Source organism: Lepidochelys kempii, chromosome 14 (genome assembly GCF_965140285.1).
Source record: "Lepidochelys kempii isolate rLepKem1 chromosome 14, rLepKem1.hap1, whole genome shotgun sequence".
NCBI lineage: Eukaryota > Metazoa > Chordata > Testudines > Cheloniidae > Lepidochelys > Lepidochelys kempii.
In genome coordinates this window covers 34,566,510-34,854,867 of record NC_136393.1, presented here as the reverse complement: position 1 = coordinate 34,854,867, position 288,358 = coordinate 34,566,510, and the positions used below count along the sequence as shown (strand labels likewise).

Below are 288,358 nucleotides of genomic sequence, written 5' to 3'. Positions count from 1 at the left end.
ACAGCCGAGATCCTCCCCGGCTCTGGACCGTGTGTTGGCTGTTCCTGCTCCCACTCCCCAGGCTTGATTTCCTGGCATCTGGACTCAGGGTGACTCATCTGACTTGAGATTCTGAACACAATTTGGTCTTTTGCTTCTGCTGTTCCAGTGTCCTGACCCAGCTGACTCTCGACTCCTGTCTTGTGAGTGTGGACTCTGCCTCTGACCACTAGGTCTGGCTGCCCATGACCCGGCCATGACAATGACTTTTCTACAATTCCTCCAATGCCCTTTTCTGCTCTCCAGCTCTGCTCTCCCAGCAAGACACACCGATGCCTTGGCTCCCAGAGTCCTGCTTACCTGCTAGTCAAGGGCTCAGGGGGAGTGCTTGTCTTGCCCCCTCCCCCACCACAGCTGCTTGTCCTCGGGGACTCTCCCTAGCGCAGAGGAGAATCCGTCCTGGCAGCAATTCAGGAAGTCACAGAGGGATGGTCTGCTCAGCTCCCTCTGCAATGCCACTGCCCGAGAGCATTACGAGTGGGTGCCCAGTGACTGTGCCGGCAGCTCCTTGAGAGACTCCTGGGGGCAGGGTAGTCGTGTTTCACGATGACCGCGGGAAGCCATGCAAAGAGTGCAGCATTGAGAAGACTCTCCTGCTGTCCCAAAGGGTTTCTGTTCTCCTGCACGGTCAGACCATGGGGCCAGGCTGCAGAATGGGGAAGAGCTGTTTGGTGACGAGTCCAAGGATTCACCATACAGGTGGCAGCAGCTGCAGATCCTGAAGTCCCTGTGGTCGGGTTACCATGCGTCCGGAGTTTCCCGGACATGTCCGGCTTTTTGGGTTTTAAATTGCCCTCAGGGAGGAATTGGTAAAACTCTCCAAAGGGCCGGGATTTCCCTCCCAATGCAGCACTCTGGGGGCGGAGGGGGAGCTGCGCACTCTGTGTGGGAGCACGGCACTGTGTCTGGCTCCGCACCCCAGACACACTGCTCTGAGCAGCAGGGTACGGGGGCCGGGGGGGCTGGAGAAGGGGCATGGGGTCCCAAGGGACAGTCAGTGGACAGGGAGCAGGAGGGGTTGGATGGATGAGGGGTTCTGGAGGGAGCCTGTCAGGGGGTGGGCATATGAAGAGGGGTCGGGGGAGTCAAGGGACAGGGAGCAGGGGGATTGGATGGGTTGGGGGTTCTGCGGGGGCAGTCAGGAGACAGGGAGTGGTTGGATGGGTGTGGGAGAGCCAGGGGTCTGTCAGGGGGTGGGAGTGCGGATAGGGGGAAGGGCACTCAGGGGACAGGTAGGGGCTGGAGTTCTAGGGGGGCAGTTAGGGTGGAGGGGTCTAAGGAGGGGGCAGTTGGGAAGGCTTAGATAGAGGGCAGGGTCCTGGGAGGGGGCGATCAGGGGACAAGGAGCAGGGGGGGTTGGATGGGTTGGCGGTTGTGTGGGGGGCAGTCAGGGGGCAGGAAGTGGGAGGGAGTAGATAGGTGGCAGGGCTACCACTCCCCCCCCACCCTCAGAGTGTCCTCTTTTTTGAAAGTTCAAATATGGTAACCCTACCCTATGGGCCCAGCCTCCACTCCTGAGAGTTCAGGCGAACCTCCCCCTGTTCTCAGGGAGTCTTTGGCTTTGGCGGCTGGGCCTGCCTGCCGAGACAGAGGACTCAGTGTTTCCATTAGGCTGCTCAGTTGCCAATGCAGCCACCCAAAGACGTGAAGAATGGAAGCGAAAGAGCAAAGCTGGACCCTCCGCTGATCTCCTGCAATCAAGTGAGCCCAGCCTGGGAGAGATAGAGAAAGCTCCAAGGTGGCTGGTGGCTGCAGGGAGCCAGGGGAGGAGAAATAAATAGTTCATGATGAATCCTACGGGCTTTGTCTTGTGTGGTGAAGGGTTTCAAATGGGTCTAGTTACTATCACATTCAACTTTACAATCACTGTGTCTGATTGAAGGGCAGGTCTAGAAAGGGCAGAGGTCACTCAAGGAGCTTCAAGTCTCAGATTCTGTCCCTACTGCCTGCTTTGACAAGCTGATCTCAACCCAACAGCTCCCTCAGGTGGTCGCAGTGGTGAGCTCTTTCCCTCTTTTTCTGGATTCACTGCCGGCATGGGGACAGGATACATGTGGCCAAGGCAATGGAGAGGCATGGGGGTCACTTGCAGAGGCATGCAGAGAACTTGCAGAGTTGCCTGTTCATGCAGTTCCTATGGGGGAAGCACGGTAGGGTACCGTGCACTCCCGGGTACGATTTCCAATTTTGGTGGTGGCAGGGAGGATAATTTCACCCTGATTCCAGGGGCTACTTAGGCACGTGAAAACTCTACTGTTTTGACAGATAACTTAACAATGAGCTGACAGGAACTCTTGCCAGACTGCTTTCCGGGGAAGACAGCTAAAAGAATGGATCCAGGAAATGGTTCTGTAGCTCTAAACTGTTTGGACACTTTCAGGGAACATTCCCGATGCAAGACTGAGATCCCCAAAGTTATCCTGGGTAACCCTGAGAGACTTATGGAAAACTAGCAGATACCACATCTCTGCTGTCACTTTGCACTGACAAACTCGGACTGTCCGAACCTGTTCATGTATTTTACCTGCTTTAACCTCTCAAGAACTTTCACATATAAACGAAAGAAAATTAAATAAACGACATAGTTACACCGATATAGGGCTGTAGCGTAAACCCCACCTCAGAGTTGTCCCATTGAAATGGAATTATTCACAGCAGTAATTAAAGTTAAACATGAACGTAAGTGTTTCCAGGCCCAAGATTAAGGCCACAGGTTATGAGAGGTGCAGATGCAAGAAGAGAAGAGCTGTGCAAAAACTGAAATGCCACTTGGAACCTGGCCCAAACAATGCATCATGAAAAATAAACTCATCTTGTTATACAGTAACAGAGCTGGTTCAAAAGGGTTTTACACTGACAATGCAACCTTTGAACTAAAAATGCCACTTTGGATTACATTGATCATTTGAAAAAAGTTACCTCTTTAAAAAAAACATTTTGGATTTCTCTGCCCACTTGAGAGAGAATGTGGAGTTTTTCCCACCAAAATGAAACAAAAATTTGATCATTAAAAACATTTCCAAATAAGTTTGAAGAATATGGGGGGGAGAGTGGTTTCTTCTTCAACTTTCATGAACCTCTCCACCCTCGCTATGTCTGTCTGTATGTCCATGAATGATAAATGTCTGTATGTACATGAATGATAAATATGTCCGCTACTGAAACTTTTACAAACAACGGCTCTCATCAGGAGCACTGAGGTCACATTACGCAGAGAAACACCCAGGCCTGCAGGGTTCACATTCTCCAAGACATAAACCGCCCCAGGACGGGAATGTCACACACAACACAGTGTGACTGGCCCGAGTTGGTTAGGTGCATGTTTTGCTGTTGCTGGCAAATTGTGCTGTTTTAAGGTGGGGGGGGAGTTATATTTGAAATGAGTTCTTCATCCTCTCCCACTCTCATCTAGGGGTCCCGGAACAGGGGAGACCAGGGCCCACCACTTTTTACTGGCCATAAGTGTGAGTGACTGGATGATGGGGGAGAGAAGGGAGTGAGCGGGGGCAGTGTTTTGGGGGCAAGGGGCGGCATGAAGTGGGAGCTCAGGGAAAAAGGCGGTGTGAGGGGGGGCCTCAGGGAAAGGAGCGGTTTGAGGGGGCAGGACCTCGAGGAGAAGGGGTGGCACAGGGGCTGGGCCACAGTTTGGGTGCCAGCAGCCCCCCCACACACACTTTGAGGAAGCTTTTGCCCATCCTGCCCTCATCCCAAATTAATTTGTTGCAGTAAGAAAACTTTGAGCAACAAGGAGACTTAGAGACCCACAATATAACTGCCAAAATCCTCACCTGCCCCTCGAGCTGGGCAAACAGAGTGTCTAAACGAAATGCTTCGACTTTTTTAGAACTGTGGGGAGGGTCTGGACGTGAACAATTCAGCAGACCGGATACGAATTCGCAAACAGGTCTCCTTCCCCATTATCCAGGGCTGAGTTTCGATTCCTGTTTCTGGTTCTCTGGGCCTGGTCCCCGTCCCTGTCACACACTGCGGGGAGCTCAGATTCCTGGGAATCCTGCCGACTTCCAGGCTGCGGGGAGGGATGAGTCAGCAGCTTCCTGAAGACGAGTCGCGAGTAGGCAAACACTTTCCCTCTACCTTTCCAAAACCCACATCGGTACAGTAAGACTAGCACCCCCACCGCTGCCACCACTCCACGCACCAGGAGACGATTCCAGGACACTGGCTCTGAAACAAAAGAGAGAGAAAGGCCCCATGACTAAGGGACTTCGTTAAATCATCCCACTGCTGCCATGAGGATCCCAGAAGATGAAGACATTCCTGGGATACAGGAAGAGCTGAGTTGGGTCGTGTGCACATGGGCACCACTCAGAACAGCGGGAATGAGATCTCCAGGCTCATTATCCCCATCGGCCAACCTGACGGAGGGAGAAAGGTGAGCCCGGCAAAGCAGCCCCGTTACAGAGTCTGGGAACCGTGATTTTTAAGATGCTCCAGGATGGGGTCCCTCAGCTCTTAAGGTTAGAGGGAACGGTTAGGATCATCTCCTCCAGCGTCTTCTGAAGCCTGGGGAAAGGCTAGCCGTGGTGGGAAGGGTGGGGTTTGAAGATGTATCCATGAAAATGGGGGGTGGGGTCGCTAGCACATTGCTGACAGGTGAGGGGCACGATTGGTTTCTTTGCCTTGAGGAGGGGTCTCAGCTTTTAAAAGTTTTGGGAAGAATAATTTAGTCTGAGCCCTGGCATAACCCAGGCCAGAGAACGTCGCCTACTGATTCCTGCACCCACTCCAGTGATTTATGACACTGACTTGGCATTGAGAAGGATTTTATCATAGGCTTAAATCCAGTTGCAGAAGGGAAAGGGCATTAGAAGCTGAAAGACCCCAGAAATGGCTCTGGTTTTCTACTCAAAATAACCACCCGGGGCTGATTTTCCCCAGCCCAGCGCCTTGCAGTCATGCACCCACCACCTAGTGAATTTGGTGTGCAGGCAGGCTCCCAAATCCAGACAGTGGCACTTCACATCCACTTTGCCCTGGCATCAGGGACTGCCCTGAGCGCCCATCCTGCAAACACTTACGCACCTGAGCCCTCCCACTGCGATCCAAGGCTACTCCTACGGATGGAGTTAAACACGTGGCTAAAGCATTTGCAGAGGTTCCAGAGAGCTGAGGCTCCATGTAAAAGGAACATTACTTCAGTTATTCCAATCTTGGGTTTATGAGATGCTCCTGCTCGCCCCCTCCCTTCACAGCTGAGTCTCCCACCCAGTGGAATTCTCCAAGGAACTTCCCACTCTGAGACCCTAGACACTGTGTCCAGAGCTAGCTGTCCCTCTGGCCCAATCCCATGCTTCAGGACATAGTCTGAATGCCACGGAGGTCAGTAATGAATTCCCCACCTGCATTTACAGCATGGTAAAACTAGCCATGTATGTTACAGCGGTTCTTGCTTTTCCTGGAAGCATCAGATATTGTCTCCTGGGCTGGACCAGACAGGACAGCAGCCTGAAATGCCCTACGGCATTGGCTTGAACTCAGACTGACCCTGTGGAAAACAGGCTACAGCTCCCTTTAAAAAAAAATAAAAATAAAAAATTAATTCATAAGGAAGACTAGAGGTAAAATTCCCAAGTCCACTTTAGTCACTTTGGTGCTTTTGAAAATTGTGCCCTCTAAACTCAGCCCCGATCCCTGTAGCGGCCACTCCTGTAAGCTGTCAAGTTCTGGGCCATTCCTGTAAGTTTGCGTTTGTGGCGTTTTTAATACAAGCCGCATTACATGCCACAAAGAACCCTGGGTGGTAAATTTTGAAATACAACAAGAACAACAGGAAGAGGAAAAATATGCTCCAGACATGCAAGTTGATCAAGTTCGTGTTGTCATAGGAAACTTAACTTGTGTGTCCGAACCGCACAACATTACTGCTGCACTCATATTGGTTTTGCATCTCATTATTTTTAAATAGCAAAGAGAAAAAAATAATGGGCTTAATAACGGTGCCATCTGGGCTTTGAGTTTTACCAACTCTTCACAGCAGAAGAAAGATTGGCGTTCTCCATTGCCTTATGCCTGGGTCTGAATTCTCAGCAGTGCCAAGTTTTCACTTGGCTCAGCAGAGAGGGATGAGAAAAGGGGGCTTGAAGTCACCCTTTTGTTCCCCCAAGATTTGGCTGGCTGGTGCCTGAAATAGCACCTGACATAAAACGTAGAGCACCGTTGAGGCTGCTCTAAGTTACACTGGCTGTCGTGGCAGCAGTTCTGAGCCAGCATTATGCACCACACTCTCTTTGCTACCACACCAAGTCCCCAGACTAAAGATTGGGAGGAGGCAGGTGACATAGGGAGACACACCAGCTTTGTGCAACCAAAGAATTTCTAAGCTGCCCCTTATGGGCAGTTGGCATGAGGCCCAGGATCAAACTCCTTGTGCCGTGATGGGTGGGTGAGGGAAGAGTTCTGGGCCCCAATCCAGCCATACCCTGATCCTGGTGTGTGTCATTTACACTAGTGTCTGCAGTTCTTTTGGTATTTCATGCTCACTTTGCATCAGTGTAAAGGTGACACAAACAAAGTGCAAGGCAACAGAGAGTCCAGCCCCCGCCCTCCCCCCACACTGATCGCTTTAACTAGAAGTTTCAATTGCAACCAAAATTGTGGAGAGATTTAAAAAAAAAACAACCCAGAATCACAGGAGCTCTGGTAATCAAGTGATCCATCCCCTGTCACCCATTCCCAGCTTCTTGAAAATATAGACTAGGGAAACCATCCCTGCCCATGCTAGCTAATAGCAGTTGAGGGACCTGTCCTCCATGAAATTATCTAGTTCTTTTTTGAACCCTGTTATAGTCTTGGCCTTCACAACATCCTCTGGCAAGGAGTTCCACAGGTTGACTCTCCATTGTGTGTAGAAATACTTCCTTTTGTTTCTTTTAAACCAGCTGCCTATTAATTTCATTGGGTGACCCCTGGTTCTTGTGTTATGAGAAAGAGTAAACAACACTTCCTGATTTACTTTCTCCACATCAGTCATGATTTTTTACACCTCTATCTTATCCCCCATTAGTCATCTCTTTTCCAAGGTGAAAAGTCCCAGTCTTATTAATCTCTCCTCACACAGAAGCTGCTCCACGTCCCTCATCATTTTTCTCACCCTTTTCTGTACTAATGGAGGCAGCGAGGCCTAGAGCGCTGGACTCGGAGTCCCGTTGCTGTGGGAAGTGTCTGTACTAAAGGGCTGCAGCAGCTATCTAGACAAATTGGAGGATTGGGCCAAAAGAAATCTGATGAGGTTCAATAAGGATAAGTGCAGGGTCCTGCACTTAGGACGGAAGAACCCAATGCACAGCTACAGACTAGGGACCGAATGGCTAGGCAGCAGTTCTGCAGAAAAGGACCTAGGGGTGACAGTGGACGAGAAGCTGGATATGAGTCAGCAGTGTGCCCTTGTTGCCAAGAAGGCCAATGGCATTTTGGGATGTATCAGTAGGGGCATAGCCAGCAGATCGAGGGACGTGATCGTTCCCCTCTATTCGACATTGGTGAGGCCTCATCTGGAGTACTGTGTCCAGTTTTGGGCCCCACACTTCAAGAAGGATATGGATAAATTGGAGAGAGTCCAGGGAAGGGCAACAAAAATGATTAGGGGACTGGAACACATGAGTTATGAGGAGAGGCTGAGGGAGCTGGGATTGTTTAGCCTGCAGAAGAGAAGAATGAGGGGGGATTTGATAGCTGCTTTCAACTACCTGAAAGGGGGTTCCAAAGAGGATGGCTCTAGACTGTTCTCAATGGTAGCAGATGACAGAACGAGGAGTAATGGTCTCAAGTTGCAGTGGGGGAGGTTTAGATTGGATATTAGGAAAAACTTTTTCACTAAGAGGGTGGTGAAACACTGGAATGCGTTACCTAGGGAGGTGGTAGAATCTCCTTCCTTAGAGGTTTTTAAGGTCAGGCTTGACAAAGCCCTGGCTGGGATGATTTAACTGGGAATTGGTCCTGCTTTGAGCAGGGGGTTGGACTAGATGACCTTCGGGGTCCCTTCCAACCCTGATATTCTATGATTCTATGATTCTATCGTGTTTTAAGTGCAGACAGAGCCTGAGCCGTAAAGCAGGTTCCTTCCCACCTCCTCCCTTTGCAGAAAACACCCCTCGGCTTCAACATCGACAGAATCCTCATGCAAAGCGATTTCTTCTCCAGGCCGTCTACAAGCCTCTCTCCTTGCAACTTGAAGAAAACTGAATGGTTGACAAACAGGGCCTCAGAGACCTGATCTGCTACATGCCCTGCCTACCCGTGACAGGCACCCATAACTAGCTTTCAAGCTCCTTCCCCTCTCTCCCTGCACGGGCACAGTGTGATCTGCTTGGCGTCTGAGTCTCACACCGGCTGAGCAGCAGGCAAACCTAGAATCAAAGTGGTTCATAACGTGGTCATTTGATCTCCCCCAAAGGGCTGGGGGTCGCCCTGCACTCTGCTGGAGAACTCTCAGCCATCTAAAAAAAGAACAGGAGGACTTGTGGCACCTCAGAGACTAATAAATTTATCTGAGCATAAGCTTTCCTGAGCTACAGCTCACTTCATCGGATGCATTTAAAACCCTGCTGCAGTGATCTGAGCAGCCTTGGCTGTATGGAAAGCAGATCAACTTTAGCTGGTTGGGGGTTTTGTTAGGGGGAGGAGGGGATCTCAGAAATCCCTTGTCCAAATGGCCCTGTGCCCCCCCCCCGAGGCACACAAACTGTCAAGGCTCCAAGTCAGCGGGTGGATTTCAGAGCAGGCAGGAGATCGGTGCTTTAGGCAGAGAGCTGGCGCTTTGCTAGAACAAAATCTCTTCAGCTGCCCTCCAGTAAGATCCCGTCCTTCAGCGCCTCGTCCTCAGTGCTTGCTTGGGACTCCAAGTGAGGGTCAGCCCCAGACTCCCCCCACACGGCGGGCTGAGACACGCGGCGCTGCTGGGACGGCAGTTCAGAGGGGGCGTTAGGACACTTTGGCCCATCAGTTAAAAGACAAAGAAACGAAGTCTGCCCTGGGGACCAACGGAGACGTCTTCTCTCACTGCAGAGAAAAATCACTTCCCCTTCCACCCCAAAACGATCCGCGCTCGTGATTTGCTGCCCAGCAGCAGAGCTCTTGTCTCGGGAGGCAACTTCAGCTCCTGCAGGTTACCCGCCTATTTTGCCCCCCTTAACCCTCCTTCCATCTGGTCCGCGCACAGCCCCCTCCCCAATAGACCCCGCGCGACTCCCTCCCCCATCTGGTCAGCAGACAGCCCCCACCCCAATAGACCCCGCCCCATCCCCTCCCCAATACCCCCACCTGATCAGCGCACAGCGCCCTCCCCAATAGACCCCACCTGCCCCCGCTCCCATCTGGTCAGTGCACAGCCCACTCCCCAATAACCCCACCCGAACCTCCTCCCCCATCTGGTCAGCACACAGCCCCCTCCCCAATAGACCCCGCGTTCCCCAGTGTGATCGATGCACCCACCCAACTCTTCTCCCCCCCCAACCCGGCACCTCCCTGCTCGCCCTCTCCCCGATCCGTGCACAACACCAGCCCCTCCTCACCTGCTGGAGGAGACCCCCAGCCCCCAATCGCTCCGTGGGCAGCCGGCGCCTGGAGCCCGGCTCGCAGCTCGCCCAGGCTCATGTCCCCTGGAGCCAGAGCCCCCCCCCCCCCCCCCGCCCGGGGAGCGGGCTCAGAGTGACCCCGGTGGGCAGGCAGAGGGAGCAGCGAGGGGACGGGCTGCCCCGCTGGGAGCCGCCAGGCTCGGGGAGAGGGTCCCGCGGCTGCAGCCCCGCTCAGCTGGGCAGGTCAGCAACACGGAAGGGAAACGCACCCAGCTGTCTGCCCCCAGGGAGCTTCTTTTCCATGGGTCCAGATGATGAAGATGTCAACAATATAGCGTAAGTAGAGTAGGGGCATTAGGGGACGAGAGCTGAGGAAGCGTTGTTCTAAGTCAGCCATAAAAATGTTGGCATACTGTGGGGCCATGCGGGTACCCATAGCAGTGCTGCTGATTTGAAGGTATACATTGTCCCAAATGTGAAAGAGTTATGGGTGAGGACAAAGTCACAAAGTTCAGCCACCAGGTTTGCCGTGATATTATCGGGGATACTGTTCCTGATGGCTTGTAGTCCATCTTTGTGTGGAATGTTGGTGTTGAGAGCTTCTACATCCATAGTGGCCAGGATGGTGTTTTCAGGAAGATCACCGATGGATTGTAGTTTCCTCAGGAAGTCAGTGGTGTCTGGAAGATAGCTGGGAGTGCTGGTAGCATAGGGCCTGAGGAGGGAGTCTACATAGCCAGACAATCTCGCTGTCAGGGTGCCAATGCTTGAGATGATGGGGCGCCCAGGATTTCCAGGTTTAAGGATCTTGGGTAGCAGATAGAATACCCCAGGTCGGGGTTCCAGGGGTGTGTCTGTGCTGATTTGTTCTTGTGCTTTTTCAGGGAGCTTCTTGAGCAAATGCTGTAGTTTCTTTTGGTAACCCTCAGTGGGATCAGAGGGTAATGGCTTGTAGAAAGTGGTGTTGGAGAGCTGCCAAGCAGCCTCTTGTTCATATTCCGACCTATTCATGATGACAACAGCACCTCCTTTGTCAGCCTTTTTGATTATGATGTCTGAGCTGTTTCTGAGGCTGTGGATGGCATTGTGTTCTGCACGGCTGAGGTTATGGGGCAAGGGATGCTGCTTTTCCACTATTTCAGCCCATGCACGTCTGTAGAAGTCCAGTCTGTTGTTTCAACCTTCAGGAGGAGTTCACCTAGAATCCTTCTTTTTGTAGTGTTGGTAGCAAGGTCTCTGTGGGTTAGTATGTTGTTCAGAGGTGTTTTGGAAATATTCCTTGAGTGGGAGACGTTGAAAATAGGATTCTAGGTCACCACAGAATTGTATCATGTTCGTGGGGGTGGAGGGGCAGAAGGAGAGGCCCCGAGATAGGACAGATTCTTCTGCTGGGCTAAGACTATAGTTGGATAGATTAACAATATTGCTGGGTGGATTAAGGGAACCACTGTTGTGGCCCCTTGTGGCATGTAGTAGTTTAGAGAGTTTAGTGTCCTTTTTCTTTTGTAGAGAAGCAAAGTGTGTGTTGTAAATGGCTTGTCTAGTTTTTGTAAAGTCCAGCCATGAGGAAGTTTGTGTGGAAGGTTGGTTTTTTATGAGAGTATCCAGCTTTGAGAGCTCATTCTTAATCTTTCCCTGTTTGCTGTAGAGGATGTTGATCAGGTGGTTCCGCAGTTTCTTTGAGAGCGTGTGGCACAGGCTGTCAGCATAGTCTGTGTGGTATGTAGATTGTAATGGAGTTTTTACCTTCAGTCCTTTTGGTATGATGTCCATCTGTTTGCATTTGGAAAGGAAGATGATGTCTGTCTGTATCTGTATGAGTTTTTTCATGAAGTTGATAGATTTCCACTCCATACGGCTAAATTCAGTGCCTTGCACCATGACAGGTTTCAGAGTAGCAGCCGTGTTAGTCTGTATTTGCAAAAAGAAAAGGAGTACTTGTGCACCTTGTTTGATGCAATAGAGAAGGGGGAGCCGGGTTAAATGGAGGCGGGGCTGAGGGCAGGGGGCATGTGCATCGGCCGCTGTTGTGAGGAAATCGGGCACTGGCGTTTCAGCTGTGGCTGAGGTCGTGCTGTGGCTGTGAACTCACACGGCGGGATGCGGCTGCAAGTCGGCCTGGCTGGTGCGCGGGACCTCACCTCCTTCCCCACGGCTGCGCCGCTGGGCGCTATTCCTGTGGGTGAGACGCTCCCGGTCCCAGGGGTCCCTGAAAGAGCCACCCAGGGCTTGGGAGGGAGGGTGGGTGCTGCTGGCTGCTCCGCGGTGGCTCGCTCTCTGCGTGGCGGGGTTTGCGGGCTGGTTACAGTCACAGCCGGGCCGGGGCGAGGGGGCACAGTGGGCCCGAATGGGGCGGTGGCCGGGAGGGGAAGGGCTCGGGGCTGGGGACTGAATGGGGGTCGGGGCTCCAAATAGGGAGAGTGGGGCTGGAATGGGGGCGGAGCTCGGGCGGGTGTCTAGGAACCGCATGGGGGTGGGGCTCCAAATGGGGGGCTCGGGCGGTGGCTGGGGACCGCATGGGGAGGGCAGCGCTGTGGCAGGGTCAGTTCTTGGCCGAAGGGAGGTGGATTCTGGGCCAAAAGGGGGCGATTCGGAGGGCGGGCCCCGGGCCGAAGGACGGGGGGGGTTCGAGAGCCCCCCAGGGAAGGGAAAGGAAGGGTCGGGCAGAGGAGTGCAGGACACTGGTTCAAGTCCCGTCCTGCCAGGAGGGGGCTGGGCCAGGGACAGGGCTGTTTCGAGCCCCAGCCCCGTCCCCTTATGATATCCCTACTCACACTTACTTCTAGGAGGATTGTGTGTGTGAGGAGGGTCTTCTCCCCCACCCCCCAGCTGGGTGCCTGTCACTGGTGGGCGGGGCCTGTAGGAGATCAGGTCTCTGCGGCCCTGGGGGCGGAGGGGCCGATAGGAGTTAAGGGGTTTTAATCATCATGGCACCACCTCTGGCATACTGCATACTGGGCAGGCAACGAGAAACCACAAATGGCCTCCCCCACCCCTGACCTGTCCTGCTTAGTCTGTCTCGGGTTCACATCGGCTGGAGAGTCTGGAGCAGGGACGGGGAGCCAGGGCCAGGACCTCTGCCTCGGCTTTGCTGCTGCCAAATCGGACCCACTCAGACCGAGAGGAGCTGACCCCAGCCCAGCACCTGCAGCAGCGTCTGTGGCCTGAGTGTCGCTGAGAGGGACAATGGGGCCAGCAGCTGGGTTGCTGAGAGCGAAGAGCCGCTGTAGGAGTTGTGTGTTAATGGCAATGGACACCTGGAGCCTGGAGGGAACCCAGGTAATGGGGCATCTCTGCCTGGGGGCAGGCTGGAGAAAGACACTGAGACTGCCTGGAGTGCTGGAAGGGGGCGTGGCCCTCCCACTTTTTGTCACTGGCCCCTCCCCCTCCTCTTCCCCCTGAGGTCCCCCCACCCCACCTCTGGCTGGCAGCTGCAGTGCAGACAGTTGCAGGGAGCTGTGGATGACCCTCCACTTGCCTGGGGTGCGGGGCCGAGAGCAGCCCTGGTCCGTATCCCTCCCCTCAGGCTCCCTGCCCAGAGCAGGGGGAGGGTCTGTACTTCCCCACAGCTGCTGCTCTTACCATGGCCCTGCTGCTGCTCTGCGGCCCTGCTACCCAACCAGAGCCGGATCTTGGTAACAGCCCCAGGGTAGCTCTAGGGAGCCATGGACCCTCCATCTCCCCTTGGTGGGGGGGTCTGCCTGACCCTCTGGGCTCCCCTCCCAGAGTGTCTGACGGAAGGAGCAATCAACAGAACGGTGCATGTTCCAGGGCAGCTCCAGCCCCGGTGCTGTCAGTGAGACGTGTCCTCCCAGCCCTGCCTGACGGGTCTGTCTGTTTCAGACCCTCCTTGTAACTGCAAGAAAAGTCCAACCCCTAGAGTTGTGGTTGCACTGACAGTTGTATCGTCTGCTTTGATCGCTGCCATCATTGCTCTGGCAGGTGAGTTCCCAGCTTCCGCCCCGCTCCCTTCCCCTCCATCTACGAACTCTGTGCATCCCATTCCCCCGTGACCTACCACGGTCCCTCTCTCCTCCCGGCCTGTCCGGCTTCTGCCCCTTGGACAGAGGATTCCTGGGGGATGTTCCTCCCCGACCCTCCTCCTGCTCCCTCCCAGACCCCTGCACCTGGGCACTCTCTGTGTCAGGACGATCTGACTGACATTAGCCCCCCCAGCCCATCTCTGAGCACTTTGGACCCAAGTCGCCTTTGCCATGCGCCATGAAACAGTCCCTGACCAGGGTGTCCAATGGGACAGGGTGCAGCACATCCCTGAGCCCTTTGCCTTCCCTGTGTTGCTCTGAGGTTACCAGCTTGGCCTTCCAGAATCTTCAGGTCACGCCTGTGGCCGGGCGGCAGGTGCTGCCGTGTTATTGAAATGAGCTGTAGAATTAAGTCTAGACCCCTCCACCAGCGCAGTGTGGAAACCCCCCAATCGCTGAGCTTGGCCATGAAGGGTCCCTTAGCACCATTCACACCCCCGGGCTGCACAGACAGCGTGTGCTTGTGCAGAGGGCGTCTGTTTGCGGTGAACATGAACCCTGCTGTATCCCCCCGTCGTCTGGCGCAGGGCGTGCTGGAGACTGTCGGGGATGGGATTTCTCTACTGCCCTGGGATCTGATCACTCGGCCCCAGGAGGGTTTAGCAGCTGGCAGAGGGGATTGAATCCAGGTCTGTCTGCATTAGGAATCCTCTGTGCCGATGTCATGACATCCGTGCAGTTGAATTGGTGCAAACCGCTAAAGCAGACGCACTGCACTGGTGCACAAAGGAGCTTGCCTTGGTGCAGTTCGCTGCAGGAAGTTACCAGAGCGAGCCGCACTGCTCCAGCGCATCTCCAGGAGGTGCTTGCCCGGATGTCACTGCAACACTGTGATTATACTGGTGCAGATTGCTCTGATATAGATGGGCCCTGAATCCCAGCTCCCTGCTGTAATGGCAGGCTGTTGAAATGGGCAGCATTGGCTCTCACTGTGTAAGGTGGGAATCTGTGAGCTTAGGGTTGGTTACACACCTGCAGGTGCAGGGAGCTCTGCAGAACATGTGGCATCTGAGCTGGAGATGGATGGTGGAGACAGCCTGTGCCATCAACTGTTAGTCACTGACTTCTCTGCTCAGTTCAGTAGGGCAGGGGTGTGGGCTACCGTGCACTGGACAGTGAAATCTACAGGGTCAGACATGCCTTGTGAGTGAGGTGAACACATGCTCGCTTTCTGATCACCGCTGCCACGTTTCCTAACTCTTCCCGACTTAGAGTGTCTGTTCCTCGCTGAGCGCCAGCCACATGGGAAGGCTTGAAAACCAGCTACCGAGTTACTGTGGTGCAAACAAAAGTGACGTGCTCGAAAACATCTGGAGGGGTTTGAGTCCAACTCCTCTCAACTAGACAGGCCTTTCAAATCCTCTTTGGTGTCACTTATGGGTGACCCCACTGCTGCTCTTTCATGGCTCTGAAAGGGTTACACTGCCATGAGGGCTTCCAGAAAGTGCCTTTCTTGCTGCTGTGTTTGGGGAGAGAAAAGTCTGCAGGTAGGAGGTGAATTAAGTTCCATCATTCCTGGCCCACAGTGCAACAGGTCACTTCCCGTGGCTGTGGTTTCTGGTGCCCCCTTGTGGCTTTCATGTCCCTGAGTGAAAGTTCCCACATTCTTCTCAGTTGTTCACCTGCTGTTTGTTGCTAGGTTGAACGTCCAGCTGTTGATCTTGTGCCTGGGGTGAAATGCTCTGAGCTGTGTCAGTGCCTCGCAGGCTGGGAGTGTCCCTGGAATCCTTCTTGCCAGGCAAATTTACAGTGACAAACGTCTCCGTCCCCCTGCATCTGATTGCAGTGGACCAGCCCCAGCTGGGGGTCCCAATGGGCTTGGCAAGCCGGTCAATTGACTGCCTGTTTGGCCGCAGTCAAATGCTCCAGCGAGAGCCCTGGGGGTAGGAGGCAGCCTGCCTTTCGGATTGCGTCTTGGAGCCTCACTGGTGTTTTCCAGAACTTGGTTTCATTGTTTTGCCTTTTTTTTCTGAGCTAAAATAACTCAGTGAAGTACATTTTTTTAAAAATTAGGTAGATCCATATCTATCGAAAGCTAAACCTACTGGAGACAATGACGTCTTGCTCTTTTTTCTTCCTGGCGGGAGGTAACCAATTCTGATAAATTGGTATTTTAAAATATCTGACCACTCTTTGACAGATTTGACTGGTCAGTTGACCAATTTTTGTTCCAGTCAAATGCCCAATTCTCGTTGCAATTCTTACCCTCCATGTGACTGTCTCATTCTCAGCGCTGACCTCTCAGCTTTCATCAGCTGATCTGTGCCCCCCTGCGAGCCCCTCGTGCCCGGACGGCTGGATGGGATACCGAGGGAAATGCTACTATTTCTCAGAGACGGAAGGGAGCTGGACCGACAGCCGAAGCCGCTGCTCTGCCCCGGGTGCCTCCCTGGCTGGGATCGACAGTGAGCAGGAAACGGTGAGAGACTCTCGAGTTGCCAGACACTAATCTGGGCACAGGGATGGCTGCTGCAGCAGGACCTGGGCTCTGCCCCGTGGGGTGAGGAGCAGCTGTGAGCCCTCCCGTGCTGGGAGGCCGGAGTGAATGAACTTCCAGCTGCTGAACGCCAGCCCTGGCTGGGCCCAGGGCCCTACTGTCTGTGTGTGATCACAGGGATTGCCCATTCTCCGCTGCCCCCCTCCCCAAATAGGGAGACAGCTTCTGTCTAGGGCAGGGCTGGCTCAAGCATCTCCTGGCCTGCTGGCTGCTGGAGTGGGACTGAGAACCCAGTCAGTGCTCCTGTTGTGGGGATGGGAAAGGAGCAGCCAGCTGAGGAGGCGGGGGAGGAGGGGATCCTTTCACATTGACCCCTCCCACTTCAGCTTGCCTCCCTCCCTCCTCCTGCCTTGCTGGGGTGAGCGGTGGCTGCTCTGTGAGAAGAGACGTCTTTGCAGAGAGCTCAGACCCAACAGCTGCCCCCAGCTCAGGGGGACTTGGGGTGTGGGTGACTGGGAGCACTGGGGTGGGGCTGCTGTGTGCGGTGGGAGGGTTAAGACTGCCCGGGGGATCTTGTGCTTTGCAAGAGGGAGGGGAAAATCCCCCCTGAAAATAAACTGAGCACCCTTCAATATGTGACTGGGATTCTCTGCAGCACAGAGCCCTGGAGGGGTGGTGGGGGGGAGCATGGGAGGTGGGGATGATACCTGCTGTCCCTCAGCTTTCTTTAAGGCGTTCCTGCTGCGCCATAAGGGTGTCTATGACCACTGGATCGGCCTCTGGAGGGAGCAGGGTCAGCCCTGGAAATGGGCCAATGGCACCAAATTCAACCACCTGTGAGTCTCTCTCACCCCTCTGGACTAATTCCCTGGGCTTGGGGATTCTGGTGTCTGAGCGGTTTGAGCTCAGGTAGATCCACCATTCAGTGCTTGTGAAACCACCAGACACGACCCTGGTCCGTTCGCGTCCTGCGTGTATCGGAGACCGATGGGAGCCGGCGTGTCCCTGAACTCTCGGCTCCTCCCTGCAGCACGGTGCTGGGCCGGAGACAGAGCCCGCCATAGCCAGAGATGCCCTCGCAGCGCGCTGGGATTTCAGCTGGGACACTCGCTGTTCTCCCCCAGCCCTCTTCAGCAAGGTCCCTGGGGTGTCTGACCCCCCCTGGGGAAAGGAGGCAGCAGGGAGCTCAGGTTAACAGTGGCTGCTAGAGAGGGCAGCATGCCGAGCACTGCATGGCAGGTGCAGGTCCCGCTGGGGATTGCAGCCGGCAGGTTTGAGTGACTTTGCTGGTGAGGCCTCTGAATCCGCAACAAGGCACCGATGTTAAAGGAGCCTGCGGTTCACAGGTGCTGGACGCCTGGGGCTCCCACTGGAACGGGGTACAGTAGTGATGGCTGCCCAACACCCCGCGATGGGTTTCAGTGGGCTCCAAGTGTGATCACAAAACCAGCGCTGCTTGAACCCTGGGACTTCAGCAGTAGAAGCATGAGCCTCTGCCATAGCAGCGAAAGAATCCACTTCTTTAACTGAAACTCCCCCCCGGTTGATAAAGCTCTTTTGCAGGCCATCCATTAGAGGGGGATGGAGACCCCCCCCACTTCTCTGGTCTGGGTTACTTCAGTACTTTGAAAAATCAGGCTCTTTTGGCGCTGGGTCAGGGCTCCCCAATGGACAGTCCCCATTCTGCTGTATTGGACCCAACCTTTGGATCCCACCTGCTTCCAGCCTCACTGGGTCTGAAGAGCTACCAGACACTGTCCTGAGTTCGAGCCTCTGTGGCATTCTCCTGGGGTACAGACTCCCTGTCTGGTATGCTCCTTAGGATGTGGGACCCTGCAGATCAGCTGCTGTAGGATCCAAAACCAGTGCTGAACCCTCCCAAATCTCCCGAGAGGCATGTTGTCCCTAGAGCTCCACCCTCCACACCAGATGAACTCTGGGAGACTTACGTGAGGGTTACAAACAAGGAACACATGCTTTCACAAAGGAACTTCTTCAACACTCTCTTTTTCCCCCATGCCCAATGGAAAGCTCAAGAGTTATAGATCAACGGAGAAGGAAACCCCTGAATGCAATTTCTTCTTTCAGTGTCATCTTGGTTCTGCTCCATGTGTTTCAAGGAGGCGAGATCCTTCCTGTCCCCCGCTTTTCCTGCTCAGTCGTCTGGTTCTGGTGATGGTCTGCCCCTCTTGTTAGAGGGCCAGTCCCTTTTGACAATCAGTCTAACAAATTCTCTCTGTCCTGCTGGGGACTGTCCATTCTTCAGCACCCCTGTGGGCTGCTCAGCATAGAGGGTCAGGAACAGTCAGCGGTTCTGCAAAGCCCCTGCTGTCCTGAGCTCTGCTCCTGAGGGGCTGGGAGAGTAGCTGCTCCGCACTCAGGCCTGCACTGTGGAGAACGGCTCCCCTGGCTGGGACTGGTGTGAAATGCCCAGCCTCTACCTGACTGCAGCTCCCTGGCTTCTATGTGGCAGGTTTCACTTAAGAGGAGGAGGTGACTGCGCGTATCTGAACGACGAGAAAGGGGTCAGCAGCTCACGGTGCTACATGGGAAGACGGTGGATCTGTAGCAAACCTGAGATGTATGTGATGGTGTCATAAATATAAAGGGAAGGGTACACACCTTTAAAATCCCTCCTGGCCAGAGGAAAAATCCTTTCACCTGTAAAGGGTTAAGAAGCTAGGATAACCTCGCTGGCACCTGACCAAAATGACCAATGAGGAGACAAGATACTTTCAAAAGCTGGAAAGAGGGAGAACATCAAAGGGGTCTGTGTCTGTCTGGGTGAGGCTTTTGCTAGGGACAGAACAGGAATGGAGTCTTAGAACTTAGTAAGTAATCTAGCTAGATATGCGTTAGCTTATGATTTCTTTAAATGGCTGATAAAATATGTTGAGCTGAATAGAATGAATATTCCTGTCCGTGTGTCTTTTTGTAACCTAAGGTTTTGCCTAGAGGGATTCTCTATGTTTTGAATCTAATTACCCTGTAAGGTATTTACCGTCCTGATCTTACAGAGGTGATCCTTTTCTTTTTACTGTTTCTTCTATTAAAATGTTTCTTTTCAAGAACTGAATCCTTTTGTCATTGTTCTAAGATCCAAGGGCTTGGGTCTGTGGTCACCTATGCAAATTGGTGAGGATTTTTACCAAACGTTCCCCAGGAAGTGGGGTGCAAGGTTTTGGGGAGGATTTTGGGGGGAAAGACGTTTCCAAACAACACTTTCCCAGAAAGCCGGTTAAACGTTTGGTGGTGGCAGTGGAAGTCCAAGGGTCAAATAGTTTGTACCTTGGGGAAGTTTTAACCTAAGCTGGTAAAGTAAGCTTAGGAGGTTTTCATGCAGGTCCCCACATTTGTACCTTAGAGTTCAAAGTGGGGAAGAAACCTTGACAGATGGGAAAAGAGACCGCACTCGAAAGGGGCTCAAAATGAGACTCCTAGAAGTGACACTTATACAACTCACACCTACTTGAACAAGCCAAGATCTCAAAATCAGGCAGTGGGGCCCTCAAGCAATAAGTGTGTCTCGTTTAAACTCCGTATGTGCCATCTGCTTTTGAACCTTTTAAACTCAGGGTTATGTTGTCAAGCTTTTCTCTGCAGCTGAGAGGGAGTGATCTCATGAGAAGGAGTCTTACCTCATTTCCCCAGCATGTGGCTAAGGGAAGGCCTTGTTCATTTAGACTCCAGAACAGCATTTCTCAAATGCAGCCAGCAGCTGATTGTTTTGCAGCCACAAGAGCCTCCAAAGTGCCCCAACAATCGCTCAGATGTTAAGTATTAAAGGTGTCTTCTAAATGCCATAAATCCTCATGCGTGCTCCCTTTTAAATAGTACCATGCCGGCAGAGCTGAGCTACATAGGTGTGGTTTTCTTTCAAGTCACAAAGTGTATTCTTTGGCTAAGAACATAAGAACGGCCATACTGGGTCAGAGCAAAGGTCCATCCAGCCCAGTATCCTGTCTGCCAACAGCGGCCAACGCCAGGTGCCCCAGAGGGAGTGAACCTAACAGGCAATGATCAAGTGATCTGTCTCCCGCCATCCATCTCCACCCTCTGACAAACAGAGGCTAGGGACACCATTCCTTACCCATCCTAGCTAATAGCCATTCATGGACTTAACTTCCATGAATTTATCCAGTTCTCTTTTAAACCCTGTTATAGTCCTAGCCTTCACAACCTCCTCAGGCAAGGAGTTCCAGAGGTTGACTGTGCGCTGTGTGAAGAAGAACTTCCTTTTATTTGTTTTAAACCTGGTGCCCATTAATTTCATTTGGTGGCCCCTAATTCTTGTGTTATGGGAACAAGTAAATAGCTTTTCCTTAGTCACTTTCTCTGCACTACTCATGATTTTATAGACCTCTAACCACTGTGTTTACATCTCCTGTTATTGTAGCTCTGTAAGTGGCTATGGGCCATCTCACTGCGTGGTGTTTGGGTAGGTTGCGATTGTTCATGGGGCTGGGGGGGGAGAGGTGAAAGAGTTATAAATGTGACTGGGTATCAGAAAGTATTTCAGGTAATCTAGTGCCAGAAAATGACCTTGAATGTGACAGCAGGTGGCTCCTCTGGGACCTTCTGCTAAGAAAAGCAAAACAGAGAAAGAAAAAGAAACACTTCAGCACCAGGGGGAAAGGCAGTTTCCTGTGTTTCCGAAGCCATCTGATTCCATTTCTGAACAAGTTGCAGTGTGAGAGAGAAATTCATCAAATTGAAATGTATGTCGTGCAACGTCCCTTCAGCACTTGTGCAAGGGAAGTTGAACCAAATTACTACGGTGAGCTTCAGAGGCGCAAGCTGTTAAATGATGCAAAAACCAAGCTGAAAAGACAACAGCAACGGCTCAGATTTTGTTGTTACTGTTATCATTATTATTACTGGGCTATGTTGACTATGGTTTTTTTTGTGTGAAAGAAACTTTGGACATATTGGCAGATACATTCTTTCGTTATTAGTCATTATCCTTTCTATTATGTAAAGCATTTTTAAATTTAGTTCAGAATTGTTGTACAGCAGTCCACCTTTGACCAAAAAAGCAAAAGAACAACAAAAAAGACAAGACTGTGCAAAGCACTGGTTTGTTCTGTGTTTAGGTCCAGTAAAGATAAGACACAACTGTACCTTATATTTATTATTGAGTCTGCAAAAAATCCCTACGTAAATATGCACATGTAATTTATTGGTTTGTTTTTCCTACAGTTAGTTAAGTATTGTCAGAGCCGCATGCTGAGGCTGCCAAAAATTTGTGAGAACCCCGGCTCTAGAAAGTGTTAGAAAACAAAATCCTATGTTACCATTACTTTCCAATATTTGCAAAAAGAAAAGGAGGACTTGTGGCACCTTAGAGACTAACCAATTTATTTGAGCATAAGCTTTCGTGAGCTCCAGCTCACTTCATCGGATGCATTCAGTGGAAAATACAATGGGGAGATTTATATACACACAGAACATGAAACAATGGGTGTTACCAGTATTTATTCACCCTCGCTTGCATCTCTGTTCTTTGATAACAAACTCATTCCTGTTTTCTGTATATCTAATTGCTGTGTTCTCAATAGAGTGGTTGGCCTGAATTGAATCTTACAAGCTGCTGTGGACCGCGCCTGTGGGATTAGAGTCACAGTTCTGCATGTGCTCCTTGGAACGGGCTGAGCACTCCCGAGGGACGCTCAGAGGTTTTGGGAGTGTCGATCGCTAACCTGTACACAGAGAGCGAGGCCTGCAGGGGGCTGGAAGGTCAGGCTTGCGCTGCCAGGGGTGGTGGTTTGAGAGAGCTGACCCATGGCAGGCCTGGACAAGGCTCCCCCAAAAGTGCCTCGTATGCCTGCTATGGATCACTCAAACGGGCAGACGTCCCCGGCTCATTCCACCCCTGCACCCCCCAGTTACAACCCACACAAGGCATTCGACCAGGGTGAGGAGAACACCTGCAATGCCCTGTCACCTGACGTGCTGAATTTGCCTCTGAGCCCATTTTCCCTTCCAGCTTGGGACTCCAGAACCCTGCCTTGTTGAGCCAGACATGCTTGCCAGCTGCAAACACAGACCCAGGTCTGGGCCACACCCCCAACGCTGCAGAATTTAACCCAAAACTGCTCAACAAGTCACCTGTCTCCAGCAACTAGCTCCCAATGGGATCCAAACCCCAAATAAATCCGTTTTACTCTGTATAAAGTTTATACAGGGTAAACTCAAATTGTCCACCCTCTATAACACTGATAGGGAGAGATGCCCAGCTGTTTGCTCCCCCAGGTATTAATCACTTACTCTGGGTTAATTAATAAACAAAAGTGATTTCATTAAATATAAAAAGTAGGATTTAAATGGTTTCAAGTAATAACAGACAGAACAAATAAGTTACCAGGAAAAATAAAACAAAACACGTAAGTCGAAGCCTAATACATTAAGAAACGGAATACTGATAAATCTCACCCTGAGAGATGTTCCAATAAGCTTCTTTCCCAGACTGGACTCCCTCCAGTCTGGGCCCAATCCTTTCCCCTGGTACAGCCTTGTTCCAGCTCAGGTGGTAACTCGGGGATTTCTTATGACTGGCAGCCCCCTTTGTTCTGTTCCACTCCCTTTGATATCTTTGGCACAAGGCGGGAATCCTCTCACGGTCTCTCTGGGTTTCCACTCCTCCTTCTAAATGGAAAAGCACCAGGTTAAAGACGGATTCAAGTATCATGTGACATGTTCACATGTCCTGTGAGCCCCCCTCCATTCTTTCAGGACTGGCCCGCACGTATGCGGTGAAGGCTTGCAGGTGAACAGAGCCATCTACAGTCAGTTGTCCTAGCTAATGGGAGCCATCAAGATTCTAAGCCACCATTAATGGCCCACACTTTGCATAACTACAGTAGGACCTCAGAGTGATATCTCATATTCCTAATTTCAGATACAAGAATGACACTTTCATCCAAATAGGATGAACACACTCAGTAGATTTGTAAGGTCTCATTACAAAACTTATAGAGACCTTTTGCATAAAGCATATTCCAGTTACATCATATTCACACTTAAACATTTTTATAAAGCTTATGAAGTGCAATGTCACAGGGTCAATACCCTCAGAGGATACCTGCAGATAGAGGCTTCCCTGGCTGGTGGAAAGGCCTCAACTGCCCTGCTTCCCATGGCCAGAAGGCATTGTAATACAGCTATTCTCAGCTTACCCGGGCCTATGTGGAGCGGAATGTACATTAGAGCAGCCCCAAGGCTGATCTGACTTAGACCTGGTCAGCACAAAGCCTGACGATCATTTGTCTACTCTGCGATCAGCACTGGTTGCCAGTGAGTTGGCCACCCAGGAAGCCTAGCCCTTGGCCCTTCCCCTTGTGCCTGAGGTCCCGCCACTCCCCTTCTGCTCCCCTCCCTCCCCTTCTACCTACCTCTCCCCCGCAGGAGCCCAAAGCACCCTCACCACAGCCCACAGCCCCAGCACTGGATGGCAGAGGTCGGGGGGCGAGACCCCAGCCCCGGGGCACTGCAACCTCAGTGCCCACAGCCCCATGACACCTGCTGCCCATGCTGATCACGCTGTCTGGATTGAAGAGATTTGATGCACGTTACCCTACTGTTCCCGTATCGTGTCCGAATCCCAGAGCTGTTGGCACCACTGGAAACGGAACATTTATTCATTCCTAAATCTGCTCAAAGTGTGTAAGTGCAAAGAAGAAAGGAATAATAAAATATATATAAGAGAACCCCTGAGATGCCTAGCTCTGTAAACAGTGAGAGGTGAGGAAGCCCCTCTCGTGTGGGTGCATCGTATGGTGCCATATGCACACCCAGCACTTCTCAAATCCGAGATGTTCTAATCCACATCCATCTCCTCGCCCTCCCATTCTCCCATCTCCTCCACCTCCATCTCCTCCATGTCGCTGCTGTCAGGGTCGTGTTGGGGCTCCGTCGGAGCCCTGGCTTTTGGGCTATCTGCTGCTCCATAGAAATCCCTGGCAGCATCTCCCATTGGCAGCTGCAATGTGATATTCACAGCAAAGTACGAAGCATGGTTGAAATCTACAAGCACAGAGCCCTGCGGCTGGGTTAGAGGCCAAGTGCACAGAGGTTTGTGCTGCTCATGCAGGTGGAGGGATGAAGGCAAAAACATCAAACTAGGAACCGAATTGGACAACCATTTCACTGTAGACAAAGATCTCATGCCCCTCATCCTGACCAGCAGCTCCCTGCTAGCCCAGTTTTGTCAATATTCCTTTGCCACCCCAGAGCCCCCTGCGGTTCTGGCCTTAGGTCACCCCAGACAGCTCTCTTGATTCTCTTCGCTCCTTCTGTGGCAGATACAGGATACATAGCGGGGCGGTGTGCGGGTTTCCTTGGCACTCACTTCGAGTGAGCTCCATAACTCAAGGCTTCACCGTTCATTAGTAACACGCCAATTGCAACCCCACACCAGCCAAACCCATTCGCAGCTCCAGCAGGGCTTCCTTTCTGTTCCTTACCCACCTTACACACACTCCGCCGAACCCAGAATACACTGGCGAGGAACATCTCTTCCTGACCCCTGCATGTGACCAGCTGAAGCAAGAGACTTGGGACCATAAGACATATACCAGACAAGACCCTCAGGGTTGCCCAGTCCACCCCCATCCCACAAGCAACCCTCTCATACAGTCACACTCAAATGTGTCCAATGCTCTCTTACAACTAATAAAGTTTGCCCCTATTGGGAGGCTGTTCCAGAACCTCCCTCCTCAAATGGTTAGAAACTTTCTAATCTCCCAGCCTGAACTTGTTCTTGGCCAGTTGATTCGCCTTTGTTCTTGGGCCTACATTGTCCTTTAGCTAGAACAGCTCTCCACCCTCCCTGGTGTTTACCCCGATGTATTTATGGAGAGCCATCAGATCCCCTCTCAGCCTTTGTTTTGCTAGACTAAACCAGCCCAGCTCTCCCAGCCTTCTCTCGTGAGACAGGCCCTCCATTCCCTGATCATCCTGAGAACTCTTCTCTGTACCTGTTTCACTCTGAATTCATCTTTCTCGAATGATCAGAATCATACACAGGATTCTAGAGGAGGGCTCTCCAGGGCCATGTACTTTTGTACTTCTCTGTCTCGACTGGAAGTGCCTCAGCTGATGTATCCTAGCATCACATTTGCCTTTTTCATGGCCACATCACATGGGTGGCTCAGTCACCGTATAATCGACCAACACATCAAGGTCTCGCCCCTCCTCTGTCGCCTCCAACTGATGAGCCCCAGCATCAAGAAGAAATTCTTCTTATTAGACCCTAAGTGGAGGATTTTGCACCTGGTACCTTTAAATGTCATCCTTCTTCTGGTACTCCAGTCTTCAAGGTCATCCAGATCTTCCTGTATAATATTCTACCCCCTCTGGACAGACCATGTTTCCCAGCTTTTTAATCATCAGTAAGTTTTGTTATCACTCTCCTACTTTTTGGGTTAACACCATTAATAAAGAGATTAATGAAGATGGATCCCAAAACAGATCCTTGAAGAACTCCATTAGGAACCTCCCTCCGATCCCATAGTTGAGTTTCCAGACTTCTCCCCTTTAATTGGTTCCTTACCCGCCTTACAATTCTTGTACTGATCCCCGTCTTCTCTAATTTAGCTAAGAATTTCCCACGTGATACCGTATCAAATGCTTTACTGAAGTCCAAGTATATTAGATCTGCTGCATTTCCCTTCTCTAAACAACCAGTTCTCAGCTCAAAGAAAGAGCTCAGGTTAGTCTGGCCCCATCTACCTTTGGTTACATCCCCTTTTCCATTTACCTCTGTTGGAGACCCCAGGGCATGGCCACTAGTTAAGTTGAGGAGATGGAAGGCCATAAGGGTCGAAGAGGTCTCCCTGCTAAAGGCCTAAGGGCTTCTTCTCAACCCCCCTGAATAGAATTCAGGCCTGGCTGGTTTGAGTAAGCTCTTTTGCTCTTAAAACAATGTTGCAGATGCAGACAATGCCCCATAGTGTAAGGTTTGCTGACGCCAAGTTAAAGATAATAGGAGAGAGAGCTACAAGGCCAGACAGGATGTGCTGGTTCTTTAAGTTGCTAGGAATGCTTGTTAGAGGTTGCAGGAAATAAACATTGTCCTAACCCATATAAGAAAGGCAGAGTATTTGTGCAAAGTTTTGATTGGCTGATGTGTAGTGCAGTAGCATTGAGGAATATAAATGTGTGTAATGACCTGCTCTGATGTGCAGGATTTGAGATTCTATTCTCCCTGTACCTTGTTTGCAGCTGCAAATAAACTTTTCTGCTTCCCCACCCCATTGTGATTATTGAGTGACGCACACCGGGTAACGAACCCCCCCCCGCTGTTGTTTGCCTCTGGCACTGGGTGCCGGCAACAGCTTTTGGAGTCCCAACATGGGGTGACGAGGATGCAATTTAGCCTTGCCCAGATCCCTTCTGGAAGTCGAGGATTGCAGCGACAACCGACGCCCAGCACACACCGGTGAGTTCATTGCGGGCCTCAGAGGAGAAGGAGTTTGATCAACCCCGGAGGGAACGACGGTGCAAGACACTCACATAGTGGAGAAGCAGCTATGGGAGACGGTGAGGAACCTGTTCCTTGGATATAGGGGAGGAGCAGCTGCGGGCGATGTTGGGGAACCGGTCCCTTGGATAAGGTAGGAACCTTTTGAAATCCGGATTATATGCTCTGTTGGAACCTGGGGACACCCACAGTTACCCTGTAGGTATCGGACAGGAACAGAGCACGGGAGGTACGGTACGATGCACGCCCCTAGAGTGTATTTTAGTAAATTGGAAGATATTTGGATCAGATCCAATGACTAAGGGTAAATTAAAGCGATTTTGTACAGTTGACTGGCCTCAGTACCAATTAGAGGACCAAGAACAGTGGCCTCCCGGAGGATCACTAAATCATAATACAATCCTCCAGTTACTCCTGTTCTGTCAGCGAACGGGGAAGTAGAATAAGCATTCGTATGCTTACTTGTTTATAACCTTATAGTCTCATACTGATATTTTACAATGCTGTAATTTAACCCCGATTGGCCCTGTAGCAATTAATGTCAGTCCCCGGATCCCCACCCCAAATGTAATGGCAGATCCGGTGTCTCCTTCGGCCCCTACACCCACACAGAGCGAGGCTCAAAGTAAGATTCTTAGTGAAGCTCATAGTGGGGTTCAGGCTCCATCTGCTGGATTATACCCGTTACTTACCACGACTAAAATCGCCCCTAATGCAATAGAAAGGACAAGCTCTTACCATGCAGGTCTATACTCATGCATCTTTTAATCCTATGGACCTGGCCGCTTTCAAAGCACAGGCTGGAGAATTTTCTATCAACCCAAGCAAGTTGGTATCGGTCTTTGAGGGATGTCTTAGCAGCTACAAGCCAGGCTGGGATGATTGTAATGTCCTTCAGCAAACATTATTGACTGAGGTTAAACAAGAACAGGTCATAGCTAAAGCAAGGAAAAAAGCGAAAAGGCGATATGACCAAGACCGTAACAATGTCCCGATCCCAGATAATCAAGTTCCTATAAAAAATCCTAGGTGGGACCCAAATGACAATCAGGCTATGACCCACCACACCTTCTATAAGGAGCTGCTACTGTATAGACTCCGTCATGCAGCTGTCAGACAGAATAATTAAACTAAACCATAGAAGGTAGTGCAGGATCCAAAGGAAAGCCCTGGAGCTTTTTTGCAGCACATTCGAAACACGATCCAACAGTATACCAATGCAGATCCTAATAATCCACAAACTGAGGCAATTATTAAAGGAGAATTTACAAGCAGGGCAGCCCCCGACATTAAGAGAAAGCTACAGAAAAAGGAGGATTTGATAAGTATGACCATGGCACAGATTTTAGAAGCAGCAAATCAAGTGCATAGTTTAAAAGAAGAAAAAAAAAAAAGCAAGTAAAATTAATGGTAGCGGCAGTGCAGGCTAGTAAGTAAAAATGCGGGTGGGAAATGAAGAAATAGATTTTTTAGTCTCCTGAATTTTGTGGGACTCCAAGGATATCGGGTAGCACGAAGTAAGGCTCAGATTGCTCTCCCGCAGGTACAGTACCTCGGGTTCTACATACAGCAGGGGGAACGCCAGCTTTCAAATAAAAAAATAAAAGCCATATGCCAAGTTCCTATCCCGAGTAATCGCAAGCGGCTCAGAGCATTTCTGGGGATGGCAGGCTTCTGTAGAATATAAATCCCAGAGTTTGAACTATAGGCTAGACCCCTGTACGACTGTGTAAAAGGAGCAGACCATGACCCCTTTCATTGGACCCCAGAGGCTGACAGGGCATTTAAAATCCTAAAAAACAAGCTAATGGAAGCCCCGGCTCTAGGTCTGCCAGATCTCTCCAAGCCATTTCAGTTGTATGTACATGAACGAAAGGAGGTGGCCCTGGAAGTACTCACACAGCTGCTAGGAGCATGAAAACGTCCGGTGGCATATTTTTCGAAATAACTGGACCAAGTAGCCAAGGGCTGGCCAGCGTGCCTGCGGGCAGTGGCAGCCACCGCCCTGACCCTGGCACAAGCAGAGAAACTGACACTAGGGGGAACAATACAGGTTTTTACACCACACATGGTACGCGCTTTACTGGATGTTAAGGGCGGCCTCTGGCTCACACAAGCGCGTATGGCAAGATACCAAGCAAAGCTCTTAGAGAACCCTGAGGTCACGCTGCAGCCTTGTCCATCCCTTAACCCTGCCACCCTCTTACCAAAAACTGAGAAACAGAAACATGACTGTTTAAAAATCATAGATGCCCAATATTCTAGCCGCCCGGACTTGAAGGATGTGCCCCTCCCAAATGCAGATTATGAGTGGTACACTGATAGTAGCAGCATGGTAATAAATGAGCAAAAAACGGCGGGTTATGCTATTGTAACCCTCAGTGACACCGTGGAAGCTGAAAGTTTGCCCGCTGGGACCTCTGCCCAGTTGGCTGAGCTAGTGGCCCTGACCCGTGCACTCGAACTGTCCAAAAAAAAACAGGTCAATATTTTCACTGATTCCAAATATGCTTTTGGGGTGCTGCATGCTCCTGCTGGCCTGTGGAAGCAGAGGGGAATGCTGACAGCCCAAGGCTCCCCAGTCAAGTACGGGCCCCAAATCCTCCGGCTTCTAGAGGCAGTGCAACTCCCTTTGGAAGTGGCAGTGGGACACTATAAGGCCCATCAGAGGGAGGATGAAGATGTGACCAGGGGTAATGCCAGGGCAGATAAAGAGGCAAAGCATGCTGCCACCCTGCTGTTCCCTCAGACTAAAAACACCTATATGCATGCCCTTATCCCATCAGTGGGGAAGCTCCCGACCCCTCAGTATTCTGGGGAGGAGAAACAGCTAGCTGACAAACTTGGTCTCCAGGAAAAGGAGGGATGGCTTCATTCCCCAGAAGGGAAAGTCCTCTTACCAAAGGGCCTAATTCTGCCAGTATTACAAAAATTACATCAAACCACTCATGCTGGCAGGGAGGCACTTATCCAAGTAATAAAAAAGTACTTCATAACCTCCAGACTCGGAGCCCTAGCTGCCCAAGTACAAACAAAATGCCTAGTCTGTCAAAAGAATAACCCCCAATCAGGACACCCAGTACCACCAGCGGCCCTGGAACCCACTCCAGGCCCCGGACGGGTGTGGCAAATAGACTTTGATAAGTTTCCCCGGACCCAAAAGTTCAAGTATCTCCTTGTCATAGTAAATGGATTCAGCAGATGGTCAGAAACCTTTCCATGTCTCAATTGCACTGCCAGGACAGTGGCTCTCAAGTTTGTTAAAAAGATTATTCCTCCCTTTGGACTTCCCCAGTGAATAAAATCTGACAATAAAACACACTTCACGTCAAAAATCGTCCAAAGCATCTCAGACACCGTACAGATTCCCTGAAAACTCCATACACCCTGGAGACCGCAAGCCAGTGGGGTAGTGAAGTGGATCAATCAGACCCTTAAGCAACATCTCTCGAAAGTATGCCAGGAGGCCTCCCTACTGTGGCCTGATGCCCTGCCCCTAGTTCTGCTCCGCAGCCGTGCTCTCCCAAAGGGTAAATTAAAGCTCAGTCCCTTTAAAATTATGTTTAAAAAAACACGGCCTATAAATAGTACACCGCTTATGTCAAAAAAAAAAGTAAAAATTAAAAAACAAGTTTCTCTCTCAGTATATGTGTTCTCTGTCTGCTGTTCTTTGTCTCTTCACAGGTATGCTAAGGATTCCCAGCCTCTACCCTTGGACTCACCCATCCACTCCCTGCAGCCTGGTGATTCAGTGCTTGTACGTACCTGGAAAGACGAGCCCCTCCAGAAAGTGTGGAAGGGTCCTGTTGGTCTCCCACACGGCAGCAAATGCCGAGGGACACAAGAATTAGATTCATTATACCCAGCTGAAAGACGTGTCAAACCCCCCCCCCCCTCCCGCCCCCCGGCTGAAAGGTAGACCGTGCATTCAGCCCCCTCCAGTGAAGATCTTAGACTAAAATTACTATTTAAACAGCAGCCCACCAAAAAAGCAAAAAAATAAATAAAAAAGTATATTTTATTCCCCCTCTTAGCCATGTGCCTAACCGGTACTGCTGTTTCAAGCATTGTACCCGTAGATACCTGGCTGGCACTGGCCCAGAGTGCAGTGAACGCAACGTCGTTCTCAGAGAACCTTATTCTCAGAGACTAAGGCAGCAGCTCTGGCCTTTTCTTTCGTTAGTATCCCTGGGCTTGTGGTGCATAATTACCACGCAGTAGAGCACCTTGCCTGCACAGTGGCAAAGGCCATTAATTTAACCTCAGCCGTCCTGGCCCAACTCTCACATGAGTTGGGGGAAGTACGTCAGGGCATGCTACAGAACAGGCTGGCTGTAGACTATTTACTTCTACGCCATGGTCACCTATGCCAGGAGTTTGCAAGCATGTGTTGCTTTAATATAACAGATGCAGAGCCGTCCGTAAAAGCTGATTTCCAACGCCTAAAGCAGCTAGCAAAGAGCATTCATCAGCAAACCAGAGAAAATTAGCTAAGCTCTCTATTTTCTAGTTGAAGCCTTTCCCCGTAGCTAAATAAGTTATTTAGCCTATTATTTAAGTTTTTTTTCCTGTATGAATCATGTTATATTTACTATGTTATATATAGTCCTGGTAAAAATGCTTATTTTGCATAGTTTTAAAAATCTTAATTTTATGCATAGCCCGCTAGTAAGTAAATAAAAATAAAAAAACTCAAGCAATAAAAATAAATAGTCTCAAAAAAAAAATGTTAAAAACCCCAGGACATGGCCACTAGTTAAAGTAAAAAAATAAAAGGCCATAAAGGTCAAAAAAGTCTCCCTGCTAAAGCCCTAAGAGCTTCTTCTCAATCCCCCTTAATAAAATTCAGGCCTGGCTGGTTTGAGTAAGCTCTTTTGCTCTTAAAACAATGTAGCAGCCGCATATAATGCTTCATAGTGTAAAGTTTGCTAACGCCAAGTTAAAAATAATAAAAAAAAACAGCTACAAGGCCAAACAAGATGTGCTGGTCGTTTAAGTTGCTAAAAATGCTTGTTAAAAGTTGCAAAAAATAAACATTGTTGTAAACCATATAAAAAAAACAAAATATTTGTGCAAAGTTTTAATTACCTAATGTGTAGTGCAGTCGCATTAAGGAATATAAAAGTGTGTGTAATGACCTGCTCTAATGTGCAAAATTTAAAATTCTATTCCCCCTGTACCTTGTTTGCAGCTGCAAATAAACTTTTCTGCTTCTCCACCCCGTTGTGATTATTAAGTGACGCATACCGGGTAACAAACCCCCCCTGCTGTTGTTCGCCTCTGGCACTGGGTGCCGGCAACACCTCCATGAATGTAATTCTCCTCCCCTCACAGTGTCTTCTACAGCGCCTTGCCTACTGCTGAGCTCACTGACAGAAAAGCAAGAGGGAGCGAAAAGCTGGGATGTGGCCACTAGATGGGGACAAAGAGCTGCATCCGCTGGCCAAGAGCAGCTGGGGGAAGCCTGGGAGCAACAGGTATCAGAATAAGCAGGTCAATCTCAGACCGTGGCCTAGTTTCCAGACATCTCTGGGCCGATTCTTGGAGGACAGAGCTCCTGGCAAAGCCACCCCCCAGAGTCAGGCCCTCAATGGTTCTCCCAGCGCAGTGGGCCGTGGGTGCAGCAATGGTGGAGAGATCGGTGTGAAATAGGAAACCCTGCAAGATGCTGGCTCTCCCTGCGGTCCCTGACCCCTCCAGGGGCTCCAGTGCAGCTCCCCTATACGCAGGCAGAGCTCAGAGCAGAGTCCGCAGCAGCCCCACCCCAGCGAGAGCTCCCAGTGAAGGCAGAGGCCTGGCAGAGAGAGGAGAGGGGCACAGGCAGGTCAGCGGAGAGCTGGAAGGTGGCTTCCACCCCAGGAGGATTAACAGAGAAAGAAGAGCGGAGCTGGGAGAGCACAAAACAGAGACACCCCCCAGCAAATCCCCCCCGCCCTCAGACACTGAGATCCCGGCCTGGGGGAGCCCTAGCAGAGGGGTTCATTCCCCGATACTTACTCATGACAGTTGCAGCAAGGGGTCGTTGTGGGGTGGGAGGAGGTGCCACCCCGCTCTGGCTGGCTGGCTTTGGAGAGATACAAGGGTGAAGAGCGCGGTGAGGAGTTGGTGCCCTGGGAAAGAGGTGGAACAAGAGTAGGGGCTAAGGGCCGAACAGGGGTGGAGCATCTACGGGGAAAAATAAGTCAGTGCCCGTGGAGGGGAAGGCCGGGGGCTCTGTTCCACGAGGGCTGAGCATGTCAGAGCAAAACTCCTGAGCAGCGTCATTGTGGCCTCCCCCTGAGTGTCCCTGATTCCTCAGGGTATACTGCATTTCCCCGGCTCCTTCCCTTGCTAGGTGTAATTTCAGAAAATCACTCTCCTGTCCCTAACTCCCACAGCAGCTGTGTATGAGCCACTGCCAGGCCTCTCTAGATGGGCTAACATCTGGATCCTGCCCAAGCTGGTTCTATCCCACGTGGCCAATTGCAAGTGACCAAAAAAAAAAAAATCAAAAGTCAGAGCCCCCCTGAAAAACGATTGTTTTTAAAGTCTCGTTGGTTTTAAGCCAACAAGTTTGGGTTCTGTTCTCCAGCTCCTGGTGTTGGAGCCTTTTGGCGGGGGGTGTCACCTTTTCAAGCTTTTCTCCCCATCCAGGAGAGCAAGATCATGAAAAACTTCTGCCAAGAATGGCCAACCCCGCCAAAACCTTCTACCAGCACCGGAAAACAGTTAGTCCCAAATTGGGGAAGAAACAAAACAAAAAACCCCACATCATCCAAACCATTTTTGGTTTTTGAATTTTCCAACAAAAAATTGATTTTTTCCTGTTAAAATGACACTTTCCACAAAAAATTGTCTTTAATCGAACACCCAATTTTCCCTAGCACAAAATGTTGATGGAAACATTTCAGTGTATTAGTTAAAGTTGCTGTGAAATCCCCACCTCCCCATACCTCCCTACCAGCACCAGCCCCAGCACCTATGGGGCGTGCAGCTGTGCAGCCTGCCTGGCTGTAGGGCCCCTTCCCTGCCTCCCAAACAGCAGCTGGAGCCAGGGAGCCATCGGGGATCCCCACAGGGACTGGCTGCACTTGCTGCTGCTCAGCTCAGCCCCACAGGGTCAGCATCAGCCTCTCCCCATCCCTTTCCTGGGCAGAGAAGCGGCAGTACCTGGAGCTCCGCTGCCCTGAAGATGCCCCACGGGCTGCGGTGCCTTGGCGCAGGGAGAAGCTGCTGGATGCGGCTGGGCTGGGGGTGAGCGCTGGGCTCGGGAACCTCTGGGACAGCCGGGCGGTCGGTTTGCGGGGCTGGTCCTGCTCCTGAGAACACAGCGCGCTTCTCTCCAAGGGGAGCTTGAACAGGGCCTCCAGCCCCAGCAGGAGGAAGCGTCTGCAACAGCCCCGGGGACCCAGCACAGAGACACCCCCGACCCCAGTGAGCTCCCCTGGGGCAGCAGCAGCCTGGCCTGAGGGGAGAGAGGGAGAGAGACACAGCAGGGGAGAGTAATGGGATAGTTCTGGTTTTGCACCAGGCAGCTAGGGAGAGCTCAGCTGAGCACCCAGGGCAGGCAGGGTGTTAGGGCAAGGGGCTGACAAAGGAGGAACTAGAGAATGCCTGAATCCTGTACAATCCTCTAGTAAAGCTCAAATCTTGACCGCCTCAGGAAGCAAAGCATGGCTCGGAAAACTCTCCTCCCATTGCAAAGCCATTCCGGAGTTGTTAAATGAATCTCTAACCGGCTCTGTTGATCGTCTGGTGGAACTGCCCATGCCCCGTTTACACCACCAGCTTACTGCGCTTTCGTAGAGTCAGGTGACGGGGGGCTGGCCTTAGCTTTTGGTGAAGTTGCCGCCGATCTCGCCCGTTCCTTTTGCGCCTCTGCCATGCCGTGGGTCGGGGTGTTTCTGGGGCTCTTCCTTCCAGCCCGCCCCTCTGGGTTTTTGGATGGCACTTCAGGGAAGAGATTCCATCTCCCGTCTGGCCCGTTCAGTGGGGCTGGAGTCCTAAGCAGAAAAGGGGAGGGGGAGGTGTGTTGTCTGGGGGTTAGAGAAGGTAGAGCTGGGGTGGGGGGGGCATGGCGGGGGGGCAGCTGCAGGGCCCATGTGTTCCCAACACCTCCGCATGCCCCTTTCTTCAGGCCCTGTCCCGCCCAGGGGCGCTGGAACCATTTGTACAGTGAGGGGGCAGAGAGCCACTGAGCCAAACTGTAAACCCTGGATAAGATGGAAACCGCTTCAAGCCGGGGGGGGGGGGGCGGCCCCGCCAGGTCCAGCACTGGTGGTCCTGCCCATGTCGATTTTACAGAAAATATTTGGGGCTTTTTTGTCCAGTTTTTTTATTTTTATTTATTGATTTGCAAATCCCCAGCTGCTGGCTGAGCAGGCGAGACTGAGAGGAGCAGAGAATAGGGACGGAGGGAAGAGCGCGTGGAAAGAACACACAGAGGAGGGGGGAGGGATTATTTTGTAAACTTTCTTTGAATGCAGTTTAGCAGCTGGAGGCAGAGAGGATTGGCCAGCGCCTTGCATCCAGCCAGCCCCACTTGATCACAAGCAGAGAATCCCCTGGCAAGCCCCAGGTTAGGGAACTGGGGCTGCGGGGTGGGGCAGGGTTGAAGCGTGTGTCTTCTCGAGCAGGGGGAGTCGACCTTGGGTTTTAAGGTCTTGGGGCTGGGGGGAGCATGTCCTCACTGCAGAGTTAACTGGAGTTATGGACCCTGGGGGTTATAATCTGCTTGCAGAGATGTGCTGTGTAAATGCATGAGATGAAATCAGATCTGGTGCCGGCGTGAGAGGTGTGCATGGCGTGATGGGGGGTGTGTGTGTGAGTATGAGAAGCAGCCCTTGTTAATTACACGCTGCCCACTCATGGCAGGGAAACCCCCGGCACTCACCTCTAGATCTTTCTGTGATCTACCTACAGGAAGGAGCAGGTGGATGTGACACCCCTTCATTCCCTGTCTCAGGATCTTCCCAGGCCTTCCTCACCTCTGACTCCGCTCTCCCGGTTGATTGTTAGGGCTGAGCTCTGACTCTTTGTCCGGACAAGCCCCAGCAGAAAATGCACAAGCCCCATGCCTGTAGAACGAATTGTAAGAAGCTTGGGGTCACATTCTTTTAGATCAAAACCCCCTTTGTTCTGCCACAGCAAATATCTCAAACTTTTTGGTAGCAAGTTGTTCGTTTAAAATCTTTTTGTTTAAGAAGAGTCCTACCTCTCTTCGAGCCAGCATTGTTGATGTTCCTGGAGATGTTTTGCTCAGTCATGGAATGTCGGGGGTTTAAAAAACGCCATGGTTTGCTACGAAAAAGCTCTAAAAGTCTTGAGCAGGTTTTGCAAAATAATGCCCAGAGTTCGGCTCCTAAATCCAGGTATAAATGGGCAGCGCCCTGCAAATCTGCAGAGATCCGCTTCGTAGCCGTGGATCGTGTGCAGAAACAAATGTTGTACTCACACAGGGCTCTATAAACGTGGCCTGATGCACAAGAGTGTGAGACCCTCTCGCTCTCACTGCAGCTGCTGAAGGCCTGGCACTTCAGTGTCCTTACAGGACCAAGAATGGACGGAAGGACATGAGAATAATTGCATTGCACGCTTCCCGTTGTGCTGCCCTGCAGCAGAATTGCATGAAGTGCAATGGGTGGGGAGTGAAGGGTTGTCAAGGGGAGAGGTACCTTCAGGAACAAGACCACCTGAAGGGGGAACCGGCACCTATAACTGAGCTCCTCCTGGTTAGCAGAGCTCTGTGGTTCGTTTTCCGCTGTAGTGCTAAGATTCTTTCCTAGTGTTACATGGGGAAGATCTCAGCTGAGCATTTCCTGGTTTTCTAACAGCTGAGTTTGGGGCAGTGACACCCCGGAAGGGCCTGGGGAGCAGAACTGCCTGTTGGTCAGCAAAAACAGGGTGGATTTGATTTTAAATCAAATTGATTTAAATCACTAGTCAGGACGACTCGATTTAATCATGGATTTCTACATAAAAGTGTATTCTTGTTGGTTGTTATAACCTTAATACATGTTCTTCACAACTCAGAGATAGATGTAGGTTTCATTTTTAGAAGGTACACACTATACATTTTTAAAGGGTGATTTATTCTGAAAACTTTTCAGATGAGTTTTACAGCTATCTCAGAAAATGAATGATTGTTTGGTTATTTCATTTACCCAAGGTTATTGAAGCAGATAGTTCCCCTCCCAATGACTTCATAAATATCTCCAATTCAACAGGTTAATCGTTAATATTTGGAGGATTTTCTTGCCAGGCTGTATATCACCTCTCCATATTTATTTATTTATTTCTTTGAAAACATTTTTGCTGTTAACAACCATGTTACCTCTGGAGACACAAATCCACAGTTTGAGAACTGCAAAACTAAACATCTCTGATGGTATCTTCTAGACTGAGCACTGAATCCCATTGGGTAGATAGAAAGATTAACCTACACAATCTATACAGAAGCCTGTGGAACCCCATAAGATTGGGTCCTTCATCCATGAAGTATTGGAACTCATTTACAAAACTTTTCTTAAACATTACATGAATATATTGTCTCATACTATAGAATTAGAATTTATCATCCCTATTCCATGATGAGAGATCTTTGAGCTAGAATGTATCTTAATTAAAACTATCTTTAAATAGCTTTTTGAGGGGCAAAAACCATTTTATCAAAAAAATCCAATTTTTTTGATTTTTTTTTAAAATCATTGATTTTTATCCACCCTGTTTGCAAGTGAATAGCAAAGGTGGTCCCAGCAGGGAGCCAGAGCGTCCAAATTCTTGCTAGTGGGAGAGCCTGTCTGTGAGCATCTGTAAAGCATCTCACTTCAACAGTGACTGGTTGAACGATTTATTGTAAGGGACGCCCTTTCTCAGACCCTTTCCCTTTATTGTCTCCCAACCCCTCACGTCAGTCCCTGACCCAGGATTGCCAAGCCAAACTCAAACACAACTTGTTTGAAATCTCACAGCTCGCCAAGATTACCTAATTGTCCAGGTGGCTGAGCCCGTTTTCCACAGGGTCAGTCTGAGTTCAAGTCAATGCCGCAGGGCATTTCAGGCTGCTGTCCTGTCTGGTCCAGCCCAGGGGACAATATCTGATGCTTCAAGGAAAAGCAAGAACCCGCTGTAACATACATGGCTAGTTTTACCATGCTGTAAATGCAGGTGGGGAATTAATTACTGACCTCGGTGGCGTTCAGACTATGTCCTGAAGCATGGGATTGGGAGAGGGACAGCTAGCGCTGGACACAGTGTGTAGGGTCTCGGAGTGGGAAGTTCCTTGGAGAATTCCACTGGGTGGGAGACTCAGCTGTGAAGGGAGGGGGCGGGCAGGAGCATCTCATAAACCCAAGATTGGAATAACTGAAGTATAGTTCCTTTTACATGGAGCCTCAGCTCTCTGGAAACTCTGCAAACACTTTAACCACATGTTCAACTCCATCTGTAGGAGTAGCCTTGGATCGCAGTGGGAGGGCACAGGTGCGTAAGTGTTTGCAGGGTGGGCGCTCAGGGCAGTCCCTGACACCAGGGCAAAGCGGATGTGACGTGCCACTGTCTGGATTTGGGAGCCTGCCTGCACACCAAATTCACTAGGTGGTGGGTGCATGACTGCAAGGTGCTGGGCTGGGGAAAATCAGCCCCGAGTGGTTATTTTGAGTAGAAAACCAGAGCCACTTCTGGGGTCTTTCAGCTTCTAATGCCCTTTCTCTTCTGCAGCTGGATGTAAGCCTATGATAAAATCCTTCTCAATGCCAAGTCAGTGCCATAAATCACTGGACTGGGTGCAGGAATCAGTAGGCGACGTTCTCTGGCCTGGGTTATGCCAGGGCTCAGACTAAATTATTCTTCCCAAAACTTTTAAAAGCTGAGCCCCCTCCTCAAGGCAAAGAAACCAATCGTGCCCCTCACCCATCAGCAATGTGTTAGTGACCCCAGCCCCCATTTTCCTGTATACATCTTCAAACCCCACCCTTCCCACCATGGCTAGCCCTTCCCCATGCTTCAGGAGACGCTGGAGGAGATGATCCTAACCGTCCCCTCTAACCTTAAGAACCTGAGGGACCCCATCTTGGAGCATCTTAAAAATCCCAGTTCCCAGAGTCTGGAACAGGGGCTGCTTTGCCGGGCTCACCTTTCTCCCTCCGTCAGGCTGGCCGATGGGGATAATGAGCCTGGAGATCTCATTCCCGCTGCTCTGAGTGCTGCCCATGTGCACTCGACCCAACTCAGCTCTTACTGTACCCCAGGAACGTCTTCATCTTCTGGGATCCTCATGGCAGCAGTGGGATGATTTAACGGAGTCCCTTAGTCATGGGGCCTTTCTCTCTCTTTTGTTTCAGAGCCAGTGTCCTGGAATCGTCTCATGGTGCGTGGAGTGGTGCGGGTGGTGGGGGTGCTGGTCTCACTATACCTATGTGGGTTTTGGAAAGGTAGAGGGAAAGTGTTTGCCTATTCGCAACTTGTCCTCAGGAAGCTGCTGACTCATCCCTCCCAGTAGCCTGGAAGTCCGCAGGATTCCCAGGAATCTGAGCTCCCCGCAGTGTGTGACAGGGACGGGGACCAGGCCCAGGGAACCAGAAACAGGAATCGAGACCCAGCCCTGGAGAATGGGGAAGGAGACCTGTTTGCGATTTCGTATCCAGTCTGCTGAATTGTTCACGTCCAGACCCTCCCCCTAGTTCTTAAAAAGTCGAAGCATTTCATTTAGACACTTTCCAAACAAACCATTTTGATTTTTCAGTTTGAAACTATTTTTTATTTAAAAATGTCCTTCACTTTTATTTTAAAAATTCAAAAAGTTATAACCCTTGAAATGTTCCTGGGTCTTTTTCTTTTTTTTAAAGCTTTTTGGTTCATCAAAAATTTGGAAAAATGTTAGTTTTGTTCAACCTGAAACCGTTTTTTTTCCATCTCTTTTTTGGAATTGCCAGTGACCAAAAAATTCTGTTGCCCAGCTCGAGGGGCGGGTGAGGATTTTGGCGGTTATATGGTGGGTCTCTAAGTCCCCTTGTTGCTCAAAGTTTTCTTACTGCAACAAATTAATTTGGGATGAGGGCAGGATGGGCAAAAGCTTCCTAAAAGTGGTGGTGGGGGGCTGCTGGCACAAAAACTGTGGCCCACCCCCTGTGCCACCCTTTTTCCTCGAGGTCCTGCCCCCTCAAACTGCCCTTTTCCTTGAGGCCCTCCCTCACACCGCCTTTCTCCCTGAGCTCCCACTTCATGCCGCCCCTTGCCCCCAAAACACTGCCCTCCCCACTCCCTTCTCTCCCCCATCATCCAGTCGCTCACACTTATGGCCAGTAAAAAGTGGTGGGCCCTGGTCTCCCCTGTTCTGGCACCCCTGGATGAGAGTGGGAGAGGATGAAGAACTCCTTTCAAATATAACTCCCCCCCACCCTCAGAAAAGCACAATTTGCCAGCAACAGCAAAACATGCACCTAACCAACACGGGCCAGTCGAGCTGTGTTGTGTGTGACATTCCCGTCTTGGGGCGGTTTATGTCCTGGTGAATGTGAACCCTGCAGGCCTGGGTGTTTCTCTGTGTAATGTGACCTCAGTGCTCCTGATGAGAGCCATTGTTTGTAAATGTTTCAGTAGCAGACATATTTATCATTCATGTACAGACAGACATTTATTCACAATTAGAACTGGTCAAAAATAGGTAGGGTGGAGAGGGTCATGAAAATTGAAGAAGAAACCACTCCCCCGCCATATTCTTCCAAACTTATTTGGAAATGTTTTTAATGATCAACTTTTTGTTTCGTTTTGGTGGGAAAAACTCCATGTTCTCTCTCAAGTGGGCAGAGAAATCCAAAATGTTTTTTTTAAAGAGGTAACTTTTTTCAAATGATCAATGTAATCCAAAGTGGCATTTTTAGTTCAAAGGTTGCATTGTCAGTGTAAAACCCTTTTGAACCAGCTCTGTTACTGTATAACAAGATGAGTTTATTTTTCATGATGCATTGTTTGGGCCAGGTTCCAAGTGGCATTTCAGTTTTTGCATAGCTCTTCTCTTCTTGCATCTGCACCTCTCATAAGCTGTGGCCTTAATCTTGGGCCTGGAAACACTTATGTGCATGTTTAACTTTAATTACTGCTGTGAATAATTCCATTTCAATGGGACAACTCTGAGATCGGCTTTACACTACGGCCCTAGATCGGTGTACCTATGTCATTTATTTAATTTTCTTTCTTTTATATGTGAAAGTTCTTGAGAGGTTAAAGCAGGTAAAATACATGAACAGGTTCGGACAGTCCGAGTTTGTCCGTGCAAAGTGACAGCAGAGATGTGGGATCTGCTAGTTTTCCATAAGTCTCTCAGGGTTACCCAGGATAACTTTGGGGATCTCTGTCTTGCATCGGGAATGTTCCCTGAAAGTGTCCAAACAGCTCAGAGCTACAGAACCATTCCCTGGATCCATTCTTCTGTCTTCCCCAGAAAGCAGTCTGGCAAGTGTTCCTGTCAGCTCATTGCTAAGTTATCTGTCAAAACACTAGAGTTTTCAGGTGCCTAAGTAGCCCCTGGAATCATGGTGAAATTATCCTCCCCGCCACCACCAAAATTGGAAATGGTGCCCCGGAGTGCACGGTACCCTACCGTGCTTCCCCCATAGGAACTGCATGAACAGGCAACTCTGCAAGTTCTCTGCATGCCTCTGAAAGTGACCCCCATGCCTCTCCATTTCCTTGGCCACATGGATCCTGTCCCCATGCCGGGGTGAATCCAGAAAAAGAGGGAAAAGCTCACCACTGCGACCACCTGAGGGCGGTGTTGGGTTGAGATCAGCTGGTCAAAGCAGGCAATAGGGACAGAATCTGAGACTTGAAGCTCCTCGAGCGACCTCTGAACTTTCTAGACCTGCCCTTCAATCAGACACAGCGATTGTAAAGTTGAATGTGATAGTAACTAGACCCATTTTAAACCCTTCACCACACAAGACAAAGCCCGTAGGATTCATCATGAACTATTTATTTCTCCTCCCCTGGCTCCATGCAGCCACCAGCCACCTTGAAGCTTTCTCTCGTCTCTCCCAGGCTGGGCTCACTTGGTTGCAGGAGATCAGCGGAGGGTCCAGCTTTGCTCTTTCGCTTCCATTCTTCACGTCTTTGGGTGGCTGCATTGGCAACTGAGCAGCCTAATGGAAACACTGAGTCCTCTGTCTCGGCAGGCAGGCCCAGCCGCCAAAGCCAAAGCCTCCCTGAGAACAGGGGGAGGTTCGCCTGAACTCTCAGGAGTGGAGGCTGGGCCCATGGGGTAGGGATACCATATTTGAACTTTCAAAAAAGAGGACACTCCGGGGGGTGGGGGGGGAGAATGGTAGCCCTGCCACCTATCTACTCCCTCCCACTTCCTGCCCCCTGACTGCCCCCCACACAACCGCCAACCCATCCAACCCCCCTGCTCCTTGTCCCCTGATCGCCCCCTCCCAGGACCCTGCCCTCTATCTAAGCCTTCCTACTCCCTGTCTCCAACTGCCACCTCCTTAGACCCCTCCACCCTAACTGCCCCCCTAGAACTCCAGCCCCTACCTTTCCACTGTCTGCCCTGCCCCCTATCCGCACCCCCACCCCCTGACAGACCCCCGGCTCTCCCACACCCATCCAACCACTCCCTGTCCCCTGACTGCCCCCGCAGAACCCCCAACCCATCTAATCCCCCCTGCTCCCTGCCCCTGACTCCCCCCCGAACCTCTGCCCCGTCCAACCCCTCCCGCTCCCTGTCCCTTGACTCCCCCGACACCCTTTTCATATGCCCACCCCCTGACAGGCTCCCCCAGAACCCCTCATCCATCCAACCCCTCCTGCTCCCTGTCTCCTGACTGTCCCTTGGGACCCCATGCCCCTTCTCCAGCCCCCCCGGCCCCCGTACCCTGCTGCTCAGAGCAGTGTGTCTGGGGTGCGGAGCCAGACACAGTGCCGTGCTCCCCCACAGAGCGCGCAGCTCCCCCTCCGCCCCCAGAGTGCTGCATTGGGAGGGAAATCCCGGCCCTTTGGAGAGTTTTACCAATTCCTCCCTGAGGGCAATTTAAAACCCAAAAAGCCGGACATGTCTGGGAAACTCCGGACGCATGGTAACCCGACCACAGGGACTTCAGGATCTGCAGCTGCTGCCACCTGTATGGTGAATCCTCGGACTCGTCACCAAACAGCTCTTCCCCATTCTGCAACCTGGCCCCATGGTCTGACCGTGCAGGAGAACAGAAACCCTTTGGGACAGCAGGAGAGTCTCCTCAATGCCGCACTCTTCGCATGGCTTCCCGCGGTGATCGTGAAACACGACTACCCTGCCCCCAGGAGTCTCTCAAGGAGCTGCCGGCACAGTCACTGGGCACCCACTCGTAATGGTCTCGGGCAGTGGCATTGCAGAGAGAGCTGAGCAGACCATCCCTCTGTGACTTCCTGAATTGCTGCCAGGACGGATTCTCCTCTGCGCTAGGGAGAGTCCCCGAGGACAAGCAGCTGTGGTGGGGGAGGGGGCAAGACAAACACTCCCCATGAGCCCTTGACTAGCAGGTAAGCAGGACTCTGGGAGCCAAGGCATCGGTGTGTCTTGCTGGGAGAGCAGAGCTGGAGAGCAGAAAAGGGCATTGGAGGAATTGTAGAAAAGTCATTGTCATGGCCGGGTCATGGGCAGCCAGACCTAGTGGTCAGAGGCAGAGTCCACACTCACAAGACAGGAGTCGAGAGTCAGCTGGGTCAGGACACTGGAAGAGCAGAAGCAAAAGAACAAATTGTGTTCAGAACCTCAAGTCAGATGAGTCACCCCGAGTCAGGATGCCAGGAAATCAAGCCTGGGGAGTGGGAGCAGGAACAGCCAACACACGGTCCAGAGCCGGGGAGGATCTCGGCTGTTCAGACAGCTTCTTGTTCCTGCTGCTGGTTTAAGGAGGTCCCGGGGGCCGATTAGCTGCTCTGGGACTCTGCCAATAGGAGCTTCAAACTGGGTCTGGACTTCGTCAGTCCTAGGTAAGCAGTTTTTCGTAGGCTTCCAGGTGGCGTGCTGGAGGGTGGCTGCTCCCAGGAACCCTGCAGACCCGGGTTAATGACCCATGGGTCAGGACAGTGAGTGATCTCTCCCTGCTCAAACCTCCTGCACGAAACAGTCTCCAGGGTCCCGGGCGCATCCTCTGAGAAGAAAAAAACACAGTCATGAGGACAAATAGGCTATGGAACAGGAGCCCCCTCTTTGTTGCAACAGCCCCAAGTGCCCAGAAGAGTGGACGGTTCTTACCTCCAGGAGATGCCTGGGATCTTCCATCTAAGCCTCAATGGGACCCCTGTTGCTTGGTCTGACAGGAGGAGATCATCTGTCCCCACTGCTCCCTGCGCTGGGCTGGCTGCAGCACACATCTGTGTAAGAGGCTGGGCCAGAGAGATGTTACAATCAGGGTCCAGGCACCCCAGAAGGATAACAGAGGGTCTGAAACCAGAAGACGAAGCAATCAAATCAGCGGATTCGACAGAGAAGTTTTCTACCCTACAGGGACATCAAAGAAGGTCTGTTAGGAAAGCTGATATGTTAGTCTGGAAACTGCTAAGGCAAAGAGTGTGACTTGTTAAGATTCAGTTTTAGTCACTACAAAGTGTGTTGTGTTTTGTTTCTCTCTTTGAAATTTGTCTCTTTCTCTTGCTTAGTATCACTTAAATCTCTTCTTTGTTACTATACTTCCCAAACCACCTCAGTGTTGTGTGTTCGAGTGAAGTGTGATTCTCCAGCCTACCCAACAGGCTGAGCTGTGCCCTGTCTCTCTGAAGGTAGCGAATAATTTCTGAGCGGTGCTGGGCCCAGAGTCCAAGGGCAGTTCACCAGACATCTTGTGGGAAGCACAAAGAAACCAAAGGAGCAGGAGAGATTCCGGCCCCACTGACCCATGGGAAATTCCCACAGAAGAGCCTACCCAGGGCTCTAAACACGGCCACTTTGGGTGTGTACCAGAGTTCACTCACTGCTAGATGCTGGCCAGGCCTTGTGTCATTGCTTTCTCGCTGGGCTAGCAACCGCGCTCATACTCACTCTTGCAGTTTGTTGGCTGGGAACTCAGCCCTCCAACCAGGTGACTGTCCTTTACTCCACTCCTTCCTGGGTCGTGCTCTTTGCAAACAAAGTCCCAAAATGTCTTGAACAGAAACAAGGCCTTCCACCCTCGTGGGGAGTTCTTCCTCAGCCTGATTTCGGTTCGGCCTGCCCTTCTTGGGTTTCTATGGTCTTCTATGTCCCCTTCCTTAGGGACAGTGAGAGAAGCCAGTCCTACCCTGGACTCCAGGGTTTGGCCCAAGGCTATCTCCTGAACAGCTCGCTCTGCTTCTGGACTTTTGCTGCTGTTTTCCCTTGTTTCCTCTCAGGTGGGGCTCACTTGGTCATCAATTTGGCCTAGCCCCAGGCTAGGCAGCCATAGGCCAAGCCACCCTGTTAGATACCCTCCTCCTTCAAATCCGGTCCAGCCCGGCTGACAGGTTTGCTGAGGGGATGGTGAAACCCCATTGCTGATCAGAAGGAGGTCACAGTCTGTTCCCTACGAGCTGAAGGTCCGTTTGTCCTGCTGCGGCAAGTGGAGCTGGAGAGCGGAGATGTTAGGTGAAAGAGACTGCATGATGGAGTTGGAGACTGAGGGACGGGAGCCTCCTCCCAGAAACGCTCCCAGGAGAACAGGTTTGAGGAGGAGTTCTCTGGGGAGCCTCCTGCTTGGAACAAAAAAGGGTGGCACACTGATGAAGATGTCTCTGTCCCAGGGATGGGGGAAGCTCCCAGCCAGGCTATGCAGCAGGGATCCCATTTCTCCCCCAAGAAACCCATTTTGCCCAAAGAAGTCAATGGCTCTTACCTCCAAGAGGGAGTGGGCTCTTCCCTCTAGGCCTCTTTGAGAACTACTACTGCTTGCACCCATCTGGGAGGCTGTCACACACCCCAGGACCTAGAAGACACGGGGGGAGGAGGCTCCTCTTCATGTCAGACTCTGAGAGCCCAGAGAAGGGCCAAAGGAAGAATAAAGGGCAGGAGATGAAGCTAGCCCGGAGCCTCTGTCCCATCCTCACCTCCTCAAAGGTGGAGCTTCCTGAGCTTCAGTTGGGCAGACAGTCTATAGCCCTGACGCAAAGGTCCTTCTGCGCCATATGGGGCAGGAAGATCTCTGCCTGGGAGCATGGGAAATGGGATGGGGGTGAGATCAAGGAAAGAGGGGAGGGATATGGGTGTGAGGGAAAGAGCTCCTGCCCCAGATGAAGGTATCTGGGGGGCCGTGGGAAGGACACAGCTCCACAGAGATGGGAGAGAGTTCCTGTGAGTGCCAGGGGCCACCATTTCTGCTTCCACTAGTCCCCCATTTATAGTGAGACACAGCAGTACCTGCAGCAGGGAGCGGGACTTGCTGAACAGGGAGGGGAACCTTGAAGAGCATCAGATGAGCCACAGCCCCTGCAGCGCCTCGGGCATCTGGTGCAAGTGCCGAATCATGTGAAGCTGGCCCATGACCTTGGCTGTGACATCCTCATGCTGCAGGGGAACGAGAACATGTCAGAGACTGAGACACTCCCCAGGAATCAGGGAGGATTAAGGGCACCTGGAACCAGCACCATCATTTCCACCCAGCAGCTGCTCATGTCTGAGTGGTAGATTCACCCTCCTGACCCCCAGGATGGAGGCTTGCTGTCCTCTCTAGTGACCTTCAGTGCCAACCCCCCTCCTTGTAGGGTGAGCTCCTGCCACTTCCCCATCAGTGCCCGTGACAGCTGTTCCACCTCCAACCCACCTGGGGACACCGCTCAAGTTCGGAGGACCCTCTCTTCCACCCCTACCTCCATCCCCACCCAGGTAGGGCAGGGAGGGGGCTCTAGAAGGGTGGCGGGGGGTGGGAGGGATTCTGGCAGCAGTGAAGTGGAATGGGGAGAGCTTGAGACCTTTCCCCAAGACACCCCAGTGACAAAACCTGAAACCACAGGATGGCAGCCCTGGTGAATGGGGCAGGTCAGCAGCCCCTGACGACTGAATCCTCCCAATCTCTCGAGAGCGGGTCAGGCCCTACCAGCAGCAAGACCAGCTTTCCACACCCATGTGCCTCAGTCAGTCACCATCACCAGTCAGTCCTTGGCCTCCCAGGCTGCCAGGGATGGGAGCAACTCTCGATGGTGGCTGGGGTGACATGGACACTAGGCCATGGGGAAATGGGTGCAGCTCTGTGGGGCAGGAAAGGTTCCCAGAGGGCACTTAGGGGACTCTCCTGTCCTTCCCAGGAGTGATAGCAGAGCACCACATCCTAAGAACAGAAGTCCATGAAGGCCAGAAGTCCCCACTAGGCTCCTTGCTAGCAGGCCAGCAAATGGCGAGAGGATGGGAATGAGGCCCTGGGTCCCACCCCAAGCTTCTGAGTCAATTGCAGCTGCTTACCGTGTCCCCCATCAGTTGCTGGGCTTCCCCCAGGAGGGAGTAGACCAGCACCAGCCCAGCCTGGCTGACACGCAGCAGGGGGTCGTGGATGGCCAGCAATGCTGTCTGTACGAAGGATCTTCTCTGCCCGACGGAGAAGAATTTTTCAAAGACCTAAAACCAAGAGGACATGAGGCTCGAGTAGATTGCCCAGAGCCAGCCTCCAACTCCTGGCGGTCCAATGGCGTCTAGTGCCCCAAAGGGTGGGGAAGAGAGCTGCTGTCGCCAAGGCAGTTCATTCCCCAGGAGGCTTTCAGGGTCCCAGGGCTCATGGAAGCCCCTTTATTAAAAGGTCGCAGATGCTGAGGGACCAAAGCCTCCAGTGGCTCTTTCGGGAAGGCAATTTATGGCAGGGGCCAGGATGGGCTGGAAATGGATCTCTAATGTGTGTGAGCAGGCCCACTCTGCGGTGCAGGGCACAGAGACGACAGGGGACTCTGTCTTGCTTCCAGCAGAGAGATCTCCTGCACCTCAGCGGCTAGAGGAGTGTGCGTGTGTTGTTGAGGGGAGGAGGGGGTTGGAGCTGACAGACCAAAGGTCTCTTCCCCGCAGCTTAGTGATTTCTCTCCTCGCTGGGAATGGCCTCTGCAGCTCCTTGGTTTCTTCAAGGGGAATCCAACCTGCAGCCTGACAAGAACAAGGAGACTCCTGGCCCAGTCCCAGTGTGGGACCTTTGGCACCAGCGTGTCCCACTGGTTGCTGGATGAGGAACTGTGAGCTGGAAATAAGGAGCAGGCTCTTTTCCTGTCTTCAGGAGGCCTCCACTGCAGGGAACCCAGCCAGCTACACTCCCTGAGCTGTGTCATGCCCTGGCACAGTGCCCTTACCTCCCCCACTCTGGCTGTATTCTTGTAGCCTAAGAGCCTTCTGTCCTGGTGCCAGTCATAGCACCAGAGATCCTCCACGTCATGTATGGTCAGACCTGGAAGAGAGAGAGAGAGAGAGAGAGCGACTTTTCTCCTCATTCTGGTTGCAGTTTCTGTGTCCTTCCAATCCCATTGGTGGCTGCACAGTGGAATGGAGAAGAACAGAGGCAGAGAGAGACTTGTCCTCCGGCTGGGGTCAGTCTGAGAGAAATGGTCTAGGGTCCCATTATCAACATATGGTCACTCTCAGTCCCCTATTGGGTTCCGTGTCCCAGCTGGGTTCCTTACCCTTCTGTTGGAGCAGCAGTTGGTAGAGCCGGTAAGTCCCCTCCCTGGCCTGCCGGCTGATGTCCTTGTCTGGATCGCTGACAAATAGAGCCAGCTGGGCCACATGGCGACCCATCTGAGGGAACTCGGCTGAGATCTAATGGAAGGGAGAGCAGAGGGGACTCCATCAGCATTTTCCTCTCAGCTCCCTGTCTGCCCTGGGCCAGAGGGCTCCTTCCCCTTAGCCCCTCTACAGGAGATGCTGGGGGAGAGGAGCTTGAGATCGAACCTTCATTTGCTCTGCTGCCAAGGGAGCCCGGGATGCCAAGCAGGGGCTGGAGCATGGTCCCCTTAAAGGCCCAGGGTCAACACTGAACCAGGACAAGAAGAACTTGACTCAAGCTAGCTCAGTCCTGCTCTGACTCTGCCTCCCCATGAAGAACCCTCCTAAGCCACAGCCCCGGCAGCAGCAGCAGATCCTGCAGCCCGCTGGAGCCAGCCCGCCTCCACCTGGAGCCAGCAAGCTGGGCTCGGAGCTCACTTACGTCAAACTCAGGGAGAGTGACTGTGTATCTCAGCAGGGCTGTGCTGCTCCTGATGGCCCTGGCTCGCTCCTGCGACACCCTGGACACGACCCAGAGGTTGACATGCTGTGGGGAAAGGAGGCAGGTCAGACTCAGTGGCCAGCTGCTCCTGCTTTACAAATGAGCCCCCCACGCCTCCAGCCCCAGGGGCCTGAGACATTCTGCGCAGGGGGAAATAGCTGAGTCCTTGATGGCAGAGCTTTAGAAGGGGATTCTTTCCCCCAGGATGCAGCTTGTACCCTTCAGGTCACAACTTCTCCGCATCTCTCTAGATTGGGACAATCTAGGGGCTGGTCCCATCCTCCCAGAATTCCTGATTCCTGAACAGTTCACCAGAAAGAAGACTGAACCCTCGGCCCTTCCCTGCTATGCAAATCCTTGGGGGGAAGTAGGGAGTGACTGAGAGCACAATCCCCCCAGGAATGTCAGAGCAGATCAGAGGGAAGGGCTGATTCCCTGGGGCCCTCCTGTTTATCTAGGAAGGAGCATGTGCCTCTTCTCTGAGAAGTAGCTCCCTAATCTCATGGGCTCTGTGTGTTGGAGGGGAGAGGGAAGGGTGGATTTTCAGACTCTCTCTCCCCAAGACAGCCAGGAGCCCTGTGCTTAGTGCTCAGCAGAACCAGGCAGAGCTCTGGCTTGGAGTCCCAGCTCCTTCCTCTGTTCCTCAAGAAGGAAGGACCTGACACTACATTGCACTGACCCACCAACCAAGGACGGCCCACTGGGGACCCAGCTAGGAGGACAGAGTAGAAAATGGATCTTCCAGTTTCTCCTTACCAGTCCCCCAAAGAGTTACGGTGAAATGGGGCTCACCTCCAAGATGAAGTGGAGCCTGTCTGTGTCTGGGGACTCTGCCAGCAGGTTCCCCAGCATGGCATCCAGGACCTCTGGGATGACTTTGTGCAGAGTCTGCAAAGCATGGGTCAGAGTTAGTGAACCTGGGCCTACACCTGCCACAGGATGGGAAGAGGGGTCTCTGGGAAGCACTGGGGAGACTCCCAAACACATCTCCTGGCCTCTCTCCTTCACATCCCACTGCAGGCAATTTGCAAGAATTGATGACCCCTGGACCTTTACTCCATGAGCTTAGCAGGTCTCTGCAGAGGGCCTTGTAGGCAGAAGAGTAGGAAACAGCCAAGTTGCTATGGATGGAACCTGGGCTTCTGGGCCAAACACGGCTTAGGAAAGAAAGAAAGAAAGAAAGAAAGAAAGAAAGAAAGAAAGAAAGAAAGAAAGAAAGAAAGAAAGAAAGAAAAATCCCCCAGGGAGGGGTAATCTCTTCCCTGCTGGAGGGAAGGATCCAAGCCTGCAGCTTGTTCCATCTCCACTACCCCACCCCTAAATCTGGAGCTCCAGCTAATCAAGGGAGTAGGGACCAAGGACTACTCTGGAAGAGGAGGAGGATGGAGGAGGAGGTACCTGGATGCCGGTGGTGTCCTTCTCCGTGCCCAGGGTGAAGACGGAGTGAAGGGCAGCTCGCAAGAGGTGGGTCTCTAGGGCTGGCTCCAGGGCAGGTTTCATGGTGCTGGCAAGAGAGAGGAGCTGCTATTAGACTGTGCAGTACTGGGTGGGACTGTCGCCAACACAGACACCAAGCCACAGGGATAGAGGCACAGTCTGGCGAGAATGGAAACTGAGGCACTTCGCTAGGGAATGACAAGGCCAAGGTGTCCCAGACAGACAGTGGCAGGACAGGAATAGCTGCTGTTCCCTGGAGCCTGCTGCCCCTCCTGTATCGGAGCCCGGGAGTGAGCCCCTCCCCAAGGCCCCTGTCATGTTATGGGAGTGAAAAGAAGAGCCCTGCCAGGAGAGAGTGACCCTCCCCACCCCACCATCTCTGCCAGAGGCGCCACTCTTGGGAGGTGACTTGGGAGGGACAGTGATGGTGACTCCCAGCCTTGGGCCTGAGCAGCACTGGGGTGAGGGGAGCCGGCAGGGTTGGGGGGTGGGGCTGTCTCAGTACCAGAGGTAGCCCACTGCAGCCAGGGAGTGGGCGAGGACGGCGCTGGGTGACGAGTCATCGGGAAGCTCCTCGATGAGCTCCTGTGAGACGTGAAAGAGACAAAGGAGCATGTGAGATTCAGGCCCGACTGACGCCTCCCAGTGAGGAGATGACACAGCCAGTGCCCCACATGGCCAGCAGGATCCCCCACCACCTCCCGCTCCTCCAATTCCTTCCTGCCCATCCGACTTGTCCCCCTTCTCGGATTCCTGCCCAGCTCACTCCCAATCCCCTTCTCTCCTCCTCCCTGTCAAAACTGCCCCCATTCAGCCCCATCCCGACGACTGAGCTGGGACCATGAGATTCCTTGTCCCCCACTCTCAGCTGTCCCCCAGCCCCACAATTCTCCCCCTCCCTCCAGCTGCCGTATGGCGTGTCTCACTCACCACGATCCTCTTCACCACAGCCGCCTTGCAGCAGCGCGGCTCCAGCGTGTCCTCCCCTCTCTCCCGTGCAGCCAGACATGCGGGGTAGATGGCCTGAAGGAACAGGAGCTGCTGCCCCTCATCCTGTACCCACCGGGAGTGGGGTATAGCGAGAGACAACCTGTTAATGAGGGACCTTCCTGCCCCACCCACACCAGCTCCAGGGCTCAGGCCTCAATGGGGGATTGTGGGGACCCGCCTATTGTCCAAATCCCCCACCACTCCTACACAAGCAGGATCAGGAACTGGGACAGTGCCTGTGGGGGGAGATGACTTTGGCTGTTGTGGGACACCCCCATCTTGGGGGTCCCACATCATGGATGTAAAAGGGTCCCATTGGGGGTGGTGGATCAGGAGGCACAAGACCCTCGGCAGGGGGTGGGGATCCTGGGAAGGGACAGGACAATCTTGGTTCCAGCCCAGTGGGGAACATTTGTACCTTATCTCTGCACTGGAGCTGCTCTCGGATGACCTTGAGAGCAGCTTCATCTTTGGCCACGTCCACCCCTTCCTCCTGCTCCGAATCCAGGGGGGTCCCTGCACCAGGGAGGGAAGGACAGGGGCGTGGTGGGCAGAGCAGGATTCAAGACCCCCCTTCCCACCTCAGGCACCCAGGGCAGATGGGGCCCCAAACCTCCCTCTCAGGGATGCCTTCAGCCCCCAACAGCTGCAGAAGCCCAGAGAAGAACCCCCCCTCCACTGGCCAGGACTCCAGGGGAGGTGCCGATTCCCCCGGCCCTGGAGCAGCAAGGACCAAAGTGGCAGCAGCTCTTCATGCCCCCACCCCCAGGTCCCCGTGCGGAAGGGGCAGCTGTGTGATGGCTGCTGCTGTCCGTGGGGTTCGCGGGGCTCAGGCCAGACACCTGGGCTGGGACCCCCCCCCGTATCCCTGGGAGAGCATCTGGGCCCAGGGTGTTCACATCCCGTCCTCAGCCCTCCCGGAGCCCAGCCCGGCTCCTCACCTGGAACAAAGCAGTGGCCTCCATCGGCCTGGCTGCTGCCAGATGCCCAGGTGCTGCCGCTGTCCCAGGCTGAGCTGCCGGTGCTGGGACAGGGACCTTCCCCCTCCTGGCCTGCAGGGGCTGGAAGGTCCTCAGAGACCGGGCAGGGCGATGCCTCCTGATGGGAAGGAGGTCTGGGCTCCTGGGGCCGCTGCTGCCCACACAACAAGCCCCAGAGCCACCCTGCCCGGCGCCCCTCCTGGGCTGGGTCCTGTCTGCCAAACCGCAGCCTGGGCCAGCTCCATTGGGGCCTGGTCGGGGCCTCTCCCAGCTCGGCGCCTGCGCCGGGAGCCGGGGTCCTTTTCCAGAAGGCCGGGCACTTCCGCCGTCTGGCCTGGATGGGACCTGCTTCCCCGCCAGCAGGGATGCAGGGGTTGCTCTGCCCCTTGGGAAGACGGCAGCTGCTTCCCTCAGGCTCTGGGGCCACCTGCAGAGCCTTCCTCCGCAACATCCGCAGGAGCCTGGCCATCCTGGAACCGAGCGGGGAGCAGGGGTGAGACTGGGCTCAAGGCAGCCTTTCACTCCTGGGCCTTTTCCGTCCCTCCTCCTCCCTCCTCCAACCACAGCCGCCCCCTCTGCCCGCACAGGAGTGCAGGGAATGCCATCTACACACACGGGCAGGAGTTCATTGCATGATCCGCTCCCAACGTTCCCCCTCATAATCCCTGCTGCTGCAATAGCCAGGAAGTCTCATCCTTTTCCAGCAATGAGGTCAGTCCCAAAGACCATCGGTTACTCTGGAGAAGCAGTCCCCTCCTGTCGTCCCAGGCCACTCTCCCACCCAGGCTAGAGAAGGAACAGAAGCCAGGAGTCCGGACTTCTCCTGGGAAATCATTCCTCACATCAAAGTCACAAAGGCCCTCGGCACAGGAAGCACAGAGCCCTCCTCATTCCCCATTGATTTCCAGGCTCAGCAGCTCACAGGGTCTGGCTCACCTCAGAGACTCTCAGCCTGGGGAAGGGTTGGGAGGGAAGGGCTGGGAGGGGAAGGGCTGGGAAGCCCCATTGCTGGAACCTTTCCAAACACACTGGAGACGGCTCTGGAGAAGCCCCTGCCTGGCCTAAGAGTGAGGGGCTCTTGGGGGCTGTTTGCAAATGAAATCCCCCTTTGGAGATAGTCTCTCCCCCAAACAGAGAGGGGAAGACACCGAGGAACCCGAATGCCACTCACGTGCTCTCAGTGATGGTACAATGGATGGCGGATGTTCAGGATCAGCAGACGTCCCTCACCCTCCTCCTCACTCTCCAAGCCCAAGGCAGGCTGGAGAGGGTGGTGACCTCAGGAGTTACCCTGCCCAGCCAGCAGGCAGGGTGATGACACGAGGGCGATCGACTGGCTGTGAAAACAAGAGTCTGTCTGATTGCCAAGGGACGGAGAAACTCAGCCAGCAGCAGGGGGTGCAGAACACGGCCCTAGGGCGGAGGTGACAGCGCCTCCGGGATCCTGACATCCCAGCACTTTACTCACCTTCCTGGAACCTCCCAAACCCACTGGGCTGTAGCCATGGGACCCCAACCCTACTGACGGCAAACGGGCCTCAGCTGCGACCACAGGGTCACACCAAGTGTCAGAGCCATGGATGGACCCCTTCACTGACCACTGTCGCACACTCCCTCCCACAGCTGGCAATTGCAACCAGGCCCTAATGTCTGGTCCCCCTGCCTTTGAGAGAGAGTGTCACTCCTGCTTCCATTGCTGCCTCTTGATCTGTGGGACTTTGGGCAAGTTGCTCCCCCTCTCTATGGCTCTCTGGGACTCACATTCCTGAATGGGCTTTATAGAAGACAATGGTTAAAGTTTGGCCCCAACTAGTTCTTGTTTCTCGAGACTATCCATTTTAGCAAAGTTTAGAGTTCTTGACATTCAACACCTGGAAACATCCCTTTCTCCTTCGCAGATGGCCTTAACATCCCTTATCTCACCCAGGCTTCCTGCTGCCTGGAGTTAGAGAATTGACCCTGTTCCCATTGGACCTACCCAAGGTGTCACACAGCGAAGCGGTGACGGAGCCAGAAAGAGAAGACAACTGTCCTGATTCCTGTTCTAACTAACAGACAACAACCCCCCAGAGGCAGGGATAAGGCCCAGGAAATAAGGTGTGAACATTTTCATGGAAACCTTTTTCTGTCAGAAAATCCATTCAAACGAAACCACTTTGTTTCTTGAAATCATAACAAGTAGGATGAAAATTCTTTGCAAAAATATCTGTTTGCAAAACAAGAGCATCTCCTGTCCGTCACAGTGCATTCAACTGTCTCGTCATACACAAAGGGGAGACACTATGCTCTAGAAAATTGGATGAGATGCTTCACTCTGAGCTAAGTAGTTACTGCTTTTCACAATTTCAAAACAATAAAATACAAGTCAAATTGAATATTAGGTTATAATCTGATATGGCTCAGTGTGATAGGACACCCCCTAGTCTGCACTGCTCCGAGTGACACTGTTCAGTGGATCCCCAGCATCCACCCATGGTGAGGTAAGTGGGAGAGGATTGTTATTCATTCTTGACAGAAGGAGAAACGAAGGCTGAGAAAGGAGCAGGGACTTGTCTTAGCTGATGCAGCCAGTCAGTAGCAGAATTGCTCTCAAATGAACTACAGACCAACAATTGTTCATAGTAATTATTCAGCAATTATTTCAGAAGAACTGGAATGTTCGAGAGGATCATGAACTGCTCCGAGACAATGAATGGAGAGCAGCATCCACATTGGTCAAACGTATAACTGATTGTGACTTATTTGCTTGGTCATAAAAGAGAACAACAAAGACCAGAGTTTCCTCCCTGTCAATAGCCCCCTCCTCAGCCAATCAAGGTTGAGACTTTGAGGGGTGGGAGGCTAAGGGTTCTCATTAAATAGCCCAAAGAATGGCCCCGGTCACCACCGAGGGGATCACTCTCGGAGCACTAGTCCAGTCTCACCTCTCTGTGAGGGCCTCCCACAACCCCCCCGGACCCCGCTCCACACACAGAGCTCCTGGTGGTGGGAGGAGAACAGAGGAAAAGGACAAAGGAAGCAAGAAGAGAATGGTAGGAGGGACAGAGGAAAAGGGAAAACAAAAAGGAGAAACCCCAATGTCCCCAGTAATTCTAAGGGACAAAATCCTAGGTCGGAAATAAAATACTGCCCCCACAATCTAATGTTTTCCTTTCCTAAAAATCAGCCAGCACCTGATGGATCAGACTGAACAGGTTCCAAACCTCTCCGAGGCTCTTACCTTCTATACAGGGACGTCTGTTTTCGAGCAAATCCACTAAAAGAAAAGGAGAAAACTCCAAAGAGGGTCCTCCTTGCGCTCACGTACGTGCAAGTGAATGCTCTCTCAGTCCTCCAGGAGAGACCTCGAGAAGGAGACGTGCTGAAGCAAAGCCACAGGGATCTCCGAGCTTGCCCCTGTCCTGCACCCCTGTCCTGCCTGGCTGATGTCAAGTTCTCTCTGTGAGGTCATCGCCTCCCCACCACCTTTGTCCAATAGGCTGAGGTCCTGCCAAAGGCTCTTGTGATGTCACTGCCACACCCACCACTCCCCTGCAGTGCTGATGTCCTGCCCCTGTCCAGCTACATTGGATGTTTCAGCCGCTTCCCCTGGATCACCCCACTCAATGTCACTTCCTTGTGGGGTGACACCGACTACATAGTAGAACACAGAAGTTCTTCCCCAGGCCGCAATTAGGTTTTCACAAGTTAGTTGACTTTATGGCCAGAAGGAACCATTCGAGCATTTAATCTGATCCCCTGCGTATCCTAAGGCCTCCTGTATGTCAGAAGAGCTGGGCTTTTCTTTTACTCAAACATTTTCCAGAAAGGCATCTAGTCTTTATTCGAAGAGATCAAGAGATGGAGAAGCCATCATTTCTCTTGGTACTTTGTGCCAATGACAAACCACCTGTTAGGATATAGATATTCAGGCCTGTCTGTAAAGGCCTATACTCTAAGAATTTAGGTGTATTCTTATCACTTGGCTAGTGATAGAGGTATAAAAGAAAGAATCAAAATCACTGTCTGCTGGTGTAAGGGCCTTCTCTTACTGTGACAGTCTGAGGCCCTGTTCTTAGGCTAAGGCCTTTGGCTAAGCAGCAGAGGCAGCCATAAACTGGGAAGCGAACGGTCACATCCTCACATTCCAAACTAGTCACATTGAAATAAGGTGCTATTGGGCTGTTAGGCACTATCAGGACAGGACTGTATTCCTATCACCTCCAGAGAAAGGGAAGTGCCTAGAAAATGTGAAAGGAAACTTAGTTTGATAGCATCCTGTCTGGCAAGAACTCACTTATCAATAGCTGGGATGTGAAATCCTCACTTCTGTATTGTTTTGTCATTATAGTTCCCACTTTGCTGTTGTTTGTCTGTATAATCTCTGTCTGGTTCTGTGATTGTTCCTGTCTGCTGTATAATTAATTTTGCTAGGTGTAAACTAATTGAGGTGGTGGGATATAATTGGTTACATAATCATGTTACACTATGTTAGGATTGGTTAGTTAAATTTCAGGAAAATGATTGGTTAAGGTATAGCTAAGCAGAACTCAAGTTTTACTATATAATCTGTAGTCAATGGGGGGTGGGGGGGTGGGGGGGTGGGCATGTGGGTGTGTGAGATGGGAACAGGGAATGGGGGTAAGAAAATTGGAATCATGTTTTGCTAAAGGGGGAGATGGGAACAGGGAATGGGGGTAAGAAAATTGGAATCATGTTTTGCTAAAGGGGGAAATGGGAACAGGGAATGGGAGTAAGGAAGTTGGAATCATGCTTGGCTAAGGGCAGGAATCGGAACAGGGACATAGGTGTAAGGCTCTGTGGTGTCAGAGCTGGGAAGGAGGATACTAAGGAAGGAAACTGGAATCATGCTTGCTGGAAGTTCACCCCAATAAACATCGAATTGTTTGCACCTTTGGACTTCGGGTATTGTTGCTCTCTGTTCATGTGAGAAGGACCAGGGAAGTAAGTGGGTGAAGGAATAAGCCCCCTAACACCACCCTCTTACAAATCTGGGTCTTATTGTCATTATCCTTTTTCTGATTTCTGCTTCCATAATGGGGTTTTGTCATGCCTTTCTCTGAGACATAAAAGAGCCCTTTTATACTCAACATTTTCTCTCCATGAAGTCAAGCAACTCACTTCTCATTCTTCTCTTGTATATACTAAGCAGATTGAGCTTTTTCAATGTCTCATAATAGGGCATCATCCCCATCACTCAGTTATGAATCTTTTCTGCACCCTCTCCAATTGTTTTAACATAATATTCAAAATGTGGACACAAGAACTGGATTCAACATTCCAACATCAGTCTCACCAATGCTCTTTCACTTCCCTTTCCATCCTCACTACTCTATCCAGCCAAGAATGGCTTTAACCTTTTTTAACACAGTTTCACATTGACAGCTCATGTTGAACAGCTTGTCCACTATGACCCAAAAATCCTTTTCAGGGTCACTGCTTTCCAGCGGATTGTCCCCAATTCTGTAGGGTGCCGCCTGACTCCTTTGTTACTGGAGGTATGGGGTTGCATTTGGCTTTATTAAAACCTAATCCTTTAGAAAGTATTTTAGAAGAACTAGCCCATTAGAGAGAGAATCGTGAATTACTCCAAGACAATGAATGGAGAAAAGCGGCAAGTGCAATCAAATACATGTTTGGTTACGCCCTATTTCCTTGGTCTTAAAAGAGGGTCACAAGGACCTGAGCCTCCTCCCTCACAATAGCCCCAAACTCCCCCAATCAGCATTGAGACTCTGAGAAGCAGAAAGCTGAGAGTTCTCACCAGATGTCCCGGGTCACCACCGGAGGGAGTCACTCTTAGAGCACTATTCCAGCCACATGTCTTTGGGAGGGCCTCCCGCAATGAGAGTTGGAGTGCAACCCCCCCTCCCCCCCTCCGTCCCAACTCCACACGCACAGACAGGTCCTGGTGGTGAAAGGAAAGCAGGGGAAAAGGACAAAGATGCAAGAGAAGACGAGAAAGGAGGGAGAGACAGGAAAAGGGAAAACAAAAAGGAGAAACCCCAATGTCCCCAGTAATTCTAAGGGACAAAGTCTTAGGTCGGAAATAAAATGCTGCCCCCGCAATCTAGTGTTTTCCATTCCTAAAAATCAGCCGACACCTGATGGATCAGACTGAACAGGTTCCAAACCTCTCCGAGGCTCTTACCTTCTATACAGGGACGTCTGTTTTCGAGCAAAACCACTAAAAGAAAAGGAGAAAACTCCGAAGAGGGTCCTCCTTGCGCTCACGAATGTGAAAGTGAATGCTCTCTCAGTCCTCTAGGAGAGACCTCGAGAAGGAGACGTGCTGAAGCAAAGCCACAGGGATCTCCGAGGTGGCCCCTGTCCTGCACCCCTGTCCTGCCTGGCTGATGTCAAGATCTCTCTGTGAGGTCATCGCCTCCCTACCACCTTTGTCCAATAGGCTGAGGTCCTGCCAAAGGCCCTTGTGATGTCACTGCCACACCCACCCCTCCCCTGCAGTGCTGATGTCCTGCCCCTGTCCAGCCACATTGGATGTTTGAGCTGCTTCCCCTGGATCACCCCTCTCAATGAGCGTTCATTGTGGGCTCAAGCCAAACACAGTAAAACATCAGAGGCTTCTCCCCATGCTTGCTCATTTTTCATCAATTAGCAGACTTTATGGACAGAAGAGACCATTAGAGCGTGTCATCTGACCCCCTGCATATCACATGCTTTCTGTAGAGCATAGGAGCTAATTTTTGACTACACACGTTCCAGAAAGGCATCTAGTCTTCATTAGAAGACATCAAGAGGTGGGGAATTCCCACCACTTCCCTTTCTAGTTTCTTCCTTTGGTGATTCGTCCTCACTGTTGAATATGTGTGCCCTCTTTCTACTACGAATTGGTCTCTTTTGAGTTTCCAGCCACTGGGTCTTGTTATGCTTTTCTCTGATAGATTAATGAGCCCTTTAATACCCAATATTTTCTCTCCATGAAGTCACTTCAACACTTCAATGATGTCACCACCCAATCTTTTTTATAATCTAAACAGGCTGAGCTCTTTCAATAGCTCACTAGCATCTGCCAGGAAGGGAGTCCCCACAGAGGGACACCATAATCTCCCAGGGAGGGAAAAGGCTCTCACTGCCATTTCTTAACCTCATGGGGTGTTCTCCTGTTCTGCCAACCCCACCCCTTTTTCAGTATCTCCAGGTGCCTGAGGGAGCAGGAACCAGAGGCCATCCTGCAGCTGGGACAGAGATGGAGGTTGATGACCTACCTGCCCGTAGTGACCATGGTGCAGGACAGCCCTCAGGACATGCGAATGCAGCTCCAGATCTGGGAGCAGCTTCCCTTTGCTGGCACAAGACCTTGCAGGTTGCGGTGGGTGAGACAGGCACTAACTTTTGGAAACCCTCAGTGGGATCAGAGGGTAATGGTTTGTAGAAAGTGGTGTTGGAGAGCTTTACAAAAACTAGACAAGAACGGTGCATGTTGCAGGGCAGCTCCAGCCCCGGTGCTGTCAGTGAGACGTGTCCTCCCAGCCCTGCCTGACGGGTCTTTCTGTTTCAGACCCTCCTTGGAACTGCAAGAAAAGTCCAACCTGTAGAGTTGTGGTTGCAGTGATAGTTGTATGGTCTGCGTTGATTGCTGCCATCATTGCTCTGGCAGGTGAGTTCCCAGCTTCCGCCCCGCTCCCTTCCCCTCCATCTATGATCTCCGCCCATCCCATTCCCCCGTGACCTGCCACACTCACTCTCTCCTCCCGGCCTGTCCGGCTTCTGCCCCTGGGGCAGAGGATTCCTGGGGGATCTTCCTCCCAGACCCCTGCACCTGGGCACTCTCTGTGTCAGGATGATCTGACTGACATTAGCCCCCCCAGCCCATCTCTGAGCACTTTGGACCCAAGTCACCTTTGCCACGCGCCATGAAGCAGTCCCTGACCAGGGTGTCCAGTGGGACAGGATGCAGTGCAACCCTGAGCCCTTTGCCTTCCCTGTGTTACTCTGAGGTTACCAGCTTGGCCTTCCTGGATCTTCAGGTCACGCCTGTGGCCGGGCGGCAGGTGCTGCCGTGTTATTGAAATGAGCCATAGAATTAAGTCAAGACCCCTCCACCAGCGCAGTGTGGAAACCCCCCAATCGCTGAGCTTGGCCATGAAGGGTCCCTTAGCACCATTCACTCCCCCGGGCTGCACAGACAGCGTGTGCTCATGCAGAGGGCGTCTGTTTGCGGTGAACATGAACCCTGTTGTATCCCCCCGTTGTCAGGGGCAGGGCGTGCTGGGGAATGTCGGGGGTGGGATTTCTCTATTGTCCTGGGATCCGATCACTGGGCCCCAGGAGGGTTTAGCAGCTGGCAGAGGGGATTGAATCCAGGTCCGTCTGCATTAGGAATCCTCTGTGCCGATGTCATGACGTCCGTGTAGTTGAATTGGTGCAAACCGCTAAAGCAGACGCACTGCACTGGTGCACAAAGGAGCTTGCCTTGGTGCAGTTTGCTGCAGGAAGTTACCAGAGCGAGCCGCACTGCTCCAGCGCATCTCCAGGAGGTGTTTGCCCTGATGTCACTGCGTCACTGTGATTATACTGGTGCAGATTGCTCGGATACAGATGCGCCCTGAATCCCAGCTTCCTGCTGTAATGGCAGGCTGTTGCAATGGGCAGCATTGGTTCTCGCTGTGTAAGGTGGGAATCTGTGAGCTTAAGGTTGGTTACACACCTGCAGGTGCAGGGAGCTCTGCAGAACATGTGGCATCTGAGCTGGAGATGGATGGTGGAGACAGCCTGTGCCATCAACTGTTCGTCACTGACTTCTCTGCTCAGTTCAGTAGGGCAGGGGTGTGGGCTACCGTGCACTGGACAGTGAAATCTACAGGGTCAGACATGCCTTGTGAGTGAGGTGAACACATGCTCGCTTTCTGATCACCGCTGCCACGTTTCCTAACTCTTCCCAACTTAGAGTGTCTGTTCCTCGCTGAGCGCCAGCCACATGGGAAGGCTTGAAAACCAGCTACCGAGTTACTGTGGTGCAAACAAAAGTGACGTGCTCGAAAACATCTGGAGGGGTTTGAGTCCAACTCCTCTCAACTAGACAGGCCTTTCAAATCCTCTTTGGTGTCACTTATGGGTGACCCCACTGCTGCTCTTTCATGGCTCTGAAAGGGTTACACTGCCGTGAGGGCTTCCAGAAAGTGCCTTTCTTGCTGCTGTGTTTGGGGAGAGAAAAGTCTGCAGGTAGGAGGTGAATTAAGTTCCATCATTCCTGGCCCACAGTGCAACAGGTCACTTCCCATGGCTGTGGTTTCTGGCGCCCCCTTGTGGCTTTCATGTCCCTGAGTGAAAGTTCCCACATTCTTCTCAGTTGTTCACCTGCTGTTTGTTGCTAGGTTGAACGTCCAGCTGTTGATCTTGTGCCTGGGGTGAAATCATAGAATCATAGAATCATAGAATATCAGGGTTGGAAGGGACCCCAGAAGGTCATCTAGTCCAACCCCCTGCTCAAAGCAGGACCAATTCCCAGTTAAATCATCCCAGCCAGGGCTTTGTCAAGCCTGACCTTAAAAACCTCTAAGGAAGGAGATTCTACCACCTCCCTAGGTAACGCATTCCAGTGTTTCACCACCCTCTTAGTGAAAAAGTTTTTCCTAATATCCAATCTAAACCTCCCCCACTGCAACTTGAGACCATTACTCCTCGTTCTGTCATCTGCTACCATTGAGAACAGTCTAGAGCCATCCTCTTTGGAACCCCCTTTCAGGTAGTTGAAAGCAGCTATCAAATCCCCCCTCATTCTTCTCTTCTGCAGGCTAAACAATCCCAGCTCCCTCAGCCTCTCCTCATAACTCATGTGTTCCAGTCCCCTAATCATTTTTGTTGCCCTTCGCTGGACTCTCTCCAATTTATCCACATCCTTCTTGAAGTGTGGGGCCCAAAACTGGACACAGTACTCCAGATGAGGCCTCACCAATGTCGAATAGAGGGGAACGATCACGTCCCTCGATCTGCTCGCTATGCCCCTACTTATACATCCCAAAATGCCATTGGCCTTCTTGGCAACAAGGGCACACTGCTGACTCATATCCAGCTTCTCGTCCACTGTCACCCCTAGGTCCTTTTCTGCAGAACTGCTGCCTAGCCATTCGGTCCCTAGTCTGTAGCTGTGCATTGGGTTCTTCCGTCCTAAGTGCAGGACCCTGCACTTATCCTTATTGAACCTCATCAGATTCCTTTTGGCCCAATCTTCCAATTGGTCTAGGTCCTTCTGTATCCTATCCCTCCCCTCCAGCGTATCTACCACTCCTCCCAGTTTAGTATCATCCGCAAATTTGCTGAGAGTGCAATCCACACCATCTTCCAGATCATTTATGAAGATATTGAATAAAACCGGCCCCAGGACCGACCCTTGGGGCACTCCACTTGATACCGGCTGCCAACTAGACATGGAGCCATTGATCACTACCCGTTGAGCCCGACAATTTAGCCAGCTTTCTACCCACCTTATAGTGCATTCATCCAGCCCATACTTCCTTAACTTGCTGACAAGAATACTATGGGAGACCGTGTCAAAAGCTTTGCTAAAGTCAAGAAACAATACATCCACTGCTTTCCCTTCATCCACAGAACCAGTAATCTCATCATAAAAGGCGATTAGATTAGTCAGGCATGACCTTCCCTTGGTGAATCCATGCTGGCTGTTCCTGATCACTTTCCTCTCATGCAAGTGCTTCAGGATTGATTCTTTGAGGACCTGCTCCATGATTTTTCCAGGGACTGAGGTGAGGCTGACTGGCCTGTAGTTCCCAGGATCTTCCTTCTTCCCTTTTTTAAAGATTGGCACTACATTAGCCTTTTTCCAGTCATCCGGGACTTCCCCGGTTCGCCACGAGTTTTCAAAGATAATGGCCAGTGGCTCTGCAATCACAGCCGCCAATTCCTTCAGCACTCTCGGATACAACTCGTCCGGCCCCAGGGACTTGTGCACGTCCAGCTTTTCTAAATAGTCCCTAACCGCCTCTATCTCCACAGAGGGCTGGCCATCTCTTCCGCATTTTGTGATGCCCAGCGCAGCAGTCTGGGAGCTGACCTTGTTAGTGAAAACAGAGGCAAAAAAAGCATTGAGTACATTAGCTTTTTCCACATCCTCTGTCACTAGGTTGCCTCCCTCATTCAGTAAGGGGCCCACACATTCCTTGGCTTTCTTCTTGTTGCCAACATACCTGAAGAAACCCTTCTTGTTACTCTTGACATCTCTGGCTAGCTGCAGCTCCAGGTGCGATTTGGCCCTCCTGATAACATTCCTACATGCCCGAGCAATATTTTTATACTCTTCCCTGGTCATATGTCCAACCTTCCACTTCTTGTAAGCTTCTTTTTTATGTTTAAGATCCGCTAGGATTTCACCATTAAGCCAAGTTGGTCGCCTGCCATATTTACTATTCTTTCGACTCATCGGGATGGTTTGTCCCTGTAACCTCAACAGGGATTCCTTGAAATACAGCCAGCTCTCCTGGACTCCTTTCCCCTTCAAGTTAGTCCCCCAGGGGATCCTGGCCATCCGTTCCCTGAGGGAGTCGAAGTCTGCTTTCCTGAAGTCCAGGGTCCGTATCCTGCTGCTTACCTTTGTTCCCTGCGTCAGGATCCTGAACTCAACCAACTCATGGTCACTGCCTCCCAGATTCCCATCCACTTTTGCTTCCCCCACTAATTCTACCCGGTTTGTGAGCAGCAGGTCAAGAAAAGCACCCCCCCTAGTTGGCTCCTCTAGCACTTGCGCCAGGAAATTGTCCCCTACGCTTTCCAAAAACTTCCTGGATTGTCTATGCACCGCTGTATTGCTCTCCCAGCAGATATCAGGAAAATTAAAGTCACCCATGAGAATCAGGGCATGCGATCTAGTAGCTTCCGTGAGCTGCCGGAAGAAAGCCTCATCCACCTCATCCCCCTGGTCCGGTGGTCTATAGCAGACTCCCACCACTACATCACTCTTGTTGCACACACTTCTAAACTTAATCCAGAGACACTCAGGTTTTTCTGCAGTTTCGTACCGGAGCTCTGAGCAGTCATACTGCTCCCTTACATACAGTGCTACTCCCCCACCTTTTCTGCCCTGCCTGTCCTTCCTGAACAGTTTATAACCATCCATGACAGTACTCCAGTCATATGAGTTATCCCACCAGAAATGCTCTGAGCTGTGTCAGTCCCTCGCAGGCTGGGAGTGTCCCTGGAATCCTTCTTGCCAGGCAAATTTACAGTGACAAACGTCTCCGTCCCCCTGCATCTGATTGCAGTGGACCAGCCCCAGCTGGGGGTCCCAATGGGCTTGGCAAGCCGGTCAATTGACTGCCTGTTTGGCCGCAGTCAAATGCTCCAGCGAGAGCCCTGGGGGTAGGAGGCAGCCTGCCTTTCGGATTGCGTCTTGGAGCCTCACTGGTGTTTTCCAGAACTTGGTTTCATTGTTTTGCCTTTTTTTTCTGAGCTAAAATAACTCAGTGAAGTACATTTTTTAAAAAATTAGGTAGATCCATATCTATCGAAAGCTAAACCTACTGGAGACAATGACGTCTTGCTCTTTTTCTTCCTGGCGGGAGGTAACCAATTCTGATAAATTGGTATTTTAAAATATCTGACCACTCTTTGACAGATTTGACTGGTCAGTTGACCAATTTTTGTACCAGTCAAATGCCCAATTCTCGTTGCAATTCTTACCCTCCATGTGACTGTTTCATTCTCAGCGCTGACCTCTCAGCTTTCATCAGCTGATCTGTGCCCCCCTGCGAGCCCCTCGTGCCCGGACGGCTGGATGGGATACCGAGGGAAATGCTACTATTTCTCAGAGACGGAAGGGAGCTGGACCGACAGCCGAAGCCGCTGCTCTGCCCCGGGTGCCTCCCTGGCTGGGATCGACAGTGAGCAGGAAACGGTGAGAGACTCTCGAGTTGCCAGACACTAATCTGGGCACAGGGATGGCTGCTGCAGCAGGACCTGGGCTCTGCCCCGTGGGGTGAGGAGCAGCTGTGAGCCCTCCCGTGCTGGGAGGCCGGAGTGAATGAACTTCCAGCCGCTGAACGCCAGCCCTGGCTGGGCCCAGGGCCCTACTGTCTGTGTGTGATCACAGGGATTGCCCATTCTCCGCTGCCCCCCTCCCCAAATAGGGAGACAGCTTCTGTCTAGGGCAGGGCTGGCTCAAGCATCTCCTGGCCTGCTGGCTGCTGGAGTGGGACTGAGAACCCAGCCAGTGCTCCTGTTGTGGGGATGGGAAAGGAGCAGCCAGCTGAGGAGGCGGGGGAGGAGGGGATCCTTTCACATTGACCCCTCCCACTTCAGCTTGCCTCCCTCCCTCCTCCTGCCTTGCTGGGGTGAGCGGTGGCTGCTCTGTGAGAAGAGACATCTCTGCAGAGAGCTCAGACCCAACAGCTGCCCCCAGCTCAGGGGGACTTGGGGTGTGGGTGACTGGGAGCACCGGGGTGGGGCTGCTGTGTGCGGTGGGAGGGTTAAGACTGCCCGGGGGATCTTGTGCTTTGCAAGAGGGAGGGGAAAATCCCCCCTGAAAATAAACTGAGCACCCTTCAATATGTGACTGGGATTCTCTGCAGCACAGAGCCCTGGAGGGGCGGTGGGGGGGAGCATGGGAGGTGGGGCTGATACCTGCTGTCCCTCAGCTTTCTTTAAGGCGTTCCTGCTGCGCCATAAGGGTGTCTATGACCACTGGATCGGCCTCTGGAGGGAGCAGGGTCAGCCCTGGAAATGGGCCAATGGTACCAAATTCAACCACCTGTGAGTCTCTCTCACCCCTCTGGACTAATTCCCTGGGCTTGGGGATTCTGGTGTCTGAGCGGTTTGAGCTCAGGTAGATCCACCATTCAGTGCTAGTGAAACCACCAGACACGACCCTGGTCCGTTCGCGTCCTGCGTGTATCGGAGACCGATGGGAGCCGGCGTGTCCCTGAACTCTCGGCTCCTCCCCGCAGCACGGTGCTGGGCCGGAGACAGAGCCCGCCATAGCCAGAGATGCCCTCGCTGCGCGCTGGGATTTCAGCTGGGACACTCGCTGTTCTCCCCCAGCCCTCTTCAGCAAGGTCCCTGGGGTGTCTGACCCCCCCTGGGGAAAGGAGGCAGCAGGGAGCTCAGGTTAACAGTGGCTGCTAGAGAGGGCAACATGCCGAGCACTGCATGGCAGGTGCAGGTCCCGCTGGGGATTGCAGCCGGCAGGTTTGAGTGACTTGGCTGGTGAGGCCTCTGAATCTGCAACAAGGCACCGATGTTAAAGGAGCCTGCGGTTCACAGGTGCTGGACGCCTGGGGCTCCCACGGGAACAGGGTACAGTAGTGATGGCTGCCCAACACCCCGCGATGGGTTTCAGTGGGCTCCAAGTGTGATCACAAAACCAGCGCTGCTTGAACCCTGGGACTTCAGCAGTAGAAGCATGAGCCTCTGCCATAGGAGCGAAAGAATCCACTTCTTTAACTGAAACTCCCCCCCGGTTGATAAAGCTCTTTTGCAGGCCAGCCATTAGAGGGGGATGGAGACCCCCCCCACTTCTCTGGTCTGGGTTACTTCAGTACTTTGAAAAATCAGGCTCTTTTGGCGCTGGGTCAGGGCTCCCCAATGGACAGTCCCCATTCTGCTGTATTGGACCCAACCTTTGGATCCCACCTGCTTCCAGCCTCACTGGGTCTGAAGAGCTACCAGACACTGTCCTGAGTTCGAGCCTCTGTGGCATTCTCCTGGGGTACAGACTCCCTGTCTGGTATGCTCCTTAGGATGTGGGACCCTGCAAATCAGCTGCTGTAGGATCCAAAACCAGTGCTGAACCCTCCCAAATCTCCCGAGAGGCATGTTGTCCCTAGAGCTCCACCCTCCACACCAGATGAACTCTGGGAGACTTACGTGAGGGTTACAAACAAGGAACACATGCTTTCACAAAGGAACTTCTTCAACACTCTCTTTTTCCCCCATGCCCAATGGAAAGCTCAAGAGTTATAGATCAACGGAGAAGGAAACCCCTGAATGCAATTTCTTCTTTCAGTGTCATCTTGGTTCTGCTCCATGTGTTTCAAGGAGGCGAGATCCTTCCTGTCCCCCGCTTTTCCTGCTCAGTCGTCTGGTTCTGGTGATGGTCTGCCCCTCTTGTTAGAGGGCCGGTCCCTTTTGACAATCAGTCTAACAAATTCTCTCTGTCCTGCTGGGGACTGTCCATTCTTCAGCACCCCTGTGGGCTGCTCAGCATAGAGGGTCAGGAACAGTCAGCGGTTCTGCAAAGCCCCCGCTGTCCTGAGCTCTGCTCCTGAGGGGCTGGGAGAGTAGCTGCTCCGCACTCAGGCCTGCACTGTGGAGAATGGCTCCCCTGGCTGGGACTGGTGTGAAATGCCCGGCCTCTGCCTGACTGCAGCTCCCTGGCTTCTGTGTGGCAGGTTTCACTTAAGAGGAGGAGGTGACTGCGCGTATCTGAACGACGAGAAAGGGGTCAGCAGCTCACGGTGCTACATGGGAAGACGGTGGATCTGTAGCAAACCTGAGATGTATGTGATGGTGTCATAAATATAAAGGGAAGGGTACACACCTTTAAAATCCCTCCTGGCCAGAGGAAAAATCCTTTCACGTGTAAAGGGTTAAGAAGCTAGGATAACCTTGCTGGCACCTGACCAAAATGACCAATGAGGAGACAAGATACTTTCAAAAGCTGGAAAGAGGGAGAACATCAAAGGGGTCTGTGTCTGTCTGGGTGAGGCTTTTGCCAGGGACAGAACAGGAATGGAGTCTTAGAACTTAGTAAGTAATCTAGCTAGATATGCGTTAGCTTATGATTTCTTTAAATGGCTGATAAAATATGTTGAGCTGAATAGAATGAATATTCCTGTCCGTGTGTCTTTTTGTAACCTAAGGTTTTGCCTAGAGGGATTCTCTATGTTTTGAATCTAATTACCCTGTAAGGTATTCACCGCCCTGATCTTACAGAGGTGATCCTTTTCTTTTTACTGTTTCTTCTATTAAAATGTTTCTTTTCAAGAACTGAATCCTTTTGTCATTGTTCTAAGATCCAAGGGCTTGGGTCTGTGGTCACCTATGCAAATTGGTGAGGATTTTTACCAAACGTTCCCCAGGAAGTGGGGTGCAAGGTTTTGGGGAGGATTTTGGGGGGAAAGACGTTTCCAAACAACACTTTCCCAGAAAGCCGGTTAAACGTTTGGTGGTGGCAGTGGAAGTCCAAGGGTCAAATAGTTTGTACCTTGGGGAAGTTTTAACCTAAGCTGGTAAAGTAAGCTTAGGAGGTTTTCATGCAGGTCCCCACATTTGTACCTTAGAGTTCAAAGTGGGGAAGAAACCTTGACAGATGGGAAAAGAGACCGCACTCGAAAGGGGCTCAAAATGAGACTCCTAGAAGTGACACTTATACAACTCACACCTACTTGAACAAGCCAAGATCTCAAAATCAGGCAGTGGGGCCCTCAAGCAATAAGTGTGTCTCGTTTAAACTCCGTATGTGCCATCTGCTTTTGAACCTTTTAAACTCAGGGTTACGTTGTCAAGCTTTTCTCTGCAGCTGAGAGGGAGTGATCTCATGAGAAGGAGTCTTACCTCATTTCCCCAGCATGTGGCTAAGGGAAGGCCTTGTTCATTTAGACTCCAGAACAGCATTTCTCAAATGCAGCCAGCAGCTGATTGTTTTGCAGCCACAAGAGCCTCCAAAGTGCCCCAACAATCGCTCAGATGTTAAGTATTAAAGGTGTCTTCTAAATGCCATAAATCTTCATGCGTGCTCCCTTTTAAATAGTACCATGCCGGCAGAGCTGAGCTACATAGGTGTGGTTTTCTTTCAAGTCACAAAGTGTATTCTTTGGCTAAGAACATAAGAACGGCCATACTGGGTCAGAGCAAAGGTCCATCCAGCCCAGTATCCTGTCTGCCAACAGCGGCCAACGCCAGGTGCCCCAGAGGGAGTGAACCTAACAGGCAATGATCAAGTGATCTGTCTCCCGCCATCCATCTCCACCCTCTGACAAACAGAGGCTAGGGACACCATTCCTTACCCATCCTAGCTAATAGCCATTCATGGACTTAACTTCCATGAATTTATCCAGTTCTCTTTTAAACCCTGTTATAGTCCTAGCCTTCACAACCTCCTCAGGCAAGGAGTTCCACAGGTTGACTGTGCGCTGTGTGAGGAAGAACTTCCTTTTATTTGTTTTAAACCTGGTGCCCATTAATTTCATTTGGTGGCCCCTAATTCTTGTGTTATGGGAACAAGTAAATAGCTTTTCCTTAGTCACTTTCTCTGCACTACTCATGATTTTATAGACCTCTAACCACTGTGTTTACATCTCATGTTATTGTAGCTCTGTAAGTGGCTATGGGCCATCTCACTGCGTGGTGTTTGGGTAGGTTGCGATTGTTCATGGGGGTGGGGAGGGAGGTGAAAAAGTTAATATGTGACTGGGTATCAGAAAGTATTTCAGGTAATCTAGTGCCAGAAAATGACCTTGAATGTGACAGCAGGTGGCTCCTCTGGGACCTTCTGCTAAGAAAAGCAAAACATAGAAAGAAAAAGAAACACTTCAGCACCAGGGGGAAAGGCAGTTTCCTGTGTTTCCGAAGCCATCTGATTCCATTTCTGAACAAGTTGCAGTGTGAGAGAGAAATTCATCAAATTGAAATGTATGTCGTGCAACGTCCCTACAGCACTTGTGCAAGGGAAGTTGAACCAAATTACTACGGTGAGCTTCAGAGGCGCAAGCTGTTAAATGATGCAAAAACCAAGCTGAAAAGACAACAGCAACAGCTCAGATTTTGTTGTTACTGTTATCATTATTATTACTGGGCTATGTTGACTGGGTTTTTTTTTGTGTGAAAGAAACTTTGGACATATTGGCAGATACATTCTTTCGTTATTCGTCATTATCCTTTCTATTATGTAAAGCATTTTTAAATTTAGTTCAGAATTGTTGTACAGCAGTCCACCTTTGACCAAAAAAGCAAAAGAACAACAAAAAAGACAAGACTGTGCAAAGCACTGGTTTGTTCTGTGTTTAGGTCCAGTAAAGATAAGACACAACTGTACCTTATATTTATTATTGAGTATGCAAAAAATCCCTATGTAAATATGCACATGTAATTTATTGGTTTGTTTTTCCTACAGTTAGTTAAGTATTGTCAGAGCCTCATTCTGAGGCTGCCAAAAATTTGTGAGAACCCCGGCTCTAGAAAGTGTTAGAAAACAAAATCCTATGTTACCATTACTTTCCAGTATTTGCAAAAAGAAAAGGAGGACTTGTGGCACCTTAGAGACTAACCAATTTATTTGAGCATAAGCTTTCGTGAGCTCCAGCTCACTTCATCGGATGTATTCAGTGGAAAATACAATGGGGAGATTTATATACACACAGAACATGAAACAATGGGTGTTACCAGTATTTATTCACTCTCGCTTGCATCTCTGTTCTTTGATAATAAACTCATTCCTGTTTTCTGTATATCTAATTGCTGTGTTCTCAATAGAGTGGTTGGCCTGAATTGAATCTTACAAGCTGCTGTGGACCGCGCCTGTGGGATTAGAGTCACAGTTCTGCATGTGCTCCGGGGAACGGGCTGAGAACTCCCGAGGGACGCTCAGAGGTTTTGGGAGTGTCGATCGCTAACCTGTACACAGAGAGCGAGGCCTGCAGGGGGCTGGAAGGTCAGGCTTGTGCTGCCAGGGGTGGTGGTTTGAGAGAGCTGACCCATGGCAGGCCTGGACAAGGCTCCCCCAAAAGTGCCTCGTATGCCTGCTATGGATCACTCAAACGGGCAGACGTCCCCGGCTCATTCCACCCCTGCACCCCCCAGGTACAACCCACACAAGGCATTCGACCAGGGTGAGGAGAACACCTGCAATGCCCTGTCACCTGACGTGCTGAATTTGCCTCTGAGCCCATTTTCCCTTCCAGCTTGGGACTCCAGAACCCTGCCTTGTTGAGCCAGACATGCTTGCCAGCTGCAAACACAGACCCAGGTCTGGGCCACACCCCCAACGCTGCAGACTTTAACCCAAAACTGCTCAACAGGTCACCTGTCTCCAGCAACTAGCTCCCAATGGGATCCAAACCCCAAATAAATCCGTTTTACTCTGTATAAAGTTTATACAGGGTAAACTCAAATTGTCCACCCTCTATAACACTGATAGGGAGAGATGCCCAGCTGTTTGCTCCCCCAGGTATTAATCACTTACTCTGGGTTAATTAATAAACAAAAGTGATTTCATTAAATATAAAAAGTAGGATTTAAATGGTTTCAAGTAATAACAGACAGAACAAATAAGTTACCAGGAAAAATAAAACAAAACACGTAAGTCGAAGCCTAATACATTAAGAAACGGAATACTGATAAATCTCACCCTGAGAGATGTTCCAATAAGCTTCTTTCCCAGACTGGACTCCCTCCAGTCTGGGCCCAATCCTTTCCCCTGGTACAGCCTTGTTCCAGCTCAGGTGGTAACTCGGGGATTTCTTATGACTGGCAGCCCCCTTTGTTCTGTTCCACTCCCTTTGATATCTTTGGCACAAGGCGGGAATCCTCTCACGGTCTCTCTGGGTTTCCACTCCTCCTTCTAAATGGAAAAGCACCAGGTTAAAGACGGATTCAAGTATCATGTGACATGTTCACATGTCCTGTGAGCCCCCCTCCATTCTTTCAGGACTGGCCCGCAGGTATGCAGTGAAGGCTTGCAGGTGAACAGAGCCATCTACAGTCAGTTGTCCTAGCTAATGGGAGCCATCAAGATTCTAAGCCACCATTAATGGCCCACACTTTGCATAACTACAGTAGGACCTCAGAGTGATATCTCATATTCCTAATTTCAGATACAAGAATGACACATTCATCCAAATAGGATGAACACACTCAGTAGATTTGTAAGGTCTCATTACAAAACTTATAGAGACCTTTTGCATAAAGCATATTCCAGTTACATCGTATTCACACTTAAACATTTTTATAAAGCTTATGAAGTGCAATGTCACAGGGTCAATACCCTCAGAGGATACCTGCAGATAGAGGCTTCCCTGGCTGGTGGAAAGGCCTCAACTGCCCTGCTTCCCATGGCCAGAAGGCATTGTAGTACAGCTATTCTCAGCTTACCCGGGCCTATGTGGAGCAGAATGTACATTAGAGCAGCCCCAAGGCTGCTCTGACTTAGACCTGGTCAGCACAAAGCCTGAGGATCATTTGTCTACTCTGCGATCAGCACTGGCTGCCAGTGAGTTGGCCACCCAGGAAGCGTAGCCCTTGGCCCTTCCCCTTGTGCCTGAGGTCCCGCCACTCCCCTTCTGCCCCCCTCCCTCCCCTTCTACCTACCTCTCCCCCGCAGGAGCCCAAAGCACCCTCACCACAGCCCACAGCCCCAGCACTGGATGGCAGAGGTCGGGGGGCGAGACCCCAGCCCCGGGGCACTGCAACCTCCGTGCCCACAGCCCCATGACACCTGCTGCCCATGCTGATCACGCTGTCTGGATTGAAGAGATTTGATGCACGTTACCCTACTGTTCCCGTATCGTGTCCGAATCCCAGAGCTGTTGGCACCACTGGAAACGGAGCATTTATTCATTCCTAAATCTGCTCAAAGTGTGTAAGTGCAAAGAAGAAAGGAATAATAAAATATATATAAGAGAACCCCTGAGATGCCTAGCTCTGTAAACAGTGAGAGGTGAGGAAGCCCCTCTCGTGTGGGTGCATCGTATGGTGCCATATGCACACCCAGCACTTCTCAAATCCGAGATGTTCTAATCCACATCCATCTCCTCGCCCTCCCATTCTCCCATCTCCTCCACCTCCATCTCCTCCATGTCGCTGCTGTCAGGGTCGTGTTGGGGCTCCGTCGGAGCCCTGGCTTTTGGGCTATCTGCTGCTCCATAGAAATCCCTGGCAGCATCTCCCATTGGCAGCTGCAATGTGATATTCACAGCAAAGTACGAAGCATGGTTGAAATCTACAAGCACAGAGCCCTGCGGCTGGGATAGAGGCCAAGTGCACAGAGGTTTGTGCTGCTCATGCAGGTGGAGGGATGAAGGCAAAAACATCAAACTAGGAACCGAATTGGACAACCATTTCACTGTAGACAAAGATCTCATGCCCCTCATCCCGACCAGCAGCTCCCTGCTAGCCCAGTTTTGTCAATATTCCTTTGCCACCCCAGAGCCCCCTGCGGTTCTGGCCTTAGGTCACCCCAGACAGCTCTCTTGATTCTCTTCACTCCTTCTGTGGCAGATACAGGATACACAGCGGGGCGGTGTGCGGGTTTCCTTGGCACTCACTTCGAGTGAGCTCCATAACTCAAGGCTTCACCGTTCATTAGTAACACGCCAATTGCAACCCCACACCAGCCAAACCCATTCGCAGCTCCAGCAGGACATCCTTTCTGTTCCTTACCCACCTTACACACACTCCGCCGAACCCAGAATACACTGGCGAGGAACATCTCTTCCTGACCCCTGCATGTGACCAGCTGAAGCAAGAGACTTGGGACCATAAGACATATACCAGACAAGACCCTCAGGGTTGCCCAGTCCACCCCCCATCCCACAAGCAACCCTCTCATACAGTCACACTCAAATGTGTCCAATGCTCTCTTACAACTAATAAAGTTTGCCCCTATTGGGAGGCTGTTCCAGAACCTCCCTCCTCAAATGGTTAGAAACTTTCTAATCTCCCAGCCTGAACTTGTTCTTGGCCAGTTGATTCGCCTTTGTTCTTGGGCCTACATTGTCCTTTAGCTAGAACAGCTCTCCACCCTCCCTGGTGTTTACCCCGATGTATTTATGGAGAGCCATCAGATCCCCTCTCAGCCTTTGTTTTGCTAGACTAAACCAGCCCAGCTCTCCCAGCCTTCTCTCGTGAGACAGGCCCTCCATTCCCTGATCATCCTGAGAACTCTTCTCTGTACCTGTTTCACTCTGAATTCATCTTTCTCGAATGATCAGAATCATACACAGGATTCTAGAGGAGGGCTCTCCAGGGCCATGTACTTTCGTACTTCTCTGTCTCGACTGGAAGTGCCTCAGCTGATGTATCCTAGCATCACATTTGCCTTTTTCATGGCCACATCACATGGGTGGCTCAGTCACCGTATAATCGACCAACACATCAAGGTCTCGCCCCTCCTCTGTCGCCTCCAACTGATGAGCCCCAGCATCAAGAAGAAATTCTTCTTATTAGACCCTAAGTGGAGGATTTTGCACCTGGTACCTTTAAATGTCATCCTTCTTCTGGTACTCCAGTCTTCAAGGTCATCCAGATCTTCCTGTATAATATTCTACCCCCTCTGGACAGACCATGTTTCCCAGCTTTTTAATCATCAGTAAGTTTTGTTATCACTCTCCTACTTTTTGGGTTAACACCATTAATAAAGAGATTAATGAAGATGGATCCCAAAACAGATCCTTGAAGAACTCCATTAGGAACCTCCCTCCGATCCCATAGTTGAGTTTCCAGACTTCTCCCCTTTAATTGGTTCCTTACCCGCCTTACAATTCTTGTACTGATCCCCGTCTTCTCTAATTTAGCTAAGAATTTCCCACGTGATACCGTATCAAATGCTTTACTGAAGTCCAAGTATATTAGATCTGCTGCATTTCCCTTCTCTAAACAACCAGTTCTCAGCTCAAAGAAAGAGCTCAGGTTAGTCTGGCCCCATCTACCTTTGGTTACATCCCCTTTTCCATTTACCTCTGTTGGAGACCCCAGGGCATGGCCACTAGTTAAGTTGAGGAGATGGAAGGCCATAAGGGTCGAAGAGGTCTCCCTGCTAAAGGCCTAAGGGCTTCTTCTCAACCCCCCTGAATAGAATTCAGGCCTGGCTGGTTTGAGTAAGCTCTTTTGCTCTTAAAACAATGTTGCAGATGCAGACAATGCCCCATAGTGTAAGGTTTGCTGACGCCAAGTTAAAGATAATAGGAGAGAGAGCTACAAGGCCAGACAGGATGTGCTGGTTCTTTAAGTTGCTAGGAATGCTTGTTAGAGGTTGCAGGAAATAAACATTGTCCTAACCCATATAAGAAAGGCAGAGTATTTGTGCAAAGTTTTGATTGGCTGATGTGTAGTGCAGTAGCATTGAGGAATATAAATGTGTGTAATGACCTGCTCTGATGTGCAGGATTTGAGATTCTATTCTCCCTGTACCTTGTTTGCAGCTGCAAATAAACTTTTCTGCTTCCCCACCCCGTTGTGATTATTGAGTGACGCACACCGGGTAACGACCCCCCCCCCCCCCGCTGTTGTTCGCCTCTGGCACTGGGTGCCGGCAACAGCTTTTGGAGTCCCAACGTGGGGTGACGAGGATGCAATTTAGCCTTGCCCAGATCCCTTCTGGAAGTCGAGGATTGCAGCGACAACCGACGCCCAGCACACACCGGTGAGTTCATTGCGGGCCTCAGAGGAGAAGGAGTTTGATCAACCCCGGAGGGAACGACGGTGCAAGACACTCACATAGTGGAGAAGCAGCTGTGGGAGACGGTGAGGAACCTGTTCCTTGGATATAGGGGAGGAGCAGCTGCGGGCGATGTTGGGGAACCGGTCCCTTGGATAAGGTAAGAACCTTTTGAAATCCGGATTATATGCTCTGTTGGAACCTGGGGATGCCCACAGTTACCCTGTAGGTATCGGACAGGAACAGAGCACGGGAGGTACGGTACGATGCACGCCCCTAGAGTGTATTTTAGTAAATTGGAAGATATTTGGATCAGATCCAATGACTACGGGTAAATTAAAGCGATTTTGTACAGTTGACTGTCCTCAGTACCAATTAGAGGACCAAGAACAGTGGCCTCCCAGAGGATCACTAAATCATAATACAATCCTCCAGTTTCTCCTGTTCTGTCAGCGAACGGGGAAGTAGAATAAGCATTCGTATGCTTACTTGTTTATAACCTTATAGTCTCATACTGATATTTTACAATGCTGTAATTTAACCCCGATTGGCCCTGTAGCAATTAATGTCAGTCCCCGGATCCCCACCCCAAATGTAATGGCAGATCCGGTGTCTCCTTCGGCCCCTACACCCACACAGAGCGAGGCTCTAAGTAAGATTCTTAGTGAAGCTCATAGTGGGGTTCAGGCTCCATCTGCTGGATTATACCCGTTACTTACCAAGACTAAAATCGCCCCTAATGCAATAGAAAGGACAAGCTCTTAACATGCAGGTCTATACTCATGCATCTTTTAATCCTATGGACCTGGCCGCTTTCAAAGCACAGGCTGGAGAATTTTCTATCAACCCAAGCAAGTTGGTATCGGTCTTTGAGGGATGTCTTAGCAGCTACAAGCCAGGCTGGGATGATTGTAATGTCCTTCAGCAAACATTATTGACTGAGGTTAAACAAGAACAGGTCATAGCTAAAGCAAGGAAAAAAGCGAAAAGGCGATATGACCAAGACCGTAACAATGTCCCGATCCCAGATAATCAAGTTCCTATAAAAAATCCTAGGTGGGACCCAAATGACAATCAGGCTATGACCCACCACACCTTCTATAAGGAGCTGCTACTGTATAGACTCTGTCATGCAGCTGTCAGACAGAATAATTAAACTAAACCATAGAAGGTAGTGCAGGATCCAAAGGAAAGCCCTGGAGCTTTTTTGCAGCACATTCGAAACACGATCCAACAGTATACCAATGCAGATCCTAATAATCCACAAACTGAGGCAATTATTAAAGGAGAATTTACAAGCAGGGCAGCCCCCGACATTAAGAGAAAGCTACAGAAAAAGGAGGATTTGATAAGTATGACCATGGCACAGATTTTAGAAGCAGCAAATCAAGTGCATAGTTTAAAAGAAGAAAAAAAAAAAAGCAAGTAAAATTAATGGTAGCGGCAGTGCAGGCAGGCACGAAGAAAAGTAAACAAAAAAAAGGGGGCCGTGGCCACGGACGTCCAGGCCCGCGAAAAAGACGACTGGGGCGCAATCAGTGTGCCCTGTGTCGGCAAGAGGGACACTAAAAAAATAATTGCCCAAACAAAAAGAAAAGGGGAAGTACCTCTATGATGGCGATAAAAAAACAAAAATAAGGGTGTCAGGGGAAACAGATCATCCTACCCCCGGAACCCCGAGTAAAAATGCGGGTGGGAAATGAAGAAATAGATTTTTTAGTCTCCTGAATTTTGTGGGACTCCAAGGATATCGGGTAGCACGAAGTAAGGCTCAGATTGCTCTCCTGCAGGTACAGTACCTCGGGTTCTACATACAGCAGGGGGAACGCCAGCTTTCAAATAAAAAAATAAAAGCCATATGCCAAGTTCCTATCCCGAGTAATCGCAAGCGGCTCAGAGCATTTCTGGGGATGGCAGGCTTCTGTAGAATATAAATCCCAGAGTTTGAACTATAGGCTAGACCCCTGTACGACTGTGTAAAAGGAGCAGACCATGACCCCTTTCATTGGACCCCAGAGGCTGACAGGGCATTTAAAATCCTAAAAAACAAGCTAATGGAAGCCCCGGCTCTAGGTCTGCCAGATCTCTCCAAGCCATTTCAGTTGTATGTACATGAACGAAAGGAGGTGGCCCTGGAAGTACTCACACAGCTGCTAGGAGCATGAAAACGTCCGGTGGCATATTTTTCGAAATAACTGGACCAAGTAGCCAAGGGCTGGCCAGCGTGCCTGCGGGCAGTGGCAGCCACCGCCCTGACCCTGGCACAAGCAGAGAAACTGACACTAGGGGGAACAATACAGGTTTTTACACCACACATGGTACGCGCTTTACTGGATGTTAAGGGCGGCCTCTGGCTCACACAAGCGCGTATGGCAAGATACCAAGCAAAGCTCTTAGAGAACCCTGAGGTCACGCTGCAGCCTTGTCCATCCCTTAACCCTGCCAAAAACTCTTGTCCATCCCTTAACCTCTTACCAAAAACTGAGAAACAGAAACATGACTTTAAAAATCATAGATGCCCAATATTCTAGCCGCCCGGACTTGAAGGATGTGCCCCTCCCAAATGCAGATTATGAGTGGTACACTGATAGTAGCAGCATGGTAATAAATGAGCAAAAAACGGCGGGTTATGCTATTGTAACCCTCAGTGACACCGTGGAAGCTGAAAGTTTGCCCGCTGGGACCTCTGCCCAGTTGGCTGAGCTAGTGGCCCTGACCCGTGCACTCGAACTGTCCAAAAAAAACCCAGGTCAATATTTTCACTGATTCCAAATATGCTTTTGGGGTGCTGCATGCTCCTGCTGGCCTGTGGAAGCAGAGGGGAATGCTGACAGCCCAAGGCTCCCCAGTCAAGTACGGGCCCCAAATCCTCCGGCTTCTAGAGGCAGTGCAACTCCCTTTGGAAGTGGCAGTGGGACACTATAAGGCCCATCAGAGGGAGGATCAAGATGTGACCAGGGGTAATGCCAGGGCAGATAAAGAGGCAAAGCATGCTGCCACCCTGCTGTTCCCTCAGACTAAAAACACCTATATGCATGCCCTTATCCCATCAGTGGGGAAGCTCCCAACCCCTCAGTATTCTGGGGAGGAGAAACAGCTAGCTGACAAACTTGGTCTCCAGGAAAAGGAGGGATGGCTTCATTCCCCGGAAGGGAAAGTCCTCTTACCAAAGGGCCTAATTCTGCCAGTATTACAAAAATTACATCAAACCACTCATGCTGGCAGGGAGGCACTTATCCAAGTAATAAAAAAGTACTTCATAACCTTCAGACTCAGAGCCCTAGCTGCCCAAGTACAAACAAAATGCCTAGTCTGTCAAAAGAATAACCCCCAATCAGGACACCCAGTACCACCAGCGGCCCTGGAACCCACTCCAGGCCCCGGACGGGTGTGGCAAATAGACTTTGCTAAGTTTCCCCGGACCCAAAAGTTCAAGTATCTCCTTGTCATAGTAAATGGATTCAGCAGATGGTCAGAAACCTTTCCATGTCTCAATTGCACTGCCAGGACAGTGGCTCTCAAGTTTGTTAAAAAGATTATTCCTCCCTTTGGACTTCCCCAGTGAATAAAATCTGACAATAAAACACACTTCACGTCAAAAATCGTCCAAAGCATCTCAGACACCGTACAGATTCCCTGAAAACTCCATACACCCTGGAGACCTCAAGCCAGTGGGGTAGTGAAGTGGATCAATCAGACCCTTAAGCAACATCTCTCGAAAGTATGCCAGGAGGCCTCCCTACTGTGGCCTGATGCCCTGCCCCTAGTTCTGCTCCGCAGCCGTGCTCTCCCAAAGGGTAAATTAAAGCTCAGTCCCTTTAAAATTATGTTTAAAAAAACACGGCCTATAAATAGTACACCGCTTATGTAAAAAAAAAAAGTAAAAATTAAAAAACAAGTTTCTCTCTCAGTATATGTGTTCCCTGTCTGCTGTTCTTTGTCTCTTCACAGGTATGCTAAGGATTCCCAGCCTCTACCCTTGGACTCACCCATCCACTCCCTGCAGCCTGGTGATTCAGTGCTTGTACGTACCTGGAAAGACGAGCCCCTCCAGAAAAAGTGGAAGGGTCCTGTTGGTCTCCCACACGGCAGCAAATGCCGAGGGACACAAGAATTAGATTCATTATACCCAGCTGAAAGACGTGTCAAACCCCCCCCCCTCCCCTCCCGCCCCCCGGCTAAAAGGCAGACCGTGCATTCAGCCCCCTCCAGTGAAGATCTTAGACTAAAATTACTATTTAAACAGCAGCCCACCAAAAAAGCAAAAAAATAAATAAAAAAGTATATTTTATTCCCCCTCTTAGCCATGTGCCTAACCGGAACTGCTGTTTCAAGCATTGTACCCGTTAATACCTGGCTGGCACTGGCCCAGAGTGCAGTGAACGCAACGTCGTTCTCAGAGAACCTTATTCTCAGAGACTAAGGCAGCAGCTCTGGCCTTTTCTTTCGTTAGTATCCCTGGGCTTGTGGTGCATAATTACCACGCAGTAGAGCACCTTGCCTGCACAGTGGCAAAGGCCATTAATTTAACCTCAGCCGTCCTGGCCCAACTCTCACATGAGTTAGGGGAAGTACGTCAGGGCATGCTACAGAACAGGCTGGCTGTAGACTATTTACTTCTACGCCATGGTCACCTATGCCAGGAGTTTGCAAGCATGTGTTGCTTTAATATAACAGATGCAGAGCCGTCTGTAAAAGCTGATTTCCAACGCCTAAAGCAGCTAGCAAAGAGCATTCATCAGCAAACCAGAGAAAATTAGCTAAGCTCTCTATTTTCTAGTTGAAGCCTTTCCCCGTAGCTAAATAAGTTATTTAGCCTATTATTTAAGGTTTTTTTCCTGTATGAATCATGTTATATTTACTATGTTATATATAGTCCTGGTAAAAATGCTTATTTTGCATAGTTTTAAAAATCTTAATTTTATGCATAGCCCGCTAGTAAGTAAATAAAAATAAAAAAACTCAAGCAATAAAAATAAATAGTCTCAAAAAAAAAAGATCCCGGCCTGGGGGAGCCCTAGCAGAGGGGTTCATTCCCCGATACTTACTCATGACAGTTGCAGCAAGGGGTCGTTGTGGGGTGGGAGGAGGTGCCACCCCGCTCTGGCTGGCTGGCTTTGGAGAGATACAAGGGTGAAGAGCGCGGTGAGGAGTTGGTGCCCTGGGAAAGAGGTGGAACAAGAGTTGGGGCTAAGGGCCGAACAGGGGTGGAGCATCTACGGGGAAAAATAAGTCAGTGCCCGTGGAGGGGAAGGCCGGGGGCTCTGTTCCACGAGGGCTGAGCATGTCAGAGCAAAACTCCTGAGCAGCGTCATTGTGGCCTCCCCCTGAGTGTCCCTGATTCCTCAGGGTATACTGCATTTCCCCGGCTCCTTCCCTTGCTAGGTGTAATTTCAGAAAATCACTCTCCTGTCCCTAACTCCCACAGCCGCTGTGTATGAGCCACTGCCAGGCCTCTCTAGATGGGCTAACATCTGGATCCTGCCCAAGCTGGTTCTATCCCACGTGGCCAATTGCAAGTGACCAAAAAAAAAAAAATCAAAAGTCAGAGCCCCCCTGAAAAACGATTGTTTTTAAAGTCTCGTTGGTTTTAAGCCAACAAGTTTGGGTTCTGTTCTCCAGCTCCTGGTGTTGGAGCCTTTTGGCGGGGGGTGTCACCTTTTCAAGCTTTTCTCCCCATCCAGGAGAGCAAGATCATGAAAAACTTCTGCCAAGAATGGCCAACCCCGCCAAAACCTTCTACCAGCACCGGAAAACAGTTAGTCCCAAATTGGGGAAGAAACAAAACAAAAAACCCCACATCATCCAAACCATTTTTGGTTTTTGAATTTTCCAACAAAAAATTGATTTTTTCCTGTTAAAATGACACTTTCCACAAAAAATTGTCTTTAATCGAACACCCAATTTTCCCTAGCACAAAATGTTGATGGAAACATTTCAGTGTATTAGTTAAAGTTGCTGTGAAATCCCCACCTCCCCATACCTCCCTACCAGCACCAGCCCCAGCACCTATGGGGCGTGCAGCTGTGCAGCCTGCCTGGCTGTAGGGCCCCTTCCCTGCCTCCCAAACAGCAGCTGGAGCCAGGGAGCCATCGGGGATCCCCACAGGGACTGGCTTCACCTGCTGCTGCTCAGCTCAGCCCCACAGGGTCAGCATCAGCCTCTCCCCATCCCTTTCCTGGGCAGAGAAGCGGCAGTACCTGGAGCTCCGCTGCCCTGAAGATGCCCCACGGGCTGCGGTGCCTTGGCGCAGGGAGAAGCTGCTGGATGCGGCTGGGCTGGGGGTGAGCGCTGGGCTCGGGAACCTCTGGGACAGCCGGGCGGTCGGTTTGCGGGGCTGGTCCTGCTCCTGTGAACACAGCGCGCTTCTCTCCAAGGGGAGCTTGAACAGGGCCTCCAGCCCCAGCAGGAGGAAGCGTCTGCAACAGCCCCGGGGACCCAGCACAGAGACACCCCCGACCCCAGTGAGCTCCCCTGGGGCAGCAGCAGCCTGGCCTGAGGGGAGAGAGGGAGAGAGACACAGCAGGGGAGAGTAATGGGATAGTTCTTGTTTTGCACCAGACAGCGATGGAGAGCTCAGCTGAGCACCCAGGGCAGGCAGGGTGTTAGGGCAAGGGGCTGACAAAGGAGGAACTAGAGAGTGCCTGAATCCTGTACAATCCTCTAGTAAAGCTCAAATCTTGACCGCCTCAGGAAGCAAAGCATGGCTCGGAAAACTCTCCTCCCATTGCAAAGCCATTCCGGAGTTGTTAAATGAATCTCTAACCGGCTCTGTTGATCGTCTGGTGGAACTGCCCATGCCCCGTTTACACCACCAGCTTACTGCGCTTTCGTAGAGTCAGGTGACGGGGGGCTGGCCTTAGCTTTTGGTGAAGTTGCCGCCGATCTCGCCCGTTCCTTTTGCGCCTCTGCCATGCCGTGGGTCGGGGTGTTTCTGGGGCTCTTCCTTCCAGCCCGCCCCTCTGGGTTTTTGGATGGCACTTCAGGGAAGAGATTCCATCTCCCGTCTGGACCGTTCAGTGGGGCTGGAGTCCGAAGCAGAAAAGGGGAGGGGGAGGTGTGTTGTCTGGGGGTTAGAGAAGGTAGAGCTGGGGCGGGCGGGGGGGGGGCATGGCGGGGGGGCAGCTGCAGGGCCCATGTGTTCCCAACACCTCCGCATGCCCCTTTCTTCAGGCCCTGTCCCGCCCAGGGGCGCTGGAACCATTTGTACAGTGAGGGGGCAGAGAGCCACTGAGCCAAACTGTAAACCCTGGATAAGATGGAAACCGCTTCAAGCCGGGGCGGGGGGCGGCCCCGCTAGGTCCAGCACTGGTGGTCCTGCCCATGTTGATTTTACAGAAAATATTTGGGGCTTTTTTGTCCAGTTTTTTTATTTTTATTTATTGATTTGCAAATCCCCAGCTGCTGGCTGAGCAGGCGAGACTGAGAGGCGCAGAGAATAGGGACGGAGGGAAGAGCGCGTGGAAAGAACACACAGAGGACGGGGGAGGGATTATTTTGTAAACTTTCTTTGAATGCAGTTTAGCAGCTGGAGGCAGAGAGGATTGGCCAGCGCCTTGCATCCAGCCAGCCCCACTTGATCACAAGCAGAGAATCCCCTGGCAAGCCCCAGGTTAGGGAACTGGGGCTGCGGGGTGGGGCAGGGTTGAAGCGTGTGTCTTCTCGAGCAGGGGGAGTCGACCTTGGGTTTTAAGGTCTTGGGGCTGGGGGGAGCATGTCCTCACTGCAGAGTTAACTGGAGTTATGGACCCTGGGGGTTATAATCTGCTTGCAGAGATGTGCTGTGTAAATGCATGAGATGAAATCAGATCTGGTGCCGGCGTGAGAGGTGTGCATGGCGTGATGGGGGGTGTGTGTGTGAGTATGAGAAGCAGCCCTTGTTAATTGCACGCTGCCCACTCATGGCAGGGAAACCCCCGGCACTCACCTCTAGATCTTTCTGTGATCTACCTACAGGAAGGAGCAGGTGGATGTGACACCCCTTCATTCCCTGTCTCAGGATCTTCCCAGGCCTTCCTCACCTCTGACTCCGCTCTCCCGGTTGATTGTTAGGGCTGAGCTCTGGCTCTTTGTCCGGACAAGCCCCAGCAGAAAATGCACAAGCCCCATGCCTGTAGAACGAATTGTAAGAAGCTTGGGGTCACATTCTTTTAGATCAAAACCCCCTTTGTTCTGCCACAGCAAATATCTCAAACTTTTTGGTAGCAAGTTGTTCGTTTAAAATCTTTTTGTTTAAGAAGAGTCCTACCTCTCTTCGAGCCAGCATTGTTGATGTTCCTGGAGATGTTTTGCTCAGTCATGGAATGTCGGGGGTTTAAAAAACGCCATGGTTTGCTACGAAAAAGCTCTAAAAGTCTTGAGCAGGTTTTGCAAAATAATGCCCAGAGTTCGGCTCCTAAATCCAGGTATAAATGGGCAGCGCCCTGCAAATCTGCAGAGATCCGCTTCGTAGCCGTGGATCGTGTGCAGAAACAAATGTTGTACTCGCACAGGGCTCTATAAACGTGGCCTGATGCACAAGAGTGTGAGACCCTCTCGCTCTCACTGCAGCTGCTGAAGGCCTGGCACTTCAGTGTCCTTACAGGACCAAGAATGGACGGAAGGACATGAGAATAATTGCATTGCACGCTTCCCGTTGTGCTGCCCTGCAGCAGAATTGCATGAAGTGCAATGGGTGGGGAGTGAAGGGTTGTCAAGGGGAGAGGTACCTTCAGGAACAAGACCACCTGAAGGGGGAACCGGCACCTATAACTGAGCTCCTCCTGGTTAGCAGAGCTCTGTGGTTCGTTTTCCGCTGTAGTGCTAAGATTCTTTCCTAGTGTTACATGGGGAAGATCTCAGCTGAGCATTTCCTGGTTTTCTAACAGCTGAGTTTGGGGCAGTGACACCCCGGAAGGGCCTGGGGAGCAGAACTGCCTGTTGGTCAGCAAAAACAGGGTGGATTTGATTTTAAATCAAATTGATTTAAATCACTAGTCAGGACGACTCGATTTAATCATGGATTTCTACATAAAAGTGTATTCTTGTTGGTTGTTATAACCTTAATACATGTTCTTCACAACTCAGAGATAGATGTAGGTTTCATTTTTAGAAGGTACACACTATACATTTTTAAAGGGTGATTTATTCTGAAAACTTTTCAGATGAGTTTTACAGCTATCTCAGAAAATGAATGCTTGTTTGGTTATTTCATTTACCCAAAGTTATTGAAGCAGATAGTTCCCCTCCCAATGACTTCATAAATATCTCCAATTCAACAGGTTAATCGTTAATATTTGGAGGATTTTCTTGCCAGGCTGTATATCACCTCTCCATATTTATTTATTTATTTCTTTGAAAACATTTTTGCTGTAAACAAGCATGTTACCTCTGGAGACACAAATCCACAGTTTGAGAACTGCAAAACTAAGCATCTCTGATGGTATCTTCTAGACTGAGCACTGAATCCCATTGGGTAGATAGAAAGATTAACCTACACAATCTATACAGAAGCCTGTGGAACCCCATAAGATTGGGTCCTTCATCCATGAAGTATTGGAACTCATTTACAAAACTTTTCTTAAACATTACATGAATATATTGTCTCATACTATAGAATTAGAATTTATCATCCCTATTCCATGATGAGAGATCTTTGAGCTAGAATGTATCTTAATTAAAACTATCTTTAGATAGCTTTTTGAGGGGCAAAAACCATTTTATCAAAAAAATCCAATTTTTTTTTATTTTTTTTTAATCTTTGATTTTTATCCACCCTGTTTGCAAGTGAATAGCAAAGCTGGTCCCAGCAGGGAGCCAGAGTGTCCAAATTCTTAGTTGGTGGGAGAGCCTGTCTGTGAGCATCTGTAAAGCATCTCACTTCAACAGTGACTGGTTGAACGATTTATTGTAAGGGACGCCCTTTCTCAGACCCTTTCCCTTTATTGTCTCCCAACCCCTCACGTCAGTCCCTGACCCAGGATTGCCAAGCCAAACTCAAATACAACTTGTTTGAAATCTCACAGCTCGCCAAGATTACCTAATTGTCCAGGTGGCTGAGCCCGTTTTCCACAGGGTCAGTCTGAGTTCAAGTCAATGCCGTAGGGCATTTCAGGCTGCTGTCCTGTCTGGTCCAGCCCAGGGGACAATATCTGATGCTTCAAGGAAAAGCAAGAACCCGCTGTAACATACATGGCTAGTTTTACCATGCTGTAAATGCAGGTGGGGAATTAATTACTGACCTCGGTGGCGTTCAGACTATGTCCTGAAGCATGGGATTGGGCCAGAGGGACAGCTAGCGCTGGACACAGTGTGTAGGGTCTCGGAGTGGGAAGTTCCTTGGAGAATTCCACTGGGTGGGAGACTCAGCTGTGAAGGGAGGGGGCGAGCAGGAGCATCTCATAAACCCAAGATTGGAATAACTGAAGTATAGTTCCTTTTACATGGAGCCTCAGCTCTCTGGAACCTCTGCAAACGCTTTAACCACATGTTTAACTCCATCTGTAGGAGTAGCCTTGGATCGCAGTGGGAGGGCTCAGGTGCATAAGTGTTTGCAGGGTGGGCGCTCAGGGCAGTCCCTGACACCAGGGCAAAGCGGATGTGACGTGCCACTGTCTGGATTTGGGAGCCTGCCTGCACACCAAATTCACTAGGTGGTGGGTGCATGACTGCAAGGTGCTGGGCTGGGGAAAATCAGCCCCGTGTGGTTATTTTGAGTAGAAAACCAGAGCCACTTCTGGGGTCTTTCAGCTTCTAATGCCCTTTCTCTTCTGCAGCTGGATGTAAGCCTATGATAAAATCCTTCTCAATGCCAAGTCAGTGCCATAAATCACTGGACTGGGTGCAGGAATCAGTAGGCGACGTTCTCTGGCCTGGGTTATGCCAGGGCTCAGACTAAATTATTCTTCCCAAAACTTTTAAAAGCTGAGCCCCCTCCTCAAGGCAAAGAAACCAATCGTGCCCCTCACCCATCAGCAATGTGTTAGTGACCCCAGCCCCCATTTTCCTGTATACATCTTCAAACCCCACCCTTCCCACCATGGCTAGCCCTTCCCCATGCTTCAGGAGACGCTGGAGGAGATGATCCTAACCGTCCCCTCTAACCTTAAGAACCTGAGGGACCCCATCTTGGAGCATCTTAAAAATCCCAGTTCCCAGAGTCTGGAACAGGGGCTGCTTTGCCGGGCTCACCTTTCTCCCTCCGTCAGGTTGGCCGATGGGGATAATGAGCCTGGAGATCTCATTCCCGCTGCTCTGAGTGCTGCCCATGTGCACTCGACCCAACTCAGCTCTTACTGTACCCCAGGAACGTCTTCATCTTCTGGGATCCTCATGGCAGCAGTGGGATGATTTAACGGAGTCCCTTAGTCATGGGGCCTTTCTCTCTCTTTTGTTTCAGAGCCAGCGTCCTGGAATCGTCTCATGGTGCGTGGAGTGGTGGGGGTGCTGGTCTCACTATACCTATGTGGGTTTTGGAAAGGTAGAGGGAAAGTGTTTGCCTATTCGCAACTTGTCCTCAGGAAGCTGCTGACTCATCCCTCCCAGTAGCCTGGAAGTCCGCAGGATTCCCAGGAATCTGAGCTCCCCGCAGTGTGTGACAGGGACGGGGACCAGGCCCAGGGAACCAGAAACAGGAATCGAGACCCAGCCCTGGAGAATGGGGAAGGAGACCTGTTTGCGATTTCGTATCCAGTCTGCTGAATTGTTCACGTCCAGACCCTCCCCCTAGTTCTTAAAAAGTCGAAGCATTTCATTTAGACACTTTCCAAACAAACCATTTTGATTTTTCAGTTTGAAACTATTTTTTATTTAAAAATGTCCTTCACTTTTATTTTAAAAATTCAAAAAGTTATAACCCTTGAAATGTTCCTGGGTCTTTTTCTTTTTTTTAAAGCTTTTTGGTTCATCAAAAATTTGGAAAAATGTTAGTTTTGTTCAACCTGAAACCGTTTTTTTCCATCTCTTTTTTGGAATTGCCAGTGACCAAAAAATTCTGTTGCCCAGCTCAAGGGGCGGGTGAGGATTTTGGCGGTTATATGGTGGGTCTCTAAGTCCCCTTGTTGCTCAAAGTTTTCTTACTGCAACAAATTAATTTGGGATGAGGGCAGGATGGGCAAAAGCTTCCTAAAAGTGGGGGGGCTGCTGGCACAAAAACTGTGGCCCACCCCCTGTGCCACCCCTTCTCCTCGAGGTCCTGCCCCCTCAAACTGCCCTTTTCCCTGAGGCCCCCCCCTCCCACCGCCTTTCTCCCTGAGCTCCCACTTCATGCCGCCCCTTGCCCCCAAAACACTGCCCTCACCACTCCCTTCTCTCCCCCATCATCCAGTCACTCACACTTATGGCCAGTAAAAAGTGGTGGGCCCTGGTCTCCCCTGTTCTGGCACCCCTGGATGAGAGTGGGAGAGGATGAAGAACTCCTTTCAAATATAACTCCCCCCCACCCTCAGAAAAGCACAATTTGCCAGCAACAGCAAAACATGCACCTTACCAACACGGGCCAGTCGAGCTGTGTTGTGTGTGACATTCCCGTCTTGGGGCGGTTTATGTCTTGGAGAATGTGAACCCTGCAGGCCTGGGTGTTTCTCTGCCTAAATGTGACCTCAGTGCTCCTGATGAGAGCCATTGTTTGTAAATGTTTCAGTAGCAGACATATTTATCATTCATGTACAGACAGACATTTATTCACAATTAGAACTGGTCAAAAATAGGGTGGGTGGAGAGGGTCATGAAAATTGAAGAAACCACTCCCCCCCCCATATTCTTCCAACTTATTTGGAAATGTTTTTAATGATCAAATTTTTGTTTCGTTTTGGTGGGAAAAACTCCATGTTCTCTCTCAAGTGGGCAGAGAAATCCAAAATGTTTTTTTAAAGAGGTAACTTTTTTCAAATGATCAATGTAATCCAAAGTGGCATTTTTAGTTCAAAGGTTGCATTGTCAGTGTAAAACCCTTTTGAACCAGCTCTGTTACTGTATAACAAGATGAGTTTATTTTTCATGATGCATTGTTTGGGCCAGGTTCCAAGTGGCATTTCAGTTTTTGCACAGCTCTTCTCTTCTTGCATCTGCACCTCTCATAAGCTGTGGCCTTAATCTTGGGCCTGGAAACACTTACGTGCACGTTTAACTTTAATTACTGCTGTGAATAATTCCATTTCAATGGGACAACTCTGAGATCGGCTTTACACTACGGCCCTATATCGGTGTACCTATGTCATTTATTTAATTTTCTTCCTTTTATATGTGAAAGTTCTTGAGAGGTTAAAGCAGGTAAAATACATGAACAGGTTCGGACAGTCCGAGTTTGTCCGTGCAAAGTGACAGCAGAGATGTGGGATCTGCTCGTTGTCTATAAGTCTCTCAGGGTTACCCAGGATAACTTTGGGGATCTCTGTCTTGCATCGGGAATGTTCCCTGAAAGTGTCCAAACAGCTCAGAGCTACAGAACCATTCCCTGGATCCATTCTTCTAGCTGTCTTCCCCAGAAAGCAGTCTGGCAAGTGTTCCTGTCAGCTCATTGCTAAGTTATCTGTCAAAACACTAGAGTTTTCAGGTGCCTAAGTAGCCCCTGGAATCATGGTGAAATTATCCTCCCCGCCACCACCAAAATTGGAAATGGTGCCCCGGAGTGCACGGTACCCTACCGTGCTTCCCCCATAGGAACTGCATGAACAGGCAACTCTGCAAGTTCTCTGCATGCCTCTGCAAGTGACCCCCATGCCTCTCCATTTCCTTGGCCACATGTATCCTGTCCCCATGCCGGCGGTGAATCCAGAAAAAGAGGGAAAAGCTCACCACTGCGACCACCTGAGGGCGGTGTTGGGTTGAGATCGCTGGTCAAAGAAGGCAATAGGGACAGAATCTGAGACTTGAAGCTCCTCGAGCGACCTCTGAACTTTCTAGACCTGCCCTTCAATCAGACACAGTGATTGTAAAGTTGAATGTGATAGTAACTAGACCCATTTTAAACCCTTCACCACACAAGACAAAGCCCGTAGGATTCATCATGAACTATTTATTTCTCCTCCCCTGGCTCCATGCAGCCACCAGCCACCTTGAAGCTTTCTCTCGTCTCTCCCAGGCTGTGCTCACTTGATTGCAGGAGATCAGCGGAGGGTCCAGCTTTGCTCTTTCGCTTCCATTCTTCACGTCTTTGGGTGGCTGCATTGGCAACTGAGCAGCCTAATGGAAACACTGAGTCCTCTGTCTCGGCAGGCAGGCCCAGCCGCCAAAGCCAAAGCCTCCCTGATAACAGGGGGAGGTTCGCCTGAACTCTCAGGAGTGGAGGCTCGGCCCATAGGGTAAGGTTACCATATTTGAACTTTCAAAAAAGAGGACACTCCGAGGGCGGGGGAGGAGTGGTAGCCCTGCCACCTATCTACTCCCTCCCACTTCCTGCCCCCTGACTGCCCCCCACACAACCGCCATCCCATCCAACCCGCCCTGCTTCTTGTCCCCTGATCACCTCCTCCCAGGACCCTGCCCTCTATTTAAGTCTTCCTTCTCCCTGTCTCCAACTGCCCCCTCCTTAGACCCCTCCACCCTAACTGCCCCCCTAGAACTCCAGCCCCTACCTGTCCCCTGACTGCCCTGCCCCCTATCCGCACCCCCACCCCCTGACAGACCCCCGGCTCTCCCACACCCATCCAACCACCTCCCTGTCCCCTGACTGCCCCCGCAGAACCCCCAACCCATCTAATCCCCCCTGCTCCCTGCCCCTGACTCCCCCCCGAACCTCCGCCCCGTCCAACCCCTCCCGCTCCCTATCCCTTGACTCCCCCGACCCCTCTTCATATGCCCACCCCCTGACAGGCTCCCCCCAGAACCCCTCATCCATCCAACCCCTCCTGCTCCCTGTCTCCTGATTGTCCCTTGGGACCCCATGCCCCTTCTCCAGCCCCCCCGGCCCCCGTACCCTGCTGCTCAGAGCAGTGTGTCTGGGGTGCGGAGCCAGAGACAGTGCCGTGCTCCCCCACAGAGCGCGCAGCTCCCCCTCCACCCCCAGAGTGCTGCATTGGGAGGGAAATCCCGGCCCTTTGGAGAGTTTTACCAATTCCTCCCTGAGGGCAATTTAAAACCCAAAAAGCCGTACATGTCCGGGAAACTCCGGACGCATGGTAACCCGACCACAGGGACTTCAGGATCTGCAGCTGCTGCCACCTGTATGGTGAATCCTTGGACTCGTCACCAAACAGCTCTTCCCCATTCTGCAACCTGGCCCCATGGTCTGACCATGCAGGAGAACAGAAACCCTTTAGGACAGCAGGAGAGTCTCCTCAATGCCGCACTCTTCGCATGGCTTCCCGCGGTCATCGTGAAACACGACTACCCTGCCCCCAGGAGTCTCTCAAGGAGCTGCCGGCACAGTCACTGGGCACCCACTCGTAATGGTCTCGGGCAGTGGCATTGCAGAGAGAGCTGAGCAGACCATCCCTCTGTGACTTCCTGAATTGCTGCCAGGACGGATTCTCCTCTGCGCTAGGGAGAGTCCCCGAGGACAAGCAGCTGTGGTGGGGGAGGGGGCAAGACAAACACTCCCCATGAGCCCTTGACTAGCAGGTAAGCAGGACTCTGGGAGCCAAGGCATCGGTGTGTCTTGCTGGGAGAGCAGAGCTGGAGAGCAGAAAAGGGCATTGGAGGAATTGTAGAAAAGTCATTGTCATGGCCGGGTCATGGGCAGCCAGACCTAGTGGTCAGAGGCAGAGTCCACACTCACAAGTAAGGAGTCGAGAGTCAGCTGGGTCAGGACACTGGAAGAGCAGAAGCAAAAGAACAAATTGTGTTCAGAACCTCAAGTCAGGTGAGTCACCCTGAGTCCAGATGCCAGGAAATCAAGCCTGGGGAGTGGGAGCAGGAACAGCCAACACACGGTCCAGAGCCGGGGAGGAGCTCGGCTGTTCAGACAGCTTCTTGTTCCTGCTGCTGGTTTAAGGAGGTCCCGGGGGCCGATTAGCTGCTCTGGGACTCTGCCAATAGGAGCCTCAAACTGGGTCTGGACTTCGTCAGTCCTAGGTAAGCAGTTTTTCGTAGGCTTCCAGGTGGCGTGCTGGAGGGTGGCTGCTCCCAGGAACCCTGCAGACCCGGGTTAATGACCCATGGGTCAGGACAGTGAGTGATCTCTCCCCACTCAAACCTCCTGCACGAAACAGTCTCCAGGGTCCCGGGCGCATCCTCTGAGAAGAAAAAGCACAGTCATGAGGACAAATAGGCTATGGAAGAGGAGCCCCCTCTTTGTTGCAACAGCCCCAAGTGCCCAAAAGAGTGGACGGTTCTTACCTCCAGAAGATGCCTGGGATCTTCCATCTAAGCCTCAATGGGACCCCTGTTGCTTGGTCTGACAGGAGGAGATCATCTGTCCCCACTGCTCCCTGCGCTGGGCTGGCTGCAGCACACATCTGTGTAAGAGGCTGGGCCAGAGAGATGTTACAATCAGGGTCCAGGCACCCCAGAAGGATAACAGAGGGTCTGAAACCAGAAGACGAAGCAATCAAATCAGCGGATTCGACAGAGAAGTTTTCTACCCTACAGGGACATCAAAGAAGGTCTGTTAGGAAAGCTGATATGTTAGTCTGGAAACTGCTAAGGCAAAGATTGTGACTTGTTAAGATTCAGTTTTAGTCACTACAAAGTGTGTTGTGTTTTGTTTCTCTCTTTGAAATTTGTCTCTTTCTCTTGCTTAGTATCACTTAAATCTCTTCTTTGTTACTATACTTCCCAAACCACCTCAGTGTTGTGTGTTCGAGTGAAGTGTGATTCTCCAGCCTACCCAACAGGCTGAGCTGTGCCCTGTCTCTCTGAAGGTAGCGAATAATTTCTGAGCAGTGCTGGGCCCAGAGTCCAAGGGCAGTTCACCAGACATCTTGTGGGAAGCCCAAAGAAACCAAAGGAGCAGGAGAGATTCCGGCCCCACTGACCCATGGGAAATTCCCACAGAAGAGCCTACCCAGGGCTCTAGACACGGCCACTTTGGGTGTGTACCAGAGTTCACTCACTGCTAGATGCTGGCCAGGCCTTGTGTCATTGCTTTCTCGCTGGGCTAGCAACCCCGCTCATACTCACTCTTGCAGTTTGTTGGCTGGGAACTCAGCCCTCCAACCAGGTGACTGTCCTTTACTCCACTCCTTCCTGGGTCGTGCTCTTTGCAAACAAAGTCCCAAAATGTCTTGAACAGAAACATGGCCTTCCACCCTCGTGGGGAGTTCTTCCTCAGCCTGATTTCGGTTCGGCCTGCCCTTCTTGGGTTTCTATGGTCTTCTATGTCCCCTTCCTTAGGGACAGTGAGAGAAGCCAGTCCTACTCTGGACTCCAGGGTTTGGCCCAAGGCCATCTCCTGAACAGCTTGCTCTGCTTCTGGACTTTTGCTGCTGTTTTCCCTTGTTTCCTCTCAGGTGGGGCTCACTTGGTCATCAATTTGGCCTAGCCCCAGGCTAGGCAGCTATAGGCCAAGCCACACTGTTAGATACCCTCCTCCTTCAAATCTGGTCCAGCCCGGATGACAGGTTTGCTGAGGGGATGGGGAAACCCCATTGCTGATCAGAAGGAGGTCAGAGTCTGTTCCTTACGAGCTGAAGGTCCGTTTGTCCTGCTGCGGCAAGTGGAGCTGGAGAGCGGAGATGTTAGGTGAAAGAGACTGCATGATGGAGTTGGAGACTGAGGGACGGGAGCCTCCTCCCAGAAACGCTCCCAGGAGAACAGGTTTGAGGAGGAGTTCTCTGGGGAGCCTCCTGCTTGGAAAAAAACAAGGGTGGCACATTGATGAAGATGTCTCTGTCCCAGGGATGGGGGAAGCTCCCACCCAGGCTATGCAGCAGGGATCCCATTTCTCCCCCAAGAAACCCATTTTGCCCAAAGAAGTCAATGGCTCTTACCTCCAAGAGGGAGTGGGCTCTTCCCTCTAGGCCTCTTTGAGAACTACTACTGCTTGCACCCATCTGGGAGGCTGTCACACACCCCAGGACCTAGAAGACACGGGGGGAGGAGGCTCCTCTTCATGTCAGACTCGGAGAGCCCAGAGAAGGGCCAAAGGAAGAATAAAGGGCAGGAGATGAAGCTAGCCCGGAGCCTCTGTCCCATCCTCACCTCCTCAAAGGTGGAGCTTCCTGAGCTTCAGTTGGGCAGACAGTCTGTAGCCCTGACGCAAAGGTCCTTCTGCGCCATATGGGGCAGGAACATCTCTGCCTGGGAGCACGGGAAATGGGATGGGGGTGAGATCAAGGAAAGAGGGGAGGGATATGGGTGTGAGGGAAAGAGCTCCTGCCCCAGATGAAGGTATCTGGGGGGCCGTGGGAAGGACACAGCTCCACAGAGAGGGGAGAGGGTTCCTGTGAGTGCCAGGGGCCTCCATTTCTGCTTCCACTAGTCCCCCATTTATAGTGAGACACAGCAGTACCTGCAGCAGGGAGCGGGACTTGCTGAACAGGGAGGGGAACCTTGAAGAGCATCAGATGAGCCACAGCCCTTGCAGCGCCTCGGGCATCTGGTGCAAGTGCCGAATCATGTGAAGCTGGCCCATGACCTTGGCTGTGACATCCTCATGCTGCAGGGGAACGAGAATATGTCAGAGACTGAGACACTCCCCAGGAATCAGGGAGGATTAAGGGCACCTGGAACCAGCACCATCATTTCCACCCAGCAGCTGCTCATGTCTGAGTGGTAGATTCACCCTCCTGACCCCCAGGATGGAGGCTTGCTGTCCTCTCTAGTGACCTTCAGTGCCAACCCCCCTCCTTGTAGGGTGAGCTCCTGCCACTTCCCCATCAGTGCCCCTGACAGCTGTTCCACCTCCAACCCACCTGGGGACACCGCTCAAGTTCGGAGAACCCTCTCTTCCACCCCTACCTCCATCCCCACCCAGGTAGGGCAGGGAGGAGGCTCTAGAAGGGTGGCGGGGGGCGGGAAGGATTCTGGCAGCAGTGAAGTGGAATGGAGAGAGCTTGAGACCTTTCCCCAAGACACCCCAGTGACAAAACCTGAAACCACAGGATGGCAGCCCTGGTGAATGGAGCAGGTCAGCAGCCCCTGACTACTGAATCCTCCCAATCTCTCGAGAGCGGGTCCAGCCCTACCAGCAGCAAGACCAGCTTTCCACGCCCATGTGCCTCAGTCAGTCACCATCACCAGTCAGTCCTTGGCCTCCCAGGCTGCCAGGGATGGGAGCAACTCTCGATGGTGGCTGGGGTGACATGGACACTAGGCCATGGGGAAATGGGTGCAGCTCTGTGGGGCAGGAAAGGTTCCCAGAGGGCACTTAGGGGACTCTCCTGTCCTTCCCAGGAGTGATAGCAGAGCACCACATCCTAAGAACAGAAGTTCATGAAGGCCAGAAGTCCCCACTGGGCTCCTTGCTACCAGGCCAGCAAATGGCGAGAGGATGGGAATGAGGCCCTGGGTCCCACCCCAAGCTTCTGAGTCGATTGCAGCTGCTTACCGTGTCCCCCATCAGTTGCTGGGCTTCCCCCAGGAGGGAGTAGACCAGCACCAGCCCAGCCTGGCTGACACGCAGCAGGGGGTCGTGGATGGCCAGCAATGCTGTCTGTACGAAGGATCTTCTCTGCCCGACGGAGAAGAATTTTTCAAAGACCTAAAACCAAGAGGACATGAGGCTTGAGTAGATTGCCCAGAGCCAGCCTCCAAGTCCTGGCGGTACAATGGCGTCTCATGCCCCAAAGGGCGGGGAAGAGAGCTGCTGTGGCCAAGGCAGTTCATTCCCCAGGCTCTCAGGGTCCCAGGGCTCACGGAAGCCCCTTTATTAAGAGGTGGCAGTTGCTGAGGGACCAAAGCCTCCAGTGGCTCTTTCGGGAAGGCAATTTATGGCAGGGGCCAGGATGGGCTGGAAATGGATCTCTAATGTGTGTGAGCAGGCCCACTCTGCTGTGCAGGGCACAGAGACGACAGGGGACTCTGTCTTGCTTCCAGCAGAGAGATCTCCTGCACCTCAGCGGCTAGAGGAGTGTGCGTGTGTTGTTGAGGGGAGGAGGGGGTTGGAGCTGACAGACCAAAGGTCTCTTCCCTGCAGCTTAGTGATTTCTCTCCTCGCTGTGTATGGCCTCTGCAGCTCCTTGGTTTCTTCAAGGGGAATCCAACCTGCAGCCTGACAAGAACAAGGAGACTCCTGGCCCAGTCCCAGTGTGGGACCTTTGGCACCAGCGTGTCCCACTGGTTGCTGGATGAGGAACTCTGAGCTGGAAATAAGGAGCGGGCTCTTTTCCTGTCTTCAGGAGGCCTCCACTGCACTGAACCCAGCCAGCTACACTCCCTGAGCTGTGTCATGCCCTGGCACAGTGCCCTTACCTCCCCCACTCTGGCTGTATTCTTGTAGCCCAACAGCCTGCTGTCCTGGTGCCAGTCGTAGCACCAGAGATCTTCCGCCTCATGTATGGTCAGGCCTGGAAGAGAGAGAGAGAGAGAGAGCGACTTTTCTCCTCATTCTGGTTGCAGTTTCTGTGTCCTTCCAATCCCATTGGTGGCTGCACAGTGGAATGGAGAAGAACAGAGGCAGAGAGAGACTTGTCCTCCGGCTGGGGTCAGTCTGAGAGAAATGGTCTAGGGTCCCATTATCAACATATGGTCACTCTCAGTCCCCTATTTGGTTCCGTGTCCCAGCTGGGTTCCTTACCCCTCTGTTGGAGCAGCAGTTGGTAGAGCCGGTAAGTCCCCTCCCTGGCCTGCCGGCTGATGTCCTTGTCTGGATCGCTGACAAATAGAGCCAGCTGGGCCACATGGTGACCCATCCGAGGGAACTCGGCTGAGATCTAATGGAAGGGAGAGCAGAGGGGACTCCGTCAGCATTTTCCTCTCAGCTCCCTGTCCGCCCTGGGCCAGAGGGCTCCTTCCCCTTAGCCCTTCTGCAGGAGAGGCTGGGGGAGAGGAGCTTGAGATCGACCCTTCATTTGCTCTGCTGCCAAGGGAGCCTGCAGCTGCTTTGGGATGCCAAGCAGGGGCTGGAGCATGGTCCCCTTAAAGGCCCAGGGACAACACTGAACCAGGACAAGAAGAACTTGACTCAAGCCTAGCTCAGTTCTGCTCTGACTCTGCCTCCCCATGAAGAACCCTCCTAAGCCACAGCCCCGGCAGCAGCAGCAGATCCTGCAGCCCGCTGGAGCCAGCCCGCCTCCCCCTGGAGCCAGCAAGCTGGGCTCAGAGCTCACTTACATCAAACTCAGGGAGGGTGACTGTGTATCTCAGCAGGGCTGTGCTGCTCCTGATAGCCTTGGCTCGCTCCTGCGACACCCTGGACACGACCCAGAGGTTGACATGCTGTGGGGAAAGGAGGCAGGTCAGACTCAGTGGCCAGCTGCTCCTGCTTTGCAAATGAGCCCCCCACACACCCAGCCCCAGGGGCCTGAGACATTCTGCGCAGGGAGAAATAGCTGAGTCATTGATGGCAGAGCTTTAGAAGGGGATTCTTTCCCCCAGGACGCAGCTTGTACCCTTCAGGTCACAACTTGTCAGCGTCTCTTTAGATTGGGACAATGTTCGGGGTCGGGGCTGGTCCCATCCTCCCAAAACTCCTGATTCCTGAACAGTTCACCAGAAAGACGACTGAACCCTCAGCCCTTCCCTGCTACGCAACTCCTTGCGGGGATGTAGGGAGTGACTGAGAGCACAATCCCCCCAGGAATTTCAGAGTAGATCAGAGGGAAGGGCTGATTCCCTGGGCTCCTCCTCTTTCTCTAGGAAGGAGCATGTGCCTCTTCTCTGAGAACCATCTCCCTAATCTCATGGGCTCTGTGTGTTGGAGGGGTGCGGGAAGGGTGGATTTTCAGACTCTCACTCCCCAAGACAGCCAGGAGCCCTGTGCTTAGTGCTCAGCAGAACCAGGCAGAGCTCTGGCTTGGAGTCCCAGCTCCTTCCTCTGTCCCTCAAGAAGGAAGTACCTGACATTACATTGCACTGACCTCCCCAACCAAGGACGGCCCACTGGGGACCCAGCTAGGAGGACAGAGTAGAAAATGCATCTTCCAGTCTCTCCTTACCAGTCCCCCAAAGAGTTACGGTCAAATGGGGCTCACCTCCAAGATGAAGTGGAGCCTGTCTGTGTCTGGGGACTCTGCCAGCAGATTCCCAAGCATGGCATCCAGGACCTCTGGGATGACTTTGTGCAGAGTCTGCAAAGCATGGGTCAGAGTTAGGGAACCTGGGCCTACACCTGCCACAGGATGGGAAGAGGGGTCTCTGGGAAGCACTGAGGAGACTCCCAAACACATCTCCTGGCCTCTCTCCTTCACATCCCACTTTGCAGGCAATTTGCAAGAATTGATGACCCCTGGACCTTTAATCCATGAGCTTAGCAGGTCTCTGCAGAGGGCCTTGTAGGCAGAAGAGTAGGAAACAGCCAAGTTGCTATGGATGGAACCTGGGCTTCTGGGCCAAACGCGGCTTAGGAAAGAAAGAAAGAAAGAAAGAAAGAAAGAAAGAAAGAAAGAAAGAAAGAAAGAAAGAAAGAAAGAAAGAAATCCCCCAGGGAGGGGTAATCTCTTCCCTGCTGGAGGGAAGGATCCAACCCTGCAGCTTGTTCCATCTCCGCTACCCCACCCCTAAATCTGGAGCTCCAGCGAATCAAGGGAGTAGGGACCAAGGACTACTCTGGAAGAGGAGGGGGATGGAGGAGGAGGAGGTACCTGGATGCCGGTGGTGTCCTTCTCCGTGCCCAGGGTGAAGACGGAGTGAAGGGCAGCTCGCAAGAGGTGGGTCTCTAGGGCTGGCTCCAGGGCAGGTTTCATGGTGCTGGCAAGAGAGAGGAGCTGCTATTAGACTGTGCAGTACTGGGTGGGACTGTCGCCAACACAGACACCAAGCCACAGGGATAGAGGCACAGGCTGGCGAGAATGGAAACTGAGGCACTTCGCTAGGGAATGACAAGGCCAAGGTGTCCCAGACAGACAGTGGCAGGACAGGAATAGCTGCTGTTCCCTGGAGCCTGCTGCCCCTCCTGTATCGGAGCCTGGGAGTGAGCCCCTCCCCAAGGCCCCTGTCATGTTATGGGAGTGAAAAGAAGAGCCCTGCCAGGAGAGAGTGACCCTCCCCACCCCACCATCTCTGCCAGAGGCGCCACTCTTGGGAGGTGACTTGGGAGGGACAGTGACGGTGACTCCCAGCCTTGGGCCTGAGCAGCACTGGGGTGAGGGGAGCCGGCAGGGTGGGGGGGTGGGGCTGTCTCAGTACCAGAGGTAGCCCACTGCAGCCAGGGAGTGGGCGAGGACGGCGCTGGGTGACGAGTCATCGGGAAGCTCCTCGATGAGCTCCTGTGAGACGTGAAAGAGACAAAGGAGCGTGTGAGATTCACGCCCGACTGACGCCTCCCAGTGAGGAGATGACACAGCCAGTGCCCCACATGGCCAGCAGGATCCCCCACCACCTCCCACTCCCCCGATTCCTTCCTGCCCATCCGACTTGTTCCCCTTCTCAGATTCCTGCCCAGCTCACTCCCAATCCCCTTCTCTCCTCCTCCCTGTCAAAACTGCCCCATTCATCCCGACGACTGAGCTGGGACCATGAGATTCCTTGTCCCCCACTCTCAGCTGCCCCGCAGCCCCACAATTCTCCCCCTCCCTCCAGCTGCCGTATGGCGTGTCTCACTCACCACGATCCTCTTCACCACAGCCGCCTTGCAGCAGCGCGGCTCCAGTGTGTCCTCCCCTCTCTCCCGTGCAGTCAGACATGCGGGGTAGATGGCCTGAAGGAACAGGAGCTGCTGCCCCTCATCCTGTACCCACCGGGAGTGGGGTATAGCGAGAGACAACCTGTTAATGAGGGACCTTCCTGCCCCACCCACACCAGCTCCAGGGCTCAGGCCTCAATGGGGGATTGTGGGGACCCGCCTATTGTCCAAATCCCCCACCACTCCTACACAAGCAGGATCAGGAACTGGGACAGTGCCTGTGGGGGGAGATGACTTTGGCTGTTGTGGGACACCCCCATCTTGGGGGTCCCACATCATGGATGTAAAAGGGTCCCATTGGGGGTGGTGGATCAGGAGGCACAAGATCCTCGGCAGGGGTGGGGATGCTGGGAAGGGACAGGGCAATCTTGGTTCCAGCCCAGGTGGGGAACATTTGTACCTTATCTCTGCACTTGAGCTGCTCTCGGATGACCTTGAGAGCAGCTTCATCTTTGGCCATGTCCACCCCTTCCTCATGCTCTGAATCCCGGGGGGTCCCTGCACCACGGAGGGAAGGAGAGGGGCGTGGTGGGCAGAGCAGGATTCAAGACCCCCCTTCCCACGTCAGGCACCCAGGGCAGATCGGGCCCCAAACCTCCCTCTCAGGGATGCCTTCAGGCCCCAACAGCTTCAGAAGCCCAGAGCAGAGCCCCCCCTCCACTGGCCAGGACTCCAGGGGAGGTGCCGATTCCCCTGGCCCTGAAGCAGCAGCTCTTCACGCCCCCACCCCCAGGTCCCCGTGCGGAAGGGGCAGCTGTGTGACGGCTGCTGCTGTCCGTGGGGTTCGCGGGGCTCAGGCCAGACACCTGGGCTGGGACCCCCCCCCCCCCCGTATCCCTGGGAGAGCATCTGGGCCCAGGGTGTTCACATCCCGTCCTCAGCCCTCCCGGAGCCCAGCCCGGCTCCTCACCTGGAACAAAGCAGTGGCCTCCATCGGCCTGGCTGCTTCCAGAGACCCAGGTGCTGCCGCTGTCCCAGGCTGAGCTGCTGGTGCTGGGACAGGGACCTTCCCCCTCCTGGCCGGCGGGGGCTGGAAGGTCCTCAGAGACCGGGCAGGGCGATGCCTCCTGATGGGAACGAGGTCTGGGCTCCTGGGGCCGCTGCTGCCCACACAACAAGCCCCAGAGCCACCCTGCCCGGCGCCCCTCCTGGGCTGGGTCCTGTCTGCCAAACCGCAGCCTGGGCCAGCTCCATTGGGGCCTGGTCGGGGCCTCTCCCAGCTCGGCGCCTGCGCCGGGAGCCGGGTTCCTTTTCCAGAAGGCCGGGCACTTCCGCCGTCTGGCCTGGACGGGAGCTGCTTCCCCGCCAGCAGGGATGCAGGGGTTGCTCTGCCCCTTGGGAAGACGGCAGCTGCTTCCCTCAGGCTCTGGGGCCACCTGCAGAGCCTTCCTCCGCAACATCCGCAGGAGCCTGGCCATCCTGGAACCGAGCGGGGAGCAGGGGTGAGACTGGGCTCAAGGCAGCCTTTCACTCCTGGGCCTTTTCCGTCCCTCCTCCTCCCTCCTCCAACCACAGCCGCCCCCTCTGCCCGCACAGGAGTGCAGGGAGTGCCATCTACACACACGGGCAGGAGTTCATTGCATGATCCGCTCCCAACGTTCCCCCTCGTAATCCCTGCTGCTGCAATAGCCAGGAAGTCTCATCCTTTTCCAGCAATGAGGTCAGTCCCAAAGACTATCGGTTACTCTGGAGAAGCAGTCCCCTCCTGTCGTCCCAGGCCACTCTCCCGCCCAGGCTAGAGAAGGAACAGAACCCAGGAGTCCGGACTTCTCCTGGGAAATCATTCCTCACATCAAAGTCAGAAAGGCCCTCGGCACAGGATGCACAGAGCCCTCCTCGTTCCCCATTGATTTCCAGGCTCAGCAGCTCACAGGGTCTGGCTCACCTCAGAGACTCTCAGCCTGGGGAAGGGTTGGGAGGGAAGGGCTGGGAGGGGAAGGGCTGGGAAGCCCCATTGCTGGAACCTTTCCAAACACACTGGAGACGGCTCTGGAGAAGCCCCTGCCTGGCCTAAGAGTGAGGGGCTCTTGGGGGCTGTTTGCAAATGAAATCCCCCTTTGGAGATAGTCTCTTCCCCAAACAGAGAGGGGAAGACACCGAGGAACCCGAATGCCACTCACGTGCTCTCAGTGATGGTACAATGGATGGCGGATGTTCAGGATCAGCAGACGTCCCTCACCCTCCTCCTCACTCTCCAAGCCCAAGGCAGGCTGGAGAGGGTGGTGACCTCAGGAGTTACCCTGCCCAGCCAGCAGGCAGGGTGATGACACGAGGGCGATCGACTGGCTGTGCAAACAAGAGTCTGTCTGATTGCCAAGGGACGGAGAAACTCAGCCAGCAGCAGGGGGTGCAGAACACGGCCCTAGGGCGGAGGTGACAGCGCCTCCGGGATCCTGACATCCCAGCACTTTACTCACCTTCCTGGAGCCTCCCAAACCCACTGGGCTGTAGCCATGGGACCCCAACCCTACTGATGGCAAACGGGCCTCAGCTATGACCACAGGGTCACACCGAGTATCAGAGCCATGGATGGACCCCTTCACTGACCACTGCCGCACACTCCCTCCCACAGCTGGCAATTGCAACCAGGCCCTAATGTCTGGTCCCCCTGCCTTTGAGAGAGAGTGTCACTCCTGCTTCCATTGCTGCCTCTTGATCTGTGGGACTTTGGGCAAGTTGCTCCCCCTCTCTATGGCTCTCTGGGACTCACATTCCTGAATGGGCTTTATAAAAGACAATGGTTAAAGTTTGGCCCCAACTAGTTCTTGTTTCTCGAGACTATCCATTTTAGCAAAGTTTAGAGTTCTTGACATTCAACACCTGGAAACATCCCTTTCTCCTTCGCAGATGGCCTTAACATCCCTTATCTCACCCAGGCTTCCTGCTGCCTGGAGTTAGAGAATTGACCCTGTTCCCATTGGACCTACCCAAGGTGTCACACAGCGAAGCGGTGACGGAGACAGAAAGAGAAGACAACTGTCCTGATTCCTGTTCTAACTAACAGACAACAACCCCCCAGAGGCAGGGATAAGGCCCAGGAAATAAGGGGTGAACATTTTCATGGAAACCTTTTTCTGTCAGAAAATCCATTCAAATGAAACCACTTTGTTTCTTGAAATCATAACAAGTAGGATGAAAATTCTTTGCAAAAATATCTGTTTGCAAAACAAGAGCATCTCCTGTCCATCACAGTGCATTCAACTGTCTCATCATACACAAAGGGGAGACACTATGCTCTAGAAAATTGGATGAGATGCTTCAGTCTGAGCTAAGTAGTTGCTGCTTTTCACAATTTCAAAACAATAAAATACAAATCAAATCGAATATTAGGTTATAATCTGATATGGCTCAGTGTGATAGGACACCCCCTAGTCTGCACTGCTCCGAGTGACACTCTTCAGTGGATCCCCAGCATCCACCCATGGCGAGGTAGGTGGGAGAGGATTGTTATTCATTCTTGACAGAAGGAGAAACGAAGGCTGAGAAAGGAGCAGGGACTTGTCTTAGCTGATGCAGCCAGTCAGTAGCAGAATTGCTCTCAAATGAGCTACAGACCAACAATTGTTCATAGTAATTATTCAGCAATTATTTCAGAAGAACTGGAATGTTCGAGAGGATCATGAACTGCTCCGAGACAATGAATGGAGAGCAGCATCCACATTGGTCAAACGTATAACTGATTGTGACTTATTTGCTTGGTCATAAAAGAGAACAACAAAGACCAGAGTTTCCTCCCTGTCAATAGCCCCCTCCTCAGCCAATCAAGGTTGAGACTTTGAGGGGTGGGAGGCTAAGGGATCTCATCAAATAGCCCAAAGAATGGCCCCGGTCACCACCGAGGGGATCACTCTCGGAGCACTAGTCCAGTCTCACCTCTCTGTGAGGGCCTCCCACAACCCCCCCGGACCCCGCTCCACACACAGAGCTCCTGGTGGTGGGAGGAGAACAGAGGAAAAGGACAAAGGAAGCAAGAAGAGAAAGGTAGGAAAGGTAGGAAAAAGAAGAGGAAAACAAAAAGGAGAAACCCCAATGTCCCCAGTAATTCTAAGGGACAAAATCCTAGGTCGGAAATAAAATACTGCCCCCACAATCTAATGTTTTCCTTTCCTAAAAATCAGCCAGCACCTGATGGATCAGACTGAACAGGTTCCAAACCTCTCCGAGGCTCTTACCTTCTATACAGGGACGTCTGTTTTCGAGCAAATCCACTAAAAGAAAAGGAGAAAACTCCAAAGGGGGTCCTCCTTGCGCTCACGTACGTGCAAGTGAATGCTCTCTCAGTCCTCCAGGAGAGACCTCGAGAAGGAGACGTGCTGAAGCAAAGCCACAGGGATCTCCGAGGTTGCCCCTGTCCTGCACCCCTGTCCTGCCTGGCTGATGTCAAGTTCTCTCTGTGAGGTCATCGCCTCCCCACCACCTTTGTCCAATAGGCTGAGGTCCTGCCAAAGGCCCTTGTGATGTCACTGCCACACCCACCACTCCCTTGTAGTGCTGATGTCCTGCCCCTGTCCAGCCACATTGGATGTTTCAGCTGCTTCCCCTGGATCACCCCACTCAATGAGCGTTCATTGTGGGCTCAAGCCGAACACAGTAAAACATCAGAGGCTTCTCCCCATGCTACGCTCATTTTTTCATAAATTAGCAGACTTTATGGACAGAAGAGACAATTAGAGCGTGTCATCTGACCCCCTGCATATCACATGCTTTCTGTAGAGCATAGGAGCTAATTTTTGACTACACACGTTCCAGAAAGGCATCTAGTCTTCATTAGAAACATCAAGAGGTGGGGAATTCCCACCACTTCCCTTTCTAGTTTCTTCCTTTGGTGATTCGTCCTCACTGTTGAATATGTGTGCCCTCTTTCTACTACGAATTGGTCTCTTTTGAGTTTCCAGCCACTGGGTCTTGTTATGCTTTTCTCTGATAGATTAATGAGCCCTTTAATACCCAATATTTTCTCTCCATGAAGTCACTTCAACACTTCTATGATGTCACCACCCAATCTTTTTTATAATCTAAACAGGCTGAGCTCTTTCAATAGCTCACTAGCATCTGCCAGGAAGGGAGTCCCCACAGAGGGACACCATAATCTCCCAGGGAGGGAAAAGGCTCTCACTGCCATTTCTTAACCTCATGGGTTGTTCTCCTGCTCTGCCAATCCCACCCCTTTTTCAGTATCTCCAGGTGCCTGAGGGAGCAGGAACCAGAGGCCATCCTGCAGCTGGGACAGAGATGGAGGTTGATGACCTACCTGCCCGTGGTGACCATGGTGCAGGACAGCCCTCAGGACATGCGAATGCAGCTCCAGATCTGGGAGCAGCTTCCCTTTGCTGGCACGAGACCTTGCAGGTTGCAGTGGGTGAGACAGGCACTAACTTTTGGAAACCCTCAGTGGGATCAGAGGGTAATGGTTTGTAGAAAGTGGTGTTGGAGAGCTTTACAAAAACTAGACAAGAACGGTGCATGTTGCAGGGCAGCTCCAGCCCCGGTGCTGTCAGTGAGACGTGTCCTCCCAGCCCTGCCTGACGGGTCTTTCTGTTTCAGACCCTCCTTGGAACTGCAAGAAAAGTCCAACCTGTAGAGTTGTGGTTGCAGTGATAGTTGTATGGTCTGCGTTGATTGCTGCCATCATTGCTCTGGCAGGTGAGTTCCCAGCTTCCGCCCCGCTCCCTTCCCCTCCATCTATGATCTCCGCGCATCCCATTCCCCCGTGACCTACCACACTCACTCTCTCCTCCCGGCCTGTCCGGCTTCTGCCCCTGGGGCAGAGGATTCCTGGGGGATCTTCCTCCCAGACCCCTGCACCTGGGCACTCTCTGTGTCAGGATGATCTGACTGACATTAGCCCCCCCAGCCCATCTCTGAGCACTTTGGACCCAAGTCACCTTTGCCACGCGCCATGAAGCAGTCCCTGACCAGGGTGTCCAGTGGGACAGGGTGCAGTGCAACCCTGAGCCCTTTGCCTTCCCTGTGTTGCTCTGAGGTTACCAGCTTGGCCTTCCTGGATCTTCAGGTCACGCCTGTGGCCGGGCGGCAGGTGCTGCCGTGTTATTGAAATGAGCCGTAGAAGTCAGTCGAGACCCCTCCACCAGCGCAGTGTGGAAACCCCCCAATCGCTGAGCTTGGCCATGAAGGGTCCCTTAGCACCATTCACTCCCCCAGGCTGCCCAGACAGTGTGTGCTCGTGCAGAGGGCGTCTGTTTGCGGTGAACATGAACCCTGTTGTATCCCCCCGTTGTCTGGGGCAGGGCATGCTGGGGAATGTCGGGGGTGGGATTTCTCTATTGTCCTGGGATCTGATCACTGGGCCCCAGGAGGGTTTAGCAGCTGGCAGAGGGGATTGAATCCAGCTCCGTCTGCATTAGGAATCCTCTGTGCCGATGTCATGACATCCGTGCAGTTGAATTGGGGCAAACCGCTAAAGCAGACGCACTGCACTGGTGCACAAAGGAGCTTGCCTTGGTGCAGTTTGCTGCAGGAAGTTACCAGAGCGAGCCGCACTGCTCCAGCTCATCTCCAGGAGGTGTTTGCCCTGATGTCACTGCGTCACTGTGATTATACTGGTGCAGTTTGCTCGGATACAGATGGGCCCTGAATCCCAGCTCCCTGCTGTAATGGCAGGCTGCTGCAACGGGCAGCATTGGCTCTCACTGTGTAAGGTGGGAATCTGTGAGCTTAGGGTTGGTTACACACCTGCAGGTGCAGGGAGCTCTGCAGAACATGTGGCATCTGAGCTGGAGATGGATGGTGGAGACAGCCTGTGCCATCAACTGTTAGTCACTGACTTCTCTGCTCAGTTCAGTAGGGCAGGGGTGTGGGCTACCGTGCACTGGAGAGTTAAATCTACAGGGTCAGACATGCCTTGTGAGTGAGGTGAACACATGCTTGCTTTCTGATCACCGCTGCCACGTTTCCTAACTCTTCCCAACTTAGAGTGTCTGTTCCTCGCTGAGCGCCAGCCACATGGGAAGGCTTGAAAACCAGCTACCGAGTTACTGTGGTGCAAACAAAAGTGACGTGCTCGAAAACATCTGGAGGGGTTTGAGTCCAACTCCTCTCAACTAGACAGGCCTTTCAAATCCTCTTTGGTGTCACTTATGGGTGACCCCACTGCTGCTCTTTCATGGCTCTGAAAGGGTTACACTGCCATGAGGGCTTCCAGAAAGTGCCTTTCTTGCTGCTGTGTTTGGGGAGAGAAAAGTCTGCAGGTAGGAGGTGAATTAAGTTCCATCATTCCTGGCCCACAGTGCAACAGGTCACTTCCCATGGCTGTGGTTTCTGGCGCCCCCTTGTGGCTTTCATGTCCCTGAGTGAAAGTTCCCACATTCTTCTCAGTAGTTCACCTGCTGTTTGTTGCTAGGTTGAACGTCCAGCTGTTGATCTTGTGCCTGGGGTGAAATGCTCTGAGCTGTGTCAGTCCCTCCCAGGCTGGGAGTGTCCCTGGAATCCTTCTTGCCAGGCAAATTTACTGTGACAAACGTCTCCGTCCCCCTGCATCTGATTGCAGTGGACCAGCCCCAGCTGGGGGTCCCAATGGGCTTGGCAAGCCGGTCAATTGACTGCCTGTTTGGCCGCAGTCAAATGCTCCAGCGAGAGCCCTGGGGGTAGGAGGTAGCCTGCCTTTCGGATTGCGTCTTGGAGCCTCACTGGTGTTTTCAAGAACTTGGTTTCATTGTTTTGCCTTTTTTTTCTGAGCTAAAATAACTCAGTGAAGTACATTTTTTAAAAAATTAGGTAGATCCGTATCTATCGAAAGCTAAACCTACTGGAGACAATGACGTCTTGCTCTTTTTTCTTCCTGGCGGGAGGTAACCAATTCTGATAAATTGGTATTTTAAAATATCTGACCACTCTTTGACAGATTTGACTGGTCAGTTGACCAATTTTTGTACCAGTCAAATGCCCAATTCTCGATGCAACTCTTACCCTCCATGTGACTGTCTCATTCTCAGCGCTGACCTCTCAGCTTTCATCAGCTGATCTGTGCCCCCCTGCTAGCTCCTCGTGCGCAGACGGCTGGATGGGATACCGAGGGAAATGCTACTATTTCTCAGAGAGGGAAGGGAGCTGGACCGAGAGCCGAAGCCGCTGCTCTGCCCCGGGTGCCTCCCTGGCTGGGATTGACAGTGAGCAGGAAACAGTGAGAGACTCTCGAGTTGCCAGACACTAATCTGGGCACAGGGGTGGCTGCTGCAGCAGGACTTGGGCTCTGCCCCGTGGGGTGAGGAGCAGCTGTGAGCCCTCCCGTGCTGGGAGGCCGGAGTGAATGAACTTCCAGCCGCTGAACGCCAGCCCTGGCTGGGCCCAGGGCCCTACTGTCTGTGTGTGATCACAGGGATTGCCCATTCTCCGCTGCCCCCCTCCCCAAATAGGGAGACAGCTTCTGTCTAGGGCAGGGCTGGCTCAAGCATCTCCTGGCCTGCTGGCTGCTGGAGTGGGACTGAGAACCCAGCCAGTGCACCTGTTGTGGGGATGGGAAAGGAGCAGCCAGCTGAGGAGGCGGGGGAGGAGGGGATCCTTTCACATTGACCCCTCCCACTTCAGCTTGCCTCCCTCCCTCCTCCTGCCTTGCTGGGGTGAGCGGTGGCTGCTCTGTGAGAAGAGACGTCTCTGCAGAGAGCTCAGACCCAACAGCTGCCCCCAGCTCAGGGGGACTTGGGGTGTGGGTGACTGGGAGCACTGGGGTGGGGCTGCTGTGTGCGGTGGGAGGGTTAAGACTGCCCGGGGGATCTTGTGCTTTGCAAGAGGGAGGGGAAAATCCCCCCTGAAAATAAACTGAGCACCCTTCAATATGTGACTGGGATTCTCTGCAGCACAGAGCCCTGGAGGGGCGGTGGGGGGAGCACGGGAGCTGGGGCTGATACCTGCTGTCCCTCAGCTTTCTTTAAGGCATTCCTGCTGCGCCATAAGGGTGTCTATGACCATTGGATCGGCCTCTGGAGGGAGCAGGGTCAGCCCTGGAAATGGACCAACAGCACCAAATTCAACCACCTGTGAGTCTCTCTTGCCCCTCTGGACTAATTCCCTGGGCTTGGGGATTCTGGTGTCTGAGTGGTTTGAGCTCAGGTAGATCCACCATTCAGTGCTAGTGAAACCACGAGACATGACCCTGGTCCGTTCGCGTCCTGCGTGTGTCAGAGACCGATGGGAGCCGGCGTGTCCCTGAACTCTCGGCTCCTCCCCGCAGCACGGTGCTGGGCCGGAGACAGAGCCCGCCATAGCCAGAGATGCCCTCGCAGCGCGCTGGGATTTCAGCTGGGACACTCGCTGTTCTCCCCCAGCCCTCTTCAGCAAGGTCCCTGGGGTGTCTGACCCCCCCTGGGGAAAGGAGGCAGCAGGGAGCTCAGGTTAACAGTGGCTGCTAGAGAGGGCAGCATGCCGAGCACTGCATGGCAGGTGCAGGTCCCGCTGGGGATTGCAGCCGGCAGGTTTGAGTGACTTTGCTGGTGAGGCCTCTGAATCCGCAACAAGGCACCGATGTTAAGGGAGCCTGCGGTTCACAGGTGCTGGACGCCTGGGGCTCCCACTGGAACGGGGTACAGTAGTGATGGCTGCCCAGCCACCACCCTGCGATGGGTTTCAGTGGGCTCCAAGTGTGATCACAAAACCAGCGCTGCTTGAGCCCGGAGCAGGGTTTGAACCCCGGAATTCAGCACTAGAAGCATGAGCCTCTGCCATAGGAGCGAAAGAATTCACTTCTTTAACTGAACCCCCCCCCCCTCCGATTGATAAAGCTCTTATGGAGGCCAGCCATTAGAGGCGGATGGAGACCCCCCACTTCCCTGGTCTGGGTTACTTCAGTACTTTGAAAAGTCAGGCTCTTATGGCGCTGGGTCAGGGCTCCCCAATGGACAGTCCCCATTCTGCTGTATTGGACCCAACCTTTGGATCCCACCTGCTTCCAGCCTGACTGGGTCTGAATAGCCACCAGACACTGTCCCGAGTTTGGGCCTCTGTGGCCCTCTCCTGGGGTACAGACTCCGTGTCCTGAGCTCTGCTCCTGAGGGGCTGGGAGAGTAGCTGCTCCGCACTCAGGCCTGCACTGTGGAGAACGGCTCCCCTGGCTGGGACTGATGAGAAATGCCTGGCCTCTGCCTGACTGCAGCTCCCTGGCTTCTGTGTTGCAGGTTTCAGATAAGAGGAGGAGGTGACTGCGCGTATCTGAACGACGAGAAAGGGGTCAGCAGCTCACGGTGCTACATGGGAAGACGGTGGATCTGTAGGAAACTTGAGGTGTATGTGATGGGAAAAGAGACTGCATTGGAAGGGGGCTCGAAATGGGACTCCTAGACGTGACACTGATCCAACTCACACCTACTTGAACGAGCCAAGTCCCCGTTCGTCAGCCTGGCCAGGATCTCAAAATCAGGCAGCGGGGCCCGCAAGCAATAAGTGTGTCTCATTTAAACTGTGGATTCTTCCAATGTGCCTTCTGCTTTTGAACCTTTAAACTCAGGGTCACATTAGGAGCCACAAGGACTCCAAGATCTCTTTCTTGAGTGGTAACAGCTAATTTAGATCCCATTGTTTTGAATATTTTTTGTATTTTTGTATTTTTTCCCCAAAACCACCTCTATTGACCCCTCAGTCTGGGACAGGTCCTCAGATTTGTCACGTAAAAAGAATGGCTGATGTGTGGGAATCTCCCACACCTTTGCAGTGTTGACCTGAATTTTATGGGCTAATGTGTTTACCGCTCAGCACTGATCTGATCAGAAGATAATTTAGGTTCTTGTCCCAGTTCAGGCTATAGGGATAGAGAACACAGAGAGTTCAATATTGTGAGAGGACCCTCCGGGTGTGTGGCAAGGACACTTATACTGAGGACAAAACCAACTTGTTAAGATCTTTATTAAAATAAAAGAAAGAAGCATAAATGCTACAAAACACAGAGTCACAAAGAAGTAATACAATTCTATGACCCCTGGTGGTAACATTTCTATTCTAAAAGACTACTAAAGCTAGCATATTCACACCCATCCCTGAAGACCTGGTAGTAGGAGACAGAGGATCAGTCTTGTCTCTGGCATGTCTGAGGAACTAATGGTCCAGGCTTCCCAAATTGGTAGGGCTTAGGTTCAAGTGTTGAGTGGCTAGGATATATTGTGAAACTGAGGTGATAGCTTGATAGAAGATAGGAAAATGTGACCCCTTTGTATGGTTGTTTGCCATCTTATAGGGTCCCGGTACTGCCCGCTGTCAGAATCTAGGCCCAACCTACCATGCCCAAATCTTATTTCCTCAACCCCATAAATCTGCAGGTACACTTACTCTATAGGTTAACATGTTATGCCATATACTCATACGAATCGATTATCTCATTCCCGAAACCGTTAACCCTGACCTAACTCATGACTTCCATGTTCTGCAGTGTGCCTTGCAGTTACCGGTCTGCTCCAGACTTAAGGTTAGCAGATTCAAGTTTTTTGTTCAGTTCCCCAAAGCTAAGGGGGGCAACTGGTATGCCATTTATCTATGCCAAAGTTTACAAACACTTATACTAACTTACTCTAGCTAATCGTACAGGATACAGGCCTGAAGGTTATTTGCATTACAGCCAACTATTATGAATAACCATGAATAACCCTTATGAATAGCATAAACTGGAATTCCACATAAACAAAACCCCAGAAAATACTATGATTAATTAATAATAGGATATGATAACAAAATAATATGAATCAAACCAAAAGAAAACATATTACACAATATGGCAAGCTAGCAAACTGACCTTATGGGCTACAGCAATGAAAACCCATGCAAAGAATATATTTTGCTTCTCTGCAATGGCCTTGTCTTCTGAAAGTGCTCCTTTGGCACCTCGGTTACCTTGGGGCCTCACTGATTGTTTGGAAGTCTTCCTACTTCTGATGTACTTAAAAAACATTCTGCCAGGGAGGAGTGGGGAGCCCAGTCTCTCAGTCCTTCTCCCCTCCCGCCCCCACCCCACTGCCTCTCTTAAGTTGATGGAAGCACTCCTGGTAAGGATGCGCATGACTGACAGAAGGAGAGTAGTGTGGATGTGAATAGTTTGACTTACGTTTGTAGTGCAGACATGCCCTCAGTCTCTGAGGACCTTGAACTGCTTTCACCAAATGCCCACGCATGCCACCACCCCACAAGACTGGTAATCATAGATGCTGCATTCAGAGCAATAATTTTTACTTCAGCAGGATTTTGTTGTTGTTGTTTGTTAGTTTGTTTGTTTTGCAGGGGGGTGCTTATTGGCCTACATTTAGAGAATTAATGATATGGATGGTGGGATGAATTGCACGCTCATGCAAGTTTGTGGATGACACTAAGATTGGGGGAGAGGTAGATATGCTGGAGAGTAGGGATAAGGTCCAGAATGACCTAGACAAATTGGAGGATTGGGCCAAAAGAAATCCGATGAGGTTCAACATGGACAAGTGCAGAGTCCTGCACTTAGGACAAAGAATCCCATGCACCGCTACAGACTGGGGACCGACTGGCTAAGCGGCAGTTCTGCAGAAAAGGACCTGGGAATTACAGTGAACGAGAAGCTGGATATGAGTCAACAGTGTGCCCTTGATATATAACGGTAGAAGGCTAACGGTATATTGGGCTGCATTCGTAGGAGCATTGCCAGCAGATCAAGGGAAGTGATTACTCCCCTCTATTTGGCATTAGTGAGGCCACTTCTGGAGTATTGCGTCCAGTTTTGGGCCCCCCCACTACAGAAAGGATGCGAAGAAATTGGAAGGCAACAAAAATGATTAGGGGGCTGGGGCCCATGACTTATGAGGAGAGGCTGGGGGACCTGGGGTTATTTAGTCTGCAGAAAAGAAGAGTGAGGAGGAGGATTTGATAGCAGCCTTCAACTACCTGAAGGGGGGTTCCAAAGAGGATGGAGCTAGGCTGTTCTGAGTGGTGGCAGATGACAGAACAAGGAGCAATGTCTCAAGTTGCAGTGGGGGAGGTCTAGGTTGGATATTAGAAAAACTATTCACTAGGAGGGTGGTGAAGCACTGGAATGGGATACCTAGGGATGTGGTGGAATCTCCATCCTTAGAGGTTTTTAAGGCCTGGCTTGACAAAGCCTTGTCTGGGATGATTTAGTTGGGGTTGGTCCTGCTTTAAGCAGGGGATTGGATTAGATGACCTCCTGAGGTCTCTTCCAACCCTAATCTTCTACGATTCTATGAATGTTTGTTAGGTATATCTGGCTCTCGTTTTCCATCTCTAAACTCCCTCACAAAACTCCCTGATTTGCTAGCTCCTCTGGTACTTAGAAGCTGCCTTTTAAAATTTCTGAGTTAGTCCTGCCCCTTCATGAAGGCCTTCAAAAATCACAGCTGGGAAATTAAAGGGAAACAAGCCAACAGAACTTTTTGTAGGCTTCATTTACATTAAGTAAATGTCAGGCTTTAAAGCAGCTGAGAGGATCTTCAGTAACCAGAACATATGGGAAAATGTCCAAAAAAATGAAGCATAGTTCTTTTGAGGAACTAAAATGGCACAAATGTCCATGAATTAATGTATGAAATTAAAGAGTTACAGCTTCACTTTCAGTAACATTTTATAAGTCATCTCTCCCTCTCTCACACTCTCTCTTTCCTTCTCTCTTTCCTTTCATTCTATCCATTTTTGCTCATAATCTTTTTTAGCTTTTGTTACCCACCCTGGTTTATTTCTGACTTCTCCATTCTCCTCTAGTCACTGTTAACTGATTATTTTTCTCTCATAGTCTCCATTCTGTCCCCCAATTTTACCCCTTCCCCATTTGCTCCCCCTGGGTGTTTCCCCTCTCAAGAATGTTTTCCTTTCACTCTATCCATTTCTGTTTTTCACCCTTTTTCTAGGACTCTCCCTTTATTCTTGCTTCCTCTGCTCCCTCTGGTTAAACCCACTCTGTCCCTGCTTCTTCCAGTGTTCATTCCCTCTGAAGCACCTGGCATTGGCCACTGCCGTAAGACAGGATACTGGGCTAGATGGACCTTTGGTCTGACCCAGTCTGGCCGTTCTTATGTTCTTAATTCTTAGAAAATCATGAGATTGACACACCGCTTGCCCCCCCCCCAAAAGAGATTTTTAAAGAAGATTCTATAATGGTTTCTGGTCTGTCTCTTGGTTTTTAATTTTCCCCTTCCTATCCCCTATGTCTGTGTGACAAATAGAGACATCCCATATCTACAGAGGAATGTGACTTTGGCCCCTGTTGCAGGAGCTGTCACTGGGGGGCCCCAATGAGATCTGATTAAAGAGTTTTGTACAAAATGCTCCCTGCTGGTGTAGAGGTTCCAGCTTCTCTCTAAACTCCAAATCCCAATTAATTAATTCTCCATCTCTGCTGCCACCACATCTGCCTGTCCCCCAGCCCAGCAATTACTTCTCCCACCAAAACCCTACATCCCTCCCTGCCCCACAGTGACCCTCTGCTTCTCCTGCAGCTTCAATGGGTCTCCCTTTCTCTCTCGCGCCCCCCCCCCCGCCTCCCAAAATTCCTAGTGCTGCAGAGATGGAGGGGGAGGAGATGGAATAAGGAACCAGAGGGTTGGGTACACGGGAGTCCTCCAGGGTCATAGAGACTAGCATGACTGGGGCTAGGGAAGCCCATTTTTTAATTCCCCCCATGTATTAGTGACACTGTCTGACTGAAGCTCCCCAGAGTCCTCCTGGACCATAGAAGATAGCGACAAACAGTCTAAATAGCTCCCTGGGCAATGAGATTGGCTTCTCCATCTTGATTACTTGCTTCTTTCTGTGGTTTCACAGTCCAGACATGAGACCCCAAGGACCCTCCAGGGTCATAAAGACTGGAGTTTCCAAGGCTAGAGAGGCTGATTTCAGGGTCCTCAGTGCAATATTCCACCCCCTGTGTCTCAGGGACACAGTCTGAGCTCGGATCCTGCCCCCACCCAGAGCCAGGGGTAGATTCTCTCCGCAGGGACAGAGGCTGGTGGGAAAGTGAAGATTGGGGCCTTGTTATCAGCATCGAAAAATGTCACTTGGCCCCATTCACAGTCCAGACAAACCTGGATCCTCCTGGGGACCTGGCTCAGGGGTAGTATGGTTGCAGGGGAGGTGAGAGCCTGGAACAGACCCAACTACTGCACAGCCCAGATCCCCACTTCAGGGTTAAAGCTGACTTCTCCCTTCCTCCTCACAGACTCTTTTGCCACTCCCACAGCCCAGAATCCTCTGTCCCCCACCTCCACATCCCAGCAATATATCCCTGAAGTGAATCCCTCAGAGCCCAGCATACAGGCCCAGGAGTCAAATCTCTCTGGATTGTTTGGCAGATGTTGCCTGGTGTCTCCCCATTTCACACTTTTCTGATCCTCAGACAGGATGAGTCGGGGATGAGCCGTGTCTGGATCCAGAATCACATTCACTACGGGAGAGAGAGAATCAGAGTTCAGCCCTGGGGGAATCTGGGACCATTTCTCACACTCCCTAACATCCCTGCTTGGCAGTTCCTCAACCTGTGTAATGGGATCCACTTCTGTACTTTCTCATTTGAATATAGAGCATGCAGCTCCCTGCTCCCCAGCTAGGGCTGGTTCATTCCCAGCAACAGAGACTTGGCAAGGAAGGTAGCAAAAGCTTGTAATTAGGAGAGTCCTGAGGAGGCAGGTACCAACTTTGAACCCCAGAGGGAGTCTCCTCCCATAAATGCATCCTCCACAGCCAGGCCTGGGAGCAGAGATGAATTCGCAGCACAGGGGAAGAGCCAATAGTTCAAGGCCAGTGAGCAGGAAGCAGGAGGTGGCAATGGGTGGGGCAGCCCCTTCCCAGCCCAGAGAGAAGGGAGGTCTGCAGGTGGCAGCACTAGAGAGACACCATCTCCCCAACCCACAAAGCAGCTGCAATGGCAGAGTCCAGCCCTGCCCAAAGGAGAAGAGCCATGGGGAACAGTCTGTCCCCCAGGTGAAATGGGGAAGGGTGTGGCAACCAGGAGGCTCTCTCTCCTGACCACCTTGAAGGTAATATTGGAAAGGCTTGTCAATGTCAATACAAATTCTCAGATCACAATTAAGGTGGCTTTAGGGCTGGGCAGTGCAAGTGTCTCTGGTTATTGCTGTGTGGGAGAGTTGCTTTCATGGACATTTTCTGTTAATGGAAGGAAAAACTCCCCCAAAGCTCACCCTGGATGTGTGATCCCAGAGATCCTCCCTTCCCTGCTCTAGCTCAGGAGGGAAAGAGTCTGGAGGGGAAAAGGGTCACAGAGATTAGAGCACAGCGTCTCTGATTTACAACACCAGCCTGGGGAGCTGCTTCTCTCTCCTGAATGCCTGAGAATAAGCAGAGATGCCCTGGCAGTTCGTCCCCCTGGCTGCTGAGACTTTCTGTGGTGGCTGCTTTTCCCCTCCTTCCCAGCTGCATCTCCCTACTCTTCCACACCTTAGTGTGCAGGTGGTTGAATCCCCCTTGGTGCATCAGAGGATAGCCCTGGATGGTACAACCAGACTCAGAACTAGAGTGACTGGATGGAGCCCACAGTGCTCAGCCAGTGCACGGGGCTGCCCACCCTACATGTCCCCTCCTTTGTGTTCCAGAAGGTGAGGACAACCTAGCCTCTTGCTTCTCTTGCTTTCCTCAACCAGGTCCTGTGAGAAGGTGTTTCCCACTCATCCCTCACAGCTGGCCCTCTGTAACTCATCATCACCTCTTGCACCACAAGCCTCCCCAGCCACCTTTGACACGCCACCTGTATTGGCTGAAGGACATCCAGCTGGTCCACCTCTGTACCAGTCCCCGAGAACATCTGTACATGCTTGTGCTCCACACCATCCACTTCCTTGCCTTTGTGTTCCATCCTGACTCCAAATGGTGGGACCTACAGGAGAGAAAATGAGGAACTGTGGTGGGCCAGCCTGTACTCCACTTTTGTTCCACAGCCCACTGGGGATATTAGGTGGTGTGTCAGCTTGCAGCCCCTTTTCCAGCTCTTTTTGAACCTCTTACTAAAGTTCTGGCTGCAATATCCCCTGCACCTCCTGATGTATACACACCCCATTTGTGACTTCAGAAAGTGGCAAGACCTCCTTATTAATCTCCTCCTGGTGATGGCCAAGATGGCCACACATCACTGCAGGAGGACAAATCTGGAGGGAGGAAGAAGTGCTCTGAGACTGTGGCATGTATATCCATTCCCTTTTAAAATCATGTCTCCAGGCACAGTTCCCCTGGGCAGTGTTCACTGACTCCTTAGACACCTTTGAGGAGCAACAGATGCTCTCTGGGGTTCTCTGCTTGGTGTCCCCTTCTGGCTCCCTCATTTTTAACTTCTGACCTCTCTCCTTGTCCTGGTTTCTCTTTCATTGTCCCAAATACTCCATTGTTCCCTGGGCTTCATGGTTTCTCCCCCTTAGTTGAGGGGACGGGCCTTTAGCTTTGGGAAGGCGTAGATCCACCATGTCCCAGTACATGCAAATAGCATCTCCCTGCTTTTCCTGCTGGAGCTTCTCCTCTGAGGGTTAGAGAGGAAGGTGAGAACCTGAAGTTGCAGGGAGGGGAGTTAGAGGAGGAAGGTAATAGATATAAACCTGGGGGAAGCTCTATACTGAGCCTGTCCTTCTCTCCCTGGCCTGGGAGAAGAGAAGGGGATGGGTATTGGGGATGATCCACTCAGGCCAGAGAGTGGCCCCTTCTCCAGCCCAGAGAGCAGGGAGGATGTGGCAACATCACAGAGGGACCATATCTCTAACAGAGGAGAAAGAGAGCAACTCAAATGGGAGATCTCAGCCCAGCCCAGCTGAAGAGAAAGATGGGATGCTGGTGAAGAGCAATCGGAGCGAGCCTCTCACATAGGGGAAAAGAAAAAAATGTGGCAACCCTTTGAATTTAATATTTAAAGGGCTTACGGACATGTATGGAAATGCCAGGGTCAGCATTAATGATTGGTGAGGGAGAGTGTATCTACACAGCAGTTTAAGCCAGGGTCTGAGCCTGGGCTCAAGACAAACCCTCATTGCATCCACACTGCAAATATGCTAATCTAGGGCTCTGATCCAGAGTCCCAGGACCCTGCAGGTCTGGAGGGTCAGAGCCCATGTTAAACTGGAACCCAGGGTCCAAGCCCTATTGGTTTCCTATGTGCATGCATCCGTGGCTTGACTTGGGTGTGGAAGTCTTCTGGGTGTATCCTATAGTTCCTGGAGGCAGAGGAGCAGTGCTACAGGCAGTCAGCACAGCATGCCAGACACAGCATTACTACCTGGCCGAGAGGTCCCCCTTCCTGCTCCTCCCACAGTGGTGGTGGAAGTTTCTCCTCCATGGTGGTGCACGGAGCTTGCCTGGAGCAGGGAGCAAAGTTAGGAGGTTGGTCATCCTTCCCTCAGCCATACTGAGCCGAGAGCTCTGCCACTTCTTCTCCCTGCAGGGCAGCTGCTATGGTCCCTGCTCTGCAAAATGATCAAGCAAAAACTTGATCATTGATCATCGTATTTGAAAAATTAAGAATTACAAAGTTTCACTGTAATAGTTTGACACCCTGGAGACTGATGTCCTCATTATCCTTAGGACAGGCACAGGGGCATGTTTTTGCCAATGTGACCGAGCCTAGAGCTGGAGAACCCAGTTATCCGACTAGACAGTAATTCAGTATAATGCCCTCTCAAATGGAGACAGCCACCAAATGAGCTAATTACGCGGCGTATGTACTCACGTGCTCCTTACGGGCACCCGCGTCCCATCAATAGCACCACCACAGTTAGGAAACAGGATTGGCAGTCGCGTTTCCCCCCAGTGCAGAAAATTCTTAACCTAGAGTTAAAATGCAGTGTTGATGCTCAAGCCCAGGATTCCCTGACAAGAGGTCAGCTGACTCATATCCCTTACGCTTACATTGCTATGTAGGCCTAGCCTCAGAGTGTTTGTTGGTCAGGGAGAGTGTTTCTGTTCGTCAGTGGGTGCAGGGACTCAACACTAAAGATGGTATCAGGATTGTTTGTGTGATTTCGGCTTGGGATTTCTTAGTATTTCATGTTTCAGGGTAGCAGCCGTGTTAGTCTGTATTTGCAAAAAGAAAAGGAGGACTTGTGGCACCTTAGAGACTAACCAATTTATTTGAGCATAAGCTTTCGTGAGCCACAGGTGCCACAAGTACTCCTTTTCTTTTAGTATTTCATGTTTTTGTTTCTATTTTTATTTTTAGGGGGGGGTGTCATGGTCAGTGTTGGTTTGGTTTGTACATTTATCTAGAAGTTCATGAAAATGTTTTCATGGGATTTTCCTCTTTATTTAATGATAATCTCCACCTGAAGTCTCACCTGGTCTGTGTGATCCTAAGGATTTCCCTCTTATTGTCTCCAGTTCAGATGACAGAATGTCTGGAGGGGGAAAGGATAAGACAGATGATATTTCATGCTGTCATATTTGTGACATCCTCACATTTAATTGACATAATTGTATTTTAATTATGAGAGAAAAACAGTTGAAGAGAGACAGAGACACACCCAGATTTTTAACAAAGCTAATATGAATCATCCTATTTTCTCTTTCATTCAAGCGTCTCAAATCAACAGAACCAATATCCATGAAGCCTCAGAACCACTCAAAGAGACACTATGTGGAAGATAGATTTTCTGTTCCCTCATCCTCCAAACCCAGCTGATTTCTCATTCTCCTTTTACATTTTGTCATGAGCCAGGCCAGATCCTGCAAAGATTTTAGCATTAATGTAACTTTACAAACATTGGCCTCTTTCACATCAGTGGGATGCTGAGACTTTTCAGGATGAGGAGCTTGAATTGTGAGCTCTTTGGGTCTCAGTATATGTACAGAGCTCAGTATATGTACAGAGCTCAGCACAACGGGGCTTTCATTCTGCATAGACTGAAATACAAATAATCTTAAAATTATTTCATAAATGTGGAAACTGAGTCAGGGAGAGAATTGGCTCAATGGGCCTCATTCACCCCTGCACTGGTGAAAGGATGGGGGAAGCAGTTTGTGGTTCTCCTATTCAGTAGCTGCTGGGGTCAGTGCAGACATTGGCACAGGCTGCGGAAGTCCGGAGGTCCAGCCTGAGTTGCACCTCTGGTCCAGTGGCCCCTAGATGACTTCTCCCGGAGGCAGTGTCAAAGGCACAGCTTTACCCTGGCCACACCCCATTATTCCTGCTCCACCCCTTCCTCCTCTGCCCAGCCCTCAACAACTCCACTCTATTCCCTGCTTTCCCGGGAACACTCCTTGAGCCTGCAGCTGCTGTGGAGGAGCTGGAGGCACAAGAGGCTCCTGTGCTGCGAGGATTCCCCTGGGTTTACACCTTCCCTACAGCCCCTTTGGCCCACACAAGCTGCCACACGGGGCCAGAGCACAATGGTGAGCTGGGTCCACATTTCAAAAGTGGCCTTAAATTGAGGGTTTACGTTTTGGGTGCCGACCTTTAGGCCTTGTCTACACTGTTTTGTCGGCAAAAGGCAGCTTTCATTGACAAAACAGTGGAGGTGTACACACTATAATGCACCTCTTGGTGACAAAACTCTCCTGCTTTACTGACAAAATATAACCACCTCAATGGGAGGCAGAGATTTTTGCAGCAAAGTTAGATCAACAAAGTGTCAGTGTAGACACTGTGTTTGTTACGTTGCTGTAACTGGCCTCCGGAAGGTATCTCACGATGCCCACCGTAACCGCTCTGCTCACTGTTTGGAAATCTGCTGCCATTCATCCAGCTATGTAGACATGTGTCCCTCCCCTTTCAAAGCCCCAGGAAGTCCCCCATACACAATTTGTCTCTCTTTCTCACATACACACTCCCCACACACACAGTCTCTCACACGCTCCGCCAACACATTCTCTCTCTCTCTCATGCACAACCCCCCCACATGCTGTCACACATGCTTCCCCCACACAAACACACACTTCTGTGGGCTTCTTGTATTACTGTTAGGGTTACCATATTTGAATATTCAAAAAAGAGGACACTACATTGGGGGGGGGGCAAGGGGGTATTTGCTTGCCCCACCTGCCCCCGCCCCAACTCCACCTCTTCCCCGCCCCCATTCCAACCCCTTCCCCAAAGTCCCCAACTCTGCCCCCTCTCTGCCCCATTGGACCCCGCCCGCTCCTGGCTCCCTCGCCGCTCGCCTCTTCACTGCCCACCGCTGGCTCGCCGCTCGCCTCTTCACCCTCCCCGCCTGCCACTTGCCTCCTCACCCACCCACCAGCCAGCCACTGGCTCCCTCGCCGCTCGCCTCTTCACCACCATGCCCCACTCGCCTACTCACCCCTCCTGCCGCAGGTCGCTCTGGCTCCTAGGATCAGGGGCAGCCAAGGGGTCTCCACGGGCTGCGCCCGCCACAAGCGTGAGCTCCGTGGCTCCCATTGGCCAGCACCAAAGAAAAGCACCAATGGGAGCTGCCGTAGCCATGGAGTGGGGCTTACAGGTGCCGGCAGCACGCAGAGAGCCCTCCCCCCCCCACCCCTGACTCGACCCGACCCTAAGAGCCAGAGGCACCTTCCGGGGGGCGAGGTGGGGAGTCCCAGCGGTGCTTACCTGGGGCGGCTCCCAGGAAGCATCCGGAAGGTCCCTCTGGCTCCTAGGTTCGGGTCAGGTCGGGTCAGGGCGGGGGCGGAGGGCTCGCTGCCCGCTGCCGGCACCTGCAGGCCCTGCCCCCGCAGCTCTGATTGGGCAGGAGGCAGCACGCGGAGACCACCTCTGCCTCTGTGCCTAGGGGCCGCCCACACTGCAGGCTCCTGCCAGCGGGCAGGTGCCGGGAGCTGCCCCAGGAAGCGCCACCAGCCCCGGGACTTTGGTGTGTGTGGTGAGGTGAGCGGTCCCCAATATCGGGACAAAGGGCGTCCCGACCGATGTGGCAAAATCCCAGACGTTTTTAGATATTTAAAAATTCCTCCCAGATGGTGATTTAAGAACCAAAAAGCTGGACATGTCCGGGAAAATACGGACGTATGGTAACCCTAATTACTGTTCAGCAGTGTCAGTTTGGTCATATTATCAAGCGTTACTCTAAAAAGGGATCTAAGATGTGTAACTTTTCAGGCACACACAGAAATCATTACAAGGTTCATAGCACAGTGCAAAGAAACAATGCCAGGTTCAGCACACTACAGCAACACACGTTACTGTGGCTCAGTGTTAAAATGCTCCTTCAAGGCATCCTCCAGCCAAATAGCCCCCCATTGGGTTCCCCCTATAGCCTTGTGTTCAATACAAGCACAATACACAGCACAGCACAATACTGAACAGCAGCGTAGTATCCATGCTTTCTGACAGTGATGGCTGGGGTGCAGGTTGCCAGGGCAGTTGAAAAATAGCTGGCCATACAGTAGGATGCCCATGGAACAATGAGATTGAGAAACCTTCATCATGTGACTCTCTACCTGCCTGCATGAGGCATTGCAAACCCTTCACAAAGCACCTTCTGACCAGTGGCACAGTGGGATAGCTACCCAGAGCTGTCTGTGTCAACGCAAAGCTACTATTGTGGATGTGCTTTGCCGACACAAGGAGCACAGTGTGGACATGCAACAGTGGTTTAATTATAGTAGTGGCTGTTTGTTGGCGTAACTGGAATCGACAAAACTCTGTAGTGTAGATAGACAAGGCCTTAGGCACCTGGGGCCCGGAGTTCCTTGGTAATGGGCACCTGCAGATCCTACGGACTCCAGCTGCATGTGGGGCTGCTAAAAAGCTCTGGAGCACATGCCCCGTAGTTCTGTAGTTGGAAGAGAGAAACTGAGGTACCCCAAATTTTGTACATTTTTACCTTAATGATTGTACCAAAGTTCACAGAGTGAAACAATGTGAAAGATCCTGGCACCTGGGCCCTTACTTCATCTGCTCAGTTTGTCTGCTTTCTACTTGTTATTAAATAGGTACATAATCTAATTGAACCAGTTGCCCAGAGCCCATCTCCACCCATAGTCCCAGAGACACACCCTGGTTTCCTTTCCTAGATCCCTTCTCAGTACCTTTGAACTTCCACAGAATCTCCATTAGAGCAATATTTCGCTGGGAGAAATCACTGAGTCTCTTTTCCAGCTCAGGAGAAATCTCCACTGGCTGGAGGAACTTCCCCTTCTCGCACCTGGAGAGGAAGAATTTCATGATATTATGTTTCTTTTAGTGACTCATTATAATTCCTTGCTAGTGGAAGTTGCTGCTCTTATGGGCCTGGAGTTAGAATTCCTCCACTTCTCCCAGTCTCAGAGCAGGCACAGCACTGGCCATGGCAGTGCAACCTTTCCCTAAAGGCCCCATTAATATTCTTCATCTCTGGCCTGGACAGAGCAGATCTGTACATCAAAGGGGAATCATGTTTTCATGACCAATTCACTCCTTCGCCTCCATGCACTAATACTAGTATGTTCCCATATTTCATGCGCACAGTGTTATCAGATTGTTCTTTCAGGAACTAGATTGAAACCTCAGGGGCCCCCGCCCCCACCAGTTCCTTCCACACAGGTCTCCAAACAGTCCTGAGGTGGTAAAGACTCTTGATTCCGCTGTCCAGGGCATGATTGTAACCAGTGCCTTGAGCTGAAAGGCCCATATTGATCCTCGGGGTTCTGAGGCAGCCAATTCCCCAGGGATGTAACATCTCTAGGAAATACTGTAGGCCAATCTTTCCCACTGAATAGATAATTCAAGAGTCCTGTGTTAAAGGGTGAGGATTAAATGCATAAATGGGAATTACATTCTGAACGTGACCTTGCCCCATATATTTTGCTGCAGTGCCCTGGGGAACTATAGTAAAGAACAGCATTATCAGATACATAGATGAACATGATTTGTTGGGGAAGAGTCAACATGGTTTTTGTAAAGGGAAATCATGCACCACCAATCTACTAAAATTCTTTGAGGGGGTCAACAAACATGTGGATAAGGGGGATCCAGTGGATATAGTGTACTTAGATTTTCAGAAAGCCTTTGATAAGATCCCTCACCACAGGCTCTTAAGCAAAGTAAGCTGTCATGGGATAAGACGGAAGGTCCTCTCATGGATTAGTAACTGATTAAAAGATAGGAAACAAAGGGTAGGAACAAATTATCAGTTTTTAGAATGGAGAGAGATAAATAGTGGTGTTCCCCAGGGGTCTGTACTGGGATCAGTCCTATTCAACATATACATAAATGATCTGGGGTAAACAGTGAGGTGGCAAAATTTGCAGATAATGCAAAACTACTCAAGATAGTTAAGTACAAAGCAGACTGTGAAGAGTTACAAAGGGATCTCACAAAACTGGGTGACTGGGTAAAAAATTTGGCAGATGAAATTCAATACTGATAAATGCAGAGTAATACATATTGGAAAACATAATCCCATCTATAGTTATAAAATGAGGGGGTCTAAATTAGCTGCTATCACTCAAAAAAGAGATCCTGAAGTCATTGTGGATAGTTCTCTGAAAATATCCCCTCGATGTGCAGTGATAGTCAAAAAAGCTAACTATGTTGGGAATCATTAAGAAAGAGATAGATAATACAACAGAAAATATCACATTGCGTCTATATAAATCCATGCAAAATCTTGAAAATTGCATGCAGACCTGGTCACCCCATCTCAAAAAAGGTTCAGAAAAGCACTACAAAAATGATACTGGTTATGGAACAGCTTCCATATGAGGAGAGATTAATAAGACTGGGACATTTCATCTTAGAAAACAGACGGCTAAGAGGGGGGCTATGATAGAGGTCTTTAAAATCATGACTGGTGTGGAGAGAGTAAATAAGAAAGTGTTATTTACTCCTTCTCATAATGCAAGAACTAGGGGGTCACCAAATGAAATTAATAGACAGCAGTTTTAAAACAAACAAAAGGAAGTATTTCTTCACACAACGCACAGTCAACCTGTGGAACTCTTTGCCAGAGGATGTTGTGAAGGCCAAGACACAAACAGGGTTAAAAAAAGAACTAGATAAGTTCATGGAGCATACGTCCATCAGTGGCTATAAACCAGCTTGGTGTTCCTAGCCTGTGTTTGGCAGATGCTGGGAATGGTGACAGGGGATGGATCACTTGACGATAACCTGTTCTGTTCATTCCCTCTGGGGCACCTGGCATTGGCTGCTGTTGGAAGACAGGATACTGGTCTGACCTAGTATGGCCATTCTTATATTTTTATGAAATGTAGAGTCAATACACTCTCCAAGCCCTTTCACAGCATCGTGAAGAATGAGGGGAAGTGAAATAGAGCCACATACCTGCTCAAGGTGCTTCTGACATCCTAGAGAGGAAAGAGACAGAAAAACAATTTTAGTCCCAAATGCCGCCCACTGGGGATCCCAGAGAAGGGATTTTGCAGATATGGGTAAAAGAGGCCCTGCCTTGGCCCTAGGGCCATGGATTTGCTGAGTTAATGTCATCTCTAATATAAATGAGTCTGTAATTCTTCAAAGAGAAACAATAATTCACATTTCAGGAATGCACACACTGAATTACACTGTGACCTCTGACTGCTGGTCTCCAGTGCCCATGATTCAGGAGCTGTCCTGTCCCTGTGTTTGGATCAGGGATGTTTATAACTCAGTCTCACCCGCAGGAATTCACTTGCTGGCTTCTGACACTTCCCCTCCAGATCACTGATCAAGTTGCTGAGACGGGAAATCTCCTCAGACATTTTAATGACATTGTCATTCTGTATCTTCACAATCGCCTTTTCCAGATTTTCCAGCTGGGCCAGCAGGAGGTGCTCTTCTTTTTCTAGAAACTGCCGCAGTTGCTGAAATTCAGATACAACCTTCTGCCTCTTGTTTTGTGTCTGTATCTATTTTTTTTAAAAGAAAGGAAAGGTAAGGGTTAGAGAGAGAGTCTAGGGTCCGTTCATGGAGTGCTGATTCTGCAGGAGGGAGAATTTCTTTGAAAATTCTGTGATGTCTAACACATGATTATACCCTGTCGTTACTAGGGAGAGGATTTTCTACCACTTTCCCATTTGTCCCTAACATTTTTTCATGGTATGTTTCTATGTCTGACATAGTCAGCACACTGTGTTAAGCCAGACCCAGAGCAGCAGCCAGCAGGACTGAGCACTACATTAACAGAGATGCGAGGGGAGAGAAATAATTAACAATGCAAGAAATGTCTGCAGACTCAGGCAGATAGCACTGCACGAGACATAGTCTGCTCACCTTGGGAGGAGTTTTGTGAAAGACACAAGGGCTAGAAATTAACTCATTAATTGGAATGGAAGCTTAGATTCTACAGAATATGATGTGGTCCTGCTCCTGAGAGAGGATTTCTCAGGGCCGGTGTGTGTATGTGTGCGAAGACATAGGACTCTAACACAGACATCCATGCCCATGAAGAAACACAAAGCCCACATTCCCCAAGTCCATGGAGGAAGCTGCCTACAAACAGATGTCCTACCAGGTGCACCCGCAAAGGGAAGCCAAGGGGCCTGGCCCATCCACTTTTCACCACAGACCCAGCCATCTACCGCTCCTCTTCTCCCCGAGGTCCAGCCTCCCTGCCAGGCTGGAAACTGGAGCCCGGCCAGGGTAAAAGAGGCCCAGGGAGCCCAGGCTGCTGGGAGAAGCCATGGGTGGGGGGTCCCGAGACCAGCTTCCTAACAGATGGCCCACTGCAAGTCCCTGCAAGTTAATAACAATGGGCACCTACCAGATACTCCAGGCTTTAAACCTCTCCAGTCACTTTAAATCTCAGAAGCTTTTCTCTCTCTTCCTTCAGAATCTCCAAATGGGCCTGAATCTTTTCCTGAAGAAACAGAAATGATTTTGGGAGGTTTCATTTTGAGAGTGCTTGGGGTGGGGTGGGGGTTTCCATATCAAACCGAAGGCTCTGTAGGTGACTGTTAACCCTACCAGGTTTATGACATCAGGAACACCAAGGAAATGAAACCTCATTAACAGAGACAGCTTTACATTGCTTTACATTGTGAGTGAGATGAACGCACTCAGTGTCGTGTGTAGAACTCTTCTGTCAAAGGTACTTACCTGGGATGGGGCAGTGTCCTATTGCCAGTGAATGATTTTAGAAGTGTGTAGCCAGGAATGGGGTAGGTATTCTCTTTAAATCTATATTTCCTTCTATGAAGGAGAAGAGAAAGTGCCGACTGTCACAGCAGGGATCAAAGAAAACCTTTGGGTTCAGCTAGCCCTGCCCCGTTATACCTGCAGCCAATGCCAGGCCTGGAGGGAGGAGAAAAGAAGGGAGCCAGCTCAGCCAGGGGATGACTGGTGAGGGGGCAGGAGCTCCCTGTTTGCCTGCCTGAAGGGACGGAGTAGCGACTTGCCAGCCAACGCAGCCACTGGAGGCAAGTAAGCCAAGGGGAGCCTGCAGATAAGCCCCAACTGTGGGGCAACTGGACTAGTGGGGCTGTGCCCCAAACTAAAGAGACTTTAGAAGGAAGCAGCCTGAGGAAACTGGTTTTGAAGGCCCCCCCTGCCCCCCCGACAGGGAGAGAGAGACTCATCTCCCCTGTTTAGGGGTTGAACCACACAGGGCCCTGGGCTGGGACCTGATGGAGGGGGTGTGTGACCCAGATCCCCCTAAATCCCCTTTGAGCAACAAACTAGCCACTAGTTCATCTGGCCATTGAAAGCTCTATCACACCTTGCTTTTAAAGATTGGGGCTGTGGTGGGAAACTGCACATGAGTAACCTTATCTGCCTTTTAGCTAGTATTTGTTTCTTTATATACATTACACATGATTAAAATTTCACTCACTAATTTCACCCAGATGGGAGAGCAGAGTAGGGTTAGTGATTCAAATTTAGGGTCATTGGATCAAGATATTCCTGAGATACAGCTTGTTCCAAAACACAAAACAGAATGACAACAAAATGAAATAAAAACACAGTATTTCATGAAATTCATAGATTCTATCCACCCTGGACACAAATCTCAGACTGAAATGTAAACCTGTGGGTAACATTCACCTCCACCAAAGTTTCTTTATAATTATAATTATTTATTGTTTCGTCTGAAGAAATGTCAGTGGTGATATGGGGGTAAGTGGCAGAGGAAGTTGGGGGGGGCTTGGCACGGGTGGGCTGTCAACCCCAAATTCTCCGTAGGTCTTTCTGTTATTTTCTTGTCACAGTATTGTATCAGCTGTAAAATGTAGATGAGAACTACAAATGTCTAAGTGATCATTAACTCTTACAACAAGTATCTTTCCATTTAAAATACTAGGAAATTAAATAGCAAAACAAACAAACAAGCAAAACCCCCAGGCAAACAAAGAACCCCACAACTTTGTTAAAGGAGAGTTCGGGTTGCTCATTGACATCAAAAGTTCAAGCTCATCAAAACTAAAATTTCTGAAAACCAGGAAATAAAGAGTTAATGTAAATGGCAACACAGCCTCAGCTCTGCCCTCTTTGCAGGATGACCCAGAACCCCCATCCTGCACGCTGGCACTCTGCCTTTGCAGATGGTGCAGAGCACTCAGGGAATAGGGCACATGACAACTGTAACACAGACTCAAACACTTTCTTCTTGCTAAAGTACAACTTGATTTTGGTGAGCTTTACTGGCCAGGAGCTACCTACGTCTGTTCTATGCTCAAACACTGAGTCTGTTCCCATGTGTGTCGAATTTTATAATCCTTCCTGCCCTTTTACAACCCTTTCTCACAAGATTGCATTCAACACTGTACTTTCACTTCTCATTCAACACACAGACAGCTCTCCTCTCCCACCACCCTGCTGACAAGCCCCATGGCAAGAAGATCCCCTGGGTCCTGCTGCTGACTGAACCTCCCTAACTCAGTGCTGGAATGATGCATACTGGATCCCTCAAGGTACATGTGCAGCTCTGTCCTTTGATAACAGACATGGGGGCTTCAAACCCAGATCTCACATCACAGTCACAGCTCTGAGACGCTCCTCAAACTAATCCCCAGCTCTCCGCATATCACAATCACAGCTTGTCATAAATATAAAGGGAAGGGTAACCACCTTCCTGTTTCCAATACTGTAAAATCCCTCCTGGCCAGAGGCAACATCCTGTTACCTGTAAAGGGTTAAGAAGCTCAGCTAACCTGGCTGGCACCTGACCCAAAGGACCAATAAGGGGACAAGATACTTTCAAATCTTGGGGGAAGGCTTTTGTTTGCGCTTTTAGTTTATGTGTTGTTCTCTCTTGGGACTGAGAGAGGCCAGACAGAAATCCATCTTCTCCAACCCATCCTAATCCAAGTCTCCAATATTGCAACCAGTATAGATAAGCCATGCAAGGCGGATTAGTTTATCTTTTGTTTTATGTGAATTTTCCCTGCGTTAAGAGGGAGGTTTATTCCTGTTTTCGGTAACTTTAAGGTTTTGCCCAGAGGGGGATCCTCTGTGTTTTGAATCTGAATACCCTGTAAAGTACTTTCCATCCTGATTTTACAGAGATGATTTTTACCTTTCTTTTTTTTTTTTTTAATAAAATCCTTCTTTTAAGAACCTGACTGATGTTTCCATTGTTCCAAGACCCAGGGGTTTGGGTCTTTGATCATTTTGTAACCAATTGGTTAGGATGTTATTCTCAAGCCTCCCCAGGAAAGGGTGTGTGTAGGGCTTGGGGGGATATTTTGGGGGAAGACGTCTCCAAGTGGTCTCTTCCCTGATTCTTTGTTAAATCGCTGGGAGGTGGCAGCGTACCAGGTTTTAACCTAAGCTGGTAGAAATAAGCTTAGGGGGTCTTTCGTGTGGGTCCCCACATCTGTACCCTAGAGTTCAGAGTGGGGAAGGATCCCTGACACAGCTCACTTAAGTTACTCCAACTGATTTCTTCACCATTCAGTACAGCTACACCTAACACATTGAATGCAGCTGGGGTGCATGCAGATAATTCTCAGTGACTATTCCCAACTCCAGCGGGCAGGGTGAAGGTTGCACTGGCATGGACCTTAACTCTCTATTTCCTGGTTTTCAGTAGAAAGCGTTTTGATGAACTTGAGATTGTGGCAGGGCCTGAGCTGTCACTGGGAAACCTTAACTCTGTTAACAAAGGTTTGTTGGCTGGGTGGTTAGTGTTTTCATCACTCAATTTATTATAGCCCACAAGAAGAGCAGGAAGAAGGGGCACTTCAAAATCTTTGCTGGAGTCAGATAACTTGGGACCCTGAAAGCTGGAGACTGCTGGTACAGACACTTCCAACTCAGTGGGACTGTGGCCGTTTCTTTAAGAGAGGACTCGAATCTCCCCACATGACAGGAGTAGAAATTGCTGCCACTTTCCAGCTTCTATCTACCTCTGCACATGCTGCAAGAGAAGAGTGTGTTTATCAGTTTGGTACAAAAACCGATTTCCTTAAAGAAGCGTAAGGAAAAGCGATGAGAACACGCTGCTGCTATTTTATAGCCAGAATGAATTGATAAACTGAAATAGTGTTTTAAATGGTAACGATCTCAACAAAACCAATGAGGTCAGATCACACCTGTCATAAATATAAAGGCAAGGGTACCCATCCTTCTGTATACAGAACTATAAAATCCCTCCTGGCCAGAGACAAATCCCTTTCACCTGTAAAGGGTTAAGAAGCTAAGATAACCTTGCTAGCACATGACCAATGAGGAGACAAGATACTTTCAAAGCTGGGGGGGGGACAAAGGGTCTGTCTGTCTGTCTGTGTGATGCTTTTGGGGGGAACAGATCAGGAATGCAGCTCAGAACTCCTGTAAAAAGTTAGTAAGTAATCTAGCTAGAAATGGATTAGATTTCCTTTTGTTCAATGGCCGGTAAAATAGGCTGTGCTGAATGGAATGTATATTCCTGTTTTTGTGTCTTTTTGTAACTTAAGGTTTTGCCCAGCGGGATTCTCTATGTTTTGAATCTGATTACCTGTAAGGTATTTACCATTCTGATTTTACAGAGGTGATTCTTTTACCTTTTCTTTAATTAAAAAATTCTTCTTTTAAGAACCCGATTGCTTTTTCATTGTTCTTAAGATCCAAGGGTTTGGGTCTGTGTTCACCTGTACAAATTGGTGAGGACTTTTATCAAGCCTTCCCCAGGAAAGGGGGTCTAGGGCCTGGGAGGATATCTGGGGGGGAAGACATCTGCAAGTGGGCTCTTTCTCTGTTCTTTGTTTAACATGCTTGGTGGTGGCAGCATAGTGTTCAAGGACAAGGCAAAGTTTGTACCTTGGGGAAGTTTTTAACCTAAGCTGGTAAGAATAAGCTTAGGGGGCCTTTCATGCAGGTCCCCACAACTGTACCCTAGAGTTCAGAGTGGGGAAGGAACCTTGACAACACCCGCATGGGTGTTGCATTGCATAGGCTGGGGAAGGCTGTGCCTACCCAAATAGCCTTGTGTGGCCCTGCCCATGCTCCTCCTCAAAGCCCTGCTTGCCCTTCCTTCTTGGCCCCAGCCCAGGCAGGCTACTCCTCTTCAGGGAAGCAGCATGCTGGGGAGGGGGCTAGGGCGGCCAGGACTTGGCGTAGCTGTGGCTGCCCAGTGCTGGGGGGCGTCAGGCACTGAGGCCATGCCGCCTGCTGCTTGGGGGAGGGAGGGGAACGGAGGTGCTGAGGTGGCCTGTCCTGTGTGTGGGGTGGCCGGGGGTGGTGGTGGTGGTGGTTGCATGCCACCCACCCTGTGCTGGGGACCTGGGGGGGCACGCACCACCTGCCCACCCTGTGCTGCGGGGTGGGGGAGCACATGCCGCCTGCCCTCCCTGTGCTCTGGGTTGGGGGGGCTGGCAGACATGGAGAGGGGGGCTTCGGCAGGGGAAGGGGGTGGATCCTAGGGGAAGGGGAGTGGGGCTGGCCGGAAGGGGGGTGAAGAGGGGCAGGGGGCTCTGAGAGCCAGAGGGCACTGAGGGGTTAACAGCGATGTGTGAGGGGGCAGGAGGGTGGTGAACAGGGAAGCACAGGCAGGATGGGGCCATGGAGATGTGGGGCTGCTGAAGAGATGCTGAGGGAATACTCAGAAATCAGGGGGCGGGGGAGAATTCTGGGGCTCAGGGGAACAGAGCTGGAATAGAGGGAAACTCTCAGTGGCGGGATAAAGAGAAGGAAAGGGTGGGATGTGTGGAGAGGGGCTGTGGGGAGGCTCGAGGGAGAATATGAGAGCAAGCTGAGACTGGCTGGAGAAGGCAGAGCCAGAGGGTAGGAGAAGGGAGGGGGATGGTGAGAGATAAAATAGCAGCTCCCCCAGCCCATGGGGTAGGAGAGGGGCAGGGGGGAATCTTTTCCCCTAGAAATGGTCAAACAAGCAGGGGGGAAGTGATAAGTGGCTCATCTGCAAACGAATAAAGAATTAGCCCCAGCCTTTTGGGGCTTTCCTTGGTCCAGATGTTGCTTCCCTTTTGGAGATTTCACAAGCTTCATAAGAAGTTCCAATTCATCTTTCAAATTCAAATATGTCTGACATTGATGCTAAGACATAATTATTTCTGACTTCTGACTCAAGCCTATCTGCACCCACATTTTGGTGAAACGAAATTTTGCCCAACTCCATGCTTGCCACCCCTTCTTGTCTTTCCCCCTGCCCGCCCACAGATCTGTTACTGTTCAGGTTCAGTTTGGATGAGCTATTGCCAGCAGGAGAGTGAGTTTGTGTGTGTGTGTGTGCCCCTGGGGAAAAAAAAATGGGGGGGGGGTGAGACAGCCTGGATTTGTGCTAGACATGGCCCACCTTGATTACTATGCACATTGTACGGAGAGTGGTCACTTTGGATGAGCTATTACCAGCAGGAGAGTGAGTTTGTGTGTGTGGTTTTTGGGAGGGGGGGTGAGGGGGTGAGAGAACCTGGATTTGTGCAGGAAATGGCCCAACTTGATTATCATGCACATTGTGTAGAGAGTTGTCACTTTGGATGGGCTATTACCAGCAGGAGAGTGAATTTGTGTGTGGGGGGTGGAGGGTGAGAAAACCTGGATTTGTGCTGGAAATGGCCCAACTTGATGATCACTTTAGATAAGCTATTACCAGCAGGACAGTGGGGTGGGAGGAGGTATTGTTTCATATTCTCTGTGTGTATATAAAGTCTGCTGCAGTTTCCACGGTATGCATCCGATGAAGTGAGCTGTAGCTCACGAAAGCTCATGCTCAAATAAATTGGTTAGTCTCTAAGGTGCCACAAGTACTCCTTTTCTTTTTGCGAATACAGACTAACACGGCTGTTACTCTGAAACAGTTGATTGCTCCCATTGTGGGAAAATCACCAGCCCATTGTGTATTTTGTTTTCATCTCTCAAAATGAAAATAAGATGACCGTAAGTTTTTTTAAATGATGAGCTTAAAAAATGCGAAATCTTAATTTTAACTGGACACACACACACACTTTTTCTTTCAGTTCAGTGCAGGTTCAATCAGTAAAACAAAATTATGCTTCAGGTTCAGCTCCAGTTCCAGTACGAAATCCCGGTTTGAACTAGTTCTCCGGTTCCAGTGTGAGACCAGATGGGCAAATGAGATCAGCATCGGAGCCAAAGGGAGTTGGCGGCAGCTTCCCTGGGCCCAGGGCAGGGAATCGCAGCCAACTCCGCTGGGAGCAGCCTGGGGCCAAACCCTCCCCCTGCAGCCAGGATGGCACCGGGGGGGCACCTCTCCCTGTGGGGATGGGCAGGTCTCTCTTACCTTCCCTCCAAGCGGTGCCCTCCCCGGGAGCAGGGGCTGGAGCCCGGGATGGGGGGTCCTGGCCAGGCTGGGGTCTCTGCACCGGGAGAGGCTCCTGGGAGCAGCGGGAATCTTACTGCTGGAAATTCCCCTCTCCCGGCTGCAGCCAGGGCCCCGGGGTCCCCAGCAGCAGCCGCCGGGGCTCGGGGATCTTGCAAGGAGCATGGCCCCCCCACAGCGCCCCAGAGTTACTGCAGCGAGAGCGATTCACTTCCTGCTGCTGGACTGGGTGACCCCAGTGATCACTGCAGCCCCCAGGGACAGTCAGGTCGATGCTGATCTCATTTGCTGGGAGCCAAAGGGCTCCCTTTGGCTTCTTTGTTATGTAACTGCTTGTTTGGGGGCTTTGGGTGGGGTGGGGAGGCTTCTATTAGGAAGCCTATAATGGCTTCTTTGTACTTGCCCATTCATTTCTCTCAGTAGCGGGTTGCTTTTCTTTAAGAAGCCTGTTGCTTGTTTTGCCATTGAAGTGTGTGGCTTGTTTGGGGCTTGGTGAGTGGGACTGGGCGGTGCCTCCGAAATGGGATTGGCTTGCTTTGGGCTTGCTGGGAAAGGGCAGTGCAGATTTTTTATCTTGTGAGACTTGGCAGCCTTTTCCAGACTGCGCTGTGGGGACAGCTGGGTCAACGACACCTGGGGAGTGGGAGCCGGAAGGGGGCTGAAAAGGGGCAGGGGGAGTGTGGGCCAGAGGGGATTGAGGCATGAAATGGGATGTGTGAGGGGGCAGGAGGGAGGGAACAGGGATGTGGGGCATGGGTTGGGACTGGGGGGCTGTGGGTGCGCTGGAGGGAGGATGAGGCAATTCCTGGGAATCAAGATGCAGGGAGAGAATCATGGGGTGGGTGGGAACAGGGCTGGGAGAGAAAGAAAATGGGAATGGGGGACAGTGAGAAGGGAAGAGGGGGAGAAAGTGGGGGGTGACACTAGGGGGCTGGAGAGAGAGTGACAGAAGAGACTGGCTGAGGGAGGGGGAGAGAGGCTAGTGATTAAGTAGAGGGATGGTGAGAGACACAATGGCAGCTCTCCCAGTCCATGGTACAGGCCAGGGGCAGTAGGAGGGGGAGGGGTCTTCCCCACCCAGCAGCCACGGGAGATTTTGTTTTTACTGGAAACGGTCAAAGTGTTGGGGGTGAGGGGGCGGCAAAGGACTAACCCCTAAGGGCTCCAAAGCTACAAGGTGAATATCCCCACAGAACTCACCCCCCAACAGACACACTATTGCATTATTTTCTTAGGCCAAAATCATGATTTCTGGGCTCTGGCTTCTGACTGGGACTGTTTGGGGTGACAGGATGGACCAGGGTCCCTCTTGGATTTCTGTGCAGGATTCAGGGCTCAGAGTCACCCCCAGAATAGCAGGGGGTGGGTCCAGATGGGCAAATGGGATCAGTATCTGCCTGGCTGTCCCTGCGGCTGCCCAGGGAGCCCAGTGGGGCACAGTCACTAGCTGCTGCCACCAGCAGGATCTCAGTATTACTTAGGGAGAAGAGGCTGGTGTCTGCCTCTCTCTGGCCTGAAGAAGATCTCTGTGTAGCTCATACACGTATGTCTTTCACCAGCAGAAGTTGGTCCAATAAAAGCTCTTACCTCACCCACCTTGTCTCTCTCTGCTCATGGTATTAGAGTTCTGGAGTTGGTTTCCCTGGGGCAGATGCAGCTCTCTGCACTGTGATCTGGGAACCTGAGCAGCTGCTGCTCCCCCAGTGCGGTCTGTGCTGGGGAAAGACCTTCATTATAGCTTCCTCCGTGCCCAGCCCAGCTGGGGACTTTCTCTGGTGGCTAGAATGAGACCCCTGAGGCAGCCCTGGGCTCTGCTGACTCCAACTCCTGAGCTGAGACTCCAGATGATGGGACAGACCTGGGGGAAAGTGCTGGGGACTAGCAGGAAAGTGACTGCACAAAAGCCCCCTTTAAGGGACCCGCTGGTGAGTTTGTACAAGAGGGGAGAAAGCAGTGCTTAATGTGTGCCAGGGCTTGCCAGAGCTGAGCCCCAGCACCTCTGGGCTTGCCAAGTCAGTTATGAAAGTAAAAAAATTGCTTGAGCCCCAGCACCTCTTTCATTACAGATAAAGCACTGGGAGAAAAGGGAAGGAGACTGAAAGGGGCAGCAGGAACAATAAGTGGAAAAAGAGATTCCCAGGTCCCAACCCTACCTAGATCCATTTGCTGCCCCACCCTGGGAAGATTGACTGTCCTGGGAACAAAGTGAGGACCAGAGAGCAGAAGCCAGTTCCTGTCTCTGCTGAGTCACTGCGGGAGGGATGCGCTGCCCTCGAGGACAGTGTCAGGGGAATTCCCCAAAGTGGCTCTTTTGATCCTACTCTTTTCTAGCATTTGCTTCAGAGACTCTTTTCCTGGGAGGGTTTAAAATTCCCACTTTAGCAGTTCAAGTGCAGAAGGTGGAGGCCGACAAGGATTATAAAAATTAATACTGGCCGCTCCAGGCTTGTATTACGCTCTCAAGTTCACTGCTTTTCTCTGACCTTGGATGGGTCGATGCTGCCACCACCCAAGTGCAAAAAACCCCTTTGAGAACCCAGGAAGGCGCACTTGGGAATTCCTTTCTGTAGGGTACCCTCAACCCCTTTTAGCCCCCACCCCCTGGGGAAGAGCTGAGAAAGAAAACAAAGGAAATTAGCTGTTGCCACCAGCTAATTAAACAACACATGCACAAACCTTTTAGGACACAAAAATCCAATCCTGTTCTTAAAAAAAGGTAAATTTTATTAAAAACAAAAATAAAGAAAGAAAATACATTTGGAACTTAGGCTTTTTGCTAGATTTAAAAAAAAAACCAATCAATTACAAGGATTAAGCACCAAGATAGCTCTCTTGAGGTCCAGCTTAAAGGTTACAAGCAAAACAAAAGCACCTGGGGTTAGCACAGAGGAGTCCACAAGCCATAAAGAAATAAAAGAGAGAAACCTAATTGCATCTTCCTAGACATTTCCTGATCTACTTACATATCTGGGGTTTCAGATGAGTAGTTTCTAGGTATGAGCTGATAATTTTTTCATACCTGGCCCAAAGCTTTTACAGCATAGTTCCAGCCCTGTTTCTGCTTCTCCGGAGAAGAACAACAGACAGACAAAGGGGAAGTTTTTTCCAATTTTAAAAAGTTCTGGCCTTCCCATTGGCTCTTTTGGTCAGGTGCCCACTCCCTTCCTTTTCCCTGTGCAGGGAGACTTTGTTAACCCTTTACAGGAAAAGCAAGTAGAGAACAACTACTAAGAAAAATGTTATCTGGCTGGCTGGGTGTCCATAAAAGGGAGCTTCCCCCCACCCCTTTCATTTATCACCCCCTACCACCACCACCACCAAATCACAGATGGTGCTGGCCAGCCTGGTTTAGGTCGGGTCCACACAGTCTGGGATTTTTTCCTGGAGGTTTAGGAAATAGAATTAATAAGATACATGCACATCTAATTTTACTACTAATCACATAAAGACCTAAACTGTATTTTTCACATTTCAAGGACTACACTGACTTAGAATACAGGGACATTTTTACCTGGCTGATTCTGGGAAACCTTCCCAGGAGAGTGCATCAGCCTCTTTGTTAGAGGTGCCTGAAATGTGTTGTATTTTCAAATCAAAGTCTTGGAGATCTAAACTCCACTGGATAAGTTTTTTGTTCCTCTCTTTGACTGTGTGAAGCCACTTCAGTGCAGCATGGTCAGTCTGCGGGTGGAACCGCCATCCCCAAATGTCTGGGCGTAGCTTCTCCAGAGCGTACCCGATGGCGTAACATTCTTTGTCTGAGGCTGACCAGTGGCTTTCCCGCTCAGAAAGTGTTTTGCTGAAAAACACGACAGGATGGAATTGTTGATCTGGTCCTTCCTGCATTAAAACTGCTCCTACACCACACTTGGACGCATCTGTGGTTATGACGAATGGTTGGTTGAAGTCCGGGGCCCTTAGTACAGGGTCAGACGTAAGGGCCGCCTTAAGCTGGTTAAAGGCTTTCTGACACTTCTCAGTCCACTGAACTGCATTTGGCTGTTTTTTCCTGGTTAGGTATGTCAGTGGGGTGGCAATTTGGCTGTAGTGTGGTACAAATCATCAGTAATATCTGGCCAAGCCCAAGAAGCATTGGACCTGCTTCTTTGACTTAGGGACAGGCGAATTTTGGATAGCATTTACTTTAGCCTGTAGGGGGTTGATAGTTCTTTGACCCACCTGGTGTCCAAGGTACGTTACCCTGTTTAGGCCTATTTGACCTTTTTTGGCCTTAACAGTTAATCCTGCCTCCCTTATGCGCTGGAAGACAGCTTGGAGATGTACCAGGTGTTCTGCCCATGAATCTGAGAATATAGCTACATCATCAAGGCAGGCGACTGCAAATTCCCCAAATCCAGCCAGAAGGTTATCTACCAGTGTCTGGAAGGTGGTAGATGCATTTCGCAGTCCGAAAGGGAGCACATTAAATTCATACAGCCCTATATGTGTGATGAAGACTGACCTTGGCTGGGTGTAATCAGGGAGTGAAATGGACGAAAGCCCCTTCTGAAACATCCCCAATTTCCTTTCTCTCTCTGACAGGCTGAATATTAACAATTGTTTCCCTCCAGATTGTCCAGTCTTCCAGAGGATGGGGCAGGGAAATGGCTGTGGTGGAGCCAGCTCAGGTAGGGGATTTTCAGGAAGCTGCTGGTAGGTTTGTGCTGTGGTCAGGGTGGGGTGAGGGGGAGGAAATACACAGGGTGAGGCAGGGAGAGGACAGGGTGCCAAAAACCCATTGGGACTTGCTCAGGCTAAGGCCTGATTTATGAATAGGCCCATGGGAAGGGTGGGGTGAACATTCCCCCATTTCTGGAACAGGAAACAACCCCCCTGGACAGGGCTGGGAAAAGAGACCAGAGTGCTGGAGCCTGAACCCCCTAGTCAGAGACTGCGGTGAAATAGAAAGGGAAGGTGCTGGGATTTGGGTCTCTGTTCCCTGCTTGGAACTTTGCTTCCCACCTCAGCCTGTGCCTAGTAGGTGTCTGCCTAGTACAGGGGTGGGCAAACTTTTTGGCCTGAGGGCCATATCAGGTTTCGGAAATTGTATGGAGGGCCAATTAGGGGATGCTGTTCCTCACCAAACAGGCAGGCATGGCCCGGCCCCCACCCCCTATCCGCCCCCTCCCTGCTTCTTGCCCCCTGACACCCCCCCGGGACCCCTGCCCCATCCAACCCCCCCTGTTCCCTGACTGCCCCCCTGGAACTCCTGCACCATTCAACCACCCCTTCTCCCTGTCCCCTGACCGCCCCCAGAACCCCTGCCCCTGACTGCCCCCAGCTGCCCCATCCAACCCCCCCCCCCCCTTCCTGACTACCCCAGGACCCCTGCCCCCATTCAACCCTCCTGTTCCCTGCCCTTTGACCGCCCCGACCCCTATCCACACCCCTGCCCCCTGACCACCACCCTGAACTCCCCTGCCCTCTACCCAACCCCCCTGCTCCCTGCCCCCTTACTGCACTGCCTGGAGCACCGGTGCCTGGCAGAGCTACAACTGCGCCTCCCAGCTGGAGCCAGCCACACCACCATGCAGCTCAGAGCACCGGGTCAGGCCGGGCTCTGCAGCAGCCCTGCCGCCCAGAGCATTGCGCTGGCTGCGCAGTGACTGACGCTGTGGGGGAGGGGAACAGCAAGGGAGGGGCCGGAAGCTCAGGGGCCGGGCAGGAGGGTCCCGCAGGCCAGATGTGGCCCGCATGCCGTAGTTTGCCCACCTCTAGCCTAGTAGGTGTGTGGTAAATGAGAAGACCCTGCCCTCCTCTGTTTGCTGGGAGCTCTCGGTCTCTTGCCACTCCCTGAAGCCTCCTGAGCAGGGTGGGGTGAGACTCTGCTACTCTGTGCCCTCCCCCCCAGCTTCTTTCTTTCTTTCTTTCTTTCTTTCTTTCTTTCTTTCTTTCTTTCTTTCTTTCTTTCTTTCTTTCTTTCTTTCTTTCTTTCTTTCTTATGAATAGTGGGATTTTGGCTGGGGCAGCAGGTACTGAGTGGGGAGCACCTGTTGTTTCAGATTCCGGTGACCTTCGAGGAGGTGGCTGTGTACTTCACCGAGGGCAGGGGGCTCTGCTGGACCCCAGACAGAGAGCCCTCTACTGGGACATTATGCAGGAGAATTATGAGACTGTGACCTTGCTGGGTAAGGATTTCCTGTCCCCTCAGCTATTAGAAATCGTGGGTCTGCATTTCCAAATCTGGTCAGGTGCTTCCCTGATGAGCTGGACTGGAGGTGAATGGGTCCTGTATGCCATAGCTGCAGTGTGAGAGAGATTTGCATCTCCAATGGGACAGGGGTGTCAAAAGCTAATGGACATGCTAAATCATCCCCACCCCTCCAGCTTTCAAGGGGGTAGAAGCCATGTATTGTCTTGTCAGTACTGTTTCTCACTTACACACAGAATTCCTGTTCACCTCACCTCTTGGGACTAGCTCCAGCCATGGGAGGGCTCTGGGCTCTCCCGGTTTATAAATAGGGAGGGTTTTAACTCCAGAGCTGTGTGTGTGTCAGCAAGGCCATCAGTGTGCACAGGTCCTGAAAACTCCTAGTGAGGGCATGACAATTCCCCTCACCTCTCCAGACATCTGTCTCTCCCCAGGGGGCTCAGCAACCGTGTTCCCGTCCTCTTGGATTCCATGTTCCCCCAGCACAGTATGGGGATAGGTTCAATTCATGGAATGTCCTTTGTGACAAATACTCTACCAATCCTCCATGCACCCTGATCTTTTCTCATTTCAGTCCCTGAGCAGGATTTCCCATTCCCAAACCTGACCCAATCACCTGGCTGGAATGAGGAGAAGAGCCATGGGTACCTGATCTCCTGGCCTTCCAGGAAAGGGTGATTCTGAGAGGTACCCACATAGGTAAGGAGTCAGTGAAATGGACAGAGAAACCACCTGGCAAATGAGGGAAAATGTTGAGAATCCCAAAAACGTGGTGTGAGCAAATGCCTCAGTCCTGCCTCATCTCACCCAATGCAGGGCTGTAGTCAATATATATCATTCATGGCTTTCCAATCGTCCTGTAAGCTGCAGGAGTTTCCTTCCCTGTGAGTGTTCGGATGGGATGTGGAGGCACAATACAGTTGTTCAGTCTTTGAAACTTTATTGTGTTGGGTTTTCCCTTTGTGCTATTCCTTTTTCTCCCCACCACAGGCATTTACTCCTGCCTGAATTGTCTCTCTGTCTCCCAGCAGGTGATGAGAGAGTGAGTGAGAACGAGGAACAGAATCAACATCAGGAAGTTCCTGGGAAAGTGGAACCACAGGGGACCTTTGTGAGAAGAGCTGAAGGGAATTTCTCACAGTGCTTGGAAGAAGGAAAAACCTGTGGAAATTGGCATGCGTCAGAGAGGCTGCTCGGAAACCACCCCAGGAAGAAGGTGGCTGAAACTCTCAAATATGCGGGAGGATTCAAGGATCCTGAGGAAACCACAGTCCAGCAGACAAATCACAATAAAGAGAAACCCAATCAATGCCTCGAATGGGGGAAACGATTCATTCTGAGATCACACCTTAATACACATCAGACAATCCATAAAGGAGATAAACCCCATAATGCAGGTGTGACACAGCACCCCATATTCATCATAATGATATCATAATGATATGATTATGACATAATTATGATACATCTTGTACAAAGTGTGTCATGTGAGGGATCTATGGAAAAGTTATGATTTGCTGAGTACGATTATTCTATTTGTATGCATGTACCATTTTGTATCTGAAGTTATGAATATTAATTATGTATCTGTATTTCAACTGTGCTTACTCTGGATAACACACACAACTAGCCTCTCAGGTATAACAGTGAAGAAGCTAGAAAGTGCTAATAGCCCATCAGCAAAGACAATGGACCATGGAAAAGGTTTGTCTTCATTGGGGAATGTTTCAGCCAGTCTATGAGTAATGGTTCCTGTGACCCAGCAAGGCATGCAAGGCCATGTGACCAGACCACATGACACTAAATTCCATTTTGGTACCTGTGTTTTTCCGTGAACTGGGCTGGGAACTTAGCTTGAAACAAAAGGTTTCTGCCATATGGAGAGACTATATAAGGTGGGGAGTGACATCATGATTTGTCTTCGCTCCCCCACAATTCAACACCTGAAAGAAGCTCTGGAAGACAAAGGATTGGGAACAGGGGAAGGGCAGCCAAGCTGCAAGGCACATGTTCCTTGTGCCTTAAGAATGTGCAAGCCTGCTTGTATCATCAGACAAGGGGAGATATTGCTAATTCAAATCCTATCTTTCGAGTAATTTAGGCTTAGTTTCCAATTTTGTTTATTTGCTAGGTAATCTGTTTTGATCTGTTTGCTATCACGTATAATCACTTAAAATCTATCTTTCTGTAGTTAATAAACTTGTTTTATAAGAACATAAGAATGGCCATACTAGGTCAGACCAAAGGTCCATCTAGCCAAGTATCCTGTATTCTGACAGTGACCAATGCCAGGTGCCCCAGAGGGAATGAATGGAACAGGTAATCATCAAGCCCTGTCGCCCATTCCCAGCTTCTGGCAAATAGGCTAGGGACACCATCCCTGCCCATGCTGGCTAATAGCCATTGATGGACCTATCCTCCATTAATTTATCTAGTGCTTTTCTGAACCCTGTTATAGTCTTGGCCTTCACAACAGCCTCTGGCAAAGAGTTCCACAGATTGACTGTGTGTTGTATGACGAAATACTTTTTTTTGTTTGTTTTAAACCTGCTGCTTATTAATTTCTTTTGGTGACCCCTAGTTCTTGTGTTATGAGAATAAGTAAACACTTAGAATCATAGAATATCAGGGTTGGAAGGGACCTCAGGAGGTCATCTAGTGTAAATCAATAGAAGATGTTTGGATGTGCCCCTCTCCTATGTCTATAGAGGAGCAGGATCAATGGCCTATGCAAGGGGTGGACAACTGGGTGTACTGTGTATAAGGTGTTTTGCTGGGAATGTACATATTACTGGGGGCACAATTACACCAGCTCATAACCAAACTACACACATCTACATTCTGCTATATGGACTTTGGTGCACAAATGGATCTGTGAATCTTATTGCTGTAAATAAGCCAGTGCCTACTGCCTGATTCCATACCAAGTGGTCAAGCTGGTTTGGACAATATCCCATTTCTCTGTGAACATTCAATGGACTTATGATATGGACAAAAGCAAGCAAAACCTGCAGGGGCAGCTTGTTGCAACTGCCAGCAACTGCACACATAAGATCGTGACCCTGTTGAAGGAGGAGAGGCAGTGTTTTGGGGGTGTCTCGGATGTTGGACCATACTGCAGTGGTCAGGACTCAGTGTTGCTGTGGATTTTGAATTGTTAACTGTACTTGTGTTACGTTGCATAGGGAGATAACGTATAAGTAATGTAATAAGCCCTCCAAACCCTGCAGTGTACTAGACAACCCGGACCCAACCTTCTCAGGCCCACTCTAATGGGAAGTCTGGAACACTAATTGGAATAGGTGTGGTATGCCCGTATGAGAGAAGGTGCAGGGCACTATACTACACAAGGGGCAGTGGGACAAATGGAATATTGACACCTTCCACCTTGATGCCATGCCCTATCAGGAAATGTGTCGCCATATGTCCTATGCTTTTCCAGGGATACCTGGGCAGGAGGATCCCAAAAGAAAAAGAAAAAAAAGGGGTGGAGTGTTAGGATATAGATATTCAGGCCTGTCTGCAAAGGCCTGTACTTTAAGAATTTAGGTGTATTCTTATCGCTTGGCTAGTTCTAGAGGTATAAAAGAAAGAAATCACTGTCTGCCAGTGTAAGGGCCTTCTCTTACTGTGACAGTTTGTGGCCCTGTGCTTAGGCTCAGGCCTTTGGCCAAGCAGCAGAGGCAGCCATAAGCTGGGAAGCGAACGGTCACATCCTCACATTCCAAACTAGTCACATTGAAATAAGGTGCAATTGGGCTGTTAGGCACTATCAGGACAGGATTGTATTCCTATCACCTCCAGAGAAAGGGAAGTGCCTAGAAAATGTAAAAGGAAACTTAGTTTGATAGCATCCTGTCTGGCAAGAACTCACTTATCAATAGCTGGGATGTGAAACCCTCACTTCTGTATTCTCTTGTCATTATAGTTTCAACTTTGCTATTGTTTATCTGTATAATCTCTGTCTGGTTCTGTGATTGTTCCTGTCTTCTGTATAATTAATTTTGCTGGGTGTAAACTAATTAAGGTGGTGGGATATAATTGGTTATATAATCATGTTACAATATGTTAGGATTGGTTAGTTAAATTTCAGGAAAATGATTGGTTAAGGTATAGCTAAGCAGAACTCAAGTTTTACTATATAATCTGTAGTCAATGAGGAAGTGAGTGGGTGGGGGTGGGGGTGGGCGTGGGCATGGGGGTAAGGGGGATGGGAACAGGGAATGGGGGTAAGAAAATTGGAATCATGTTTTGCTAAAGGGGGAAATGGGAACAGGGAATGGGAGTAAGGAAGTTGGAATCATGTTTGGCTAAGGGTAGGAATGGAAACAGGGACACAGGTGTAAGGCTCTGTGGTGTCAGAGCTGGGAAGGAGGATACTAAGGAAGGAAACTGGAATCATGCTTGCTGGAAGTTCACCCCAATAAACATCGAATTGTTTGCACCTTTGGACTTCGGGTATTGTTGCTCTCTGTTCATGCGAGAAGGACCAGGGAAGTAAGTGGGTGAAGGAGTAAGCCCCCTAACACCCCTGCTCAAAAGCAGGACCCATCCCCAATTAAATCATCCCAGCCAGGGCTTTGTCAAGCCTGACCTTAAAAACTTCTAAGGAAGGAGATTCCACCACCTCCCTAGCCAACGCATTCCAGTGTTTCACCACCCTCTTAGTGAAAAAGTTTTTCCTAATATCCAACCTAAACCTCCCCCACTGCAATTTGAGACCATTACTCCTTGTCCTGTCCTCTTCCACCACTAAGAATAGTCTAGAACCATCCTCTCTGGAACCACCTCTCAGGTAGTTGAAAGCAGCTATCAAATCCCCCCTCATTCTTCTCTTCCGCAGACTAAACAATCCCAGTTCCCTCAGCCTCTCCTCATAAGTCATGTGTTCCAGACCCCTAATCATTTTTGTTGCCCTTCGCTGGACTCTTTCCAATTTATCCACATCCTTCTTGTAGTGTGGGGCTCAAAACTGGACACAGTACTCTAGATGAGGCCTCACCAATGTCAAATAGAGGGGGACAATCACGTCCCTCGATCTGCTCGCTATGCCCCTATTTATACATCCCAAAATGCCATTGGCCTTCTTGGCAACAAGGGCACACTGCTGACTCATATCCAGCTTCTCGTCCACTGTCACCCCTAGGTCCTTTTCCGCAGAACTGCTGCCTAGCCATTCGGTCCCTAGTCTGTAGCGGTGCATTGGGTTCTTCCGTCCTAAGTGCAGGACCCTGCACTTATCCTTATTGAACCTCATCAGATTTCTTTTGGCCCAATCCTCCAATTTGTCTAGGTCCCTCTGTATCCTATCCCTGCCCTCCAGCGTATCTACCACTCCTCCCAGTTTAGTATCATCCGCAAATTTGCTGAGAGTGCAATCCACACCATCCTCCAGATCATTTATGAAGATATTGAACAAAACCGGCCCCTGGACCGACCCCTGGGGCACTCCACTTGACATCGGCTGCCAACTAGACATGGAGCCATTGATCACTACCCGTTGAGCCTGACAATCTAGCCAACTTTCTACCCACCTTATAGTGCATTCATCCAGCCCGTACTTCTTTAACTTGCTGTCAAGAATACCGTGGGAGACAGTGTCAAAAGCTTTGCTAAAGTCAAGATACAATACATCCACTGCTTTCCCTTCATCCACAGAACCAGTAATCTCATCATAGAAGGCGATTAGATTAGTCAGGCATGACCTTCCCTTGGTGAATCCATGGAATAAAGTCCTTATTTACTTTCTCCACACCAGTCCTGATTTTATAGACCTCTATCGTATCCCCTCTTAGTTGTCTCTTTCCCAAGCTGAAAAGTCCCAGTCTTAATAATTTCTCCTCATATGGAAGCTGTTCCATACCCCTAGTCATGTTTATTGCCATTTTCTGAAGCTTTTCCAATTCCAATATATCTTTTTTGAGATGGGGCGACCACATCTGTGCACAGTATTCAAGATGTGGGCATACCATGGATTTATATAGAGGCAATATGATATTTTGTGTCTTTTTATCTATCCCTTTCTTAATGATTCCCAACATTCTGTTTGATTTTTTGACTGCCACTGCACATTGAGTGGATGTTTTCAGAGAACTATCCACAATGACTCCAAGAATTCTTTCTTGAGTGGTAACAGCTAATTTAGACCCCTAAAAAGTATGGCTCTGGTTTGGGAATCCCCCTCACATTCTCAGCCATGAAGACTGATGCAAAGAATTCATTTAGTTTCTCCGCAATGGCCTCATCATCCTTGAGTGCTCCTTTAGCATCTTGATTGTCCAATGGCCCCACTGGTTGTTTAGCAGGGTTCCTGCTTCGGATGTCCTTAAAAATTTTTTTGCTCTTAGTTTTTGACTCTTTGGCTGGCTGTTCTTCAAATTCTTTTTTGGCCTTTCTAATTATGTTTTTATGCTTCGTTTGTCAGAGTTTATGCTCTTTTCTATTCTCCTCATTAGGATTTAACTTCCACTTTTTAAAGGATGCCTTTTTGCCTTTCACTGCTTCTTTTACTTTGTTGTTCAGCCACAAGTGACACTTTTCTGGTTCTCTTACTATGTTTTTTAATTTGGGGTATACATTTAAGTTGAGCCTCCATTATGGTGTCTTTAAAATGTTTCCATGCAGGTTGCAGGGGTTTCACTTTTGGCGCTGTACCTTTTAATTTCTGTTTCACTAACCTCCTCATTTTTGTGTCGTTCCCCTTTCTGAAATTAAATGCTATGGTGTTGGGCTGCTGTAGTGTTTTCCCCACCACAGGGATGTTAAACCTTTACTAGTGTGTCTTTAAGTGAGGTGTTTGGGAAAATCTCTGCTTGGTAAACAAAGGCTGTTGCACATCTTCCCCACATCGAGGGGGGAGAAAATTAATTAATGAGCTTGCATTGTACACATCCTGTGCAGTGCAAGATGGTATAATTCTGGGCTCATACTCCAATAGGGGAGCAAGGCTGGGGAGCTGGGAAAATGGAGGTTATCTCCTGTTTGTCCTTGAGTGGCTTAGGTAAAGCACTGAGGTAACTCAGTTAGGTGTGTGGCATCACCTGCTGTCATGTTGGGTGATAACAGGGCCTGGAGCGGCTGGCTGTGTATCACCAGTAGAGCAGTGTGAGAAAGGACAACTCAGCTGAATTGTTAGGAGGCACAGCAGTTCCAACCACTCCCAGACTACACCCTGGGGAGTGACAACCTCTCACAGCGGGCAATGACCCAAACTCAGGCTGAGCAGAGGGAACCTTTCCGCAGTGCCTTCCCCAGCAACCCTCCCACCCTTAGCCCAGTGCTGCCATGCTCTTCCTGCCAAAGTTACTGACTGGGTGTGGGAGACCTTTCCTTCTCCTGCTGCACCTCCCCCTGGCTTTTTTCTGGCTCACTCAGCCTCTCTCCCTGGCAGCCAGGCCCAAATGTGGAGCAGAGGGGGCAGGACAGAGATGCTTCTCACGTTTGAGAGTGGCTACTCTGGTTTGCTGCCTTTGTGTACAGAGCCTGGCTGAGGAAGTGGTGGCTCACCTCCTGTCTCACTGCCTGGACCTGGCTACCAGGAAGAGGGGGCTGGTTGCAGGACCACAGCCTAGCCTAGTGGTATTGTTTTCACAAGAGCCTCCAGGGTTGTAAAGTTACCAGGGGGCTCGTTCCAGCTCAGCAAATAGCAGGAGTCAGTTCCAGGAAGGGAAACACCCAGGTGCTGCTACAGGTGGGGCTTGTTTCTGAGCTCGGGAAAGTGAACCTTACCCTGTTACACTGTCCAGAGGGAGCCATGGCTGCAGGGAGCTTTGTGGAAAGTCTCCAGGATGAAGCTACTTGTCCCATCTGTCTGGAGTATTTCACAGAACCTGTCACTCTGGAGTGTGGGCATAATTTCTGCCGAGCCTGCATCAGCCAGTGCTGGGGAGAATCAGACACAGGCATCACCTGCCCTAAGTGCAGACAAGCTGTGCAACAGAGAAACCTCAGGCCAAACAGGCAGCTGGCGAATGTCCTAGAAATAGCCAAATGGCTGAGTTTCCAGGCAGCGAAGGGATCAGGAGTGTGTGTGGAACGCCAGAAGGCTCTGACACTGTTCTGTGAAGAGGATCATAGAATCATAGAATATCAGGGTTGGAAGGGACCCCAGAAGGTCATCTAGTCCAACCCCCTGCTCGAAGCAGGACCAATTCCCAGTTAAATCATCCCAGCCAGGGCTTTGTCAAGCCTGACCTTAAAAACCTCTAAGGAAGGAGATTCTACCACCTCCCTAGGTAACGCATTCCAGGGTTTCACCACCCTCTTAGTGAAAAAGTTTTTCCTAATATCCAATCTAAACCTCCCCCACTGCAACTTGAGACCATTACTCCTCGTTCTGTCATCTGCTACCATTGAGAACAGTCTAGAGCCATCCTCTTTGGAACCCCCTTTCAGGTAGTTGAAAGCAGCTATCAAATCCCCCCTCATTCTTCTCTTCTGCAGGCTAAACAATCCCAGCTCCCTCAGCCTCTCCTCATAAGTCATGTGTTCTAGACCCCTAATCAAACCCCCATCTGGGTGGTTTGCCATCTGTCCCGGACTCACCGAGCTCACACTGTGGTTCCCATAAAGGAGGATAACCAGGAGTACAAGGTAGGGAATTGCTGTCAAGTTCAATGAGTAACAGCTTTGGATTTTTATGACAGGTGGAAGTTGCCTGTCAGAGGTGTGACTGCATTGTTCAACTCTGTAAGGCCTTCATTGTATGGGAGATGCTATCAACAATAAATGAGACAGCTGGGTGGCAGGAAGGGCAAACAATTAAGACTTGAAAAATTTCTAATGGGGGAAAGTTTTACCTGAGAAGCAGAATCCTTTTCAAACCCAGCTCCCACTGGTGAACTAAGGGAACTCTCTATGGAACAGAAGCTGTTAAATGATTAGTGAGGTTTAAATCACCTGCAGGCCTGTCTATGTGAGACTGTTGCCTTCAGACTGGAGAATATCAAGTTAAAAAGCTGATGTTGTCATTGCTGATTTGTATCTTAGCATTTATCATCATTGTTGTTATTTGCATCCCAGTAGCCACTACAGACCCCAGATGAGATTTGACCTTGATTTTGCTGGAACCTGCACAAAACAGTGTGAGGGACAATCCCGGCTCTGAGCAGGGATATTCTAATGTATAGGCTAATCTGAGAAGAAAAATGCAGAGTGGGATGGGAAATGGAGGGTCAGAGTGGGGAAATTAATTGCCTAAGGTCACCCAGCAGGAAAGCGACTGGGTGGGCAATAGGACCAAAGTCTTTCAAGGCCCACACCAGTGCCTGAACCATGAGACCATGCTGTTGTGGCCCTAGCAGCGATGAAGTCTGTTAGAAGGGGAAGACTCTTTGAGAAAAGTCTGAATCATAGAATATTAGGGTTGGAAGGGACCTCAGGAGCTCATCTAGTCCAACCCCCTGCTCAAAGCAGGACCAATCCCCAATTTTTGCCCCATATCCCTAAATGGCCCCCTCAAGGATTGAAGTCACAACCCTGGGTTTAGCAGGCCAAAGCTCAAACCACTGAGCTATCCCTCCCTCCAAGCCAGTAAGGAGATGAAGTTTCTCCTTGGGAGTCTGAATTCCCATGAGGGGTTAAACTGAGATGCACTCTCACCCCTAAAAATAAAACTCAAACCACCCAAATCATTTCTGTTGATTCAGGATAAAATCCAGCTCTATTTGAAGATTCTGAAGGAAGAGAGAGAAAATTTCCAGGGATTTAAATTGAATAGAGAGAAGAAAAGCCAGGAGTATCTGGTAGGTTCCTGTTATTAACCTGCATTGACATGGGATGTGAGGTTGGTTTGTAGGCAGATTCCCTTGTGGCCTTAGGAAATGTTGGCTTTTATCTACTACTCCGTTACCACGGATGCTCTGTGTGTATGTGTGCACTCACCTCCATACAGATGGCCTGAACAATCCTCTTCTCCATCTTCAGATTCTAAGCTTTCATTTCTGGTAATGAATTCTTGTCCACCTTTTGTGGCTTTGACGAAAATCTTGCCAAAATGATCTGAATGTATCCAATGCACAGTTCTGTACCTGTCTGCACCTTTTGTTCAATTGATTCATTTTTTCTTTCCATACATCTGTGTCAACGTAGTTCTGTGTAGAGCTGAGTAAACAACAGGACTTTTCATTGACTGGAAATTGGGGAAAAAATGGTCAAACCAAAAATAATTTTAAAAAAATTAGCAAATCAGTGTTCCATTTTTTCTTGGGCAGAGTGTTTTGCTTCAATTTTGACCATGAAGAAGGACTTTTTGAAGCAAAAACTAATTTCAAATGGAATAATCAAAACATTTTCTTGATTTTTAAATGATTTCTTTATTTATCTGCTTATTTATTTCTTTATTTATCCATCCAAAAAAGGTGGGTGACATTGAGAAGAATTCATTAAATATTTCAGAGTCAATGAATCTGCCTTTTCCCTCCAAAAAAGTTTAGTGCAAAAAATGTCACTCAGATCTAGTGCTAAATCTTGCCTCCGGCGGCCTTGGATCTGCATTTTTAAAGGCCCCTGGTAACACGATATCCTAACCATGTCAGACATGAGAATATCCCTTTAAGAGATATAGGGGCCAAATGGGAAGGTGTGAGAAAATCCTCTTTCTACTAATCACAGGTCACAAGCAAGTGTTAGATGTCTTAGAATGTGCAAAGAAATTCTCCCTCCTGTACACTCAGCACTCCATGAAAGGACCCCAGGCTCCATTCACATCCCAAACAAGCCCTTTCCCTATTTTCTTACAGAAACAGACAGAAACAGAGAGGCAGAAGATTTTATCTGAATTTCAGAAACTGCGGCAGTTCCTGGAGGAAAAAGAGCGACTCCTGCTGGCTGAGCTGGAAAAACAGGACAAGGAGATTGTGAAGATACAGAATGAAAATGTTACTAAACTCTCTGAGGAGATTTCCCATCTCAGTGAGCTGATCAGTGAGATGGAGGGGAAGTATCTGAAGCTAGTAAGCAAATTCCTGCAGGTGAGACAGAGTAAGAAATACCCCAGATCCCACCACAGGGACAGGACCATTCCCAAATTGTGGGCACTGGAGTCCAGCTGTCAGTGAATTCCTGAAATGTGCATTACAATTTTTCTATGACGAATTAGAGATATATAGATATGAGAGATGGAAAAGCCCCATTAGCTGAGGTAATCCATGGTTCTGGGACCAGACCAGAGCTTCTTTTTTTAAGATTTGCAAAATCCCTTCCCTGCAATCCTCAGTGTGTTTCAAGTGGGTCTCAGATTATTTTTCTCTCTTTTTCCCCTCTAGGATGTCAGAAGTACCTTGAGCAGGTACATGGCTCTTTCTCACTCCCACACACACTTCACATGCTGGGAAAGGACTTGGAAGCCATGTTAACCCCGCTTCTCTCCAGGGCTACATGGCAAAATGTGTGGGGCAGGTTCACATTTTGGATACAAATCTCTTTAATGAATTTAATCCTGATGTTCTCACTGTCTTTCTGTCTGAAATAGCTCACAACTGTGAATGCCAAATTCAGGTCAGATGCCAGAAAACAGGGCAGACACCCTAAACTGGTGGTATATTCTATAATTAGATTTCACCAAACCAGTAACGAACATGCACTCCTGGATCTCTGTATCAGTCTTACCATGGAGTCAAAGACAGTCCCCTTAGGATCTCCAGCCCTTCTTGGCACCCAGACAAACTGGGCTTTGTGATATTGGTCACCATACCAAATATCACATCACATTAGGTTACTCCCAACCACAAACGGTCAGTTACTTACCCTGGTCAAATTTGTACTCTGGATCTCACCAAAGACAAAGCTGAAGTAAATTCACTAGTAAACTAAAGATTTATTAGCTAAGAAAAAGAACTCAGACTTATTGAGAGGTTTAAGCAGGTAAAATACATTAACAGGTGAGTCAAAGTTTATAATTCCAAGATGATAGCAGAGATGTAGTAGTCTGCTAGTTTTCCAAAAGTCTCTCAGGGATACCCAAAATCACTTTGGGGACCTCCTTCCACTCACTCAGTATTCTACCCTCTTCGAATCTAAAACAGTTCAGAGATACAGGATCATTCCCTGGAATCAGTATTTACGGCTTCTTTCCACAAAAAGCAATCATCCAAGTGTTTTCATCACAGCATGCATTTTTCCTTTGTTGACTAAATGCAGACTGAGCCTGAAGATTTCCATTGTCGAATGCAATGACCCATGCTTTGAAGTCAGCATGCTTCTTCGTTTCCTGTTCCAAGGCTCCAATCCTGTCTGATGGGCAATTAAATCACAGAGATATTACATTATGTATGTCCCTGTACTTAATTGACCTAGATCAAAAGTGTGTGTTAGCATCAAGATGAGAATTTACTTGATGTGTAAAGTTCATGAGAACTAATGGATTGTTACATGCTATTACCTAACAATATGCATTATGTATGAGATAGCAGAGAACAGGTTACAGATGAGAAGACAATATCATTCACATTTCCTTTGAATTAGATTAATACTCAAATGAATTAGTACACTTAACATTTCTTTGATATTCACACAGAAGTGAATTGGCCTATGGCTTTGACCTGAGCTGGCCTGGTGGTGTCACACTGACCTTTTTTAGAGAAGACTCTGGAATTATCCATTCAGGGGGAAAGATTAACCTAAAGTATTTCTTAGAGATGTCACACAAACAACAGCCCCCCAAACAGTTAAAAACACAGAACATAGGGAATACTTATAGGACGGGGGACTCTAATGTGGGAAGCAGTTACTCTGAAAAAGATTTGCAGATCATGGTGGATAATCAGCTGAACATGAGCGCCCAGTGTAATGCTGTGGCTAATTGGGCTAATCTTATCCTTAGCTGTCTAAACAAAGGAACATCAAGCAAGAGTAAGTAGGTTATATTACCTTTGTATTTAGCATTGGTGCAACCACTACTGGAATACTGTGTCCAGTTCTGGTGTACTCAATTCACGAAGGGTGTTGATAAACTGGAAAGGGTTCAGAGAAGAGCCATGAGAATGATTAAAAGATTGGAAAACATACCTTATAGTGAGAGACTTGAGCAGCTCAATCTATTTAACTCAAAGAGAAAGTGAAGGGGTCACACCTTATCATGCAAGAGAATGTGATCTACCTACCTGATCACACAAAAGAATGTGCTTAAGGAGCTGATAAGCCTACCTATAGTATATAGGAAAAGCATCTGCAATTTCTTGGGAGACTAATCTGAGAGACATACAGTCACATTCCAGGGTGCAGTCCAGACCAGAGAAGGGTTGTGTCACTGCCTGCCCTGCAGCCTTGGGTCCCTCACAATGCTTTGCTGTTGTAGCTCCCCCACTGGGCTGCTCTCAACTAGCCTACCAGCATGCAGGACACACCCTGAGTGTTTCTTTGTTGCTTCAGCCCTGGTCTAGTATCTCTGACCCCAACAGCCTCTCAGTAACATGCCAGCCACACTCCGGCTTCCACCAGCCTTGGTTACTACTTGCAGGGTGACCCTACCATATACCCAGTCCTGAATTTTCCCCAAAACATGTGCTCTGCAATGTCCAACCCTCTCCTGAACAGTTCAGATATTAAGGTTCATTGCTCTTGTACAAAGTAATTATTCAACAATTTGCTACTTTAACTGGAGTTGCCAAACAGTTCAGTTTAAACACAGCACTGGATTGGTCTAGATTAAAAAACAAACAAACAAACAAAACAAAAGATGATAGGATTTAAATTAATTCACAGTATTTAAAGTAACTCACAAATAAGAGAGAAAATTAGAAGTGGTTTTAAGCAAATAGAAGTAAAAACATGCATCTAGAAGTCTAAAACAATCTAGCAAGTTTTGGTTCAAGGTTTTGTTCAAGAGGGACTTTCTCAGTCACAGTCTTCCAGGCAAGATTATGACTGCCCCTTTCCTTGGTCAGGATCTCTCCCAGAGGCCCAAAGATGTGTTGTTTTAGGTGAAAGAGAGACTGTGTGGGGTTTTCTGCCCCCCTCTTTTATGTGCAGTGTTGTTGTAGCCCAGGATATTAGAGAGACAAGGTGGATGCATGGACTTCTATTGGTGAGAGAGACAAGCTTTCAACCTTGCATAGAGCTGTTCTTCAGCTTAAAAGCTTGACTCTCTCATGAACAGAAGTTGGTCCAATAAAAGATACTACCTCATCCACCTTGTCTCTCTCTCTTTTATAGTCCATGTGAACCTTTGAAATGAATAGGTACCTTGATGAAGAAAAGAAATTTGACAGTAAAGGGCTCTTTAGTTTAGCAGACAAAGGAATATGAAGATACAATGACTGGAAGTTGAAGCTGGGTAAATTCAAAAAACATAAGGCTCGTATTTTTAACAGTGAGGATAATTTACCCATGGAACACCTTACAAAGGTTTGTTGTGGATTCTTCATCACCAGAAATTTTAAAATCAAAATTGGATTATTTTTTTTTTGGAAATATATGCCCTAGTTCAACCGCAGCTATTGGGCACGGGACAGGAATTAATTCAGGTGAGTCCCAGAGCTGCTTGTACAGGAGGTCAGATTAGACAATCACAGTGTTTCCTTTGGGCTTAAAAAAATCTATGAATTTATGAATTAATTTTAATTAAGTTGAAAAATTAAGTCCACATTATTCCATTGTTGAGATCATTTTATACAAAGACTGCAACACAGGGTCAATTTCTTAAAGGGCCCAGTTTGTAATTAAGTTTGATTTATAGGCTAATTAACAAATTTGTGAATTCTCAGAAAATTAATTCTTCCCTCGAAGACTAAGTGCTGTAAATGTGGGGAGGGTAATGTATGGTTTCTCAGACATAACAAAGAGGTGGAATTCTCTGATTGAGGTGCCAAACAGAACTCTGCCTGAACAATGATGTGACTACTAGTGTCTGTATAGTGGAGATAGCATTCCTGAAGAAAGATTATTACCCTGGTCCCTGTACATTGGGTAAAGGGTCCAGAGTAGAGTAAATGGGGTTCTAAGAACCTCTGATCCAGCTGTGGGAGGACTGCCCTGGTGCAGCCTCAGGTTGTCCTGAGAACGCCTTTGCAGACCCTGGTGTAGGGGGCAAGCCAGGGGCATGGCTATTGGTACTCCTAATAGCGCAGCACAAAATCTCACCCCAGTCAACATATAGCAGTGGAAATACTGCTTTTCTTGCAGAATGGACTATTTTCAATAGCCATTCTTTAGTCTTCTGGGTATTTTTGACGTCAGGTGATGTCTCTACTTATTGGCATTTGTTAACATCAAGCCATTTCTGTTTCTCCTGCTACGACAATTTGTCTTGCTATTCTCAGGGGTTGCTGGGTTGTGGCTATTATACCTGATTCAGCTGTGTCCCCGTCTTTACCAAGAAAGACTCAAAACCTCGTCTTCACACCCAGACTCCACACAGCACTTAAAAAAAAAGAAAAAAAGAGGGAGACTGGTGTCAAAGTTTGACTCAGACTCACAATTTATCAGACCACTCTGTTTTATTAGCAAAGCTGCTCTGCTAATACATTTAGAAGTGAGCCCCCCGAGTGGGGCTTGTGTCTTTAAATTTATACAGTTTTTTGGAGAACAAGTTACAGAGAAGTTACAGACAAAAGAAGAAAAAGATTTTAGTCACCACCCTTCGAGATCCTTGAGACCAGTCACGTATCTTCAATTACCTGCCACCCTTGACAATCTCCTTTAACAGCTTCCAGTTAACTTAACTAATTGCCCTTCACACCTTCCATTCTGATGCCTGCTTCTTAGATGTGCTGGCTCTATCTTAATTGCTTCTCCATTCAAAAGCTAACTGTCCCTACGTGTGCTCCCTCAGATACTTTGTAACATGTTTTGGCATGCCCTCTCATATACAATGTATCCAGCATGTCCCCTTATACAATGTTATACTTCCACACTGGTTTAAAAAAACAGCACACCAAGAAGCTCTTATTTTCAGTCTTTCACTTCTGACAAAGTGCAGTTTCTATAGCTGCTTCAGTACAATTACAGAAATCATTCCCACTCTTGAACCCTAATTTGCTGCCAGAAAATCAGGGTTGTTCTATGTACTCTGTATACTTCAGTTTAATGAACCCCACCCCACAAGATTACTGAGTGGTAGTGAGGAATGGGTTGTGTACCACCACAGTTTACCATTGTGGAAATATCCAAAAGAATTGAATAGCAAATGATAAGCTTTCTATAGTTTCTTGAACCATTCTGGAGAACATCATGGAGAATGATGTCCCTGTTACAAAATTGTACTGTTTGGTTTCGAAAACACATAGGAAGGATGTGAATTCTATAGTTTTTTAGAGCAGTGGTTTTCAACTTGTGATCTGTGGACCCCCGGGGGTCCACAGACTATGTCTAAGATTTCCAAAGGGGTTTGCACCTCCATGTGAATAGTTTTAGGGGTTCCGCAAATGAAAAAAGTTGAAAACTACCATTTTGGAGTAATTCTTACAGAATGCTTACATTTCTATAGACCCCTATTGGTTTAATATCTGTTAACTTTATGGGACTAACATAGGGTGGTTACCTCCAGGGACAACCCCTCATGGCCTCACGGTGGCCCTGCAAGAGGCCTCTTTTTCAATTTCCTTCTTCCAGACTCCCCCACTCACTCCAAGCATAAATAGCCCTTTGTGGGGCTAGTACCAAAGTCCCACAACCATAATCCCGAATTCCCCAGCACAGTCCAAACAGTACATTCAATCTCCAGCAGCCCATCAACAGCTCTGGCATCTCTGATCATGTTCTGGATCTCCAGTATAGCTCCATCCCTGACAGGTGTTTGTCCAACCTGTTCTTAAAAAACTTCCCATGATGGGGAGTCTACAGACTCCTTTGGAAGCCTATTCCAGAGCTTAAATGTCCTTATATTTAGAAAGTTTTTCATGCTATCTAACCTAAATCGCCCTTGCTGCAGATTAAGCCCATTACTTCTTGTCCTACCTTCAGTGGACATGGAGAACAGTTGATCACTGTCCTCTTTGTTTCAGAGTAACAGCCGTGTTAGTCTGTATTCGCAAAAAGAAAAGGAGTACTTGTGGCACCTTAGAGACTAACCAATTTATTTGAGCATGAGCTTTCGTGAGCTACAGCTCACTTCATTTCCACGGTATGCATCCGATGAAGTGAGCTGTAGCTCACGAAAGCTCATGCTCAAATAAATTGGTTAGTCTCTAAGGTGCCACAAGTACTCCTTTTCTTTTTGTCCTCTTTGTAATGTCCCACCTCAGTCTTCCTTTCTCAAGACGAAATAGGCCCAGTTTTTTTAACATTTCCTCATAGGTTTTCTAAACCTTTTATCATTTTTGTTGCTCTCCTCTGAACTCTCTTCAATTTGTTCACATCCTTCCTAAATTGCAGAGTCCAGAATTGGACACAGTACTCCAGCTGAGGCCTCATCAGTGCTGAGTAGAGCGGGACAATTACCGCCCATATCTTACCTACGACACTCTTGATAATACATTGCAGAATGATATTAGCCTTTTTTGCAACTGCATCCCATTGTTGACTCATTCAACCTGTTATCCACTATAGCTCCCAGTTCCTTTTCAGCAGTACTACCATACAGTTTGTTATTCCCCATTTTGTATTTGTGGATTTAGTTTTTCCCTCCTAAGTAAAATACTTTGCATTTGTCTTTCTTGAATTTCAGATCCATTCTTTAATCTGTTAAGGTCATTTTGAATTCTAGTCCTGTCCTGCACAGTGCTTGTCATCCCTCCCAGGTGACATCCTCCACAGATTTTATAAGTACACTCTCCACTTCATTATCCAAGTCATTAATGAAAATATTGACTAGCATGGGACGTAGGACTGACCCCTCTGGGACTCCACTTGATACATCTCCCATTGTGACAGCCAGAGAGATAACTACTCTTTGAACTACTTTTTCAACCAGATGTATCCCTACCTTATAGTAATTTCATCTAGACCACATTTCCCTAGTTTGCTTATGAAAATGTCATGTGGAATGATGTCAGAGACTTACTAAAATCAAGATAAATCAAAGAAGGAAATTAAGTTGGATTGGAATGATTTGTTCTTAACAAATCCATGCTGGCTACTCTTCATAAACACTGATTTGCTAGGGGCTTACAAATTGATTGTATAATAATTTGTTTCAGTATCTTTCCAGGTATCGAAGTTAGGCTGACTGGTCTATAATTCCCTGCGTCTTCTTTGTTGTCATTTTTTTTAAAATAGATAATACACCTGCCCTTATCCAGTCCTCTGAGATCTCATCTGTCCTCTGAGAGTTCTTGAAGGTAATTGCTCATGGTTTCAAGATTGCTTCAGCTATTTCCCTAAGTACCCTAGGATGAATTTCATCAGGCCCTGCCAGCTTGAATACACTTATTTTAATATTCTTTAACCTGTTCTTTCCCTATTTGGGCTTGCATAACATGTACCCTGCAGACGAAGATTGGGGCCTGCATAGTATAATCTATTTGCACTGCAATTTAGTGGCAGAGGCCCCAATCCTGCAAACACTCATGCACATAACTTTATGCTTATGAGTGGGCTCATTGACTTCAATGGCATTTTTCATGTGCATAAAATTAAGCAAATGTGTGCCTGTTTGCAGGATCGGGACCAGAGTTTGTAGTAATTTATACACTGGCTCTAATGTGGCTTAGAATCCCCATTGTGAAGAAGGTTCCTGGAACAGTTGTAAAAGAGCTTCTTGTGGCACAGTTCCTGTGGGAGATCCAGTATTTAGTAGCGATATCTTTGGCAAGGGGGTTAAATCCCACTCTTCCTCCTGCATAAGGCTGGGAAAATTCAAAACTCCTCTTTGTAATTATTCTTGCATCAGGGAGAATGCTTCCCATACTTGTGTCCAAACCTAGGCCTTGAATCTAGAAGGTACTTGCACATATGATTGACTTAAAGCGTGTGAGTAGTCCCCTTGCATTTAGTGGGACTACTCTCATGATTAAAGTTAGGCATGAGTTTAAGAACTCCTATGAATCACAGCCCTAATGAACACTTGAGAACAGGCACCGCTCTCTGCACCAAATGAAAACAAACTACATTGACAAAGGGTGTTTCATGACTAACTTAAAAAAACAAAGCATTTTATTTGGAATTTATTAATTTGTTTTGTCTTTCAATAATTAAAGGGGACTGATTACCATTCAAAAAAAAAAATAACAGATTGGCTATTCACCTTTGAAAGATGGTATTTGTAGTGCTATAATAGCAGACAAGAACTTGGAAAATAATGAAGAAGCATAAAAATGCAAATTACTGCAGCTAATTGGCTGTGTCTTCTTACGCCTTCTGAATTATTAAATTATGATAGAGTAAATCTGCCACATTTAAATATATAGTGACGAACATAGTTGTGTTCTGCGCTGTAGAGCAAGACTTATAATATGCTACTATTTGTTCCCTAATTTGATGGTAAACTGTTCTTTTTCTTTGCATTTGCAAGATACTTGCAATGTTCTAAAAATTTACACGGTATATGGAACTCTGATCATGCAAAATGGCACCATTACATTTCCTATTTCTAGTCCTGATTAAAAAGAAATGATGCAATTATTACAATAATGCTAACAACAGCTTGTGCTGTTGGCCCTAACATTTAATCTGAATGTATTGAGTCTAATCCTGTAGACTCTGATGTATGTGACTATTTTACTCACATGAGTAATTCTGTTGACTTTAGTGGAGTTATTCAGATGCATAAATGATTGCAAGCTTGAGGCTGAGAAGGATAAAATTAAATAAATAGGCTTGGCTTGAATTATTTTTTTCTTTTAACTTCAACAGAATTTGCACAATAACCTTCCTAATAGCAATTCTCTAATTGTGATTTATATCCCATCCAAAATCTTCATATGAGGTACTCATAAAATGCTAAAAATATGACTTTGGGGCTGAAATTTCTCATGCTTAGTTTCAGCCCGGAAATGATTTTTTTTTTTTTTAAGTTTGAACAGAATAGGTTTTCAGCTATTTTTGAGTTTTGTGATTGTGAAATAAGTTTTGTTATACTGATTGTGTGTTACATATATAACAGAAGTGCATGATGCTTTATGAAACAAATTAGGATGAAACCCCTATCCTGAGAAGTCCCAAGCCTGCAAACATTTGTTTGCACATTGACCTGCGTGGAACTACTTAAAGTTATGTTCTTGTCTAAGTGTTTGCAGGATCGGGGCTTGTGTTATGGCGACAGTAGGAGATGGCAAACACAAATGATGCCTGGCATGTGAGGTAGGGGGAACAAAGGTGAAAAAATAAGTTCATGTGGTAACTTGTTTTAATTTTTCTGGACATTTTGTACTCAGAATACTCACAAATCTAACACTGATTGACATGGCCCTCATCACTAGTATCTGAGCGCCTCAAAATTAATATATTTTATAGTCACAACAATGCAATGAGGTAGAGTGGTATTATCTCCATTTTACCAATGGAGAATTAAGGCCCAGGGTAGGTTAAGTGTCTTCCCCAAGATCACACAGAAAGTCAGTGGTTGAGCTGGGAACTGAACCAATGTCTCCTGAGGTCACTGGACTACCTTGCTATCCAAGCAGCCTTGTTTGCACCATGGATGTGCATGGGATTCTCATGATATTTTCTATGTTTAAAAAAAAACCTGATTTTTTAAAAAAACATCAGCAACTCTAGCTGTCAGAGTCAAAGCCTAAGGGGCCACTAACTCATTCAGTCTGAATTGATCATAAACCTCCAACACCACTCAGAAACTGCACACTAAACCCAATAACTGGAATTAGAAAATATTAAAGTTCACAGGAGACAAAACTATTGTCTGCCACAGGCAGAGAACAGAGGGAGCATGGTGCACCAGTGCCCCAGGTCCCTGTAAATGTTAGGGAAATGATTAAATGAGATATTCCCAGATAATCCTGGCAAGCAACCCATGCCCCATATTGCAAAAAGAGAGGCAAAAATCAGCTAGTGTAACTGCCAATTTGATATGGGGGAAAATTCCTTCTCAGTCCACAAAAGGCAATCAGTTAGACCTTGTGCCTGTGAACAAGAACCAACCAGACAGCCAAGCATGTGAGAAATAATTATCCACCCCACCTCAGAGCCCTGGCCCACCCTGTGCAGTGTCCCATCTCCAGCTGTGGACATCCCTCATGCTTCAGAGAAAGGAAACAACCATCCCCTCCCTCCCTCCTTCAGTATACATTTGGGGGAAAATCCCTTCCTGACCCTCGCAGGTGACCTACTGAAGACCTGAAGCATGAGATTTAAGGAACATAAAACATGATCCAGAAGAGACCTTCAGGGCTGTTGAGCCCCGGTCACCCCCACCACAAGTAACCCAGTCATAAAGTCCCACTCAGACAAAAAATTGGAACTTATGGTAAACTCAAGAGTTTAGTGTGGAAGATGAGGATTGGCAGAAATATATTGAAAGACCGGGCTATTATTTTCTTGCAAATGAGATTATAGGATAGGACAAAAAGAAAGCAGATTTCCTCAATTTTGTGGCAGTAAAACCTACTCTCTCATAAAGAGTTTGTTAAAGCCTCAGAAACCAGGAGATAAAAGTTTAGGAGACCTGAAAAAGATCTTAACAGAGCACTACACAAAGCCAAACATTACTGTGGAACGTTTCAAGTTTCATAGTAGGATGAGAAGACAAGATGAAAGCATACCTGTGTATGTTGCAGAGCTGAAATGATTAATGGAATATTGTTCCTTCAGAAATGTCCTAGAGGATATGCTCTGGGACAGATTTGTTTGTGGTATAAGTATTCAAAGACAATTGCTGTTGGAGATGAATTTAATCTGTCCCAAAGCAGTAGAACTGGTAACAGCAATGGAAGCAAACAGTGAAAAATTTGCAAGATTTGCACTTACAATGCAGGGGAACTCAAACTGACTCAGTTAAATGGGGAGTCTCTGTAAATTGAAGGCTTTAAATCAAGATTTGAGGACTTTGGTTATTGAGCCAGAGGTTGTATGTCACTGAGGTTCTGTGGCCTATGATATCCAGGAGGTAAGGCTAGATGGTCAGGATGGTCCCTTCTGGCCTTAAAGTCTATGAGTATAAAAAAGGCAAAGCAAGCTGAAAGGGACTCAGGCTCCAAAGGGTGTTTCTGCTGTGGAGAAGCTCATTTTTAATCTGTTTGTAAATTTAAAAAGGCCTAGTAACTCAAGATTGCACATTTAGTCAGAAAATACAAAGGTGACTATCAAACAGTATCTCAAACTCAGGAGGGTAGACTCCAAATGTCCAGAGGAAAAGAACAAAAACAGAGGACTCTTTTCCTCAAGGGGGAGGAGGTACATACTATGTATTGTCTGAAAGGAAAGAAAGTCAGTCCTTATGAAGTAATGGTAGAGGTAAACAGTCAGTCAGTATCCCTTGGGGAGGGAGAGCTCAGTGGTTTGAGCAGTGGCCTGCTAAACCCAGGGTTCTGAGTTCAATCCTTGAGAGGGCCATTTAGGGATCTGGGCCAAAAATTGGGGATTGGTCCTGCTTTGAGCAGGGGGTTGGATTAGATGACCTCCTGTGGTCCCTTCCAACCCTGAGATTCTATGATTCTATGAGTACAAATGGAAATAAACAAAGGGACTTCAGCTAGTGTGATCAATGAATATACATATCAGCAGTGTAAAGCAGGACTGAGACCTCTAGTTAATGCAGGAGTGATCCTGCATACCTAAACCAGGAACCTGTCCTGGTGGTAGGTTCTGTGCTTGTCCCTGTAAAATATAAGAGCCAAAAGAAAAAGGTTACCAGCCCTAATAAACTAGGGAGAAAGTCAGAATCAGTTAGGCAAAGATTGCTTGCAAGAACTGAATCTGAACTGGGAGGAAATTTTCAAATGAGACCCTAACAAAACACCAGCATTCTAGGAAGTCTTGAATGTTCACCCGGCTATTTTAAAAGAAGGGTCAGAGGCTCTGGATAGAGTAAGAGTCAGGATTTATGTCCAGGATGGGGTCAAACCAAAATTACTTAAAGCAAAACCAGTTTCTTATGCCCTCAGAGAAAAGACAGACTGAGTTAGACAGGCTGGGGGAAAGGGAATCATGTCACCATCATTTCTGAATGTGCCACACCTATCACACCCAGGGTTAAACCAGATAAGACCATCCACAACTGTGTGGATTATAAAGCCATGGTGAATCAGGTCTCCAGGTTAGACAATTACTCCATTCCAAGGACAGAGGACTTACTGGCAGTGTTAGGTGGGGGTTGAAAAATTTAGTAAGTTAGAAATGTTGCAGGCTTACCAGAAGATGAGGCTGAAGGAGGACTGTAAAAAAAAAAGAAAAGAAAAGAAAGAAAAAGAAAAGAAAAAAAGTACCACTATAAAACACTCAAGGGATTATATCAGTACCATCAATTACCATATAGAATATTAGCAGTACCTGGAATTTTCCAGAGGGTTGTAAAAATTTGTTGAACCCACATGTTGTAGTGAGGATCGATGACATCCTCATCATAGTTGGAAGTGATGCTGAGCATCTGTCAACACCGGAGAAGGTGTTTCACAGATTGTAGGCAACAGGACTTCACTTAAAACAAAGTAAGTGCTTTTTTGTAAGACCGGAAGTGATGCACCTGGGTAATAGGATGGATTAGAAGGGATTCATGGAGCTCCAGTCGGTATGGAAGAGCACATTCATTGCTCTCCACAGCCTGCCATCCACTAATATGCATTTCCATCTGGCATCTAGGGCCCCCGACTGACCACCCCCAGTAAAGGACCAAGTACATGAAAATATCTGGAATGTAAGTAAATAAATATTTGACTGCTGTGAGCTTTGCAAGTGGCCAAAAGACAAGGAGAACGGGAGACCCGACTCTATCTCCCTCTCCCCTTCGAGCAAGATGGCTGATGTGGGCACGGCAGACACATCAGATATCAAAGCCATAGCACAGCTGACTTACTTCAATTGACTCCTCTCTGGAAGCGCTGACAGGATGCATGAATGAAACAGAAGGGTGAATATCAACGGTGGAAATTCAGGTACAAGGGCTCTCTGCCCAGGTGCAGAGAAGCCTCACAGACTAATCTTCTCTTAAATCAAAAGTGGCAGACATTGAGCAGAGATCTTGCTGCAATGATTTGGGCATTATAGGAGTATCTGAAAGAGAGAGAAAGAATTTGTTTCCCTTCTCCTTGCAGAAGTGCTCAGTCTGCCGGAGGATTTTAAATTTGATGTAGAGAGAGCACATAGGTCCCTCGCTCCTAAGCCCACCTCAAATGCCAAATCTCACACATAGATTGTCAATTTTCTCAGATTTACTGTAGAATAAAAATACTACAGCTAGTTTGTGGGGAAAAAAACTGTTTGGGGGAGACCATAAGAATGATTTTTCAAGATTGTGCAAAAGATGTGGTTGAACAGAGATCAGCCTTCAGAAGAGCAAGGGTACTTGCCAAGCACTGAGGGCTCAAATATTTTCTGAAATTTACAGCTCAGTTCCCTGTCAAGGTGAGGAAGTGAATCTGTTCCAAGAGCCCCAAGAAGCAGAATGTTTTTAAATAGCCTGCAGTGAACTGAGTAGTTGTTCTGTTTTACAACAAGTTTACTTCTTATTTGTTATGTCTGCCCTACTCGGATACATAAGCTTGTCTAGTGACTGGGATGCACTTACTCGGGTCATCTTTTGCTGCAAGCTTTTACTCTCAACTTTTGGGACATGTAGATCAATTCTCAAATGGCTGAATGTGAAACACCCTAGCAGGGGAGTTGAGGGAATACCTCACCCCAAACTGATACCATCAGAATGATGTATGAGCAAGATTAAGTGCCTTTGTTTCTGTATTTGTGTTGGGGGAACTGATGAAACATTTGACAACATCATTATCAAGGCAGAACACCTTCTATGTGTTTTCGATTATATAAAGGTCTGTATATTAGCTAGGTACGGACATACACTAAAGGAATCACCAGAGTGTGGTGCAGCTCCTGTTGCTCTGTAGAAATTTGAAAGCTCTGGTTCCACTTTTTAAAATTGGTGCCAGTGGCAGATCCTGCTGTGTCACCCGTCTCACTGGGGGTTCTCAAATCCTGGCAGCTTTACATTCCACGTACTGGAATTGCAAGAGACAGCTCTCCTCCCTGCAAGATGTACAATATCTGGCAGCTCATATGCCTAACAGATGGGGACTATTCATACTTTTCCCCTCTCTGTGAGTTCATTTCAATTTACTTTTGATCTCTAGGGACGTGGTAAATTCTGTAACTGACTCCTCCATTGATGCAATTGCTGTCTCTGATGATGATCCTCTACTTCTTTGAAGAGCAACAGTTTTGGGCCAGAAAGAACCATGTAGATGAAGTTTGAATTCCTCACTTTTAGTACATCCCCATTTCAAAATTTTTATTGAAAAATAAATTAGCCTGTTCATGAAGACAAATGACCCCCAAACATCTTCTAACAGGCTCAAGCAGGGTGGCAGTACTTAAAATTAAAACACTTACTAGCAGATCACTTTAGATTGGCTGCACCAAGACTGCCAGAGGCTCCAGAACTATGGAGAAATGCTTCATAAACTCCCCAGGTCCACGTCCGCCATGCTTTTCAGAACCCAAAACCATGACTATGATCCAGAGACAGAGACTTGGGCCCAAAGGACCTGGTCTATACTAAAGGTTTCAATAGTGATCAGCCAACATGGATTCCAGGTACTGTCCTAGAGCAAACTGCCCCCTTGTCTTTTAAAGTCGGTTTAAGTGATGTTTGAGTCGTAAGATGGCATTGAATGATATCCGTTTACAGGTTGACATGTGGGTGCCAGAGCCTTTGCTCTTGGGTGATGAGTCTGGAGGAGCTGAAGCCAAGAGGATGCAGTTTTGCCAGGAATGCTGGAGAGCTCAAGAGGAGGGTATTTGCAAAACTGCTGGAGCAGGAGAGTGGAGGCAGTGGGCCTCTGCCCCTAGAGAAGGCCATGGCTGCCCTGGAGAGGCACTACCCTGTGTAAAAGAGAACATTCCCAAGGTTTTTAGAAGACTAACTCAGGGCTGCAGATTGAAAGGTGAGCAATGTAGCTAAGTGGTCATCAAGGACTTAACTGGGTTACTCAGAGTATTATGGGTTGGAGCCACGCTCTATCCCCTCCCTTACCTCCTATTGAGTTAGTGGGTGTTTTACCCCACTCTTTTTGTGTATAGTTGAATAAAGCAGCATGTTCCCAGCCTGCAGCATTGGAAGTAAAGTGTGATTCTTGTGCTCAGAGTGGTTCTTTTTAGGGCTGTCAAGCAATTAAAAACATTGCAATTAATCACTCAAAATTTTTCTATCACAATTAACCGTGGCATTAAACAATAATAGAATACCACCTATTTAATTTTTGGAGGCTTTTTACATTTTCAAATATATTGATTTCAATTATAACACAGAATACAAAGTGTACAGTGCTCACTTTATATTATTTTAAAAAACATATATTTGCACTGTAAAAAAAGACCCAACTGTAACACATGATACTGTAGACCCAATTGTTTAATAGACCCAATACTGTTTACAGTATTATGTAAAGTTTACCCAAGTTTACATTTAAATTGTAATATAAAGTGAGCACTGTACACTTTATTTTCTGTATTGTAACTGAAATCAACATATTTGAAAATGTAGAAAAACATCCAAAAATATTTAATACATTTCAATTGGTATTATATTGTTTGACAGTGTGATTAAATCTGCTATTAATCACAAATAATTTTTTAAATCACCATTAATTTGTGTGTTAACTGTGTGATTTATTTGAACGCATTAAACTAAGTTTTTCTCTCCTCTCAGATGTGAGCATTGCCATTTCTGTGCCCATTTCCATCAGCTATCCTGCCTTCATGTTCAGGTTCTATATTATCATCCCTATTGCAAACTGAGTCAAAGTAGTCATTTAGTTTTCGGACAATGCCTAGATTTTCTCTTTCCCATCCACCTGGGCAGCCCAACCTCATAATTCCATTTTGAAACTGTGGCCAATGGGAGCTGCGGGGGTGGTGCTTGCAGGCAGAAGCAGCGTGTGGAGCTACATACCCTTCCCCAGGGGACACAGGAGCATGCTGGCTGGTTCTGGGAGTGGCGTGGGGCCAGGGAAGGCAGGAAACCTGCCTTAGCCCCCCTGTGCCACCACCTGGGAGCTGTCTGAGGTAAGCGCTGCCTGGTGGGAGCCCACACCCTAATCCTGAGCCCCCTCCCAGAACCTTCACCCCGCACCCCCTCCTGCACCCAAACTCTCTCCCAGAACTTGCATCTCTACCCCAGGCTCAGCCAGGAGCCCCCTCCCAAACTCTGAGCCGCTTGGCCGCAGCCCAATGAAAGTGAGTGAGGATGGGGGCGGGGGAAAACAAAGGGGAGTGAGCGGGGCAGGGGTGGGGTAAATCCTGGGTTGCACTTAAATTCAAAAAGTGATCTTGTGAGTAAAAAGGTTGGAGACCACTGATTTATATAATTAGAAATCCTCTTACTAGGTGTTTTGTCTTCAGTGGGAGTTACAGGTATTCAGTACTTCTCATGTAGCCACATCATGCCACTGAATGTTACACAGAACTTCCCATTGATTTTATTGAGGTATTCTACTTCAAATATCCATGGCATATTATGGTCCAGGATCAGGTTCCAAGTTTGGAAATGGCATACTGAGCATGTGGCATAAATCATTTCGGCTACTTTTAAAATATTAATTATGCATTTAATCATTGTTAGATTAACGCCAACAAAAGAAATGGAAAATACACCCTGAATATGAATCATGTGAATGAGAAAAAACAAAAAGGGAAGCAGAGCATACACCTGGGATCATTCTGCCAATAGGAGTCCATAGCTGATAATTAAAGCAAACCACAGAAATTTTAATTAAAGAGTGCCTTGCTATACTGGTAGAAGTGAGTCAGACTCAATCGGTAAAGAGAAAAAGAGCAGAAAAATATCAGGTGTCCATTTTTGAGATAAATAACAAGGTTTTTTTTCTTAATTAAAAGGCCCATGGGAAATGCATCCATTTGTAATATGAAATTCCAACAAAATCCAGTAGCCTTACATAAGCAGGGCCTGAATGAGCTCTCCCCTGACATCTAGTGATGAACTGGGGAAAGACTTCAGGAGCAGATACTCCTACTCTGCCTAGGTGTTCACCAGACAGACCTGCTTTGCCAGAGTGATGAGTTTGGGGTTAAAATTCACTTCAGTATTGAGTGCAGGGGTAATAAAATTGTGATGCTTTGGGGTTTCACCCAGACCAGTAAGAGTTTGTGTCACCACCTGCCCAGTAACCCTGACTATTTCTGTGCTGTGCAGCTTCGGCTCAGCGCCCAAGTAGCCTGCTCACAGCACAATGACCTCACCCAGCAGCTTCCAGCAACACACCAACTGCCCCTCCAGTCCCGAGTCACCCCAAAACCATCTCCCTGGTAGTATCCAGTCCCTCTCACTGGACCCTCCCAGAAGTTATCCAGTTAGCTGCCTCCAAAGGGAAAGAATACACACCAGCCTGCTAGATTAGCTGAGGATTTTACCCTTTAGTTTAACATACAACACTGAGATAGTTTTGTAAAAGGTAAAACAAGTTTATTACCAATAGAACCTGGATTTAAGAGATACCAAGTAGAAAGAATAGGGATAGAAGTGGTTACAAACAAGTAAAAATAAGGCTTCTAAGGCTAAAATCTAACTTACACTTTAGATTTTGATTCAAAGTAGTTTGCTCACCACAGTCATTCTTCCAGCATGACTGGCCAGTCTTTAGCCAGGATCCAACATGGAGCCTAAAACACTTCATTTCTTGGTCTTCTCAGGGGAACGATGACAAATGGCTTTCCCCCTCTACTTATATCTTCCAAAGTCCATTGACCCTATTCAAGAAGCAGGAAAGCATCCTTGGGGAGGTGGGTGCAGGGGTGCAGTCTCCATCCCCCACCAACATTGTTAAGTGGTTGTCTTCCCCCACTTACTGCCTGATGGCTTTGTCTAACCTTGCTCATAAATGTGCTTTTCATGGTCTTTGGTCAGACCTTACGGAATTTACATTGGAGCCACACTCAAGCCTGTGAAGCATTCCTTTGCCTAGGACAGGCTGTGCTTAGGTACTGCATGCCAAACACATTTGAGGAACATATTTCCAGCACACATCTATAATTCTTTATACACTTCCGGTACATACATCATGCGCTAATATTAATGGCCAGTATATTACCAGTTTGCATGTGACACCTTCAATGGCACGTTATAGATACAGATGACAACAGAGAGTTGGGGCAATGTGCTAGGCCTGATGAGCATTATAGGGTATCCTCTGCAAGTGAGCATTGAGGGGCTCCCTAGGACACAGAAATGTTATCCTGATTGTATAAGTAAAGGTACTTAACATGCTCTGGTTGAACCTAAATTTAACCTCACTCACTAAGCAGGGGGTAAGGGTGCTGTGTTCTGAGGTTCCACTATTTAGCCCAGTTCTTAATGATTGGAGTGCTTAATGATTGCACCAGGTAGCAAAACAGTGGGGTTGGGGACAGGTGTTCCTACCTGGGGGTGTAGGCTCTTTAAATAGAGTCATAGACACCATTTGAACCTCCCCCTCTGTTTAAAGACAAAGCTGATCATACTCATTTAAGAGTCTTTGTTTCTGCTCAGTGATGACTAGAGCTGAAGTCACTGGTGACTGGGTCTGGAGGCTAAGTCTTTGACTTGGTATGAGGACAGTGTTGGAGTGAAAGACAATGCAGAGGTTTCAGTTGCAGAGAGGTTCCCCCCTCCGTGGTGAAGTCACTAAGAACAGGGCTAGGTGATGGAACCCCAGAAAACGTTATCACAGAGGCAGCAAGCAGTGCCAGCAGTGGCAAAGGTGGCAGCAGGGACAGTGGGCAGTGGCAACTACAGAGGGATTGCTAGACCTTCCCTTTGAGATGTGGGAGGTGAACCCACATGAACACACCCCTGAATGCTGGGACTTCACTGACTACGGACAACCAACTCTGAGCAGAGCGCAGTGGAGGGGAAAGGAATAGTATGATAAAGGGTCATTTGTCCCTCAGACTTTTGTACTACAAGGGGGGGAAACTGAGGCAAAGGAAACTGAGGGAAGGGGGGGAAACTGAGGCAAAGGGGGAAACTGAGGCAACACACGGTGAGGTGTTGACTTGTGGTTTGCATACTTTTGCATCATTCTTGTGCTGTTTTTCCAAATTAATGCTGAGTTCCCCCTTCCTTTTAATACAAGTTTTCTTGTGTTGTACACAGATTCAGTGCTTATAAGTGGAGAACTTTCACTTCTTAGAGGTGCCTAGGGTGGTGGTAAGTTTTCCCAGATTGAGTGAGGCTCGAGCCAGTTCTGTTTTGTAATGTTAACAGGAACTTCTGAATATTGAACCTGGGCTTTGTTGTTCCTGATACCACCTGGCAGAAGAGTTGCCTCTAGAAGACCCAATTTTATAAGCATGCAGAATGCAGCTAGCTAAACTCTAACCTGAGCCAAGGTTCCAGTCGCCATCTAGGCTGATTTCCTAGATGCTGGAGACTAGCTGTATACTTACTCGACTCCTTCGTTTTGCTTCAGCCAGCAAGCCCCCTTCACATTTTCCTGCTGCATTCCTAGCATTTGATGGTGCTATATTAGGGTATAAATAGAAGCAATCAGATGCTCCATCACATGACCTAAAATGACAGGTTTCAGAGTAACAGCCGTGTTAGTATATCTTCGCAAAAAGAAAAGGAGTACTTGTGGCACCTTAGAGACTAACCAATTTATTTGAGCATGAGCTTTCGTGAGCTACAGCTCACTTCATCGGATGCATACCGTGGAAACTGCAGAAGACATTGTATACACACAGAGACCATGAAACAATACCTCCTCACACCTCACTGTCCTGCTGGTAATAGCTTATCTAAAGTGACCATCAAGGTGGGCCATTTCCAGCACAAATCCAGGTTCTCTCACCCCCCTCCAAAAACCACACACACAAACTCACTCTCCTGCTGGTAATAGCTTATCCAAAGTGACCACTCTCCCTACAATGTATTGTTTCATGGTCTCTGTGTGTATATAATGTTTTCTGCAGTTTCCACGGTATGCATCTGATGAAGTGAGCTGTAGCTCATGAAAGCTCATGCTCAAATAAATTGGTTAGTCTCTAAGGTGCCACAAGTACTCCTTTCCTTTTTGCGATGACCTAAAATGGAGTTCAACAGCTATCAGAAAGTACAGTTGGTGCCACTTAGTTTTGAAACAAAAACAAGCCTCTCCCCTACTTTAAAAGTTCTCAGGTCTCTGCTGTTGGAAAGGGAAAATAGTGCTGTACCCTGTATGCTGCAGTTGGCTTCTTCTTTATCTTTGCTCTTGAGGCTTTATATACAGTTGCAGCAATTTTTAAAAATAGAGTCAGAATACCTCTTGATATTAACCTATTAATAGATCTACCCCTTGCGTTCTCATTCTCCAGATATTTTATTTGGGTTGCAGTTCATTGATATTTATTTTCAAGAATTAGTCCTTGAGAGCCTCTTCATATCCCTCGTGCCCATAACCTGCTCCACACAGCACAGTGAGAAAAGGCCGCCCAGCCCAGCTGTGCCCTAGGGGCTAAGCACAGAACAAATGTAGGAGCTTGTGTCATCCATAGCTTCTGAACAACATGTGGGGGTCATCAGCTTACAAAGACACTCTAGACCGGTAGCATAGACAGGCCCCAAATGTATCGAAGTGTCCCGCCTTGAAAAACAGAAGACAAATAAACATAACCTTGAGTAGCTTTATTTTATAGTTGTGGAAACTGAGGCACACAGAAGCAAGGAGATTTGCTCATGGTCAAAAAGTCAGGAATAGAAAATGGCCAATCTGCTGATAGTCAGTCCTGGGCCCTAGCCGTGTTTGTCCTGGCCTCTCTACTTCAGCTCCAGTAACAACCCGAGTGGAGGTTTTCTTCCTCTCCGTGTCCTTTAACTTCACGTCACTGGAGAAGAAAGATTGTTTCTGACCAGCTGGCTCTAATGCTTAAAAACCTTCATTTTTTTCTTTCGCTAGGAGGATAACGCTGGACGTTTTCTCTCATCCACTTTCCTTTGGAATAATTTCAATCCAGTCCAAAGGATTTCCTTTTCCAGTGTGTCTTCAGCACCTTTCCTAGCAAACAGTTCCTGTTTGAGCACAGGTTTCCAGTTTCAGGCTGTCCCAGGGGGAGATGGCCATGAAAGGGGTAGTAGCTCAACTGAACCTATCCCCAGGTGAAGGGAATAAGTGCAGGGGTCACATGGGAAGGAGCAGCATGTAACTAGGATCCAGGCCTGTTGGGCGATATAAGAACAGCCTGTGCTCAGCCAGGAGAGAGACCCGCAATGGGAGCAGGCCTGGGAGAGGCTTGGATAGTCCTTTCAAGTCAGTTTTGGTACACAGCAGGGGATGGAACAGCCAAGCTGCTAGGGTTGGGAGCTGGGCCTCCTGGCAGTGCCCAGGAACGAAAGCACAGCACCTGCCAGGAAGGGAGTCCCCACAGGGGGACACCGTAATCTCCCAGGGAGGGAAAAGGCTCTCACTGCCATTTCTTAACCTCATGGGGTGTTCTCCTGCTCTGCCAACCCCACCCCTATTTCAGCATCTCCAGGTGCCTGAGGAAGCAGGCACCACAGGCCATCCTGCAGCTGGGACAGAAATGTAGGTTGATGACCTACCTGCCCGTGGTGACCATGGTGCAGGACAGCCCTCAGGACATGCGAGTGCAGCTCCAGATCTGCAGAATGCACCTTCCCTTTGCTGGCACGAGACCTTGCAGGTTGCGGGAGGTGAGACAGGCACTAACTTTTGGTAACCCTCAGTGGGATCAGAGGGTAATGGTTTGTAGAAAGTGGTGTTGGAGAGCTTTACAAAAACTAGGCAAGCCATTTACAACACACACTTTGTTTCTCTACAAAAGAAAAAGGACACTAAACTATCTAAACTACTACATACCACAAGGGGCCACAGCAGTGGTTCCCTTAACCCACCCAGCAATATTGTTAATGTATCCAACTATACTCTTAGCCCAGCAGAAGAATCTGTCCTATCTCGGGGCCTCTCCTTCAGCCCCTCCACCCCCACGAATATGATACCGTTCTGTGGTGACCTAGAATCCTATTTTCGACGTCTCCGACTCAAGGAATATTTCTCACACCTCTGAACAACATACTAACCCACAGAGAGCTTCCTACCAAGACGACAAAAAGAAGGATTCTGGGTGGACTCCTCCTGAAGGTCGAAACAACAGACTGGACTTCTACAGAGAGTGCTTCCGCCGACGTGCACAGGCCGAAATTGTGGAAAAGCAACATCACTTGCCCCATAACCTCAGCCGTGCAGAACACAGCGCCATCCACAGCCTCAGAAACAGCTCAGACATCATAATCAAAAAGGCTGACAAAGGAGGTGCTGTCGTCATCATGAATAGGTCAGAATATAAACAAGAGGCTGCTAGGCAGGTCTCCAACACCACTGTCTACAAGCCATTACCCTCTGATCCCACTGCGGGTTACCAAAAGAAACTACACCATCTGCTCAAGAAACTCCCTGAAAAAGCACAAGAACAAATCCGCACAGACACACCCCTAGAACCCCGACCTGGGATATTCTATCTGCTACCCAAGATCCATAAACCTGGAAATCCTGGACACCCCATCATCTCAGGCATTGGCACCCTGACAGCAGGATTGTCTGGCTATGTAGACTCTCTCCTCAGGCCCTATGCTACCAGCACTCCCAGCTATCTTCCAGACACCACTGACTTCCTGAGGAAACTACAATCCATCGGTGATCTTCCTGAAAACACCATCCTGGCCACTATGGATGTAGAAGCCCTCTACACCAACATTCCACACAAAGATGGACTACAAGCCGTCAAGAACAGTATCCCCGATAATGTCCCGGCAAACCTGGTGGCTGAACTTTGTGACTTTGTCCTCACCCATAACTCTTTCACATTTGGAGACAATGTGTACCTTCAAGTCGGCCGGATTGCTATGGGTACCCGCATGGCCCCACAGTATGCCCGCATTTTTATGGCTGACTTAGAATAACGCTTCCTCAGCTCTCGTCCCCTAATGCCCCTACTCTACTTGGGCTACATTGATGACACCTTCATCATCTGGACCCATGGAAAAGAAGCCCTTGAGGAATTCCACCATGATTTCAACAATTTGCGTCCCACCATCATCCTCAGCCTAGGCCAGTCCACACAAGAGATCCACTTCCTGGACACTACGGTGCTAATAAGCGATGGTCACATAAACACCACCCTATACTGGAAACCTATTGACCGCTATACTTACCTACATGCCTCCAGCTTCCAACCAGGACACACCACACGATCCATTGTCTACAGCCAGACTCTACCATACAACCGCATTTGCTCCAACCCCTCAGGCAGAGACAAATATCTACAAGATCTCTATCAAGCATTCTTACAACTACAATACACACCTGTTGAAGTGAAGAAACAGATTGACAGAGCCAGAAGAGTACCCAGAAGTTAACTACTACAGGACAGGCCCAACAAAGAAAATAACAGAATGCCACTAGCCATCACCTTCAGCCCCCAACTAAAACCTCTCCAATGCATCATCAAGGATCTACAACCTATCCTGAAGGACGCCCCATCACTCTCACAGGTCTTTGGAGACAGGCCAGTCCTTGCGTACAGACAGCCCCCCAACCTGAAGCAAATACTCACCAGCAACCACACACCACACAACAGAACCACTAACCCAGGATCCTATCCTTGCAACAAAGCCCGTTGCCAACTGTGTCCACATATCCATTCAGGGGACACCATCATAGGGCCTAATCACATCAGCCACACTATCAGAGGCTCGTTCACCTGCACATCTACCAATGTGATATATGCCATCATGTGGCAGCAAGGCCCCTCTGCCATGTACATTGGCCAAACTGGACAGTCTCTACATAAAAGAATAAATGGACACAAATCAGACGTCAAGTATTATAACATTCAAAAACCAGTCGGAGAACACTTCAATCTCTCTGGTCACTCGAACTCAGACCTAAAAGGGGCAATTCTTCAACAACAAAAAACTTCAAAAACAGACTCCAAGGAGAGACTGCTGAATTGGAATTAATTTGCAAACTGGATACAATTAATTTAGGCTTGAATAAAGACTGGGAGTGGATGTGTCATTACACAAAGTAAAACTAGTTCCCCTTGTTTATTTCCCCCCCTACTGTTCTTGTCAACTGCTGGAAATGGCCCACCTTGATTATCACTACAAAAGGTTTTCTTTACCCTCCGCCCCCTCCCCTGCCCACCCCTGCTCTCCTGCTGGTAATAGCTCACCTTTCCTGATCACTCTTTTTACAGTCTGTATGGTAACACCAATTTTTTCACGTTCTTTATGTATATAAAATCTCCACACTGTATTTTCCATTGCATGCATCCGATGAAGTGAGCTGTAGCTCATGGAAGCTTACGCTCAAATGTCTTTGTTAGTCTCTAAGGTGCCACAAGTCCTCCTTTTCTTTTTGTGGATACAGACTAACATGCCTGCTACTCTGAAACAGTGTTAGTCTTGCAGATGCAGACTAACACGGCTGCTACTCTGCCATGCCTCCACCCACTTTAACCCAAAACAAACTCAGGTTTTGGGTCAAAGGGGGTAGAGGCATGGAAGAGAGTATATAGTGAACAAAAGATTGATTTTAAAAGTGTCAGAACAATATTGTGAAAACAGGAAATTCCTAGTCTTGACAATCTTTCACGAAAAACCCTTGCATTCCAAAAATAGTCACTTTTCTACAGACAATCCTTCCTTTGGAAAAGATTTTCAACCGTGTCTAGAAATCGCTCCCAGGTCAGTGTCTCTCTGAGCGTGGGGTGCACTCATTTGCCCTCCCCTTCCCCGGGGATGTGTATGAATCATAGAATCATAGAATATCAGGGTTGGAAGGGACCCCAGAAGGTCATCTAGTCCAACCCCCTGCTCAAAGCAGGACCAATTCCCAGTTAAATCATCCCAGCCAGGGCTTTGTCAAGCCTGACCTTAAAAACCTCTAAGGAAGGAGATTCTACCACCTCCCTAGGTAACTCATTCCAGTGTTTCACCACCCTCTTAGTGAAAAAGTTTTTCCTAATATCCAATCTAAACCTCCCCCACTGCAACTTGAGACCATTACTCCTCGTTCTGTCATCTGCCACCATTGAGAACAGTCTAGAGCCATCCTCTTTGGAACCCCCTTTCAGGTAGTTGAAAGCAGCTATCAAATCCCCCCTCATTCTTCTCTTCTGCAGGCTAAACAATCCTAGCTCCCTCAGCCTCTCCTCATAAGTCATGAAGCACTCGTTAGAGGGGTACAGAGGAGGTATAAATAAAGATGATTAGGTCTTGACGAATACACATGTGGAGGGTGTGGGGGGAGAGAGACATGACTGATTGTATTGTCCTGAAGCAGTGCACAGCTTCCAAAGATTTGGTGAATGCTTCTCTGGGGGTCTGATTCTGCAAACCAACTTCCAGGAGTATCAGATGTGCATGTGACAAGTCCCTGCTCCCTCCTCATGTCCAGGCCACTTGGCCAGTGGCTTGGCATGAGTAACTCTGATGCTGGACTGCCATTTTCCTACCCCTGCCTCTATGTGCATTGTGAGCAGCTGCACTGCTGCACATCCAAGTGGCTAAAGAACCATCAACAGGCTTCACTCTTCTTCACTCTCTGGTCACGCAATTACAGACATGAAAGTTGCGATATTACAACAGAAAAACTTCAGAAACAGACTCCAACCAGAGACTGCTGAATTGGAATTCATTTGCAAATTGGATACAATTAACTTAGGCCTGGGAGTGGTTGAGTCATTATGCAAGGTAACCTATTTCCCCTTGTTTATTCCTTCCCCCTCCCCCCCACTGTTCCTCAGACATTCTTGTTAAACCCTGGATTTGTGCTGGAAATGGCCCACCTTGATTATCATACACATTGTAAGGAGAGTGATCACTTTAGGTAAGCTATTACCAGCAGGAGAGTGGGGTGGGGGGAGAGAAAATCTTTTGAAGTGATAAACACCCATCTTTTCATGGTCTGTGTGTATAAAAACATCCTCACTGTATTTTCCACTTTATGCATCTGATGAAGAGAGCTGTAGCTCACGAAAGCTTATGCTCAAATAAATTGGTTAGTCTCTAAGGTGCCACAAGTCCTCCTTTTCTTTTTTCGAATACAGACGAACACGGCTGCTACTCTGAAACCTGACTACACGGAGTGCTGTCGTTTGCACAAAGATAAAATGGAGAAATGTTGTGTGTATTTAACCTCTTTCAAACAGCGGGCTCTTAAATGTTGCAAATAATTTCTAGCTCAACCAGAAGTTAGGGGCTTGAGGTAGGAGTCTCCCAGGCATTGTCTTCACTGCAAAAGTGTGTTTACATGGAGATAGCTAACTTGATGTAAAATCTGAGTGGAGACATAGAATAGAAACATAGAATATCAGGATTGGAAGGGACCTCAAGTGGTCATCTAGTCCAACCCCCTGCTCAAAGCAGGACCAATCCCCAATTAAATCATCCCAGCCAGGGCTTTGTCAAGCCTGACCTTAAAAACTTCTAAGGAAGGTGATTTTACCACCTCCCTAGGTAACGCATTCCAGTGTTTCACCACTCTCCTAGTGAAAAAGTTTTTCCTAATATCCAACCTAAACCTCCCCCACTGCAACTTGAGACCATTACTCCTTGTCCTGTCCTCTTCTACCACTGAGAATAGTCTAGAACCATCCTCTCTGGAACCACCTCTCAGGTAGTTGAAAGCAGGTAATATCAAATCCCCCCTCATTCTTCTCTTCTGCAGACTAAACAATCCCAGTTCCCTCAGCCTCTCCTCATAAGTCATGTGTTCCAGACCCCTAATCATTTTTGTTGCCCTTCGCTGGACTCTCTCCAATTTATCCACATCCTTCTTGTAGTGTGGGGCCCAAAACTGGACACAGTAGTCCAGATGAGGCCTCACCAATGTCGAATAGAGGGGAACGAACACGTCCCTCGATCTGCTCGCTATGCCCCTACTTATACATCCCAAAATGCCATTGGCCTTCTTGGCAACAAGGGCACACTGCTGACTCATATCCAGCTTCTCGTCCACTGTCACCCCTAGGTCTTTTTCCGCAGAACTGCTGCCTAGCCATTCGGTCCCTAGTCTGTAGCTGTGCATTGGGTTCTTCCATCCTAAGTGCAGGACCCTGCACTTATCCTTATTGAACCTCATCAGATTTCTTTTGGCCCAATCCTCCAATTTGTCTAGGTCCCTCTGTATCCTATCCCTGCCCTCCAGCGTATCTGCCACTCCTCCCAGTTTAGAATCATCCGCAAATTTGCTGAGGGTGCAAGCCACATCATCCTCCAGATCATTTATGAAGATATTGAACAAAACCGGCCCCCGGACCGACCCCCGGGGCACTCCACTTGACACCTGCTGCCAACTAGATATGGAGCCATTGATCACTACCCGTTGAGCCCGACAATCTAACCAACTTTCTACCCACCTTAGAGTGCATTCATCCAGCCCATACTTCTTTAACTTGCTGACAAGAATACTGTGGGAGACCATGTCAAAAGCTTTGCTAAAGTCAAGCAACAATACATCCACTGCTTTCCCTTCATCCACAGAACCAGTAATCTCATCATAGAAGGCGATTAGATTAGTCAGGCATGACCTTCCCTTGGTGAATCCATGTTGGCTGTTCCTGATCACTTTCCTCTCATGTAAGTGCTTCAGGATAAGTGCTTCAGACAAGGCACAGGTGGCTTTAACCTCTGTGTCACTTGTCCAGGTAAATACCAGGCTGAGCGTATAGCATTCCTGGACTAGCTACATCAAGGTAAAAGACACCTCTCCCTCACCTCTACTAGTACTTTACATTGAGTTCGCCAGCTGAGTGTAAACACATACGTTTTGAGCTGGGAGGTTGATTTTTTTTGTTTGTTTTGCTGCTTTTTGGTGGTGGTGGTGCGGGGGGGAGGGCACTGAAGCCATAATAGTGACATTCTCTAGCCTGTGTTATTTGTATTACTGTAGCACATAGGAGCCCCAGTCATGGATCAGGACCCGATTGTGCTAGGTGCTGTACAAAATAGTACAAAAGACAGTCCCTGCCCCAAAGAGTTGACAATCTAAGTATAAGACAAGAGACAGATGGAGACAGACAGACAGGGGAGTACAAGGAAATAATGAGAGTGTATCGGTCGGTATGATAGGCAGTGGTCCCTTTGATTTGGGAATTGGAGATGGATAATGAGATAGGTTTGAAAATGTTTAAGGGGCTCTCCTTCCAAGCATGAAGGGCATGTGGCAGAAAGCATGAAGGTGGTTGTCTGAAAATTTAACAAGTGGGTGTTGCTGGCAGCATGGACCGATTGGAGGTGGGAGTCAACAGTACAGTGAATGAGAGATGGTACAGTTAGGAGAAGACATTGGTACAGTGAATGAGAGATGTCCGGTTAGGAGAAGACAGTACGTGAAGGGCCTTGAAAGAGAAGACAAGCTGCTTCTGTTTGATGCAATAGAGAAGGGGGAGCCAGTGGAGGGATGCAAAGAGGGGTGACATGGTGAAAGCAGTGGGCTAGGAGAATGATCTTTGCAGCTTGCAGCAATATTCTGAATGGATATGAGCTGGGGAAGAGGGAAAAGAGAAGCATGTGGTGGTAACTGAGATGTGATGTGATCAGAGCCTCAATGGGAATTTTAGCTGTGTGGATGGAGAGGAAAGGCTGTATCTTAGAGATGTTATGCAGGAAAACACCACAAGACTTAAGCACAGCCCTGGATGTGAGGACTTAGAGCAGAGGTGGGCAAAGTACGGCCCACGGGCCACATCCAGCCTGCGGGACTGTCCTGCCCGGCCCCTGAGCTCCCAGCAGGGGAGGCTAGCCCCAGGTGCCTCCCCGCTGTCCCCTCGCCCCTGCGGCCTCACCTCACTGTGCGGCTGGTGCTCTGGCCTGCTGCTCCTACCGGGCAGCGTGGCTGCGAGCTCCTGCTGCTCTGAGCAGCGTGGTAAGTGGGTGAGGGGGTTGGATAAGGAGCAGTCAGGGGACAGGGGGCAGTTGGATGGGGTGGAGGTTCTGGGAGGGCGGTCAGGGGATGGGGAACAGGGGGGGTTGGATAGGTGTGGGAATCCTGGGGGGGGTGGCTGTCAGGGAGCAGGGGTGTGGACAGGGGTTGGGGCACTCAGGGACAGAGGTTGGTTAGGGGATGGGGTCCCAGAGGGGGCGGTTAGGGATGGGGGTCAGTCAGGGGGCGGGAAGTTGGAGGAGGTGGATAGGGGGTGGGGGCCAGGCTACTTGGGGAGTCACAGCCTTCCCTACCCGGCCCTCCATGCCGTTTTGCAACCCCGATGTGGCCCTTGGGCCCAAAAGTTTGCCCACCCCTGACCTAGAGAGAGGTGTGAGTGGAAGATGACAGGTTATGGGCCTGAGTGACAGGCAGGATGCTGGCCTTGTCCACAGCGATGGAGAAAGGAGGTAATAGAGAGGGCTTGGACAGGAGGGGAGAGACAGAGAGCTCTGCTCTAGCCATGTTGGGCTTGAGCTGACAGCTAGGTAGGCACAAGGAGATGTCCCAGAGACAGGCTGAGGTGTTCATTTGGCCAGCAGGAGATGGGGCTGGTGCAGAGAGGCAAATGGGTGAGTTGTCAGCATGGAGAGGGGAGTTGAATTTGTGTTTACAGAGGAGACAACCCAGAGACGAGGGGCAGAGGGAGAAGAGAACAGAAGAGGGAGGCTGGCCATAAACCATGTCACATTTACTGGTTTGTTTGTTTATTTTTCTCAAGACCTCGCCCTCCTTGTCACACACTGTTACACCGAAACAAACCAGTAAGGACCCTCCCCGCCCCATGTGTTTATATACTATTTGGTCAGCCCCAGGGGACCAAGGACAGAGCCTATGTAAGGGTCCCGGGGAGCTGGCAGGAGGGGGAAGCAGCGATCAGAGGGGTCGGGGGTGGGGGGAGCAGGGGAGGGCAGAGAGAGGACAAGGTTTCAGGAGGAGGGCGGGCAGGGTGGGCAGGCCAGGGAGGGCGAGGACTGAGCCCCGATCGGAGCTTTCCCCGGGGCCAGGCGGGACGCTGCTCGGGCACCCGGCCAGCCCAGGAGAGAGGGGGAAGGTTTGTGGGGAGCAGAGCGGCCGGGAGTCGAGGGGTTAAATGGAGGCGGGGCTAGGGCGGGGATCGGCCGCTGTTGCGGTGACCCCCGGGCAGGGACGTTTCCGCTGTTCAGACCCACGTGGGAAGGAAGCTGGCGCGGGGGTCACAGGGAAGCCGGTCGCTCTGCGGCTGCGAACTCACCGGGCGGGATCCGCTGCGAGCCCGCCTGGCGGCTGGGATCTCAGCTCGTCCCCGGGCTGTGGCGCCGGGCGCTCTTAACGCGCGTGAGACTCCGGGTCCCAGGGGTCCCTGCCTGGGCCGCAGGTGGGTGGGTGGGTGCTGCTGGCTGCTCGGATTGCGGGCCGGTTCCAGCCACCACCGGACTGGGGCGAGGGGGGACCGCGGGCCCGAATGGGGAGGGGGAGGGGCCCGGGCCCTGGCCTGAATGGGTGGCAGGGCTCGGGGTCAGGGACCAAAATGGGAGAGGGAGGGACCGGGGAGGGGGTTGGCTAGGGGCTGGGGACCAAATGGGGAGGGGGAGGGACCGGAGCCCGAATGGGTGGCGGGGCTCGGGCTCGGGGCTGGGGACCGCATCGGGGGCAGGGCTCCGAAGGGGGGGCGGGGCTTGGGCGGTGCCTGGGGACCGTGTGGGGAGGGCAGCGCAGTGGCAGGGGCCGGTCCTTGGCCGAAGGGCTGGGACTCTGGGCTAAAGGGGGGTGATTCGGGGGGCAGGCCCCGAGCCGAAGAGTGGGGGAGGTTCAGAAGAGCCCCGCCCCGGAAGGGAAAGGAGGGGCTGGGCAGAGGAGCGCTGGACACTGGTTCAAGTCCCGCCCTTCAAGGAGGGGGCTGGGCCAGGGAAAAGGCTGTTTCGAGCCCCAGCCCCTCCCCTTCTGATATCCGACTCACACTTACTTCTAGGAGGATTGTGTGTGTGAGGAGGGTCTTCTCCCCCACCCCGCAGCTGGGTGCCTGTCACGGGTGGGAGGGGCCTGTAGGACATCAGGTCTCTGAGGCCCTGGGGGCGGAGGGGCCGATAGGAGTTAAGGGGTTTTAATCATCATGGCACCACCTCTGGCAGGGGGTTGGGCTGCTGGGCAGGGAACAAGAAACCACAAATGGCCTCCCCCACCCCTGACCTGTCCTGCTTGGTCTGTCTCGGGTTCAGATCAGCTGGAGAGTCTGGAGCAGGGATGGGGAGCCAGGGCCAGGACCTCTGCCTCGGCTTTGCTGCTGCCAAATCGGACCCACTCAGACCGAGAGGAGCTGACCCCAGCCCAGCACCTGCAGCAGTGTCTGTGGCCTGAGTGTCGCTGAGAGGGACAATGGGGCCAGCAGCTGGGTTGCTGAGAGCGAAGAGCCGCTGTAGGAGTTATGTTTAATGGCAATGGACACCTGGAGCCTGGAGGGAACCCAGGTAATGGGGCATCTCTGCCTGGGGGCAGGCTGGAGAGAGACACTGAGACTGCCTGGAGTGCTGGAAGGGGGCGTGGCCCTCCCACTTTTTGTCACTGGCCCCTCCCCTCCTCTTCCTCTTCCCCCTGAGGTCCCCACACCCCACCTCTGGCTGGGAGCTGGAGTCCAGGCAGTTGCAGGGAGCCATGGATGACCCTCCACTTGCCAGGGGTGGGGGGCTGAGAGCAGCCCCAGATCCGTATCCCTCTCCCCAGGCTCCCTGCCCAGAGCAGGGGGAGGGTCTGTACTTCCCCACAGCTGCGTCTTACCATGGCCCGGCTGCTGCTCTGAGGCCCTGCTACCCAGCCAGAGCCGGATCTTGGTAACAGCGCCAGGGTAGCTCTAGGGAGCCATGGACCCTCCATCTGCCCTTGGTGGGGGGGTCTGCCTGACCCTCTGGGCTCCCCTCCCAGAGTGTCTGACGGAAGGAGCAATTGACAGAACGGTGCATGTTCCAGGGCAGCTCCAGCCCCGGTGCTGTCAGTGAGACGTGTCCTCCCAGCCCTGCCTGACGGGTCTGTCTGTTTCAGACCCTCCTTGTAACTGCCAGAAAAGTCCAACCCGTAGAGTTGTGGTTGCACTGACAGTTGTATCGTCTGCTTTGATCGCTGCCATCATTGCTCTGGCAGGTGAGTTCCCAGCTTCTGCCCCGCTCCCTTCCCCTCCATCTACGATCTCCGTGCATCCCATTCCCCTGTGACCTACCACGCTCACTCCCTCCTCCCGGCCTGTCTGGCTTCTCCCCTGGGACAGAGGATTCCTGGGGGATCTTCCTCACCGACCCTCCTCCTGCTCCCTCCCAGACCCCTGCACCTGGGCACTCTCTGTGTTGGGACGATCTGACTGATATTAGCCCCCCCAGCCCATCTCTGAGCACTTTGGACCCAAGTCGCCTTTGCCATGCGCCATGAAACAGTCCCTGACCGGGGTGTCCAATGGGACAGGGTGCAGCGCATCCCTGAGCCCTTTGCCTTCCCTGTGTTGCTCTGAGGTTACCAGCCTGGCCTTCCTGGATCTGCAGGTCACACCTGTGGCCGGGCGGCAGGTGCTGCCGTGTTATTGAAATGAGCCGTAGAATTAAGTCTAGACCCCTCCACCAGCGCAGTGTGGAAACCCCCCAATCGCTGAGCTTGGCCATGAAGGGTCCCTTAGCACCATTCACACCCCCGGGCTGCCCAGACAGCGTGTGCTCGTGCAGAGGGCGTCTGTTTGCCGTGAACATGAACCCTGCTGTATCCCCCCGTCATCTGGGGAAGGGCGTGCTGGAGGCTGTCGGGGGTGAGATTTCTCTACTGCCCTGGGATCTGATCACTGGGCCCCAGGAGGGTTTAGCAGCTGGCAGAGGGGATTGAATCCAGGTCTGTCTGCATTAGGAATCCTCTGTGCCGATGTCATGACATCCGTGCAGTTGAATTGGTGCAAACCGCTAAAGGAGAAGAACTGCACTGGTGCACAAAGGAGCTTGCCTTGGTGCAGTTCGCTGCAGGAAGTTACCAGAGCGGGCCGCACTGCTCCAGCGCATCTCCAGGAGGTGTTTGCCCTGATGTCATTGTGTCACTATGATTATACTGGTGCAGATTGCTCGGATACAGATGGGCCCTGAATCCCAGCTCCCTGCTGTAATGGCAGGCTATTGCAATGGGCAGCATTGGCTGTCACTGTGTAAGGTGGGAATCTGTGAGCTTAGGGTTGGTTACACACCTGCAGGTGTAGAACATGTGGCATCTGACTTGGAGATGGATGGTAGAGACAGCCTGTGCCATCAACTGTTAGTCACTGACTTCTCTGCTCAGTTCAGTAGGGCAGGGGTGTGGGCTACCATGCACTGGACAGTTAAATCTACAGGGTCAGACATGCCTTGTGCGTGAGGTGAACACATGCTCGTTTTCTGATCACCGCTGCCACGTTTCCTAACTCTTCCAGACTTAGAGTGTCTGTTGCTCGCTGAGCGCCAGCCACATGAGAAGGCTTGAAAACCAGCTACCGAGTTACTGTGGTGCAAACAAAAGTGACGTGCTCGAAAGCATCTGGAGGGGTTTAAGTCCGACTCCTCTCAACTAGACAGGTCTTTCAAATCCTCTTTGGTGTCAATTATGGGTGACCCCACTGTTGCTCTTTCATGGCTCTGAAAGGGATACACTGCCGTGAGGGCTTCCAGAAAGTGCCTTTCTTGCTGCTGTGTTTGGGGAGAGAAAAGTCTGCAGGTAGGAGGCGAATTAAGTTCCATCATTCCTGGCCCAAAGTGCAACAGGTCACTTCCGGTTGCTGTGGTTTCTGGCGCCCCCTTGTGGCGTTCATGTCCCTGCGTGAAAGTTCCCAAGTTCTTCTCAGTTGTTCACCTGCTGTTTGTTGCGAGGTTGAACGTCCAGCTGTTGATCTTGTGCCTGGGGTGATATGCTCTGAGCTGTGTCAGTCCCTCGCAGGCTGGGAGTGTCCCTGGAATCCTTCTTGCCAGGCAAATTTACAGTGACAAACGTCTCCGTCCCCCTGCGTCTGATTGCCATGGTCCAGCCCCAGCTGGGGGTCCCAATGGGCTTGGCAAGCCAGTCAACTGACTGCCTGTTTGGCCACAGTCAAATACTCCAGCGAGAGCCCTGGGGGTAGGAGGCAGCCTGCCTTTCGGATTGCGTCTTGGAGCCTCACTGGTGTTTTCCGGAACCTGGTTTCATTGTTTTGCCTTTTTTTTCTGAGCTAAAATAACTCAGTGAAGTACATTTTTTAAAAAAAATTAGGTAGATCCGTATCTATCGAAAGCTAAACCTACTGGAGAGAATGACGTCTTGCTCTTTTTTCTTCCTGGCGGGAGGTAACCAATTCTGATAAATTGGTATTTTAAAATATCTGACCACTCTTTGACAGATTTGACTGATCAGTTGACCAATTTTTGTACCAGTCAAATGCCCAATTCTAGGTGTAACTCTTAGTCTCCATGTGACTGTCTCATTCTCAGTGCTGACATCTCAGCTTTCATCAGCTGATCTGTGCCCCCCTGCTGGCCCCTCGTGCCCAGATGGCTGGATGGGATACCGAGGGAAATGCTACTATTTCTCAGAAACGGAAGGGAGCTGGACCGACAGCCGGAGCCGCTGCTGTGCACCGGGTGCCTCCCTGGCTGGGATCGACAGTGAGCAGGAAATGGTGAGAGACTCTCGAATTGCCATACACTGATCTTGGCACAGTGGTGGCTGCTGCAGTAGGATTTGGGCTCTGCCCCGTGGGGTGAGGAGCAGCTCTGAGCCCTCCCGTGCTGGGAGGCCAGAGTGAATGAACTTCCAGCTGCTGAACGCCAGCCCTGGCTGGGCCCTACTGTCTGTTTGTGATCACAGGGATTGCCCATTCTCAGCTGCCCCCCTCCCCAAATAGGGAGACAGCTTCTGTCTAGGGCAGGGCTGGCTCAGGCATCTCCTGGCCTGCTGGCTGCTGGAGTGGGACTGAGAACCCAGCCAGTGCTCCTGTTGTGGGGATGGGAAAGGAGCAGCCAGCTGAGGAGGAGGGGAAGAGGGGATCCTCTCACATTGACCTCTCCCACTTCAGCTTGACTCGCTCCCTCCTCCTGCCTTGCTGTGGTGAGCGGGGGCTGATCTGTGAGAAGAGAGGTCTCTGCAGAGAGCTCAGACCCAGCACCTGCCCCCAGCCCAGGGGGACTTGGGGTGCGGGTGACTGGGAGCACAGGGGTGGGGCTGCTCTGTGCAGGGGGAGGGTTAATACTGCCTGGGTGATCTTGTACTTTGCAAAAGGCAGGGGAACACCGCCTCCCCCCCCAAAAAATAAACTGAGCACTCTTCAATATGGGGGGAGGGATAGCTCAGTGGTTTGAGCAATGGCCTGCTAAACCCAGGGTTGTGAGTTCAATTCTTGATGGGGCCATTTAGGGATATGGGGCAAAAAATCTATTGGATGATTTAATTGGGGAGGGGGTGGGACTAGAAGATCTCCTGAGGTCCCTTCCAACCCTGATACTCTATGAATATGAGACTGGGATTCTCTGCGGCACAGAGCCCTGGAGGGGGGGGTGGGGAAGCACCGGAGCTGGGGCTGACACCTGCTGTCCCTCGGCTTTCTTGAAGGCGTTCCTGCTGTGCCATAAGGGTGTCCAGGACCACTGGATCGGCCTCCGGAGGGAACAGGGTCAGCCCTGGAAATGGACCAACAGCACCAAATTCAACCACCTGTGAGTCTCTCTCACCCCACTGGACTAATTCCCTGGGCTTGGGGATTCTGGTGTCTGAGCGGTTTGAGCTCAGGTAGATCCACCATTCAGTGCTAGTGAAACCACCAGACACGACCCTGGTCCGTTCGCGTCCTGCGTGTATCGGAGACCGATGGGAGCCGGCATGTCCCTGAAATCTTGGCTCCTCCCTGCAGCACGGTGCTGGGCCGGAGACAGAGCCCGCCATAGCCAGAGATGCCCTCGCAGCGCGCTGGGATTTCAGTTGTGACACTCGCTGTTCTCCCCCAGCCCTCTTCAGCAAGGTCCCTGGGGTGTCTGACCCCGCCCCGGGGAAAGGAGGCAGCAGGGAGCTCAGGTTAACAGTGGCTGCTAGAGAGGGCAGCATGCCGAGCGCTGCATGGCAGGAGCAGGTCCCGCTGGGGATTGCAGCTGGCAGGTTTGAGTGACTTGGCTGGTGAGGCCTCTGAATCCGCAACAAGGCACCGATGTTAAAGGAGCCTGCGGTTCACAGGTGCTGGACGCCTGGGGCTCCCACGGGAACGGGGTACAGTAGTGATGGCTGCCCAACACCCCGCGATGGGTTTCAGTGGGCTCCAAGTGTGATCACAAAACCAGCGCTGCTTGAACCCTGGGACTTCAGCAGTAGAAGCATGAGCCTCTGCCATAGGAGCGAAAGAATCCACTTCTTTAACTGAAACCCCCCGCCATTGATAAAGCTCTTTTGCAGGCCAGCCATTAGAGGGGGATGGAGACCGCCCCCACTTCTCTGGTCTGGGTTACTTCAGTACTTTGAAAAATCAGGCTCTTTTGGCTCTGGGTCAGGGCTCCCCAATGGACAGTTCCCATTCTGCTGTATTGGACCCAACCTTTGGATCCCACCTGCTTCCAGCCTCACTGGGTCTGAAGAGCTACCAGACACTGTCCTGAGTTCGGGCCTCTGTGGCACTCTCCTGGGGTACAGACTCCCTGTCTGGTATGCTCCTTAGGATGTGGGACCCTGCAGATCAGCTGCTGTAGGACCAAAAACCAGTGCTGAACCCTCCCAAATCTCCCGAGAGGTCTCAAATCTCAAACAGAGGCTAGGGACACCATTCCTTACCCATCCTAGCTAATAGCCATTCATGGACTTAACTTCCATGAATTTATCCAGTTCTCTTTTAAACCCTGTTATAGTCGTAGCCTTCACAACCTCCTCAGGCAAGGAGTTCCACAGATTGACTGTGCGCTGTGTGAGGAAGAACTTCCTTTTATTTGTTTTAAACCTGGTGCCCATTAATTTCATTTGGTGGCCCCTAATTCTTGCGTTATGGGAACAAGTAAATAGCTTTTCCTTAGTCACTTTCTCCGCACCACTCATGATTTTATAGACCTCTAACCACTGTGTTTACATCTCATGTTATTGTAGCTCTGTAAGTGGCTATGGGCCATCTCACTGCGTGGTGTTTGGGTAGGTTGCGATTGTTCATGGGGGTGGGGAGGGAGGTGAAAAAGTTAAAATGTGACTGGGTATCAGAAAGTATTTCAGATAATCTAGTGCCAGAAAATGACCTTGAATGTGACAGCAGGTGGCTCCTCTGGGACCTTCTGCTAAGAAAAGCAAAACATAGAAAGAAAAAGAAAGACTTCAGCACCAGGGGGAAAGGCAGTTTCCTGTGTTTCCGAAGCCATTTGATTCCATTTCTGAACAAGTTGCAGTGTGAGAGAGAAATTCATCAAATTGAAATGTATGTCGTGCAACGTCCCTACAGCACTTGTGCAAGGGAAGTTGAACCAAATTACTACGGTGAGCTTCAGAGGCGCAAGCTGTTAAATGATGCAAAAACCAAGCTGAAAAGACAACAGCAACAGCTCAGATTTTGTTGTTACTGTTATCATTATTATTACTGGGCTACGTTGATTGGGTTTTTTTGTCTGTGAAAGACACTTTGGACATATTGGCAGATACATTCTTTCATTATTAGTCATTATCCTTTCTATTATGTAAAGCATTTTTAAATTTAGTTCAGAATTGTTGTACAGCCGTCCACCTTTGACCAAAAAAGCAAAAGAACAACAAAAAAGACAAGACTGTGCAAAGCACTGGTTTCTTCTGTGTTTAGGTCATAGAATCATAGTATATCAGGGTTGGAAGGGACCCCAGAAGGTCATCTAGTCCAACCCCCTGCTCGAAGCAGGACCAATTCCCAGTTAACTCATCCCAGCCAGGGCTTTGTCAAGCCTGACCTTAAAAACCTCGAAGGAAGGAGATTCTACCACCTCCCTAGGTAATTCATTCCAGTGTTTCACCACCCTCTTAGTGAAAAAGTTTTTCCTAATATCCAATCTAAACCTCCCCCACTGCAACTGGAGACCATTACTCCTCGTGCTGTCATCTGCTGCCATTGAGAACAGTCTAGAGCCATCCTCTTTGGAACCCTCTTTCAGGTAGTTGAAAGCAGCTATCAAATCCCCCCTCATTCTTCTCTTCTGCAGGCTAAACAATCCCAGCTCCCTCAGCCTCTCCTCATAACTCATGTGTTCCAGTCCCCTAATCATTTTTGTTGCCCTTCGCTGGACTCTCTCCAATTTATCCACATCCTTCTTGAAGTGTGGGGCCCAAAACTGGACACAGTACTCCAGATGAGGCCTCACCAATGTCGAATAGAGGGGAACGATCACGTCCCTCGATCTGCTCGCTATGCCCCTACTTATACATCCCAAAATGCCATTGGCCTTCTTGGCAACAAGGGCACACTGCTGACTCATATCCAGCTTCTCGTCCACTGTCACCCCTAGGTCCTTTTCTGCAGAACTGCTGCCTAGCCATTCGGTCCCTAGTCTGTAGCTGTGCATTGGGTTCTTCCGTCCTAAGTGCAGGACCCTGCACTTATCCTTATTGAACCTCATCAGATTTCTTTTGGCCCAATCCTCCAATTTGTCTAGGTCCTTCTGTATCCTATCCCTGCCCTCCAGCGTATCGACCACTCCTCCAAGTTTAGTATCATCCGCAAATTTGCTGAGAGTGCAATCCACACCATCCTCCAGATCATTTATGAAGATATTGAACAAAACCGGCCCCAGGACTGACCCTTGGGGTTCTCCACTTGATACCGGCTGCCAACTAGACATGGAGTCATTGATCACTACCCGTCCAGTAAAGATAAGACACAACTGTACCTTGTATTTATTATTGAGTCTGCAAAAAATCCCTATGTAAATATGCACATGTAATTTATTTATTTGTTTTTCCTACAGTTAGTTCAGTATTGTCAGAGCCTCATTCTGAGGCTGCCAAAAATTTGTGAGAACCCCAGCTCTAGAAAGTGTTAGTATTTTGTTTTCTATGTAACCATTACTTTCCAGTATTTGCAAAAAGAAAAGGAGGACTTGTGGCACCTTAGAGGCTAACCAATTTATTTGAGCATAAGCTTTCGTGAGCTCCAGCTCACTTCATCGGATGCATTCAGTGGAAAATACAATGGGGAGATTTATATACACACAGAACATGAAACAATGGATGTTACCAGTATTTATTCACTCTCGCTTGCATCTCTGTTCTTTGATAATAAACTCATTCCTGTTTTCTGTATATCTAATTGCTGTGTTCTCAATAGAGTGGTTGGCCTGAATTGAATCTTACAAGCTGCTGTGGACTGCGCCTGTGGGATTAGAGTCACAGTTCTGCATGTGCTCCGGGGAACGGGCTGAGCACTATAGAGGGACGCTCAGAGGCTTTGGAAGTGTCTATCGCTAACCTGTACACAGAGAGCGAGGCCTGCAGGGGGCTGGAAGGTCAGGCTTGCGCTGCCAGGGGTGGTGGTTTGAGAGAGCAGACCCATGGCAGGCCTGGACAAGGCTCCCCCAAAAGTGCCTCATATGCCTGCTATGAATCGCTCAAATGGGCAGACGTCCCCGGCTCATTCCACCCCTGCACCCCCCAGGTACAACCCGCACAAGGCATTTGACCAGGGTGAGGAGAACAGCTGCAATGCCCTGTCACCTGACGTGCTGAATTTGCCTCTGAGCCCATTTTCCCTTCCAGCTTGGGACTCCAGAACCCTGCCTTGTTGAGCCAGACATGCTTGCCAGCTGCAAACCTAGACCCAGGTCTGGGCCACACCCCCAACGCTGCAGACTTGAACCCAAAACTGCTCAGCAGGTCACCTGTCTCCAGCACCCAGCTCCCAATGGGATCCAAACCCCAAATAAATCCGTTTTACTCTGTATAAAGTTTATACAGGGTAAACTCAAATTGTCCACCCTCTATAACACTGATAGGGAGAGATGCCCAGCTGTTTGCTCCCCCAGGTATTAATCACTTACTCCGGGTTAATTAATAAACAAAAGTGATTTCATTAAATATAAAAAGTAGGATTTAAATGGTTTCAAGTAATAACAGACAGAACAAATAAGTTACCAGGAAAAATAAAACAAAACACGCAAGTCTAAGCCTAATACATTAAGAAACGGAATACAGATAAATCTCACCCTGAGAGATGTTCCAAAAAGCTTCTTTCCCAGACTGGACTCCCTCCAGTCTGGGCCCAATCCTTTCCCCTGGTACAGCCTTGCTCCAGCTCAGGTGGTAACTCGGGGATTTCTTATGACTGGCAGCCCCCTTTGTTCTGTTCCACCCCCTTTGATACCTTTGGCACAAGGCGGGAATCCTCTCACGGTCTTTTTGGGTTTCCACTCCTCCTTCTAAATGGAAAAGCACCAGGTTAAAGATGGATTCAAGTATCATGTGACATGTTCACATGTCCTGTGAGCCCCCCTCCATTCTTTCAGGACTGGCCCGCACGTATGCGGTGAAGGCTTGCAGGTGAACAGAGCCATCTACAGTCAGTTGTCCTAGCTAATGGGAGCCATCAAGATTCTAAGCCACCATTAATGGCCCACACTTTGCATAACTACAGTAGGATCTCAGAGTGATATCTCATATTCCTAATTTCAGATACAAGAATGACACATTCATCCAAATAGGATGAACACACTCAGTGGATTTGTAAGGTCTCATTACAAAACTTATAGAGACCTTTTGCATAAAGCATATTCCAGTTATATCATATTCACACTTAAACATTTTTATAAAGCTTATGAAGTGCAATGTCACAGGGTCAATACCCTCAGAGGATACCTGCAGATAGAGGCTTCCCTGGCTGGTGGAAAGGCCTCAACTGCCCTGCTTCCCATGGCCAGAAGGCATTGTAGTACAGCTATTCTCAGCTTACCCGGGCCTATGTGGAGCGGAATGTACATTAGAGAAGCCCCAAGGCTGCTCTGACTTAGACCTGGTAAGCACAAAGCCTGACGATCATTTGTCTACTCTCCGATCAGCATGGGCTGCCAGTGAGTTGGCCACCTAGGAAGCCTAGCCCCTGGCCCTTCCCCTTGTGCCTGAGGTCCCGCCATTCCCCTTCTGAACCCCTCCCTCCCCTTCTACCTACCTCTCCCCCGCAGGAGCCCAAAGCACCCTCACCACAGCCCACAGCCCCAGCACTGGACGGCAGAGGTCGGAGGGTGAGACCCCAGCCCCGGGGCACTGCAACCTCCGTGCCCATAGCCCCATGACACCTGCTGCCCATGCTGATCACGCTGTCTGGATTGAAGAGATTTGATGCACGTTACCCTACTGTTCCCGTATCGTGTCCAAATCCCAGAGCTGTTGGCATGAAGACACCACTGGAAACGGAACATTCATTCATTCCTAAATCTGCTCAAAGTTTGTAAGTGCAAAGAAGAAAGGAATAATAAAATATATATAAGAGAACCCCTGAGATGCCTAGCTCTGTAAACAGAGAGAGGTGAGGAAGCCCCTCTCGTGTGGGTGCATCGTATGGTGCCATATGCACACCCAGCACTTCTCAAATCCGAGATGTTCTAATCCACATCCATCTCCTCGCTCTCCCATTCTCCCATCTCCTCCACCTCCATCTCCTCCATGTCGCTGCTGTCAGGGTCGTGTTGGGGCTCCGTCGGAGCCCTGGCTTTTGGGCTATCTGCTGCTCCATAGAAATCCCTGGCAGCATCTCCCATTGGCAGCTGCAATGTGATATTCACAGCAAAGTACGAAGCATGGTTGAAATCTACAAGCACAGAGCCCCGCGGCTGGGTTAGAGGCCAAGTGCACAGAGGTTTGTGCTGCTCATGCAGCTGGAGGGATGAAGGCAAAAACATCAAACTAGGAACCGAATTGGACAACCATTTCACTGTAGACAAAGATCTCATGCCCCTCAATCCCGACCAGCAGCTCCCTGCTAGCCCAGTTTTGTCAATACTCCTCAGTCCCACCCCAGAGCCCCCTGCAGTTCTGGCCTTAGGTCACCCCAGACAGCTCTCTTGATTCTCTTCACTCCTTCTGTGGCAGATACAGGATACACAGCGGGGCAGTGTGCGGGTTTCCTTGGCACTCACTTCGAGTGAGCTCCATAACTCAAGGCTTCACCGTTCATTAGTAACACGTCAATTGCAACCCCACACCAGCCAAACCCATTCGCAGCTCCAGCAGGGCTTCCTTTCTGTTCCTTACCCGCCTTACACACACTCCGCCCAACCCAGAATACACTGGCGAGGAAAATCTCTTCCTGACCCCTGCATGTGACCAGCTGAAGCAAGAGACTTGGGACCATAAGACATATACCAGACAAGACCCTCAGGGTTGCCCAGTCCACCCCCATCCCACAAGCAACCCTCTCATACAGTCACACTCAAATGTGTCCAATGCTCTCTTACAACTAATAAAGTTTGCCCCTATTGGGAGGCTGTTCCAGAACCTCCCTCCTCAAATGGTTAGAAACTTTCTAATCTCCCAGCCTGAACTTGTTCTTGGCCAGTTGATTTGCCTTTGTTCTTGGGCCTACGTTGTCCTTTAGCTAGAACAGCTCTCCACCCTCCCTGGTGTTTACCCCAATGTATTTATGGAGAGCCATCAGATCCCCTCTCAGCCTTTGTTTTGCTAGACTAAACCAGCCCAGCTCTCCCAGCCTTCTCTCGTGAGACAGGCCCTCCATTCCCTGATCATCCTGAGAACTCTTCTCTGTACCTGTTTCACTCTGAATTCATCTTTCTCGAATGATCAGAATCATACACAGGATTCTAGAGGAGGGCTCTCCAGGGCCATGTACTTTCGTACTTCTCTGTCTCAACTGGAAGTGCCTCAGCTGATGTATCCTAGCATCACATTTGCCTTTTTCATGGCCACATCACATGGGTGGCTCAGTCACCGTATAATCAACCAACACATCAAGGTCTCGCCCCTCCTCTGTCGCCTCCAACTGATGAGCCCCAGCATCAAGAAGAAATTCTTCTTATTAGACCCTAAGTGCAGGATTTTGCACCTGGTACCTTTAAATGTCATCCTTCTTCTGGTACTCCAGTCTTCAAGGTCATCCAGATCTTCCTGTATAATATTCTACCCCCTCTGGACAGACCATGTTTCCCAGCTTTTTAATCATCAGTAAGTTTTGTTATCACTCTCCTACTTTTTGGGTTAACACCATTAATAAAGAGATTAATGAAGATGGATCCCAAAACAGATCCTTGAAGAACTCCATTAGGAACCTCCCTCCGATCCCACAGTTGAGTTTCCAGACTTCTCCCCTTTAATTGGTTCCTTACCCGCCTTACAATTCTTGTACTGATCCCCGTCTTCTCTAATTTAGCTAAGAATTTCCCACGTGATACCGTATCAAATGCTTTACTGAAGTCCAAGTATATTAGATCTGCTGCATTTCCCTTCTCTAAACAACCAGTTCTCAGCTCAAAGAAAGAGCTCAGGTTAGTCTGGCCCCATCTACCTTTGGTTACATCCCCTTTTCCATTTACCTCTGTTGGAGACCCCAGGGCATGGCCACTAGTTAAGTTGAGGAGATGGAAGGCCATAAGGGTCAAAGAGGTCTCCCTGCTAAAGGCCTAAGGGCTTCTTCTCAACCCCCCTTAATAGAATTCAGGCCTGGCTGATTTGAGTAAGCTCTTTTGCTCTTAAAACAATGTTGCAGATGCAGACAATGCCCCATAGTGTAAGGTTTGCTGACGCCAAGTTAAAGATAATAGGAGAGAGAGCTACAAGGCCAGACAGGATGTGCTGGTTCTTTAAGTTGCTAGGAATGCTTGTTAGAGGTTGCAGGAAATAAACATTGTCCTAACCCATATAAGAAAGGCAGAGTATTTGTGCAAAGTTTTGATTGGCTGATGTGTAGTGCAGTAGCATTAAGGAATATAAATGTGTGTAATGACCTGCTCTGATGTGCAGGATTTGAGATTCTATTCTCCCTGTACCTTGTTTGCAGCTGCAAATAAACTTTTCTGCTTCCCCACCCCGTTGTGATTATTGAGTGACGCACACCGGGTAACGAACCCCCCCTGCTGTTGTTCGCCTCTGGCACTGGGTGCCGGCAACAGCTTTTGGAGTCCCAACGTGGGGTGACGAGGATGCAATTTAGCCTTGCCCAGATCCCTTCTGGAGGTGGAGGATTGCAGCGACAACCGACGCCCAGCACACACCGGTGAGTTCATTGGGGGCCTCAGAGGAGAAGGAGTTTGATGAACCCCGGAGGGAACGACGGTACAACGCACTCACATAGTGGAGAAGCAGCTGTGGGAGACAGTGAGGAACCTGTTCCTTGGATATAGGGGAGGAGCAGCTGCGGGCGATGTTGGGGAACCGGTCCCTTGGATAAGGTAGGAACCTTTTGAAATCCGGATTATATGCTCTGTTGGAACCTGGGGACGCCCACAGTTACCCTGTAGGTATGGGACAGGAACAGAGCACGGGAGGTACGGTACGATGCACGCCCCTAGAGTGTATTTTAGTAAATTGGAAATATTTGGATCAGATCCAATGACTAAGGGTAAATTGAAGCGATTTTGTACAGTTGACTGGCCTCAGTACCAATTAGAGGACCAAGAACAGTGGCCTCCCGAAGGATCACTAAATCATAATACAATCCTCCAGTTACTCCTGTTCTGTCAGCAAACGGCGAAGTAGAATAAGCATTCGTATGCTTACTTGTTTATAACCTTATAGTCTCGTACTGATATTTTACAATGCTGTAATTTAACCCCGATTGGCCCTGTAGCAATTAATGTCAGTCCCCGGATCCCTACCCCAAATGTAATGGCAGATCCGGTGTCTCCTTCGGCCCCTACACCCACACAGAGCGAGGCTCAAAGTAAGATTCCTAGTGAAGCTCATAGTGAGGTTCAGGCTCCATCTGTTGGATTATACCCGTTACTTACCAAGACTAAAATCGCCCCTAATGCAATAGAAAGGACAAGCTCTTACCATGCAGGTCTATACTCATGCATCTTTTAATCCTATGGACCTGGCCGCTTTCAAAGCACAGGCTGGAGAATTTTCTATCAACCCAAGCAAGTTGGTATCGGTCTTTGAGGGATGTCTTAGCAGCTACAAGCCAGGCTGGGATGGTTGTAATGTCCTTCTGCAAACATTATTGACTGAGGTTAAACAAGAACAGGTCATAGCTAAAGCAAGGAAAAAAGCGAAAAGGCGATATGACCAAGACCGTAACAATGTCCCGATCCCAGATAATCAAGTTCCTATAAAATATCCTAGGTGGGACCCAAATGACAATCAGGCTATGACCCACCTCACCTTCTATAAGGAGCTGCTACTGTATAGACACCGTCATGCAGCTGTCAGACAGAATAATTAAACTAAACCATAGAAGGTAGTGCAGGATCCAAAGGAAAGCCCTGGAGCTTTTTTGCAGCACATTCGAAACACGATCCAACAGTATACCAATGCAGATCCTAATAATCCACAAACTGAGGCAATTATTAAAGGAGTATTTACAAGCAGGGCAGCCCCCGACATTAAGAGAAAGCTACAGAAAAAGGAGGATTTGATAAGTATGACCATGGCACAGATTTTAGAAGCAGCAAATCAAGTGCATAGTTTAAAAGAAGTAAAAAAAAAAAAAAGCAAGTAAAATTAATGGTAGCAGCAATGCAGGCAGGCACGAAGGAAAGTAAACAAAAAAAAGGGGGCCGTGGACACGGACGTCCAGGCCCGCGAAAAAGACGATTGGGGCGCAATCAGTGTGCCCTGTGTCGGCAAGAGGGACACTAAAAAAATAAGTGCCCAAACAAAAAGAAAAGGGGAAGTACCTCTATGATGGCGATAAAAAAACAAAAATAAGGGTGTCAGGGGAAACAGATCATCCTACCCCCGGAACCCCGAGTAAAAATGCGGGTGGGAAATGAAGAAATAGATTTTTTAGTCTCCTGAATTTTGTGGGACTCCAAGGATATCGGGTAGCACGAAGTAAGGCTCAGATTGCTCTCCCGCAGGTACAGTACCTCGGGTTCTACTTACAGCAGGGGGAACACCAGCTTTCAAATAAAAAAATAAAACCCATATGCCAAGTTCCTATCCCTAGTAATCGCAAGAGGCTCAGAGCATTTCTGGGGATGGCAGGCTTCTGTAGAATATAAATCCCAGAGTCTGAACTATAGGCTAGACCCCTGTATGACTGTGTAAAAGGAGCAGACCATGACCCCTTTCATTGGACACCAGAGGCTGACAGGGCATTTAAAATCCTAAAAAACAAGCTAATGGAAGCCCCGGCTCTAGGTCTGCCAGATCTCTCCAAGCCATTTCAGTTGTATGTACATGAACGAAAGGAGGTGGCCCTGGAAGTACTCACACAGCTGCTAGGAGCATGAAAACGTCCGGTGGCATATTTTCCGAAATAACTGGACCAAGTAGCCAAGGGCTGGCCAGCGTGCCTGCGGGCAGTGGCAGCCACCGCCCTGACCCTGGCAGAAGCAGAGAAACTGACACTAGGGGGAACAATACAGGTTTTTACACCACACATGGTACGCGCTTTACTGGATGTTAAGGGCGGCCTCTGGCTCACACAAGCGCGTATGGCAAGATACCAAGCAAAGCTCTTAGAGAACCCTGAGGTCATGCTGCAGCCTTGTCCATCCCTTAACCCTGCCACCCTCTTACCAAAAACTGAGAAACAGAAACATGACTGTTTAAAAATCATAGATGCCCAATATTCTAGCCGCCCGGACTTGAAGGATGTGCCCCTCCCAAATGCAGATTACGAGTGGTACACTGATAGTAGCAGCATGGTAATAAATGAGCAAAAACCGGCGGGTTATGCTATTGTAACCCTCAGTGACACCGTGGAAGCTGAAAGTTTGCCCACTGGGACCTCTGCCCACTTGGCTGAGCTAGTGGCCCTGACCCGTGCACTCGAACTGTCCAAAAAAAACCAGGTCAATATTTTCACTGATTCCAAATATGCTTTTGGGGTGCTGCATGCTCCTGCTGGCCTGTGGAAGCAGAGGGGAATGCTGACAGCCCAAGGCTCCCCAGTCAAGTACGGGCCCCAAATCCTCCGGCTTCTAGAGGCAGTGCAACTCCCTTTGGAAGTGGCAGTGGGACACTATAAGGCCCATCAGAGGGAGGATCAAGATGTGACCAGGGGTAATGCCAGGGCAGATAAAGAGGCAAAGCATGCTGCCACCCTGCTGTTCCCTCAGACTAAAAACACCTATATGCATGCCCTTATCCCATCAGTGGGGAAGCTCCCAACCCCTCAGTATTCTGGGGAGGAGAAACAGCTAGCTGACAAACTTGGTCTCCAGGAAAAGGAGGGATGGCTTCATTCCCCGGAAGGGAAAGTCCTCTTACCAAAGGGCCTAATTCTGCCAGTATTACAAAAATTACATCAAACCACCCATGCTGGCAGGGAGGCACTTATCCAAGTAATAAAAAAGTACTTCATAACCTCCAGACTCAGAGCCCTAGCTACCCAAGTACAAACAAAATGCCTAGTCTGTCAAAAGAATAACCCCCAATCAGGACACCCAGTACCACCAGCAACCCTGGAACCCACTCCAGGCCCCGGACGGGTGTGGCAAATAGACTTTGCTAAGTTTCCCCGGACCCAAAAGTTCAAGTATCTCCTTGTCATAGTAAATGGATTCAGCAGATGGTCAGAAGCCTTTCCATGTCACAATTGCACTGCCAAGACAGTGGCTCTCAAGTTTGTTAAAAAGATTATTCCTCCCTTTGGACTTCCCCAGTGAATAAAATCTGACAATAAAACACACTTCACGTCAAAAATCGTCCAAAGCATCTCAGACACCGTACAGATTCCCTGAAAACTCCATACACCCTGGAGACCGCAAGCCAGTGGGGTAGTAAAGTGGATCAATCAGACCCTTAAGCAACATCTCTCGAAAGTATGCCAGGAGGCCTCCCTACGGTGGCCTGATGCCCTGCCCCTAGTTCTGCTCCGCAGCCGTGCTCTCCCAAAGGGTAAATTAAAGCTCAGTCCCTTTAAAATTATGTTTAAAAAAACACGGCCTATAAATAGTACACCGCTTATGTCAAAAAAAAAAGTAAAAATTAAAAAACAAGTTTCTCTCTCAGTATATGTGTTCCCTGTCTGCTGTTCTTTGTCTCTTCACAGGTATACTAAGGATTCCCAGCCTCTACCCTTGGACTCACCCATCCACTCCCTGCAGCCTGGTGATTCAGTGCTCGTACGTACCTGGAAAGATGAGCCCCTCCAGAAAAAGTGGAAGGGACCCAATACCGTCCTGCTGGTCTCCCACACGGCAGCAAAGGCCGAGGGACACAAGAATTAGATTCATTATACCCAGCTGAAAGACGTGTCAAACCCCCCGGCTGAAAGGTAGACCGTGCATTCAGCCCCCTCCAGTGAAGATCTTAGACTAAAATTACTATTTAAACAGCAGCCCACCAAAAAAGCAAAAAAATAAATAAAAAAGTATATTTTATTCCCCCTCTTAGCCATGTGCCTAACCGGTACTGCTGTTTCAAGCATTGTACCCGTTAATACCTGGCTGGCACTGGCCCAGAGTGCAGTGAACGCAACGTCGTTCTCAGAGAACCTTATTCTCAGAGACTAAGGCAGCAGCTCTGGCCTTTTCTTTCGTTAGTATCCCTGGGCTTGTGGTGCATAATTACCACGCAGTAGAGCACCTTGCCTGCACAGTGGCAAAGGCCATTAATTTAACCTCAGCCGTCCTGGCCCAACTCTCACATGAGTTAGGGGAAGTACGTCAGGGCATGCTACAGAACAGGCTGGCTGTAGACTATTTACTTCTACGCCATGGTCACCTATGCCAGGAGTTTGCAAGCGTGTGTTGCTTTAATATAACAGATGCAGAGCCATCCGTAAAAGCTGATTTCCAACGCCTAAAGCAGCTAGCAAAGAGCATTCATCAGCAAACTAGAGAAAATTAGCTAAGCTCTCTATTTTTTTCCTGTATGAATCATGTTATATTTGCTATGTTATATATAATCCTGGTAAAAATGCTTATTTTGCATAGTTTTAAAAATCTTAATTTTATGCATAGCCCGCTAGTAAGTAAATAAAAATAAAAAAACTCAAGCAATAAAAATAAATAGTCTCAAAAAAAAAATGTTAAAAACCCCAGGACATGGCCACTAGTTAAATTAAAAAAATAAAAGGCCATAAAGGTCAAAAAAGTCTCCCTGCTAAAGCCCTAAGAGCTTCTTCTCAAACCCCCTTAATAAAATTCAGGCCTGGCTGGTTTGAGTAAGCTCTTTGGCTCTTAAAACAATGTAGCAGCCGCATATAATGCCTCATAGTGTAAAGTTTGCTAACGCCAAGTTAAAAATAATAAAAAAAAACAGCTACAAGGCCAAACAAGATGTGCTGGTCGTTTAAGTTGCTAAAAATGCTTGTTAAAAGTTGCAAAAAATAAACATTGTTGTAAACCATATAAAAAAAGCAAAATATTTGTGCAAAGTTTTAATTACCTAATGTGTAGTGCAGTCGCATTAAGGAATATAAAAGTGTGTGTAATGACCTGCTCTAATGAGCAAAATTTAAAATTCTATTCCCCCTGTACCTTGTTTGCAGCTGCAAATAAACTTTTCTGCTTCTCCACCCCGTTGTGATTATTAAGTGACGCATACCGGGTAACAAACCCCCCCTGCTGTTGTTCGCCTCTGGCACTGGGTGCCGGCAACACCTCCATGAATTTAATTCTCCTCCCCTCACAGTGTCTTCTACAGCGCCTTGCCTACTGCTGAGCTCACTGACAGAAAAGCAAGAGGGAGCGAAAAGCTGGGATGTGGCCACTAGATGGGGACAAAGAGCTGCATCCGCTGGCCAAGAGCAGCTGGGGGAAGCCTGGGAGCAACAGGTATCAGAATAAGCAAGTCAATCTCAGACCGTGGCCTAGTTTCCAGACATCTCTGGGCCGATTCTTGGAGGACACAGCTCCTGGCAAAGCCACCCCCCAGAGTCAGGCCCCCAATGGTTCTCCCAGCGCAGTGGGCCGTGGGTGCAGCAATGGTGCAGAGATCGGTGTGAAATAGGAAACCCTGCAAGATGCTGGCTCTCCCTGCGGTCCCTGACCCCTCCAGGGGCTCCAGTGCAGCTCCCCCATACGCAGGCAGAGCTCAGAGCAGAATCCGCAGCAGCCCCACCCCAGCGAGAGCTCCCAGTGAAGGCAGAGGCCTGGCAGAGAGAGGAGAGGGGCACAGGCAGGTCAGCGGAGAGCTGGAAGGTGGCTTCCACCCCAGGAGGATTAACAGAGAAAGAAGAGCGGAGCTGGGAGAGCACAAAACAGAGACACCCCCCAGCAAATCCCCCCCGCCCTCAGACACCGAGATCCCGGCCTGGGGGAGCCCTAGCAGAGGGGTTCATTCCCCGATACTTACTCATGACAGTTGCAGCAAGGGGTCGTTGTGGGGTGGGAGGAGGTGCCACCCCGCTCTGGCTGGCTGGCTTTGGAGAGATACAAGGGTGAAGAGCGCGGTGAGGAGTTGGTGCCCTGGGAAAGAGGTGGAACAAGAGTAGGGGCTAAGGGCCGAACAGGGGTGGAGCATCTACGGGGAAAAATAAGTCAGTGCCCGTGGAGGGGAAGGCCGGGGGCTCTGTTCCACGAGGGCTGAGCGTGTCAGAGCAAAACTCCTGAGCAGCGTCATTGTGGCCTCCCCCTGAGTGTCCCTGATTCCTCAGGGTATACTGCATTTCCCCGGCTCCTTCCCTTGCTAGGTGTAATTTCAGAAAATCACTCTCCTGTCCCTAACTCCCACAGCAGCTGTGTATGAGCCACTGCCAGGCCTCTCTAGATGGGCTAACATCTGGATCCTCCCCAAGCTGGTTCTATCCCACGTGGCCAATTGCAAGTGACCGAAAAAAAAAAAATCACAAGTCAGAGCCCCCCTGAAAAACGATTGTTTTTAAAGTCTCGTTGGTTTTAAGCCAACAAGTTGGGGTTCTGTTCTCCAGCTCCTGGTGTTGGAGCCTTTTTTGGGGGGGGTCATCTTCTCCCATCCAGGAGAGCAAGATCATGAAAAACTTCTGCCAAGAATGGCCAACCCCGCCAAAACCTTCTACCAGCACCAGAAAACAGTTAGTCCCAAATTGGGGAAAAAACAAAACAAAAACCCCCACATCATCCAAACCATTTTTGGTTTTTGAATTTTCCAACAAAAAATTGATTTTTTCCTGTTAAAATTACACTTTCCACAAAAAATTGTCTTTAATCGAACACCCAATTTTCCCTAGCACAAAATGTTGATGGAAACATTTCAGTGTATTAGTTAAAGTTGCCGTGAAATCCCCACCTCCCCATACCTCCCTACCAGCACCAGCCCCAGCACCTATGGGGCGTGCAGCTGTGCAGCCTGCCTGGCTGTAGGGCCCCTTCCCTGCCTCCCAAACAGCAGCTGGAGCCAGGGAGCCATCGGGGATCCCCACAGGGACTGGCTGCACTTGCTGCTGCTCAGCTCAGCCCCACAGGGTCAGCATCAGCCTCTCCCCATCCCTTTCCTGGGCAGAGAAGCGGCAGTACCTGGAGCTCCGCTGCCCTGAAGATGCCCCACGGGCTGCGGTGCCTTGGCGCAGGGAGAAGCTGCTGGATGCGGCTGGGCTGGGGGTGAGCGCTGGGCTCGGGAACCTCTGGGACAGCCGGGCGGTCGGTTTGCGGGGCTGGTCCTGCTCCTGTGAACACAGCGCGCTTCTCTCCAAGGGGAGCTTGAACAGGGCCTCCAGCCCCAGCAGGAGCAAGCGTCTGCAACAGCCCCGGGGACCCAGCACAGAGACACCCCCGACCCCAGTGAGCTCCCCTGGGGCAGCAGCAGCCTGGCCTGAGGGGAGAGAGGGAGAGAGACACAGCAGGGGAGAGTAATGGGATAGTTCTGGTTTTGCACCGTGCAGGGAGGGAGAGCTCAGCTGAGCACCCAGGGCAGGCAGGGTGTTAGGGCAAGGGGCTGACAAAGGAGGAACTAGAGAATGCCTGAATCCTGTACAATCCTCTAGTAAAGCTCAAATCTTGACCGCCTCAGGAAGCAAAGCATGGCTCGGAAAACTCTCCTCCCATTGCAAAGCCATTCCGGAGTTGTTAAATGAATCTCTAACCGGCTCTGTTGATCGTCTGGTGGAACTGCCCATGCCCCGTTTACACCACCAGCTTACTGCGCTTTCGTAGAGTCAGGTGACGGGGGACAGGCCTTAGCTTTTGGTGAAGTTGCCGTCGATCTCGCCCGTTCCTTTTGCGCCTCTGCCATGCCGTGGGTCGGGGTGTTTCTGGGGCTCTTCCTTCCAGCCCGCCCCTCTGGGTTTTTGGATGGCACTTCAGGGAAGAGATTCCATCTCCCGTCTGGACCGTTCAGTGGGGCTGGAGTCCTAAGCAGAAAAGGGGAGGGGGAGGTGTGTTGTCTGGGGGTTAGAGAAGGTAGAGCTGGGGCGAGCGGGGGGTGGGGGGCATGGCGGGGGGGCAGCTGCAGGGCCCATGTGTTCCCAACACCTCCGCATGCCCCTTTCTTCAGGCCCTGTCCCGCCCAGGGGCGCTGGAACCATTTGTACAGTGAGGGGGCAGAGAGCCACTGAGCCAAACTGTAAACCCTGGATAAGATGGAAACCGCTTCAAGCCGGGGGGGGGGGGGGGGGGCGGCCCCGCCAGGTCCAGCACTGGTGGTCCTGCCCATGTCGATTTTACAGAAAATATTTGGGGCTTTTTTGTCCAGTTTTTTTATTTTTATTTATTGATTTGCAAATCCCCAGCTGCTGGCTGAGCAGGCGAGACTGAGAGGCGCAGAGAATAGGGACGGAGGGAAGAGCGCATGGAAAGAACACACAGAGGAGGGGGGAGGGATTATTTTGTAAACTTTCTTTGAATGCAGTTTAGCAGCTGGAGACAGAGAGGATTGGCCAGCGCCTTGCATCCAGCCAGCCCCACTTGATCACAAGCAGAGAATCCCCTGGCAAGCCCCAGGTTAGGGAACTGGGGGTGCGGGGTGGGGCAGGGTTGAAGCGTGTGTCTTCTCGAGCAGGGGGAGTCGACCTTGGGTTTTAAGGTCTTGGGGCTGGGGGGAGCATGTCCTCACTGCAGAGTTAACTGGAGTTATGGACCCTGGGGGTTATAATCTGCTTGCAGAGATGTGCTGTGTAAATGCATGAGATGAAATCAGATCTGGTGCCGGCGTGAGAGGTGTGCATAGCGTGATGGGGGGTGTGTGTGTGAGTATGAGAAGCAGCCCTTGTTAATTGCACGCTGCCCACTCATGGCAGGGAAACCCCAGCACTCACCTCTAGATCTTTCTGTGATCTACCTACAGGAAGGAGCAGGTGGATGTGACACCACTTCATTCCCTGTCTCAGGATCTTCCCAGCCTGCCTGCACACCAAATTCACTAGGTGGTGGGTGCATGACTGCAAGGCGCTGGGCTGGGGAAAATCAGCCCCGGGTGGTTATTTTGAATAGAAAACCAGAGCCACTTCTGGGGTCTTTCAGCTTCTAATGCCCTTTCTCTTCTGCAGCTGGATGTAAGCCTATGATAAAATCCTTCTCAATGCCAAGCCAGTGCCATAAATCACTGGACTGGGTGCAGGAATCAGTAGGGGACGTTCTCTGGCCTGGGTTATGCCAGGGCTCAGACTAAATTATTCTTCCCAAAACTTTTAAAAGCTGAGACCCTCAAGGCAAAGAAACCAATCGTGCCCCTCACCCATCAGCAATGTGTTAGTGACCCCAGCCCCCATTTTCCTGTATACATCTTCAAACCCCACCCTTCCCACCATGGCTAGCCCTTCCCCACGCTTCAGGAGACGCTGGAGGAGATGATCCTAACCGTCCCCTCTAACCTTAAGAACCTGAGGGACCCCATCTTGGAGCATCTTAAAAATCCCAGTTCCCAGAGTCTGGAACAGGGGCTGCTTTGCCGGGCTCACCTTTCTCCCTCCGTCAGGTTGGCCGATGGGGATAATGAGCCTGGAGATCTCATTCCCGCTGCTCTGAGTGCTGCCCATGTGCACTCGACCCAACTCAGCTCTTACTGTACCCCAGGAACGTCTTCATCTTCTGGGATCCTCATGGCAGCAGTGGGATGATTTAACAGAGTCCCTTAGTCATGGGGCCTTTCTCTCTCTTTTGTTTCAGAGCCAGCGTCCTGGAATCGTCTCATGGTGCGTGGAGTGGTGGGGGTGCTGGTCTCACTATACCTATGTGGGTTTTGGAAAGGTAGAGGGAAAGTGTTTGCCTATTCGCAACTTGTCCTCAGGAAGCTGCTGACTCATCCCTCCCAGTAGCCTGGAAGTCCGCAGGATTCCCAGGAATCTGAGCTCCCCGCAGTGTGTGACAGGGACGGGGACCAGTCCCAGGGAACCAGAAACAGGAATCGAGACCCAGCCCTGGAGAATGGGGAAGGAGACCTGTTTGCGAATTCGTATCCAGTCTGCTGAATTGTTCACGTCCAGACCCTCCCCCCAGTTCTTAAAAAGTCGAAGCATTTCATTTAGACACTTTCCAAACAAACCATTTTGATTTTTCAGTTTGAAACTATTTTTTATTTAAAAATGTCCTTCACTTTTATTTTAAAAATTCAAAAAGTTATAACCCTTGAAATGTTCCTGGGTCTTTTTTTTTTTTTTTAAAGCTTTTTCGTTCATCAAACATTTGGAAAAATGTTAGTTTTGTTCAACCTGAAACCGTTTTTTTTTCCATCTCTTTTTTGGAATTGCCAGTGACCAAAAAATTCTGTTTGCCCAGCTCGAGGGGCGGGTGAGGATTTTGGCGGTTATATGGTGGGTCTCTAAGTCCCCTTGTTGCTCAAAGTTTTCTTACTGCAACAAATTAATTTGGGGTGAGGGCAGGATGGGCAAAAGCTTCCTAAAAGTGGTGGTGGGGGGCTGCTGGCACAAAAACTGTGGCCCACCCCCTGTGCCACCCTTTCTCCTCGAGGTCCTGCCCCCTCAAACTGCCCTTTTCCTTGAGGCCCTCCCTCACACCGCCTTTCTCCCTGAGCTCCCACTTCATGCCGCCCCTTGCCCCCAAAACACTGCCCTCCCCACTCCCTTCTCTCCCCCATCATCCAGTCGCTCACACTTATGGCCAGTAAAAAGTGGTAGGCCCTGGTCTCCCCTGTTCTGGCACCCCTGGATGAGAGTGGGAGAGGATGAAGAACTCCTTTCAAATATAACTCCCCCCCACCCTCAGAAAAGCACAATTTGCCAGCAACAGCAAAACATGCACCTAACCAACACGGGCCAGTCGAGCTGTGTTGTGTGTGACATTCCCGTCCTGGGGCGGTTTATGTCTTGGAGAATGTGAACCCTGCAGGCCTGGGTGTTTCTCTGCGTAATGTGACCTCAGTGCTCCTGATGAGAGCCATTGTTTGTAAATGTTTCAGTAGCAGACATATTTATCATTCATGTACAGACAGACATTTATTCACAATTAGAACTGGTCAAAAATAGGGAGGGTGGAGAGGGTCATGAAAATTGAAGAAGAAACCACTCCCCCCCCATATTCTTCCAACTTATTTGGAAATGTTTTTAATGATCAAATTTTTGTTTCGTTTTGGTGGGAAAAACTCCATGTTCTCTCTCAAGTGGGCAGAGAAATCCCAAAAGTTTTTTTTAAAGAGGTAACTTTTTTCAAATGATCAATGTAATCCAAAGTGGCATTTTTAGTTCAAAGGTTGCATTGTCAGTGTAAAACCCTTTTGAACCAGCTCTGTTACTGTATAAGAAGATGAGTTTATTTTTCATGATGCATTGTTTGGGCCAGGTTCCAAGTGGCATTTCAGTTTTTGCACAGCTCTTCTCTTCTTGCATCTGCACCTCTCATAAGCTGTGGCCTTAATCTTGGGCCTGGAAACACTTACGTGCATGTTTAACTTTAATTACTGCTGTGAATAATTCCATTTCAATGGGACAACTCTGAGATCGGCTTTACACTACGGCCCTATATAGATGTACCTATGTCATTTATTTAATTTTCTTCCTTTTATATGTAAAAGTTCTTGAGAGGTTAAAGCAGGTAAAATACATGAACAGGTTCTGACAGTCCGAGTTTGTCCGTGCAAAGTGACAGCAGAGATGTGGGATCTGCTAGTTTTCCATAAGTCTCTCAGGGTTACCCAGGATAACTTTGGGGATCTCTGTCTTGCATCGGGAATGTTCCCTGAAAGTGTCCAAACAGCTCAGAGCTACAGAATCATTCCCTGGATCCATTCTTCTAGCTGTCTTCCCCAGAAAGCAGTCTGGCAAGTGTTTCTGTCAGCTCATTGCTAAGTTATCTGTCAAAACACTAGAGTTTTCAGGTGCCTAAGTAGCCCCTGGAATCATGGTGAAATTATCCTCCCCGCCACCACCAAAATTGGAAATGGTGCCCCGGAGTACACGGTACCCTACCGTGCTTCCCCCATAGGAACTGCATGAACAGGCAACTCTGCAAGTTCTCTGCATGCCTCTGCAAGTGACCCCCATGCCTCTCCATTTCCTTGGCCACATGGATCCTGTCCCCATGCCGGCGGTGAATCCAGAAAAAGAGGGAAAAGCTCACCACTGCGACCACCTGAGGGCGGTGTTGGGTTGAGATCAGCTGGTCAAAGCAGGCAATAGGGACAGAATCTGAGACTTGAAGCTCCTCCAGCGACCTCTGACCTTTCTAGACCTGCCCTTCAATCAGACACAGAGATTGTAAAGTTGAATGTGATAGTAACTAGACCCATTTTAAACCCTTCACCACACAAGACAAAGCCCGTAGGATTCATCATGAACTATTTATTTCTCCTCCCCTGGCTCCATGCAGCCACCAGCCACCTTGAAGCTTTCTCTCGTCTCTCCCAGGCTGGGCTCACTTGATTGCAGGAGATCAGCAGAGGGTCCAGCTTTGCTCTTTCGCTTCCATTCTTCACGTCTTTGGGTGGCTCCATTTGCAAGTGAGCAGCCTGATGGAAGCACTGAGTCCTCTGTCTCGGCAGGCAGGCCCAGCCGCGAAAGCCAAAAGCTCCCTGAGAACAGGGGGAGGTTCGCCTGACCTCTCAGGAGTGGAGGCTTGGCCCATAGGTTAGGGTTACCATATTTAAACTTTCAAAAAAGAGGACACTCCGAGGGTGGGGGGGGGAGTGGTAGCCCTGCCACCTATCTACTCCCTCCCACTTCCTGCCCCCTGACTGCCCCCCACAGAACCGCCATCCCATCCAACACCCCCTGCTTCTTGTCCCCTGATCACCTCCTCCCAGGACCCTGCCCTCTATCTAAGCCTTCCTTCTCCCTGTCTCCAACTGCCCCCTCCTTAGACCCCTCCACCCTAACTGCCCCCCTAGAACTCCACCCCCTACCTGTCCCCTGACTGCCCCGCCCCCTATCCGCACCCCCGACCCTGACAGACCCCTGGCTCTCCCACACCCATCCAACCACTCCCTGTCCCCTGACTGCCCCCGCAGAATCCCCAACCCATCTAATCCCCCCTGCTCCCTGACCCTGACTCCCCCCCGAACCTCCGCCCCGTCCAACCCCTCCCGCTCCCTGTCCCTTGACTCCCCCGACCCCTCTTCAAATGCCCACCCCCTGACAGGCTCCCCCCAGAACCCCTCATCCATCCAACCCCTCCTGCTCCCTGTCTCCTGACTGTCCCTTGGGACCCCATGCCCCTTCTCCAGCCCCCCCGGCCCCCGTACCCTGCTGCTCAGAGCAGTGTGTCTGGGGTGCGGAGCCAGACACAGTGCCGTGCTCCCCCACAGAGCGCGCAGCTCCCCCTCCGCCCCCAGAATGCTGCATTGGGAGGGAAATCCCGGCCCTTTGGAGAGTTTTACAAATTCCTCCCTGCGGGCAATTTAAAACCCAAAAAGCCGGACATGTCCGGGAAACTCCGGACGCATGGTAACCCGACCACAGGGACTCCAGGATCTGCAGCTGCTGCCACCTGTATGGTGAATCCTCGGACTCGTCACCAAACAGCTCTTCCCCATTCTGCAACCTGGCCCCATGGTCTGACCGTGCAGGAGAACAGAAACCCTTTGGGACAGCAGGAGAGTCTCCTCAATGCCGCACTCTTCGCATGGCTTCCCACGGTCATCGTGAAACACGACTACCCTGCCCCCAGAAGTCTCTCAAGGAGCTGCCGGCACAGTCACTGGGCACCCACTCGTAATGGTCTCGGGCAGTGGCATTGCAGAGGGAGCTGAGCAGACCATCCCTCTGTGACTTCCTGAATTGCTGCCAGGACGGATTCTCCTCTGCGCTAGGGAGAGTCCCCGAGGACAAGCAGCTGTGGTGGGGGAGGGGGCAAGACAAACACTCCCCATGAGCCCTTGACTAGCAGGTAAGCAGGACTCTGGGAGCCAAGGCATCGGTGTGTCTTGCTGGGAGAGCAGAGCTGGAGAGCAAAAAAGGGCATTGGAGGAATTGTGGAAAAGTCAGTGTCATGGCTGGGTCATGGGCAGCCAGACCTAGTGGTCAGAGGCAGAGTCCACACTCACAAGACAGGAGTCGAGAGTCAGCTGGGTCAGGACATTGGAAGAGCAGAAGCAAAAGACCAAATTGTGTTCAGCACCTCAAGTCAGATGAGTCATCCCGAGTCAGGATGCCAGGAAATCAAGCCTGGGGAGTGGGAGCAGGAACAGCCAACACATGGTCCAGAGCCGGGGAGGAGCTCGGCTGTTCAGACAGCTTCTTCTTCCTGCTGCTGGTTTAAGGAGGTCCTGGGGGCCAATTAGCTGCTCTGGGACTCTGCCAATAGGAACCTCAAACTGGGTCTGGACTTCGTCAGTCCTAGGTAAGCAGTTTTTCGTAGGCTTCCAGGTGGCGTGCTGGAGGGTGGCTGCTCCCAAGAGCCCTGCAGACCCGGGTTAATGACCCAGGGGTCAGGACAGTGAATGATCTCTCCCCGCTCAAACCTCCTGCACAAAACAGTCTCCAGGGTCCTGGGCGCATCCTCTGAGAAGAAAGAAACACAATCATGAGGACAAATAGGCTATGGAACAGGAGCCCCCTCTTTGTTGCAACAGCCCCAAGTGCCCAGAAGAGTGGACGGTTCTTACCTCCAGGAGATGCCTGGGATCTTCCATCTAAGCCTCAATGGGACCCCTGTTGCTTGGTCTGACAGGAGGAGATCATGTGTCCCCACTGCTCTCTGCACTGGGCTGGCTGCAGCACACATCTGTGTAAGAGGCTGGGCCAGAGAGATGTTACAATCAGGGTCCAGGCAGCCCAGAAGGAGAACAGAGGGTCTGAAACCAGAAGACGAAGCAATCAAATCAGCGGATTCGACAGAGAAGTTTTCTACCCTACAGGGACATCAAAGAAGGTCTGTTAGGAAAGCTGAGATGTTAGTCTGGAAACTGCTTAGGCAAAGATTGTGACTTGTTAAGATTCAGTTTTAGTCACTACAAAGTGTGTTGTGTTTTGTTTCTCTCTTTGAAATGTGTCTTTTTCTCTTGCTTAGTATCACTTAAATCTCTTCTTTGTTACTATGCTTCCCAAACCACCTCAGTGTTGTGTGTTCGAGTGAAGTGTGATTCTCCAGCCTACCCAACAGGCTGAGCTGTGCCCTGTCTCTCTGAAGGTAGCGAATAATTTCTGAGCAGTGCCGGGCCCAGAGTCCAAGGGCAGTTCACCAGACATCTTGTGGGAAGCCCAGAGACCAAAGGAGCAGGAGAGAATCCGGCCCCACTGACCCATGGGAACTTCCCACAGAAGAGCCTACACAGGGCTCTAGACACGGCCACTTTGGGTGTGTACCACAGTTCACTCACCGCTAGATGCTGGCCAGGCCTCGTGTCACCGCTTTCTCTCTGGGCTAGCAACCCCGCTGATACTCACTCTTGCAGTTTGTTGGCTGGGAACTCAGCCCTCCAACCAGGTGACTGTCCTTTACTCCATTCCTTCCTGGATTGTGCTCCTTGCAAACAAAGTCCCAAAATGTCTTGAACAGAAACAAGGCCTTCCACCCTCATGGGGAGTTCTGCCTCAGCCTGATTTCGGTTCGGGTTGCCCTTCTTGGGTTTCTCTGGTCTTTTATGTCCCCTTCCTTAGGGACGGTGAGAGAAGCCAGTCCTACCCTGGACTCCAGGGTTTGGCCCAAGGCCGTCTACTGAACAGCTCGCTCTGCTTCTGGACTTTTGACGGTGTTTTCCATTGTTTCCTCTCAGGTGGGGCTCACTTGATCATCAATTTGGCCTAGCCCCAGGCTAGGCAGCCATAGGCCAGGCCACCCTGTTAGACACCTCCTCCTTCAAATCCGGTCCAGCCAGGCTGACAGGTTTGCTGAGGGGATGGGGAAACCCCATTGCTGATCAGAAGGAGGTCAGAGTCTGTTCTCTAGGAGCTGAAGGTCCGTTTGTCCTGCTGCGGGAAGTGGAGCTGGAGGGCGGAGATGTTAGGTGAAAGAGACTGCATGATGGAGTTGGAGACTGAGGGACGGGAGCCTCCTCCCAGAAACCCTGCCAGGAGAAGAGGTTTGAGGAGGAGTTCTCTGGGGAGCCTCTTGCTTGGAAAAAAACAAGGGTGGCACATTGATGGAGATGTCTCTGTCCCAGGGATGGGGGAAGCTCCCAGCCAGGCTATGCAGCAGGGATCCCATTTCTCCCCCAAGAAACCCAGATGCCCAAAGAAGTCAATGGCTCTTACCTCCAAGAGGGAGCAGGGTCTTCCTTCTCAGCCTCTTTGAGAACTACCACTGCTTTGCTTCCTCGGACAAGGGACCTGTCCCCACTGCTCCCTAAGGTGGTTCAGCTTCTGACTGCACGAATCTGGGAGGCTGTCGCACACACCAGGGCCTAGAAGACACGGGGAGAGGAGGCTCCTCTTTATCTCAGACTCGGAGAGCCCAGAGAAGGGCCAAAGGAGGAATAAAGGGCAGGAGATGAAGCTAGCCCTGAGCCTCTGTCCCATCCTCACCTCTTCAAATGTGGAGCTTCCTGAGCTTCAGCTGGGCAGACAGTCTGAAGCCCTGACCCAAAGGTCCTTCTGCGCCATATGGGGCAGGAAGATCTCTGCCTGGGAACACGGGGAATGGGATGGGGGTGAGATCAAGGAAAGAGGGGAGGGATATGGGTGTGAGGGAAAGAGCTCCTGCCCCAGATGAAGGAATTTGGGGGGCCAAGGGAAGGACACAGCTCCACAGAGAGGGGAGAGAGTTTCTGTGAATGCCAGGGCCTCCATTTCCGCTTCCATTCGCCTGGCATTTACAGTGAGACAGAGCAGTACCTGCAGAAGGGAGCGGGACTTTCTGAACAGGGAGGGGAACCTTGAAGAGCGTCAGATGAGCCACAGTCCTTGCAGCGCCTCGGGCATCTGGTGCAAGTGCCGGATGATGTGAAGCTGGCTCATGACCTTGGCTGTGACATCCTCGTGCTGCAGGGGGATGAGAACATGGCAGAGACTGAGACACTCCCCAGGAATCAGGGAGGATGAAGGGCACCTGGAACCAGCACCATCCATTCCACTCAGCAGCTGCTCATGTCTGAGTGGTAGATTCACCCTCCTGACCCCCAGGATGGAGGCTTGCTGTCCTCTCTAGTGACCTCCAGTGCCAACCCCCCTCCTTGTCGGGTGAGCTCCTGCCACCTCCCCATCAGTGCCCGTGACAGCTGTTCCACCTCCAACCCACCTGGGGACACCGCTCAAGTTCGGAGGACCCTCTCTTCCACCCCTACCTCCATCCCCACCCAGGTAGGGCATGGAGGGGGCTCTAGAAGTGTGGCGGGAGGGATTCTGGCAGCAGTGAAGTGGGATGAGGAGAGCTTGAGACCTTTCCCCAACACACCCCAGTGACAAAAGCTGAAACCACAGGATGGCAGCCCTGTTGAGCGGGGCAGGTCAGCAGCCCCTGCCAACTGAATCCTCCCAATCTCTCGAGAGTGGGTCCAGCCCTACCAGCAGCAAGACCAGCTTCCCACGCCCATGTGCCTCAGTCAGTCACCATCACCACTCAGTCCTTAGCCTCCCAGGCTGCCAGGGATGGGAGCAACTCTCGATGGTGGCTGGGGTGACATGGACACTAGGCCATGGGGAAATGGGTGCAGCTCTGTGGGGCAGGAAAGGTTCCCAGAGGGCACTTAGGAGACTCTCCTGTCCTTCCCAGGAGTGATAGCAGAGCACCACATCCTAAGAACAGAAGTCCATGAAGTCCAGAAGTCCCCACTAGGCTCCTTGGTACCAGGCCAGCGCATGGCGAGAGGATGGGAAGGAGGCCCTGGGCCCCACCCCAAGCTTCTGAGTCGATTGCAGCTGCTTACCGTGTCCCCCATCAGTTGCTGGGCTTCCCCCAGGAGGGAGTAGACGAGCACCAGCCCAGCCTGGCTGACACGCAGCAGGGGGTCGTGGATGGCCAGCAAAACTGTCTGCACAAAGGATCTTCTCTGCCCGACGGAGAAGAATTTTCCAAAGACCTAAAACCAAGAGGACATGAGGCTCGAGCAGATTGCCCAGAGCCAGCCTCCAAGTCCTGGCGGTACAATGGCGTCTCATGCCCCAAAGGGCGGGGAAGAGAGCTGCTGTGGCCAAGGCAGTTCATTCCCCAGGAGGCTTTCAGGCTCCCAGGGCTCAGGGAAGCCCCTTTATTAAAAGGTCACAGATGCTGAGGGACCAAAGCCTCCAGTGGCTCTTTCGGGAAGGCAATTTATGGCAGGGGCCAGGATGGGCTGGAAATGGATCTCTAATGTGTGTGAGCAGGCCCACTCTGCTGTGCAGGGCACAGAGATGACAGGGGACCCTGTCTTGCTTCCAGCAGAGAGATCTACTGCACTTCAGCAACTAGAGGAGAGTGCATGTGTTCTTACGTGGGGAGGGGGTTGGAGCTGACAGACCAATGGTCTCTTCCCCAAGCTAAGTGATTTCTCTAGTTGCTGGCTATGGCCTCTGCAACTCCTTGGTTTCTTCAAGGGGAATCCAACCTGCAGCCTGACAAGAACAAGGAGACTCCTGGCCCAGTCCCAGTGTGGGACCTTTAGCACCAGCGTGTCCCACTCGTTGCTGGATGAGGAACTCTGAGCTGGAACTAAGGAGCGGGCTCTTTTCCTGTCTCCAGGAGGCATCCACTGCAGGGAACCCAGCCAGCTACACTCCCTGAGCTGTGTCATGCCCTGGCACAGTGCCCTTACCTCCCCCACTCTGGCTGTATTCTTGTAGCCCAACAGCCTGCTGTCCTGGTGCCAGTCGTAGCACCAGAGATCTTCTGCCTCATGTATGGTCAGGCCTGGAAGAAAGAGAGAGAGAGAGACTTTTCTCCTCATTCTGGTTGCAGTTTCTGTGTCCTTCCAATCCCATTGGTGGCTGCACAGTGGAGTGGAGAAGAACAGAGGCAGAGAGAGACTTGTCCTCCAGCTGGGGTCAGTCTGAAAGAAATGGTCTGGGGTCCCATTATCAACCTGTGGTCACTCTCAGTCCCCTATTGGGTTCCGCGTCCCAGCTGGGTTCCTTACCCCTCCGTTGGAGCAGCAGTTGGTAGAGCCGGTAAGTCCCCTCCCTGGCCTGCCGGCTGATGTCCTTGTCTGGATCGCTGACAAATAGAGCCAGCTGGGCCACATGGTGCCCCATCCGAGGGAACTCGGCTGAGATCTAATGGAAGGGAGAGCAGAGGGGACTCCATCAGCATTTTCCTCTCAGCTCCCTGTCCGCCCTGGGCCAGAGGGCTCCCTCCCCTTAGCCCCTCTGCAGGAGATGCTGGGGGAGAGGAGCTTGAGATCGAGCCTTCATTTGCTCTGCTGCCAAGGGAGCCCGGAGCTGCTTTGGGATGCCAAGCAGGGGCTGGAGCATGGGCCCCTTAAAGGCCCAGGGACAACACTGAACCAGGACAAGAAGAACTTGACTCAAGCCTAGCTCAATTCTGCTCTGACACTGCCTCCCCATGAAGAACCCTCCGAAGCCACAGCCCTGGCAGCAGCAGCAGATCCTGCAGCCCGCTGGAGCCAGCCCACCTCCGCCTGGAGCCAGCAAGCTGGGCTCGGAACTCACTTACGTCAAACTCAGGGAGGGTGACTGTGTATCTCAGCAGGGCTGTGCTGCTCCTGATGGCCCTGGCTCGCTCCTGGGACACCCTGGACATGACCCAGAGGTTGACATGCTGTGGGGAAAGGAGGCAGGTCAGACTCAGTGGCCAGCTGCTCCTGCTTTGCAAATGAGCCCCCCACGCCCCCAGCCCCAGGGGCCTGAGACGTTCTTTGCAGGGGGGAATATCTGAGTCCTTGATGGCAGAGCTTTAGAAGGGGATTCTTTCCCCCAGGATGCAGCTTGTACCCTTCAGGTCACAACTTCTCTGCGTCTCTCTAGATTGGGACAATGTTCGGGGTCGGGGCTGGTCCCATCCTCCCAGAATTCCTGATTCCTGAACAGTTCACCAGAAAGAAGACTGAACCCTCGGCCCTTCCCTGCTACGCAAATCCTTCGGGGATGTAGGGAGTGACTGAGAGCACAATCCCCCCAGGAATTTCAGAGCAGATCAGAGGGAAGGGCTGATTCCCTGGGGCCCTCCTGTTTCTCTAGGAAGGAGCATGTGCCTCTTCTCTGAGAACTAGCTCCCTAATCTCATGGGCTCTGTTTGTTGGAGGGGAGGGGGAAGGGTGGATTTTCCGACTCTCACTCCCCAAGACAGCCAGGAGCCCAGTGCTTAGTGCTCAGCAGAACCAGGCAGAGCTCTGGCTTGGAGTCCCAGCTCCTTACTCTGTTCCTCAAAAAGGAAGGACCTGACACTACATTGCACTGACCTCCCCAACCAAGGACGGCCCACTGGGCACCCAGCTAGGAGGACAGAGTAGAAAATGGATCTTCCAGTCTCTCCTTACCTGTCCCCCAAAGAGTTACGGTGAAATGGGGCTCACCTCCAAGATGAAGTGGAGCCTGTCTGTGTCTGGGGACTCTGCCAGCAGGTTCCCCAGCATGGCATCCAGGACCTCTGGGATGACTTTCTGCAGAGTCTGCAAAGCATGGGTCAGATTTAGGGAACCTGGGCCTACACCTGCCACAGGATGGGAAGAGGGGTCTCTGGGAAGCACTGGGGAGACTCCCAAACACATCTCCCAGCCTCTCTCCTTCACATCCCACTGCAGGCAATTTGCAAGAATTGATGACCCCTGGACCTTTGATCCATGAGCTTAGCAGGTCTCTGCAGAGGGCCTTGTAGGCAGAAGAGTAGGAAACAGCCAAGTTGCTATGGATGGAAGCTGGGCTTCTGGGCAAAACACGGCTTATGAAAGAAAGAAAGAAAGAAAGAAAGAAAGAAAGAAAGAAAGAAAGAAAGAAAGAAAGAAAGAAAGAAAGAAAGAAAGAAAGAAAGAAAGCAATCCCCCAGGGAGGCGTAATCTCTTCCCTGCTGGAGGGAAGGATCCAAGCCTGCAGCTTGTTCCATCTCCACGACCCCACCCCTAAAGATGGAGCTCCAGTGAATCAAGAGAGCAGGGACCAAGGACCACTCTGGAAGAGGAGGAGGATGGAGGAGGAGGAGGTACCTGGATGCCGGTGGTGTCCTTCTCCGTGCCCAGGGTGAAGACGGAGTGAAGGGCAGCTCGCAAGAGGTGGGTCTCTAGGGCTGGCTCCAGGGCAGGTTTCATGGTGCTGGCAAGAGAGAGGAGCTGCTATTAGACTGTGCAGTATGGGGGTGGGACTGTTGCCAACACAGACACCAAGCCACAGGGATAGAGGCACAGTCTGGCGAGAATGGAAACTGAGGCACTTCGCTTGGGAATGACAAGGCCAAGGCGTCCCAGACAGACAGTGGCAGGACAGAAATAGCTGCTGTTCCCTGGAGCCTGCTGCCCCTCCTGTATCTGATCCCCGGAATGAGCCCCTCCCCAAGGCCCCTGTCATGTTATGGGAGTGAAAAGAAGAGCCCCGCCAGGAGAGAGTGACCCTTCCCACCCCACCATCTCTGCCAGAGGCTCCACTCTTGGGAGGTGACCTGGGAGGGACAGTGACGGTGACTCCCAGCCTTGGGCCTGAGCAGCACTGGGGTGAGGGGAGCCGGCGGGGTGGGGGAATGGGGCTGTCTCGGTACCAGAGGTTCCCCACTGCAGCCAGGGAGTGGGCGAGGACGGCGCTGGGTGACGAGTCATCGGGAAGCTCCTCGATGAGCTCCTGTGAGACGCGAAGGAGACAAAGGAGCGTGTGAGATTCAGGCCCGACTCACACCTCCCAATGACGAGATGACACAGCCAGTGCCCCACATGGTCAGCAGGATCCCCCACCACCTCCCGCTCCTCCAATTCCTTCCTGCCCATCAAACTTGTCCTCCTTCCCAGATTCCTGCCCAGCTCACTCCCAATCCCCTTCTCTCCTCCTCCCTGTCAAAACTGCCCCCATTCAGCCCCATCCTGATGACCGAGCTGGGACCATGTGATTCCTTGGCCCCCACTCTCAGCTGTCCTCCAGCCCCACAATTCCCCCCCTTCTCACTACTGAGCAATCTCACAATTTCTCCCTTCTCTTCTCCCAAGTCTTCAGCCTGAGGAATCCTTGTCCTCTGCTGCCCCCTCCAACACCACCCAGTCCCCACCCATGAGCCTGGCCATACCCCTGCCAAACTCATGTCTCTCTCCTCCCTCCAGCTGCCGTATGGCGTGTCTCACTCACCACGATCCTCTTCACCACAGCCGCCTTGCAGCAGCGCGGCTCCAGCGTGTCCTCCCCTCTCTCCCGTGCAGCCAGACATGCGGGGTAGATGGCCTGAAGGAACAGGAGCTGCTGCCCCTCATCCTGTACCCACCGGGAGTGGGGTATAGCAAGAGAGAACCTGTTAGCTAGGGACCTTCCTACCCCACCCAAACCAGCTCCAGGGCTCAGGCCTCAATGGGGGATTGTGGGGACCCGCCTATTGTCCAAATCCCCCACCACTCCTACACAAGCAGGATCAGGAAGTGGGACAGTGCCTGTGGGGGGAAACGACCTCGGCTGTTGTGGGACAAACACCCCCATCTTGGGGGTCCCACATCATGGATGTAAAAGGGCCCCATTAGGGGTGGTGGATCAGGAGGGACAAGACCCTCGGCAGGGGGTGGGGATGCTGGGAAGGGACAGGGCAATCTTGGTTCAAGCCCAGGTGGGGAACATTTGTACCTTATCTCTGCACTGGAGCTGCTCTCGGATGACCTTGAGAGCAGCTTCATCTTTGGCCACGTCCACCCCTTCCTCCTGCTCCGAATCCAGGGGGGTCCCTGCACCAGGGAGGGAAGGAGAGGGGCGTGGTGGGCAGAGCAGGATTCAAGACCCCCCTTCCCACCTCAGGCACCCAGGGCAGATCAGGCCCCAAACCTCCCTCTAAGGGATGCCTTCAGGCCCTAACAGCTTCAGAAGCCCAGAGCAGAGCCCCCCTCCGCTGCCCAGGACTCCAGGGCAGGTGCCTGTTCTCCCAGCCCCGGAGCAGCAAGGACCAAAGTGGCAGCAGCTCTTCACGCCCCCACCCCCAGGTCCCCGTGCGGAAGGGGCAGCTGTGTGACGGCTGCTGCTGTCCGTGGGGTTCCCGTGGCTCAGGCCAGACACCTGGGATGGGGACCTCCGCCCTGGCCCAGTATCCCAGGGAGAGTGTCTGGGCCCAGGGTGTTCACATCCCCATCCTCACCCCTCCCTCAGCCCAGCCTGGCTCCTCACCTGGAACAAAGCAGTGGCCTCCATCAGCCTGGCTGCTGCCAGAGACCCAGGAGCTGTCCCATGCTGAGCTGCCCGTGCTGGGACAGGGACCTTCCCCCTCCTGGCCGGCGGGGGCTGGAAGGGCCTCAGAGAGCGGGCAGGGCGATGCCTCCTGATGGGAAGGAGGTCTGGGCTCCTGGGGCCGCTGCTGCCCACACAACAAGCCCCAGAGCCACCCTGCCCGGCGCCCCTCCTGGGCTGGGTCCTGTCTGCGAAACCGCAGCCTGGGCCAGCTCCATTGGGGCCTAGTCGGGGCCTCTCCCAGCTCGGCGCCTGCGCTGGGAGCTGGGTTCCTTTTCCAGAAGGCCGGGCACTTCCGACGTCTGGTCTGGACGGGAGCTGCTTCCCCGCCAGCGGGGACGCAGGGCTTGCTCTGCCCCTTGGGAAGGTGGCAGCTGCTTCCCTCAGGCTCTGGGGCCACCTGCAGAGCCTTCCTCCGCAACATCCGCAGGAGCCTGGCCATCCTGGAACCGAGCGGGGAGCAGCGGTGAGACTGGGCTCAAGGCAGCCTTTCACTCCTGGGCCTTTTCCGTCCCTCCTCCTCCCTCCTCCAACCACAGCAGCCCCTTCTGCCCCCACAGGAGTGCAGGGAGTGCCATCTACACATACGGGCAGGAGTTCATTGCATGATATTCTCCTAATGCTCCCCCTCTTAATCCCTGCTGCTGCAATATCCAGGAAGTCTCATCCTTTTCCAGCAATGGGGTCAGTCCCTAAGACCATCGGTTCCTCTGGACAAGCAGCCCCCTCCTGTCGTCCCAGGCCACTCTCCCACCCAGGCTAGAGAAGGAACAGAAGCCAGGAGTCCGGACTTCTCCTGGGAAACCATTCCCCACGTCAAAGTCACAAAGAGCCTAGGCACAGGAAGACCAGGGCCCTCCTCGTTCCCCCTTGATTTCCAGACTCAGCAGCCCACAGGATCCGGCCCAGCTCAGAGACTCTCAGCCTGGGGAACGGTGTCCCACAAGGAAAGGGCTGGGAGCCCCATTGCTGGAACCTTTCAAAACACACTGGAGACGGCTCTGGAGAAGCCCCGGCCTGGCCTAAGAATGAGGGGCTCTTGGGGGCTGTTTGCAAAGGAAATCCCCCTTTGGAGATAGTCTCTCCCCATTTCTGCCTCTCCCTAGACAGACAGGGGAAGCCACCGAGGAACCCGAATGCCACTAACTTGCTCTCAGTGATGGGATGATGGATGGCGGATGTTCAGCGTCAGCAGACGTCCCACGCCCTCCTCCTCACTCTCCAAGCCCAAGGCAGGCTGGAGAGGGTGGTGACCTCAGGAGTTACCCTGCCCAGCCAGCAGGCAGGGTGATGACACTTGGGCAATCGACTAGCTGTGAAAACAAGAGTCTGTCTGATTGCCAAGGGATGGAGAAACTCAGCCAGCAGCAGGGGTTGCAGAACACTGCCCTAGGGCGGAGGTGACAGTGCCTCCAGGATCCTGATATCCCAGCACTTTACACACCTTCCTGGAGCCTCCCAAACCCACTGGGCTGTAGCCATGGGACCCTAACCCGACTGACGGCAAACGGGCCTCAGCTAGGAGCACAGGCTCACACTGAGTGTCAGAGCCATGGATCGACCCCTTCACTAACCACTGCCGCACACTCCCTCCACAGCTGGCAATTGCAACCAGGCCCTACTGGCTGGTCCCCCTGCCTTTGAGAGGGAGGGTCACTCCTGCTTCCATTGCTGCCTCTTGATCTGTGGGACTTTGAGCAAGTTGCTCCCCCTCTCCATGGCTCTCTGGGACTCACATCCCTGAATGGGCTTTAAAAAAAACAATGGTTAAAGTTTGGTCCCAACTAGTTCTTGTTTCTCGAGACTAGCCATTTCAGCAAAGTTTAGAATTCTTGACATTCAACACCTGGAAACATCCCTTTCTCCTTCGCAGACGGCCTTAACATCCCTTATCTCACCCAGGCTCCCTGCTGCCTGGAGTTAGAGAATTGACCCTATTCCCACTGGACCTACCCAAGGTGTCACACAGCAAAGCGTGACGGAGCCAGAAAGAGAAGACAACAATCCTGACTCCTGTTCTAACTAACAGACAACAATCCCCCCGGAGGCAGGGATAAAGCCCAGGAAATAAGGTGTGAACATTTTCATGGAAACTGTTTTCTGTCTTAAAATCCATTCAGATGAAACCACTTTGTTTCTTGAAATCATAAGAAGTAGGATAAAAATTCTTTGCAAAAATATTTGTTTGCAAAACAAGAGCATCTCCTGTTTGTCACAGTGCATTCAACTGTCTCGTCGTACACAAAGGGGAGACACTATGATCTAGCAAAAAGAAAAAGGAGTACTTGTGGCACCTTAGAGACTAACAAATTTATTTGAGCATAAGCTTTCGTGAGCTCCAGCTCACTTCGTCGGATGCATCTGTAGCTCACGACAGCTGTAGCTCACGAAAGCATGTGCTCAAATAAATTGGTTAGTCTCTAAGGTGCCACAAGTCCTCCTGTTCTTTTTTGCAAATACAGACTAACACGGCTGCTACTCTGAAACCAACTATGATCTAGAAAATTAGATGAGATGCTTCAGTCTGAGCTAAGTAGTTGCTGCTCTTCACAATTTCAAAAGAATAAAATACAAATAAAAGAGAATATTAGGTCATAATCTGATATGGCTCAGTGTGATCAGACACCTCCTAGTCTGTACTGCTCCAAGTGACACTCTTCAGTGGATCCCCAGCATCCACCCATGGCGAGGTAGGTGGGAGAGCATTGTTATTCCTACTTGACAGAAGGAGAAACAAAGGCTGAGAAAGGAGCAGGGACTTGTCTTAGCTGATGCAGCCAGTCAGTAGCAGAATTGCTCTCAAATGAGCTACAGACCAGCAATTGTTCATAGTAATTATGCAGCAAGTATTTGAGAAGAATTGGATTGTTCGAGAGGATATTGAACTGCTCCGAGACAATGAATGGAGAGCAGCATCCACATTGGTCAGAGATATAACTGGTTGTGACTTATTTGCTTGGTCATAAAAGAGAACAACAAAGACCAGAGTTTCCTCCCTGTCAATAGCTCCCTCCTCAGCCAATCAAGGTTGAGATTTTGAGGGGTGGGAGGCTAAGGGTTCTCATTAAATAGCCCAAAGAATGGCCCTGGTCACCACCGAGGTGATCATTCTCGGAGCCCTATTCCAGTCTCACCTCTCTGTAAGGGCCTCCCACAACGCCCCCCGGCCCCCGCTCCACACACAGAGCTCCTGGTGAGCAGAGGAAAATGACAAAGGAAGCGAGAAGAGAAAGGTAGGAGGGACAGAGGAAAAGGGAAAACAAAAAGGAGAAAAACCAACGTCCCCAGTGATTCTAAGGGACAAAGTCCTAGGTTGGAAATAAAATACTTCCCCCACAATCTAATGTTTTCCTTTCCTAAAAATCAACCGGCACCTGATGGATCAGACTGAAGAGGTTCCAAACCTTTCCGAGGCTCTTACCTTCTATACAGGGATGTCTGTTTTCGATCAAAACCACTACAAGAAAAGGAGAAAACTCCGAAGAGGGTCCTCCTTGCTCTCACGAATGTGAAAGTGAATGCTCTCTCAGTCCTCCAGGAGAGACCTCGAGAAGGAGACGTGCTGAAGCAAAGCCACAGGGATCTCCGAGCTTGCCCCTGTCCTGCACCCCTGTCCTGCCTGGCTGATGTCAATTTCTCTCTGTGAGGTCATCGCCTCCCCACCACCTTTGTCCAATAGGCTGAGGTCCTGCCAAAGGCCCTTGTGATGTCACTGCCACACCCACCCCTCCCCTGCAGTGCTGATGTCCTGCCCCTGTCCAGCCACATTGGATGTTTCAGCTGCTTCCCCTGGATCACCCCACTCAATGTCACTTCCTTGTGGGGTGACACCGACTACACAGTATAACACAGAGCTTCTTCCCCAGGCTGCAATTAGGTTTTCACAAGTTAGTTGATTTTATGGCCAGAAGCAACCGTTAGAGCATTTAATCTCATCCCCTGCGTATCCTAAGGCCTCCTGTATATCAGAAGAGCTGGGCTTTTCTTTTACTCAAATGTTTTCCAGAAAGGCATCTAGTCTTTATTCGAAGAGATCAAGAGATGGAGAATCCATCATTTCTCTTGGCAGTTTGTGCCAATGACAAATCACCCTCTTACAAATCCGGGTCTTATTGTCATTATACTTTTTCTGATTTCTGCTTCCATCCATGGGGTCTTGTCATGCCTTTCTCTGCTACATAAAAGAGCCCTTTTCTACTCAACATTTTCTCTCCATGAAGTCAAGCAACTCATCTCTCATTTGTCTTTTGTGTATACTAAACAGATTGAGCTTTTTCAATGTCTCATTAGAAGGCATCATCCCCATCCCTCAATTAGGAATCTTTTCTGTACCCTCTCCAATTGTTTTAACATAATATTCAAAATGTGGACACAAGAACTGGATTCAACATTCCAGCATCAGTCTCACCAATGCTCTTTCACTTCCCTTTCCATTCTCACTATTCTATCCAGCCAAGAATGGCTTTAACCTTTTTTAACACAGTTTCACATTGACAGACCGTGCTGAGCAGCTCGTCCTCTATGGCCCCGAAATCCTTTTCAAGGTCCCTGCTTTCCAGCGGATTGTCCCCCATTCTGTAGGGTGCCACCTGACTCCTTTGTTACTGAAGCTATGGGGTTGCATTTGGCTTGATTAAAACCTAATTATTTCATAAGTATTTTAGAAGAACTAGCCCATTAGAGAGAGAATCGTGAATTACTCCAAGACAATGAATGGAGAAAAGCGGCAAGAGCAATCAAATACATGTTTGGTTATGGCCTATTTCCTTGGTCTTAAAAGAGAGTAAGGAGGACCTGAGTCTCCTCCCTCACAATAGCCCCAAGCTCCCCCAATCAGCATTGAGACTCTGAGAAGCAGAAAGCTGAGAGTCCTCACCAGATGGCCCGGGTCACCACTGGAGGGAGTCACTCTTAGAGCACCATTCCAGCCACATGTCTTTGGGAGCAACCCCCCATCCCCAACTCCACATGCACAGACAGGTCCTGGTGGTGAAAGGAAAGCAGGGGAATAGGACAAAGATGCAAGAGAAGACGAGAAAGGAGGGAGAGACAGGAAAAGGGAAAACAAAAAGGAGAAACCCCAGTGTCCCCAGTAATTCTAAGGGACAAAGTCCTAGGTCTGAATTAAAATGCTGGACCCACAATCTAGTGTTTGCCTTTCCTAAAAATCAGCTGGCACCTGATTGATCAGACTGGTCAGGTTCCAAACCTCTCCGAGGCTCTTACCTTCTATACAGGTACGTCTGTTTTTGAGCAAAACCACTACAAGAAAAGGAGAAAACTCCGAAGAGGGTCCTCCTTGCGCTCACAAATGTGAACGTGAATGCTCTCTCAGTCCTCCAGGAGAGACCTCGAGAAGGAGACGTGCTGAAGCAAAGCCACAGGGATCTCCGAGCTTGCCCCTGTCCTGCACCCCTGTCCTGCCTGGCTGATGTCAAGATCTCTCTGTGAGGTCATCGCCTCCCCACCACCTTTGTCCAATCGGCTGAGGTCCTGCCAAAGGCCCTTGTGATGTCACTGCCACACCCACGCCTCCCTTGCAGTGCTGATGTCCTGCCCCTGTCCAGCTACATTGGATGTTTCAGCCGCTTCCCCTGGATCACCCCACGCAATGAGCATTCATTGTGGGCTCAAGTCGAACAAAGTAAAACATCAGAGGCTTCTCCCCGTGCTACGCTCAGTTTTTCATAAATTAGCAGACTTTATGGACAGAAGAGACAATTAGAGCATGTCATCTGACCTCCTGCATATCTCATGCTTTCTGTAGAGCGTAGGAGCTAGTTTTTGACTACACACGTTCCAGAAAGGCATCTAGTCTTCATTAGAAGACATCAAGAGGTGGGGAATTCCCACCACTTCCCTTTCTAGTTTGTTCCTTTGGTGATTCATCCTCACGGTTGAATATGTGTGCCCTCTTTCTAATATGAATTGGTCTCTTTTGAGTTTCCAGCCACTGGGTCTTGTTATTCTTTTCTCTGCTAGATTAATGAGCCCTTTCATACCCAATATTTTCTCTCCATGAAGTCACTTCAACACTTCAATGACGTCACCTCCCGATCTTTTTTATCATCTAAACAGGCTGAGCTCTTTCAATAGCTTATTCGCAGGCATTTTTCTCCAGCCCTCAAAACGTTTCATTGCTTTTTGCTGCCCCATCTCCAATATTTCCAAATCTTTTTTCAAAGGTGGATGCCAAAACTGCATGCAGGATTCCATGATCAGTCTTCCTCATGGTTTCAGAGTAACAGCCGTGTTAGTCTGTATTCGCAAAAAGAAAAGGAGTACTTGTGGCACCTTAGAGACTAACCAATTTATTTGAGCATAAGCTTTCGTGAGCTATAGCTCACTTCATCGGATGCATACTGTGGAAAGTGTAGAAGATCTTTTTATATACCTACAAAGCATGAAAAAATACCTCCTCCCACCCCACTCTCCTGCTACTAATAGCTTATCTAAAGTGATCACTCTCCTTACAATGTGTATGATAATCAAGTTGGGCCATTTCCAGCACAAATCCAGGTTTTCTCACACACACACCCCCACTGCACACACACAAACCCACTCTCCTGCTGGGAATAGCTTATCTAAAGTGACCACTCTCCTTACAATGTGTATGATAATCAAGGTGGGCCATTTCCAGCACAAATCCAAATTTTTTCATGCTTTGTGTGTATATAAAAAGATCTTCTACACTTTCCACAGTATGCATCCGATGAAATGAGCTGTAGCTCACAAAAGCTTATGCTCAAATAAATTGGTTAGTCTCTAAGGTGCCACAAGTACTCCTTTTCTTCCTCATGGTGTGTCATCTCCCTATGCTCCTCACTGCTCTTTTCATACATCTAATGATGGCTTTAGCCCTGTTCACCACAGCATCACCCTGCGTGCTCATGTTGAATGGCTTGCCTAGCATGGCCCCGAAATCCTCTTCACCATCAGTGCTTTCCTGGATACACTTCCCCACTCTGTAGATGTGGCCTGCATGCTTTGTCGCTAGCTATAGGACCCTTCCTTTGGTTCTTTTCCAACTTGTTTTCTTTGAATGGCTCCACTTTATCAAGGGATCCCATTGCTCTGTGTCACTGCCCTCTCCTCATCATTAATTACCACTCTACTTCTATTTTATCACCCACCAACTTTAGCAGCAGTGATATTTTATTTAGGTTGCAGTTCATTGATATTTATTTTCAAGAATTAGTCCTTGAGAGCCTCTTCATATCCCTCGTGCCCATAACCTGCTCCACACAGCACAGTGAGAAAAGGCCACCCAGCCCAGCTGTGCCCAAGGGGCTAAGCACAGAACAAATGTAGGAGCTTGTGTCATCCATAGCTTCTGAACAACATGTGGGGGTCATCAGCTTACAAAGACACTCTAGACCGGTAGCACAGACAGGCCCCAAATGTGTCGAAGTGTCCCGCCTTGAAAAACAGAAGACAAAAAAACATAACCTTGAGTAGCTTTATTTTATAGTCGTGGAAACTGAGGCACACAGAAGCAAAGAGGTTCGTTCATGGTCAAAAAGTCAGGAATAGAAAATGGCCAATCTGCTGATAGTCAGTCCTGGGCCCTAGCCGTGTTTGTCCTGGCCTCTCTGCTTCAGCTCCAGTAACAACCCGAGTGGAGGTTTTCTTCCTCTCCGTGTCCTTTAACTTCACGTCACTGGAGAAGAAAGATTGTTTCTGACCAGCTGGCTCTAATGCTTAAAAACCTTCATTTTTTTTCTTTCGCTAGGAGGATAACGCTGGGCGTTTTCTCTCATTCACTTTCCTTTGGAATAATTTCAATCCAGTCCAAAGGATTTCCTTTTCCAGTGTGTCTTCAGCACCTTTCCTAGCAAACAGTTCCTGTTCGAGCACAGGTTTCCAGTTTCAGGCTGTCCCAGGGGAAGATGGCCATGAAAGGGGTAGTAGCTCAACTGAACCTATCCTCAGGTGAAGGGAATAAGTGCAGGGGTCACATGGGAAGGAGCAGCATGTAACTAGGATCCAGGCCTGCTGGGCGATATAAGAACAGCCTGTGCTCAGCCAGGAGAGAGACCCGCAATGGGAGCAGGCCTGGGAGGGGCTTGGATAGTCCTTTCAAGTCAGTTTTGGTACACAGCAGGGGATGGAACAGCCAAGCTGCTAGGGTTGGGAGCTGGGCCTCCTGGCAGTGCCCAGGAACGAAAGCACAGCACCTGCCAGGAAGGGAGTCCCCACAGAGGGACACCGTAATCTTCCAGGGAGGGAAAAGGCTCTCATTGCCATTTCTTAACCTCATGGGGTGTTCAAATGCTCTGCCAACCCCACCCCTATTTCAGCATCTCCAGGTGCCTGAGGAAGCAGGCACCACAGGCCATCCTGCAGCTGGGACAGAGATGGAGGTTGATGACCTACCTGCCCGTGGTGACCATGGTGCAGGACAGCCCTCAGGACATGCGAATGCAGCTCCAGATCTGCAGAATGCACCTTCCCTTTGCTGGCACGAGACCTTGCAGGTTGCGGGAGGTGAGACAGGCACTAACTTTTGGTAACCCTCAGTGGGATCAGAGGGTAATGGTTTGTAGAAAGTGGTGTTGGAGAGCTTTACAAAAACTAGGCAAGCCATTTACAACACACACTTTGTTTCTCTACAAAAGAAAAAGGACACTAAACTATCTAAACTACTACATGCCACAAGGGGCCACAACAGTGGTTCCCTTAACCCACCCAGCAATATTGTTAATGTATCCAACTATACTCTTAGCCCAGCAGAAGAATCTTTCCTATCTCAGGGCCTCTCCTTCTGCCCCTCCACCCCCACAAATATGATACCGTTCTGTGGTGACCTAGAATCCTATTTTCGATGTCTCCGACTCAAGGAATATTTCTCACACCTCTGAACAACATACTAACCCACAGAGAGCTTCCTACCAAGACGACAAAAAGAAGGATTCTGGGTGGACTCCTCCTGAAGGTCGAAACAACAGACTGGACTTCTACAGAGAGTGCTTCCGCCGACGTGCACGGGCCGAAATTGTGGAAAAGCAACATCACTTGCCCCATAACCTCAGCCGTGCAGAACACAGCGCCATCCACAGCCTCAGAAACAGCTCAGACATCATAATCAAAAAGGCTGACAAAGGAGGTGCTGTCATCATCATGAATAGGTCAGAATATAAACAAGAGGCTGCTAGGCAGGTCTCCAACACCACTTTCTACAAGCCATTACCCTCTGATCCCACTGTGGGTTACCAAAAGAAACTACACCATCTGCTCAAGAAACTCCCTGAAAAAGCACAAGAACAAATCCGCACAGACACACCCCTAGAACCCCAACCTGGGATATTCTATTTGCTACCCAAGATCCATAAACCTGGAAATCCTGGACGCCCCATCATCTCAGGCATTGGCACCCTGACAGCAGGATTGTCTGGCTATGTAGACTCTCTCCTCAGGCCCTATGCTACCAGCACTCCCAGCTATCTTCCAGACACCACTGACTTCCTGAGGAAACTACAATCCATCGGTGATCTTCCTGAAAACACCATCCTGGCCACTATGGATGTTGAAGCCCTCTACACCAACATTCCACACAAAGATGGACTACAAGCCGTCAAGAACAGTATCCCCGATAATGTCATGGCAAACCTGGTGGCTGAACTTTGTGACTTTGTCCTCACCCATAACTCTTTCACATTTGAGGACAATGTATACCTTCAAGTCGGCCGGATTGCTATGGGTACCCGCATGGCCCCACAGTCTGCCCGCATTTTTATGGCTGACTTAGAATAACGCTTCCAACCAGGACACACCACACGATCCATTGTCTAAAGCCAAACTCTACCATACAACCGCATTTGCTCCAACCCCTCAGGCAGAGACAAATATCTACAAGATCTCTGTCAAGCATTCTTACAACTACAATACACACCTGCTGAAGTGAAGAAACAGATTGACAGAGCCAGAAGAGTACCCATAAGTTACCTACTACAGGACAGACCCAACAAAGAAAATAACAGAACGCCACAAGCCATCACCTTCAGCCCCCAACTAAAACCTCTCCAATGCATCATCAAGGATCTACAACCTATCCTGAAAGACGCCCCATCACTCTCACAGATCTTTGGAGAGAGGCCAGTCCTTGCGTACAGACAGCCCCCCAACCTGAAGCAAATACTCACCAGCAACCACACACCACACAACAGAACCACTAACCCAGGATCCTATCCTTGCAACAAAGCCCGTTGCCAACTCTGTCCACATATCTATTCAGGGGACACCATCATAGGGCCTAATCACATCAGCCACACTATCAGAGGCTCGTTCACCTGCACATCTACCAGTGTGATATATGCCATCATGTGCCAGCAAGGCCCCTCTGCCATGTACATTGGCCAAACTGGACAGTCTCTACATAAAAGAATAAATGGACACAAATCAGACGTCAAGTATTATAACATTCAAAAACCAGTCGGAGAACACTTCAATCTCTCTGGTCACTCAAACTCAGACCTAAAAGGGGCAATTCTTCAACAACAAAAAACTTCAAAAACAGACTCCAAGGAGAGACTGCTGAATTGGAATTAATTTGCAAACTGGATACAATTAATTTAGGCTTGAATAAAAACTGGGAGTGGATGTGTCATTACACAAAGTAAAACTATTTCCCCTTGTTTATTTCCCCCCCTACTGTTCTTGTCAACTGCTGGAAATGGCCCACCTTGATTATCACTACAAAAGGTTTTCTTTACCCTCCGCCCCCTCCCCTGCCCACCCCTGCTCTCCTGCTGGTAATAGCTCACCTTTCCTGATCACTCTTTTTACAGTCCGTATGGTAACACCAATTCTTTCATGTTCTTTATGTATATAAAATCTCCACACTGTATTTTCCATTGCATGCATCCGATGAAGTGAGCTGTAGCTCATGAAAGCTTACGCTCAAATGTCTTTGTTAGTCTCTAAGGTGCCACAAGTCCTCCTTTTCTTTTTGCGGATACAGACTAACATGGCTGCTACTCTGAAACAGTGTTAGTCTTGCAGATGCAGACTAACACAGCTGCTACTCTGCCATGCCTCCACCCACTTTAACCCAAAACAAACTCAGGTTTTGGGTCAAAGGGGGTAGAGGCATGGAAGAGAGTATATAGTGAACAAAAGATTGATTTTAAAAGTGTCAGAACAAGACTGTGAAAACAGGAAAGTCCTAGTCTTGACAATCTTTCACGAAAAACCCTTGCATTCCAAAAATAGTCACTTTTCTACAGACAATCCTTCCTTTGGAAAAGATTTTCAACCGTGTCTAGAAATCGCTCCCAGGTCAGTGTCTCTCTGAGCGTGGGGTGCACTCATTTGCCCTCCCCTTCCCCTGGGGATGTGTACGAAGCACTAGTTAGAGGGGTACAGAGGAGGTATAAATAAAGATGATTAGGTCTTGACAAATACACATGTGGAGGGTTTGGGGGGAGAGAGACATGACTGATTGTATTGTCCTGAAGCAGTGCACAGCTTCCAAAGATTTGGTGAATGCTTCTCTGGGGGTCTGATTCTGCAAACCAACTTCCAGGAGCATCAGATGTGCATCTGACAAGGCTCTGCTCCCTCCTCATGTCCAGGCCACTTGGCCAGTGGCTTGGCATGAGTAACTCTGATGCTGGACTGCCATTTTCCTACCCCTGCCTCTATGTGCATTGTGAGCAGCTGCACTGCTGCACATCCAAGTGGCTAAAGAACCATCAACAGGCTTCACTCTTCTTCACTCTCTGGTCACGCAATTACAGACATGAAAGTTGCGATATTACAACAGAAAAACTTCAGAAACAGACTCCAACCAGAGACTGCTGAATTGGAATTCATTTGCAAATTGGATACAATTAACTTAGGCTTGAATAGAGACTGGGAGTGGTTGACTCATTATGCAAGGTAACCTATTTCCCCTTGTTTATTCCTTCCCCCTCCCCCCCACTGTTCCTCAGACATTCTTGTTAAACCCTGGATTTGTGCTGGAAATGGCCCACCTTGATTATCGTACACATTGTAAGGAGAGTGATCACTTTAGGTAAGCTATTACCAGCAGGAGAGTGGGGTGGGGGAGAGAAAATCTTTTGAAGTGATAAACACCCATTTTTTCATGGTCTGTGTGTATAAAAACATCTTCACTGTATTTTCCACTTTATGCATCTGATGAAGTGAGCTGTAGCTCACGAAAGCTTATGCTCAAATAAATTGGTTAGTCTCTAAGGTGCCACAAGTCCTCCTTTTCTTTTTGTGAATACAGACGAACACGGCTGCTACTCTGAAACCTGACTACACAGAGTGCTGTCAGTTGCACAAAGATAAAATGGAGAAATGTTGTATGTGTTTAACCTCTTTCAATCAGTGGGCTCTTAAAAGTTGCAAATAATTTCTAGCTCAACCAGAAGTTCGGGGCTTGAGGTAGGAGTCTCCCAGGCATTGTCTTCACTGCAAAAGTGTGTTTACACGGAGATAGCTAACTTGATGTAAAATCCGCGTGGAGACATAGAATAGGAACATAGAATATCAGGGTTGGAAGGGACCTCAGGTGGTCATCTAGTCCAACCCCCTGCTCAAAGCAGGACCAATCCCCAATTAAATCATCCCAGCCAGGGCTTTGTCAAGCCTGACCTTAAAAACTTCTAAGCAAGGAGTTTCTACCACCTCCCTAGGTAACGCATTCCAGTGTTTCACCACCCTCTTAGTGAAAACATTTTTCCTAATATCCAACCTAAACCTCCCCCACTGCAACTTGAGACCATTACTCCTTGTCCTGTCCTCTTCCACCACTAAGAATAGTCTAGAACCATCCTCTCTGGAACCACCTCTCAGGTAGTTGAAAGCAGCTATCAAATCCCCCCTCATTCTTCTCTTCTGCAGACTAAACAATCCCAGTTCCCTCAGCCTCTCCTCATAAGTCATGTGTTCCAGACCCCTAATCATTTTTGTTGCCCTTCGCTGGACTCTTTCCAATTTATCCACATCCTTCTTGTAGTGTGGGGCTCAAAACTGGACACAGTACTCCAGATGAGGCCTCACCAATGTCGAATAGAGGGGGACAATCACGTCCCTCGATCTGCTCGCTATGCCCCTATTTATACATCCCAAAATGCCATTGGCCTTCTTGGCAACAAGGGCACACTGCTGACTCATATCCAGCTTCTCGTCCACCGTCACCCCTAGGTCCTTTTCTGCAGAACTGCTGCCTAGCCATTCGGTCCCTAGTCTGTAGCTGTGCATTGGGTTCTTCCGTCCTAAGTGCAGGACCCTGCACTTATCCTTATTGAACCTCATCAAATTTCTTTTGGCCCAATCCTCCAATTTGTCTAGGTCCCTCTGTATCCTATCCCTGCCCTCCAGTGTATCTACCACTCCTCCCAGTTTAGTATCATCCACAAATTTGCTGAGAATGCAATCCACACCATCCTCCAGATCATTTATGAAGATATTGAGCAGAACTGGCCCCTATCCCTTCACCCACTTCTAGACTATACAGAGCAAAGGACAGCTCTACGTCAGATAATTGAGCAGTATCAACTCAAAAAGATCACTTACCAAAGCTCTCCTCTCCTGTATCATGCATGCCAGAGCCAGACTGCTGGGACTTGCTAGACCCCTCCTGAGTGGAAAAGAGGTCCTGACTTGCTGCACCACAGGACGACCCTGCTGTGTGCTCCACATTGTCTTCCAATTCAAACTTCTCATCCACAACTTTGTCCTTGGGGTTGAGTCTACTGTCCGCTGCCTGCAGCCCCGCTAAAGTATCCACGAGGCTCTTGGCGGTGGAGATGGGTTCACTGCTAAAGATGGCGGCCAGCTCCTTATAGAAGCAGTAGGTCTTTGGCATAGCACCAGAGCAACGGTTTGCCTCCCTTGCCTTCTGGTACGCCTGCCTCAGCTCCTTTATCTTCACTCAGCACTGTCCTGTTCATACCCCTTTTCCAGTAAACCATGAGAAATCTGCCCACAGGTATCGAAGTTCCTACAGCTGGAGTGCAGCTGGGACTGCACAGCCTCCTCTCACCATAGTACCAGCAGATCCAACAACTGCGGGGTACTCTGAGTGGGAGAATGTTTGCTGCGTGGAGCCACCATGGTCAGCTGGGGAGATGATATGTGAGCTCTCCATGCCGAGGAAACAGGAAGTGGAATTTCAAAAATTCCCTGGCCTTTAAAGGGTGTGTACCTGGGTACAGGGTGGCGGAGTGTCAAGGTTCCTCCCCCACTCTGAACTCTAGGGTACAAATGTGGGGACCTGCATGAAAAACCTCCTAAGCTTATCTTTACCAGCTTAGGTCAAAACTTCCCCAAGGTACAAAATATTCCACCCGTTGTCTTTGGACTGGCCGCTACCACCACCAAACTAATACTGGTTACTGGGGAAGAGCTGTTTGGACGCATCCTTCCCCCCAAAATACTTCCCAAAACCTTGCACCCCACTTCCTGGACAAGGTTTGGTAAAAAGCCTCACCAATTTGCCTAGGTGACTACCGACCCAGACCCTTGGATCTTAAGAACAATGAACAATCCTCCCAACACTTGCACCCCCCTTTTCCTGGGAAATGTTGGATAAAAAGCCTCACCAATTTGCATAGGTGACCACAGACCCAAACCCTTGGATCTGAGAACAATGAAAAAGCATTCAGTTTTTTACAAGAAGACTTTTAATAAAAAATAGAAGTAAATAGAAATAAAGAAATCCCCCCTGTAAAATCAGGATGGTAGATATCTTACAGGGTAATTAGATTCCAAAACATAGAGAAACCCTCTAGGCAAAACCTTAAGTTACAAAAAAGATACACAGACAGAAATATTATTCTATTCAGCACAATTCTTTTCTCAGCCATTTAAAGAAATCATAATCTAACACATACCTAGCTAGATTACTTACTAAAAGTTCTAAGACTCCATTCCTGTTCTGTCCCTGGCAAAAGCAACATACAGACAGACACAGACCCTTTGTTTCTCTCCCTCCTCCCAGCTTTTGAAAGTATCTTGTCTCCTCATTGGTCATTTTGGTCAGGTGCCAGCAAGGTTACCTTTAGCTTCTTAACCCTTTACAGGTGAGAGGAGCTTTCCCCTGGCCAGGAGGGATTTCAAAGGGGTTTACCCTTCCCTTTATATTTATGACACCCCTTTTCCAGTAAACCATGAGAAATCTGCCCACAGGTATCGAAGTTCCTACAGCTGGAGTGCAGTTGGGACCGCACAGCCTCCTCTCCCCATAGTACCAGCAGATCCAACAACTGCGGGGTACTCTGCGTGAGAGAATGTTTGCTGCGTGGAGCCACCATGGTCAGCTGGGGAGATGATATGTGAGCTCTCCATGCCGAGGAAACAGGAAGTGGAATTTCAAAAATTCCCTGGCCTTTAAAGGGTGTGTACCTGGGTACAGGGCGGTGGAGTTCAAACTGCTGACCAGATCAGTCAGGATGGACATTTTGGGACACCTCCTAGAGGCCATTTCTAGCAACATAACCAAGCGCGGCGTATACATTAACACTTTCTTGATATAACTTTGTTGCAAATAGCTCTATGCCTTTTGTCGAGGTGGTTTTATTTTGTTGGCAAAGTAGGAGAGTTTTGTTGGCAGAAGGAACACTGCAGTGTGTACACCTCCACTGTTTTGTCAATGAAACCTGACTTTTGCCGACAAAATTATGCCGACAAAATTATGTAGTGTAGACAAGGCTTTACACTAAAAATCACAATATATTCAGGTTGCTTCTAGTCCCAAGAGATCAGTCACTTCCCCCAGATCAGCTGGTACCCTTGATCTTACACCAAAGACCATTCCTGTAGCCAATCCTATAATAAACTATCTAAAGGTTTATTAACTACAAAAATGAAATACGAGAGTTATTTACAGGTTAAAGCAAGCAAATATACACACAAATGAATTACCAGCTAAGATTCCTAAAGATGACAGAGGTGTAATAATCTGTCAATTCAAAATGTCTTTTAGGGCAAATGCAGGGGTAGCCCCTGGCAATCCCTGCCTTCATTTCATGTCTCTGGCCTGTGAGAGTCCAAAGAGCAAAGAGATGACAAATCTTCTTGTGACCCTGTTTTTTCTTTTACATTTGGCTTACCAGTCCATGAGAAGAGCTTCCTTGCATGGGGCATTTCCAAGGTGTGATAGGGCCATTCACCAATCCTTTGTATTGTGATGTTTCTTAATGTCAAATTTAATCTTGCTAGGTCTCCTTAAAGGGGCGGGGGGGGGGGGCGAAGGGGGAGGGGAGGAGGGAAGTTCCCATGCTTGGGTTTACAGGTTCAGAGCAAACATTTTCAAAGTTATAAAGCAAAACTGACATATTTCCTTATAGCATGGAACACAAGTATTACAAGGGAGATTAATGCATGCTGCAATTTATAAGCATTTCATAGAGTCTAAGTATTAAATACATTCATATAAGACAAATATGTATTTTGAACAAAACTAATGTACATGTGAGCTGGTTTGTTTCCAGCTATGAGTTTGTCAGTGCTTAGCTAATGCCTACAGCATTGGTCAGAGCTGGCACTTGGTCTGTCAATGTCATAAAAGGTGGATGACCTGGTTAAAGATGTGTCTTTCATACTCTGCACCCTTGCAAAGCTGGATAGGGGTGTAAACCAGGGACCTCTTGGTGCCAACAGGCAGAGGGCACAGGGGGTGCAGAGGGTTTTGCAGAGATCCTCTGGGTCAGATATAGGAATTGTAGTTAACCGAAGGGTGGCATGTGAGGACTCTACCAAGAGCCCATTGGTTGCCATAATCATTGCAAAATATATGTCCAGACACTGTTTAAGTAGTTATATGTCTCTTCTGAAAATTGTGTTCTCAAGGATTTGGGATTAGGGTGGGTCACTAGGAGGTGATTTAGCTCAAGAATATTCCTTTCAAACAAGAGGTTACAGATACTTATTTCTCTGTCTGGTCATGGGTGCTTTGGGTATTGTATGTTTTGGGTATTGTATGTTTGGGTATTGTATGTAGCTACAGACTAGGGACCGAATGGCTAGGCAGCAGTTCTGCGGAAAAGGACCTAGGGGTGACGGTGGACGAGAAGCTGGATATGAGTCGGCAGTGTGCCCTTGTTGCCAAGAAGGCCAATGGCATTTTGGGATGTATAAATAGGGGCATAGCGAGCAGATCGAGGGACGTGATCGTTCCCCTCTATTCGACATTGGTGAGGCCTCATCTGGAGTACTGTGTCCAGTTTTGGGCCCCACACTTCAAGAAGGATGTGGATAATTGGAGAGAGTCCAGCGAAGGGCAACAAAAATGATTAGGGGACTGGAACACATGAGTTATGAGGAGAGGCTGAGGGAGCTGGGATTGTTTAGCCTGCAGAAGAGAAGAATGAGGGGGGATTTGATAGCTGCTTTCAACTACCTGAGAGGGGGTTCCAAAGAGGATGGCTCTAGACTGTTCTCAATGGTAGCAGATGACAGAACGAGGAGTAATGGATTCAAGTTGCAGTGGGGGAGGTTTAGATTGGATATTAGGAAAAACTTTTTCACTAAGAGGGTGGTGAAACACTGGAATGCGTTACCTAGGGAGGTGGTGGAATCTCCTTCCTTAGAGGTTTTTAAGGCCAGGCTTGACAAAGCCCTGGCTGGGATGATTTAACTGTGAATTGGTCCTGCTTCGAGCAGGGGGTTGGACTAGATGATCTTCTGGGGTCCCTTCCAACCCTGATATTCTATGATTCTATGATTTCACAATGGAGCCTGTTTGCCTACTCTGCCAAATGCTCATCAAAAGAAATCTTCAAGAGCAAAGTTTTACAGAAAGGAATAAAGAGCAGGCAGGGGTCCTGTTTACAAGTAAAGACAATGAATTTTTGGGATATATCTGGGCGTGACCTACATTGGAAATGTTCCTTCCACTGGGGGAGTAACAGATACACATCTCTATCCAGATATTTGGGTATTCTATATTGTGTTCTCACACTATAGGCCTATTTGCATAGTGAGCCAGATGCTGTTTAAGAGATTTTGAAATCTACAAGAAAGGAAAATACAGGAAAAAACAACCAGTAGGAGGGTGTCTTCTTTAGGAATAAGGACAATGGATTGTCCTGATATATCTGTGTGGAAGCAGACTGGCAGCATATTTGCCTCAGGAACGAAGGATCACAGTCAACCTGGCTGTAAATTGCTGCAAGGATTTTTGGGTGAGCAATACTTAATTAGATAGGAGAGTACCTTGTTAATTGAGACTGGGCTCTAGAGTATGTATTATGATTTTGTTTTAAATTAGGGCTCTCAATTGTAGTTAACTCAAGCAATTAATGCAAAACAAATTAACTAAATTAAAAAAATTAGTCACAATTAATGGCAGTTTTAATTGCACTGTTAAACAATAATAGAATACCAATTTAAATTTATCATAAATTGGATGTTTTCTATGTTTTAAAATATATTGATTTAAATTACAACACAGAATTCAAAGTGTACAGTGCTCACTTTATATTATTTTTATTACAAATATTTGCACTGTAACAAAGATAAACAAAAGAAATAGTAGTTTTCAATTCCTTTCAAGTACTGGAGTGCAATCTCTTTATTGTCAAAATGCAACTTATAAATGTAGAATATTTTGTAACATAACTGCACTTAAAAACAAAACAATGTAAAACTTTAGAGCCTACAAGTCCACTAAGTCCTACTTCTTGTTCAGCCAATTGCTGAATGCTGACCACTTCTTATTTACAATGTCACCTGAAAGTGAGAACAGGCATTTTCATGGCACTGTTGTAGCGGGCATTGCAAGGTATTTTTGTGCCAGATATGTTAAATATTTGTATGCCCCTTCATGCTTCGACTTGTAGATTGCAAATTGTACAGTGCAAATATTGGTAATAAAAATAATAATTAGGCTGCCAATTAATAACAGTTAATGCATGTGATTAACTCAAAAGAACTCAATACTTTTTTTAATGTGCATTAATTGCATACTAGGGTGCCGTGCTCAGGGGGTGCTGCTGCATGCCTCCAGGGCGGGGGTGCTCCTCCCCGCATCACCCTTCTCCACTGCTGCTCCTCCCTCCCACCCATGGAGCCACCCCAGACCAAGCTACTCCAGACTAGGAACCTGGCTTCACTCTTCTTCACAGAGTGGAAGGGGTGGGGTGGGGGCTGATGTTGGGGTTCCCCCTGGCCCCACCCATGTACCTGGTTACTGCTGAGCTGGGGTCAGGGAACAGGGGGAGCCTGTCTGTTGCTGCTGCCAGCTCAGGAATGAGTGCGGTCGACAGGAGCTGCTGTTGGCTGAAAAAGTGCTCAGGCTTCTGAGTGCTCTGCTTAAAGAGACAACGCTTCCCCAGCGCGCACGCACGCACACACACACACACACACTCTTCCCCCAAAGAGCAAAACTATTTAAATAAATGGTATTCTGTTATTGTTTAACAGTGCAATTAAAACTGCGATTAATCACAACTTTTTAAAATCTCGTGATTAATCACGATTAATGCTTTTTAGTCATTTGACAGCCCTATTTTAAATGTAACCATTTGTTTCCAATACTACTTGCTATGACTTGAATCTTGATTCTTTGTTAAATAAAAGTATACGGTGCTTGTTTTCAATACAAAAATAGCTAAGTGCCTTGTGTCAAGCAGCACAGTGACCTGAAGTGTAACGGCTAAACTGGTGTGCACTGTTTCTTTAGAAGCAGCGAATCCGTGAACACTACGAGTGTCCGGTGAACCAGGGGATGGACGCTCCAGGGAGATGCTTGCAGGGTTTGAGGGTTGGAATGAGCCAATCAGTAACGTGAAGTGAGACTGCAGGGCCTGCGGGGCCTAGAGGGCAGTGCTTGTGTTGCCTATGGCCAATGGAGTTGGGAGCTGGCCCAAGGCAGGCGCAGATATGGCTTCTCATGGTAAGGCACATGGCAGTGAAGTGCTCACAACCCTGGGTACACCTGGGAAATATCACAGGAGGCCAGTGGCACAAGGGTGCAACTGTGCCAGGACCTCAGGACTTCTCTATCATGTGCCAGGCCTGTACTGGCCTCTGTAACCGTTGAATAGGGGCATTGCCAGCAGATCAAGGGACGTAATTGTTCCCCTCTATTTGACATTGGTGAGGCCTCATCTGGAGTACTGTGTCCAGTTTTGGGCCCCACACTACAAGAAGGATGTGGATAAATTGGAAAACATCCAGCGGAGGGCAAGAAAAATGATTAGGGGACTGGAACACATGACTTATGAGGAGAGGCTGAGGGAACTGGGATTGTTTAGTTTGCGGAAGAGAAGAATGAGGGGGGATTTGATAGCAGCCTACAACTACCTGAGAGGTGGATCCAAAGAGGATGGCTCTAGACTGTTCTCAGTGGTAGCAGATGACAGAACGAGGAGTAATGGTCTCAAGTTGCAGTGGGGGAGGTTTATGTTGGATATTAGGAAAAACTTTTTCACTAGGAGGGTGGTGAAACACTGGAATGCGTTACCTAGGGAGGTGGTAGAATCTCCTTCCTTTGTAGTTTTTAAGGTCAGGCTTGACAAAGCCCTGGCTGGGATGATTTAGTTGGGGATTGGTCCTGCTCTGGGCAGAGGGTTGGACTAGATGACCTCCTGAGGTCCCTTCCAACCCTGATATTCTATGATTCGATGATACTATGAATAGGGAGATCAAAAACTGTCCCCTTCTATCCCTTTGCCAGTGCAGGCATGAATCTGGCCCATTGAGCCAAACCTCTTCCAGCCTTAATTTCCAAATCTATACAATGTTTTTGTTGTTGTTTGTATTTCAGTCAATGGACAACAAGGACCACATTGTTCTGAGCTCTGTACAGATGCTGAGCAAACAGACCCAAAGAGCTTACAGCTCAGGGCCCTGATCCTGCAAACCCTTAACATTCTATTAATGGCAAAGGGCCCAAAGTAGATAAAATTATAGTCACGCTAAAGTCCTTACAGGATCTGGGTCTAGGTCATGACAAAAGGCAATAGGAGAATGAGACAAATCAACCAAGGGTTGGAGAGGGAGGATGAGAGAACAGTAAACAACTCTTAGAGATTGTACCTCCTAGGATGGTTGAGAGACTTAATGGATATTGATTCCATTGCTGTGAGATGCCTGAATGAAAGAGAAAATGGAAGGTTTCAGACTCGTTTGTATTAAAGACCTGTGTGTGTCTCTGTCCCTCTCTGTCTGTTTCTCTGCCACAATTAAAACACAGTCATGTGAATTAAGAGTGGGGATGTTGTTATAAATATCACAACATAAAATCTCACTGATTTTATCTTTTCTCCCTGTAGACACTCTTCCAGTTGAACTGGAGGAAAAAAAAGAGAATACGCTAGGATCACACAAACAGGGTGAGATTTCAAGGTGGAGATTATTTTTCAGTTACGAGAAAATTCCCATGAAAATGTTTTCTTGAACTTGTAGCTAAGCCAATGCTGACCATGACACAACCAGTCCTAAAAATAAAAACATTACTAAGACGTGCCCAAGTTGAAGTCGGACAAACAATCCAACCCCAACCTTAACGCTGAGTTCATGCCCACAGCAATGAACGGAAACATTCTCACTATCATCCAAACACCCTTAACTCTGACCCTGGGATTTTCATAGATATTCATACGCATTATATATATTAAATTCATAGGAATGAGTGGACAGGCCACTCACCTCAGGGCTGATCTCTGGCTCTAATACTCTGCTTCCCTCTCTCCTCAGTGAATGTGACTCTGGATCCAGACACGGCTCATCCCCAACTCCTCCTCTCTGAGGGTCAGAAAAGTGTCAGACGGGGAGACAAATGGCACAGACTGCCCAACAATCCCAAGAGATTTGATACCCTGGATCAAAGATTTGATACCCTGCGTGCTGGGCTGTGAGGGATTCACATCTGGGAGATACTACTGGGAGGTGGAGGTGGGAGGTGAAATAATCTGGGCTGTGGGGGTTGCCAGAGAGTCTGTGAGGAGGAAGGGATTGTTCTGCTTTAACCCTGAGTGGGGGATCGGGCTATGGAGCAGTGGTGGGGTGAGTTCCAGGCTCTCACCTCCCCTAAAATTCCTCTGCCCCTGAGCTGGGTCCCCAGGAGGATCCGAGTTTGTCTGGACTATGAACAGGGGCTGGTGACATTTCTGAATGCTGATAATGATGCCCCAATCTTCACTTTCCCACCGGCTTCCTTCAGGGGGGAGAGAATCCACCCCTGGCTTTGGGTTCAGAGTGAACAATCACAGCTCAGACTGTGTCCCTGACACTTGGGGAAAACATCCCTTCTAAAGACCCTGAAATCAACTTCTCTAGCCTCAGACACCCTAATTTCTATGACCCTGGAGAACGCTTGTCTTCCTGAAAGCCTTCTACCACACAATCAGTTTGTATGACCATAAGGCTTGATGGGGCCTCTGAATTGTTAAAGTATAAAGACCAAGATGCTACTGAAATGGAGAAACCAACCGCATTGCTCCAAGAATTGTGCAACCTGTTTGTCACTGGCCTGTGTGATCCTTGAGGAGTGTAGCTGACTGTAGGGGTCAGAGACTGTCAGATAGGAGCTCAGAGAGTGGGAGAGTGAAAGTGAAAGAAAGTGACAAGGAGAGACATGAGCCAGGGTGACAGAGGGACTGGGAGATGCTACTGAACGTGATGGTGTCATTCATTATGTAATCCATCTATTTAATTCACTGGTTCATGAAAAGTGGAGCCATTTTAATGCCTTGGAAAAGTGATTTCTGCAAATGTTGCACTTTTTCTCTGTTCTGACCTTACATAATCACTCCCTAAGTGATTGAAGCCCTCATTTTTTTGTTAACTGAACCTTTTTAATAAATATAAAGCTTTTTTCTGCTTGGTGTTTTCCACTCTTTTGAGGGAGCGAGGAGGTGCAGAGGATTTGATTCGCCACTGACCAAAAGACAAGTTAAGAGTAAGGTGGGGTACACTCTATGGGGGGGCAAGTTGACTGGTTTAATCAAGGGCTGTAGAGCTGCCACCCTCCATAAAATGACCTGCTTATGAACTTGGAAGTGCATTGAAACCCATGTGGATATATATCTTCCTTCTAAACATGGTACTCTTTAAAAGAGTCTGAAATAGAGCTTGTGAGGCTATTTTGGAGTTATTTGGTCAAGGGGTTCCCAAAACATACCCCCAAATACTCTGCTTTTATCATTTTCAGATTTTTATAACACTTTGTTTTAGAATTAGGAATAGCAGATTTAAATTAAAGCTCAGGAAAAACTTGCTAACTGTAAGAACAGTAGGACAATGGAACAGTGTCTAGGAAAGTTGTGGAAGCTCCTTCACTGGAGGTTTTCAAAAGGAGGCTGGATAGCCGTCTGTCTTGGATGGTTTAGACACAACAGCTCCTGAATCTTGGCAGGGAGTTAGCGTGGATGACCCTTTTAGTCCCTCCTAACCCTGTGATTACCTGAAACAAATCTAGATTTCTGACCGTCCAAAAATGTGTCCCATTGGACTGCCCCTGAGATCAGCTTTTCAATGGCATGAAAGACCAGTTTAGGAATATCTCAGAACGTAGTGAGCTGCCAAAGTTTTAGTATCTATGTGAGCAAATGTTTCCTCAGAAACTCCTTTGTCAAGAACACCCATGGCACCATGTACTGATTTGAGGGAATAGGCAGTGTTCTTTGAGCTCAGGGACAAGGAGTTCATTCCTCTGCTCAGGTGATTTGCATGCTGTGCATATTGGCACTCTCAGCTTGCCTTTCTGCTTGGTGTGCGGGTGGCACAGATGACAGTGAGCCACCCCATAGAACAGCTGGGAGGGGAATCTGCTGCTCTGGCTCGTGGGGTATTTCACGGTTACAGAGCCTGAACAGAGTCCAGCCTGTACTCTAATCTCCTAGCACACTCTTGGGGTGAAGACCTATTGTCTAATACCTCCTCTTGAGAATGGGGACCCAGTGTCTGACTGCCTAGACTCTCTGGGTGCAGTGCTGACACCTCAGCCTGCCTCATGCTTAAACGCGCCCTTTCCCAGACCCCACCCAAAAGGTTTGAGGCTCTTGGGTTACAGTTTAACTCTCAGGGGCACACCGTAGTGGTGTTCCTGCAACAGATCAGGATTCCTGTGTCACCCAGTGGTGCCCTGCTCTCACTCTGGGCTGTGCAGTGCATACAGAGAAAGGCCAACAAATACTTTATTTATTTAATGGTTATGGGTAGACAGCTTAGAAAGATGAAGTCCGACAGAGGAGCAAGAAGGTCAGAGGTGCTGGGATCTTACAGAGAAATCGACAACAGCTAGGAAATGTTACACTGGACAATGCTTTCCTACCACATTACTCTGGGCAGCCTCCTCTATGGGAACTGTAGTGTGAGCTCTGTGCTGCTTGGATCTGTCACAAATCTCACAGTTGGGATCTGATTCTTCTCACAGAGCAGTTTGAAATCTCGCCCTTGACTCACACACTCTCCCTTCTGGCTCTTCTTGCTTTTGTAAACATGAGTTCTTCCCTCAGGGCTCCTATTACTCCAGGCCCCGCCTGTAGCTGGTAGCAGGGGCATGGTCAGATAAAGGGCATGGCTCAGATGCCACACTGTGCCAGCTCCTGGTGCTGGTTTGGCCAGAAGTTCCTTTGCCCAGCAGTGTCATTGCAATGAGGATGGGAGAAGTCTCGTTCTGATTCCTCTCCCCAGGACTTGGTGATTCAGGCTCAGCTCAAATGGTGCTCACAGTCTGTAGACACCAGATCCTTGGAAGCAGCTTCCACTTGGAGATTTTTGGCTGTGCTTAGAAATACCCTGGGATCTCTCTGCAGAGTGGAAAGAATTTCACTCTCCAGAGCCAGTAATGGAGCAGCAATTAGGCAGGTCCCCTCCTGCCACAGGCTTGTTGTTACTCAGCTGGAATCCCCAGACAGCTGTCCTGAGAACCTGGTCCCTCTGGCATTGTGCAGGAGCAGATTTAAAGAGACATACCCTGGGAGCCAATGATCCAGGATGGTGCAGCCTGGACTTTGTGCAGTCACAGGATGGGAGTATATAAAAACTGTAAAGTTTCTAACCTGAAGGTTTCTGCCTTTTCTTTTCTCCTTCCAGCTATTCCTTTTCTTTCCTCTCACTTGATTTCACCTTCACCCTTTGCCTTGCTTCTTTCTTTCTACTGTATCCCCTTCCCTTATTATTTCAAATCTTCCATTCTCCTGCTCTTTCCTCTCCCCAGCTGCCCCACCTATCTTCCTCTTCTTGGAGTACAAGAAAAAAAGACTGCCTCCAGCTATAAGGAAACAAAGGACACCTCATCAACCAGCAGTGAGGAAAAACTGTCTCTGACCCTAAGAAAATGGAATGAGATGGCATTGCAGTACAGAGCTGAGCAATCAGCCAGTAGGTCAGGAACTGACAATAGTGACAAAGGAACACAAAGGATCAAATGCTAAACCCCTCTCAGTGGCTGAAAGTTCATCTGGTGGCAGGTCACAGGCCACTGTGGAAGGTGCTGGAATCTCAGCCTGGTCCCTAGTGGGGCAGGTGTCACCATCATACACAGATATAACTAGCAGGACCTGCACTGACTGGTTCCCTTTGTCATCGGTCTCAGCAGCAGAGGCCAATGACTCAATGGCTAGTGGAATCAGAACTTTCATCTCAGCTTTAGAGAGAGATTTTCCCCAGGTCAGGGTTGAAGTCCAATGGCTGTGGGCAGCGTGCATGAGGGGAGCTGGTTAGAAGGCTCCTGCACTGCACAGTGTGTGGGATAAACAGATACGTCCAATCCACTAGGCTCTCAGGACACTTGTCTGTTCCAGCTGCAAGATGGTGATCTGGGAACAGACTGAGGAGACCTGATAGTGTCTGGGGAGCAACCACCTGGGACCAGGAGTGGAAACTCAACTGTGGTGGGAAAGGAGCAATGACTAGACATGCTACTGCAGATATATTTAGTTCAACTGGGTACAATGCTGTTGACTGAAGTCATGCCAACAATCAAAAACCAGTATAATTACATCACTTGTGCATGTTCACAGAATGCTTCTTCCGTCGGCAGAGCGCGTCCACACTTAGTGCTCAACAGTAAGAGCAGTGCACTGTGCGTGGCTATCCCACTGTGCTACTCAGTACCTTCTGAAGCTAGGAGTTGTGGGAACACAGAGTGGATCGCAGTGTGTCATGAGTGCAGGCTCAACGTCCCATGATGCAGTTTTTCCCACCCTATCATTCCATGGGCTTCCAACTGTGTTTCATGGCATTTTTCAATGGTCCCTGTTTACTGTGTGCCCGCCATCTCTCTCTGAAAGGATGGATCCTGCACTGCTCTCTACCGTTGTGGTCACTGTTATAAACACATCATGGATGGTCATGTAGCATATCATGGACTCCCAATCTGGACAGGAATCAGAGTTCCCTGACCTGCTATGTGCCATGGAAAGGAACAACACAAGATTACTTTTAGCATTCATGGAGCAGCTGCATATGGTGGATCGTCGCTTCTGGGCTCGGGAAACAAGCACTGAGTGGTGGGATCATATTATGTAGGTTTGGGATGATAGGCAGTGGCTGCACAACTTTTGGATGTGGAAATATGGCCAGTTGGTGAAGCTTCCCCTAGGGGAATCTATCCCCCTGTCCCGCCCCTTCCTCTGGTGGCCCTGCCCAAGCTCTGCCCTGCCCCACCCCCACTCTGCCCCACACCCTGCCCCTCTCCACGCCTTGTCCATGCTCCACCCCATGGCTTGCTACCACTTGGCCCCCTTGCCTGCCCCTCACCGTCACTCCTCTTGTCTGCTGAGGAGGAGAGGAGCAAGCAGAGGGCAGAGGAGGCCTAGGGGGAATGGGTGGAGCTGTTCAGCCACCTCCCCACTGAAACCCTTTTCCCACTGCTTGCTGTCACCATTCACTCCTCTCCTCCTACTCAGTGAGCAGTATGTGGTGGGGACCTCAGGGGAATGGGCAGAGCAGAGCCAGGAAGGGGTGGAGTGAGGGCAGGCCTCAGAGGGAAGAGTGGGACCTCAGGGCGGAGTGCAGGCATGGCCATGGCCCAGGTGTCGCTGTTCACGTGTGGTGGATCAGCAGTTTTGGGAGGCTTAGCCTCTCCTGGCCTATGATCCCTGCCGCCCTTGTGTGGAAAGTCATCTTCATGGAACTGTGTGCAGAGCTTGCCCCAGCACTGAAGCACAAGGACACCAAAATGAAAGTTGCCCTCTGGGTGGAGAAGCACATGGTGATCACTCTGTGGAAGATGGAGACTCCAGACTGTTACTGGTTGGGCATGAATTAGTTGGGAGCTGGGAAGTCCACCACTGGGGCCACATGAATGCAAGTTTGCAGGGCCATTAATCGCATCCTGCTATGAAGGACTCTGACTCTTGGCAATGCGCATGAAATAGTGGATGGCTTTGTGGCATTGGGGTTCCCTAACAGCAGCAGGGCGATAGATGGCACACTGTAATGGTCCCTCGCTCTCCCATGGTGAGGGAGGCCACTCAGTCCAGTCCCGTCTGGCCAGGACCAGAGTCCGCAGGACAGTCAAGAGCCCACAATAGGGCTGAGCGACCAACAGTCACAGGCCAGCTTTAGCCTGGGCTTGGGAGGCTCAAGCTGCCAGCCCTTAAACAGGGTCTATAACTGAACTGGGCCCCGGGCTTGAGGAGGCTCAGGCAGCCAGCAACAAACAATCTCAGGGCTGGCTTTAGCCTGGGTGGGGCTCAGGCAGCCAGCAAACAAACAGTCTGCAGGTGGGCTGGGGCCTGGGTTTGAGGAGTCTCAGGCGGCCAGCGAACAAACAGTCTGCAAAGGTGACTGGTAAAGGAAGCTCCTTCTCCAGAGCAGGAGCTTCTCAGAAAAGTGTAGGGAGTTAGCCACCCAGGGTGGGGTGGCAGGGGGACGCGGCCCCACCCTACTCCACCATGTCCCACCCCAGGGCCCTGGCAGGGGCAGGATCGGCTGCCCCTGCGTCGGTGGGGATCCAGCCGCAACACGCCGACTGAGCCACAGCCCCTGGGGCTGCCCCTGGGCTACTTCCTGCCTCCCCGGGGATTAGTACCTGTGGCCTTCAGGCCTCTTCCGGCTCCTCGGGGTACACAGCAGCAGGCTTTCTGGGCCAGTTGGTGTAACAATCAGTGAACCCAAGTTCCCGGGTTCCCTGAAGACGTTCAATGAGTGCTACTTTTTCACCATCACTCCCAGGATCTATTTTCCATCCAACTCCACACTCACCCCCACTCTCCCACTGTGGGCCTATATACAAAATCAAACTGCCTGCCCAGGTATCCGGTTACTGAACAGAACCGCCCCAGCACAGCTAACACCGTGGCATGGTTTGCAGTAGAATAAAGTTCTGATAAACGTTCCCCTTCCCCCCAAGTCTTGCAGAGTCCCACAGATGCCCTGTGAGGCAGTGCAGCTAAGGGCACAGATGGGACCTTGATCAGTTCTGTCTGTACTGAGGATTCTGAGAGCCACATGTGCTTAGTGGCTCCCCCAAAAACAGAGAGTGCAGGGGGCACCCACACCCAGGGATCGGCACCACCATGTTATGCGATGGACTCTTTGCAAAATTACTGGACTTAGTGATGGACACTGGGGGAGGGGGGGTTATGTCATTCAGTCATTCAACGTTTTTTTGAAAAATTATCACGGACCTCAAAATTTTTACCATGGACACTTGGGTCTGTGAATGGACACATTGCCTACCCCTGTTCACACCTCTCCTAACACCATTCCTCCCTTCCCTGACTTCAGCTTTCTCTGTTCCTGGATCCCTCCCTTCTGCCCACTCAACCCTTCCCTGGGATCTCCCCATCCACTTCTCAGAGCTCCACCTCCATATACTGGGGTCTCTTCTCTTTCATTTCTGCAAGGGGCTCTTCCTACTTGTGGCCTTCCCCCCCTCCATTATATACCCCTCCCCCAAGTCTTCCTCTTGTGATCTGGGCTCTTCACTTCCTACTGCTGCAGCCTCCCATCCCACTCCACCCTAGTGTAAGCGGGGGAATGGTCCCGCTATTGTGGGGAACTTTCCTGGCTTATACACTACCCCAATGGAATTGACTTGAGAAAGGATCTGAGTCCTCACTCCTAGTCCCTTTACACAGAAGCCTGCCTAACCTCAAGGGCTCCCCTTCCACTCTCCTGTGTGGCAGAGTCCTCATAACCCCCAACATCACTGGGTCAAGGATTCCTGGGGGGCTTGACCCACAATCTTGTCATTGTCACTTAGGACAAAGGCTAGAGTGTCCCCACTCTGAGGTATTCTCTCCACTCTGGACACTTCCCTGACCCACTGATCATTATATACATTTCATAGCAAATACAATTTACTGAACAGCAACAAATTAAAAAATATAAGGTGTAAAGATGCTGCCTTTGGTGTGACACTTCTGAGATTATCAGTTCAGGACAAATTGCTTCAAGCAGGGGAATTACAGCCCAAGGTTGGGGTTTCTCCACTTCTAAGGCACACCAAACCAGCCAGACAAAGAGGACTTTGGTTTCACCCCACTGGCTAACCATAAGTCATACAAGCAATTCCCTTAAACACTCCAGTTTCCCAGTATCACCACCAGTGCCACTCATTATGGGGACGAATGGTTATGAAAACCAATACCCCAATAAAAGAAAAAAGGTTCTCTTGATCCCAAAGGGCCAAGCCCCAGACCCAGGTCAATATACAAGTTAGATCTTACCCACAAATCATGCTGTTGCCAATCCTTTAGAATCTAAAATCTAAAGGTTTATTCATAAAAGAAAGAAATATATATGAGAGCTAAAATTGGTTAAATGGAATCAGTTACATACAGTAATGGCAAAGCTCCTGGTTCAGGCTTGTAGCAGTGATGGAATAAACTGCAGGTTTAAATTGAGTCTCTGAGTACATCCATATCTGGGATGGGTCATACAGTTCTTTGTTCAGAGCTTCAGTGTAGCAAAGTTCCTCCAGAGGTCAGAAGCAGGACTGAAGATAAAATGGAAGGGTTTTCAGGGCCTTTTATATTCTCTGCCTGTGGAAGAACCCCTTTTGTTCTTACTGCGGAAAATGACAGCAGCAAGATGGAGTCTGGAGTCACATGGGCAAGTCACATGTCCATGCATGACTCAGTTTGCAGGCCAACGCCATTGTTTACGTGTTAGTTTGAACGTTCCCAGGAAAGCTCAGATGTGGACTGGCATCTCCCAGAGTCATTGTCAGTTACCTGTTTCTTGATTGGGCACTTACTGAGAACAGTCCTTTCTCAAGAAGCTGACCAAAAGCTTCACTAAGGCTACTTAGAATCAAAACACACTGAGATACAAGTACATAGCCAATATTCATAACTTCAACTACAAAAATGCTACACACATACAGACAGCATAACCATAACCATAAAATCATAACCTTTTCATAGACATCTCACACAACAACCTTTGTACAATATTTGCTGCAAATATATAATAGTGGTTGCAACAATGATCTATGTGGTCATAGTTTATGTCAATAATGTCACATAAGGAAAAAATGGAAAAGCTTAAAGGAAACAAGTAACCCCACTCTGTGGCACGGGGACGTCACAACCAGCGTCTCTGGAATTTAAGGGCAGTTCACAGTCTGTTCCTCACACGTCCCAGGCCTCCTGCCCAGGCCCTGGCTGTGCTGCAGGGATGCTGCGGGTCGGACACTTGCTCTGGCGGTGACCGATGCTGGGGAGAAGGTGGCAGGACCCATCTCCCCAGCATCGGCCCCCACATCAGGGTTATGGTTTGCTGCCAACTCTGGCCTGCAATGCCTTTTGGCTGGTGGGGTCTTACTGCACTGGGCCCGCTGCCCAGGGTCCTCCTCGCTCTCCCCAGCTGCTCTCCGGACTGCTCCAGCCCCAGTCCCAGCCCCAGCCCCAGCTTCACTCTGCCCCAGCCCCAGCTTCGCTCTGCCTCAGCCCCAGCCCCAGCTTCACTCTGCCTCAGCGCAGCTGCTGTTCTGCCTCTGGCGCAGCTCTCTGGGCTGCTCCTCTGGCTCTGGCTGCCGTGGCTCTGCTCCCAGCACAGCGCTGAACCCTGGCCTGCTTCTCTCGCTCTGGCTGTTGTGGCTCTAGCTCGGCCCCTATGGGCAGACAGAGGATGGGACCCCGCTCTCCTTACTCCCTCATTGGCCTGTCTGCTTTGTCAATCAGGCGGATCTGGAGCATTTGCCTCTCCCCATTGGTCCTGGGGACTGTCAATCCAAGGTTTTGGTTTCTCATCTGCAATTCCCCTTTCCTTTGTTACTGGGAGGGCCAACCAAAAATCCTCATTGAGTTTCAGTAAGGGGACAACAGTCCCCCTTACATCAGCAACAGCAGCCACCCCTGACATTGTGTCTACACACATCTCTGCCTCTGCATGCCCACAACCCAGCAGCCTACATCCCCCCTCTGCCCCTCTCCTCTCCCCTAGCTCACAGGCTTGGTGCTGGGAACTGAGGGGGAGGCAGTGGCAGGCAGATGATTCCCCAGGCCATCCTTATAGGAACACACCTGGGGGCTGGTCAGCGCTGGGAGGGGACAGGCTCCTCCATGGGTGTCACTGTCAGGAACAGAGATTCCCTCCAGCCTGAGCTGGGACTGGGCAGATTATCAAGGGAGATGTGTTTCTAAATCCCTCTTTGTAAACTCTAAGTATAAAAATAAGGGTGGAGCGTTCCGGAGAAAGTGTCAGTGAAAGTGAAGAGATGGGACTTGTCAGTCACATTGTAAAATGAGACCTCTCCTGCCTCATAGTCCAGGAAAATCCCTACCCGGCTGGGCCTGACGCTCATGGACAGTGGAGTTAAATGGGAGGTGAGGGCCTTGTATTCCTTATATCTCAGACACACTGTCCAGAATCCATTCTCAGGTGATAGGTAAATCTTCCCCTTCCTTGTCACAGATTCTGTACAAACCCCCAGAGTCCAGTTTGTTTTGTCTCCCACCTCCACCTCCCAGTAATGCCTCCCTCCTGTCAATTTGTTAAAGCCCAGGACAATGGGATAAGTATCAAATCTCTTAATATTGTCAGGCAGATCCTGTTGTTTGTCTTCGTATGTCACAGTTTTCTGATCCTCAGACAGGATGAGGCTGGGATGAGCCGTGTCTGGATCCAGAGTCACATCCACTGGGGAGAGAGTCACAGAGTCAGTGCTGGAGGCAGGGGCTGGTCACTGGGATCAAAGGGAAATTAACCTGTGTCCCCATTAATTGCTGTGACACAAGGTTGCTGGCCATTTAAGGAGAGTCAGGGCCCCATCTAAGGCCAAGGGGGCAGGGGAAGGAGAGGAGATGGAAAGAGGGGCAGGTGCTTGTGAGGGACATAGGAGAGGGGAGGAACAAGCACCAGGGAAGGGGAGCAGATGGGAAGGGAAGGGGGAGATCTCCATGGAGTAGTGGGAGGGACGGGTCAGGCATCAAGGAATCAGAAAGGATAGGAGGGGAGTAGTGGGGGTTGCAGAGAAGAGAGGGATAAAGGCTGGCAGAGGAAGGGGACAGATGTCAGGGAGGCAGGGAGGGAAGGGCAGGCTGCAGGAACAAGGGTGGTGGTGGTGAGGGAAGAGGAAAGACAGGTGCCAGGGGGCAGAGGGAAGGTGCTCAGGGGTGGGGCAGGAGGTAGGAATTTGGGGCAGTAGCAAGGGACCTGGAGGGGCAGGTGCTGTGGGAGTTGCAGAGAGGGGTGGGTGCCAGGGGGACATGGAGGACATTGCAGTGGGGTCTAGAGGCCACTCAGGCTAGTTCCCTGTTGTGCCAGGCACTACACAGACAGAGGTGGATCTTTGCTTATGTCTGAGTGACTGAGGAGCACAGATCCCAGTGACTGCACAAAAAGAGCTTAGGCCTAAGTCCCTGGTTTCAGCTCCACTATGATGTGATCTTTGAAAAGTCATGGAAGACAGAAGAGATTCCAGAAGACTGGAAAAGGGCAAATATAGTGTCAATCTATGAAAAGGGGAATAAGGACAACCTGGGGAATTACAGACCATTTAGCTTTCAGAGTAGCAGCCGTGTTAGTCTGTATCCGCAAAAAGAAAAGGAGTACTTGTGGCATCTTAGAGACTAACAAATTTATTTGAGCATAAGGTTTCGTGAGCTACAGTTCACTTCATGGGATGCATGATGGAGCAAATAATTAAACAATCAATTTGCAAACATCTAGAAGATAATTAGGTGATAAGTAACAGTCAGCATGGATTTGTCAAGAACAAATCGTGTTAAACCAACCGGATAGCTTTCTTTGACACAGTAACATGCCTTTGGATGGGGGGAAGCGGTAGATGTGGTATATCTTGACTTTAGTTAGGGTTTTGAAACTGTTTTGCACGACCTTCTCATAAACAAACTAGGGAAATACGACCTAGATGGAGTTACTATAAGTTGGGTGTGTAACTGGTTGAAAAACAATTCCCAAAAAGTAGTTATTGTTGGTTCACAGTCATGCTGGAAGGGCATAATGAGTGGGGTCCCGCAGGGATCAGTTCTGGGTCTGGTTCTGTTCAATATCTTCATCAATGATTTAGATAACGGCATAGAGAGCACACTTATAAAGTTTGCGGATGATACAAAGATGGGAGGGGTTGCAAGTGCTTTGGAGAATAGGATTATAATTCAAAATGATCTGGACAAACTGGAGAAATGGTCTGAAGTAAACAGGATGAAATTCAATAAGGAAAAATACAAACTACTCCACTTAGGAAGGAACAATCAGTTGCATACATACAAAATGGGAAATGACTGCCTAGGAAGGAGTACTGCAGAAAGGGATCTGGGGGTCATAGTAGATCACAAACTAAATATGAGTACCAGAAAAAGAAAAGGAGTACTAGTGGCACCTTAGAGACTAACCAATTTATTTGAGCATAAACTTTCGTGAGCTACAGCTCACTTCATCGGAATACATCTGATGAAGTGAGCTATAGCTCACGAAAGCTTATGCTCAAATAAATTGGTTAGACTCTAAGGTGCCACTAGTACTCCTTTTCTTTTTGCGTGTAAGCAGTGTCAGGATGAGCTCCACCCTGACATCTGGTGGTGAGGTGTGGCAAGTTGTGGAAGAGAACTTCAGGGGCCGATCTCATTTGCATAGGCACACCCACCCCGCCTAGAATGAGAATACCAGAAGTGGGGGTGAGTGAACAAATAGAATATATATATTCTACACAAATGCGAACCTTCTACAACTACAGTATCTGCTTTGTGAATATTGGCAGGCCGGCTGGCTGCCCACAGCCATGTAGTTATAATTGTAGGAGGCAGCAGCTGAGGATTAATGAGTCAAGTGGCCCCATGATGGCTGCAGAGGATGGCAGAGAAGAAGGGCTGTCTCTGTCTGCTCAGCTGAGTGAGTCCCAGGGCTGCCCTGAGCTCTGCTCCCTTAGGGCCAAACTCCTAAAGGCCAGTGCAACATCTGCCCACACTGAGCCCGGTGCCCTGGGTGTGGATGTGCAGAGAGCACCTCTGAGGATCTGGCACTCCTGAGGGCTGTCTGCGTCTGCAGTTACTCAGCGTGGTTTGTGGGTATGATGGGGCAATGGACTCACATGCAAACACTGCACACCCATTGTAAGAGTATGTCATCTCCTTCTTGCCCCCAGAGAGCCTGGGGGTGAATCTGTGCCATGGACCATGGGACAGGAACTGTCCCCTGGTATGCTTCACTGTGATCCCCACCAGAAACATTTCCCGCTCCTGGTACCATGGCACCATCTCGGAGCAAACAGCCAGAGGAGATTGTAATATCAGCCTATAGCTTTTTGGCCCCTCACCCTGGGAACACTGCAGGGGGAAGGGCTCGGGGAAGGATAAACCCAGACACCCACCTGCCACTCTGTGGTTTTCTCCTCCTCTTCAGATGTCAGCTCCAGGGCCTCCTCCAGCTCCAGCCTCAGAGGGCCCAGGGCTTCCTGGAGTTTCACCTGCAGGGGCACCATGTGTGATAGCCATTAATCTGCACATCTGATGGGTGGAATTTGCAGGAGGCAGGGCCAGATGAAACAGGGGCACTACAAACCCATGTCTAGGCCCCAGCTTCTGGAGTTATGTGATAAAATCAGGCTTTTGGCTTTCATTAAAAAGAGAATGTTTCAAACCTTCTGGGTTGCAAAGAAAATATTCAAAACATGCCCCAAATGTGACAGACACAGCGATTCCTGCCTGAGTCTGTAGAGAGCCTGAGCCCAGTGCCATGAGAGGGGACGGCTCCATTTATGTGTATGGAACATTGACACCAAGCCTCACTGCTCTGGGGGACAGCCAACCCCTCCGCAAAAAGAGGGGCTTTGTGTGGCAGCAGGGGGTAGGTCATATGATTCAGCTCCCCCATCCAATCATAGACACCTTGGCTAATAGATGGGGGGGGGGCTCCCTGACCCTTTTCGAGTATCTCTCTCTCTCAATGGGAGGGAGAGGATTCTTGCTGTTGATCCTGTGGGGAAAAAGGACCCCTAGCCCCTGGGATTCCCAAGGGGAGGGAGCCCCCAGCCTCTCCTCCTGCTTGTCTAAATAGGTTCACAGGCTCCACCCGCAGCAGACAGCCCTTGTGTGGGTGGCCCCTTCCACAACTACTGCTAATGGGGCCAGGGCCGCGACAGGGCCCCTTGTCAGCATGTTGCGGCTGGGGTGCCTCAGTCCAGCCCTGTAAGAAATGCACATTTCAATAGCAAAGCCAGGAGAATAACCTGGGCAGAGGCAGCAGCGTCAGAGCGGCACGTTCTGAGGCATTGTCTGGCTGAGACACTGATCCTGGGGGAGACTCTTCCCCACTTGTCTGCTCTGCTCCGAGATTTCTCAGAAACGGAGGCGTTTAGCTGAAGTTTGAGGACACTGAGCCAAGCTGCAGCCTTTCAGAACCGAGTGCTCACCTGGGCAGGGGAGGCCTCAGAAGGGAGATGAATGTATGTTTATGGGCATTACCAATCAGTCACCATTGGGCCAAGGATCTGGCCCCTTCTTGTGGTGTGCTGTCCCTTTAAATGTTTGAGCACTCCCCCCTCCCCAGTGCAAAGCCTCACTTGCACAGTTTCAGTTTTTCAGCTGACAATAAAACCACCAGGGCAGAAGCTGTTTTTCCATCAGCTCGCTTTGTCCCCTTACTAAAACTCAATGGGGGTGTTTTAGTTGTTAGCTCCCAGTACCAAAAGAAAGGGGAAGGGTCGATGGGAAATCAGGACCCTGAGACTGACAGTCCCCAGGAACAATGGGGAGAGGCCAATGCTCCAGGTCAGCCTGATTGACAGGGTGGGCAGGCTAATCAGGGAGTCAGGAGGCCAGGGGGGTTCTGCCCTCCATGTGAGCTGGAATTGCCTGGGTCAGGCAGAGTGGGGCTGTGCTAAAGAGAAAGCAGGGGCCTGAGCTGAGCTGAGCTGGGGAGCAGAGCTGGGCCAGATCCAGAGGAGCCAGAAAAGCAGCGCAGGAAGCAGGTCGGTGCTGGGAGCAGAGTCACAGAAGCAGCCCCCAGAGCAGACTTGTCCTGGGGGGAGAGCTGCAGCAACCAGAGCCAGGGGGTCCAGAGAAGCAGCCCAGGGACCTGGAGGCAGAGCAGCAGCAGCAGCAGCCGTGCTGAGGCAGAGTGGTGGAGCTGGGGCTGGAGGAGTCCGGAGCTGGGTGTGGTGAGCAGCTGGGGAGAGCAAGGGGGACCCTGGGCAGCGGGCCCAGTGCAGGGAGATGCCCCCAGCCAAGAGGCCTTGCAGGCCAGACTTGGAGGGGGGATCGTAACCCCGACGGGGCAGATGACACTGGGGAGATGGGTCCTGCCACCTAGAGCGTGTGGCCACCTCCAGAGCAAGTTCCTGCAGCATCCCTGCAGCACAGCCAGAGCCTGGGCAGGAGGCCTGGGATGTGTGAGGAACAGACTGTGAACAGCCCTGATATTCCAGAGATGCTGGTTGTGACGTCCCCATGCCACCGAGCGGGGTGACATGTCTTTTCCTTTAGCCTTTCCCATTGTTTCCTTATTTTTTAAAATCGATTGCTGTTTAATAAATTCTATTTGCTTTGAACTGTATGTAATGATCAGTGGGTCAGGGAAGCATCCAGTGTGGAGAGAGCACCCCGGAGTGGGGACACCCTAGTCCCTGACCTGAGTGACCATGACAAGGTTGTGGGTTGAGCCCCCCAGCCTTGTTGGGGTTCCAAGGACTCTGCCACACAGGAGAGTGGAAGGGGAGCCTTCACTTGCTATGAGGGTCGATTGCTAGCAGAGAGAGCACAAGCGCAGCCAGCCAAAGGCAGAATTCTGCAGTTTGCAGTGTGGACACACAACCAGCGGGGGGGTGTGTCGAGCACAGACAGTGCAGTAACAATGGAAGAATTTCTCTGTGGCAGAAAAGGTTATCCAGGAGGCTTGAAGAGCAGGAGAGCAGAGAAATGGCACCTTTTGTGGGCAATGATGATGAATTTGTTGAAAACTAAAATCCCAGGTGGTGTGCCTCAAATTTTTTGAGCAATTTTGCAGGGTAATTTGTAGACAACGAATTTCAATCTTGCTGACAGTGACTGGCCTGAAGCCATATGGACTGCCACATGATTTATTGTCTCCAACTGTGCCAAGAACTGCCAAGTATGCCACAATTACTGCCACAATGTGGGAACACTTTTCTCCTACATCATCAGTGATAGCAGAACAATTTCAGTTCCATCAGCAAGATCAGGGAACTGGAAAATCAGTAGCACAGTTTGTTGCTTCTCTAAGGATGTTGTCAGAGCACTGTCAGTTCAGACAAACATTAAGTGATGCCTTGTATGACCAATTTATCTCTCAATTATGCAATGACCAGGTTCAGAAGACGTTACTGACTATGTCACCATTCACATTCAAGAAGGCTGTTGAGGTGACTGTTGCCATGGAAACTGCAAAGAACATTTCTGGACATTAGTATGAACTGAGGAGTTCATATTCTGAATTAGTGAGACAGAGGACCATGGGAACATGAAGAATTTCCATGGGGCTATAGTGCACAAACTACACGTGCGGAGAAGGATTACTGGGCATGCCAGGCCATTTGTTAGAACTGCCAGAAGAGAGGACACATCGCTGTGACCTGTCACACAGTTCAGAGACCAGCAACACATAGTAACTGTACATCCAAGAAGACACCTATGAAGACTGAACCTAAGAAATGATGGAAGTTGGGAATTCATAATGTGGAAAAAGACAAGAGCTGTAGGGACACTGATCAAGATTTCAGAGTGGTAGCCGTGTTAGTCTGTATCAACAACAAAAAAAACCAAGGAGTACTTGTGGCACCTTAGAGACTAACAAATTTATTTGGGCATAAGCTTTCGTGCATGCATCCGATGCAGTGGGTTTTAGCCCACGAAAGCTTATGCCCAAATAAATGTGTTAGTCTCTAAGGTGCCACAAGTAATCCTGGGTTTTTTAAATCAAGATTTAGCACTTCATGTTTTATCAGAAGCTGGAGTCAAGGATGGCATCTGACTGAAGCAGTTCCTACAAGAATGGAGCTTGATACTGTTTCATTGATTTCTGTATCTGCCTATCACTAGATATTGCCACAAGTTCCTCTGGAAGAAACGTCCACTTTAAAGACTTATAGTGGGGGAAAAATTAGTCCAAAAAAGGGATATGCCAGGTAAAAGTTCAACTAGATGGCCAATCAGTTGTTTTACCTTTTTATGTGATTGAAGGAAAGTATCCACCATTATTTGGAAGATCTTGACTTGAGAAGCTCAAGATGAATTGGATCAAGATCAAAGTGATCACAGAAGTACCTCAAAATCTTCAGGAAATACTGGACAGACATTCTAAAGTTTTTGAAAGAACTTAGACAGATAAACGTCTCAGGGAAGCTCACTGACAGCCAGCCAAAACATTGCAAGCCCAGAGCTGTGCCTTATACTCTGAAGCATCTGGTGGAAGCTGATCTGGACCGTTCAGTGAACATTGGTATCCTGTCACCAGTTTCACACAGTGAGTGGTCTACACCCATTGTACCAGTGATCAGGAAAGACTCAGTCTTAATATGTGGAGATTTCAAAGTGATGCTTAATCCAGTTTTATGTGCAGATTAGTAACCACTACCTCACACTGAAGATTTATTAAATACTTTTAGTGGTAGACAGTGTTTCAGTAAATTGGATTTGCTCAGTGCATACCTACAAATGGAGATTGTGAGATATTTGCAAGATGCTGGCTCAATCAACACACAAAAAGTCTTACTTTGTTATAAAAGGTTGCCTTTTAGTATCACATCAGCACCTGCCCTGTTCTAGGAAGCCGTGGATGAGATTCTGAAGGGACTGAATGGAGTTCAGTGTTACTTGGAGGACATCTTTGTTACACGAAAGGATCAAGAGAATTATCTGTGAAATTTGGGTTCTGCTTTGACACATTTGGAAGACCATGGACTAAGGATTTTTCAAGACAATTGTGAGTTTTTCAAATCTTCAGCTGAATACCTTGGATATGTAATTGATGCCCTGGGCTTAAGGAAATTGCCAGAGAAGAGGAGATGGTTCTTGAAGCACCACTGACAGAGAACATGTCACAGTTATGTTCATTCTTAGGACTGCTTAACTGCTGCAGTAAATTTCTTCCTAATCTGGTGACAGTTTTGTCATCTTTAAGAGTGTGTGCATGCATTTAATGAAGTAAAGAAACTGTTGACGTCAGTTTACGTTCTAATGCACGTTGATGTTTTGATTCCATTGCAAGTGGTTTGTGATGCTTCACCATATGGAGTGGGCACAGTTCTCGCCAACATTTTTCCTAATGGTATAGAGAAACCAATCACCTTTGCACCACAAACACTCATCACTTCTGAGAAGAGCTATGTGCAAATAGAGCTCTCAGCATTATCTTTGGTATTTGGCTGTTCCATACCTACCTATATGGTAGTCTGTAGTGGGTTAGCAGGGGTCCCTCTCCCTCTGGGTCAGTGGGAGGCCACTCCGCCTCACTACATAACTGAGCGTCACCCACAATCAGGGAATTAGCAGAGCACTACACAGACTAGATGGCTCTGGCCTGCAGTCTGGGCAGATCCACAAATGAGTCTCGGGGTCCCAGACCCCCAAGTAGGGCGGGTCAAGAAACTGTCTATGCCTCTGGCCTGCAGTCAGGGCAGAGCAGCAAACAGTTATGAGCCCAAGCCCTCGGTCAGGGTGGGGCAGCAAGGAGCCTGTGGCTCTGTGTAGAACGGCAAGAGGGTTGGGTATCCGAGCTCCAGCAGATGGCCAACAAATGCAGGCCTCTTGGCCTAGCAAGGGGAGACTGCCACCTCAGGGGTGAAGTGGCAGCGGGGCCCAGGCCCACCCGACTCCATCAGGCCCCGACCCAGGGCCCTAACAGTGGTGGAGTATTCCACCACTGGGTCAGCAGGGAATCCAGCTGCAACTCGCTGAGCAGGTCTCCGGCAGCAATACAGCCAGACTGGGGTCGGCTGCCTCTGGGCCACTTCCTACACTCCCCATGGGGTGTACTTGGATCCGCGGGTGGTCCTCCAGTTTGTTGGGGTAGAAGTCCAGTGCCAGTCCCAGCGACTCTTCAATGCCTTGGGCAGTGCATGGCTCCAGAAGCTCTGGTCACTCCTCAGCTCAGCAGCGGTCCGCTGAAGTCTCCCAGCTCAGGAGAGGTCAAGAGGCATCTGTCTCCTTCAGCAGCTGCAGCCCAACTGAGCTCCAGGACCAGCCCTATATATTTCTTGTCCCACCCCCTGACTTCCAGTCGGAGGGGTGAGCATGGTCTGGCTCTGCCCACCTGAGTTCGGAGAGTGGTCCCTCTGGCTCAGTGAGAGGCCACTTCGCCTCACTACACACACACACCCCTTAAGTCCATCTGGTCTTCATGGCTGCCATCCTGACTCCCCCCAGGTCAGACAGAAAATCTGTGTTAGTGTTATCCTTACCTGCTGAGCGTCAGACAGTAAAGGCAAATTGCTGGAGGATGCGATACCATCTCATCAATCTGGCATTGGTACTTTTCGTGGTATTTAGCCATTTTAAGGCTTTGTGGTCGGTGATCAGTATGAAAGGGAAGATAGCCCATTTAACAGCCAGGGCCTCCTTCTGTATAACTGAATAGTTACATTCTCGGGGCGGGGAGAGCTTCCCACAGATATAGAGGGTGGGATGCTCTTCTCTATCCAACTCCTGGGAGAAGGCTGCCCTGAGCCCCACCTCTGAAGCATCGATTTGGACCAGGAACTCACAGTTGAAATCGCGGCTGAAGAGCATGGGTTCCCTACACAGGCTTTCCTTTAGGGCTCAGAACATATCTTCACATTCTGCTCACAAGCGTACCGACATGGGCGGTCCTTGGTTAAGAATGCCATGAGGGGTGCTGTGATGGATTCAAACTGGGACACAAAGTGTCAGTAATACCCAGCTAAGCCCAGAAACTGTCATACATGTCACAACAAGGTACACACCTGATGGATCAGCCGGGAAGTGAAGTTGGTCCCTTGATCCATGAGAATCTCAGGGGGAAGGCCCACACAAGAGAATACCTTCACCAGTTCAGCTGCGATGGAAGTGTTCCATAATGGGATGGCCTCGGGGAAGTGAGTGGCATAATCCATCAGTATGAGGCTATCCTGGAACCCCGCATTACTCTTAGGAGAGGACCCACCAGGTCCATCGCAATTTGCTCAAAGGGATCCCTGACCATGGGTAAGGGGACCAAGGGTGCTTTCGCCACCCCGACAGAGACAGCTAGTTGGCACTCAGGGCATAAGGTGAACTAGACCTTTACCTCCTGATGGACTCCAGGGCAGAAGAAGCATGACAGAACTCAGGCCAGGTTTTTCTCTTGTTCCAGATGGCCAGCCATGGAAATGTCGTGGGCAAGCTTCAAGGTGGCCTTCTTAGGATTGTGGGGGACAACCAACTGGGTCCAGACTTCCTGAGTTTGGGAGTTCTGATTAACATGGTAGAAGTGATTGCCTGTCAGCTTGAATTGGGTCCATTGTGCAGCCCTCAGGAGATCAGTCATGGCTCGGTTGACCTGGCCTACCTGTTTGTAGGCCCAGCTCAGTGTGGGCTCATCCGTCTGGTTGCAACAAAAATCTGTAAAGGGGGGTCATCATGGCACTGTCCACAGGGAGGCCCAGCATCGTCATTGGGACTGGGGGCTCATCAGGGTGTTCCCCTTGGGGTTCTTCAGCCTCCTCCTCGTCTTCCGAAGAAGGCTGTCAAACCCCAGCCAGTCTCATCCCAGGATGACCGGATAGGTGAGGTGGAAGCCAACCCCAGTGTCAACACCCACATCAGTCTGTTAATGGTCAGAGAGATCTAGGTACTGGGATACGATTTTACATCCCTGTGGATGCATTGGAGGTGTATCTCTCAACATGCTTGTGTGGGGCCAGGGGCAAATTCCTGGTGGATGAGGTTTTGCCTACAGCCTGAGTCTATGAGGGTTGTGACTCGTTTTCACCCAAACTTCACAGTGGTTGTTTGCTGGCCTGAGACTCTGCGGTACAGACTTGGCCGAAGATGCAGTCCATCTCGGGACACTTCCATTGTAAGTGCCTAAGCCGGCTGCAGGAGAAGCAGGGTCCAGGCTCTAGTTGCCCTGGCCAGGGGATCACCTCTGAGGGATTTGGGTTGTGGTCTTGTCAGCAACGTTGGAGCATCTCTGCCACATGGGCCCAGTGGTTGTTTGCTGCCCTATCGTCATGGGTTTGGATTCGGCCATGGGCTCCTTCGGCCTGGGCTTCCTTGCTGGGCCAAGGAGCATCAAATCGAGCGTTGAGGCTAGGGCTCAGGCTCTTGGCCCAATAGGATTCTCAGTGGCCAAGAAGTCCTCCATTAAGGTGACAGCCGCACTAAATGTTGTGGGTCAGTGCCGGAGTACCCAAGCCCTCCCCTGGGGCAGGAGGACATGAACAAACTGCTCTAGGGTGATCTGCTCAGCGACCTCACCTGCTGACCACTGCTCAGGATGCAGCCATTGCCAGCAGAGGTCTTTTATCTTCTGGGCGATGACCTGTGGCCAGGCCCCCAGCGGGTAGGTGTTAGCCCAATTTTGCTGGTGCAAGGTCTCCAGCATGATGTCCAAGGCATCTAAAATGGGCAACTTCATGCATCCATAATCTTGTGCCTCATCGATTGGGAGGCCCCGATAGGCGATCTGGGTTGCCTCAATCAGGTAGGGGGCCAAGAGGGCAATGGGAAACATAGGGGGATTCATTGTACCCCTGGGAGGTGGCCCACTGGGTCCAGGTAGCAGGGTTGCAAGCTGTTGGAGACACTGTTGCTGCTCCTCACGGTGTTGGGCCCCCAAATCCCAGAACAGTTGCTGTTTGGCCCCCAGCACCTGTACTAGTTGCCGTTGTTGCTGGAGTTATGACACCTACTGCTGCTGTTTGCTCTTGGCCAGATACTTAATGAGTTTGTCAAGCTCCATCTCTCCCATTAGGGATATCTAAGGCATGGCATATGCAGAACCTCTTACTGCAGGGGTCAGGTTGCTGCCCACATTCTCCACCAAGCAGGACCCTCCTGCTCTGGGTCAGTGGGAGGCCACTCTGCCTCACTACATAGACATATTACTTTGCAGATGGATCATTGCCCTTACTTTTAATATTTGGACTGAAACATGGAATTCCGTCATTAGCTACTGCTTGCATGCAATGATGGGCATTGCTACTTTTGGCTCATTCCTGTACTATCCAGTTCCATAAAGGGACTCAGCATGGCAATGCTGATAGGCCATCACACAAGCCATACCCAACCTCTCATTTACCCAAAGAAACTTCGGATGAAATGTTCTCTCTCAGCTTGATGAATAGGTTACCTATTACTAGCACAGGCATCAACAAAGAAACTGCTGCAGATGAGGTGCTTTCTCTTGTGAAGGGAATGGTACCACACGGTACAGGGTTCAATTGTAAGAATCCCCAGTTTACACAATTCATGTCATGTCAACATGAATTATTTGTGAATTACGGTTGCATCTTATGGGAAATGTGAATGCTCATTCCAAAATCAGTTCAATCTCAGGTTTGGAAGCTCTTCACAAAGCCCATCTTAGAATCGTACAGATAAAGGCCATAGCCTGGAGTCACATCTGTTAGACGGGATTGACAAATTATAGCACTTCATCTTCTTCCAATACTTATGTGCCAGCAAATTCAATATGATCCTGGCCAGATTGTTCAAACACCTTGGTTGTGAACTCAGACACACTGGACACTTAATCACATGGACTTTGCCAGATTTTTAGAAGGTTACATGTTTTTGGTCTTAGTCAACGCCATTTGAAATGACCAGTAGTTTTCAGCATGACTTTTGCTACTACTGCTAAGATCATTGGACATCTTCGCACCTTGTTCAGATAATTTGGTTTACTGTTACAGTTAGTGAGTGACAATGGACCTCAATTCTGTTCTGCAAAATTTCAGAGGTTCCTAGCTTCAAATGGAATTCAGCACATATGCTCATACTATCGGGCTTCAAACTTACTAGCAGAACTCTTTTTGTACAGACACTTAAGCAACCCTTAAAAGCAACAAATCTATTTTGAGTCAGAGACTGGAAAATTCCTTACACATCTACAGGCACACACCCCATACTACTACCCAGGAGCCAACGGAAACTCTTTGCTTGAAGCAATCTTTGCGTCCCTGTTGGGACCTGCTACATCCTGATATTGCCGCACTTGTAGCCAAATCCCAATCTATGCAAACTGATTATGTGAGATGCATCATCATTCTTTTCAAGTTCAAGACTTAATGTGGACTCGCAACTACAGTTGTTGAGAGAATGGGTGCCGGGAGAATGTGTAAAATGCACAGGACTTGTATTGTTTTTGGTAAAACTAGCCAATGGTATTTTATGGAGATCACATATGGACCAGTTGCAGCCTCAACAAGTACCGAAGTCCGGGGATGTCCCAATAGGACTTTCTGTTGCTCGATTGAATCTTCTTCCATTACAACTCCTAGTCTTAATGACTTGTTAAGAGAAACTTTGGTACCAGATCCAGGTGATTGCATACCAGATCCAGCTGATTCCTGACCACTGACTGTTCCAGTAGTTCAGGACACGGCCACACCACCGTCACAAGAGAATACAATAACGAGCTGTGTACTTGAACTTATAAATTGTTTAGTTAGAGTGTTGCTATTCAACGGAAGCATGATCCCTTGAGATTTAAAAGTATGCAGTAGTCCACCTGCAATTGTTACTTAGGTTATACAGTGTTTCATGTTAGCCATGTAATTGATAGTGTATATGTGTCTGGAAAGTTTTTTACAGCAGGGTGGACAAATGTGATGTACCGTTCCTTTCAATGTTTGAGCACTCCACCCTTTCCAGTGCAAAGCTTCGCTTTCATGTTAGTTTCAGATTTGCAGCTGAACAATAAAGCCACCAAAGCAGAAGCTATTTGTCAGCTCCCTATGTCTGTCTATTGCCTTCTCTGCTAGTTCAAACATAACATTTCTCTATGTCCCTTCTCCCATTGCCTCAGCTCTCAGGTGATCCGTGTTTGGGGGAAGTCACTAATCTCAGGGCCAAAGTTACCTATTTCCCACACTGACTGGCTCCCCTTCCTTTGTCTGTTCCCCACAGGCTCCACTTCTGCTCCATTTAGCCTCTAATCAAACAACTTCATGGATCTCCACAAGCCACATACACATCCTGCCTAGGCTGGGGAAAGCTGAACTGGGACATGCGTGAGCCTCCCTGGGAGACATCCATGTAATGCAGAATCCATGGTGCCACCTTCCTGATGTTGCAAAGGTGCCAACAAGCCCTAAACCCACTGTTTGAGCCAACCCATCAGGCCTCACCCACACACTGAAGAGGGAAGGGCACAAGCCCTGGTTTTCCCCACTCAGGTTCTCTAAGGTGGCTGTGGTCACCTGGCACTGGAGACACAGCCTGGCAGAGAGATGGACATGGCTGGCTCCACTCTTCACTACCTGTCTGGGGGTTGGGGGAGGCAGCCGGACCCCTCACTGTCCAGCCTGGCAGTGCCTGGCTCCACCTCTCTTAAGCCATGTGAGTCCCCACTCAGCCCCCAGCAGCTGGTTCTGGAGAGAAACACAATGGGGTCTTTAAGGGATTCCTTCGCCAAGAGCAGCAGTGATTCTCACCTTGTAATCCTGGGCAGCCTCCTGTATGGAGATCACAGCATGAGTGTGATGAGTCTGGGACTGCCTGCAAACCACACAGATAGCTTCTCTGTCCTCCTCACAGAAGAGTAGGAGCTTCTCCTCATGTCTCTCACAAAGATTCTCCTTTTGCACATTTCCTGACTTTAACCCCAATAGTTTGATGTTCTTTACAATACTGGTGAGCTGCCTGTTGGGCTGGAGTTTCTGGAACGGCGCTCGGCACTGGGGACAGGGGATCTTCGTGCCTGATTGAAGCTCCCCATGCTCACTGTACTGGATGATGCAGTCTCGGCAGAAGTTGTGCCCACAGTCTGTGGTCACCGGCTTTGTCAGGTACTCCAGGCAGATGGAGCAAGTGGCTTCTTCTAACACTTTCTCTATGGAAAGCTGGATATGAGTCGGCAGTGTGCCCTTGTTGCCAAGAAGGCCAATGGCATTTTGGGATGTATAAGTAGGGGCATAGCCAGCAGATCGAGGGACGTGATCGTTCCCCTCTATTCGACATTGGTGAGTCCTCATCTGGAGTACTTTGTCCAGTTTTGGGCCCCACACTACAAGAAGGATGTGGAAAAATTGGAGACAGTCCAGCAAAGGGCAACAAAAATGATTAGGGGTCTGGAACACATGAGGAGAGCAACCTCATCCTATCCTTGTTGAACCTCATCAGATTTCTTTTGGCCCAATCCTCCAATTTGTCTAGGTCCCTCTGTATCCTATCCCTACCTGCCACTGTATCTACCACTCCTCCTAGTTTAGTATCATCTGCAAATTTGCTGAGAGTGCAATCCACCCCATCCTCCAGATCATTTATGAAGATATTGAACAAAACCGGCCCCAGGACCGACCCCTGGGGCACTCCACTTGACACCGGCTGCCAACTAGACATGGAGCCATTGATCACTACCCGTTGAGCCCGACAATCTAGCCAACTTCCTACCCACCTTATAGTGCATTCATCCAGCCCATACTTCTTTAACTTGCTGATGAGACTTATGAGGAGAGGCTGAGGAAACTGTGATTGTTTAGTCTGCAGAAGAGAAGAATGAGGGGGGATTTGATAGCTGCTTTCAACTACCTGAGAGGTGGTTCCAGAGAGGATGGTTCTAGACTATTCTCAGTGGTAGAAGAGGACAGGACAAGGAGTAATGGTCTCAAGTTGCAGTGGGGGAGGTTTAGGTTGGATATTAGGAAAAACTTTTTCACTAGGAGGGTGGTGAAACACTGGAATGCGTTACCTAGGGAGGTGGTAGATAGAATCTCCTTTCTTAGAAGTTTTTAAGGTCAGGCTTGACAAAGCCCTGGCTGGGATGATTTAATTGGGGATTGGTCCTGCTTTGAGCAGGGGGTTGGACTAGGTGACCTCCTGAGGTCCCTTCCAACCCTGATATTCTATGATTCTATGATCAGTCTGAAACCCCTGAGCTTTACTCACAATGAGCCAGTCCCAGGAAAAACAACTTCCACAAAAATTCATAGCTCTTATGGGTATCACTTATCCCTAGCCTGACCCCAAACAGGGTTCCACTGAACCCAGTGCCGCGTGAGAGCATCTGTCTCTCCTTGGGCTGGCACTAACCTCGGCCCTACTCTTAGAGTGCATGGGGCTGCATCCCCCATCACTGGCTCCTGGGAAGGAGAGAGAGAATCTGCACTGCCACCTCTGCAATGCGGGGAATCAGGCCCAGTGACTCCAGTGAGTAACTCCTGATTTACATGAGGCCTCTGTGTTTTCCTGTCCCTGCCCCTGACGTGTGTCTGTCACTCTCTATTTGTCATGTGTGGTGTAGGGTTTGCTGTTCCTGCTCCTGGTGTTTCAGGTACAGGCAGATCCCTGGATCCCTGAATGACTTCCTGAGCTGGAGCCCCCAGGAAAGTGACCCTCCACAAATGGCCCCTCCTCACCCCATCTCTGCTCCCAGGCGGGGGTCTGCGAGTCCCAGAGCTGCTGCCCTCCCTGACCCGACCAGGCTCTGCCCCCCTGAGCACCTGCAGGAGCCGAGCCAGCTCCGGGAGAGCGACCGCCCCGGGACTGGGCCAGGGACAGAGTCTCCCAACCCGATCGGAGAGGAGAGGGGGAAGGAGAGATGGAGACTTAAAAGGGCAACAGGGGACTGAAGTGGGGAGGGAGGTTCCCAAATCTGCCTGGATCCATGGGCGAGGTGATGGGGAATGCGGGGGAGGTATCCAGTCCCTCTGTACAGATGCCCCAGGGCCCGAATGAAAAAATGGTGGGGGTAGGGCCAGTCAGTCCTTACCATCAGTCTCTGGCCCCAGCTCTGTCTGTCCCTGGGAGCTGCCAGCCCCCCTGTGCTTTCCTCAAGCTCGGTGCCGCTCTGGAGCCCTCTCCACCCACAGACACCACCTACCATTGGGCCTGGGGAGAGAACCGCCCACAACCACAACAGCCCGGCCCTGTCGGGGTGTGTCCTCCCCCCACCCTGCTCTGCACGGAGCAGCTGCTGTGCAGACTTGTCAGATGACACAGGCCAGTTGGCAGCTTCCTCACCTTCACTTGGCCTGATTTTCCTGCTTGCCCCTGTGTGAACCAGGAGTGACAGGTTTAATTTCACTTCCTTGTTCCCCTAAAAGTGCTGCCCTAACAGCAACTGGGCATTTCCCTTCTGCCAACTGCCTCCTGCTGCGGGGTGAGTTGAGAATAGTCATTGCAACACGGAGCCATGGGCTACCCTCATGTCAACCAGTTCCTGCAGCTTGGCCTCTCCTCAGCTCCAGCCAGTCGCTCCATCTGCTCTCAGTGAGGACGCTGTACAGGGAGCATCACATCTCTCACTCTCACTTATACACACACACCTGGCTATCCCTGAACACACCTTCTGTGTCTATGTAGCTACAGACTCTGGTGTCCATCACCACAGTATCTCGACTGCAAAGTTACAAAGCAACCACCCAGTCTGAGGATCAGGATTCTCCCCTTGTCCCATCATGTGCTGAGAAGTGTGAACACTAATCTCCCCCTCCCTCTGCCTCCCCTCTAAGGCCATTGTTGGGTGGGATTCTCCCTCTTGGCCCAGCCCACTTGGACACTGTACAGGGGTCATGTGTGACAGAAACAACCCAGTAAGGTCCTAAATATTGGCTAACTACTTAGGCCAAAGAGGGAGCAGTCACTTATGGTGTGATTGCCTTAGTGCCCCTTGCAGGGGTTCTCCCATTCTGAGCCTTCATTCTCTTCCTGTGGCCCCTGCTTCCCCAAGCCCTTCTGCCCCAAACAGAGCTCCCCACAGCCCCAGTCCCTCAGCTGTCCCTTCTGCACCCCCAAGAACCCCCAATCCTTTCCCATCCCACCGCCCCATCCGTGACGTTATTGACATAATCTGGGACCGTATAGATCATTGCTGCAACCAAGGTCCTGTAGTGGTACCAAATCTTGTATAAAGGGGGTCACATGAGGTGTCTAAGACAAGGTTATGATTTGCTGGTTATGATTATGCTATCTGTTTGCATGTATCATTTTTTTATTTAAAGATATAAGTATTGGCTCTATACTGTCTGTATTTCAAACTTATGCTATGCTTCTGGGTGACACCCCAGACAAGTTGGTGTCAGCTCTGCCTAGCCTGCTTGTTAGGACCATCAGCTTTACATTTGACCCATTGAGAGAAGGCAGACACGCCTTGTGACTCAGCAAGTTATGCAGGGACATGCCTATGGAGGTTTTTCCATGCCATGTGATGGACAGCTTGTCTTTGGAACAAAGAAAGAAAGACCACATGACAAGAGAATATAAAAAGCTGCTGCAGCTCCTCCATCTTGTCTTCAATCCTGCTTCTTATCTCTGGAGGGACTTTGCTACACTGAAGCATTGAACGAAGGACTGATGACCCATCCCAGCTGTGGCTGTTCTCCAGAGACTTGATTTGAACCTGCAGTCTATTCTATCACTGCTGCAAGCCTGCCATCAAGAACTTTGCCATCACTGTATGTAATTGATTCTACCAGTTCTAACCAGTTCTAGCTCTCATCTATATCTTTTTCCTTTTATGAATAAACCTTCTCTCCCACATCTCTCCCACAGCACCTGCAACAACCCCATACTCCTCCTACCACCCAATAGCCCCTTAGCTGCCCAGCCCCTCTGTACCCCCAGCTCTGCTGCTCCCCTAAGATCACCCAGAGCCATTCCTCTCCTATCTGGGGGGCTGGGCTCAAAACATCTGACTCTGCAGTAGTGATGGTACAGGAGTTTCTCCAAACAATCCATCCCAGCAAGGGCAGGGTTATTAATTAACTCTGCATTTACAGGGGGAGGATTCAATCTGAGGCAGAGCTGCAATGGCCTTGTTAAACCAGTGATAAGTGTATTGAACACACAGTTTGCACTGGGAAAAGCAGCTGATAGACCTGCTCTTATCTAAACAAGAGTAAGCCCTGGAAAGATGGGCTGGGATGACACAAGCTCTAAGATCAAAGTCTGAGTGTATTCAAGGGTCCCATCTTGCAGTCCTGGTGCTTTCTACATTTTCACTGAGCTCAGTAGATGATGTGACTCACATGCAAGGACTGCAGGAGTAGGGCTTGATCCTCCACCCCCTGGAGTTAAAGGCAAAGATTCCATTGATTTCAGGGGTGCAGGATCCAGCCATTCATACCAGCAAAATTTCTGCATTTGAGCAGCATCTGCTGGTGTTTCCAAGGCCACAGGTCAGGGGTTTTCCCCCTCCTGCCAGCTTAGGAGTGAGTGGATGTTAAGTGAAGAATGTGAAGGGCCTTTAACTAGAAAGGTTTCATGAGTACCTGGATCCCGCATTGCTGGGCATTTCAGAAATACAGATGGACAGAGAATTCCCCTGACAGAAGCAGGAATAGAACAAAGATGGTGATCCAGGGGTTGAGGACATGGGCCGGGGGCTGCTTGGGACCCCCATGCTGCTGGCATATATGTTGTATTATATGTTGTATTAATTTGTATGGTGTAGGTGTAACCCTGAGGTTTTTTTTCAGGAGTTAAAGTCCATTTACAGACTATGAAGAGCCAATAACTGTCCAATCCTGTCCACTGATGGCACCACCCTCCTGACTGAGCCCAATATGATACTAGAAAGATGGAAAGAACATTTTGTGACTCTCCTCAATCATGAGTCAAGTGCAAATGATCAAATAGTAGACTCAATTGAACAAAGACAGTTTGATTTGAACTCAAACATCCGCCAACTTCAGAGGAGACTAAGAACGCACTTATGGAAATGACAAATGGAAAGGCAGCTGGAGCTCACAAATCCCAGCTGAAGTGCGAAAACATGGTAGTCCTATACTTCACAAAGCTTTGCTAGACCCAGTTACTTTCTGCTGGGAAAATAAGGTTTTACCCCAGGATTTCAAAGTTACCAAAATCGTAATAATCTGCAAGAGCAAAGGGGACAGACATAACTGCAGCAATTATCGTGGCATTTTGCTCTTCTCCATCACTGGTAGACTCCTTGGTAAGCTGTTGCTGAAAAGGTTTCAGGTTATTGCAGATGATGTACTCCCTAAATTCCAGTGTGGTTTCCATTCATCACACAGCATGGCCGACATGATATTTTCCCTATGCCAGTTACAGGAGCAAGCTGCTGAACAAGAAATGTCCTCGTATGTTGCCTTTGTTGACCTTAGTAAGGCATTTGACTATGTCAAATGCTCCACTGTCTTCTTGCAAAGTTTAGCTGCCCAAACAAACTAATCAACCTTATTTGCTGCTTCCATGCCAACATGCAGGCCCATGTATCAGTGGGTGCCGACTCATCTGATCCCTTTCCTGTAGCCCATGAGGTTAAAAAAGGCTGTGTGCTTCCCTTACATTATTTACTTTCAGAGTAGCAGCCGTGTTAGTCTGTATTCGCAAAAAGAAAAGGAGGACTTGTGGCACCTTAGAGACTAACCAATTTATTTGAGCATAAGCTTTCGTGAGCTACAGCTCACTTCATCGGATGGATGAAGTTTGTTCCTGGCTGGAATGACATGTACAACCATTACAGATGTCACTCTAACAACACGATTCGATGGCAGATTTCTAAACCTCTGCCCATTCAAGGCCAAAAGCAAATCCCAGAAAAGTGAAGTAAAGGATCTACTGTAAGCCGATGACTCAGCGTTTGTCACCCTTTCCGAGAACAACCTGCAGCATTTGCTGAATTCCTTTGCCCGTGTTGTATCCCTGTTTGGCCTCTGTATTAATGTAAAGAAAACAGAAATCCTGTACCAACCATCTCCTGGCAGAAACCCATCACTTCCACCACCACCAGAAATAAAATTGAACAGCTGCCAATTAAACAACATCAAGTCCTTCTGCTGCACAGGTAGCAGTTACCAATGACACTAACATTGACAAAGAACTTTCAGCACCCTTAAAGTCAGCTGTCTTAGCTTTTGGTTGTCTACACAAAGGACTATGGACAAGACAGGGGGTGGGGGTCAAAGTGTCCCCAAAATGCCAACTTTACAGAGCTGTTGTGCTCCCTTGTCTTCTATACTCGTTAGAGACCTCCCCCCTTTATCGTTGCCACATCCAAAAACTTAACTGTCTGCAAGAATGCTACCTACGCAGCATACTGGGAATCAAATGGTCTGACAAAATCGCCAACAACAAGGTACTACGGCAGGCAGCCATGCCAAGCCTGGAAGCCATGCTAGCACAGAGGCAAATGGCCTGGGTCGGCCACGTCATATGTATGGAAAACAATTGACTGCCTAAGAGAGTTCTGTGCAGCGGACTTGAAAAAGGCAGTAGGAAGGCTGGCCATCCCAGATGCTGTTACAAGGACTGCATCAAGCAGCACATACAGTCTGCTGGTCTGCACTTAATGACCTGGGAAGATACAGCCAAGGACAGGTGAGCTTGACACTCTGCTACGAAGGAAGCAGAACGAGCAACAGAATATCATTGTGCCACCTTGGCCAACAGTAGGAGGGAATATAGACACCAAAGTGCCCTGGCACATCTCCTGAACCCTAAATGTGGAAACTGATTTCCAGTCATAGTCGAATACAAGCAACAGATGGAATAAATGAGCACAAAGAGTCAAAGGTGTTAACATGACCCTGTCACTGTCTAACATTAAACAGTGTTAAACAAGGTTTGGGGGTTGGTTTTCAGAGACCTCAGCCAGCGTTGTCTCATGGCAAACACACCATTGAAAAATCCCTTTAACCTTTTATTAAAAATACAAAAAAGAAGATTAACAATTGAAATATTTGCAAAAGGAGAGGGATAGGACAGAATAAAAATAAGGTAGGGAAGGAGAACTGAGAGGGGGGAGGAATGACTGTCGAGGTCCCAAGTGGGGAGGAGGGGGGAAGGAAAGGAGGGACACCCGCACTGAGCTGGGAAGGGACAGGCAGGGCCACGGGCATATGAAGCGGGATGGGGGGCTAGCCTCCTCGAGTGGAAGCTTCACCCTCCGCCCATGGTTAACTTTTCAGCCACAAGTCTTGCATGTGTTTGGAGGGTGGGGAATGGGAATGAAGAATATTTCAGGGCACTAGAATAAATTAACATGGCCACAGAGTCTAGTGGCTGCTGAAGCAGACTTTGGTCCAGTTCTTTACACAGGGTGGAGATAATTACAGTGACTCCTGGAGCACAAGGAAAAAAGTCTGCAGAACTGATTGTGTCACCAGTCAAAAGAGCTGGTTTGCTGGCACCACAGCTGTCTTCTCACTAGCACTGTGGGTGTGTCCGAGGAATTTGAACTTTGTGCCATAACCATGCTGTGAGAAGGATCCAGTTACAGTGACGTTCCAGGCGCTATTGTAGTTGCAGTTTTGAAGCTGATGGATGTTCGAAGAGAGGACGGTGCTTCCATTTAATATAAAATGTATTAACTTAATGAAAACCTTAGGAGCAGGCTGGAGTTAAACCCTGTGGCTCCCTGACCCCTCCAGCAGGATGGATGTTACAGCCTGGGAAAGGGAAGCAGTCACTGGAAGCAGGAGCTCTCTCTAGAGAGAATGGCTCTGGGTGCTAGCAAAGCAGGGAACCCCCTGGAGAGATTGGAATGGCTCAGGAATAACTACACAGGATTCTGCAGATAGGGGGTTCACTCACTGCAACTCCCACTAAATTGCTCCCCTGAATATTTCCTGGCTTATTATGCTGATTAGTCAGAGGAGCGGCTGCTATCAACAGGCCTCGCTCCTGGGATTTGGGGGATAAAGTGTCACTTCACTACCAGGAAATCAGTTGTGAGTGTAGAAAGGCCCACACAGATTCAGAGACCTGTTCAGTCACTTCTCCACTGCCAGGTTCACATTTATTTGCTGTTCTGCTTTATTTACTGACAGATGTAGGAAACGATCACCATTTCTAATTTTCCCTTGGGGCGTTGTTGGGAGTGTGCAGGTATTTTTATCATCAACTCACTACTGTCATGCTCCAGAGTGAGAGGCTGAAAGATGGAAGGGAAACACCTGGGGCCAGATTGGGTGCAACTGATGGAGGGAGAGGGAGATTTTCTAAAGCTCCTAAGGGATTTAGGAGCACAAGCCCCATTGATCCTAACTCCCCTGTGTTTGTGAAAATCTCCCCCTCTGAGTGTAAATGGCACCTGTATGTGTCCATAAGGCCTCTTGTATACCAGATGGGCTCACTCCATCAGCATAACGTGGTGTGAGCCCCGAGTGAAGTCAGCCCTTGTTGGAAGCCCACTGCCCTTTAAAACAACATAGCCTCTTGCAGGTGCCAGGGGCCGTAGAGCCATAGGACCATGTTTCCAAAGGAGCTCAGCTCTGAACTGCTACATGTTGGCACCTGTGTGACATGGGCAGGTTTCCAGGAGCTCTGAGCAGCTCCTGTTGTTCTCAATGGGAGGGGAAGGGGAACAGTGTCCATTGGTTTCAGCTGGAGCTGCTGTACAGAGCACTGTGACATTGTTCCCATTGTGAGCGATGACCAAATCCATCCCTGACATCACCTTGACCCTGGGACACTGAGGCTGGGCCACAAACACAGAAAGGGAGTCCCAGGCCAGGTGTGAGCTGTTGTGGGGGGAAAACCATGAAGAACCCTCCCCTGGAATAAGCAGAACTGGGGCATGGGTCACTGTCCCCCACCAATACCTTGGTAGTTATTAGGGACAGGGCTGGAAGGGGAGGGGCTATGTCATGCCCACTCTGAGGTCTGGCCTACACCGGCCTTTCCCCTTGAACATTTCCAAAGTTGCTGCCAGAGCAACACCTAAACAAATACTTTACCATCGTTTTTAATAAGGGTACTGAGGTGCTATGGGGTAGTGGCAGGGAATGGGAATTAGGACATGGAAATTACCACATCCAAGCTGGAAGCCAAACTCAAGCAGCTTAATGGGACTAAACTGGGGGCCCCGGATAATCTCTATCCAAGAATATTAAAGCAAGCCCAATAGCTAGGATTTTTAATGAATTTGTAAATTAGGGGATTGTATCCTATGACTGGAGAATGATTAATATAGTTTCTATTTTTAAGAAAAGAGAAAAAGTGATCCAGGTAACTAGAGGCCTGTTAGTTTGACTTCAATTGTATGCAAGGTCTTGGACCAAATCTTGGAAGAAAAAGTAGTTCAGGACAAGAAGTAAACAGTAACTGGGATAAAATATAACATGGTTTTTAAAAAGGTATATTGTGCTAAACCAACTGGATCTCCTTTTTTGAGAAGATAATTGTTTCTTTAGACAAAGGAAAAGCATTAGATCTAATCTACCTGGATGTCAGTAAGGCATTTGATACAGTTCCACCTGGGAAACTATTAGTTAAATTAGAGAAGATGGGGATTAATATGAAAATTGAAAGGTGCATAATGAACTGCTAAAGGGTCATACTGAGGGCTTGTCTACACTAGAAATGCTACAGTGGTACAGCTGCACTGATGCAGCTGCGCTGCTGTAGTGCATCTGGTGAAGAAACTATGCCAGCAGAAGAGAGCTCTTCCGTTGTCATAATACCTCCACCTCTGCAAGAGGTGGTAGCTATGTCGGCAGGAGAAGCTTTCCCACTGACATAGCACTGTCCACACCAGCGCTTAGGTTGGTGTAATTTCTGTCACTCAGGGGTGTGAATTATTCACACCCCCTGAGTGATGTAAATTATACCAAAGTAAGCTCTAGTGTAGACCAAGCCTGAAAGGTGAATTGTCAGGCCGGAGGGAGGTTACTAGTGGAGTTCATGTATAAGATCTAATGCTTTTCCTTTGTCTATACGTGACATGTATAAAGCTGATACAATGGTCTGTGTATATCCCATGATACAATGGCTCTGTTCACAGGCTGGCAGTCCTGGTTATTCATTCACACTTACCTGACTTTGCCCCATCACTGCATTGCCTGTTCTGTTTCTATAAAGACATTAACCCCTGCACATCTGGCCATTAACAATAGAAGATGAGAGGAGATACCAAGTGAGCTGTAGCTCACGAAAGTTTATGCTCAAATAAATTGGTTAGTCTCTAAGGTGCCACAAGTACTCCTTTTCTTTTTGCGAATACAGACTAACACGGCTGTTACTCTGAAACCTGTCATAAAAATAAACCAGAACTTTCCCAGCTCTCTACAGATGCTGTAATGAGACTTTTGGCACATCTGGGTACTGTAGAATTAACACCTGTTTATTCCATTTTCCTCTAGGTGTGGGCTCTGATCCTGACATCCCTGTGGAAGGTCACCAGGATGGAGGGATCCGAGTTGTGTGTCGATCATTTGGGTGGTACCCAGAGCCTGAGGCTCAATGGAGAGATCTCCAGGGGCAGGTCTTACCATCAGCCTCTCACAACATATTGCAAGAGGCCACCGGTCTGTTTCAAACAGAGATTGCTATTGTTATAACAGAAGAATCCAACCAGAAAGTGTCCTGTTCTGTCAGGAACCCCTGCCTGAACCAGGAGAGAGTGTCAACCATTTCCATAGCAGGTCAGTGCCCATCCACGCTGTATGTGGAATAGACTGAGCTTCTGCAGTTGTTAGTGTGGAACAATTCTTATTGGGTCTCCTATTTACTGGCCTGAATCTTCAGCATTATGAGCAATTCAGCTACATTCACAAAAACACTTAGGTGTGCTGATGCTCAGCACCACAAACACTAATTATATAGTAACCAGCGGTGAAAGTAACTTAAGGGACTTACCGAGATGCAGGGAGGCCGGGGTCCTGAGCAAGGTTGGTGGGGGGAGGTGGCTCTGGGCCCCCGGAAGGGGTGGGCCTTGGGCAAAAGGGGCGGGACTAGGGCCAGACTCCCACAGCCAGCCTTTCAGCGCTGCCCAGCCCACGCCACCTGGAGCTCCAGCAGCAATTTAAAGGGTCCGGGGCTCCCGTCTGCTACCTTTTGCCACCCCCCCCCCTCCGCCCATTAGCGTCCCTGCCGGTATGGTTGGCTGTGTATCGGCTCTTACTGGTATGCTGTACCATACTGGCTTACTTTCACCTCTGGGTGTAACCTGGAGTCAGTGAAGTTACTCCAGATTTACACTGGTGTAACAGATCTTAAGGAGAGTCAGTATATGATACTTTGAGGTACCTAGAAAATCACTGGGAACAACAAAGCCTGAGTTAGGTGCCCAGGCTCCCTGTACAACAGGGGCTAGACTGCAATTCACAGAAACCAGCCTGCTAAGTGCCACCTCCTCTTAGCTAGCCAATGGGAGATGACAAGGAGAGGGGTGTGTGTTAAGTCCCCTTTGTCTCAGAGATAGGTGCCTAAACTGGAGTATTGTGTCCAGTTCTGGGTGCCACATTTCAGGAAAGATGTGGACAAATTGGAGAATGTCCCGAAAGAGCAACAAAAATGATTAAAGGTCTAGAAAACATGACCTCTGAGGGAAGACTGAAAAAATTGGGTTTGTTTATTCTGGAGAAGAGAAGACTGAATGGGGACATGATAACAGTTTTCATGTACATAAAAGGTTGTTACAAGGAGGAGGGAGAAAAATTGTTCTCCTTAACTTCTGTGGATAGGACAAGAAGCAATGGGCTTAAATTGCAGCAAGGGCGGTTTAGGTTGGACATTAGGAAAATCTTCCCAACTGTCAGAGTGGTTAAGCACTGGAATAAATTTCCTAGAGTTGGTGGTGGAATCTCCATCACTGGGGATTTTTAAGAGCAGGTTGGACAAACACCTGTGAGGGATGGTCTAGATAATACTTAGTCCTACCTTGAGTGCAGGGGACTAGACTAGATGACATCTCGAGGTCCCTTCCAGTCCTATGATTCTCTAATGGAGCTGCGCCAAGCCCCATCCCTGATATTCCCCTTTTCAGTAATTAACCATGTTCAGTAACCAGATTATTGCTTGGACTTTCAATGGCTTAATAATAAAGCACAGAGGAGCCACATCTCACCATGTATTTCCCTGTGAGATTCTTTTAACTGGTCACAGTGTCACCATTGTTGCAATGTCCTTCTTTTGACACATGTTTGTTCCTAAGTCAATGACAGATCTCTTGCAGATCTCTTTTTCACATTTCACATCTGGGTGGTGGCTCTGGGTGTGATCCTGGGTGTTATCTTCTGTGTTCTCATTGCCCTGGCCAGTTACTGCTCCTGGAGTCAATGCAGAGCAAAAGGTAAAGTAACAAGAAGGGTGTCAGGGTTCCCTTCCCACTCTGAACTCTGGGGTACAGATGTGAGGACCCCCATGAAAGATCCCCTAAGTTTATATTCTACCACCTTAGGTTAAAACTTCCCCAAGGTACACTTCCTTTCCTTGTCCTTGGGTAGTATTGCTGCCACCACCAAGTGATTTACACAAAAATTTGGGAAAAGGGTCACTTGGAGTCCCTATCCCCCCAAAATATTCCCCCAAGCCCCTTCACCCCCTTTCCTGGGGAGGCTTGAGAATAATGTGAGTACCGACCAGACTCTTTGTCTCTAGGACACTGAAAATCAATCAGGTTCTTAAAGAAAGAACTTTATTTAAAGAAAAAGTAAAAGAATCATACCTGCAAAATCAGGATGGAAGGTAACTTTACAGGGTAAAAACACAGAGGATTCCCCTCTAGGCTCAGCTTCAAAGTTACAAAAAACAGGAATAAAACTCCCTCTTAGCATAGGGGAAATTAACAAGCTAAAACAAAAGATAATCTAATGCATTTCCTTGCCCTTACTTACAATGTTTGTAATCTTAGATGAATCATTTCAGGTATGTTTTCAGGAGATGTTTTACTTTCCTGGCCTCTCTCTCCATCCAGAGAGAGAACAAACAAAGAGAAACAAACACTTCCCCCCGACCCCCAGATTTGAAAGTATCTTCTTTTCTTATTGATCCTTCTGGTCAGGTGCCAACTAGGTTATTTGGGTTTCTTAACCCCTTACAGGTAAAGTGTTCTCTGTTCATCTGGCCAGGAGGGATTTTATGCTATTGCATACATAAAGGTTGTTACCCTTCCCTATATATTTATGACAAAGGGAGAATTCAATTTGACCAGTCAGAGATTTAAAAACAAAAATGGAGATGCCAGGATTGAGGTGCTTTGATTAAATGTTTGGAAGAGTTTGGGGCAATGGAGATAGGTTGAGGGCAAAGGGTGCTCTGAATACATTATGATTTCACGTCTGAACTCACAAGTGTCAAGTGGGTTCATCCTGTCAGATCTCACTAACAAGTCCCAATGGAATGTGATTCTGAAATATTCCATGGGGATCAGCATTGCTCAGTTTGAAACACCCATGTGAGGCTTAGTAAGCTATGCTTGCAGCTGTGACATATCTAACTTGTTTGCTTGCAGACAAAACAATGCAAAGTAAGAGAGAAGTAAGTTTCTTAGGGCCCAATTCTGTGCACATGCACATCCCTTCTGTTGAAAAATTGTATAGTCAATCGTTTAACCACACTCTGTTTCATTATGAAATATATTCAAGAGACCAAATAACCAGTATCAGTCAGGTTTATTGCTAAAGCTCAATAATAGTATAGTAGAGGAAGAAAGGTTCATTACGATACCTGTGTCCAGGAAGCCGTCTTGTGCAGCCTTGTTAAATTCACCTTACACAGAAGGTGTGCACTCAAAGTTACTCTCCCAAAGTTATCCTTTTTATATCCTGCCTGTTCCTAAGTAAAAGGTACTGTGTCCTCTGAAACTAGATTTATTCAATCAGTTTTTCTGTACCAAAGTGTACTCCGTATCTTGTTGTTCTCAGCATGTGCATTCCAGGTACCAAGGGGCATGAAGGCACCTCCTAGGTTTGTACTAGGGTAGAACAATCATATGTCTTGTCCTTTTCCCTTGGGACCTTCCAGTGGTGGCCTTTGAGTGTGTGGAACAGTTACATTAGCCATGGGTTTGCTGTTATAAACACAACAGCATGAAATATCACCTCTTGCCTTTTTCTCCCTCTAGAGACTCTGCAATCTGCGATGGAGAGGCAGAAATGTCAGTGTCTGGGACCAATGGGATGGGTTGAAGATTTCAAGTCATGATAGTCGAGTTAGCTCAGTGAAGCCAACTTAACTCGATTGAAAGACACATTTGATGCAGAGTAGTCACAGTTTACCACCTTTAGCTCAGTTTTAGCTGATGGAGTTACAGCCTGTTTTAATGAGTGATGGGGAACGTCTCCATATTGGCACCAGGGCCCAAGCTGTGAGCTCAGGGGCTGCTCATGCTCACACAAATGGGCTCTGAAGGCGAATAATAAAGCCCATGGGAATTATAGAAATGGTTCTCTGAATCCAGGGCCCTGAATAACACTTGCCATCCTGGGCCGGTGTCATTGCTGGAGACTGGGTACGTCTATACTGCAAAAAACCCACCCACGGCAGCAAATCTCAGAGCCTGGGGCTTGCACTGCATGGCTAAATATTAATATTGTAGACATTCCGGCTTGGGCTGGAACCCAGGCTCTGAGGCCCTCCCCCTCACTGGGTTTCGGAACACAGGTGCTAGCCCAAGCAGGAATGTCTGTACTGCTATTTTTAGCCCTGTAGCATGGGCTCCCCAAGCCTGAGTCAGTTGGCCTAGTCTCTGGGCCCCACTGTTGTGTTTTGTTTTGGGGTTTTTTTTGCAATGTAGATGAACCCTGAGAGACTTGTCCAATATTTAACAGGATCCCTCACTCAGGATCCCCCTGTGTTGTGGCTCTTCCATACACATGTAATGAGGGAGAGGGCAGGATTTCACCTGCAGTGAGCATGTACACCCACAACCTCAGCTCCACTCTACAGCGACTCTATGCATTAACCATACAGGTCTGATCAGTGCAGAACAGTGTCTGTGGTTCTACATTAAATGAAACTGATTTTTTAGGAACACAATGTTTTAAGGGTTTTTTTCCAATTTCCCCCCTCATGATGTTACTACAGGGCAGAGTTAAGGTTGTTTAGGTGCCTTAGCTGCATTTCGAGACCATGGAATGTTTGGATTTCTTTTAAATATAACCATAATTCTGTATTGTCTGGGTATATAACATTTGGTTTGGGGATAATTACAAGATTCCTGTAATGACTTTTACCCAGGGTCCATGGTTGGGGTGATGGTGGGCCCCGCACTTTTAGGAATCTTCTGCCGCTCCTGTCCTAGACCTAGACCCTCTCCAATTGAGCTTCTTCCCCATTCACTCCCCTGAAACCACTCTCACCAAAATCTCTAATGACCTCTGTGATGTTCCCAGCTCAGCCTCTTCTATGGCCTCCCAGACACACCCACTGTCTCCCTTCAGTCCACACAAATTCCATATAACAAAGAGATACCTGCCCCAGGGAGCTCACCCTCTGCATGACAGACAGGCTATAACAGAGGGATGAAAAACACAAGGGACGTGAGGGGTTGGGAGGGCAAGCAGCGAGGTAATGATAAAAAGAAACCAAAGTCCAGCTCATCACTTGCCCAGCCAGTTCCAGACAAGAGAGATTACTGGGGCCACAGCATATATGTGTTTGGAGGAGGGATTTAAGAGAGAATAAGGGAGCAGCTTTACAAATATTGATGGGGCATTTTCTCCATGCACGGAAGGGGAGAAAACACTGAGGTGCTTGAGGGAGAAGCAGACAGGTGGGTGACCCAGCCTGCCAGGAGCAGCCCTTACCATTTTGCCCAAGAGGGCAAAAAATGTTTTCTATGCAATGGGAAGACAGTGTTGACAGCTCAGTAAAGCTGGTGGATTTGACAGACAGGGAAGGGCTGAATGGTGAAGGGACTAATGGCAAAGACTATTAGCTTGTGCTGGTGTGGTGCTGGGTGGGGCAGAGGGTCTTAGTGAAGGGACAATAAGACGGTGGGGGATGTGGTAGCAGAAACAACCCGGAAGGGAAGATGGGGCAGTAGTTGGAGAGGTGTGGGGAAGAGAAGCAGGTTTGTGAGTAAAATTATACCTGGGCTTTTGCATGGTCAGGACCCTAGATTGTAAACTCTTTGGAGCAGGGACTGTGTCTTTTTATAGTCTGGAGTGTGTGTGTGTACAGAACCAAGTGCAGTGGGGGCCCAGCCCTGAGTGTATGTGTACAGGACCTAGTATGGTGGGCCCCAGCCCTGAGCGTGTGTGTACAGGACCTAGCGCAGTGGGGCCCAGCCCTGAGTGCGACCTCTAGATGCTACTGGAATGTAAATAATAATGTGCAGTGGGAGCAGCAGACCAGCATGGGATGTGGAGATATGGCCTGGGGTGGGGCTTAAAGGCATGTGTGTCTGTGCAGAGGATGGGGGATGAAGAGTGGCAGGTGGGGAGGAGGTTGCAGGGATCAGTGTGGGAGGGACGTGGAACGGTGACTTGGAGCCAGCAAGCCCTGCTCTCTGGTCCAGGTTTATGTGTGCAGTATCTGAGGTGTATAAGATAGTACATGTAACAGCTGGGACAGGACAGCTTGGGTCCCTGTCCCCATAAGAAGCTCTGCTCTGCGCTCTTCTCTGCTTAGCGTCCTATTGACAGATCTTTCAGAACATTCGTATCATCAGTGCGGGAGACGTCACTCTTAGTTCGACTATTGCCCATTAATTTTGGTGACTCAACATTAACTGAAGGTGTCTTTTACCTTCCAGCGGAATATGGCAGGATGGCATGACTTCCCCATGGCAGGACGTATTTAATAACCTGGAACTCCCCTCTTCTCTGACTCTTCTGGGAAACCAGGCCAGTCTCAGCATCCTGGTTTCTGGGGGCCAACCCCATCTTATTTGCCCATCTTGCCCACGGTCGGTACCTAATATTGGACCAGTCCTGTGCTTTCTTCTCTTGTGGTTGTCTGTGGTGGCTGACTCTTTCAAATCACTGACCTTCTTTGAGGCACCACTGTGGTTGCTTAGTTCCTTCGAAATATGGGAGCTGGAACTCCCATAGTTGTTGCTGCCCTCCTGACACTACCTTGAGAGAGTGAATGTCCCACCGTCATGGAAGTGCTTGTGCCATGCTGCTTGGTCATCCGTTCTTGGTGGAATGGGATCTCAGATTCCACTTCTGATACCATATAGTCAGGGGAAGCACATTTAAGTACTCCACTCAGCTGCCTCAGGGTGGCCCTGCAAGTACCTTGCCTCAGTTTACCCTCTTCGGCACTACTTAAATAACTCCATGTAATCTGAAAAATCTGAAACAAAAGTCCCTTGCTGGGATCTACTTTACTCATAAACTCAAAGGTCAGAAGGGACCATCATGATCATCTAGTCAGACTTCCTGCACATTGCAGACCACAGAGCCTCACCCACCCACTCCAGAAATAGACCTCTAACCTCTGGAAGAGTTACTAAAGTCCTCAAATCATGATTTAAAGATTTCAAGTTTACAGAGAATCCACCATTTACACTAGTTTAAACCTGCAAGTGACCTATGCCCCATGTTGCAGAGGAAGGTGAAAATCCCTCAGATCTCCGCCAGTCTGACCCAGGGGAAAATTCCTTCCTGACCCCAAGTATGGGGATCAGTTAGACCTTGAGTATGTGGGCAAGACCCACCAGCCAGATACCTGGGAAAGAATTCTCTGTAGTAACTCAAAGTCCTCCCCATCTAGTGTCCCATCATCAGAGATATTGGCTGCTAGCAGTTGCAGATCAGCTACATCCTCTCGCTGCCCTCTGCCTCAGTGGTTCCCACCCCTTCCCTTGTCCCCCCTCAGGCCCCACTGGGCCTGCCCCTCTCTTTCTCCCTATCTGCCCACTTGGTGCCCACCCTTCTCCTTTGCCCCCCTCTAACCCTGGGTGCCCACCTCTTTCCTCACCACTCCTTTATCCTCTGGTGCCCAGGGCTTCCCTTGCCCCCATTTTCTCCCCAGGTGACTGTCCCACTCCTCTCTTCTCTGCCTCTATTCCCATGTGGCCTGTCCCTTCCCTCTTCCCCCCTCTTACTACTGATACCTGCCTTTTCCACCTTTTGATGCCTGTTCTTCCGCTTGCCCCACCACACCCTCTGATACCTACATCTTCCCTCACCCCCAACATCTGGCTCTCTGCTCACCCCCTCTGCCTCACTGATGCAAGCCCCTTCCCTCTGCCGTCTTGATACCTGGCTCTTCCTTCAACCACTTTCTTCCCCATGAAGGCCCCTCCCCTCAACATCCTCTGTCCCTCTGGTGCCTCCCCGTTACCTCACCTCCTCTTCCTCAGGCACCTTCCCTCTCCTGCTCTTTGCCCCGCAGTGACTACATCTCCCCTTGTCCCCTATAGCCCCCCTGACACCCGCACCATCCCTCAATCCTCTCTGTCCCTTTGGTGCTTGTCCCTCCTTCCTGTGGGTGGAAACCCTTTCCCTTGCCCAACCATCTCCCAGCCTTTGATCCCAACCCCCTCACACTTGCTCCTCCCCACAACTCTCTGGTTCCCCTCCCACCCCTGGGGCATATCCTTCCTCCTGGCATTGCATGGGGGCCCCATGACACAGTGATTAATGGGAATGAAGGTTAATTTCCCTTTCATCCTAGTGACCAGCCCCTGACCCTGGCACTGATTCTGTGACTCTCTCCCCAGTGAACATGACTCTGGATCCAGACACATCAAATCCCTGGCTCATCCTGGTCTGAGGATCTTAAACATGTGAGAGATGGACATACCCCACAGGATCTTCCCGATAATCCTAAGAGATTTGATACTTTCCCCATTGTCCTGGGTGCTGAGGGATTTATGGACGGGAGGTGTTACTGGGAGGTGGAGGTGGGAGACAAGACAGGCTGGACTCTGGGGGTTTGTAGAGAATCTGTGAGCAGGAAGGGGCCAGTCAGACTCACACCTGGGAATGGATACTGGACAATGTGTCTGAAGGATGGGGAATACAAGGTCCTCACCTCCCTCTCAAGCTCCCTCCCCGTGAGCATCAGGCCCAGCCGAGTGGGTCTGGAATCCCATGCCTGTAGGCGATGCACCCTTGCATCCTTGCTTACCCTCAGGAGTGAGATATTGGCTTCTATGACCCCCACCTGTGGAAAATGGTGGCTGAATTAGCAATATTGTCCCTAGACACCTGCAGTGATCCCTTTAAAAAAACACCTAGACCCTTTGCCCTATCTTGAGCACCCAACCTCTCCCCCTCCCCTGGAGGGCACTCACCATGTTTAAGATGCTTGCTGAGATGTGTGCTTGCCAAGGGTCACTGAGAAAGTGATTTGTATGTAAAAAGAGGTATATTTTTACACTATAATGTTTCAGTGCTGTGCGTGAACTAAAAATCATGCTTCTGTGAATTGTTTCTTGTGTTTCTATAGATTTGGCCTTCAGGGGATCTTCCTACACACTGGGGGAGCACCTCCACCAAATAAGGAAGTGACCAAGGTGCAGCAAGGAGGACATGTTCTGAGAGGTGCTCCAATCCTCTGAGGCTGAAAAAAGAGGATACAGGGAGTGGACAAAGACTTTAAAGGAAAAATAATTCAAACTCACAGGGAGGCCAGAAAGGAGAGCAAGGAACACATTGTAAAGGGCCAGGAGTGGATGATAAAAATGATGGAGGAGCAAACAGCAATGTTGAGGTCCCTAATCATGCTCCAGGCAGAACACATGAGTGCTCCCTCACCAGCCATTACAGAACTGCTTTCCATGCCTTCCCCAAACTCCTCCCCCGCATTCCTTGCAACATCCCAGAACATCTCTGTGTGCCGTTCCATCCATCCCTTTGGACACTTTCCCAAACGATAGCTGGATTTACACACAGTTATGAGAGCGTACTGCCATACGCTTTTTTCTCCCTTCCCACCAATCCTTTTGTGTGTGTTGTTAATTGTTATTTAATAAAAACAAACTCTGAAAGATACCAATCTTTATTTGTCGCCGACACATGGTGGTCGCTGCTGACAGTTATACACTTGCTGACTGCAAATCCTGGTCAGGAATCATCAAAATTTTAATGCAAAGCAGCAAGTTAACAAAGCGTGGCAGAGTGCTGTGTAGAAATACACGTGACTGGTGTTCATTGTCAAAATGTTGTCTCAAAGCCTCCCTGACTCCAACAGCCTCCCATTATGTTCCTCTAGTAGTCCTGGTATCTGGCTGCTTAAAATAAGCCACCAGGTGATCCGCTTCCGTGCTCCACACGGTGGGGAACATTTATCATCGAATCCTAGAATCCTAGAATATCAGGGTTGGAAGGGACCCCAGAAGGTCATCTAGTCCAACCCCCTGCTCGAAGCAGGACCAATTCCCAGTTAAATCATCCCAGCCAGGGCTTTGTCAAGCCTGACCTTAAAAACCTCTAAGGAAGGAGATCCTACCACCTCCCTAGGTAACGCATTCCAGTGTTTCACCACCCTCCTAGTGAAAAAGTTTTTCCTAATATCCAACCTAAACCTCCCCCACTCCCCCATTTCACCCTTAGCCTCACAGCTATTATAGAGCATGCCCCCAGCTGCTATCACCATGGGAATAGTTTCCTTATTTAGGTCTAGCATTCCATAAAGGCAGCACCAGCATGCTTTTAATCTGCCAAAGGCACATTGTACAGTCATTCTGCACCTGCTCAACCTATTGTTGAAGCACTCCTTGCTGCTGTGCAGATTTCCCATCTAAGGTTTCATGAGCCATTGCAATAAAGGGTACACTGGGTCTCCCAGGATTGCTATTGGCATTTCACCATCCCCCACTGGAATCTTCTGCTCTGGAAAGAAAGTCCCTGCTTGCAGATTTCTGTACAGGCCAGTGTTCCTAAAGATGCATGCATCATGCACCTTCCTTGACCATCCCAGTTTGATGTTGATGAAATGCCCATGGATATCCACATGTATAGTATGTATATATACACAGGTTTGGGCTTCAACCCTCTCATCTCTATTGAGCATCACCAGGGTGGAGGGATCCGGGTGGTTTGTCAGTCATCTGGGTGGTACCCAGAGCCCAAGGTGCTAGGGAGCGATCTCAGTGGGCAACATTTACCATCAATCTATGAAGCAAAATCCCTGGGGCATAACGGCCTGTTTGAAACAGAAAATTCTGTTATTATGAGAGAACATTCAAACTGTTGGATCAGTAATACCTTTCTCAATCAAGAAAAGGAATCAACAATTTACGTAGCAGGTCAATTACCAGTCAAACCCCACACTGAAATTACCACCACCAGAAACAAAACAAAATACAGGAAACAAAGAACTGAAGAATCCGTGGTGCACATTTTACAATCTACATACAAGCAAAGAAAATGGCAGAGTGGTATCTTCACAGGGTCACAGTTCAGGCAGTCTGATTACCTGAATTTTGAATATTCAGTGTACCAGAGTTTTGAGTTTCATGTAAATTTAATCTAACTCTGAATGTCCTGAAACTCTTACTCCCCCACCCAAAAAGCAAACAAACAAAAATCCTCTCCCATAATTTTGAGAATAAATATTCACCCAAATCACAGAACCATAAAACCAGTGCTTAATGTGTGCCAGGGCTTGGCAGGGCTGAGCCCCGGCACCTCTAGGCTTGACGGTTCATAGTCCTCTGGCCTCGCTGCATCAGTTATGAAAGTAAAAAAATTGCTTGAGCCCCAGCAGCTCTTTCATTACAGATTAAGCACTGCATAGAAACAGCTTATTCCTGCACACCTATCTTCCTCTCAATGATTTCTAGAATGTAGTAATTCTGATGCTGTGGTTTGTTTGCTATCTTTTCACTGTATGAAATGTCATGCAAATTGTGTGGTGCTCTTTCTGTTGACATTCCATGGAACTTGGGCTCATCGCTCACTTTGCTTTTGTCTACTCACAAAAGTTGCACTGACTATCTATTTAGTTACTGATAATACCTCTTGTCTGAACACTCTTATTTCAGTTTCAGAGTGGCCTATATATTTAGTTTAAGTCAGTTCTTGATGGATTTATGCTAATGAATATAGGTCACTATTAAGCTGACTTACACAAGTTTCACAAAACCAGAGCACAAGCCACATATGGAGAATGCTGTAGGCATGTCTGAAATGCCCACCCTGCCTCGGCGACCTAAACATTGAAAACACAAGAACAGCAAGTGAAGACTGATTAATTTGCTTCACTTAATGTTTGGATTAATTGTGATAATGATTCATCCAAATATTGTGGGGAACTAGTGAGTTGCAAAAATATTCTAATTAATTTGGCAATTCCTGAATGTCGCTGAACACTGCAGGCCAAAATATTTGCAGACATAACTCCACTGAAGTCAATGTGGTCTTATGAGCAGAGAATTTGCCCCTGAGCTCTATGAACCTCTGAATGCCAATGAATCAAACTAGTCCTGTTCATTCACAGATAAATCAATGCTAAAGCTGTGTTGCCTAGAGTCATTTTTAAAATCAGTATCTGGACTTTTATGTAGTGTAGATGAGGCCATGCTTCCACTCTTATTGCACACATACAATAGAAAAAAAATAGTTTTGTCCCTGCTTCCAAACTAATGCAAGTCCTGGGAGTTTTATTTCTCAGGTTCCTTTTTCCAAGATAAAATTCCACCAACAAGGGGTGAAGGCGGCCCAGAGGTAGACCCCCTATTCCATGGGTTCATCAAGGCTGTTCCGATGTTGGACTCTCAGGCTGTCAAGCCTTTCCGGTTGTGCAGGAACGGACCAAATGGTGAACGATCGCTATGGCCTACTGTCTGGGTAAGCACTGAAGAAGGTTCCTTTTCCCTGGGGTGAATCCCTGGATGATGGCTTAGAGTGTGATCCTGGTGGTTTTGTTTGTTTCTATTGGCCTTGCTTCTTTGTCTACTTAAAATAAAAGGTAAAAGTCAGTGGCAAATGTAATGTATTTAGCATGAAATTGTCTTCTAATAAATGAAAAAGGTGAAGAATGAAATTCTACCCTGGGCCAAGCCCCCGTCCCCAGCAGCACAGGGAAAGAAAAGTTACAAATGTTCCCCTTTGCTTCAGGGGGCAGTGATCTGCATAAGCCCTTTACCAGGCAGAGAGAACATCTCCCCAGTGCTGCCTCAAGCTGACTGGAGCACTTGGGAAAGGGTGTGTGTGAGATCAAACCACTGTCCACTCCTCACTCTTTCAGTCCACTTCCCCCCGACCTGTGCAGTTATTCTCCCCTCAGTCCTGATGGACTTTAGGAATTTCATTTATTGCTAAAAAGAAATTGGGATGACACTAAGCTTGATAAATTTCACCCCAACAATTAGTATGAAAAAAATATACACAGTAGAAAATAGGGGTCTGAATAAACATGGGCTCTCAGCCTTAACCTCAGTTCTGACAATAGTGAGAAACAACAGGTAAGAGATGGAGGAAGGAAAACCTTTTTCTCTTGGTGTTGTGAAAGTGAAATCAATCAAAGACTCATGAATTATATAATCAGTGTTCACCTTTCACAAAACGAAACCTTATGTTTCTAATAATAATTTATATTTATTTTTGTTTCTTTTTTAGGGAAACATGATACAGAAATTGGTAAGTGTTATGCTTTTTCCTCCAACAAATAAAAGTTGGGTACAAATTTGTCTCCTGATAAGGGTGTTTGATTATTTATTTATGTACTTTTTGAGTGAAGTTTTTTAACCAGAAGAAGATTAAAGCCCTGATACTGCACTAACATCAGTTAGCTATTGACTTCAGTGAGTCTAGGATCAATCACTGAATGCACAAGTCATATCACTAAAACAATACGGTAACTCTTCACTTAATGTTGTTCTGTTAACATTGTTTCGTTGCTGATCTATTAGGGAACAAGCTCGTTTAAAGTTGCAAAATGCTCCCTTATAAGTCGTTTGGCAGCTGCCTGCTTTGTCCACTGCTTGCAGGATTCTCCAGAAGAGCAGCCCCTCCTTGTGGGGATTAGAACCAAGGGGGGCTCACAGCCCCCCCCCCCCATCAGCTCCCCTAAATTCTCTGTAAGGTATGTGGCTCAGCAGCTGCCCAGCAGCATTTCAGGTGGCCCTCCCCACACTGCCCTGCTGCTCCTGCCCTGCCTTCTGCCTTGGAGCTGCTCTCAGGAGTTTCCTGCTTGATGGGGAAGTGGGGGAGAGGGGTGCTGATATCAGGATGTCCCCCTGCTCCTGCCCCCCCTCGCTCCATACCCCCTCTCCACAAAGCAGAGGAGGGAGACTGGGCTCAGGGACAGAAAGGAGGGAGCTTCCTGGAAGCTGTTGCTTCCTGTCTGAACTGGGGGACCTGCTTAAAAGGGCAACATACCTGAACTGGGCTCAGCATACTTAAAGGGGCAATGCACGTCTCTCTCACTCATGCATGCACCCCCCAGCACTTTGGAAAGTCAGCACCTGTGCAGCTGTGCATGTGCTGTCAGGAGGAGGGAGTGGTGCACTCCAGCTGGATAGCGTGGGCTCATCATCATGTTCAGTTTTTGCAGGGAAGTGTTTGCAGCTACTGCCCTGCATCTATTGTGTTTCCTCCCTTCTGCCTCAGTCCATGCTGCCTTGTAGAGTGTAAGGCTACATTAACAACAGCCTATTAACCCTTGAGGGCTCAGCTGAGTGCTAGTTCATCATTTAGCAGCAAGGCATTCCCTGGGAAATATTCCACCCTCCTATTCCACCACCTCAACCAAGCTTCACAATCATTTATTGCTGTGTACAATATTAAACTGTTCATTTAAAATTGTTTAAAATTTATACTGTATATGTATATAATGTCTTTTGTCTGGTGAAAAAAATTTCCCTGAAACCTAACTCCCCCTATTTACATTAATTCTTATGGGGAAATTGGATTTGCTTAATATCATTTTGCATAAATTCACATTTTTCAGGAACATAATTACAGTGTTAGGTGACGAGTTACTGTAATGCTGATAATTTGAGGTCCAGCAATTCCACTTTTTGCACCACCAGAACTCCCAACAAAGCCAATGAGAATATGTGAGATACGAGGAAGCAGAACTGGGCTCTAATGGCT

At 49.7% G+C, this 288,358-nt stretch overlaps 1 protein-coding gene, 2 long non-coding RNA genes and 2 pseudogenes across 3 annotated transcripts; 3 read left to right on the top strand and 2 right to left on the bottom strand.

The window, feature by feature from the left end:
* The first annotated feature begins 11,672 nt into the window (after positions 1 to 11,672).
* On the top strand, positions 11,673 to 19,484 carry LOC140898121 (C-type lectin domain family 2 member D). The gene is given in 7 exon segments (XM_078848701.1): positions 11,673 to 11,813; positions 12,710 to 12,851; positions 13,416 to 13,514; positions 15,847 to 16,034; positions 16,785 to 16,888; positions 18,526 to 18,643; positions 19,446 to 19,484. Coding segments are annotated over 7 exon segments (831 nt in total).
* Positions 19,485 to 113,533: 94,049 nt separating this feature from the next.
* On the bottom strand, positions 113,534 to 264,785 carry LOC140898120 (E3 ubiquitin-protein ligase TRIM39-like; annotated as a pseudogene).
* Positions 248,347 to 252,034, bottom strand: LOC144929344 (zinc finger protein RFP-like; annotated as a pseudogene).
* LOC144929424 (uncharacterized) lies at positions 253,148 to 256,733 on the top strand. The gene is made up of 2 exons (XR_013634650.1): positions 253,148 to 253,711; positions 254,879 to 256,733. It is a non-coding gene; the product is annotated as an uncharacterized LOC144929424 (long non-coding RNA).
* A 740-nt stretch (positions 264,786 to 265,525) lies between the features above and the next one.
* On the top strand, positions 265,526 to 283,307 carry LOC140898296 (uncharacterized). The gene is made up of 5 exons (XR_012154937.2): positions 265,526 to 267,124; positions 268,148 to 268,626; positions 273,779 to 274,060; positions 275,593 to 275,709; positions 282,765 to 283,307. It is a non-coding gene; the product is annotated as an uncharacterized LOC140898296 (long non-coding RNA).
* The last annotated feature ends 5,051 nt before the right edge of the window (positions 283,308 to 288,358 follow it).